This window comes from Myotis daubentonii, chromosome 8 (assembly GCF_963259705.1).
Source record: "Myotis daubentonii chromosome 8, mMyoDau2.1, whole genome shotgun sequence".
Taxonomy (NCBI): Eukaryota; Metazoa; Chordata; class Mammalia; order Chiroptera; family Vespertilionidae; genus Myotis; species Myotis daubentonii.
The window spans coordinates 13661816-13910803 of record NC_081847.1 but is presented as its reverse complement, the minus strand read 5'-3'; the positions used below and the strand labels follow the sequence as shown (position 1 = coordinate 13910803).

Genomic DNA, 248988 nt, shown 5'->3' with positions numbered 1-248988 from the left:
CCCCCCTACCTGAGGGCAGTGCGACTGTGGAGCAGCCAGACCTCATGGCAGGGTCCATTCCCTGTTAGGTCTAGCAACGCGCTAATTAAATTCCATCAAACCAAATCCTGTAAACTCTTAACTTGCTTCCACTTTTGGATTCGCTTGTGGCCTCCATGAAATGCCCTTAGCCAATAGTGGTCAAGAGAATGATCAGAGAAGACAACAGCATCTCCTGTGACTGCTAATCACCGACACCTGGAAAAACCCAGTCTCCTAACCACCAGGTGCACAGGGCCAAGGGGACCCAGGACTCCCAGCCCACATCCCCTCTTCCTGGTCTCCTGAGTGGACACCCTTGCTGGGGAGACAGCACCTCCTACGCCTGCTCTCACTCAAGGCCAGGCTGGCATTATTAATGGTGAACACAGACACAAGTTACTCTGAGGCCAGATGCAAGTGGCCACCATCACACATGGATCAAACCCTGTCTTTATAACCTGAGAAAGCTGAGTGGACAGAGTGCTGGACAGGGAGCCAAGCAGCCTGGACTAGACTCTCGGTTCTGACCCAGCCCACCACAGGGCAAGTCCCTCAATATCTCCAAGCCTCGGTTTTCTCATCTGTATAATGAACAAATGTGAGCCAAATTCTGAATCCTTTAGCTCTAAAATCCCAGGTGGTGCATTCATACCAATAAGGGTATGTCGGACTAAATATCCAAGTTCCTTCTGGTTCCCTAGATTACATCTAATGCCAGTGCGGGGCTCCATGGGTGTGTTTGAGGAGTGTTTCGCTTCAGCTTTGGAGAGCTCAAGCCTGACCCCCTCCCCCATTCCTTGCCTTCCTTTGTTTCCAATTCAGTAGACTGCCCCGCCCCACCGGGATGGGTGCAGTCCCCCAGACCAGCCACTGTTTCTCACAAGACTGTTGGGCCCAAGCTCACAGCCGAGTGAGGCATTCAGGAATACCCTCTGTGGTTTTCTTTTAAAGCTGGACCAACTAGAACTGACTTCATCCTTCACTTCAATGCAACCAAGAATCAATGGTTTGGCAGAATTCTGGTCCAATGCTTCCAAGAATGTCATACAGTTCCAGCTTGAAAGCTTTGTATTTTGACTTGCATAGAATGGAAAATCAAGGGGGTGGGCAGCTAGGAAAGGTGCTCTCAGCTAGCTGCTGGAATGTCCTTTAATTTGAGTTTGAATGAGGAGTCACAGTGGGGAGGTGAGAGGAGGATGCCTGTACAACAAAGGAGAAATGGGATGGGGTGGCCAAGGGCAGCACTACTCAGAGAAGCAAGATGACAGAGTCATCTTGAAAAGCATGTGGATTTCCCACACATGCCAAAAAGGCCACTTGTCCTCATGGTCCATCCTATGGATTCATCATCTGGCAGAAGCCTGTCCAGTCCACACACTCTGAGCCCAATGTCCCAGTGCCCACCAGCAGCCTGCCTCAACCCCTTCGAGGTCTCAGTCCAACGGATATCCTTGCTCAGATGCTTGCTTGGCAGTGATCACCCTGGTTGCTCGGTTCCTCCATAAGAGGCTATGAGGGGAAGGAGGGGGACCAGGGAGCAGCTATTGGACAGGTCTGAGCTGTTGGGCCCCTTTTTCCTGCCTCAGCTGTCACCATCGCTGCCTGTGGCCTCAAGAACCATGGGCTTCCCCAGCCTCTCAGCTCAGTCAACTCATGAGGGAGAGCTTATGATGCCGGCATGACTTTGAGACAGAGACCATGGCCAACACTGCCACCTGGTGGTGAACTCTACCTTCCTATCTGAGGAATTTAATGTTTGTAATCTACAGCAGCGATCGCCAACCTTTCAGACCTCAGGGTCCATGGCAGGGAAGGGGTCAGACCACAGACTGTGCTGACTGCCTGGAGGGACATTGCTTTCTCTGAGGCCAGGAGAGATTAAACAGGGCACCTAAAAAATACCGTGTGGGGATTCAAGAGGCTATATATTGGTTGAGCAGTTGCTCAATAAATAGTGATTGATTCATTGACTGGAAAGATGAATGACAGAAAACAAAATAAATCTAATATTGTTAATCAAATTTCTTACCTCACTGCATTTGAGAAATTTTAAAGCTGGCCAACACTGCCACCTGGTGATGAATTCTACCTTCCTATCATCTGAGGAATTTAATGTTTGTAATCTGCAGCAGCGATCGCCAACCTTTCAGACCACTGGTTGGCGACCACTGATCTACAAGACATGCCAACTAGAACACAACACATTCCTTGTAATCGTGTCAACATCAAAAGAAGTCCGGGAACATTTCCTGAATAATGAGGCTCCTTGGACCAGTCTTTGTCGCTTCTTGGTCTCTTTAATCAACAGTGACTGATTAGCAGTCCTGGACTCAAAGGAGATGAGCGATCTATTCCAAATGAGAGGCTCAAGCAAGGTGGCAGACTGGGTATATGAAATAACTGAAAAGATTTATTTTATAATCTGATAAGTTGGGGAAAGATAAGGCCCTTGTATTTTAGTTTGGCTTAATTATTTTTAAAAACTACCATGAAACTGGACGGCTGAAACACAGAAATTTATTTCTCACAGCTCTGTGGCTGGGAAAGCCATGATCAAAGCTCTGGCAGCTTCAGAGTCTGGTGAGGACTTACTTTCCAGTGTATAGACAGCAGTCTTCTCATTCTATCCTCATGTGGCAGAAAGACTGAGAGACCTCTTTTATAAGGGCACTAACCCCATTCAGGGTACTCCACTCTCAGGATCTAATCGCCTCCTATAGGCCCCACACTAATGTCTCCTAATTCTCTCTCTCTCTCTCTCTCTCTCTCTCTCTCTCTCTCTCTCTCTCTCGTTTAGGATTTCAACATATGACTTTTGGGGAACATCCATAATACCTTACTTGAGAAATCCTGAGGAGGATTTCTGCCAGATGAGAGGCAAACAAGGTGGAATTAAAGGAAGACATTACAGCCCAACATGCAGAAAAGTTGAATGCGAGTTGGGGAAGCCAGATGATGTGAGCAGCAGGAAGATGCTCTGGGGAAGCCATCAGGTGTTCGGTTGGGAGTCAGGAAGAAGCGAGGGTAGAGAAAAGTAAAACCATGCAAAGGTTGGTGTCTGGATGGGGTGTGATATAAGCACTGTGGAACCAGATGTTTATAGAAACATATGCTATATATGTGTAAAACTTATGGATAATTCTTAGAAAGCTAAAAAACAGAGTGTAACTTCAAAACCATTGGTGAGGGAAATGGAACAAATGTTAATTGATTTTTTATAAAGCTGGAAAGGGTGGGATGAGAAAAGGAGCAAGCAAGGATGGTAAGTTGAAAAATGTAAAATAAGATCAAGGGACATAGCCAAACATCATATCCGTAATAGCTATGAGTTAATCAAATTTCCCCAATAAATACAAATTATAGCACCGAGTCCAAAGGATAGAACTTTTGAAAAAGAAGATGCCAGATACGGTGTGAAGGAGAGACAGTTCCATGACGTGACTGCTGCCAGGCCCTCCAGCGAGACCCAGGCCAGACAGAGGGCTTCCTGGAAACCCTCCGAGACTGTCTGATGGTGATCGATACTTTCCTTCTGACATAAACCAGCAGCTCTCCCCTGTGTGCTGGTTTCTTTCTGGGGCAAGCATTTCAGGCATTTCCCCATCCCTAGGACAGGTCACAGCGCAATACCCTATCCATCTTGCCCGGTTCCGTAGAACCCTTTAGTGTCTGTCAAACAGCCCACAGGATAAGCACGTTGTCTTGCAGCTGCTCAAGATGCACTTTGGATGTGTTTGCTTTAATAAACTCTGTTAATTGCCAGACTTTCTTCAATCTTTCTTCAATTTTTCCCTACTCTCTGTTTTCAGAAGTCTATTTTCAGTCTCCAGGCTTTCCCCTGGGTCTGCGTGTACAGGTTGTGGAACACACACACACTCACGCACACACACACACACACTCACGCACACACACACATTTGGAGGTCCAGAATGAGAGAATGAGAAGAAGCAATATTTGATGAACTAAAATTTTTTTCCATAATTAATGAAAGACAATACTCAGGTTCAGAAAGAACACAAATTCCAAGCCAGTTGGAATGAAATCAGCACCTATATACATCATAGTGAAACTATCAAAAACCAAAAGACAAGCAGCAGGTCTGAAAAATAGAAAGAAAAGACAGTTCACTGACACAAGAATGGTGATTATATTGACAGCTAGCAGTGGAGGGATATCTGAAATGCAAGAATGTAATGTAAGAAACATTCAAACCTGTAGAAAATGTTTATGGATTTATTTGAGCCAAACTGACAATTGCCAGGAAGCAAAAGCTCAAAGGATTGAGAATATGCTCCAGAAAAATGGCAGTTCTGTACCCTTCCTTTTTTAAAAAAAAATTCTTTATTGATTAAGGTATTACATATGTGTCCTTATCCCCCCCCCCATTGGCCCCCCCACCCCACCCCCACTCATGCCCTCACCCCCCTGCTGTCTGTGTCCATTTTTTAGGCTTATATGCATGCATACTAGTCCTTTGGTTGATCTTTCCCCCTTACCCCCACCCTCCCCTACCTTCCCTCTGAGGTTTGACGGTCTGATCGATGCTTCTCTGTCTTCGGATCTGTTTTTGTTCATCAGCTTATGTTGTTCATTATATTCCATAAATGAGTGAGATCATATGATATTCATCTTTCTCTGACTGGCTTATTTTTTTTTTTTTTTTTTTTACCTTTCAATAGTAACTTTATTTTTTTATTTTTTTTTAATTAAATCTTTATTGTTCAGATTATTACATTTGTTCCTTTTTTTTTCCCCCCCATAACTCCCCTCCTCCCAGTTCCCGCCCCACCCTCCGCCCTCACTCCCCACCCACTGTCCTCATCCATAGGTGCACGATTTTTGTCCAGTCTCTTCCCACATCTCCCACACCCCTTTCCCCCCCAAGAATAGTCAGTCCATTCCCTTTCTATGTCTCTGATTCTATTATAATCAACAGTTCATTCTGTTCATCAGATTATTTATTCACTTGATTCTTAGATTCACTTGTTGATAGATGCATATTTGTTGTTCATAATTTGTATCTTTACCTTTTTCTTCCTCTTCCTCTTCTTAAAGGATACCTTTCAGCATTTCATATAATCCTGGTTTGGTGGTGATGAACTCCTTTAGCTTTTCCTTATCTGTGAAGCTCTTTATCTGACCTTCAATTCTGAATGATAGCTTTGCTGGATAAAGTAATCTTGGTTGTAGGTTCTTGGTATTCATCACTTTGAATATTTCTTGCCACTCCCTTCTGGCCTGCAAAGTTTCTGTTGAGAAATCAGCTGACAGTCGTATGGGTATTCCCTTGTAGGTAACTGAGTTACTTTCTCTTGCTGTTTTTAAGATTCTCTCTTTATCTTTTGCTCTTGGCATTTTAATTATGATGTGTCTTGGTGTGGTCCTCTTTGGATTCCTTTTGTTTGGGGTTCTCCACGCTTCTTGGACCTGTAAGTCCATTTCTTTCACCAGGTGGGGGAAGTTTTCTGTCATTATTTCTTCAAATAGGTTTTCAATATTTTGCTCTCTCTCATCTTCTGGCACCCCTATAATTCTGATGTTGGTACGCTTGAAGCTGTCCCAGAGGCTTCTTACACTATCCTCGCATTTTTGGATTCTTTTTTCATTTTGCTTTTCCCGTTGGATGTTTTTTGCTTCCTCGCAATTCAAATCATTGACTTGATTCTTGCGCTCCTCTGGTCTGCTGTCGGGCGTCTGTTTAATATTCGTTATTTCAGACCGTGTGTGCTTAATTTCTAGTTGGTTCCCCAATATAAGATCGAGGGTCTTATTAGTTTTCGTGTAGATCTCATTAAGTCTATCGGCAGCTTCTAAACAGTTCTTGAGAGACCTTAAAAGTGTGGTTCTGAACTCTTTTTCTTCCGTTGACAATTTTGTCCTGTTTCTTTGTCTCTGCATTTTGTTATGCTTCTTTGGTGCACCCCCTAGTGGTCTTTGTTCGCAGTCTTATAGATAAATCTTGATTGTTGTAGCTAATTCCAGGGAGGGTTTGACCTCCAGGCCAAGTGGCTATGAGAATCAGCTGTGTCAGCAGTGAGAGAACTTCTGTCCTCTAGGGAGGTGCTAATCTAGCCTTTGCCTGAGGCTATCCGGCAAATGCCTCTGTGCAGGGCTTGGGCAGGGCGGGTCGCACAGGATCAACAGGGTGGGCCGGAGAGAGCAGTTATGTTGGCTCTCAGTCCTGTCCCCAGGGGCTCTGCCTCTCTGAGTCCCAGTACCCGCTGCAAGGCTCGGAGAGAAAGCTGCACTTGCTCTGACCGAAGCCAGACAGTCCGCTTCTCCCGTTTGAGCCTGGGTCCCTAAAGACTCGCCTGTATCTGGAGCTCAGAGTCTGCGACTCCCTCCCGATTGAAAACAACAACCGCGCACTCCGCACCTCAGAATTTGACTTCAGCACTGCGCCTCCTCTGAGTGTCCGTATGCGTTTCTCTTTCCTCCTAGTTGTAGGACTTCCACTCAGCCAGCGTTCCTGTGGTTCTGGGTGATGTCCATTCCGTGTTTTGGTTTCACTTTTGAAGTAGTTGTTCAAAGCAGCAAACTCCTGCGTTAACCTATGCCGCCATCTTGGTTCTCTCTCTGACTGGCTTATTTTGCTTAGCATAATGGTCTCCAGTTCCATCCATGCTGTTGCAAATGGTAAGAATTCCTTCTTTTTTAATCCTGGGACTTTAATTTCTATGAGCTTCTGTTTTCTTACCTGCAGAATGAAGGTAGGAATATCTGCTCCATAGAGCTCAAGGAGTTGCTGCGGGCATTACAGGAGACATTCTATGCACCCTTCTTTATATATTATAATCAAAAGAGAGGATGTAAGTGGGTTACATGAAATCCATTGGTGATAGATTAGGGAGGTGTGAGAAAGCAAAGAAGGTGGGGGGAGACAGAACTTCTGAGACTGGATAAAAAGTAAAATAATAGACATAAAGTTCTTTCACATAAGTGGGTACAGGATAGTTAGTCAACAATTAACTCAATAACAATGAAGGAATTTGTGGTCTCCCACTCTGGTATGGTATTTGTGCTTGAGGGGTCCAGAAAAAGGAACTTATTTTGATATTCCAAAGGTATGGTATCATAGATGCAAAAAGACAATAGACAGGCTTAACTAAGGTAAAGATTGACTTTTGTCAGGGAAGATTCTAGTCTAAGGCATGACTTCCTGCCATAAACTGCTTATAATTAATAAGTTTTCATTTCAGATCATCCTTTGCAGTTACTTTAGGTCTCTGAGTTTATAAAGCCACCAAGCAGGCCTCCCCTGAGCTTGTCTGTGGCCCCTTTTTGCCCACAAGAACAATGAGCAAGGAAATGGTTACACTTGTGGATAAATCAAAACAAACAGCAATATGAAAATATAACAATAATATCTGCATCATTGCATTAGAACAAGAAAGATAGGGACAAAATCCTGAGCAACAAGAGCATGGAAGTTAATGAAAAAAACCAAAAGTAGCATCCTGCAATCCTTCCAACGTTTGCGAGAGTTTTAAGTTTAATTGAATAGGCATGTTAAATGCCCTCGCTGGTTTGGCTCAGTGGATAGAGCATTGACCTGTGGACTGAAGAGTCCCAGGTTTGATTCTGATCAAGGGCACTGCCCCGATTGTGGGCTCAATCCCCAGTAGGGGGTGTGCAGGGAGCAGCAGATCAATGATTCTCTCTCATCATTAATGTTTCTATCTCTCTCTCCCTCTCCCTTCCTCTCTGAAATCAATAAAAAGATATTTTAAAAAATTCTAGATTAACTAGAAACAGAAACAGAAAACAGAACTTCAGTGAAGATTAACAACACCAACAAAAAAAAATGGAATAGTTATTGGACATCACTTATATTTATAAAAGTGGCAGTTTTATTTAATTCAAGTTTTGTTTTCAAAACCAAATTTAGTAAATTAGTCTGTGTATTCAAATGGAATTTTAGATTATAATAGTTCTTTCAGGTGCAATACTTCCCTCATGGCTAGGAATGTTGCCCCACCTCCACCCCGACCTGAGACAAGGGCTTGTGAGCAGGTAGCCTGGCTGGGAATTGGTCCAGGAGAAGGAGTGGGAAACTGAGGAGCATGAGACAGAAAAGGAGGAAACACCAAGCAAGGGATCATTCTCCAGTTTGTCCCACTGTGGGCACCAGAATCTTAAAGATGACGTGTAGGATGCACTTTAGAGTTAGAAGGGAGAGCCCAGGAATTCTACCCCTCACTGGTCATGATTTGCCTATGTTCTGTGAACTTCCTTGCACTCCAGGTCTCACAGATGAAAGTACAACACAAGGCAGGTTCCCAGAAGCATCCACAGCTCAGTGTCTGATAAACTCCAGGCAGAAAGCAAGAGACACCCAACATAGCAGCCGCAGCTGGAACAAAAGATGTTCAAGAAGATGTGACATGGAGCAGAGGAGTGTCCCAATCAGAAATTTCTTAAAGGACTCTTCATTGTATTATTTGGTTTTTAAAAAATGGATTTCTATCACCACCACCTCCACCTCCCCCCCCAAACCCCCCCCAGACACACACACACACACACACACACACACACACACACACACACACACTCCCTTGCAATGTTGGCTTCATTGGTCACTATTAAGAACACCTGGCCCTCCAGGGGCTCCCTACACATGGCATTACAAGAGATCCCAGAATCTCCTCATCTCCCATACTGAAATGCATCTCTAGTCCCTTTGCTCAAAATTGGATGCAAATTTCGTACAAAACTGGCAGGGTATTGAAGAAGGAAAGAGAAAAGAGATAGTGTAGACAGAAGGGAATGAGAGAGAGGTCCTGAAATGGAAATGTGAGACTGGCTGGAAGGGTGGCTAAGAGGACAATTAGGTGAATGGAGACATTTCAAAGATCAGCAGTGAAAGAGGAAAAAACCACGGTTTGTGATTAAGAGGTTGAGTTGGAGTGATGAAAACCATAAAAATTCTACATAAAAATGTCCAAGCTGTGAATTTAGATGGCTACTAACCAACAAGTCATGGTAAAAGCACAAGTACATGCTTGCCAAGAGTTGGCACAAAGATGTTAATTAATTAACTAGTTAATTAATGAAAGGAGGGAGAAAAGACAACCAGCTTTGGGTGAGTTTTTAAGAAGGGGGAGGGTCCCTAAAATGTCAGAACAATTCCATAGGTTTCTACACTTTCCTCTTGACCTAGCTTGTGTAAAATTCTTCTAATACGTACCTTTAACAAGTACCTTTAATATGGAGAGGTGTTTCTACATCTGTAACTTGGACCTATATGTCATGACTATGGTTTTCCTCTCATCAACTAGGTAACAGATAGGAGAAAAAAGCATACACTTGGGAGATGAGGTTCTAATGTTCTTGAACCCTTTGCATATCAGAGAGCTCTGCAAGTGGGGTGTCTGCTAGCAGGGATCATCAGTATGACAAAGGGAAATTAGCATGCTTATTTGGGCAGAGCACTGCTTCATAAGAAATTTCCCAGAAGGCGCCAACATCAGAGGGTGTGACTGAAGGTGATTGTGCACCAAAACGGGGTTTGAAGGAGCTTATGTGTTCTCTGATAAAACGGTGTCCACAGGGGCCTGGATAAGCAGACCTTTACGTTGGAAACAATTTCAAAACAATTCTGAGAGAGGCTAGTTGCTTCCCCATAACCAAACTTGGTCCCATTCCCAAGATTCTGAAAACCTTGGCAGCCCCTACTCAGCTTCCGAAATGAGGCCCAAAGAGGCTGGAAGCAGTTTCAGAATCAATGGCCCAGACTGCATTAGTGGGGGTGACAGAGCATAAAGAAGGCAGGTCTCTGGACCTTCTAACCATTCACCTAGGAATGTAGATTCCTAGGACACCACATCTGAGCAGCTGGAAGATGATTTTCTCTTCTAGACAAAGGACTCTTTCCTTAATCTTGCACAGACTTTTCAATCTATATGCACTACTCAAAGGACTTAAAAAAGTAATTAACATGCCTGCTTACCTCCAAAATAGCTTCCTTCCAAATGTTTCCCTTATTTAAAAAAAAGTATCAAATTATTAAAAAGTAAAACTCAAGTAATGAGTTTTAACTCATCTTAACCAGTAAAAACTCAAATAATGCAGAAGGATAGAGAGAGATAGTGTTAGATAGCACAAGGGTCTCAAGGTCTGGGCAGTTCTTATTAAATGCTATTCTTGCTAAATGTTAGCATAGTGTTTTGCAGACCAAGCTGTAAACAGAATGAGCTTGACAGGAACGCAACCAATTGGTAGAGGTGGACTTTAAGGTCTTTTTGTTTTGTTTTGCTTTTTAATATATTTTTTTATTGATTTTAGAGATGAAGGTAGAGGGAGAGAGAGATAGAAACGTCAATGATGAAAGAGCATCATTGATCGGCTGCCTTCTGCACATCCACTACTGGGGATCGAACCCACAACCCGGCATGTGCCCTTGACTGGAATTGAACCTGGGACCCTTCAGTCCGCAAGCCGACGCTCTACCCATTGAGCCAAACCAGCTAGGGCGGACTTTAAGGTTTTTAACAACAGGGATGTGGCAGAAGAAAGAAGGGAAGAAGAAAAAGAAGGGGGAAAAAGCCACTTTTCTGGCTGTCACCCTCCAGGCTTCAGGGAAGTTGGGGATGACAAATTGAAGACCGCCTTGGGTGAGTAACCCCAGCCCCCACCACGGGACCGGCCAGAGGCGTACAGCAAGGCAGGAACCTAACCAATGTTCGTATTGCAAGAGAGTGCCCAACTGTCCTAAGAGAAGGAGGGAATGGGAAGCTCCTAATTCCTTGCAGTTACTCAGATAGAAGAGAAGGACTGACAGGCCTGGGGGCTCCCCTTTGGCTCTGAAATGTACCATTTTAACCCCCATGAGAAGCCCTGGGTTAATCTGAATATAGAAGAAGAGAACATTTAATTTCTATTAGATACTGGAGCCACTTACTCTGTTTGTACTACCCATTGGGCCCCTGTCTCCAAGAGAGAATATTATATTAAAGGGGTGTCAGGAGAGCCAGATACCTATGAAAGAGAATCAACACAGCTGTCACACTCAATCCTCTATGTACCCTAGTGTCCAGTTTACTTCTTAGGAAGGACCTACTAAGTAACTTGGGGGCTACTATATATTTAACTCAAGAAAAAGTAGAAGTACTTATTCCCAAGGATAAAGAAATATGTTCCGCCGAACTGGTTTGGCTCAGTGGATAGAGCATCGGCCTGCGGACTCAGGGGTCCCAGGTTCGATTCCGGTCAAGGGCACATCCCCACTGGGGGGCGTGCAGGAGGCAGCTGATCAATCTCTCTCATCGATGTTTCTGGCTCTTTGTCCCTCTCCCTTCTTCTCTGTAAAAAATCAATAAAATATATATTTTAAAAAAAAAAAAAGAAATATGTTCCATGGCCCTACTCCATCAGGTCCTGAAAGACCAGAGAACTATACCCACAGAAATTTTTGACCACCTTAGTCCAGTGGTTTGGACATAAGGAAAAGTCAGAGGGCAATGTATAGACAACCTGTTAAAGTATTACTCAAACAGTAGACAACTGCCCAGTAGCCTTGAGATGAGCAGGTCACCTGAGGTCTGACATCTCTGTGTGGAGGTGGTGTTCTGTACCTGAAGGATGGTTTTGAGATCACTGACTGTGAGAAGGTGCACAGTCATGAATTCCTTTCTGTCAGAGCCCAATCTAGTCATGAAGACTCATGAGACCTCAGCTTCTTTGGGGAACAGCCTCTTAGCTCTCTCTTTCTCCTCCAAAGCTCTGGGGTAGTTGGGGGTTGAGGCACTTCTAAGCTCTGCCCCCTCTTTGAGGAGTGGCCCCCACTCAGCCTGGGCACAGGCTCTATGGCTTTGGACGTCTGCTAACTGGCAATGGAATGGATTGACCTGGTCACTTACCCTATTGTGGAAGCAGCAAGATGGAGCAGCCTATTGTTTTCCCATAGCCAGAGGCAGCCATGGAAGTTTAGGAACAGAATACTGCATCACTAAGGTGTGAGCTGGAAGGTGGACAGGCGCAGGGAGGCCATGCTACCCAGAATCTTCTTTTAAGCAGATTGGGTCTGAATAATGGCATGTGAGCCAAGCTGTTAAGCCAGGCATCCTGGGCCTATCCTCTGTCTCACAGTCCCACCTGTCTGGGACATGGGGAACAAGCCTTGGGAGGCCTTCTCAGCCCATCTTCTCTAGGAGTCCAGAAGCCAGAGGGCTGAGAGGAGCCGGGACATGTAACTGTGTCCCTGGAAAGGAACCAGGACAGGCGCCGGTGTGCCTCAGGCCAGCCTGCAGTGTATGGGTTCTTGACTTCATGCAGGAAAGTTCACAATATGAGAGTATGTTTAATGAAGCTGGGGACAGTGAAATAAAGAAGGGCCTAGGATAAAAGAAGCAACAGGAGAGAGCTAGCAGTGCCACTTTGGCTCTCTAGAAATGTTATAGGGAAGAAGTGAGCCATGCGGAGCTGCGTGGTCTCACTGAGAAGTAGAAGTCACAGTGATAGAAGTGGGCCAAGGCCGGGCTGCTTTCAGTTCACTGAAAAGTTGAAGAAAACGGGCCTTGGAGACAGGTTTAAGGGATTCGGCCAGGACAAGCTGCTGCCGCCCACTGCTTCCCTGGTTGCAAGTCTGGTGGAGACCCATAGAGTTTAGGAGAAAGAAAGTAAAGTTCCCATCTAAGGTCCTGCTAAGTCCTTTGTTATGAGGGTTCTTATCTGTTTTCTAAAGGCCTGAATCCTAGGGGGTGCTCTAGGAGAAGATCTCAGTAAAATATTCATCAGTTTTCCAGGTGTGGTCCTTGAAACCAAGGGAAATAATTGGCCAACAGGAGGGAGAATGATTCAATACCATGTTGTTGGATAATTCTAGCATCACTATAAAAAGTTGTTGGGGAATAAAAAAAGACCCCGAATAGCCGCAGCAATCTTGAGAAAGAAGAACAAAGTTGGAGGAATCACAATGCCAGATGTCAAGCTATATTACAAAGCCACTATTCTCAAAACTGCCTGGTACTTGCACAAGAACAGACATATAGGCCAATGGAACAGAACAGAGAACCCAGAAATCGACCCAAGCCATTTTGTTCAATTAATATTTGACAAAGGAGGCAAGAGCAAACAATGGAGTCAAGATAGTCTTTTCAATAAATGGTGCTGAGAAAATTGGTCAGATACATGCAAAAAAAATGAAACTATATCACCAACTTACACCATACACAAAAATAAACTCAAAATGGATAAAGGACTTAAACATAAGATGGGAAACCATAAAAATCTTAGAAGAATCCATAAACAGCAAAATATCAGACATATGTTATAGCAATATCTTTACCAATACAGCTCCTAGGGCAAAGGACACTAAGGAGAAAATAACAAATGGGACTACATCAAAATAAAAAGCTTCTGCACAGCAAAAGAAACCATCAGCAAAATAACAAGAAAGACCACTGCATGGGAGAACATATTTTCCAATGTTATCACTGATAGAGGCCTAATCTCCAATATTTACTAGTATAGGGAACTCATACATCTTAAAAAAGGAAGATAAACAATCCAATCAAAAAATGTGCAAAGGAGGAGAACCAAGATGGCGGCATAGGTAAACACCAGAGAATGGTGCCTCGCACAACCACTTCAAAAATACAACTAAAAGATGGAACGGACATCACCCAGAACCACAGGAAAGCTGGCTGAGGGGAAATTCTTCAACTAGAAGGAAAGACAACAGCATACCGAGACTCAGAGGAGGCGCAATGCTGAAAATACAAAGGTGCGGAGGTGCGCACAGAACGGGCTGGTGGCTGAGGGCGCGGTTGTCATTTTCAATCAGGAGGGAGGCTCAGACGCTGAGCTCCAGTTCTGGGCGAGTCTCTAGGGACCCAGACTCAAACGGGAGAAGCGGGACTGTCTGGCATCGGTCGGAATTCGAGAGCAGCTTTCTCTCCAAGGTTTGCAGCAGTTGCTGGGACTCTGAGAGGCAGAGCCTCTGGGGATGGGACTGAGAACAGCCATAACTGCTCCCTCTGCCCGCCCTGTTGATCCTGTGTGACCCGTCCTGCCCAAGCCCTGCACAGAGCCATTTGCCGGATAGCCTCAGGCAAAGGCTAGATTAGCACCTCCCCAGAGGACAGAAGTTTTCACACTGCAGACACAGCTGACTCTCACAGCCAGTTGGCCTGGAGGTCAAATTCCCCCAGTATTAACTACAACAATCAAGGCTTAACTACAACAAGACTGCGCACAAAGACCACTAGGGGGTGCACCAAGAAAGCATAAGAAAAATGCGGAGACAAAGAAACATGACAAAATTGTCAATGGAAGATATAGAGTTCAGAACCACACTTTTAAGGTCTCTCAAGAACTGTCTAGAAGCTGCCGATAAACTTAATGAGATCTACAAGAAATCTAATGAGACCCTCGATGTTATGATAAAGAACAAACTAGAAATCAAGCATACACTGACTGGAATAAAGAATACTATACAGACTCCCAACAGCAGACCAGAGGAGCGTAAGAATCAAGTCAAAGATTTGAAATGCGAAGAAGCAAAAAACACCCAACCGGAAAAGCAAAATGAAAAAAGAATCCGAAAATACGAAGATAGTGTAAGGAGCCTCTGGGACAGCTTCAAGCGTACCAACATCTGAATTATAGGGGTGCCAGAAGATGAGAGAGAGCAAGATATTGAAAACCTATTTGAAGAAATAATGACAGAAAACTTCCCCTACCTGGTGAAAGAAATAGACTTACAACTCCAGGAAGCGCGAAGAACCCCAAACAAAAGGAATCCAAAGAGGACCACACCAAGACACATCATAATTAAAATGCCAAGAGCAAAAGACAAAGAGAGAATCTTAAAAGCAGCAAGAGAAAGACAGTCAGTTACCTACAAGGGAGAACCTATACGACTGTCAGCTGATTTCTCAACAGAAACCATGCAGGCCAGAAGGGAGTGGCAAGAAATATTCAAAGTGATGAATGCCAAGAACCTACAACCAAGATTACTTTATCCAGCAAAGCTATCATTCAGAATTGAAGGTCAGATAAAGAGCTTCACAGATAAGGAAAAGCTAAAGGAGTTCATCACCACCAAACCAGTATTATATGAAATGCTGAAAGGTATCCTTTAAGAAGAGGAAGAAGAAAAAGGTAAAGATACAAATTATGAACAACAAATATGCATCTATCAACAAGTGAATCTAAGAATCAAGTGATGTTTACGCTGTCAAGATGGTTACTCCCTATGTAACTGATGAGACCGGCGATCATTGATCTACCACTGTCACACTAATACTCATGGAATACCGGAAGCCGGTCCACCCTTGCTGCTTGACACAGTCGCTGCAGGGAAGAAACATCTGCACAGCTTATGTTTCAAGGGACCTGGCGTATATGGCATATGTTTGCTCCCCCTCTTAGCGCCATGTGTTTTAAACAGGGCCACCTCCCCGAGAAAGGTTGTTTCCCCAGGTGAGGATTTTTCCCTGGAGTTAGGAATTAACAGGACTAACAGGATTAAGGAAGGGAATAAAACCCCTTAACTAAGTGCCAGGCGGGTAATTAATCACTTTAACTACAAACAATCACACTTAAGCTACATAATCTTTACTTAGGATAATCTCCTTCAGTTACTTCCTTGTAGTTTAACAGAACAATAGAGTAGTGACCTTGGAATGGAGATAACAAACGCCCTAACCTTTGGAATAGAATGGATAGGATTAAAATCAACTGGTATAAATACAGATGTAATAGGAGAATAAAGAACAGAACCTGGCTGGAGACCCTGACTAGAGAACCTGGCTAGGCTGCTGATCAACTGAACGCTGTCTCCGTGTCATTCCTTCTTCGCTGACTCCGTCCACACCTTTGGGAACCCCTGGACCTGCTGGGGCTGGACCCCAACAATGGAAGGCAAGTACATTGCCTCAACACAGCGACCTGACGGGACCTGACGCAAGCAGCGGAGGGTGAAAGAAGGCTATGTGCCCCAGGAGGAGGTCCCCGTGTATGAGAACAAGTATGTGAAGTTTTTCAAGAGCAAACCAGAACTGCCCCCAGGGTTGAGCCTCGAGGCCATTGCTCCTGTCAACCCATCAAGGTCTGAAGGTGGGGAACCAGGCCTCTCCAAGACAGCCAAAGGCAACATGAAGCAGAAGGAGAAGAGGCGGCAGCAGCAAGAGAAAGGGGAGGCAGAGGCCTTGAGCCGGACTCTGGAAAAGGTGTCCCTGGGAGAGACAGCTCCACAGGGCTCCAGGGCAGCTCCTCCAGCTGCCTCTGACCAGCCTGACCCGGCTGCTATCACTGAGAAGGCCAAGAAGATAAAGAACCTAAAGAAGAAGCTTCGGCAGGTGGAAGAGCTGCAGCAACGGATCCAGGCGGGAGAAGTCAGCCAGCCCAGCAAAGAGCAGCTGGAAAAGCTAGCAAGGAGGAGGGTGCTGGAGGAGGAGCTCGAGGACTTGGAGCTCGGCCTGTGAGGCCTTTGGGGAATTGGGAATGGACTAAAACAAACCATGGGGCTTTCTGGGGTCCTGGGGGACATGGCAGCAGCAGCCAGGAGGGGTACCCCCCCCCATACTGGCTCACTTCCATCTCTCATGGCCCAACTCTGTCCTCCAGAGCCTAGCCTCTCCCTCATTCCTTCCTTTTTCTTCCAAACTCCTATTTTTTAGACGTTTCCCCTTCCCATTCCCAGTGTTCAAAAATCTCAGTGACTCTCCCAGGCTCCTTTGCTGCTGATTTGGGTGTCTTATTCAAAAGAAAATTGGGTGGGTGGGACTCTCGGGAACTGAGGTTGAGGGTAGGGGGAGTATGCCCAAGTCTTGGAGTCTTGATTCCTGTTCACAGTGTTTATGGGTTATTTCCCCCTCAATCCCTGACCTCTTTTTTTTTTTTTTTAAGAACAGAATAAACAAGTAGACAAATTGTCAAAAAAAAAAAAAAAAGAATCAAGTGAATAAATAATCTGATGAACAGAATGAACTGTTGATTATAATAGAATCAGGGACATAGAAAGGGAATGGACTAACTATTCTTGGGGGGGAAAGGGGTGTGGGAGATGCGGGAAGAGACTGGACAAAAATCATGCACCTATGGATGAGGACGGAGGGTGGGATGGGAACTGGAAGGAGGGGAGTTATGGGGGGGAAAAAGAGGAAGAAATGTAATAATCTGAACAATAAAGATTTAATTAAAAAAAAGTGCAAAGGACTTAAATAGACATTTTTCTAAAGTGCAACAGCATGGATGGGCATGGAGAACATTATGCTAAGGGAGAAAGATAAATATCACATGATCTCACTCATTTGTGGGGTATAATGAACAACATAAACTGATGAACAAAAATAGATCCAGAGACAGAGAAGCATCGAACAGACTATCAAACTTCAGAGAGCAGTCAGGGGAGCGGGAGGGGTTAAGATAAACTAAAGGACTTGTACGCATGCATATAAACATAACCAATGGACACAGACATTAGGGAGGTGAGGGCATGTGCTGGAGGTGGGGGTAGCTGGGGAGAGGCCAATGGGGGGGAAAGGAGACATGTTAATAATATACATAGTACTTTAAACAATAAAGAATTTTTTTAAAAAGTTGTCCCACTGCCCTGCCTGGTGTTGCTAAGTGGTTAGAGCATTGGCCTATGCACCAAAGAGTCATGGGTTTGATTCCCGGTCAAGGGCATGTACCTGGGTTGCAGGTTTGATTGCAGGCCCTGGTCAAGGCAGCCAATCAATGTGTCTCTCTCACATCAATGTTTCTCTCTCTCCCTCCCCCTCCACTCTTCCTCCCTTCCTCCCTTCCACTCTATCTAAAATCAATAGAAAAATATCCTTGGGTGATAATTAACAAAAATAAAAAGTTGTCACACCTTCTATCTTGCTACTTCTTGCCAACCTCCTTTGAAGCCTCAGGTCATAACTGTGTTGAAAGGGGTTTAAGGAGACTCCTACATGTAAAGGGTGGATAAATGAACATAGTAAGGTTTTGTTCCTCAAGGACGAGCTTGGAAAATAGTAAAAGAAGCCGATGATTTCACACATTATGGAAAGGAAGCACTGTATACATGGTTTGGGTAACAGTGGCCCCAAGCATGAGAACAGTCATTAATGGTGTCGTAGCTAGCTGCGCCAAAGAACAATGCATGTACCAGACCTCTGTTATCACCTTTAAGTCAGGCAGTCCAGTCCCAAGGAATGTTGCCTAGAGAAGATAGACAGGTAGACTTTGCATAATGTCCAGGAAAAGGATTTAAATACTTATTGGTGAGGTTGAAACGGCCCAGGTGAGGTAGGGACAACCCTGGTGAGGTTGAAACGGCCCAGGTGAGGTAGGGACAACCCTGGTGAGGTTGAAACAGCCCCGGTGAGGTTGGGACAGTCCCGGTGAGGTTAAAACGGCCCCGGTGGGGTAGGGAGGGCCCTGGTGAGGTTGAAACTGCCCCAGTGAGGTCAGGACGGCCGGTTAGGTTGAAACGGCCCCGGTGAGGTTGAGACGGCCCCGGTGAGGCTGAGACGGCCCCGGTGAGGTTGGGACTGCTCCAATGAGGTCGGGACAGATAATGGGGACCAGTATAGACTGATGAACAGGGGTAGATGCAGAGGCAGAGCAACATTGAACAGACTGTCAAACTAAAGTGGGAAGCCTGGGGAGGGTTTTGGGGGGGATTAAGAGATCAACCGAAGGACTTATATTCATGCATATAAGATTAACCAATGGACACAAGACACCGGGGGAGGGTGGGGAGGGGCTGGGGGAATGTCAAGGGGGGGGGGGGGGAAAGGAGACATATGTAATACTCTTTGTAATACTTTAAGAAATAAAAATTATTAAAAAATTAAAAATAAATAAATAAATAAATACTTATTGGTGTTAGTAAATACCTGTACTGGATAGGTTCTAGCATTCAAATGCTGAACTGGAAGGAGCAAAAAGTTGTAAAGTCACTGCTTAAGGAAATAATACCTAGGTTTGGACTCCCCCAGGGCCTTTCAAAGTGACAACGATCCGGCTTTCACACTGGCCCTAAGAAAGGGAGTAGCACAAGCTCTCCAAATGAAGTGAGTCTTATATGCTTTATGGAGCCCACAGTCCTCAGGAAAAATGGAATATTCTATAATAATAAAAGGGTAGTATGCTAATTAGACTAGACGTCTTCCTGACGTTATTCCAGATGTCCTTCCTGACGAAGCCGGGGCCGAAGGGAGCCAGCCTGGGTCCCAGGTGCCTATGGGTGGCCTGGGGGAAGCCAGCTGGGGTCCCGGGTGCCTGCCTGCAGCTGGAGGAGGGAAGCCCGGGTCCCAGGTGCCGGAGGGAAGCCGGTGCTGGCAGCCGGGGGAAGGAATGCCCACTCTTGCATGAATTTTCGTGCATTGGGCCTCTAGTGATGTAATAAAATACTCAAAAAGACCTTGGCCAACCCCTGCCAGGAAACCCATGAGACCTGGCTTAAATAACCACCAATTGCCCTGACCCAGATCAGGGCAGTGCCCAAAGGAATGATTAAAGTAAATCATTTTGAACTTATGTATTATAGGCCCTTTTGGGGTTCCTCTCAAATGTTAGGATACCCGGACCCATTTATAACACAGGCTGTTAAACATATTATTCAACTAGGAAAGGTAACAACACAAATAAATAAGCTAATTTGATTTTACTCATACCATAATACTAAGCTACACCCATATGATCCAGGGAACTGGGTATACTTTAAAATCTGGAAATCAGGGTCCCTGCAAGACCAACCAAACCCAATATGTCCTCATTTGGTGTTATTCACAATTCATTCTCCTAAACTACAAGATATAGCTTCCTGGATACATGCCTCTAGGGCAGCGGTTCTCAACCTGTGGGTCGCGACCCCTTTGAGGTCGAAAAACCCTTTCACAGGGGTCGCCGAAGACCACCGGAAAACACATATATAATTACATATTGTTTTTGTGATTAATCACTATGCTTTAATTATGTTCAATTTGTAACAATGAAAATACATCCTGCATATCAGATATTTACATTACGACTCATAACAGTAGCAACATTACAGTTGTGAAGTAGCAACGAAAATAATTTTATGGTTGGGAGTCACCACAACATGAGGAACTGTATTAAAGGGTCGCGGCATTAGGAAGGTTGAGAACCACTGCTCTAGGGTTAATCAGCTATATACCACTCAGTGAAAACAAAGAACTAGATCCACACACAACTGAATGTTATTCAGCCATGAGAAAAAAAGGAAATCTTGCCATTTGCAGCAATATGGATGGACTTTGAGGGCCTTATGCTAATGAAGGAAGTCAGACAGAAAGACAAATACTGCATAATCTCATTTTCTGGTTTACAGTAAGGACAGGTGACATTTCGTTTTCACAATAGTATGGAAGTAGGCCAATGGAAGGGAGTCCTTGTTTTCTCACCTGGAGAGATGGGAGAACCAGGCCCCACCTGACAGATGACTGCACCGATTTCCAGAGGAAACCCTTGCAAGTGGTGCTTGCGCGTTCGTTTCGGGCTCTGCCTTCTTTGCGAAGCTCTGCATTTCCCCCTCAGCTCTCTCTGGTTTTGACTCTAACAGGTGAATTAGACACAGCCACTGCCTCAGGAGTTTACAAAGCAACACATGATGAGTGCTGCAGCCTGAAGAATGAAATGCTTTCGAGCAGCGGTTCTCAACCTGTGGGTCGCGACCCCTTTGGCGATCGAACGAGGGGTCGCCTAAGACCATCCTGCATATCAGATATTTACATTACGATTCATAACAGTAGCAACATTACAGTTATGAAGTAGCAACGAAAATAATGTTATGGTTGGGTCACAACATGAGGAACTGTATTTAAAGGGCCAGAAGGTTGAGAACCACTGCTTTAGAGGTTCCCAGATTAAAAGGGAATGGGAGGGATGGCTTGTCAGGGGATCAGCAATAATACGGAGACATGCAAGTGTGTAATACAAGGAGCACCTTGACAAGCAAGCATACTACACAATGTTTATTTTTACATAATAAATAAGTGGCAAAGGGAATACAGGAAAGGAAATATTCATGAAATCGAAGTCACTAAAGTGCTTTCCAACATAAATTTTAAAAGACCAAGGAACCTGGTCTGATCTTAAAACACTGTTTATAAATAATCAACAATTGTTTAGATATGGTCCATGTTATTTCCAAAAGAAAGGGGAACGCATGCTTTGTTTTGTGTGTTTTTTTACGAACTCCAACACACATAGCATATCAAATGAAACTCAGGAGAATGCAAAATTATTGCCTGGTGAGAAAATAGAACTGTCTGAAGTCAAGTTCAAGATAAAGGTAATATAACTCATTCATATGTCCGCATGGGGTCTTCACTATCTATGAAGACATCTGATTCTCTGGAGGTTAAGTAATTTTATATTTTCGAGTTCAGAGTGAGGACATCAGACCTAACCCATTAATCGAACCAAATCTCAAATGATGCCCAGCAGTGAAGATGCTGTTTGAACGAAAATCTTCCCTCCTCAAGCTCTACAGAAGACAATAAAATGTTTACACCACACTAACTGGTTCAAGTGCCTTTAAGGAGTCTTTCCACTCTAGAGCAAAACAGAGTTTTTCCCAAGTCACCCATTCGTCTGGCATCGAATTTTATCCTGACACTAGCAGGAAACCCAACTGAGATGATTTGTCCTGGACAACTTCTGTTTTTTGAAAAAGCCAAAGTGAGGAATGTCCAGCCCCCGAGGGTGGGACCTGTGGGCCTCAGAAGGCTCCCACCTTCCTAGGCTGGAGCCCCTCCGAATCTTGAGCGCTGGCCCCCTGGTGCACCGTCTTGGTTTCCTGCCATGTGGAGCTGGAGAGATCAATGGCAACATCTCCCAAGTTACTCTCAGGGCTGGCTGCATTGGCGACGCTCCGGGATCTTGCCTGACTTGGACTAGAACCTTCTTTGAGGTGGTCAGGGCCCCAGAATCCAGCCAGCTTTTCTTCATTTCCTGGTTTCCTTATCACCCCTGTGGATTTTTTATGCATCCCTTGCAAAAAAAAAAGGAAAAGGGGGAAAAAAACAGATATCTTTAAAGTCAGCAATTAATTTCTTCTATGTTCTTTTTCTCTAAGTCCCGTTAGAATTGCCCTTGTCAGTACCTCTCTCTGGCTCCTCAGGAGAGTCACGTAGGTAACTGCCACTGGTAGGGGTTGAAAGCTGGTGTGTGCCAGCCAGGTGCAGCCAGCAAAGTTGCCTCGTTTAGATGACATAGGGACTTTTAAAATTTTATTTTGAAAATTGTTCACAACATTTTAAAGTCAGGAGATTATACATCAAAAGCCAGACTTCCAGCTTCTCTCAAAAAGTCAGAAGATCTGGCAGCACTGGGCCCAGTTTCTTGTATGGCCATGGACCAGCAGATGCCAGTAGGCACCCCCACCCACCCACTCAACCCCTGGTCCTATAAGCTCAGAGGGGTGAGCTTCCTTTCCCACTGAATTTCCTCTCTCTCGGCCTCTTCCTTACCTAGGAGCCAGGGCGCACAGAAACCGGCCAGGCTGTCCTCGGCGGAGTTGAGGACAGAGTCCGGCAAAGGGATGCAGTGTCGCACCATGGCCCCGTAGAGCCCATACTCGGCCATCACGCTGCTGCCGCCCCAGCGTTTCTCCTGCTTCCGCCACTTGGCCCTCCGATTTTGAAACCAGACCTGGTATGAGGCAGGACACACTGTGACTAGGGCGCTTGGAGGTGTCTCTGAGCAGGGAGTTCTTAAATGGGCCAACTCGGGGAGCTCATAAGACCCAAGACCTTTCAGTAACTGTGCCCACTGTTCACTCAAAACTCACAGGGACTCGTTGTGGGGTAATGTGTGACCACTTTCCACTGAAGTTTTCCATAGAGTTGACAAAAACAAAATTAAAGTATTCTTCCCCACATAGCGCGAAGGAGTCAACTATAATGTTTTCTGGTTTTTCTCACGGTTTGGAAAGAGGTCACTCAGTCAATGGCCCATTCTAATCTCAGGTTGTTGGGTTGCTGGTGATATTTCTCATAGAAAACTGTTAGCCTAATAAAGGAATAGGATGAAATATTATTTAGGTGTTAAAAAGAGTAGTTTGTGGCATATCTTCTGACCTGAACAAATGTCTAAGATGTGTTGTCAAGCAAAGAGGCAGAGTTGTATAATATGATACCTTTTTGTAAAAACAAGACAAAATTCTACATGTATGTGAGTGTATACATTGTTCAGGGCCAGATATATATGCCATGGAGGCAATGTGCAGAAAGGCCATGTCAGGCTACTTATATTGGTTTCTTTGAGGTTTTATAGGGATGGATGGTCACTTCCTTTTATTGATATATCTTTATATCGTTTCTAGTTGCAGCACACAGCATTGTGATTTTAAAGAATCTACACTAATAAAAGAGAAACATGCAAATTGGTGTCATTCTGCTACGCCCACCAATCAATCAGGATGAGTATGCAAATTAACCCAACAAAGATGGTGGTTAATTTGCATATGCAGGAGAGGAGCGAAGACTGAAGATGACTGAAGACCGAAGAAAGGGGCTGCGGCTGGACCAAAGGCCTGGGTCCCAGGTACCGGAGGAAAACCGGTGCCGACAGCCAGGGAAGAAAGGCCTATTGCGTGAATCTTCGTGCAACGGGCCTCTAGTGACTTAATAAAAGGAAAAAAGGCATGTAGGTTACGAGGGATCTCCTCTTACATAAACACAAGGAAGGCTCTAGCACTATGGTGCCTGCGGCTGAGTGGCCCTCAGTTTGCCTGTGTGGGGGAATGTGTGTTTGGCTGTTTGGAGGTGGCTGTGGGTCACACTGTCTGTGAGGTTAACATGCTCTCTATGGTGTCTTTGGGAAGGAGAAAGGAACCCCAGACACCTGTATTCGGTCTTCAGGGAGCTCAGTCTTCATGGCCAGCATTTCCCGGGCATACATGTCAGGGTAGTGTGCCTCGCTGAACGCCTTCTCCAGCTCTTCCAGCTGCTGGGTGGTGAAGACAGTCCTGCAGGGAGGCCCGGAGGACATGTGGGCGCATGGCCAAAGGAGGATGCCAGGCTTCCCAGCACAGGGACCCTGTGCCTACCTCCCCCATCGTCCACACCCCAAAAGGCCACCTCATAATAACTGAATCCCCCACTTCTGAATGATTAACCTTTGGAAAGTTTGGTTCAAATAAGAAAGAGTTCTTCAGCATTTTTCCCCCTCCTCAATGTATTCATCAACTCATTCTAAGAAGACCCATTTTAAAGACCCACAAAATTGTGTCTTTTAAATGCTGCAAAGATTGTCCTTCAGCCTCCTGGGATTTGCAAAATTATGTTCCTAAATGGTTACTGTACCCTTCCCACCGCCAAGCTGGAGCCCACTGGGCCTCCTGTAATGCAGGACCACCCACTCTCAGATGCTGTGTGTCCCGGGGAAAGGGTCAGGGAGGATGGCCTGGCCCCGTACCTGTGCCGCCTCTTCTTCCTCTTGCCAGGGTTTGGGGCCACCTTCAGGTCACTCCTGTTTCCAGGTAGGCTTTCCTCATCTGTTGGCATAACGAGAAAGAGAGGACTTTAAAGGTGAGCATATTCTTCACTTTATTTTCTGGATTTTAATACAAGGGTTAAACCTATGAACTTGTTGAAAAATGTGAGTAATATTTAGCTTAATACAAGCTAGCATTTTTAGCACCCACTACCTTCCACGTTCTGTGCTCAGCATTGGTCATGCATTATTGCAATTCTTCTTCATAAAATTAGAGAACTCCGAGGTAGCTGCTATTAGTATCCTATTCCTACAGATGAGGAAACGGAGGCACAGAGAGATTACGTCATCTGTCCATGATCACACAGGTACTAAATGGTGAAGTTGGGATTCAAACCCCAGACTGTGTGAAGCCAAAGCTAATTGATTTTTCTATCCCCACTCAGCTATCAAATTCATCCATTTCCTTCTGCTTCCAACTTCCTTATCTTAATCAGCACACCAACATTTCTCAAAGGGGGGCTGAAGTTTGTGACATCAGAAGTCTTGTCAAAACTGCACTCCTGCCCCAGCAGGTTTGGCTCAGTGGATAGAGCGTGGGCCTGTGGACTGAAAGGTTCCAGGTTCGATTCTAGTCAAGGGCACATGCCTGGGTTGCAGGCTTCATCCCCAGTAGAGGGAGTGCAGGAGGCAGCCAATCAATGCTTCTCTCTCATCATTGCTGTTTCTATATCTCTCTCCCTCTCCCTTCCTCTCTGAAATCAATAAACATATTTATATTTTTAAATTTTATATTTTATATTATATTTTAAAAACTGCACTCCTTGCCCTGCTGTATCAGTTCTGAATCTCTGGATGTGAGGTCCAGAAACTCATTCGACAAATATGCCTAGATGATTCTTAGGAGCACTTGAAAAATATTAAGAACTCTACTATGCTTTATCTTTTGATAGCCTTTATATTAAAAGATCCAGATAAAAAGGAAGGTTAGAATATCAAACTATTGTCAGATTCATTGTTAAAAGGCACTTTTGCCTCAAAGTATGAAAAATAGATTAAAGGAAAAATTATATTCGTTTTACTCCAACATCAATTAGCTCACCAGAAAACTGTATGCTTAGATTATAATGCCCATGCTGTCCAATCAGGTACCCTTAGACTCACATCATTGAACATATGAAATGTGGCTGGCCCAAACTGAGATCTGCTGTAAATGTAACATATTCTGTTGATTTAGGAGACTTACTACCCTAAAAGTAAAATATTAATGGTTTTTAGATTCATTATATGTAAATGTTATTCTATATGTATTGGATTAAATATAATATAGTATTTAAATTAATTTCACCTACTTATTTTTCCTTTTTAATGTCTGGCTCAGTTGGTTGGGTGTTGTACTATGCACTAAACAGTTGCTGGTTTGATTCCCAATCAGGGCACATACCTGGGCTGTGGACTCAGGCTGGACCCCCGGGCCCAGTAGGGGGCATGCAGGAGGCAGCCAATTGATGTTTTGCTCTACATGGATGTTTCCCTCTCCCTTCCTCTCTCTCTAAAATATCAATAAAAAATCTTTTTAAAAAGAGACATTTTCTTCACGCTCTCAGACACATATTTCTATTGGGTAGCATTGCTCTTGATCTTCCAGAAATTCCCTCACAGACTAAGATTTAGTTGCATTTTGCTTTTCATTTTATCAGTGCCCACAGAGAAAGATCCCATCCTATATAGGTGGTTTCTGCATTTTTAGGAGGGGAGGGGCGCTAATTGAGGGTTCATTTTATTTTATAGACTCATGAAATAAAGTCCTTTTGGAGTTGAGCAAAAGCTCACTTGCCTACTGCCTTCCTTTTATCAGTGGAGACCCAGTGTATCCTTTTTGCCTTGGCTGCCTGGATGCTCAGCTCTAGATTCTACTGCATAGTTCCTCTGAGTCCACCTTTTCTTGTGTAATTTTCCCTAACACCCTAAACGTTTCCCTAAATGTCTGTTTCTAGGCCCTTGTCCTTTAAAGAATGATATTGCTTCCTTCTCTTTCCCTATAATCCCCATGGATGTCTTTGAGGAAATCGGTAGGCTCAGAGCAAAATGCTAAGCCTAACTACAATGAGATTGACGAGGCTGCTTCCTTTCCAAGGGTAGGGAGGAGGAGGGGCGGCGCCAGGAGAGAAGCGAGGCTCCAGGCGCGAGGCGCTCTTCACGGACCCGTCCATCATTCAATCAATTTTGCAAAGGCGTGAGCGCCCACGGGTTACCGGGCTCTGGGTTGCTGGTGGTAAAACAGGCTCAGGCCTTCCCGACCTACGCGGTTCCCAGGTTCGAAATGCGCGCGGGGCGGAGGGGAAAGGCCCTCAGCAGAGCCAGACCAGTGCTGGGCACTCCAGACCCCCAGGATCGGTCCGAAACCGGACAGTGGGGGGAGGGGGGTGGTATTCACCAGAATCCGAGGATAGGCAGGGACTTAGGAAGAGGCAAGAGGGGGTGCGGGGATGCGCCTCCCCTGGACGCCGCGGGGATCTGGGGTCCCGACCTCCCTAGGATCTGGGGGTGGGCTGACGTTGCGTTACTCCTGCGCGGCCCAACCCGAAGGAACAGGGTCAGGATGGGATAGGATGGCCTAGTTACCCGACGTGGAGACGCTTTCGCGGCGCTGCTGGCGGCCAAGCGGGGACGGCGGGCGGTGGAGGGCTGGTGGGGGCGCAGGCTCGGGCTCCCGGCGAGGCAGAAGGGGCACGTCGGCGAGGAGCAGGCAGGGTGCCCTGGCGGCCGCGGGGGGCTGTGCACCGAAGCCACAGAGGAGGCCGAGACCCAGCGGAAGGGGCCCGAACGCGAGGCGGGGGCTGCCGAGCCGGGGACTGGGACGGGTTGCGGCCGCTGGGCTCTCGCAGCCCGACCCCGGGCCGAGTCCGGCCGGAGACGGCAGCTCAGCCTCCAGGCCCAGCAGGTCGGTGATGGCGAAGCCGCGGGGGCGCGGGCCGGTGGGGGCGGCACCGGGCGCCAGCGCCGTGCCCCTCGCGCGCCCTTCGCAGAGCGCGTCTCGGCCCGTCATGGGTTCTCAGTCGGGGAGGCTTGACCCTCGGTGGGTCACCATCGCGAAAGGGGCTCGGCTAAGGGGACGCTTTATATAGCTGGGGCTCCCGTCGGGCGCGGAGGGCCAGGAGGGCTCCAATCAGCCGGGCGCGGGCGCGTCATCGCCTGGGACCCCGTGAGCTGGGACGCCACCAGTTCCCCTCCCTCCGGTAGCCGCCCTCGCAGCTGCAGTCCCCTCTCTTCCCATCTCCTCCCAGCTGCCCCCCTGCCCCGCCACCACCCCCGTTTTCGGTGGGAGGAGACAGGGACCCCGCTATCTGCCCGTCCCTCTAAAAGCCGCAGGTTTCAGTGCGGCATGGAATTCCCTTTCCTTCCCGATTCTCTGGGTGGAGGTTCGGGTCGCAGTTGCCCCCGAAGCCCCGCCTCCACCAGCCAGCCGCACCCTGAGACCTCGGGCTCCGTTCACAGCCACACGCCCCCTGATGCGGCGGAGACGACCCCCGCCAGCGCTCCCACGGGCACCAAGCAGGCCTCCTCCGAAAATCGCCAGCGGGGAGGTGGAAAAAGTTCATTGAGTCCCTGCCCACTCTGCCTCCAGGCAAATCCACCCCCTAGTGCTCCAGGGGGTCGCAAAGCTACTGGGGCGGGGGCGGGGGTGAGAAATTAGAGACCGGCAGGAGTGGGGTGGCCCGCTCCCGCGATAGGACCGGCGGCAGGTTTAGCGAAGCGCATTACTGGAGGCCCGTGCACCTGACGTTGCAGGTAAACAATGGATACTTTTTTCAGTATGAGTATGTGCCAGCATTCCTGCAACCCTACATGGGGGCCGTGGGGAGTACATTGGAAAATAGGGACTGTCCATAGGGACAGAGAGCTTTTCTCGGAGGCTAACAAGTGATTGTCAGCTTGTGATTAGTCCAAGAAAGCCTGGTTTTCACGTGAAACGCCGTCGTGGTTCAAGTTGGCGCCAAACACAGCACGTGAGGAAGCCAGTCCTGGCCGACACGCCGGAAATTCGAGCCCACCCAACCCGAACAGCTGGGAGCCCCAAGCCCACCCTTCCCAACCCCAGAACCCGGGAAGCGGACTCTCCGAGGTCCCACCCCCGAGGTCCGAGCAGTCGGGAGTCACCCCGCGCGGAGGCAGCAAATCTGCGAGCCTGGCCCGACGCCGAGCGGCTCCCTGCGCTCACGACGGAGCCGGAGCCCAGCGAAGTGCGTCTCCCTGTCGCCGCGCCTTCGAGCGGGGCCTCCGCTGAACACGCAGATGGAACGCCGGGCCTCCGATAAAGATAATTACAAAAGGCTGAGCATTAGCTCGCAAGTATTAAAGGAAGACCCAGATCTCCCCTCGCAAGCTGTTCCCGGGATTAGCAACACAATAACTTTCCTTTGGGATAATTGCCCTTTGAATTGCTCCGGGGCGGGGAGGGGGGGGGCGGCGTTAGACGCCGGCGTCGTTTTCGGCTTTGGGCCGGGGTCCCGGGGTCTCCCTCCCCAGCCTCTGCCCGGGGACGCGGGAGGGCACCGGAAGACACCACCTTCGCCCACCCCGCACGGCGGCAGCGCAGGGCGCCAGGAGCACTCGGGAGGATCCTACAAAACGCATTTCCAAATGAGAGGAACTGAGGCTTGTCAATCCGCTCACCCTGGACGCGGACACAGAAACCCGGGAAGAGAAGCAAGAGACCTGATAAGGAGCCGGGGTTGGAGGCCTGCGGGACCTGGCAATTCCAGGATAGAAGCGTCCCTGACGCCTCCACCGGCCTCGCCTGCGGGGAGGGGCCCGCCGGACATGGGAGTGGGATTGGGGGGAGAGCTGAACCCTGGCACCCCTTCCTTTTCGCAGCACTTTCACTGCTCCCTCCCCAGTGAGAATTCTTTCCCTACCGCCACCGCCACCCCGCTCGGCTAATCCGTGCCCCGGCTCCCGGCCCAGCTGCTGCGGGTGATCCACGGTCCTCTCCAGCGCACACGGAGACCGCGGGCTCCGTTGGACCCGCTCAGAGCCCCAACCCCTGAGAAGAGCTCAGTCCGCTACCGGCTTCGCGCAGAGCCCTCCGAAGCAGGGGAAACACTTCTAGTTCTTTAGGGGGCTTGGCAGGAGAGAGCGGGGCCGGCCTGGAGTCTGCGTGCCCAGGGCGCCCCCCCACCCCCGGCAGGTGCCAGCCTACGCGGGGGGCGCCAGCGTTTGGGAGAACCCCTCCTCAGTAGGTTAGCGGGCAGGGAGACAAATCAGAGCCCTCGCAGCCTCTAGCCCAGGATTATCTGGGATGCAACTAATCAGTAACGTTTCTCCGCTCATTATTTTCCAGGGAAGGTTCCCAGGCCCCCTTTGTGGCCAACCACAAATGTGAGCTCCACTTCCCCATCCCCGCTCCCGCACACACACCCGACCCACACCCCCGCCCTGGCTTGGGCGCCCCCAAATGGACCCTGGACCGGGTGTGAGTGGCTCAACAGAGACCAGGGTTGGGCTTTGTGGAGTTGCCCCTGGCCGGCTGTCGGTAGAAAGTACAGACACAATGGAAGTGGGATGCACATGTGCTTAAAATGTATCGCCTTGTGATTGTCCACACAAACAAGCCCCCTGGCTCCGTGCCTCTTCTGATTTTCCTCCCGCCGCTCCTCTGGCGGCTCCTTCTCAGTTGCTTTTGTGTCCCCTTTAAGGATCCTTGTAGCTGACTCTTGTTTTGCCCTGTCCACATCTCATGCCCTAACCACTGGGCCTGCATGCCCACCCCAACCACCACCACCACGTCTTCTCATTTGTTTATCTTTTTTTGTTGTTGTTTCCCTTCCCCAAGGAGATGTATCCAAAAGAATATTACTAAGAGAGATTTTACTGCTTATGTTTTCTTCAAGGATTTTTATGGTTTTGAGTCTAACATCTATGTCTTTAAATCATTTGAGTTCATACTTGTGTATAATGTAAGAAGGTAGTCTAGTTTCCCCCCACACACACTTAACGTGTCAATTTACCCAACACCATTTACTAAATAGTTTGTTGTTACCCCATTTTATATGTTTGTTTTATTTGTCAACTATTAGTTGACCGTGTAGGTGTAATTTCATATCTAGGTAGGAGAATATGCTTGATACGATTTCAATCTTCTTAAATTTATTGGGACTTGTTTTGTGTTCTAACAGAGGTCTCTCCTAGAAAATGTTCCACGTGCACTTGAAAAGAATATATGTGTTCTGCTGCTTTGGGGTGAAATGCACTGAAGACATCAATTTAATGTATCTGATCTAGTGTGGTATTTATGGCCACTGTTTCCTTGTTGATTTCCTGTCTGGAAGATTAATGTCAATGGGTGTTAAAATTCCATACTATGACTGTGTTACTGTCAATCCCTCCCTGTATGTCCATCAACATTTGCTTATTATATTTAGGTGCTCCTATGTTGGGTCCATAAATGTTTACAATGGTTATATCCTGTTGTTGGGTTGATCCCTTTATCATTATGTAGAGTTCTTCTTTGCCTGTTATTATAGTATGTTTTTTTTAAGTTTATTTTGTCTGATATAAGTATTGTTACCCCAGCTTTTTTTTTCTTTTTCTTTTTTTTTGCCATTTCCACTTCCTCAAAATATCTTATTTATCCCTTTATATTCAGTCTCTGTGTGTTTTTCATTCTGAGGTGGGTCTCTTGTAGAAAGTATATATATATTAGTCTTGTTTTCTTATTCATTCAGCTTCCCTATGCCGTTTTTCTTAATCCTCACTCCAAGAATGAGGATATTTTTCCTACTAACTTTTTTTTTTTTTCAGAGAGTAGAAGGGAGGAGAGAAGTGGGGAGAGAAAGAGAGAGAGAGAAAAACATCAATGTGAGAAACACATCAATTTGTTGCCTCCCACATGAGCCCGACTGGGGATGGGGATGGGGATAGGGGTGGGGATGAAACATGTAACCCAAGTATGCACCATTGACCAGGAATCGAACCCATGACCCTTCTGTGTGCAGGCCAGTGCTCTAACCACTGAGCAGCCAACCAGAGCTACCCTGTCTTTTTATTAGAGCATTTAAGCTATTTACATTTAAATTTGCTATTGATAGCTATGTATTTACTGTCATTTTATTCTTTATAACTGTTTCTCTTCTTTTTCTTTCATTTTTAAAATCAGACCATTGAACATTTCTTGTAATACTGGTTTGGTGGTAATGAACTCCTTTAGCTTTTTATTGTCTGGGAAGCTCTCTATTTCTCCTTCAATATTAAATGATAACCTTCCTGGGTAATGTAGTCTTAGTTATATGTCCTTGCTTTTCATCTCTTTGAATATTTTGTGCCAATGCCTTCTGACCTTAAATGTTTCTGTTGAGAAATCAGCTGACAGTTTTATGGGAGTTTCCTTGTAGGTAACTAACTTTCTTTTGCTACTTTTAAGGTTGTATTCTTGTCTTTAACTTTTGCCATTTTAGTTATGATGTATCTTATTGTGAGCCTTTTTGGGTCCATCATGTTTGGGACTCTGCACTTTCTGGACTTTTATCTTTTTCCTTCACCAGGTTTGGGAAGTTTTCAATCATTATTTTTCAAATAGTTTATCAATTTTTACTTTCTTTTCCTTCTCTTGCCTTCATGATGTGAATACTGTTACACTTCGTGTTCTCCCAAAGGTTCTTTAAATTATTCTTATTTTTTAAATTCCTTTAAAAATATTTTTTTTGCTATTCTGATTGGTCATTTTCTGCTACCTCAGTTTCCAAATCACTCAATCAATCCTTTTAGAAGCAGGTTTTTCATAACAATGGTACTCATTTAAACCATGTCCTGATTATATTCCCCAAATTTTGTTTTTATTTTATTATTTCTTATCTGACAACTTAATCAGGTACTATTTTAATGTGTTAAAACAAAGAGTAAGAAACTATCTGGCATGCAAAAGTATTTCTTATCCTATCATTATATGCTTTAATTTTTTCGTTTTCAACAAAGTATAATCTAACGGGATTTACTTAGATTTATAAATGATTGTTAATTATACCTATTATTCTTTTACTTATAGGCATCTTAGTACCATCTGGCAGTAAGATCTGTTATGGGAACTTTGTTTAAGAAGCAAAACTATAAAACTGAAGTAAAATTGGAAAAGGTATACTTTAGAAATGTTTCTGGCAGCTCTGACAAAAATTCACTGATTTCATCTATTTCCATTTTGTATGTTATCTTAAAGTGCTTAAAAATTAAATGCATGGCATCCGGGCAAAGAGACAGAATTCACACACAGACACCCACAGGAATTGACTTTATACTCACGTTTGTGACAGATTAAGCACAGCTTCTCCACATCTGAGAAAGAGGAATTAATTCTACTCAAAGCCAGTTTTCTCAAATTCAGGGAATTGATTTATAGATTGTGGGGTTTTTTGAAGATATTTATCTTGAACGTGCATACAGAATATGTTCTGAGAGTAAGAAAGCACTACACTCTGGGCTTATTTCACAGGCATTGATAGCTGCTAAGTGCTTGATTTGCAGTGTGCTCACAACACTTCCCCATGAGTGAACAGGCAGAGAAATGGCTCATTAGTGACAGCAGGATTCTTGCATCCAAGTTAAAATATATTTTTATTTCCATTTATAGTTTGTGGATTCCCACTACCCAACAACCTTTAGGGAAAGGTACTAGATAAACTATATATATATAAACTAAGGTACTAGATAAACTATATATATATAAACTAAGCTTAGATAAACTATATATATATGCTTTATAACAGAGATATGCTTTTTATGTGCAGACAGAATGTTGATCAGAGGTGACGGTGAAATCTTTTACCTGCTTTGCCTTGACATCAAATGTTTAGCAAAGGCCCAGCCCAGGCCTTCTACAAGCTTTTTCCTACAACTGAGAATTCCGGGGATGTAGAACTGGCATGCCTCTTAGCAGACTGGTATGCCCCAGGTTTGGTTTTTGTGAACGTTAAACATTCTGACTCTAAGGAAGTGTAATTGAATGATTGGGACCCTCCCACATGCCTTTTATTGGCCTGATGCTGCCATTCCCATGCGCTTTGAGCGCTGTGGGCTGTGAGCTCATAGGGCATTCTTCCCTGGTGAGCCACCCGAGGCTGGCAGAGTCACACTGTTCCAAAGTGCTGGGTGGTGTGGCCCCAACTGCACCCCAGGAATGGCCACTTCCTCGAAACGGTACTCATTGTGGGACCCCTGGTGCTCCATGTCCTTACTCTGCAACTTTCCCCGCGCATCCCTCCTCAGCACTCTTTTTCTCCTGATAGCTCTCCCTCAACAAAGGACTGGCATCGAATCCTTCTCTCAAGCCCCGCTTCTGAGAAACCCACCAAAATCAAGTAGCTTCTGGAAAATAGACCTCAGGACTGTAACTCACCAAACTGCACATTAAGAAGTATGGGTATTGCTGCTTTTCAATTTTAGCTCAATAAACCTGCCTTTTAAAAAATAAACCTGCACGAAAAAAATAATACAAAGAGAAAAGGCCTCTGTTTATAGCATGTCAACCAAGGAAAAGCTTCAGAAAATTAAAAGGGAGGCACTGCAGAGCATCCTTTTCCTGCATTTGAAATCTTCTCCTGGCCTCCGGGCATGCAGCATCTCACAGATGAGGAGACTGAGTTAAGGAGTGGGTCATTCCCACACGGCCCCAGGTGCTGACCAAGGGTGAGTATGTGATTAAACTTCTCTTAGGAGAAAAAGAGGAAGCAAGAGACAAGGAAGAGAAGAGAAATACATGTAGGAAAGAGGTGGGCCCAGGGTCACAGCCCATCCTTAAAAGAGGATATTCCAAATGCCTCTGGTTATCCTTGTAAAATCAGGCCCTCGAATTTCTGTTTTGCCTTTCTTTTTTAAAAATATATTTTTATTTATTTCAGAGAGGAAGGGAGAGGAAGAGAGATAGAAACATCAATGATGATAGAGAATCATTAATCAGCTGCCTCCTGCATGCCTCACACTGGGGATCAAGCACAAAACCCCAGCACGTGCCCTGACCAGGAATCCAACCGTGACTTCCTGGTCCTTAGATTTTCGCTCAACCACTGAGCCATACCGGCTGGGATCTTTCTTTCTTTTTAATTAAATTTATTGGAGAAACATTATGAAGGTTTCAAGTGTGTTTTGCCTTTCAAAAGAGCGCTACTCAAAACTCTGAAAGCTTTCCTCTGCCTGACAGTGTTGTGTTCACAGGATTAGCACGTGATTATTTGGAGATTGGATTGGTTTCTCTCCTTTTTTTTTCCCCACTTAACAGCTGTGTGTTAATAGAAAGTTGCCCTCACTGAAGGATTAGCCTGGAATTTCTGTAATAAAATAGAAGGATTTGCAATAAACACTGAAAGAATCCTCTGCAAAATAGGTATTTTTCAAGTGATTAAAAGGCCCTGAACATATTGCTTTATACCAGGGCTGCAAGCCTGCCCTCCCTATTGAGCAGTAGTGACAGATGTGCCCTGCTAGCCAATGATTAAATGTTACTGTAGAGGTCTCTCCTTCGAAGCAAGGCTTGCACCCACCCCTTCCCCACCCTCCCCCAGCACACACACAGACACACACACACACACACCCCTCATCTACACCTGTTCCTTTCTTTCTGAACTAGTTACCCACTTGCCAAGAAGCCCACATTGTTCCTCCAGAGGTGAGCCACATGCCCTTCCCAGCTGTAGTGAATTTAGCAGCAGCTTCTGTCTTTACTGCTTCTCCCAATCCTGCCGAAATAAAAGGAAAAGATGTATAAACCCACAAAGGTGAATGGGATGGAAGATAACAGTAGACAGGGGAGGTCAACAAAAATTCAGAGAGACAGTAAACAGGGGGCTGGTGCTCAGGGAGCAGATCAGAAAAGGCCCAAGTGCTACGCAGGGAGCCCCAATGGCACAGGAGCTGTTGTGTGCCCCCGGGATCCAGAAAGCTTCAAAAATCCAAGACCCCAAGTACAGGCTGGGTAGGATAGACCTGGAGCTAAAAGGGAGGGAAGTCTGTTGAGGAACTAGTAGATTCTCTGGAAACCACAGGACGACTTTCCCCACCCCATGGAAGCTGGGAAATTGATGCAAGGTGGAGAAAAGAAGCCCAGTGAAGGCAGGGCTGAGGCACCAGGCAGAAAGTGGAAGCTGTTCAAAGTCACTAATCATCCGAGAGATGCAAATCAAAACAACAATGAGGTACCACCTCACACCTGTCAGACTGGCTATCATCAACAAATCAACAAACGACAAGTGCTGGAGAGGATGTGGAGAAAAAGGAACACTCGTGCACTGCTGGTGGGAATGCAGACTGGTGCAGCCACTATGGAAGACAGTATGGAGTTTCCTCAAAAAACTAAAAATGGAACTCCCATTTGACCCTGTGATCCCACTTCTAGGAATATATCCCAAGAAACCAGAAACACCAATCAGAAAGGATATGTGCACCCCTATGTTCATAGCAGCACAATTCACCATAGCTAAGATCTGGAAACAGCCTAAGTGCCCATCAGCAGATGAATGGATTAGAAAACTGTGGTACATCTACACGATGGAATACTATGCTGCTGTAAAAAAAAAAGGAACTCTTACCATTTGCAACAGCTTGGATGGAACTGGAGAGCATTATGCTAAGTGAAATAAGCCAGTCAATGAAGGAAAAATACCACATGATCTCACTCATTCATGGATAATAAAGACCATTATAAACTTATGAACAATAATAGATACAGAGGCAGAGCTACCTCAAACTGATTGTCAAACTGCAGCGGGGGAGGCCGGGGAGGGGTGGGGGGCAGAATGGAGGGGGGTAAGAGATCAACCGAAGGACTTGTATGCATGCATATAAGCATAACCAATGGACATAAGACACTGGGGGATAGGGGAAGCCAGGGGATTGTCAAGGGGGGGGGGGGGAAGGACACATATGTAATACCCTTTGTAATACTTTAAGCAATAAAACAATAAAATAAAATAAAATAAAATAAAAAAGAAAGTGGAAGCTGTGAGAAAAAAATTGTGAAAATGTACAGGCCCAGGTCAATAGCTAACTGTCTGATTACCTGCAGGGAAACTCACCAGCCAACAAGCACCACTATCACACATAAATGCAAACACACTCTCTTCTCACTCACACACATTCATGCTCACACTCTCTCATACACTAACACCTCCCACCACACCCACAAAGAACTTCCATCATAAGTTACTCATGCTTACATATGAAAAGATTGCTGAGGAAAGCCTTAATGTTGGGGTCAGAGACAAAAACTAAGAAAATCCAGTGGATATATAGAGAAAGCATAGAACAGAAAACGTTAAAATAACTATAATTAATACCCTCAAAGAGATGTTGCACTATGAAACTAGAACAGAGTTTTCTTTTAAAGAAAGTTAAAAAGTAAAAATGGCCTCTTTGAAACTGAAAATGTAATAGCCAAAACAAAAATAATTCAGTAGCAGGAATTAAAGATAAAGCTAAAAACATCTCCCAGAAGGCAGTTGGAGAGAGCCAAGGAGATGAACAACATGAGACATAAGTTTAAAAATAATTAGAAAACCACTTCAGGGCTATAACACATGGGTAACAAGAGTTCTAAAAGAGATTACAGAAAAAAATAAAATAAAACATAGCACCCAAGAAAATGTCCCAGAAGAGGAAAACTTGTCTCTCAATCAAAAGGCCTACCAGAAACCCAGAAATATAAATTAGTAAAAGACCACCATCAAGGCATATTATTGAGAAATTATAGGATACTCGGGACAAAGAAAAGATCCCAAAAGTATTCAGAGAGAAAAAGTCAAATACCAAGAGTAAAAAAAAGACAAAACAGAAAGGACTTTGCAACACATTGTAAGACATGGGAGTCTTGCTTTTATAATTCCAAGGGAAAATTATTTTCAATCTGAAATTTTATATCAATCTAAATGATCAATAAATTTTAAAGTGATGTGCAATGTCAAAATAAGGATATTTTCAGAAATATAAAATCTCCAAAAAAATGTATTGTGTATCATCGTTTGGAGGAAGCAACTGCAAGAAATGCTTCACTAAAATGAAGGCCACTAACCAAGAAAGAGGAAAATATGGGAACCAGGAGACAGGGTTCCTACAAGAGAGAAGCTAAAGAAACTCTTCGGATATTGAAAGAAATGTCCTAAGGTATCTGTGTGAAGCGCAGGCTGGGGAGAAGATTGGAGGGCTCCAGGAGAAATATTTATAGGGAAAATAGATCAATGGGTCAGAAAGATTTGCCCTAACTGGTTTGGCTCAATGGATAGAGCGTCGGCATGCGGACTGAACGGTCCCAGGTTCGATTCCGGTCAGGGGCATGTACCTTGGTTGCTGGCACATCCCCAGTAGGGAGTGTGCAGGAGGCAACTGATCGATGTTTCTCTCTCATTGATGTTTCTAACTCTCTATCCCTCTCCCTTCCTCTCTGTAAAAAATCAATAAAATATATTTTAAAAAAAGAAAAGAAAAAGAAAGATTATCTGATGTTCTTGACAGCATAAGAATACTGTAATGAACTGTCAGAGAGTGAAAAACAGAATTAGTGAGATTCTCAGAAAACCAAAGCAAATGAAAAGAAGGCAATAATTAACTTCAGGAAAACAAAAAAAAATTACAAGAAATTAAATACAATTTCAAGTCTCACCTTGGCTGGGTAGCTCAGTTGGTTAGAACATCACCCACCTCCAAGGTTATGAATTGGATCCTTGGTCAGGGCACATATAGGAGTCAACCAATAAATGCATGAGTGGGTGGAACAACAAATGAACCTTTCTCTCTCTCTCTTATAATCAATTTTTAAAGAAATAATTCTCAGTAAATTTTAAAAGATTCAAATCATATCAAGCATTTTCTCTAACCACAATGGTATGAAATTAAAAATTAATTGCAAGAAAAACACTGGAAAACACATAAATACATGAAAGCTAAACAATATGTTACTAAACAATAAATTGTTTAACAGTGAGGTCAAGGGATAAATAAAAAATTACTTTGAGACAAATGAAAATGAACATAACAACAACCCATAATCTATGAGACACAGAGAAAGCAGTCCTAAGAAGGAAATCAATAGCTTTAAAAGCCTACCTCAAAAAACAAGATCCCAAAGAAACAATCTAACATTACACTTAAAAGAACTAGAAAAAAAAGCCCAAAGTGAGTAGAATAGAAATAATAATAATCAGAGCAGAAGTAAACAAAAGTGTTAAAAAATACAAAATATCAATGAAACCAAGAAGTTGTTCTTTAAAAGGTTAACAAGATTGATAATATTTTACCAGACTCATCATAAAAAGAGGGGACCCAAATAAATAAATGTAGAAATCTAAGAGCAGAAGGAACAAGTGACACCATAGAAATACAAAGTACTATCAAAATATTACAAACATCTATATGTTACCAAATTGGACTATCTCGAAGAAATGGATAAATTCCTAGAAACATACAACCTCTGAAATAGAATAAACAAGAAACAGAAAATCTGAATAGACTGATTACAACTAATGAACTCAAAAATCAACAAATAGAAGACCTGGATTAGATGGCTTTACAGGTGAATTTTACCAACTATTCAAAGTACTAACACGTATCCATTTCAAATTATTCCACAAATTCAAGAAGAGGGAAGACTCAGAAGCTCATTTTATGAGGCCAGCATTGTCCCAATTCCAAAACAAAATAAAGACATTACAAAGAAAATTATAGGCTAATATCCCTGATGAACATAGGTGCATAAATCCTCAACAAAATATTAGCAAATTGAGTCCAACAATACATTTTAAAAAATTATACACCATGATCAAGTGAGATTTATTCCTGGAATGCAATATAGGTACAATATATGCAAATAAATTAAAGTAATACACTAGATAAACCAAATGAAGAATAGAAATCATTTGATCAAATTAATACATGCAGAAAAAGCTTTTGACAGAATCTAGCACCGATTAATGATAAAAGCTCTCAGAAAGTGGAAATACAGGGAACGTATAAGCATAATAAAGACCACATGTGACAAAACTACAGCTAACGTCATACGCAATGGGAAAACAACTAAAAGCGTTTTCCTTAACACCAGGAAAGAGACAGGCTGTCCACTTTCACCACTTATTCAACATACTGCTGGAAGTTCTAGCCAGGACAATCAGACAAGAAGACAAAATAAAAGGCATTCACTTGGAAAGGAAGAGAGAAAACTGTCACTATTTTCAGGTGACATAATACTGTATATAGAGAACCCTAAAGATTCTACCCCAAAATACTACTAGAACTGATAAATAAATTCAGTGAAGTAGCAGAACATAAGATAAATATCCAAAAATCAGTTGCATTTTTATACACCAATAATGAACTATCATAAAGAAAAAAATAAGAAAACAATACCACTTACAATTTTTAAAAAATACATAAGCATAAATTTAATCAATGAGGTAAAGACTTGTATTTGAAATATTATAAAATACTGAAGAACAAAATTGAAAAAGATACAAATAAATGAAAGCATATACTATGCTCACAAAGAAAAAGAATTAACATACCACCCAAAACAATTTATAGATTCAACACCATTCTCATTAAAATATCAATGACAGCCCTTAATGGTGTGGCTCAGTGAATAGAGCATCGGCCTGCAGACTGAATGGTCCTGGGTTCGATTCCAGTCAAGGGCATGTACTGGTTGTGGGCACATCCCCAGTGGCAGGAGGCAGCTTATCGATGTTTCTCTCTCATCGATGTTTCTAACTCTCTATCCCTCTCCCTTCCTCTCTGTAAAAAATCAATAAAATATATTTTTAAAAAATATCAATGACATATTTCACAGAACTAGAACAAATAATCCAAAAATTAATATGGAACCGCAAAAGATTTCTAATAGCCACAGCAATCTTAAGAAAGAAAAACAAAGTTGAGGAAACCATGCTACTTGATATCAAATTATTCTACATGCCATGGTAATCAAAAGAGCATGGCAATGGCATAAACACAGACCTCTAGATGAATGGTACTTAATAGAGAGCCCACAAATAAACCCATGACTGTATGACCAATTAATATTTGACAAAGGAGGCAAGAACATATAATGGGGTAAAGACAGTGTATTCAATAAATGGTGTTGGGAAAATCTGACAGATACATAAGAAAAATAAAATAAAACTAGACCCCTTTCTTACACCATACACAAGAATAAACTCAAAATGGATTAAAGACTTAAATTTAAGACTCAAGTCTATAAAACTCTTAGAAGAAAACATAGGCAGTAAAATTTCAGACACTTGTGGAATGAAGGGAATATTAGTACACTGCTGGTGGGAATGAAGACGGGTGCAGCCACTATGAAAAACAGTTTGGAGTTTACTCAAAAAATTAAAAGTGGAAATGTTGTTTGACCCAGCAATTCCATTTTGGGGAATATATCCTAAGAATCCAGAAACATCAAATTGAAAGAATATATGTACCCTTATGTTTATAGCAGTGTTATTTACAATCATTAAGATCTGGAAACAGCCTGGGTGCCCATCAATAGATGAGTGGATAAAAAAGCTGTGGTACATTTACACACTGGAATACTAAGCAGCTGTAAAAAAAGAAGAATCTCTTACCCTTTGCAACAGCACTGATGGACCTGGAAAGTATTATGTTAAGAAAAATAAGGCAGTCAGAGAAAGACAGATAGCCCATAATTTCACTTATATGTGGAATATAATGAACAAAATAAACTAATGAACCAAATAGATCAGAGACATAAAAGCATGGGACAGACTGACAGATCTCAGAGGGGAGGGGAGTGGGGAGGATGGGAAGAGATTAACAGAAGAACTCATTTGCATATATGCATAGCCCATGGACACAGACAATAGTGTGGTAAAGGCCTGGGGTGGGGCAGAGGTTGGGTGGCGGGGGCAAATCAAGGGAAAATGGGGGACATCTGTAACACTATCAACAATTAAAAATATATATTTAAAATAAAGCTGTTATATTCTAAAAAGGCCAAAACATGGTCAAATCTAACCCAAAACTTGAGGAACTTGGACACCTTCCACTGACCATGGATCGGGCAGTGCCCATGGCTTCAATTCTTTCTTCCTCCTGTGTTATGCGCCACACTGTGACTTAATATTGTGTTTCCATTAATTATTGATTTTTTCTAGATAATACTTGTTAAAGAAGAATTAATGCTATTGTTTTAGAACAAATATTGCCCAAATACTGTCTTTGGTAGGATTGTAATCAGATTTATCCACTTTCTGTCTAATCTGATTTAAAAGATTTTCTACAAAGTCTTTTTTCTTATTTTGTTGCTATTAAAAGGTCACCTATTTGGATCTGCCTGGAAATCTAAATTCCTGGGATCAATTTATAATTATAAGTTCACAGATGACCTGACCAGGGATTGAATTACTAATCTTTTAATTAAAATTTTAAAAAGGCTGAGAGAGACATGGATTTTCACATCTAGTGGGTTTTGTGGGGGAAATGTTTGGTACTGCATTACTGAATGTATTTTAGCCTATTTTCCCAGCTCTGTGCTATAAGTCTGTTCATCATAATGCCTTTTGACCCTCTGCACTTACTCCATCATAATTATCCTTTAATACTCTTATAAAGGAACTTTTAGCTTATCTTCCATTAATTCTCCAGAACCAGCAAAGCCATCTAAATAAAGTGTTTAACCCTCTTGTAATCTTCCTTTTCGCAGGGGCAAGGTGGTCTGGGGATTTCATGGCCCTCCTGTGTAGACCAGAACATGAATCACGGTCACCTGTTTCTTCTCTCATTCCCAGGGGGAGGTTTACAACTTGTATGTAAAATTAGAGAGTGAGAAAGACCTGCTGGCACCAGGCATGCAGAGGTGAGATTAGACAGTGAGGGCCTTGGAGGTGTGGAGACGCTCAGACGGGAGCAGAGCCCTGGGAGCAGGGTCTCTGCAGGCCTGCCTGGGCCCTGCGACTGGGTGGACGAGTCCAGGGAGGGAAGGGTCTGCTTTATCTTCAAAACATGCAGGGAAGCTCTAATTAGACCAGGAGCTCCAGTAGTGGTAGGACAAGAGCCCAGGGTGCTCAAAGGAGGACCACCTCCCAGAAACCAGGGGCAGTCATTTTACAGCCAGATGGCATCTTGGAAGCAAACCAGGCTTGAAAAGGCTTTATTTCTATGGCTGTGCTAACCCATGAGGGTGGGGGCTCCCATTACCAAATGTGGGACACCCAGTGAACTGATCCATAAAACACTCAGACAATACCTGACCCAAAAGGACTGCTCCTGCCCTTCCCCAAAGCTGGGCTTGACCTTTGTACCAGGATAGTGTTCCCACCAGGCTGGTTCCTCCCTTAGAAAAGAAAAAGACAATGAAGTTCTGAAGACAAAAAAAGGTTTCATCCTCCTCGGCACCTCTTACCCTACAAACTACAAAATGACACCAGGGTTGACCACAAACATGTCACAGCTGCAACCGTGCCCAAGGGGGAGGCTTGGGAAGACCACAGCATGTTCATCCAGACACTTACCTCCTCATCCGAGAGGGCAGGCCAAGGCTGGGAGGGGGTCACAGAAGATGGAAAGAGAAGTGGGCAGGTGGGTACAGAGAAGAGGTTGGCAGACTGAGCCAACATCAAATAAAGATAAATTAAGACAGATACTGGATGCTGACTGTGAGGTTGTAGAGCTCAAAGACCACTAAACTCATTAGAAGCCTGTGAAAGGAAGGTGGTGGTGTGAACACTCAAGATATGGAAGATAATGGACTGGGAAGGATATTCTGAACAAAAAGAAAAGCAGCACATTCGTTATCTACTGCTTTATCAGATTACCCTCCAACTTAATGGTTTAACACAATAATAATCATTGTTTCTCAGAATTTCTGTGGGTCAGGAACTTAGAAGCAGCTCAGGTATGGTTCAGAGTCTCTCGTGAGGGGCTGGTGGGCACAAGTTTCTTAATCTTTCTTAGTCTCCACAGGCTGCTTGAGTGTTCTCATGATATAGTACTGGCTTCCCCCAACAGGAGCAATCCAAGAGAGTGAAATGGAAGCTGCAATGCCCTTTCTGACCTGGCAGTTGGAGGCCAGCCTCAATTCATTGTTGGAAAAACTGCTCAAGAGTGTGACTCTGTGTTGTAGGCTGGTTATCACTGACAGACAGCGAAACAACGTTCTATAGAGAGAGGAAACTGTGAAGGGCCATGTCAAGTTCATGATATTCTGCACACATTGATAGAGGATGATAAGGATTAAGAATTAGCAAGGAGGAGAAGAAAAATTAAAAGCAAATTTTTTGTACTTCTAAAACATTTTTTTCTTTGCTCACCTTCCTTGTTATTTTAAATTACTTAAAATGATATCAGTAATGCATGCACATATCTTCATTATCATAATGTCTAACAATGCAAATGAAAAGAAATGCCCACCTTGACCCACACCACCTTGAATGCCAGCTCCCCCAGAGACAGTCACGGTTATCACATCGATGAATAGCAAGGACCTATGACTAAGATTACCCAGCAAAGCTATCATTTAGAATTGAAGGTGAGATAAAGAGTTTCACGAAAAGAAAAAGCTAAGGAGTTCATCACCACCAAACCAGTATTACATAAAGTGTTGAAGGGTACTCTTTAAGAAAGGGAGGGATGAGGAGGAGGGGGAGAAAAATGCAAACTATAAAATGGCAATAAATATATATCTATCAACAATGGAATCTAAAAATCAAAATAAGCAAACAAGAAATGTAATGAAAAATAAACACTAATGAATAAAATAGAATCAGAGGCATGGAAACATGGAACAGACTGATGAATCTCAGAGGTAAGGGGGGAAAGAAGGTGGGAATAGATTAACCAAAGATCTTATATAAATATATGCATTACCTATGGACACAGACAATAGGATGGTGAAGGCCTAGGGCAGGGTGAGAACTGGGGGGGGGGGGGCAAAGGGGGAAAAAGAGGGGACATCTGTAATGCTCTCAACAATAAAGGTTTAAACAATTAAACTAAAATAAATAATAAAAAAATTCAAAAGTACAGGTCAGCTATGGCTGCAAAGTCAGTGAGTGCCACCTGGTCAATAGCCATTGGAAGATATTGTGGTCATAGAACATCTTAATTTCACAGGTAATTTTAAAGGTAAAAAAACAAAACAAAACAAAAACATGAATCTGGCATATATTTGAAGACTATGTGGTTAGGTATTGAAAGGTTTGTGACACATTTCAGGGTGGCTTGCGCATTCATCTGCATGATCTCTGCCTTTCACCGCTTTCTACCTTAAATTCTGAAGGTACATTATTATTTTAGAAATGCATGACAGTTTGGTTTCAGGTTTGGTATTCAGCCTAAATCTCATGTCAGTACCCAAACCTGACAACTATAAACTGAAAAGTGGGCATGATGGGGTTGCAAAAACGTTGAGTAAAGCAAAACATTCACATGGTCAAAATCGCCCTTGAATATCCCATGGGAAGTCACTGTGGGAGACTGATATACCATTTCTCAATAAGCCTAACCATGAAGAAGAATTCTCTCAGTCTATTTCACATATCTAAGAATGTTAGACTCATACTTAGCAGTAACGTGGAAGTGAGAATAATCAAGAGGAAAGGGGAAAGGGTTATCTCTCTGGGGTATGTATTATTTAGGTGGAGTGCTGTTCAAATGACCAGCACTATTTAACTCTATCTTGTTATCCTCTTTTTATGGATGATGCATTAAGGAAGGCTCAGAGAGACTAAGAAACTTGCCCAAGATCACACATTATTCAAACACACGACATTGTAACCCCACAGGGCATGATATTTCAACCACACAACCACCCTTACAAAGCAACCAGGATCATGTTACAAGGAACGTAAAGACTCTTACCACCAGGAAGTCTCCTATATGTGATCAGATCCCTGGGACACCAGAGGATGTGGTGAGATTGGCACAGAAATTAGTTGATATTTCAGTGCTCCTAATGTGTGAACACTCCCTTCTCATCCATGAAGTTTTCCCGTGACCTAAAAGAGGTAGATTGTACTCAAGAGTGTCAAGCAAACTGTTAAAAAATAATTAAGTCAATGTTTTGTTTGTGAGAATACACTGCTCACAATTTAATTTCTTCCATACAGTTAACAGGTCAAAAGAACCATGCATACTACTTGTTAGTGTCCGAGCTGTGGCTTTCTCTTAGGTCAGAGTTGTCATTGTCCACTACCTTGGTCTAGTAAAGATGCCCCTTTTAGAAGGAACTCTTACCTTTTGCAACAGCATGGATGGACCTGGAGATTACTATACTAAGTGAGATAAACCAGACCAAGAAAGACAAATGCCATATGATCTCTCTTGGATGGGGAATATAATGAACAAAATAAACGGGTGGACAAAATAGAACCAGAGGCACCAATGCATGAAACAAACTGACAGGTCAGAGTGGAGGGCATGGGAGGGATTGGATAAAAGAAGATGACACAGACAGCAAGGTGGTGATTGGGGGGGGGGGGTGAGGGAGTGTGGGATGGGTGGAGATGGGTAGACGGGGGGGATGGTGCCAACAATGTTTAAAAAGATGCACCTTTGAGTTCTGAACATGGAATCATGAGTAGATTCTTTCTCCTCTGAGTGGGTCTGGATCCAGACCTTGGTAATGGTCACTTAGAAGAAAGCAGAAAGGCCCCTGATCCTCTTAGCCTCCCCAGAAGCAGAGGGGAGGAGTGCAGGGGACCCCTAGCTAAGCTGCTATTGCGGGATGGTGGCTCCTACTGGCTTCCTTGACCAGGAGAGGAGGCGTCCATTTTCCTGAGAAGCGGGGTCCTCTTTTTTGGGCAGTAGAATGGGGATGGCAATTTCACCATCATGTTCCAAAAGTGTAAAATGGCATGAGCCAAGAGGAACATCCTGGTATTTCAGGCAGTCCCAAAGAAAGAGGGGTTCTTGGAAGCCTTCAAGCCTTCAGGAGCTGGACCACCTGGTAAGTGCAAGTCCTTCCAACTTACATCACTAAAAAACTAAGGAAACTCTTACATTTCAAACATAGAAATTGCACTTAAATCAAATTGTTGAAATACAATTAACTTGCATGAATCTGATTTTTTAAAATATATTTTGATTGATTTTAGAGAGAGAGGAAGAGAGAGGGATAGAAACATCAATGAGAGAGAAACATCGATTGGCTGCCTCCTACATGCCCGCTTCTGGAGATCAAGCCGCAACCCGGTTATGTGCCCTGACTGGGAATCAAGCCAGCGACCTCTTGGTGCCTAGGCTGATGCTCAACCACTGAACCACACCAGCCGGGCTGTATGAATCTGATTTTAATTCAAGGCCTAGATTTCTTAAATTGTTTAGGGGTCGCTCTGGTGGCCTGTGGTGGAGTCTTGTCACCAAGTGACATTTGTTTGGGAAATCAAAGTCTTCAAAAGTAACCAGGCCAGGAAAACTAGCCAATATGTCATCAGTAACATTAACGGCCCCTTGCTCAACCTTTTCCTCTTCCCAATGATTTTTCTTCTCCTTTCTATCCTGCGACATATTTTCTGTGGCTTTGAAGGAAACTGTCCTATCAAGCCCTCTACAGTCTTCACCCGCATGGACAGCTCACAGTCTTTACTGCAACTTTAAGAAATGTTTTAATAAGAAGGAAATCCTCCAAAAAGCATTTTCTGGCCATTGTTAGGGAATTCAATCCCCTCTTTCAGCTTAGAGATAAATTGAGTCCTGATTACTGGAGCAAAGTACCTTGAGAATTTCGAATTTATTCCCCTGATGGCATAATCCTTCTGCCAATGAATTAACCATGTGACATACATGCTTCTGTAATGCCCACGTGTTAATGTCAGGAAACAAAATCACAATCTGATTTGATTTTTTTTGCGGGGGAGGAAAAACCCAAAGCAACATAATGCAACTACATAATCATTGGACACAAAATAAGCTGTTTATTCAAATTCACATACACTCACAATCATTCCTCACTTTTGAAATAACTATAATTATTTTTGAATATGATTCAATTTTTCTGGTTATAAAAGTGTGCATGTTTGTTGTAGGAAATACAGAAAATAAGAAAATAGCAAGCATCCTAATCCTATCATCCACAAATAAGTCCTGTTAACATTTTTGGTATATTTCATTTTAATACATATTAATGTATACATAACTTTACATCTCATTATCATCGTAGATGCAACCTGTACTGAGTTCTTTTCACTTTGCATCATTTATGTGCTGTTTTAACTGTTGTCAAAATATTTCAAAATCTGAAAGAACATATCCCAATGTATTAAACAGTGATAACCTCTGGGTGGTAGGAATATGATGTTTTTATTTTCTTATTTTATCTAAATTTTCTACAATGCACATTTATTATTATGAGAAAATCATTTTTAATTTAAAAAGATAATGAATACACTCAGGTTTTCTTAATCTTTACCAAAATGGCAAACATTTGCCCTTTCCAAGGCCTCAAGAGGAGTCCTAGCAATGTGTTCACATGCTCATGTATTTTTGTAAAATTTGCAATAGTCAACTATTGTAACCAATAGGCATTAGAGACCATTCCAACTTGCCTCTCTCACAGGCCTGTGTTGGATGGTCAGAGGCATTTGAGGGAAGTTGCACTGAGGATGCATCTATGTGACTCACAGTCACTCCTGGTTATAGCGAAGTTACTGCAGCCATCCTAGCATGGGAATGGCTTTTAGGAACACTGCTAACGTCAGCAAGGTTTTAAGGGGAAGATAGCAGCATGGCAAAGGTTTTGAATCTCTTTAAATCCTACACAAAAATAATATGACAATAAGATAGCAAAACCAAACACACACGGACAAACTTACAACAAACTTAGTCCCCCAGCCCCCAAACAGGGACGACCACCATGGCCACAAGCCCTACCCAGTGTCAGCCCTGTGTGGGGGGACGGGAAAGATGCGAAGGAAACTGGAGAAACCCAGAAAAAAAGAGGACTCAAGTCTGGCCGGCACGACTCAGTAGTTGAGCACTGACCTAAGAACCAGGAGGTCAGGTTTTGATTCCTGGGTCAGGGTACATGCCTAGGTTGCAGGCTCGATCCCAGTGCAGGAGGCAGCCAATCAATGACTCTCATCATTGATGTTTCTATCTCTCTCTCTCTCCCTCTACCTTCCTCTGAAATCAATTTTAAAAAATTTTTAAAGAGGACTCAAGAAAGAATTCAAAATGAAAAAAATCATCTGAGAAATGAAGGCTAAGCCATCTATAATAATAAAAGTGTAATATGCTAATTAGACCAGACAGCTGAACAACCTTCCAGACAACCTTCCAGATGAAACTGGGGCTGCGAGGGCCGAGGCAAGCCGCCACAGCTACAAGGGCCTGAGGGCTGAGCCCCTTGCATGAATTTCATGCATCAGGCCTCTAGTCCTATATAATAAAAGCATAATATGCAAACTGACCCAACAGCAGAATGACTGGTTGGTGGGGGGGCAGGGGAGCAGGGCCAGTGAGCAGGTGGTGCCAGGCCAGCCAAGGTGTGTGCCAGCAGGCAGATGGAGGGGACAACTATGGGGGACAGAGCCAGCCGCTCACCACTGGCATGGTCCCCTGATCAGCCCACTGGTCACCTCCTGCAGAGTGAGGCCAGACTGCAGCTTAGGCCCACTCTGAGCAGGCCTAAGCCATCAGTTGGACATCCCCTGAGGGCTCCCAGACTGCAAGAGGGCACAGGCCAGGCTGAGGGACTCCCCCAAGTGCACGAATTTTTGCACCCTGGGCCTCTAGTATGAAGCATAAGAGCAAATAACACAACAATTAATGTCTTAAGAGAAATAGGAGGAATGTTTACTAAACCACAAGGATATGAAGAGATTAAAGGCTTTTTCTAAAAGTAACAAGCAAGCAAAAAAAGGGTCAGCATATAGATAATATGAGCACCTGAAGGGGGACAAAAGTAAAGAAAAAGGACAAATTCTGAAATCTGTAATTTCAGAAAACTTTCCTGAAACATAGAAAAAGATGTGGAGCTACATATTGACAGAGCACGATGTGCACCTGAGAATATCAACCCAGAATGACAAATGCCAAGAGATATCCTAGGGCCGTGGTCAGCAAACCGCGGCTCGTGAGCCACATGCGGCTCTTTGGCCCCTTCAGTGTGGCTCTTCCACAAAATACCACGTGCGGGTGCACACGTACAGTGCGATTGAAACTTCGTGTCCCATGCACAGAAGTCAGTATTTTGTGGAAGAGTCACACTGAAGGGGCCAAAGAGCCGCATGTGGCTGGTGAACAGCAGTTTGCCGACCACTGTCCTAGGGAAATTGAATTTTAAAGACAAACAGATAATTTCTTTGGTCAACGGGACAAAAAAGGCATGAACAGGACATAGAATAAGAGGGAAAGAAAATTAGATCACCATTAGCATTGACAGCGATACTTCCTCCAAAAGGAAATGGAGAAATCTATTTCAGATGCAAAGAAAGGAAATATGAGCCCAAGATATTACATCCAGAAAACTTGCGTTTAAATGAAAAGATCACAGCACCAGGAGTTTTTCCTGTTATGTGGGAAACCTTCTCAGCCCACACCCATGGAAAACCAGTAAGGGCCTGGACTCTGAAATGCACTTGCGTGGTCACAGAGGGCCCCTGCTAATTGGCTGTCCTCCTCCTGCCTCTCTTCCTTGTACTTCCCTGGCCTGTTTGGAGAACCTCAAAAGGGCATATACAAGTGCTGAGGGACTTGTCCAGAGCACTTGGCATTTGCAATCCAAGGAGCTTGTTTTAGTAAGTGCCAGGGGGCTACTTCTACACTGGGCGCATGGGTGGGCCCTGTGCAGGGAAGAGGGTGGAGGAGGGCCAAAGGGAACCTTCACAGCCAGCCCAGATTGGCCCGGAGCCACCACTATCAGAGTGTGACATCTGCTGGAGACAGCATGAGCCAGGAAGGCACTCCCTGAGGAGGTGCTGAGCCACCCCAGGCAGGTGCCAAGAGGACAAAGCCATGTCACTACACTGGACCTGGGGGGACTAAAGATGCTGTTTCTGCAGAAAGACAGCATTCAGGACAACCACCTCCAAATGCTTCCTTCTGCTATTTTCACAAAGGCCCCCTCCCACAGCAGTCACAAAAGCGTGCCTGGGAGCAGACATACAAAGGAAATCAATGACCGTCAAGTCAGTTTTGAAAGCCTTTAATAATTTCGCACCACTGCGAGAACTGCCAATGTCCTTGCCGGCTGTAAAGCCAGGTCTCCCGTACCAGAATGACCAAAACCATCACTGTGTCCGCACAGTCACATAAACAAAACAACCAACCTGGTGGCTGTCGGCTTAGTTTTTTATTTTACTTTTTTTTTTTTTTAAGAAAACCTTTTTTATTTATTTTCATAATAGCTTTCAGGCCATATTTAGAGAATTTCAACTAAAAGAACCTTTGTTTTTCTTTTTATATCCAACAACCTATATGGTTGCTTATTTCCATCGGCTTAGTTTTAAAAAAATTACTCCGTAGTAAACATACTATTCAAACGTTCTAAGTCATGAAAAACAAGACTGAAAAACTATCACAAATAGAAGATGAAGGAGACTCAATGACTAAAATGCAATGTGGTATTCTAGATCAGATTCTGAAACCAAAAAAAAATGATAGTGGAAAAGCTGGTGAAATCAAATAAAGTCTGTAGTTTAGTAAACGGTGTTGTACCCGTGTGGAGTTCTTCGTCTTACCAATGGAACCAGTTATGTAAGTCCTCCCTGGGCTTGCCCAGGAGTCCCTCGGAGAGCTGCGGCCAGAGATGGGCATGCTGTTTCACGGTGTTGCTCTGAATTCCAGGACAATGAGTGAAAACAGGGCTGACACTCTCCTGAGCTTTCTCTGTACCTTGGAAACCAGTGTCCTCCGGCAGCAGTCCTCAGGACTGTTCTCTCTGCTTCGGAACACGGGGAGGTGGGAGCGGACACATCTGAAGGATCTGAGCGTGCTCACCAGTCCTTGCAGCCCAGTGTTAACGTGGTTGAGCCACTTGGTCCTCCCATGACACTTTCTGACATACTCACAAAGCCAGGTCCCCACTCTGTCCTGTACACCTATAAGACAGGGCTCCCTCAGTCTAGCCTCAAGGCAGACAGCTGACCCCAGAGGACAAAACCTGGTACAGGCTGGCCTGCAGGCCTTGTGTGGGCAATGATCTGAGGGAACAGGGGCGCAGGCCTGGTGGGGGGGGAATGCGGATGCCAGGGTGCATTGCTGACTTGATCACCCTGTCTATGTAGTGCTTTTGAAGGGGCTTTGTGGAGTGTGTCCCCCAGGGAAGAAGGACTTGTGTGTCAGCTCCAGGCACTGCACACCCATGTCCAGGGAACCCCAGGCAGGAAGTAGAGGCCACACCAGGACAGGGCCAAGGATGGCTCTCAGTTTCATACTCCTGGGCAAAGTGAAATGACAGGGGAGGGAGAGGAAGGGCCAAGAGAATGGACAGTGAAAGAGGGAGGGTCCAACACATCCTCCGGGCTGCCAGAGCGCATGCTCCATTCTCCCAGCATCTGCGAGGCTCTTGTCAAGCGTTCACTGCCCATGGCCTGACTAAACCTCAGAGAAGGCAGACAGAAGGGCCTGGGAGCAGCCCTCGGCCAATCCCAGACTATTGTTCTCAGATAAAGACCAACTTCCTACTGGCCAGGCTGGTAACCTGGTCATCAATGCAACCTGCCGTGGCTGCTTCTCTTCCTCGTCTCGCTTCCCTAACCCCCCACAGTGCTGCCCAGGATCAGGTGGCAAACTTTTTGCACCAAATCCTTGTCTTGGGTTTGCAGTGACCGAGCCATTATTTGAACCCAGCACAGCCTGAGTCAAGGCCCAAATGCTTAATCCCTATGCTACCCTCAGCTGTTGGGAAAGTTAGTTACTGCTGGGTCCCAGTTGGCATGTTAGATACATGCTGCTCCCAGCCATGATTGCCATCTTTCTACCCCCTGTCCAGCTGACATCTAGCATCAGGGGCAAAACAAGCACCGGAGATCCCGGACACCTTCTGTGCATCTTCAGATTCAGAAAGCCACGAAGAAGGGAAATTGTCTTTTTACACCCTCTGTCCTGCATCTCTCAGTTTACCTGCAGACCTGCTCAGTTCTTCCATGCAACACACCCATCCCTGTGGCTCTACACTACCCAGGGCCCTTGCTTTATTTCCTCCAGAGAAAAATTACTTGTGGAGTTGTTCCATTCACATGCATTTGGATACAGTGTGGCAGCCTGGGGGCACAGTGGGCGGGCGACATCAAAGATGACGCCTAAAATCCAAAACGTGTGACGGGTGCATCCTCTGTGCGGCCATGCTAAACTTCCTCACCATGGCAGGGCCCCTGGCCTCATCCTCCAGTAGGACCTCAGCTTAACCCCTTTCAGGGACCAACAGCATCTCAGGGCAGAGTGGTGAGGGGGCTTTGGTACACCCTGGGGTCGTCAGAGAAATGGTTTCCACACATCTTTTCACTTGGACCACATGGGTGGGACTCCCTCCTCATCCCCTTGGTTGTCCCATTCCAAACTCTCCCCAACCTACCACAAACACTTACCTCCTCAAACCAACAGGAGTGCTGTGGTCATGGGTAATTTTGGTTTTTGTCAAGTGACCTCCGTGAATTGTGTATTTGACAAGGAGCTAAGAGTGCTGACATGGTTCTGTGGAAAGCTAAGAGGTCATTCTGTGATTCCTGCCTCTTGAAAATTGCCACAATGCATCCTAAATCTGAAGTGCCCACCTGGGTTGCCCCGGCCATTGAAAAGCCCAGTGATTGACGTCTGCCAGGGCAGGGCTGTGAGCCCTGGTCTGTGAGTCTAAGTACCATGTCAGGGTTTCCCCTCACAACTAACTGGGGGTGGGAATATTTACAGAATATGACAGACAATGCACCAGATGAACCTGTGCAACCAGCCAGTGTCAAGCCCCTTCTTTGGGGGCACGCACCCACCAGCACTTTCACCCATCATCATGCCCCCACCTCTCTGCCCAAGCAGAACCCCCTAAGGACCTGCTCTCTTAGGCCTCTGTTCCAACCCCTGCCTCGCCTCCTAAGCTTTGACCCAGGCCATCTCTTCACACTTCATTATCCCAACCTTCCCTGTTTCATCTCACTCTTCTTGACAAGACTCCTGAGGCCAAATCTTATGGAACAGCTTCCTCCACCACCTCTGTTTGGCTCTCAAAATTGCTCTGTGATAGTCCATGTGGAATATGTGTCGTGTGGAATTTGGAGAACTCTCCCTGGCCCTCACTGGCTCTTTGCTCAGGTCACTCTGTCACAGTACATCAGATTGGGGTGGCGCGAGTAGACTGAACTAATCCCTGTGGTCAACAGCAAAGCTGCCCCATCCTCCCCTAACCTGCGCACCGTCCCACAGAGGAGGCTAAAGACTATGCTCTGAGACCTAAGGAAATAGGGTGGCGGGGGCCGGGGGGGGGGGAAGATGGGGAAAAGCCAGAGCTGGCAGAGAATGGAGAAGGGCTGCAGCCAGGAGACTGGGAGGGAGGAGGGCTCGCAGCACAGGCCTGAGAATGGGCCACTCTGGGTTTGAGTCCCTTTGTCAGTGTGCTGGTTACTTAGTCTTAAACCTAAAGCCTCGAGTTCTTCACCTCTGAAATGTGAATAGTAACATCAACCTTACCGGGCTGGGCTGCCGTGGGGATGAAATGAGATAGATATAGGCTCTCAGCATGAGGCCAGGCCCATGATAAGTATCTATCATTGTTGCCATTGTCATCTTCATTAGCGACCGTTTTTTTTTTTTTTCACATCTCTGAAGCCTCTTAAAATAGAAAAACAACTGTTATGGATGGCCACCTGAGAAAGGAAAGCAGGTTTTTAAGTAAGCTTGATTCCAAGAGTTTTCTCCCAGCAACAGTTGTTAAACACAGGCGGTCTTGGAATTTCTTTTAAGAGGATTCCATATCACTGGCTTAGGTGGTTCCTGAGAAAGAAGAGAAAAGATGTAGATTTCTCAACGTCCCCCTAGATTCTGTGATTCCTCAAATCTCCCTAGTTAAGTTGTCTGGTTAATCCCTCTCTCCTGGAGCCTTCCCCGGCCTCAGTCCTTCCTGGCCTCGCAGTCACTCCATGCACACATTCTCTGCAGGGGACAACTTATGGCAGCCTGTTTGCAAATTCATGGCCCTTCCACAATATGCTGCACAGACAGGCTGCCCTGCTCCATGGCCACCCCCTTTGGGAGAAGGCCAACTGGTGACCGGCAGTTGCGATGTCTTCTGGGCGGACAAAAGATCCACTCAACTGTGTGACTATCGGGGGGGCAGCTGCCACTCCCTCACCGGGTGGTTAGGGCCTGTGCTTCCAGGAGCCAGCTGCTGAGTCCTAAGAGAAGAATGGAGGGGGCCTGGGGGCTGGACAGAAACCGCCAGCCCTTGTGCCCCTAGCCAACCCTCCACACAGGGAATCCTCAGCATATGGGTCCCCAGGGTTTTCCCTCATTTAACAATCATGACTTCCCTCTTCAGGACACAACAGTATTTGGAGATGTTAAATGGGCCATGGGACGGAGTTAAATTCCCAAGGCAACCAGAACCAAGATGCTAATTGGCTTGGCTGAAGCATCTTCCCCACCACGAAACAGATTGGCTCATTTTTCAGGTGCGTAATTATCAATTGAAGCCCAAAATCGCAAGAGCTGGGAAGGACCTGTCACCTCCCACTTAGTAAATGTTAAAGCTTTGCTATTCACAGGCAGAGTAGGGGGGTCTGGGGTAGGGGGCAAGGCAGGGATCCCTTGTGTACAAACTGTCATGTTGCTTTCCCTCTGCACAACATGGTGAAGAGGCTGTTTACAATGAACTCAATGACATCAGACAGGTGGGGTGGGAGTGGAGTGGGACAAGGGCCATGTCATCTCGGGCCTTACAGAATCAGACTTTGGAGAGATTGCCAGAGTTTGCATACAACTGTACGAAACAGAGTGTAATTCAGACTTATACTGTCAGAATTTAAAAATTAAAAAGTCCTTCAGGCAACTCTTAATTTGCATCCCACTATGAGACCATACCTTTGACACTATAAATTAATGTTTTTAATAAATTTAACAGTTATCCTGTGAATGGGACAACTTTGTTGCACTGTATTTTGGTGTCTGAACGGCATTTACTTGTTAAAGGCAAACAACTGAAATGCACATAACTTTTTGGTAACCCATTTTCTCCCAACATTTTATTATGAAAAATTTCAAATATACCGAAAAAGTTGAAAGCGAACCCCATTCAACTGCTGAGTACATTCTACAATTATTAAAATTTTGCTACACCTGCCTCATCATAAGTCAATCCCTTGGCCCACCTATCAATCCATCTGAGTTGCCGATCCCCTAAATATATCAGCATTCACATCAGGAACCAGAGGTCAATAAGTTTGTGGGGATTTTTAGGTAAAACATACATAATTTGACGTTTGACTCTGAAGTACACCGTTCGATGAGTGTGGACAAACATGTGCACCCATGGCCAAACCTCTCTCAAGATACATAACATTCTATCACCTTAAAAATTTCTCTGTCCCCTTCCAGTCACTGCAGTCCCACCCCCAGTTCATCCCCAATTCCACCCCATAGGCAACAATTATTGATTTTTTTTCCTCCATAGTCACAAACCATCTTTGCTTATCTATATCTTAATATTCCTGGAACCTCAATAAGTAAAAGTGATCTAAGATTCTTTCAAGTTCTATGAGGTGCAGAGAATGAACTTACTATTCTTTAAAAATAAAAACACCAAATCATCAATGTGCTCCTCTAGAATAAGAAAGCAGAGTGCAAATTCCAAATCATCAGCTATTGTTAAGCCCCTGAGTATAAGATGTCATTTTTTCTTTTTTACTGCAAACAGGGAAAATTAAGCCTGTTGTGGTTCTTATGGGTCACTTCAACACACAAATGATTGACCATACACCTTCTTAGAGAACACATGGCTCTTTGAATCTTTTGAATCAGAAATATAACACCTACCACCCCCCAAAAATTAGTAATTTATATGAGTCCCAATGTTTTTCAGGCAAAAATTATCAATGGATACAAAAATGGGTACAAGTTTGAGGAGTGTGGGGATATTTACATAGGGTCAAAGTATATCCCCACAAGATACTTATTAATTTCACAAGGAATAGCAACTAGACAGTGAAGAAAGCAGGAAGACACCACCTTAACTAAGGATGAAAGTTAACATCACCAGTGATTTGGACAAATCCACACCATGAGCTTTCTGACAGGATACACAGAAAAGGCACATCACCACTCCTGTGGAATTTGTGACAAAAATACACAATCTGAATCTAATCATAAGGAAATAGCAGAAGAACCAAACTGTGAGGCATTTATAAAATAACTGATCCAAGATGGTAGCAGAGTTGGTAAAAGTTATACTCACCTCCTCCCAGGACCAAACTGGAATTACAACCAAAATAAAGACCAGTCAACCTGATTAACCACTGAAGACTAGTGGAAGAGAAGTCTTATAACCAAGAATTTACAGGAGAAGCCGCATTGAGACTGGTAGGAAGGGCAGGGATGCAAAAAAAAAAGAGCTGGCCCCACACCAACTTGCTATGGCTGAGAATCTAGAAGAGGGATATCCCAGCTCCCAGCTGTAATGTTCTCAACCCCACAGTGAGCTCCCCAGCCCAGAGCACCAGAACCAGGAAGAGGAGCCCACACAACATGTGACTGTGAGAATCAATGGGGATTCTGTCCACCAGAGACAGATGGGAGTCTGCTAGAAACCCAGGTGCTATGTTGAAGGGCTAGCACACAAAATCTCATTTACAGACATTCACCTAGGCCTCAGTTGAGGGAGGGTGGCTCAGAGCAAACTAGAGTCATGTGAGAAAAGACTGGGTTGTGAGGCTCTCAGGAAAGAGTTGAAGGGACCCTGTGCTGAGTCCCTCTCTCACACTGCCCACAGATGCCATCTTTCTTCCATATGCATTAACCTGGGGGGCGGGGGGAATACAATAATCACACCCTCCCCACTCCCTGCCGCCCCACTCTGAGGAGTGAACTCACGCCCTGTGGAGGAGTCAGTGCCTGAGTCGCTGGTGTAAAGGTCTGGGCAGACTCAGGGATGGTTTCATAGATTGAGTCATGTGGCTCAGGGCTATTGCCCTGACTTAACACAAGCCTGACCAGCACCCCGACACACACACCTTTGGAGATCCACTAGCCCCACCCTCTGGGCTCCCTGTGGGCATGCCCTGTTGAGCTAGGCCTGCTGAGGAGGTCTCACCAGAATCAGAGACTCACTGAGTTGTTTGTCTCTAGGGAGGAAACCATTCTTCCTTTGCTCACCTGACTGGTGAGACCATTCCTATGCAAAGCCCTCTACTCACATGAGAGACATAGAAGATCTGCCCAATACACAGAAATAAATGCAGAGAGGAAGCTAAGATGAAAAGACAAAGAAAAATGCCCCAATTTTTTTTAAAACAAAATCCCCAGAAAAAGAACTAAAAGAAATGTAGGTAAGCAATATACCAGATACAGAGTTTAAAAAAAAAAAAAATAGTAACAAGGATGATAAAAAACATAGGGAAGAATGGATGAAGCAAAGAGACAATAAGCATAAAAAAGGACATAGAGCCCATAAAAAAAGAACCACTCAGAAATGAAGAATACAATATCTGAAATAAAGAATACACTAAAAAAAAAAATATCAACAGTGGGTTAGATAAAGGAGAAGATTGAATCAGTGATGTGGAAGACAAAGTAGCAAAAAATACTCAATAATAGCAGCAAAAAATTTATTTTCTAAAAGAGAATAGTTTAAGAGCATTTGGGATCACATGAAGCATAACAACCCTTTCTTCACAGGGGCACCTGAAGGAGAAGAGAGTGAGCAAGGAATTGAGAACCTGTGCTTTCAATGTCATATCTAACAATCCATTGCCAAATTCCCAGAAGTGGAATTGCTGAGTCAAAAGTCAGTTTTAGTTTTAATCATTGTAGGAAACTCCATGCTGTTTTCCACAGTGGCTGCACCAGTCTTCATTCCCACCAGCAGTGCACTCCAGTTCTCTTTTCTCCACATCCTCACCAGCACTTGTTGTTTGTTGATTTATTAATGGCAGCCATTTTGGCAGGTGTGAGGTTTTAATTTGCATCTCTCTGATGATTAGTGACCTTGAGCATTTTTTCATGTCTATTGGCCATCTGTATGTCCTCTTTGGAGAAGTGTCTACTCAGGTCCTTCACCCATTTTTGTCTTCCTGGTGTTGAGTTAGATAAGTTTCTATATATTTGGAAATTAAGCCTTTATGAGATGTATCATTGGCGAATATGTTCTCCCATGCAGTGGGTTCCCTTTTTCATTTTGGTGATGGTTTCTTTTGCTGTGCAGAAGCTTGTTAGCTTGATGGAGTCCCACTTCTTTATCTTTTCCTTTATTTCCCTTGCCCTTAGGAGATTATCAGCAAAAATATTGCTACAAGAGATATCTGAGCTTTATGGATATTGTACAAGCCTTGCATCCCTAGAATAAATCCCACTTGATTATGGTGTATGATTTTTTTAATGCATTGCCACATCTATTTTGCTAATATTTTGTTGAGAATTTTAGCATCTATATTCATCAGGGATGTTGGCCTACAATTTTCTTTCTTTGCTGTGTCTTCATCTGGTTTTGCTATTAGAATATTGTTGACCTCATAAAAAGAGCTTGGAAATCTTCCCTCCTCTTGAATTTCTTTGGAATAGTATGAGGATGATAGGTGTTAATTCTTCTTTGAATGTTTTGAAAAATTGACCTGTGAAGCCATCTGGTCCAGGGCTTTTGTTAGTAGGAAGTTTTTTTATTATTACTGCTTCTATTTCAGTAGTTGTTATTGGTCTATTCAGGTGTTCTGCTTCTTCCTGGTTCAGTTTTGGGAGACTGTATGTTTCTAGGAATTTGTCCATTTTGCTCAGGGTGTCTATTTTTGTTGTTGTTGTTAATCCTCACCCGAGGATATTTTTCCATTGATTTGCAGGGAGAGCGGAGGGAGAGGGCAAGACAGGGAAAGAGAAAGAGAAACATCCATGTGAGAGAAACATATTGATTGGTTGCCTCCTTCAGGCACCCCAACCAGGGTCTGGGATCGAGCCTGCAACCAAGGTGCATGCCATTGGCCAGAATGGAACCTGGGAACCTTCAGTCTGAGGGCTGACACTCTACCACTGAACCAAACTGGCTAGGGCTCAGGTTGTCTATTTTGTTGGCATATTGTTGTTCATAATATTTTCTTACAATCATTTGTATTTCTGGGATGTCTGTTGTTACTTCTCCTCTTTCATTTCTGATTACATTTATTGGTGTCCACTCTCATAGTTTCTTGATGTGTCAGGTTAAAGTTCATCAATCTTGTTAATCCTTTCACAGAATCAGCTTTTGGTTTCATTGATCTTTTGTATACTTTTTTGTTGTTGTTGTTTCTATGTCATTTATTTCTGCTCTGATCATTATTATTTCCTTCCTTCTGTTTACTCTGGGCTTTTCCTGCTGTTCTTTCTTTAGTTCTTTTAGATGTAGGGATTATTCTTGCTTCTTGAGGTAGACCTATTAAGCTATGATCTCCCCTCTCAGGACTGCTGTGTCCTGAGATTTCACTGTGTCCCAGAGATTTGGAGTGGTTGTGTGTTCATTTTCGCTTGTTTCCTGATAATTTTGGATTTCTTTCTTGATGTCGTTGTTGTTTAATTCATTGTTTAATAACATGCTATTTAGCCTCCACATGTTTGAATTAAAAAAAAATTTTTTTTGCCGTGGTTTATTTCTAGTTTCATGCTGTTCTGGTCATAGAAGATGCTTGATATGATTACAATATTCTTAATTTATTGAGATTTCTTTTGTGTCCTGACATGTCTTTTTTTGAGAGTGTTCCATGTGCACTTGAGAAGAATGTATATTCTGCTGCTTTGAAATGAAATGTTCTGTAGATATCAATTAAATCCATCTGGTCTAGTGTGTCATTTAAGTCATTGTTTCCTTGTGGATATTTTGTCTGGAAGATCTGTCCATTGTTGACATTGGGGTGTTAAAGTTCCCTACTATGACTGTATTGCTGTTGATCTCTCCCTTAAAGCCACCAAAATTGTTTTCATATATCTAGGTGCTCCTACATTAGGTGCATATATGTTTAGCAGGGTTATATCCTCTTGCTGGATTGATCCCTTTATTATTATGTAGTGACCTTTTTTGACTCTTGTTATGCCTTTCTTTTGAGGTCTATTTTTTTAAAATATATTTTATTGATTTTTTCCAGATAGAGAGTTAGAAACATCAATGAGAGAGAAACATCAATCAGTTGCCTCCTGCACACCCCACACTAGGGATGTGCCCACAACCAAGGTACATGCCCTTGACCGGAATCGAACCTGGGACCCTTCAGTCCTCAGGCCAACGCTCTATCCACTGAGCCAAACCGGTTAGGGCTTGAAGTCTATTTTATCAGATATAAGTATTGCTACCCCAGTATAGGAAAACCAAGTGCAGTTGCTATTTAGTTTTTGCAAAGGCCTTCCTAGCCCCCATCTTCTGGTAGTATACTGCCACCTGATGATCTTTCTACAGACTGACACCAAACATATTCCCAGAAATGTGAATTCAACAATTATTGAAAAAAATATGGTTGAAGTTGAGCCATTTTATTATGATTGAAAAATATCAGGAACAAATCTATAAATATCCATATATGCTTATGTATGTAAAAATACCTCTGGCGAATACAAACAAGCTGGTAATAGTAGATGCCTACAGGAAGGGGAACTGGGAGACTGAAATGACTATCTAGATTTAGTATTCCCCCACTTTCCAATTTCAATTATCCAGTAAATGAATGGATAAAAAAAAAAGTGTTACATTTACACAGTGGAATACCATGTGGCCATAAAAAAGAAGGCTCTTTCTCTTACCCTTTGCAACAGCATGGGTGGAACCTGGAGATTACTATGCTAAGCAAAATAAGCCAGTCAGAGAAAGACAAATATCACATTATCTCAATTATATGTGGAATCTAATGATCAAAATAAACTGATAAACAAATTAGGTCCAGGGTCATGGATCCCCAGTGCCCATCAGAAGATGAGGGGGTAAAAAAGCTGTGGTACATTTTCAGAATACTATGTGACGATAAAAATAAGGATCATTTACTCTTTAAGACAGCATGGATGGATCTGGAGATTAATATGCTAAGTGAATAAGCCAGTCAGAGAAAGACAAATGCCATATGATCTCAGTAATATATAGAATCTAATTATTTATCTAAAATAAACTGGTGAACAGAATAGGTCCAGAGGCATGGATACATGGAACAGACTGACAGATCTCAGAGGCAGGGGGGAGGGGTGACAGGAAGATATTAACCAAAGAACTTATATACTTACTAGTGGCCAATTTGTGCACATTGAAAGGAAATTAATTAGAAGAAAGATTCATGCAGTAATCATGCTACTGCAAAGAATTGCGTGTCAAAATAATATATATAATATAGTATTATAAAATTAAAACACACGTGATTGACATCAGCAAGAGCTTTATATGTATTGCGCATGCACAAGTCAACGTTTATTTTTAAACTAGAGGCCTGGTGCATGAAATTTGTGCATGGGTATGGTCCCTAGGCCTGGCCAGCGATCAGGGCCAAATAGGGCCTTACAGCTGCTGGGGGGGGGGGGGGGGGGCCTCCCTTTCCCAGCTGCTGGCTGCCGGCTGGGGCCTTCCTTTGTTTGGTGCTGCCCCCTGGTGGTCAGCACATGTCATAGCAAGTGATCAAACTCCCAGTCTCCTGGTAGAACTCCCCAGGGGACACTTTGCATATTAGCCTTTTATATATATAGAATTGCCAGTGCACGTCATATGTACTGGTGGGTTGTCGTATGGTCTTACAGTTGGTTACTTAGCCTTTTATATATATATAGATATGCATAGCCCATAGACACAGACAATAGTGTGATGAAGGCCTGGGTTGGCATAGGAGCTGGGTGGATTGGGGAAAGTGGGGGGAAATGGGGAACATTTTTAATACTGTCAACAATAAATAAATATATATATGTATATATTTTAAAACATAGGCTATAGTAAAAGACAAAAAAGGACACTACATAATGATAAAGAGTATATAACCCTTGTAGACATTTGTGCACCCAACATAAGAGCACCTAAATATATAAAGCAAATCTTGGTGGACAGAAGTGGAGTGATTGAAAGTATTACAGTCACAGTAGGAAATTTTAACACTTCATTGGCATAGATGGATTATTTCACTTAGCACAATACTCTCCAGATCCCCATCTGTCTCAAAAGGTAAGATTTCCTTTTTTTATTTATAGCTGAGTTGTTTCTTACAGTCTTGGAGGCTGGGAAGTCCAAGATCAAGGTGCCAGCAGATTCAGTGTCTGGTAAGAGCCGTCTTCCTCAGAGCCATGTCATCTCACTGCACCCTCATATGGAAGAAAGGGCAGGGGATCGCTCTACATCCTCTTTGATAAGGACATTAACTCAATTCATCTTCCAGAGGCCTCACCCACCTTGCGTGGCAGGATTTCAACATATGAATTTTGAGGGACACAAACATTCAGACCATAGCAATTTACTAAGGAAAGACCTGGGGGAAGAGCTTTCCAAACATAAATAGCGTATCCAAAAGCCTGTGTCAACCAAAGTGAAAAATTCTAGAAAGTCTTAACAGTAAAATATGGTCAGAGATGTGTCCAGTAGACAGAAGCCGGGTCATCACAATTCCATGAAAAGGCATTTCAAAATATTAGAATAAATATAAATTAAAACTGTCAATGAGATAGAATTTTTGTAACAATTGGATTGGCAATAATCCAAAGGTTTGGAAAGACTCTACTAGTAAAAATGTAGGGAAACTCACACTCCTATATATTACTGTGGGAGTGTAAAACGACGAAGCTGGATCAGAAGCTGAATCCGACGGGAAGAGCCGCGCTAGGGCTTGGGGCGGTGTGTGTGCAAAGGGTGGGGCGGGGGAGCGCCAAAGGGTCTGAGACCCCAGATCTGTGGGGACACCAGCCAGGCTCAGGCTGCAAGGAACCAGCCGATCAACCCGCGTGGGAAAGACCACTGCGCCTGCGCAGCGGGGGCCCAAGAGGGCTGCCTCGACTCCGCGCGTGCGCACTGGTCCCGCTACGCCCCGCCCAGCAGGAACGTGGCGTGAAAGTGGGCGGGGCCCAGGCCCGGGGATCCGCGGCTTCGCTGCCGCTTGTGTGTGGAAGGCAGGGTGACGCCGGCCGGCGGGGTGGGAGAGCTGAGCGGCACCCTCTGTCACCCCTCCGCCCCCCTCCGCGGGAACGTCACCTCCCTCTGCGGGTGGGACAGAGGGGCCCTTGCAGGGTAAGCGGGGCACCTGGGGTGGGTGCGGGCTGGCGGGGCTGCGGGGCTGCGGGGAGCTGGCAACACATGGGCCTCCGAGCGGGCGCGCCGGTGCGCTGCGCCCTGGAGCGGGGGCGGAGGGTGGAGGGCCGGGGGCCTCCGGGTGCAGAACCACGCGCCTGGCCACAGGGTCTCCAGCGGCAGCGCCGGGAGGTGGCCTGGGAGTCCCTCGCGCACGGGTCTGCCGCCCTCCTGCCCCAGCTGCCGCAGTTCTCCCTGGACTCTGAACTTCGGGGGGCCCCTGAGGGGCGCAGTCAGTTCTGGCAACCCTGCCGCATTCATTCATTCATTCAGCCAGCGTTTGCTGTCCCTCCTCCCAGCCCTGTGCAGGTGCAGCACCCTGTGGGCTTCTGGTAATGGATACAGCACATGGAAAGGTATTTGTTTAATGGGTAGACACATTTAAATTAGGAGAAGGACAGGCAGGCCCCCTCCCTCCTGGGCCTCACAGCCCAGCTGCTAACCCAGGGAACCCGTGAGGTTCTGCCATTCATACAATACTGAGGGTGTGAGGACAAGGACCTCTGACGTTGGAGGAGTGACCAGATGAGCTTATGAGCTGGTGAGAGTGGTTCTGCCTGAGCTGACCCGTGAGCCAAGAGTGCACCAGGCTGTGGGAGGAAGAGGCCCAGAGCTGGACACCAGGCTGGACTCTGTTCAGTGGAGAGCAGTGAGCAGCCAGGAGAGTGCAGACGAGGAGGGAGAGATGGGCAGGGGACCTTGGAAGGATGGGTGAGTTTTAGTTTAAGTGCTGCTAGAAGCCACAGCATGGTTTTAACCCTTTGAGTGCCAACCAATATCCTAGGAACTATGCTAAAATTGCCAAGGCATTTTTGCTAATTTTACAGCAGTTTAGGAAAAAAATTATGAATCGCAAGTAAATGAAGTTACATATTCAATATCTTCCACAAAATCGTCATCTTCACAGCTAGAACTGACATATTTAGCAATATCATCATCACTAATAAAAGCAGACTTAGAACTGGACACTGCAGGAGGAGCGCGATAGCGCTCCCGGCACTTTTGGTGAAAGACAGGAGGGGCACAATCTCGCACTCCCCAGCACTCTAGGGGTTAAGGGTTGTAGAGAAGCCAGAATAGCTCTGTAGATTATTGTGGACACAGCTCCGCATCTGGGTGTCGGCCCAAAGGAACCAGCCACCCGGAAGTAACCTAGGCCGTTCCAGTGTCCCCCAGGCACCCACACATCCTCCACCCTCGGGACACATCCTGTTGGCATTGCCATGGCATGAACAAGGTTCATGAGAAGTCTAGCGAGCGTAATGATACAAGTCCAGAAAGTGGTTTTTGCTCTCCCCCACTTCTGCCCTCGGAAGTGTCATTTGGCTAATATGCTGTGTGTCCATCTCCCTCCGTGAGCCTTACGTGAAGAACCAGAGAAGTGGACAGCCCAGTAAAGAGATCTGGAAGCGCCTCCCGCCCACTGTGTCCTATGAAAAGGAAACAACAGGTGGTATTGACAGGGCTGATTCATGTACAGTTTTTTTGCAGAAAAGGGGAGACACATCCCTTTTAAACCTACCAGGAGAATAAGTAGTGGTTTGCCAGCATACTCTGATGTTGGATACGTTTTCAGTATATGTGGCAGTCATTTGCGCACGTGGCTGTTTTGTGTACTTTAATAAAAACCTTGAAGGAACTGGCCAACAGATTAGGTGGCCACCATCCAAATCAGATAGACTTTATATTTCTAAGAGCCCATCTGCTGTCCCCAGAAACCTAGCCAGGCATGGGGCAGGCACCTCTGCTCCACACCCAGATTCTCCTCTCTGACCCCAGCCTGCCCTGACAGAGGGTGGCCCGCAGCGGGAGCCAGCTGGGAGCAAGGTTCGCTGTCAGAGCTTTCTGTTTGCTTTTGTGCACCAGACACCTTGCCCCATCCGCCGGCCGGCTTCATGTTCCTTACTGCCTTACTTTCTAAACTCTCCTTCACAGAACAAAACTAAAGTTGAATTATTTTCCTCGGTGCACCTCTGGGGAGGCCTGATCCACACATTTGCACTGCAGTACTGGTGGTAGCCATGGAAGTGCGAGTGGCCTCTCCTGCAGGTGTCTTGGCTCCAGACAAATACCTTAGCCCAGTGGAATGAAATTGGCTTTTGGGTTTGGCTTCAGGGGCTTGCAGGTGCCCATGGGCCAGGCTGTTCCTGGCTCTTTGTTCCTAAAACATTCTATTTGGACTCTGTTTCCGTCACCCTGAACTTATGGTGTGTAACTTAAATGATTACTATGTGTATGGGATTTCATGTGTGTGTTTTTTTGTTGCCTAAAGTAGTCTTGTATTAATAGGGAAAGGGAAGTGATGAAGCACATTTTATTGGAAGCCAGGAAATTTTGTCTGTGCCTCATCATGTGTTAACCTGTGATCCCAGGTTAGGTTGTGTGAGATAAGTGCCCGCCTTGTAGGCCTCTGATAATAAGACGGAGCATATGTAAAGGTGTTTTTTTTAACAGGTAGACAACTTTAATTAAGAGCAACCTTTTCCTCGAAATGTATCACTTGTTCATCTGGTCATGTAGAACCTAGTTCTTAGACTAACATAGAACATGATAAACCTTGGTTATGTAAATGGATTTTACAAAACACTTTCACATTTGTAGGGGATTGCTTTTGTGCCCTCACTGTTCATCCTTGGAAATAGCTGCTTTAGAACTTTTTCTATAAATATTTTTTTTAATGATCATTTAGCAATGGGGACTTCAGGTTATATAACAAAAGGAGGCCTATGAGAGGGCATTCCCCAGGTTGTGTCTCAGCCTCTACTCATGCCTGGGTCTTCTCTGTTGCTGACTTCTTCACTCCTGAGCGCAGCTAAGATCCCCTTAATGCAGATAACTCCCCAGGCCCTCCCCGATCCTGTCATCTCTCGCAGAGCAGTTCCATACCTGACTGATGTCCTGCTGTCATTTCAAACTCAGCATGTAAAAAACCTGGTCACTTCTGTGTCCCAGTAACAGCCCCCTCCTAAATGGCCTACTACAGAGGGTGGCTATCACCCAGGTCCTAGAGCATCTTCCGTCCCTCCATCTTTCCCTGACTGCCTGTTCTGTCTCGGTAAATTGCTAAGCTGTCAGCTAGCCTCCTTTACCAGCAAGTGTTGGCTGAGCAGCTGCTGGACTCTGGCCTTGTGCCAGAGTTGGAGATCCCGGATGAACAGCTAGAGAGGTGCCGTCCAACCAGAAGGAAGAGAGGCACTCCACCTACAGCTTACCCAGGAAGGGGAAGTGTGCAGAGCACCAAGGAGCCCAAGGGAGGAGCCTCCAGCTGCCAGGGTTCAGAGTGGCAGTAAGCATTCCGAGTAGGTTTTGCAGAGGTGTGAGGAAAGAACCAAAGAACCCTGTGGAGAAAGGACCGAAGGAAAAGGATGCTAAAAGAAACAATATTTGAGGAGGAAAAATCTCAAGGCATGACCTGCTGCCTTTGTCGAGAGAGTAAAAGAGCTTGAATTTGATACAATAGGCAGGCCCAGCCCTCTTCCTTTTGCTCCCCTACCACTGCCTTCAGCCCTACATCACAGAACTCAGGTAGGTTACCTGTCTTGCCTCAGAGCCATTAAAGGAATTTGTCCAGTTCGTCCAGGTTATCCAATTTATTGGCATCCAGGTGCTCCTAGTACTCTCTTATAATAGTTTTTATTCTATAAAATCAGTAGCAGAGATTTCTTTTTTATTCCTGATTTTAGTTATTTGACTCTTCTTTCCTTATTTCTTAGTCTAACTAAAATTTTGTGTTACTTTGGTCTTTGCCAAGAACCAGCTCTTGGGTTCAAGGAGTTCTCTGTGCTTTTTCCCATTCCCTGTTTTATTTATCCTGCTCTAATTTTTGTTTTCCTCCTTCTAGCTTTGTGTTTAGTTTGTTCTTTATCTGGTTCCCTAAGGTGCAAAGTTAGGCTGTTGGTTTGAGATCTTTCTTCTCTCTTAATATAAGCAATTACAGCTATAAATTTCCCTGTTGGCACTGTATCTCATAAGGTTTGGTATATTGTGTTTTCATTTTCGCTTATCACAAGATAGTTTCTAAATTCTCTTCTGATTTCTTCTTTGACCCATTTGTTCTTTAAGAACGTGCTATTTAATTTCCACGTATGTAGGAATTTTCTAGTTTTTCTTCTGCTTTTGATTTCTAGTTGTGATCAGAAAAGATACTTTGTTTAATTTTTATCTTTTTTAACTTAAAATGTATTTTGTAGCTTAGCATCTTATTTATGCAGGAGAATGTATCATGTGTTCTTGAGATAAATGTGTATTCTTTTGTTGGGTAGAGTGCTCTGTATATGTCATATCCAATTGGATTATAATTTTGTTCAAATCCTCTATTTTCTTGTTGATTGATTTTTTCTGTCCTTTCTTGAAAATGAGACATTGAAGTTTCCTACTATTATTATACAGCTATTTATTTCTACTTTCAATTCTATGTTTGCTTCATATATGTAAGAGCTCTGTTGTATATGTTTATAGCTATTTTATCTTCTTGTTGAACTGGCCCTTTAATCATTATATAATGTTTGTCTTTTATGACAGTTTTTGACTTAAAAGTCTATTTTGTCTGATATGGTATAGCCATCACTACTCTCTTTTGACTACTATTTTCATGGAATCTTTTTCCATTTTACTTTTGTATTTTTGTTGTTGTTTTTAAAAATCATTATTCCAGTTAGTGTGTCCTTAATTTCTGACTGGTCTTTTCTCATGCTATTGAAGTTCACTAAGTTCAGTGTTTTGAACTCACATCTAGTAGGTTGCTTGTCTCCGTTTTGTTTAGCTCTTTTTCAGGAATTTTGTTCTGTTCTTTATTTGGGATGTGTTTCTTTGTCTCCTCATTTTGACAGCCTCCCTGTGTTTGTTTCTATGTATTAGGTAGAGCTGCTGTGTCTCCCAGGCTTGGTAGAGTGGCCTAATGTAATACCAGTAGGTGTCCTGTAGGGTCCAGTGGCACAGCCTCCGTGATCACCCAAGCTGGGCACTTGAAGTGCACATACACCACACCACACCCCCCCCCCCATGGGATATGTACACCCTCCTCTTATAGTTGAGCCTTCATTGCTGTTGGCATGTCAATAGGAGGGACTACCCCCAGGCTGATCAGCTGAAAAGACTGGCTGCAACCACTGACCTCCAACCACTGTGGAGAATCAGCTGTGCAGGGGCCCACCCCACAGAGCAGGACTTACTTCAGCAGGCCTCTGCTGCCCACGTAGTCTGCCCCTTGAGTGTGTCACTTGTGGAGGTGGTTGGGTGGTGGTACTTAGAACTGGTTTGAAGCTGTCCACTGGGTGTGCTGTCTCTCAGACCTCCCAGGAGGTGCAGGCCCAGGTCAGCTACCACCTGTGTTTTGCCTGGGGCCACCAGGCATGAGCTACAAAGCCATCTGCAGATGGCTGCTCCTTGTGTTGGGCTTGGAAGTGCCCAGGCGAGGCCAAGCTGTGAACCAAGGCTGATTGCTGCTAATGCTGGGCCTGGGGCCATTTAGCAAGTGGTAGAGGGCACACTGGGACCAGATGCTGCTTGTTTAAGGGATTTTAGGAAAATCTGAAACTTGTGCCAAGACAGACCATTCATATGGAAGCCACTGGAAATAGCTTGGGTGGGCCTGAAAGTTGGGTGGGGTGAGGAATCAGGGAATCACCAGGGCAGGGCAAACAGTGTAAGCCAGGTTGAGGGAGTCTCAGATATGGCACCCACCTGCCTGTTCTGGGGGGGAGGGGGCCTCAGCTAAGGAACAGTGGCCTCTGCCATCATTTCTGCCTGGGAGAAAGCTATCCCCCACCCCACCAGCTCTCACCCTGATGCCTGACAGTTTTGTTCCTCCTCATATGTCTCTGGTGCCTTTCTAGCTGCTGCCCTAGTGCTGGAGCTCACAGGGAGTGAGTCCATGTAAGTCTGTGCATGGGCCTTTTAAGAGGAACTTCCTGGGACTCCAGCATGTCTGTCTCCCTCAGCTTTAGTCCCCGCTGGTTTTTACAGCTAGAAGTTATGGGGACTTCTCTTCCTGGTACTGGAACCCTTGGTTTAGAGACCTGGAGTTTGATTTCTTTTTACAATTTGTATCTTTATGTTGATATTCTCATTTTGTTGTCATATATTGTTTTCCTAATATTTTTTTTAGTTCTTTGGGTTTTCTTTACCTCTTTCAACATATTTAATGAGCTGGGGGGTTTTTGTTGTTGTTGTTGTTGTTGTTTTAATATATTTTATTGATTTTTTACAGAGAGGAAGGGAGAGAGATAGAGAGCCAGAAACATCGATGAGAGAGAAACATCGATCAGCTGCCTCCTGCACATCTCCCACTGAGGATGTGCCCGCAACCCAGGCACATGCCCTTGACCGGAATCGAACCTGGGACCCCTCAGTCCGCAAGCCGACGCTCTATCCACTGAGCCAAACCGGCCTTGGCTAATGAGCTGTTTTAAAGTCTTTATCTAGTACATCCTATGCCTGTTTTTCCTCAGGGATGGTTTATACCAATTTCTTTAGTGGGCCATGTTTTCCTATTTCTTTGTATGCCTTGTGATTTTTTTTTCTTTTTGAAAAAATTCAGCATTTGAAAAATAGCCGATTTCCGTCTTTGCTCTGTGCCATGAAAGACCTTCACTAATTAGCAGGATGTGTCTGAGCCATAAGGTCAGTGGGGGCGGGGGGGGGGGGGGGTTAAGCTGTTCTTAGAATTCTTTCTGAGCATGTATCTTCCCTGGGTTTCTGTGTGTGCTATTTTCAGTTCCCCCATATACATGGCTGCTTTTGTTGCTGGCAAAAATGGTAGTTACTACCATTTTAAAACAAAAAGAGGCCATCAAGAGTGCTAATGTTGCTAAGAGTGTGAAAGAAACAGTGATCACAGGCAATTAAAGAGGTTAAAAAAAAAACTGTTGTTGATTTGGATGAAGGAAAAGCAGTTAGCTGGTGACAGCATTTCGGAGCCGTGATAAATGAAAAAGCGAATATGCTGCATGCTGACTTCCTGAGAGACACCCCTAGTGTTAAAAGTGACTCATTCAGCCCTAACCGGTTTGGCTCAGTGGATAGAGCATTGGCCTGCAGACCGAAGGGTCCCAGGTTTGATTCCAGTCAAGGACATGTACCTTGGTTGCAGGCACATCCCCAGTGGGAGGTGTGCAGGAGGCAGCTGATCGAAGCTTCTCTCTCATCGATGTTTCTAACTCTCTATTCCTCTCCCTTCCCCTCTGTAAAAATCAATAAAACATTTTTTTTTTAAAAAGTGATTCGTTCAAGGCTGGTAGGGGGTGGTTGGATAAATTTAAGAAAATAAGTGTTTGTGCTGAAACCGGTTTGGCTCAGTGGATAGAGTGTCGGCCTGCGGACTGAGGGGTCCCAGGTTCGATTCCGGTCAAGGGCATGTACCTGGGTTGCGGGCATATCCCCAGTAGGAGATGTGCAGGAGGCAGCTGATCGATGTTTCTCTCTCATCGATGTTTCTGACTCTATCTCTCTCCCTTCCTCTCTGTAAAAAATCAATAAAATATATTAAAATAAAAAAGAAAAGAAAAGAAGTGTTTGTTTATAGATTAAACAGTACTGTATTAGACATGTTATATGTAAGAAAGGTTAAAACAGAATCACTTGGGGGTCTGGAACGAATTCATTCAATTTACATTATTTCTAATGAGGGGAAACGTTCCAGTTTTCGAACAAATCGCTTCCCAAACAGCCTTCTGGAACGAATTAAGTTTGAGAACTAAGGTTCCACTGAGACACACTCAAGGTTGGCATGAAGGCCCCTGTAGGCTTGCCTCCTGCACTGATGGCCCTGACCCCCACTTTTCCCATCCCCAGACAGTGCAGTCCCCCGCCTTCCAGCACTCTTACCCTCACCGTCCCTGGTTCCAGGGGACATTGCCTCCTTCCTCCCTTCTGCAGAGCCGGCATTCGTATCTGTGTTCTCTGTATCCTGTTCTGAGCACATTACACACCTCTGTGTCCTGAAACAGCAGGACGAGGCAGCTTTCCCGAGAGCAGCTCCACACCTTACAGATGAGGAGACCAGCCCCATGCAAGGGGGTAACTTGCCCACGGTCACACACTACTGCGGGCAGCCTACACCACGTTCTGCTTTCAACCCGGGACTTCCCTTTCCCCTAGGAATTTCCATTCCTTTTACCGTAACTGGCCGAGAATGGTGGACAGACAGTGGATTTTGCCTGAGGGCACGGGAGTCTTGAGAGGGAGGCACTTCACTGCCTGTCCTTGAAAGCGTCAGGTTCCCACGTGGTGCCTTGCACTAGAACAGAGGTGGGCAACCTTTTTGTGAGTGCGTGCCAAAACCAGCAAAATCTCTGACTCAAAATTCTTCTGCGTGTCAACCCTAATTTTTTGAGAACATGTTACGTCTACTTGATATCTCTTTTTTTTAAAAATATATTTTATTGATTTTTTACAGAGAGGAAAGGAGAGGGATAGAGAGTTAGAAACATCGGTGAGAGAGAAATATCGATCAGCTGCCTCCTGCACACTCCCTACTGGGTATGTGCCCGCAACCAAGATGCATGCCCCTTGCATATAAGCATAACCAATGGACATAAGACACTGGGTGATAGGGGAGGCTAGGGGACTGTCTAGGGCGGGGGGATAAAATGGATACATATGTAATACCCTTTGTAATACTTTAAGCAATAAAAAAAAAAAAAAGATGCATGCCCTTGACTGGAATCGAACCTGGGACCCTTGAATCCGCAGGCCGATGCTCTATCCACTGAGCCAAACCAGTTAGGGCTACTTGATATCTCTTAAGGTGTACGTATGTGAAGAACCTTGAAGAAATAATAAAATTCATTCGAGCGACAAAAACACAGTATATGATGATGAAAAATACATTTATTTATTATTTTATTATTTTTTTAAATATATTTTATTGATTTTTCACAGAGAGGAAAGGAGAGGGATAGAGAGTTAGAAACATCGGTGAGAGAGAAACATCGATCAGCTGCCTCCTGCACACCTCCCACTGGGGATGTGCCTGCAACCAAGGTACATGCCCTTGGCCGGAATCGAACCTGGGACCCCTCAGTCCGCAGGCCGACGCTCTATCCACTGAGCCAAACCAGTCAGGGCAATACATTTATTTTTTAATGTATACATGTTATGTAAAATTATTTATCTAAGATGCACCTACACTGAATTTATCTGAAAAATTAAAAAAAATCAATATTAAGAAAAAAATTGTAAATGGAAGATTATAAGAGAGGGTTTCACGTGCCAGCAAAAGTTACTGGCGTGCCATGTTTGGCACGCATGCCAGAGGTTGCCCACCCCTGCACTAGAAGCTGCTAATGAAACTTGAACACATGCTTTATTTGGGGTGCATTGAATCAAAGTTAATGGTGCTGAATTAGTTTATTTCGCTACCCAGGTAGAACTTCCATAGCCTTTGAAAGCGCACAGGCATGATTTCCTCCTTGGCAGGAATATGCTACATGAATGAAAAGATGTATGTGTTGTGAGTTTTCCAGGGAAACAAAACAAGCATATTCCCTATTTCGTCTGGGGCTCTCAGTTCCCAAAGGACAAGATTTTAACCCTTTTGAAAAGTAAATTACTGTGTGGGAGAAAAAGTGGAAGAACGAATTGGATACATGTTCCTGTTACCTTGAAAGGTTTTGGGACATCATTTATACATGACTTTTTAAAATAGAATGAGGCAGCCAACTTGGAGGAGGCAGCCAATCAATGATTCCCTCTCATCATTGATGTTTCTATTTCTCTCTGCCTCTCCCTTCCTCTCTGAAATCAATAAAAATATATTTAAAAAATAAAATATAATGAGTCCCAAAGCTATTTGTCTGGAGCAGCACTTAGAGCAACAATTCTCAACCTGTGGGTCGCCAACCAGTGGGTCGCGACCCCTTTGGGGGTCGAACGACCCTTTCACAAGGGTCGCCTAAGACCATCGGAAAACACATATATAATTACATATTGTTTTTGTGATTAATCACTATGCTTTAATTATGTTCAATTTGTAACAATGAAGATACATCCTGCATATCAGATATTTACATTACGATTCATAACAGTAGCAAAATTACAGTTATGAAGTAGCAACGAAAATAATTTTATGGTTGGGGGTCACCACAACATGAGGAACTGTATTAAAGGGTCGCGGCATTAGGAAGGTTGAGAACCACTGACTTAGAGGGAAGCATGCTCAGGCTGTGGGTCTGTGCCCCAGGTCAGCGCCTGCAGGACCTACAACCTTGGACAACTCACCTAGTCTTATAAACCTCAGCTCCTCTTCTGTAAAACAGGGACCACACCTTCCAGAACCATTTTGAGAATCAAGTGGAGCTTCTGATTCACAGGAGAAAACGCAGCCCAGGTTTTGGTTCCATGGTTTGTCCCCGAGCACGGGGATTTCCGACTTGTCCTGGAAGTTCGCAGCCTGATGTGTTTTTCCTGCCTCTCCCGTTCTGCCAGCACACAGTCCTCACAGACAAGGAAATGAGAAAAATACCAAATAATGGGAACCTGAAGATGATGAAGGTGGCGTACCCGCTGGGCCTGTTCGTGTGCCTGTTCATCTACATCGCCTACATCAAGTGGCACTGGGTCTTCGCCACCCAGGCCTTCTTCAGCATCACGGAGGCAGCCTCGGGGGCCCACCGGGGCCACCAGACGCGGGATGCCCCGGGGACGACTGCCCGTGGTCACAGGGTCTTCTATGGCATCATGTTTGACGCGGGAAGCACTGGGACCCGAGTGCATATCTTTCAACTCACCTGGCAGCCTGGAGGTATCCCGCCCAGCAGAAAGCCCTGCTGTGTGCTGCTTTTTCTCCTCTCCCAGCTGAGCCCTTGGGGTCACCCCCCCTCCCTTAAAGGCAGTGGTTTCTCGGGGTATGGGCTAGAGCAGGGGTGGGCAAACTTTTTGACTCGAGGGCCACAATGGGTTCTTAAACTGGACCGGAGGGCCGGAACAAAAGCATGGATGGAGTGTTTGTGTGAACTAATATAAATTCAAAGTAAACATCATTACATGAAAGGGAACAGTCTTTTTTTTTTTTAGTTTTATTCATTTCAAATGGGCCGGATCCGGCCTGCGGGCCATAGTTTGCCCACGGCTGGGCTAGACTCCCTGCCTTAGACTCATCTGGGAGCTTGTCAAAAAGGCAGTGTCCCAGTGATGCTGACTCAGAGTATGGGTTGGCACCCAGGAATCTACATTTCCCGGGAGTCCCAGAATATTCTTACTTGTACTAGCATCTGGTTACCAGCTAAGGGCAACTGAGATCCCAGAGGGTGTTTGGTGGCCTGTCCCCTCCCAGCATGCACAGGCGTGTCATGACTTAGGCCAGACATCGTATTCGTGAATTTAAGTCAGGAAATAACCCCAGATTCAGGCCAGTGGAGCTAGAAGTCTAGGGCAGTCATATAATTGGAAAAACCCAGAACCCAGCCCAACACAGAGCTGCCAGTGGGGCCATGACCTCGGCAGTGAGAGTGGAGCTGGAGCCAGAGTCTGGAGCTTTGCTTCCCAAAGGCAGGGCTTAGGCATCGCCACTCACCTGCTTCTCCTATAGGGAGACCCCACCACGCCCAGCCCCCCACCCTGTTCCTCCTCCCTTTGACATCCTTTCCCAGCACCTCTCTGTGCCCATTGGCTCTGAGGATTGCCTCTCCAGCCTCTAGCCAGTGTTTTCTGCTGACTATTCAGCAGGCGCACTGGCCAAGCCTGGGTCCTCTCCTCTCTACTCTGCTTCTTTGCTCACTTTCAATGCCTTTTGAGTCGATGGCATTTTGTGCATTTAACTGAGCAGGTGATGCAGACACCCTGAGTAGCCCTCCAAAGCCATCATGGATATTTTATTTACTTTTCATCTGCGTTGTTTCTAAACTTCTTGCAAGTTAAATACATATTTATGTGCTGATCCTCTCTACCTCCAAAAATGGTTTTGGAGCTGAGTTTAAGACTACACATCTCCACATGGAATCCATTAATAGCGACATTCCATTATTTAATCCTTATAAAAGTTTTGTTTCTGGTTTTTCCTCCCGGGTCTCCGTGTCCGAATTTAGACCAGCATCCCTTGGCCACTGTGTGCTCTGAATGCTCGCCCTGCTGTGTGCACAGGAGCCCAGCCTCCTAAATATTTAAAACACTCAATTTTTAAAACAGAAGAAAGCAGATATTTTTAGAATCCCATAATGCATCCACCCCAGAATCGAGGAAATGACTTTCATTTTTTCAGTTTGAAAAACTGCAAAATCATCTGTCCTGCTCCTCTATTTATTGAATCAACAAGAATTAACCTTAAATGGAGTTTTCTGTATGCAAATTATACCTGAATAAAGTTATTTTTTATTTTAAAGGTAAAGTTCTGGCCAAAACGTTAGGTATAATATTCATCTTGTTTAGCCAAACTAGTGTCAGAATTTAGATGAGAATCATGGACAGGGCTCCTGTCCCTCTGGGACCTATCTGTTTTCAGATTGGCCTTTAAAAGTGTGGCTAATCCCAGTCGTATAGACTTATATATTTGTAAATTCATATTTCTATACATTCATAGCTGTACCTTTTTTAAAAAATGTTTTTTCCTCAGAGACTCCCACCTTGACCCATGAAACCTTCAAAGCGCTGCAGCCAGGCCTTTCTGCTTATGCTGACGACGTTGAAAAGGTAGCCGTTTTCTCTCGTCTATTTGTTCATCACATTTGTCTTCTAACTGTGATTTGTTAAAGCCAGCTTTCCTCCCCGAGCGCAGTCGGCCATCTTCACAAAATAGCATCTCTGATGGTGCTGTCCGGGGACATTTCATATGTTTCGTCTGGTCAGAAAATAGAGGAAACTGGTACAATGCATAAGGGCCCGCACCTCCCACTCTCCCACACACACCCTGGCCCTCCCAGGCACTTCCTACGACCAGCACACAGGCCACCAGAGGTCTGGATGCGTTTTAAAAGCACTAATGCTACAAACTTACAAAAAGCATTCTTTGAAAACTTACTATTTTCATTGTTTTAGTTCTCTGATTGAAGATGACAAACATTGACTAAAACAAAAGGTTAAAGATGTATTATGCAAAATCCACAAAACAGGTAAGTAGAAAAGGAATTTAAGCTGTCAATGATTTGTGTAAGCTTGTAGCATTTATGCTTCTAAAGTCCTTAAAACTGACAACTGCAGTAATACAGGACACTTGTCTTTTCACGAAGGCTCTCGTGAAACTAGTCACCAGTATAGCTGTGAGTTCCTTTTTTGGTTCAAGCATGTCTCAAATCAAAAGCTAATATGTCATTCTTGTCCACAGATGGTTCCTGATCTCTGACAGTGAAGTCATAGCCTTGCTTTCCTATAGTTTGGTTTAAAAAAAAAAATTAAAATTAGTGATTCTAGCGTGAACATAGGTCAAACCTGATTAAATTAGATATCTAGAGTAAGCTCCGGGCTTTTAAACCCTTACTTATTTCAGTAGGCAACACCCATTCGAGTGGGATAAGCTTCCCAGTGTCCTTGGTTTCCTGCATATCCTTCAAGAGCACATTTATGTGGATAATAGCAAATACATCGGTATTCTCCCCTCCTTTTTCTTTTACATACGCAGTGGAGTGGCACTCACATTGCTGTGCACTTGGCTTTTGTCTTTAAACAGTATCACGTGGAGATCGTTTGCTCTCTCAGTATGGGAAGAGCTGCTCTGGTTTTTCTGGCTGAACGGTATTGCAGTTATGTGCGCACATTGAATTTACAGAACCAGTCCCGCCTGAAGGACATTTCGATAATGGCCAGTCTTCTGATCTTAACAGTATAAGAAGGGCTGCTGTTTGTCACATTCTATACACTTCATTACCCACATGTGCAAAGAGCTCTCTCTAATGAATTCTTAGAGTGGGGCCTCTTAGTAAAAAGGGTGTGTTTTTCCCTTGCACACACCTTGCCAAATTGCCCACATGGCATTGTGCCTGTTGACATGCCAGCAATGTTTTACCAAAGTCTTTCCCCGACCCATCCCTGCAGACACAGGGCCTTATCCAGTATTTGGATCAAGCATTCCCCCAGGTGAAAATGACCCCTCGGTGTAATTATTCATGGGTTTTAGCACTCTGAGCGACCCCAGAATTTGCTCGTGACGTCCAGGGGACTCACACTCGTCTGAGGTCACCAGGTGAGGGTTTTGGTGGCCCGGCGTGTAGAACAGGAGCCCCTTTCGTGTGCCTCATCCCGTGACGTTCCGCCAAGGACATTTCTCTGTGCTTTCCTGGTCCTTGTGCCCCACACACCCGCCAGCACCACTTCAGTTGCTGTTTTATGCTGATTTGGAAAATTTGAAACTATGTATTTATAAGTTCATAAAAACCAAAGGGTGAGGGAGCATCTGTGAGTGTACGCTCAGTGTTGACAGACCCTGTTTTACCCGTTCACAGAGCACTCCGGGTATTCAGGAATTGCTGGATGTTGCTAAACAAGAAATTCCTTTTGATTTCTGGAAGGCCACCCCATTGGTGCTCAAGGCTACCGCTGGCTTACGTCTGCTACCAGGAGAAAAGGCTCAGAATTTACTACAAAAGGTGATCTTGCCCATTTCCTTCGTGAGGGTGGCTTACAGTAACTGAAAGCACGAAACATGCAGCCAGTGTCCAAGTGGTCAGGCCGTGGGGTGCTTCCTGAAGCGAGAAACGCCGAATTGTTATTAGAGAGTGAATGACATTGGCTTCCTCCTGACATTTAAAACTGCTGGTGTTTTCTAGCATAAACCTGTTTTTCTCATAAGAACAACTTTGCTTTAAAAATTCATTGTGCTTTTGAAGGGCTGTCACGCAAGAGCTTGGTGATTCATTCAAAGGCTGTGGGAACCAAGTGCCTGACATCTCAGCTCCAGCCTGTTGTTCTCATGGGAGCCAGTCCTGCTCCCAGGCCGAGACTCAGGTGTACCTTCTGCAGAGACCCTGAGCCTCTTCCTGGCTCTCACGTGGCCAGGCGTGTCCCCAGGCCCTGCACCACCCATGCAGGGGGCCCTGAAACCCCTCTTTAACAGATGCTTGGTGGTTGCTTTCATCACCCAAATCAGGAAAACTGTTCTGTGCAGAATGGTCCTCCCGGTCCTCTATACTATTTCTAAACCAGCTGCTGAACGATGGGTGGTTGCACGTCCGTCCAGATCACTTATAAAATTATGCACTCAAGTAGGATTATGGGACACCACCGCATTTGGGGTGTACCAGATGTATTTAAGTTCCTGTGTGTCAATACTTGATTAAAAAAAAAAATGGATAAGGAAACACCTCAAATGGAGCTGCTCACTGCCTTTGCCTCCCCTCTCCCAGCTCATCTCGAAGCCATACGGGGTCCCAGGTCTGAGCTCTGCCTTAGAGGGCTTCCTGCCCCTTCATCCCCCGTCCTAAAGCAAGGCAGCATTTTGGGGCCCAGCAGAGTCAGTGCACCCCAGAGCCTTCCAGGCCAGAGTGCCTTAGGGCAGGCTCTCCCCGGCAGCATCTGCTTCAGCACAGGGCTCTCCAGGGCAGCACCTGCGTCCCTAGCTCAGGGAGTAGATTAACAAGGAAAGCGCTGGCAGAGCATCATAAAGCTGAATACAAAACCTGAGCTTCTACTTTGCAGCAGCAGCAGCTGACACCTCTGGTGTTTTGAGACCCCCTGCTGGAAGATAGTCTGATTGGGACTGTGAATTTAGATTTTGGAGGATAAAGAGGTGTCTCTCTTTACATCTAGGTGAAGGAAGTGTTTAAGGCGTCACCTTTCCTTGTAGGGGACGACTGCGTTTCCATCATGAACGGAACCGATGAAGGTAGAGTTGCCAGAGCGTTCTGTGCGAGGAGGCTCTCAGGGTGAGGCGGCCGTGCTCAGGGCCGCTGGGAGCACTCAGCTCTCTCGGGGTCAAACGCACGGATGGACAGGGCTGAGCGACCATCCCATTCTAGTTCGCAGTTTAACTATCTCCGAGGGTCTTCTTGGAGCCAGTATTAGATTCTCACCTTGACTAGCACAGATGAAGTTTCTGAAAATAACCATTCTTTCCATTTTAAGAGAATGCCCAATTACTACCATATTTCCAGTGTTACTATTGCATTGTTTATCCTAAGATACACTTAGTAAGGTTCCTCACCAGTCCCTGGCTTTAAATATGACTGTAAGAGTTTGTTTGTATGGGGAGGGAAAGGGGACGTTTGGTTCTCTTTTAGCCTCTTCCAAAAAGAGGAAGTTGATAAAGGAGTGAGAGTCTACGGCCATACCATCCTGAACGCGCCCGATCTCGTCTGATCTCGGAAGCTAAGCAGGGTCGGGCCTGGTTAGTACTTGGATGGGAGATAAAGGAGTGAGAGATATGACATTGGCAGAGTATTCTAGTTTTTTAGGATGGTACCTCCTAAAACTGTCTGCCAGAAGCCACTGCATGGCATGACTCAATCTTCCCTCTGTCCCTGATCTGAAGGCAGAGGATAGTGAGGAAGTGGTCAGTGTGCGCTCCTGAAGCCTAAAGGTAGCATCTGCGTCCCTATGTTGTCCACAGCACCTCACGTGACTCAAGTGCTCTTTGTGACTCTCTCGTAGGCATTTCAGCCTGGATCACCGTCAACTTCCTAACAGGTACGTCCACTTCATCATGGAGGCTAACAGTTCAGGCCCCATTCTTGAGAGCAGGGGCCTCGTTTCTACTCTTTAAAATACCCCCTCCGGTTCAGAGTAGGTAGTTGGAATGGGTGGGGTGTCCGCCTGGCTTGGCAGGGCCGGCGTTGAGTTCACAGATGTATGTGCCCAGGAAGGGGTGCTCTCCTCTCCGCAGTCCCAGTGGTTCCCCAGCGCACGCTACCCTCCTCCTGCAGCAGCAGCCGCCGGGGCCCTGTCCTCTCATTTCTGGGAAGTCAGGAATAAAGCTGGTCACTTTGAATATTAAACATGATGTACATGCTAATCACCTCCTAACTGAATTCCTCGACAGTAGGTAGAACAGGGAGCAGAAACCTCAGTTTTTGGAACCAGGCAGCAAGGAGTTACTTTTCTGAGATTAATCAGCACCTGTGGAGTTTTGCTCCTTTGTAAAATGATGGAAAAGACCAGTGTGGCTGACACGTATATAGAAAAGAAAGCCGTTTCCTCGCCCCTTGGGGAATGGAGAACCCTGTTAAGTGACACCTCAGGAGCCTAGCCTCCGAGCTGGGGTGGGGAGAGGGGGGCATGGCTGGGGCCTGTAGGGGTACCGGGGAAGTCAGCGTCTCCGAGCAGGAGCAGCAGGTGTGGCCGGCCCAGCATCTCTGCCACAGTCAGTGGAGCCATTGTTATGTCTCTTAAACAAGGTGCGTCTTTATTTTTTATTTATTTATTTATTTATTTTTAAATTAACTTTTTTTAAAAAAATATATTTTATTGATTTTTTACAGAGAGGAAGGGAGAGAGATAGAGAGTTAGAAACATCAATGAGAGAGAAACATCGATCAGCTGCCTCCTGCACATCTCCCACTGGGGATGTGCCCGCAACCCAGGTACATGCCCTTGACCGGTATCGAACCTGGGACCTTTCAGTCCGCAGGCCGACGCTCTGTCCACTGAGCCAAACCGGTTTTGGCTTGGTGTGTCTTTATGTGGAGAGTTTCAAATAGCCGCCACTGCTTCTGTTTTAGTTTCCGCTGGAGGGCCTGGCCTCTAACCTCCCCTTCCTTTTCAGTACTCATCTGTTTACTAACGTGACAGTGCTGGGGTGGTTTCTCCTCCTGTGCTCCAGGCAGTTTGAAATCCCCAGGAAGCAGCAGTGTCGGCATGCTGGATTTGGGCGGAGGGTCCACTCAGATCACCTTCCTTCCGAGAGTTGAGGTAACCAGCCCCTGAGGGGTCCCACCCTCCCAGGCTCCCTCCCCTGAGGGGCAGATCCATTCAGTTAACGCTGCTTGGTTTGATTTAACGCTCCCTGGAAAAAATGGAAAATGTGGGGGGTGATGGAGTGTGTACTACCTGGAACCCCTTGGGCCAGAGAATGTGAAGTGGGCCCTCTCCTTCCCTCCCTGACAGTACATTCCTTCTCCACCATTTTTTATATTATTAGCTTTAGGTTTCAGCAGAAGAGCACTTACGAAATTTACTCATCATTGTCTTGGTTGGGCCATATTTGTCAGAATCAGTTAATGTTATTCATAAGAAGGAGAAACCTACTTTTTGGATGTTTCGTTTTTATTCTTGCCCCAATGAAAAGCTTAACTTGGCTTAATGAACAGCTATTTTAATTGAATACATCTGTGAATATCCTTGTACTTTGAAACGAGTTGAGGGAGTTGGGGACAGTTTTCTAGAAAGGCCAGCAGGAAGGGGAGTAACCCTCATGTTCTTCCCCAGGACACCCTTCGGACCTCCCCACCCGGCTACCTGACGTCACTGCAGATTTTTAATAGGACCTACAAGCTCTATTCCTACAGGTGTGTCTTTGGGAGTGAGGGTGGAGGGGGTGACCGTCCAGGCACAGAGCTCAGCTAGCGCTGCTGGCCTACCCCGTGCCTCCAACTCCTGCCTATAGGGCAGTGATGGCGAACCTATGACACTCATTTTTTTGGTTGATTTTTCTTTGTTAAATGGCATTTAAATATATAAAGCAAATATCAAAAATATAAGTCTTTGTTTTACTATGGTTGCAAATATCAAAAAATTTCTGTATGTGACATGGCACCAGAGTTCAGTTAGGGTTTTTCAAAATGCTGACACGCCAAGCTCAAAAGGTTCGCCATCACTACTATAGGGTGACCAGAGTGTTCAGTCACAGACACGCCAGGTCCCGGGGACCCCCTACTGTGGACCCACCTGGACCTTCTCCCTCCTGCTTTCTCCCTCCATTTTTCAGTTTTCCTACAGTAAAATGACATTTCTTCTTTTGTTCTTATTCTGTTCTGCTTTGGAGGAGGTTTTGAAGAAGTGGGGAGGGCCCATGGATTGTGCAGGAATTTTCTGGATCATCTAGAGCACATGGCGCCTTCGGTAGATTCTTTCTGTAACACACATGTGCACGATAAAGATCAGGGCTGTTGCGTTCACCAGCGTCCACAGCTCCCAGACAAGCTCCTGTCAAGTAATAGGCCTTCATGTGTTGAACTAATTAGCTGAACGCTCTAAACTCCATAAAGGGAGACTTCTAGAAGAAGCAGAAAAGCCACGGTTTCCTCCCTTTCCCACTTGTTTTGGATCCAGCCAGGTGAATGTATTAGAATCCGAGTAGGAGATGGCAGGCCAACCCTCACCCAGGATTTTCTTCCCACAGCTACCTGGGGCTCGGATTGATGTCGGCTCGGCTGGCGATTCTGGGCGGCACAGAGGGGCAGCCTGGTAAGTGGAATGCAATCTTGAGAGCCCCCCTGGCCCAGCAGGCATGGGGAGTCCTGTGGGAGTGGAGCCCCTTCTCCTGCCCGTGCCTCCACTGACCCCTGGCCTGGCTTCCGGTCCGCCCTCCCTGCCGGTAGGACTCGGGGAGCCCAGAAGGGACGTGTGTAGAAGGATGTACCCCAGATCTTGTCAGGGGCACTCAGACGGGATGCAGGCTAGTGTGTTTTACCTGTGTACGTTCCAAGATATTTTTCCAAAGAAAAAAATGCTAGTAAAGTCATCTCCGAAATGCTAAGCTGGGGGATTTTAGGATCCAAATAACAGTCGTCACTTATATTTGGAGTCTGTTTTAAGGATTTGAAGAGAACCTTATTCTTCAGGACAGTGTGGGAGGGGCCCCAAGGAGGTGTGATGCGGGCTGTTGCCGTGGGGCTGGGGGACTTGTCCTCATTCACAGTGATTCTCGCCTTGTGAGAACGTCCCTCTGTCTTCTCTTGCTTCATTATGAAGCATGGTCGTGGCTCTTCTTCCAGGAGTCGTGTTGGACTAGAGAGAAGCCTGTCTGGCCAGGTTATTAAAGTCACATTTACTCCCAGCTTTCCTGCCCCCCCCCCCCCATGGGTCTGGCGGAGGAGAAGCCTGTCATTGGCCGGCAGTACATGTGAATTCTCTGAGATCTTAGGGGTCGCAGTACATGTGAATTCTCTGAGATCTTAGGGGTCGCTGTGTCCCAATTTGGGAACAGGACACGGCTCCAAGGCCAGCATCTCCCTGTCCACCCTGATGACATTTGCTGGAGGCCCAAAGGCCTTGACTCAGGCCTCGGGTCCCGACTTGTGCGTGTGAGCCCACTCGTGTTCTCAGCCACACCCCCTCCCTTGGCCCTGCCTCTCTGGGTCCCACCTCTCGCCCAGCCCCAGCCCAGCTCTTCTACCCTCTTTCAAGGACCTGGTTGTCTGACACGATGGGAATGCTCAACTGAAATTTTTCTTTTGGTACATCCTGTTTCCATTCATTTCTTTCAAATTCTGGTGTTTCACCTCGTGATGATAATCCCCTTTGTTGCAAACCAAAAGTACGTCCACGTCTCAGACACACCTGTGACCTTCACTCTGGGGCCAGAAAACACTAGCCAACAAGAAGAAGGCAAGCACCAGTTTGCCATCCTTGGCTGATACAGAGCAGCTGGGAGGCCAAGTGGGTGTACTTCAGAGGATGAGTCTCCCTGTTGTGTTATCCATTGTTGCACAACAGGTCACCCACCAAACTGAGTGGTTGCACTCAATACATTGTATTGTATCTCATGAATCCACAGGCTTCTACTGGGTGACACCTGTACTGGAGTCCCTGGGGCCCCATGTGGTGGCAGGTAGGGTGGCTGGGCTGCATGTCTGCCCCCCGGCACTCCTCCACGTGGCCTCTGTCCCAGCAGAGCAGCCTGTGTTCTCCCTGGAGGCTCAGAGGAGAGAAGACTGCCTGAGTCACAGGACATCGTGTCCTGCACCTTCTGTTGGTGAAAGTGGGCTCAGGCAGAGACAGGGACCCACTTCTCAGTGGGAGACCAGCACGCACACCCTCAAGGGGTGGCATTGCAGGGCCAGCCTTGGAGGCCAGCCACCACGTTTCCTTGGCTAATTATGGGGCCCCAGCTTTGGGGGAGCAGCACAGACCTGTGGCAGGGCAGCAGTATCCTGGCCCTGCCTCAGCCATCCATAAATTGGGTAACAACTCCCCTTCTCTTAGGGTCCTGTGACAATCCACTGAGCAGCACCAGGCCTGTTGCCTGGAACCCCAAAGCCCCTCAGGGAATGTGAGCTGGGAGTGGCCATGTCTCCAGGGCAGCTGAGGCTCTGCTCCGGCCTCTCTGATAAAGGCTCTACCTCGCGCTGGCCTGGACACTCCCATGAGTCGGGTCTCTCTTGTACCCTCCGTGCCTGTAGTCCTGGCCTAAAATATTCTGTCCCTTGGGCCTCCCCTCAGTGGAGTCATGTCTCAGCTCCATGCAGTGCCCTGGTCTTGCAGTGACAATGTGCTTTTCTTCTCTTTTTATTTCAGCGGAGGCTGGAAAGGAGTTGGTCAGTCCCTGTCTGGCTCCCAGTTTCAAAGGGGAGTGGGAACATGCTGAAATAACGTACAGACTTTCCGGACAGAAGGCAGGTACTGTGTGGATTTACCCTTCATCGTGGGGGAGAAGGGTCAACGGTGCAGCCCGCCCCTTCCAAGGACCTCTGAGAGCAGGGAGACTGTCATCACACCTTTACAGACGAGCTTGCACTTGTCCTTGAAATGGAGGCGCCCTTTGAACCTCATCAGGACTCTGGGAGGCCCTTGCCGGCCCACTGGCATACACCAGCTCCCCGGGGTCTCTGCCCAAGGCTTCTTGTCTGTTGCCAGATGCTTTCTTCCAAGGGGCCAGCATCCCTAGGACAGTCAGCAAGCCCGTTTCTGAACACAGGGAGCGATGGCTTCTCCTTCCCTTCCTCCTCCAGGACGGGAGGCTCGCTCAGGCTGCAGGGTCCCCGAAGGCCTGCGATAGGGCCTTGCCAGCCTGGCCCCTCTCCCCCCACATGGTCTCGGTTGCTCTGTGCACTGCAGTGTCATCTTAAGGAAGTATTGAAATGTTGTTCCCAAGCTGGACGTGTGGTCCTGAGGCTTCTCTGCCTTTGGTGACAAGAGTTGTGTCTACTCTTCTGACACCAAATGTGTGGGTTTTCTACACCAATCAGTTCTCGAAACAATTGATTAAATCTTTGGCCGTTGGTGATAAGTCAGTCCCTAGTCTCTCTCCCCTCCCCGGATGTTGGGGTTGGGAAGTTCCAAACCTCATATCACATGGTAGGTTCCTCTGACAATCACCCCCCACCCTGTAGCCTGGGGACCCACCAAGTGTCACCTTATTAGCATAAACTCGGGTCTGCTTAAAAGGAGCTTATTATGAATGGCAGATGTCCCTCCTCCCCCGCCCCCAAATCACTCCCCCCGACTCCCTCCCCTCCCCCCCCCCGCCCCCAAATCACTCAGGATCTTACGAGGGATTTAGGAGCTCTGTATCAGAAACCAGGAACAAGACCAAATACATTTCTTAATATCCAGTGGGTGTGCGGGTCACTGTGACTCAGCCACTGTGCACGTGCCATTTGTTGGCCCTGCTGCAGCTACTGGCACACAGTCAGTGCACAGCAGGAGGAGTGGGAGGGGTCAGGCAGTAAAACCCATGGGAAAGCGCTTTGAAGAAAAATAAAATAGGAGGAGGAGAGGGGGTGCCGAAGGAGAGATTGCTGTTTTAGATAAGACAACCAGGGGATACTTGAGAGCAGATAGGAAGAGATTTGGAGTGAGCCACCAGATCTAAAGCTGAGGGAGCAGCGTGTGCAGAGGCCCTGGGGCAGCCGCTGTGTTTACAGAACCAGGAGGAGGTAGTGTGACTGGTCCAGTCTGAAGGACAAGGGGTGGCCTTGAATGGGCTGCCCTTGGGTGGTGGGACAGGTTTTGGGAAAGGAAGAAGGGAAACTGGTTCGGGCATGGGCTGTAGGCATTTAACCCCTTAACTCCCGGGCCCGTGTTCTCCTTCCAAGCAAAGAGTTAGCAGCCAGCCTGTGAGCATGGCCAGGTGCCTGTTAGGCCTCCGTTTCCTCGTCTGTGACACAAGGAGGGTGCAGGCCTCACTCCACGGTGTCAGGTGAGACGGAGGAAGACGCTGCACGTTCAGAACTCAGCACGGGGCTGGCAGAGGGCGAGTGGAGGGTAAACTGCACACTTGAGCCCATTGGGCTGTGCGGATGGCTGCATGGGGCCCAGTGGAGGCTGGTGTCCTGCAGTCGGTTTCCCTCCCTTGATCAGAGCCTTGGCCCTGAGAGGTGCTATTGACGGGTATGGTGTAGCGTGTGCCGACCTGGGGTGGTGTCTGCAGGCTCCTGGTCCCACCTCCCCTTCCCGGTCAGACTCAGGTCGCTGGGAAAGGGGCTCAGGGACTGTGCTTGGGTACTGGGAGCCCACTGACGGCTGGCCCTGCTTTTGCTTTGCCCAGCAGTGAACCTCTACCAGCTGTGTGCCCGCAGAGTGTCCGAAGTCCTTCAGAATAAAGTGCACAGGACAGAAGAAGTGAAGGATGTGGATTTTTATGCTTTTTCCTACTATTATGACCTTGCAGCAAATGTTGGCCTCATAGGTAAGGGGGGCTGGGCCAGGAGCTCATCGGTGAGGTGTAGACCCTGGGCAGAGGGGCTCCGTCGGGGAGCAGCTGTGCTGCCAATCACCTCGGGGCAAGAGAAGGGGACTGACTGGGGAGGGCAGGGGTCTGGTCATCGAATAAGAGGGAATAAGCCCCCTTTAAATAAATAACTCAGTTCTTTGAGCCACTTAGTAGGTATGTTGTCGGTGCAGGAGCAGTCACTTCTGCTCTGAGGCAGGACTGGCTCACCTAACTCTGACCCACCCTCCTGCCTGGTTCCTGAGTCTCTGGCTGATGGAGCCCTTTGTGCCTCAGCCAGGCAGCCGTGTGTCCCTGGCTGGCCCCCAGGCTGCGCTGGGGAGAGGTCAGCCGATGCCACTGGTGACCCTGAGGAGCCTTTAGGGTCTCTCCGACCCCACCCCCCAGAGTGCAGTCAGGACAGGCCATGACATGTGGAGTTTGCCAAGGGGTGGTGCTTAGACTGAGGGTGAAAGCTCTGGAGGGTTTGAAGTCACTTCATTGGGTGGTGACCAGAAATTTTGTTAATGAAATAATTGAGAAATTCAGAATGCATTGCCTGTGATAAAGATAAGAGCATTAATGCAAATAAAAAGCTTCAGAAGACAGCAATGATGTCAGGTTCTGGCTCCCGGGATCCTGAGACCTTCAGCCGAGTCTTCACGCTCACGAAGCCACCCACTGTCAGGCCCCCTATGGAAGGCAGCCAGGCGGGTAGGGGTCTTCTCTCTCACCTCACCCTTCTCTCAGACCCAGGTCCCTCTCTCTGGCGCAGACAAGGGTCCCTGGGCTGCCCCCTATGGCTGCTGGGCCTTAGGGATCCTGTGGGCTCCATGGAGCTGGAGCAAGGGCACGTCGTGCACACTTCCTAACCATGCTGCCAGCTGCGGGCGTTGCAGTGCCTGGGGTCCACCACACCCTGGCAGCCTGCTGGGCACCACCCCAGCATCCCCTTGTCAGTCTGGGACTCCTCACCGTGACCGAAGGCTGTCCTTTCTCTGGGGTCCGACCTGGGCCCAGGTGACCCAGGAGATGCTGGGTGTTCGGAACAGCTCCTCTGGCTTCCTCGTGAGCTCACACGTGGCTCTGAAAGAACCCCTTGGGACCCACCCTCAGTGTTGACGTTTGCTGACTTAGCCAACGCCCCAGAAGTCAGGAGACTTCCTTTCCACACACTGAGTAGCTGCCTCAGGCCAGACTAAGTGAGGTGCCTCTCTCCCGGGGAATGGCCAGAGGCCTGGGGCTGCCCATTTGCGCTAAGACCTAACAACCCGCCCCTCGCTTTTTTTATACAGAATTTTTTCACACGAAGGAAACGGATGCCAGAATACCATTGCTGAGCTCAGGGCCATAGCGTTGGGGCACATTTCCAGTTTACTTTTCTTAAAGTTAAAAAGTGGGGCCTAGTGGGTTTCCTCGGGCAGCCCCTGTAAGATCCCTGATGTGCTGACCGCCCCCATGTGGTCCTGCAGGGAACATCTGCCCACCCCAAGCCTGTCAGCACCTCAGAAAGCATGGTCCGTGGCCCGGGACCACTGCCCTGCTTACAGCCAGGCTAGGCTGGCAGCCGGCCCTTCGGCACATCCTGCACCCGCCTCCCCGGGGTCCCCAGGTGCCAGCCTCGGGCCTCAGTGGCCCTGAGACGCCTGCGGTTCCCACACAAACTGGACGCTTGGTCTTGTCCCCCAGATGCGGAGAAGGGAGGCAGCCTCGTGGTCGGAGACTTTGAGATTGCGGCCAAGTACGGTGAGTGGCTGCTGCACTTTCCCGGGTGGGAAGGGCTGGAGCTGGAGGCAGGGACGCTGTCCTGTCTGAGACGCGGGCTGCGGTGCTTGTGACAGGCAGTGGCACCAGAACTCCTGGGGTGGGCTCTTGATTCTGGAAACCAGATGAGTGTTCAGAGGGGTGAGTACGGAGTTGAGAGTACACTTGGGTCACCATGCTGGGCCCAGACCAACGGTTCACCACCTCCCGTGTGGCCCCAGGCGGTGGGGAGGTGCTGGGGTCCAACCCCAGCAGGTCCAGGGATCCCCAAAGGTGTAGACGGAGTCGGCGAAGAAGGAAGGACATGGAGACAGCGTTCAGTTGATCAGCAGCCTAGCCAGGATCTCCAGCCAAGTTCTGTGTCCATGTTCTCTTGCTAGGTTCTCAAGCCAGGTTCTGTCCAGGTTCTCCAGCCAGGTTCAGTCACCAGGTTCTAGTCAGGTTCTCTTGCCATATTTCTGTAGTCAGGTTCAGTCCAGGATCTTTTGCCATGTTCTCTCCAGCGAAGTTCTTCTGTCTGTAGGTTCTGTCTTCTGAGTTCTGACTTCTAAGTTCTGTGTCTGAAGTTCTGTCTTGTTACATCTGTATTTATACCAGTTGATTCAATCCTATCAATCTCTATTACAAAGGTTAGGGCGTTTCTTATCTCCATTCCAGGGAGTAAAGATTATGCAGCTTAAGCATGATTGTTTGTAGTTAAAGTGATTAATTACCCGCCTGGCACTTAGTTAAGGGGTTTTATTCCCTCCCTAACTTCAGGGGAAAATCCCTACCTGGGGAAACAACCTTTCTCAGAGACCTTGGTTAAAACACATAGTGCCAAGAAGGTGAGCAAACATATTAAGAACAGTATGCCATATATGCCAGGTCCCTTGAAACAGCAAGCATGGACCGGCTCCCAGCAGGGAGGGGGGCCGCCCGTGTCCCCAGCTGTAAAAAATCCTTGTGAGGAATGGACTCCCTTGATCTTACTTTTCCTGACGCCTCTCGCTGTGGTTCAGGTTAACCCGAGGAGCGATTTCTCCTGAAAGTGTCCCAATAAATTCAAAATTGTCACCAGAACTGGAAGAAGCCAGGGCCCCCGGAACAGCAGAGCCTGGCACATGAGGATGAAGAGCAGGCTGGCAGCCAGCCCTTCGGCACGCCCTGCGCCTGCCTCCCAGGATCCCCAGGTGCCAGCCTCGGGCCTCAGTGGCCTTGAGACTCCGGTGGTGCCGGCACAAACTGGACGCTTGGTCCTGTGCCCTCGGGGTGTCACAGGTGTTGGCCCTGCAGCCCTGAGCCGTCTCTTTCCTCGCCATCTCACGCCCCAGCCGAAAAGGATAGGAAGCGAAGGCTTGTAAATGTTCTGCTCTTCGGTTGCCATTCCCAATTGCATGTCGAAAGAGTTAACCTTTGTATGTTTCTCCATAGAAAGTCCTTCTTCCTCCCCAAAATGGCTCCTAAGCTTTCTTGTCATTTCCGGGTTTGTCTTGTGGACACTGGGTGTCCGTGACTCTTCAGTAGGCAAAGGTGCCCAGCAGAATGCTGGGAAGGCCGTGGGTGGGTTCATCCATCGCCCTGGAGAACAAGAGTAGATTGTTCGGAGCGAGTTTTGCTGGTGTTTTCATTCCTCAGAAAGCCCAGGTCTGCGGCCGGGAGAGGTGTCCATGTCATAGGGGCAGAGATGTGGCCTCCCACCCATGACACCGGGACGGCGGTGGCCCAGCCCCTGGCGAGTGGCTGGCCTCAGGCCCCGCCACTTGGTGTGCTCTTGGCGGGTCGCGGTCCTGCTCCGAGCTGCAGGCTTGTTTAAATCAGCAATGAGGACCGGGAGTCCACACGGAGCCTGGCGCAGAGTAGACACCTGGAGTGAGTGGAGTCGGGTCTGCATACCCCTACCCCCACCCCCCGGGAACCTGACTGGGAACCGGCCCTCTCATCCCCAGTGTGCCGGACGGCGGAGACCCGCCCACAGAGCAACCCCTTCCTGTGCATGGATCTCACCTACATCAGCTTGCTGCTCCGAGAATTCGGCTTCCCGGGAAACAAAGTGCTGAAGGTAAGGGCTCGCCTCCTGCGCCCTGTGCCCCTCACAGCCTGAGGGGCCGGGACGCTGCCTCCTGCCTCCCACCCAAGCCATCCTGTCACCTGTGTGCATGGGCCCCTCTGCCCCTCCCTTTGTCTTCTCCAGCTGACTCGGAAAATCAACAACGTTGAGACCAGCTGGGCTCTGGGGGCCATTTTTCATTACATCGACTCCCTGAATGGACAGAAGAGTAGGGCCTCCTAGTGGCTGAGCTGCCTGCTGCCCTCAAGGTAGTGGCTCCGTCTCTGCAAGAACAGGCCCTTTGGAAACTCTGGACGTGTTGGGAGGAGGCCACAGCTCGGGCCGAGACCCTCCTCCCTGCAGCCCTGCAGCCCTGCAGCCCTGCAGCCCTGCCCCTGGATGAGCCGAGGACTGGAACTCAGCGCAGGCCCAGCACTCCTCCTCCCTGCCTCAGCTCCAGGCGGGCAGCGAACCAGATGGGAAAAGAGCACCTGCCGAGGCCAGGTGACGTAGTCCCGCTGTCCCCACGCCCCCCATCTGTAGGGTTGGGTAGCTGTGACATCCACTCCTGGACTGGAGTCTTGTTTTGTGTCCCTGCCCCTGTCTACACCCACTTCCCCAAGGCGGACCTCCACCTTCTCCCAGAATCAGGGCGAGGTTTTGCAGGCTGCCCTGCTGCTCAGGGTGAGCCGAGTGAGAAATCCCATGCCCTCTGGGACAGTGGGCCCGGCAAGGCGCCGTGAACTCTGCACTTGAACGTGTTTGCTCCTCCTTGGGTGTGGATGCGTGAAGTCATACAGAGAACTGTTCCTCAGTCTTTGGATGCCTCAAGGTTAACCGATGGAGTTGACACTGTGAACAGGAGGAGGGGCTGGGGGAAATACCTCTTCGTGGCCCTCCTGTGCCCCGGCTCTTCACGAAAGGCTGAATGTGAGCGTGAGCTGCTGTGAAATATTTATGGCTGTGCTGAGTGAGTGATGTCTCTGCCAGGCAGTGCTGAGTGCTAGTGTGGCCACTGTGTTCTGAGCCCCAGTGAACATACCGCTGCTGTGAACCGTTCGCAGCCAAGCAGTGTCAGGAGACAGGCGCTCCAGGGATCAGCCGGTGGATCAGCCCGTGGATCAGCCGACTGGGCTCAGCAGTCGCCAGAACTGCCCCCTGGAAACTGCCCTCTGTGGCTCCTCCCCCTCAAGCTCCACAGGACGCTGGCTCCGCCCTCCAGGGTCTGCACTGCAGGCTCTGTCACGGGGAGGCGTGGGCTGCGTGCTGTACAGTGTGGCCCCAGGTTTACAGTCGTTCTCGTGAATGTATCGTGCACAGCAGAAGCTGACCTCATGTGTTTCGCTCAGAATAAAGGTTTACCCGTTACCAAAAGTTCCTGCTGCTCTGCGCTTCCTCTCAGTGAGGATCAGCCACGTCCGTCCACCCAACACGGGCAGGAAGGACCAAAACCTCGCCCAAGTTGGGTGGTGGGTGGGGGCACAACTGAGTGCTGTCAGTTTACCTTGTGAGGAGACCACAGCAGAAGGACACACACAGGCCCCCACTGGGCCCTCCTGCCATCCCCTGTTCGTGACTAGCCCTGGGAGGCCCAGGCTGTTCTGGGGTCTGGCCAGGGAGCCCCTCACCTCCCCAGCGTCTGTCAGAACAGAGCGCCCACCTCCGGGACCGTCACCGCAGCACGTGCCAGGTAAGTCTTCACACACATCACCCTGAGCAGCACGGCGGTCTCGAGTATGTGCCAACTCCAGGTGGCAGTGTGTTCAGTGAGGCCCTGGCTTTAATGGGGGTCAGTTGGAAAGGAGTCCTATGTCGAGCTAAGACTGGATGGACTCCAGCCTGATCACTAGGTGCTCGCTGTGAGGTCTGATCAAATAATTGAATCAATACCCCCTCCCCTGGGAAACTGACCTTGAGGTCATTTCCCAACCAACATTTCCTTTTGCTTACTAAGACCAGTAACTTTTCCCTCCGGACTTGCCCAGGATCCGGACCCACCCGGAGAATTCCCTGCCAAAAAAGCCCACCTACAGTCCTTTAAAGTCTCTGACTCCCCATCTCTGGGTGCTGGCGCCATTTAGGGGCTCAGCCCATCGGGTTTCCAGATGATCTAATACATTCCTGCGTATCTCCGTCCGTGACCCTAACACTCAGAGCCCTCTCACCTCTCAAACCTGACAAGGAAGCACGGGTCTGGCCCCTGGCCTTCCCAGGGCCACAGCAGGGCCAGAGCAGGCACGACCGCTGCATAGTCCCACGGGGTAGAGGCCCATGGGCGAGACGAGGCCTCTGCAGAAAACGGGGTAATTCTGCTCCTCACCTCCCAGAACCTTAAATTCCCAGTGGGCAGAGACAGGAGAGGGTCCAGAGGTGAGCCTTTGCGGTCTGAGAAGCACTGGGCCTGCAGGACACTCAGGGAGGTGCACCCTCCTCTGGTCCGAGTGGGGGGTTATTACCCCAACGCCAGGGGACCACCTGGACACAAACCACTGACAAAACGAGCCAGCTCTGTCTGCCCTGTGGTTTCCCAGGATGAAACGTCTGGGGCAAAGGTCTGGAGCTCTGTGTGTGACACAAGCAGGAAAGGACAAAGCAGGGGAGATGCTTCCATTAGTGAAAAGCCACATTAGGACTAAAGCTTTGGAGGCTTTTGCTTGACAAGGACAGGGAAATGGCCTCTCCCCTGCACCTCACCACCCCTGCCTTGGAAATCTCTCCCTAGCCCCTTCCTTCCGCAATATCTAACAATTTGAATTGAAGAGCCAGAGGCAAGGAATTAAAGATGCATGAAGGTAAAAGTGAAAATTGATTTGGTCCATTTATAGGAATGTTTGAAGCAACTGGGGCTGTTCATCCTTGTAAGTCACAATATCGCTGTCCTGGAAAGAGAGGCTTTCCGGTGGGTGGGAGTCCAAGAGCTGTCTTCAGTATTATAAGGATTGTCAGACCCTGGCCTTACCTGTGTTGCTCCAGAGGGAAGTTCAGACACGGGTAAAAGGGATAGGAAACCCGTTTTCAGGTTTCTGTCTAACCAGGAAAGACGTCCTGAAAGAAGACGGGTAACAGAAAAGAAGACTTTATCTTCAGGATGGGAGGTCAGAGCCAGGCACCGACACCTCCTCTTCATACTCCACATCCTTGGGTTTGCCTTGAAAAATGACCTTGAACACTATGGCCAGATAAGCATACCTAACATGTAACATCATCTCTCGCTTTTGAGTTTAAATATGACAATGGCTCGTGTGTGTAGCGTGCTTCCTGTGTGTCAGGCATGGAACTGCTGCTCTTTTGTGTAACCAATGATTGAATTATCACAGCAGCCCAGGGGGCAGGTACTAGTCTGCCATTGTGCAGCCGAGAAGCTGGGCCTGAAGGAGTAACCATCGGGCCTTACATGTAGCTGTTTATCAAAAGCAGGCAGGTCTCTCCACTAAAGATTCAATTTTCACAGTAATAATGAACTTTGCAATATTTAGAAAAATAGTTATACAGTCAAAAGAAATAAAAACTAGCCCCAGACCTAACTGTCCTTTTATCATTTTGACAGCCTCTGATTCTCACTCTTCAGTGTTAATTGATTGGAGGATAGAGATTTCTGTGTAAGAGGTTGAGTCCAGCCCTGTCAGTCTTCGTGTCCGCCTCAGGATTCACATAGTTCAGAAGCAGACATTCCCCAACAAGGCGTCCTGTCTCGAGAAGCCCCTCGAAAGGTCAGGAGAGGCCCAGAGCTGCATTTCTGTAGCACAGGACACACCTCCAAAGCCCGAGGTGCTCAGCAGACACAGCCGCCTGACTCCTCCAGAGCCACCCAGCAGGTCGCTTAGGGTCAAATGGTTTGGAAAATGAATATGCCAACGCTCAGAAACCTGCAAGGACTTGTTCTAATGCAACAAGAAGAAATGGGACTATAAACCAGGGTTTTCAGCTTTCTGGGGATGAAGAGATTTCAAAGGATTTTTCAAAATGACTCTCCATACATTGGAATGTTATTTTGGAATAAAAAGGAATTACAGACTCACAACATGGATGGAACTTGAAAACATTAGGCTAAAGGAAAGAAGCCAGACACACAAGATCTCATATTGCATCATTCCATCTATATGAGGTGTCCAGAACAGGCAACTCTAGAGACAGCAAACATATCGGTGGTTGCCAGGGGCTGGGTGAAGGAGAGAATGGAGAGTAAGTGCTAATAGTCTGGATATAGGGTTTTCAGGGGGTGATGAGAAGGTTCTAAGCTTAGATTATACAACTTTATAAATATATGAAAAATCATTGAATCATGTACTTTCAATAGGTAAGTGTATGATATATAAATATATCTCAATAAGACAGTTTTTAAAATGAAGACGAACCCTGGCTGGGTGGCTTAGTTGGTTGGTCCCCATACACCAAAAAGGTTTTGAGTTCGATTCCCAGTCAGGGCACATACCTAGGTTGTGGGTTCAATCCCTGGTCAGTGTACATAAGCATATGGGAGGCAACCGACCGATGTTTCTCTGTCTCTTTCTTGCTTTCCCTCCCCTTCCTCTCTCTCTAAAATCAATAAAAACATATCCTTGGGTGATGAAAAAAAAAAAAAGCACCTGAAACCTGAAGACTAGAATTCCAGGGAAGCAACAACCTAAAACAGTGGGTTTCCATCTTATCATTGTGTTCCAGGCTGAAAGCATATGATCTTTTCTTCTTTTTCTCAGCCCTTAGACTTTTTCCATCTTTTCATGGTCTCTCCATAGACCTTTGGGAGAGGATTGCTTCCCTCAGGGAGGAGTCACCTCTGCTCTTTCCAGGTGAACCCCTGGGTCCTGCAGGTGCTGGGCTCATGGGGAGGGGCCCTCAACTGCCTATTGAATAAGGGAAGGGTGTCTAAAGAAAGCAGGGGAACTGAAAACCCTGAGAAGGGGACACTGACCTTCCCTCCCCACCCCTGAATTTCCACGTATTTTCTCAATGAGAGTGCAAGGACAAGACGTTGCCCAAACCAAACAGGGAGGTTAAGGGTTGGGCATAGCAAATAGGCTTTGTGCAAGAAGTCTGCATGAACTTCCCTCCGGGACGGACGCTCACACTTGGCTCAGAGCTTGGGCTGGAATGCTCTGCACAAAGGAGCCCACGAAGGGCCTTGGTGCCACTTCCCAGAAGCCTGAGTTAGCAAAGGCTGCCTGTGTGACGGAGGCGACTTCACATCTTCATGGTTTTCCTTCTGACCTAGGGACTTCTACTTCTGACGTAGTGACTTTTTAAAGAACATTTTTATTGAGGTATTTTCATAGGGTACAATGCACAACTCAAGTATATAGTTTAAACAATTTTAACAAATACACCATGTAGCCCACACCCTATTCTGTCACCCCAGAAAGTCCCTGGACAGTGCCCCCTCCCTTGGCCCTGGCAACCACTGCTCTGATTTCCATCACAACACATTGCTTTGCCAGTTTTGGGATTTCAAATAAATGGAATCGTACAGTATGTGCTCTTTGTGTCTGGCTTTCAGCTCAGCGTAATATTTGAGATTCACCCCGGTCAAAGTGCGTATCAGTAGTTCGTTCATTTTTATGTTGAGTAATAGTCCAGTGTTTTTATATACTTCACATTGTTTCAGCATTTTCCTGTATGTGGGGTTTTTAAAATGTGGAGAAAAGGGAACCCTAGTATACTGCTGGTGGGGATGCAGATTGGTGCAGCCACTATGGAAAACAGTATGGAGTGTCCTCAAAAAATTAAATATGTAACTGCCATTTGACCCAATGATCCCACTTCTAGGAATATATTCTAAGGAACTCAAAACACCAATCAGAAAGAATGTATGCACCCCTATGTTCAATTTACAGTAGCTAAGATTTGGGAACAGCCCAAGTGCCCATCAGCAGATGAGTGGATCAAAATGCTGTGGTACATTTACACAATGGAATACTATGCAGCTGTATAAAAGAAGGATCTCTTACTCTTTAAGACAGCATGCAGGGACATGGAGAGTATTATGCTAAGAGAAATAAGCCAGTCAGAGAAAGATAAGTATCACATGATCTCACTCATACGTGGAGTCTAATGAACAAAATAAACTGATGAACAAAATAGATCCAGAGACACACAAGCATGGAACAAACTGATTAATCTCAGAGGGAAGGCGGTGGGTGGGTGGAAAGAGATCAACCAAAGAACTTGTATGCATATATGCATAACCCACGGACACAGATAATAGTGCGGTGAAGACCTGTCGGGGGAAATGGGTGCAGGCTGGAGGAGGTCAACAAGGGGTGGGGGGTGGAGAGTGGGGGGTATCTGTAATACTTTCAACAATAAAGATAAATTTTTTAAAAAGAATAATGGAACTTTTTACCCTGGTTTTCTTATGAGGTTTTTACACAGCTCATAGCACAGAAATCTTCCCAAAATTTCTCTTTGGCTGTCTCTTCATCCCCTTACAACCCATCTACCTTCCCCACCCACTATCTCTGCGTGGTCTGTGGATGTGGAGAACAGGAACTGGCCCAGAGTTGTGCGTAGCAGGTGTCTGATGAATGCCAAAGACTTCTGGGTGCTCCTGTCCCAGGGAGCAAATACCAGGACCAAAAACCTCCTCTTGCAGCCTGAGGGGTATCTCAGTATCACCAGCCCCTTCTCATGGGCTACTGTCCCCACTGCTTCTAGCCCTCCCAGAAGAGGTGTGGGCACTTTGATGGTGCAGCAATTGGATTTACGGAGACACTTGTCTTTCAGGGTGACTTCCACAGGTGGCCATTATTCTTCATTTTACATTAATTCAGGCGGTGGAAACTGAAACTTTCTCACTGTGAGTTTAACATATCCCCTGGTGAGACAGGATAGCACAATAAATAGGCCTCCCTAGAACCTTCTGCCCCATGGGATGCAAGGAAGTATCTGCTGAGTAACAGGAGTGGTACCGAGGACCCCTGCTCCTCTAAGTGCTGACTTCCTCAGGGTGCCTGACCTTGACTGAGCAGGAGATGGTGGGTGCAGGGTTGCACGTTAGACTTGCTCCTTTCACTCCTGGCCCTCTGAGCCCTACAGGATGACAGTTCACTTTCCCCCATGGATGAAACCATGGTCCCCCAGGTCTCTTTGGTGCAGCACAAAATCCAGTCTAATAACCAACTTTAGGATAATTATCAAAATGTTACCAGACAGCACCTTTAGCTGAGGGGTGGGGGTCTGTCCCCTCCTTGGCTCTTGTCAATTTAAGATTTCAGATGAGTGACAGACAACATTGTTGAAGCAAAGCAAGCAAATTTATTAAGAACACACTTGGCATATAGCACAAGCAGGCAACTCAGCTAGTCTGAGCATGTGCCCAGTGGGGATGCAGAGGGTTTTATACCCTTCTCCCTATAGATTTCAAAGCTTCCTTACCAGATATTTTGGGTAGCAGACTATGTTTCAAAATTTCCTCCTACATTGTTGTGGCTTAGCTTGGAATGTTTGTACATATATCTGGTCATCTTGTTTGGTGAGTCCTAACAAGGACTTCTTTGTTTAGTGGGTGAGAGAAAACTTTCCCTTCTTTTCTCCTTCCCCTCCCCCTGCTTTAGCATCCTGCAAGTGATATTTGTCCTTGCATTTAGCCGGGGTCTTTGTTCTCTATTTTCCCAGGCCAGAGTGATTTAAGTTATGTATTATCTGGTTAGGGAAGAGAGGTATTAACCATTTACTCTCAAGTGTCCTTGGTTGAGGAAGATAAGATCTTGCAATTCACAAGCTGGCTGTAAACTGCCCAGACTGTTTAATTTTCTTGTCTCAGTTTCCCTTATTCCACTTGTCCAGGAATTTTCCTAGCTTCTTACTATCCTGCCACAAAAACAGTCCATCCCTGCCAAAATGGGGGGTGGGTTTTGGTTTGGAGGACGGCTGTGTGGTGGTCATGGAGTGTAGCCAGCTTCCTCTCTCTTTAGCATGTCTACTGCCCTGTCCCTCACCAGCTCTTATTTGTGCCACCCTCCATTCCGGAAGGGCAGGGGCCTAAGGAAGGTGGCCATGAGGTGGACACCTCTCTTGGCACTTGGTTTTAGAACCCATCTTGGGGACATTAGGCCCACATAAGCATGAGACAGTGTCCTACTTGAACACACTCAAAGCCCCAGCCCTCCAACCCCCCCCCCCCAAAAAAAAAGCCCCAGCCACATTGGGGAACTCCTTGTTGCTTTGGGCATCATTCCTCCTAGAACAGGAACCTGGTGCTGGGGTAGAAGGGCTACCTGGGCAGAGAGTCCCACATTTGCACAATAAAAAGAATACCCTGGAAGTTCAGCAATTGGAATTCTGGATTTGGGGCTTTGGGATTTGGGAAACTGCGTTAGCTGCTACCTGTACCTCTATATGCTGAGTCCTAGGCATCTTTCCTATGTTACTATTTTATATATAGTGTACTACATTATATTGCTTTAAGTGATGCTGTGTCCTTCTTAGTGCATTGAATCAGGAGGCACAAAGCATTGGTTTGTCCCCTTATTGGTGTTACTAGGTTGGATCACTTCATGAGGCTGGCTTATCTCTCCATTGTAAAATGCCTTTTCCGCTTTATAACTAACTAGAGGCCCAATGCATGAATTCGTGCACAGGTGGAGTCCCTCAGGGTGGCCTGCGGGGATCGGGCCCCAGCTTGCGACCCCAGCCTCACAGCCCTGCTGCCCCGCCTGGCACCCCCCTTGGCCTGGCACAGCCCCCTCACCTGCTCCACCATCCTGCTGTGGTCCTGCATGGTCCCGCTCTCGTTGGGGCCCATCAGGGCCAGCAGCACCTCCACTGCTGCCTGCTGCCAGCGCCCTGTCCCCGACGCCCGCCATGTTCTGCGCTGCCTCCTGGTGGTCAGCGCACATCTTAGCGAGCTGTAGAACTCCCAGTCGAACTCCTGAAGGGACAATTTGCATATTAGGCTTTTATTATTATAACTAATAAGGGTGGTACTTTGAGACTATGACTATCCTGTGTTCCCCGAAGCCTTTGTCCAACAGTTCTAGTATCCGCTCCGACATTTGCTTGGCGTCCTTCCATAGAGAAGAGATTTTGTTCTTCCTTTCCACCCTGCTTTTATCTTTCCTTTTAATATCACTCTGGTCTCATGGGGTTTTTTTTCTTTTAACCTCAACGTGCTAAAATACATTAGTGTCACTCAGAATATCTGTTTACCTTCCCGAGGGAAGGAAGAGCCCCAATTCCACAATGTCATGTTAGGTTATGATCTTCATTTTATTGAGCTTTATAATTACCAACCACTCAAAAATAATGCTTTTGTTATCTGCCACCCAGTTCCTGAAAGGCCAGATCTGCGTTCATTTGCAAACACTTCACTGGGCAGCACAGGTCAGCCAGCAGTGTTGCTGGGATCCCGGAGAGTCTTTATGCTCAGCACGTGCAGTCTCTTATCAAGAACTGGCGATGCTTCTGAGTCACTTACTTAGCCAATGTTTATACGCTCCATGAGATACTCATCAAGTCCTCAAGCTTAAGCCTAACCCACCAAAAAAAAATGTCTGTTTTCTACACTCAGTTTCTTTGAATTTCCATAGCATTTCATTCTACACAAAAGACATCTTTCATCTCTGTTTCTGAAGCAGTCTTACATACCTGTTTAAAAGGACTTTAAGGGTAATTTATCTCCAACAGCACAGAAAAGCTCACTACAACAGTAACAGCAACTGGGCCAATATCTATCACTTTTTAGTAAATGGATTTTTTTAAATGGGCTCCCCCACAAAATGAAGAAATTATAGAGAACCAGTCAGTCTGTAACAAGGCAGGTTGATGGCCTCACAACCTTAATACCGACAGGCAAGCAGGTACACCTGAGTTGGTCACAGCTGGCCAGGCTGTCAGAAGAGCAGTTCTTTTTCTTGGAGGAACAAATCTGAGCCCATTTATTTTTCCATTTTGCCTGTAATGATGCCTAGAGCTGTGCAGGGGAGGAATAAACTTTTTCTTCTACCCATCTCGAATTCTACATTTGGGGCCTTGTAAATTTGACTGGGCAAAGAGATTAACAAGAGGAAAACAAACATAAGTGCTGGGAGCCGGTCCATCCTTGCTGCTTGACACAGTCGCTGCAGGGAAGAAACACCTGCACAGCATATGTTTCAAGGGACCTGGCGTATATGGCATACTGTTCTTAATATGTTTGCTCACCTTCTTGGCACTATGTGTTTTAACCAAGGTCACCTCTCCGAGAAAGGTTGTTTCCCCAGGTAGGGATTTTTCCCTGGAGTTAGGGAGGGAATAAAACCCCTTAACTAAGTGCCAGGCGGGTAGTTAATTACTTTAACTATGAACAATCACACTTAAGCTACATAATCTTTACTCCCTGGAATGGAGATAAGAAACGCCCTAACCTTTGGAATAGAGATTGATAGGATTGGAATCAACTGGTATAAATACAGATGTAACAAGACAACAGGACACAGAACCTAGAGAAAGAACCTAGCGAGAGAACATGGCAAAAGATCCTGGACAGAACCTGGCTACAGAACTTGGCTGGAGAACCTAGACAGAACCTGGCTGAAGAACCTGGCTACAGAATCTGGCGACCAAACCTGGGAGAACCTGGACAGAACCAGTCTGGAGAACCTAGCGACAGAACCTGACTGGAGATCCTGGATAGAACCAGGCAAGAGAACCCAACCATGCTGGTCAATTGAACGCTGTCTCCGTGTCACCCCTTCTTCGCCAACTCCATTCACACCTTTGGAGACCCCTGGACCTGCTGGGGCAGGACCCCAGCACATAAGTTTATTAGCATGTTCATTGCACATGCACACGGGAGTACCCAGAGATTACTAACTCAAAAAGGAAGTATAGCCATGAAGGATGGATAGAAGAACTTAAATTTTATTTAACTAGGAGTAAGAAAGAAAGAACTAAAAGTCAATTTCTGCAAGAGAGAACACATAGTCCTTAAGTCAGCAACCATTAATATAGTCTTGGCCCCCAAATTTTTGGCATTTATTCTATTTATTAAAAAAATATTATAGCCCAACTGGTGTGGCTCAATGGTTGAGCATCAACCTATGAACCAGGAGGTCATGGTTCGATTCCTGGTCAGGGTGCATGCCTGGGTTGCGGGCTTGATTCCCAGTTGGGGGGCATGCAGGAGGCATCCAGTCAATGATTTTTTTTCATCATTGATGTTTCTATCTCTCCCTCTCCCTTTCTCTCTGAAATAAAAAAATATATATTTTTAATAGAAAAAAACAGGCAATACAAAAGGTGTAAGGAAAATAATAATTCCCCCTGATAATTTTGCCATTCAGTAATGAACAGTGCTTATGCTTCCATATAAACTTGTGTTTCTAATACAGTTCTCACTTATGGTTATTTATTTATTTATTTATTTATTTTAAAATATATTTTATTGATTTTTTACACAGAGGAAGGGAGAGGGATAGAGAGTTAGAAACATCAATGAGAGAGAAACATCAATCAACTGCCTCCTGCACACTCCCCACTAGGAATGTGCCCGCAACCAAGGTACATGCCCTTGACCGGAATCGAACCCGGGACCCTTGAGTCCGCAGGCCAATGCTCTATCCACTGAGCCAAACCGGTTAGGGCCACTTATGGTTATTTAATTTAAATGAAATAAAATTAAAAACATTACTGTCATTTCTACATCACATCTTTCTTATTACTTTTTTATTTATCATTACTGTATTGTCCTTATTAGCCAGTTATGCAAAATGTCATTCCCCTTAGCAACACAACAGTGTATGATACTAACTTTGAGTAAAGGAAATTGTGTGGGCAGGATGTGGCATGGGGTGAGTCGTGGTGGTTTCCTTTATAGTTGTGTGAGCTTCAGGAAGCATTTTAACTTTTCTTCAATTGTGCTTCTGCATCATCAAGTGAGGATCATAGGAGGCTATTTGTGGTGATTATAAATCAATACAGGTACAGAGCACAGTAAGGATCAATAGACACTAACTCTCCCAGTCCTTGACCGTTAGCAGGTTTTAAGTATAATCTCTAGCACAGCAGAAACATCTCTGTACAAGTTGTTTCTTTAAATCTTTTTTGAAATCTATGCCCCAAGGTGATACAACTAGCCATAGGCACAATCATCTTTTTAAAATCCTCACTAGAGCCCTAACCGGTTTGGCTCAGTGGATAGAGCATCGGCCTTCGGACTCAAGGGTCCCAGGTTCAATTCAAGTCAAGGGCATGTACCTTGGTTGTGGGCACATCCCCAGTGGGGAGTGTGTAGGAGGCAGCTGATCAATGTTTCTCTCTGATTGATGTTTCTAACTCTCTATTCCTCTCCCTTCCTCTCTGTAAAAAAATCAATAAAATATATTTTAAAAATAATAAATAAATAAAATAAAATCCTCACCAGAGGATTTTTTTCCAATTGATTTTTAGAGAGGGTGGAAGGCAGGAGGGGACAGAGAGGGAAATATTGATGTAAGAGAGACACATTGATTGCTTGCCTCTGCACGCACCCCTGACCGGGGCCAAGGATGTAACCTGCAACCCAGGTAGGTGCCCTTGATTGGGAATCAAACCCAAGACCCTCCAGTGTGCAGGCCAACGCTTTAACCACTGAGCCATGCCGGCCAGGGCCACAGTAATTTTTATGTCTTTTCATGAATTGCCAGATAATTCTCACAAAGATTGCATCAGTCTGAAGATCCTCCAGCTAAGCTTGGCAGCGTCCCTGAGACCCTCCCAGTCCTGTCCTCAAGGACTGAAATTCCATTTGCTGGCTTAAATCCCGAGGGAACAGTTAGTGCAGACGAGAATTCAAGAGCTGGAGCAGGTGGTTATGTGCAAATGTGGGGCATTGAGGGCATTCCAGATTTATTGTCCCCTGAGAAATCTGCAGCTGGAAGAGGGTTCAGGTAAGAAGATAACTTGGAAGCATCACCCCAAGAAACCTTCTGCACTGGACATTCATGCCATCTCCTGCTGGCAATTTTGGCCTCCCTGTAAGTCAGGAACCTTCGCAGCCCAGCAGCCTAAGACCACAAGAAGCAAAACTGCAGTTCCACTAAGTCCACTTTCTGACTCACTGCAATGAGGGATCAGGCAAAGACAGAGTTCTTTCCCCCAAAGGAAAAAACAGAGTTCCTATGGGGCTTGCTGGAAGGGGAGGTGTAGGTGAAACTTACTGTTAGGGTGCATTACCTTTAACCTCTCCTGCTTGGACATGTTTTCTGAAATATATATTATTATAAACCTTTTCCTATAGCTTGGGGCAGACGGCCTGCGCCTGCAGAAGCAAGATAAAATGAATTCCCCTTTGCCTGACTGACTCGTGCACCCTTAAATCCCCTGACTGACTTGTACCCTCCCCTCCGCTTGACCAACTTGAGCACCCACATCCTGACCCTATATTGCATTCTGTATATAAGAGAACCTAACCACCCCCTCAGGGCTGACACTGACACAATGGTCTCAGCTCACGGTGAGAGAATGAAATAAAGTATCTTAAACTCTCACAGTCTCTTGGCCTGTCTCCTTACCGTGCAGACCTAATAATTACATGAAGCAGCGTTCCCAGACTCCGAGCAAGGCAGGGCTGTGTGCCAAGAGGGCCCCCCCCCCACCCTGTTTCCTTGGCAACCACCCTGTTAAGCAGATGTGGGAGGCTCTGTCCAGAAATCCCTTATCTAACGCTCACACTGGGGTAGATTGGAGGAGGCCGTGTGTCTGTGAGTGATTCAGATCTTCTGCCAGAGAGGGGTGTGACCTTCATTCCGATTTAATTTAAAGGGCCTGCGATTTAGGAAACAAGGTTTCTCAGCGGGTGAGGAAGCGGTGGTCTCCCAGAGGAGGAGTCATTGTGACCCTTCAAGGCCACAGCATGCCCTGAAGAAAGTTGTCTCCTGCTCACTGGCAGTGTCTGTCAGCCCAGCCGAGGACTGCACACTTTCTGGGTACAGTACACCTTTCATAAAAACAGTCTAATTCAGGCAGGGGCCTCCGTTAAAGCTAAAAGTTCGTTATATAATAAAGTAGGTTTTCTGAATGGACATGTTTTAAAAATTGACAAATTAGTTTACTTGTTTTTACTTATGCAGACATGTTTGTGTAATTAAAATTAAGTATGATGAAGCTTAATTTCACAGAAAAGTTTTCTATATGTATTACAGTAATTTTAAATTTCTACTGAATAGGTCTAGTAAATGCATGCATCCACCAGTCACTGGGAGTAAACAGATGCACACGGCTGGGGCGTGGCTTAGCCCACGTAGAAACATATCATCTCCTTGACTGGTTTGGCTCAGTGGATAGAATGTCGGCCTGCGGACTGAAGGGTCCCAGGTTCGATTCAAGTCAAAGGCATGCACCTTGGTTGTGGGCACATCCCCAGTGGGGGGTGTGCAGGAGGCAGCTGATGGATGTTTCTCTCTGATTGATGTTTCTAACTCTCTATCCCTCTCCCTTCCTCTCTGTAAAAAATCAATAAAATATATTTAAAAGATAAAAAGAAACATATCATCATCTGGCAGGAGTTAAAACTGCTGCAGAAAATCACACCACGGGATTTTCGGCAAAACCAATTACCAAGCCCTAGCTGGCTTGGCTCAGTGAAAAGAGCGTTGGCCTGCAGACTGAAAGGTCCTGAGTTCGATTCCGGTCAAGGGCACATGCCTGGGTTGCAGGCTCAATCCCCAGTAGGGGGATGTGCAGGAGGCAGCCAATCAATGATTCTCATCATTGATGTTTCTATCTCTCCCTTCCTCTCTGAAATAAATAAAAACATATTTAAAAAACAATTACGGAGCATGATATGGTGTGATCACCAGCTAATTATTTGCTGAATATTGTTTACAAGCAGTGACTCTTGGATTTAAATATGTAGACTATACCCTGTTTGGGGTCAGCTTCCAGGAGGTGGTGTGGAGGCCTGAGAGCCACCTACGTGGGTGCTGGGTGGGGTTCAGTCCTCGACGGGTCTCCCAACCACGGCCACGAGGTCCCCGGGGCAGCCCCTCCCGGGAATGGCTTCCTGCTCAGCCTCACCTTGCAGGTCCTGCCTCCGGAGCCCTGGGCACAGCCCAGCAGGACTCAGTGATTGTGGAAAAAGTGCAATAAAATGTGAAATTTGGGCGCTGCAAAAATAAATAAATAAATAAATAAATATGTAGACTATAGTTGCAGATATGTAATATTTACTTATGTCGGTGAAATTACTACAGTTTTTTTTCCCCAACATACGGCCTATTCAATAAAATTTGTTTAAAATAACAGTGAGTTAATAACAACAAGAAAGCAACCTGTTAATTGTAAGCAAATCTTGGTTAAAAGCATTTTTCAATTAGTAGGGTGTTAATTTTCACATGTGACACATGGATCAGAAATTTTGTCTGTTAAATCTAGGTCCACAAAGTCCAGGGTTCACTGTATAAACTTTTACCTTCTTAGCTGATATTTTCAGAGCCACCCTGGGACTCAAAAGCAGTCGGCCCACTGGGCAGGCATTGGTGGCTGCCTTTCAAGTGTGTATTCGGTTTCCCTTAATGACCTCACCGGGCACCCAGGGCACTATGGCCTGGGGGCACCTGAAGGCCCTGGGCAGGTAAGGGACGCAGCCCCCAGAAATCCCAAAAGCGGGGGAGGGAGGAGAGAGGAGGGAGGAGCGCATTCTCTGCCTGTCTGCCCTGGGGGGATAGAGGCAAACAGGACTGCAGCTGATTCCAGCTCATCCAGTAGTTTCCCACTTCTGCTGGGCTTGGCCAACTTAGGGTGAGACCCAGCTTTTGAGGGTGGTCCTCATTTATGAAACCGGAAGCCGCCCCAAATTCCAAGGACTAAAGCCACACGCGGAGACCCCACTTCTCAGGGAGACCACTCCATCAGAGGCCTCTCTCCCAGGGCCCCGCCCTCCCCGCTCCCGGCCCCGCCCCCGGTGCAGGGCGCAGGGCGCAGGCGCGGTCGGTGCCAGCGCGGGTAGCTGCAGTCCCCGACGCCAGAGCCGCCTCCGTGTCCTCGGGGTTCGCATCTCTTGGCCGCTCTCCCCTTTTCTCTCCTTCCTCAGCCGGCGCTATGGCGAAGCCGCTGACGGACAGCGAGAAGCGAAAGCAGATCAGCGTGCGCGGGATCGCAGGGCTGGGCGACGTGGCCGAGGTGCGGAAGAGCTTCAACCGGCACCTGCACTTCACGCTGGTCAAGGACCGCAACGTGGCCACGCCCCGCGACTACTACTTCGCCCTGGCACACACGGTGCGCGACCACCTGGTGGGGCGCTGGATCCGCACGCAGCAGCACTACTACGAGCGCGACCCCAAGGTGAGGCGCCGCCGGAGGCGGGTACCCGACCTGCCCGCTCCCCCCCAAAGGGAAGCCCTGGTGCAGGGGCTCTTGAGCCAGAGACCCCTGTGAAATCACAGCCGAGCGTTGCACCTCTCCCCAAAAAGAGACCGGTAGGGCCGCTGCCTGCGGAACGTGTATCCGAGTTGAGCACGGTCACCCCTGTCCGCCCCCACAGCCCAGCGGTGGTCCGCTCCCTGCGTGGCGTGGAGGAGGAGAGCCTCGCGAAGGCCCTGGCCGCCCCTCCGCTCCCCCACGCGCTCATCTCCCTGGTGGTCAGCCTGCCCTGGGCCGAGCCGCCAGGCCCCTTGCGCGAGGAGCCCGGCCTTGCCTGGGTCCGCTGCTCCCCGATTCCTGAGGCTTGGAAACCCGGCGGAATTTTCCAGCCTGTCACAGCCGGGTGCTTCCGCGATGGCCTCAGGGTTGAGGCTTCCTCCTCCCCCCGCACCCCCACCTCTGGTTTTGTGCAGTCGTGCGTGAGAGAAAAGACCCTGGAACCAGGCCTGGGTGTTTTATGTGTTGGGAGGGGGTGGACACAGTCATCTGCAGGGAACCAGGCTTTTCCGGGCGAGGCGGTGAGGAGGAGAAAGTCGTCGGAGGTGCCTGCTGAAGCAGGAGGGGGCATACGCTCAGAAAAAGGAGCCCGCAAAGCAAAGGGCTTGCCTTTGAGGTTCCCACACCTTCCTCGGACAGCTTCTACGTCCCTTACAGCGCGCGGAGACGAAGTAATTGCTCCTTTTTAGATTTTTCAAAAATGTATGTTTACGGTAGAAAAATACACAAGAAAGTCATTGATAGTCTCCGTTACTTTGATCTATAGCTGTGTGTCCTCTTTCTACTCCTATATATGTATACACATTTTTAAAAAGTATATTGCATACACAGTTTTGCGGCATTTCTGTTTCATTCATCAATTGTAACTTTTCAACAGCTCCGAGTCCGTAAGTATGCTCCTGCACCATCATTGGTAGCTTTTAGCTTGGTAGGTGTCTCAAAGGCCTGGCCAGCCCCCGCTGCCAGTTTTTTTTTCTCTCTTGACCGTGGAGAATTTTGTCCTTTCTGCTACACTATGGTCCAGGGAAAGCCCGCAAGGAAAGGAGACACTTGCAGGCCTGAAGTCAATTTGCAAAGATTTGACTTGCCGTGTACACCTGGGCATGGAACGGTTGTTCTGTTGATAGTATTTTAGAGTATTTTCATGGGGCATTAAGAAATGTTTAATAATTGCTAAGAGTAAGATTTATTGCTTTTCCACACATATCCTGGGGCACTCCTTTTTCTAAAAGAGAGATGGTAAGAATAACAGATTTGTTGGAATACCAACGAGGCATCTTCGCCTTTAGTATGCAAGGCGGTGTGGAAAGAAGTGGCACCAAGTGGCTAAAACAGGTTATTACAACAAAGGCTTGGCTCGATTTTGCCAGGGAAACTGGCCAGGAGGCAGTGGCTCCCGCAGAATTCTCTGCTGATGGCAGAGCTCTGCTCCGCCAACATCATTTTTATTGTCCGTATAGCAGATGACAAGGGTACGGCTTTGCACAGTCAAGGGCATTTCCCTGGAGTGGGACACACCCCAACGTATGAGGGCTCCTGTTAGTTTATGGATGTTTACCATAGAGCCTGAAAAGGCCAGCGATGGGCTCAGGGATTACGGAAATGACCTTTCAGGAGCAAAACAGGTTTGTCATCTTCAGTGAGTGCTCTGAGTTTTGATGGTCTGCCTTGGCTACAGGTGGAAACCTTTCTCTTTTAAAGAAACCGCGGCCTGTAAACGGAAGGAACCTATTCTGGACAGGGAGGCCCTTTCAAAAAGAAAAAGTGGGATTTATTAATAAGTGCTTCAGTCTTGCTAATTCATGTTGAACATAAGCTCCTTGTCTCCCTTTTCTGCAAATGATTGCTTGTAATGGACCAGAAACAAGCCCAGGAGGGTCAGAGCCCAGGGAAGTGGGCTCCCACTGGGGGCAAAGCCACACCCCCAGCCCCAGGAATAGCCTCAGGGGCGTGTCCCACCACCTCCCGGCTGGGGTAGCCTGCTGATCTATACTTATTACGTTAAAGTGATTTTATTGATTATTTTTGTCTTTTACACGATTATGCAAGTCCTTACGATTATTGGAGGAAAAATTTAACAGTACAGATAAGCCAAATGGAAAAAAAAATAACTGTAGTCTCACCACTTAGTTATAAAACTATAAATATGACAAACCTTTTGTGTTCTACATCGTTTTTTCTATACTAGTTGAAGCATTTGTTTTTATTACACTAAAAATATCGTGTTGTGTGTACTGTATCCCTACGTTGAGTGGGTGGAATAGCTAGCTTCCTATGTAACCTGACTATCCTGTCCTGGTAGTTAGTAGATGGAATACTCAGTTTATTTTGCAACCAGCTAACAGTATTCCTCTTAAGTAGATGGAATAGCCAGTTTATTATGTAACATGACTACTGTATCTATGCAGTGAGCATGTGCAGTAGTGTGTCTACTATGCCTACTGCATCGCTGCAGTGAGGGGATGGGATAGCCAGCTTACTCTGTAACAGGCCTACTGCAGCCCTGCAGTGAGGGGATGGGATAGCCAGCTCACTCTGTAACAGGCCTACTGCAGCCCTGCAGTGAGGGGATGGGATAGCCAGCTCACTCTGTAACAGGCCTACTGCAGCCCTGCAGTGAGGGGATGGGATAGCCAGCTCACTCTGTAACAGGCCTACTGCAGCCCTGCAGTGAGGGGATGGGATAGCCAGCTTACTCTGTAACAGGCCTACTGCAGCCCTGCAGTAGGTGGGTGGAATTATCAGTTGACTGTTCATTTGGTCTGCTACATATTTGCAGTGAGTGCATGCAACAGCCAGGTTCCTTGGCGTCCTTTTAGTGAGTGGATGGAATAGTAAGTTTATTATATTTTTTATTTTTAAATATATTTTTATTGTTGATAGTATTACAGATATCTCCCCCTCCCCACCCCCCACTTGAATAGCCATTTTCGTATGGAGCTGGCCTAATGCATCCCTGCACGTGAATGCATGGAGTGGTCAGTTTACTATATAATCAAGCTACAGCATTTCTGCCTGAGTAGGTGGAACAGGCAATCTACTATGTAAGAGGCCATGCATCTCTGCAATGCATTTGTGGAATAGTCAGTTTGCTATGTTACTGGGCTGCTGCATCCTTGCAGTGAGTGGATGGAATAACCAGTTTAGTATATAACTGGCCTTCTCTACTCCTGCAGTGAGTGGATGGGATGGTCTTCTTTATCTCTGCAGCAGTTGAAATAATGGTTCCTATGGCTCTTTCTTATAAGTTATCTCAGTGGTGGGTTAAGGAAAAGGAGTGCTACCACAGTGTCCAAACCGGTGTCTTAAATATTTCTGATAATGTAATTGTAATGAATACCAATAATTACTGGTTTGCTGGACCTGGGAGTTAAAGGAAGATGATCTACAGCAGGGATCTGTAGCCTTCACTGCCTATAACCCCCACCTCTGAGATTTTGTTTTAATTAGTCAGAGGTGGGACCAGCCAATGGCATCTTTTTAGCACACCCAGCTGTTGTGATGTGTTTTTAATTGTGAGTGTGAAGTTAGCCTGACAGCAGATAGCTCAAAGTTATTTTTTAGAAGCGGATGATGGGTGATGTTTTGTGTTGCTGATTACCCTGACAGCTTGCCAAGTGGAAGTAGGTGAGACCATCATTTTATGCGATTAAGAAGCCTATTTGAGTGTGTGCCTTGGTTTTTCGTAGAAGACAATTTGGCCTTTTCTCTTTCAGGTTGTATTGGTTAATAATTTCTTTCCACTTGGTTGGACCACACAGTGCCCAGATATTTGGTCAAAAATCGTTCTGGCCCTGGCTGGTTTGGCTCGGTGGATAGAGCGTTGGCCTGTGGACTAAAGGGTCACTGGTTCGATGCCAGTCTAGGACACATGCCCAGGTTGCAAGCTCGATCCCCAGTGGGGGGCGCTCAGGAGGCAGCCAATTAATGATTCTCTCTCATCATTGATGTTTCTATGTCTCTCTCCCTCTCCCTTCCTCTCTGAAATCAATAAAAATATAAAATAAGATTTAAAAAAATCATTCTGGATGTTTATGTGAAGGTGTTTTGGGGATGAGATTCTCGTTTGTATCAGTGTACTCTGAGTAAAGCAGTTACCCTCCCTGATGTGGGTGGTCCTCTAGCAGTTGAAACCCTCAATGGAACAAAAACTAAACCCCACCCCCTCCCCAGCAGACTGCCCCTTGGACTCCAAATGCTTACTCTTTCTTGGGTCTTCAGCCTGTGGGGCCACCCCTGTGTTACGTCAGGGCCAGCTCTGCCCTGTCCGGCAGGGGGGCCGCAGTTTGCTGTGGGAGCCACTCTGCTCACCTGGCCACGGTAAGATGGCTGCTAGTGTGTTTTTCTTTCCTTTTCATGCAAGGCGTTCAGACCTCTCTATCCAACAGGCTCTAAAAACTCTTTCAGGAGAGGGAAAAGAAGTTGGAGATCCCTCAGATTAACCTCGGTGTGTAAAGAGCAAAATAAGGCTCTACCTGTGGATGCTCAACTTCATTTCCACAGCTAGAGGTTATTAATGCCTAAGATGTTTTTAGAAAATGACATCTGTGTTGATCTTCTTTTCATCTGTTTGTGCTGAAGAGCTTCTTTTATACTTTCCTGTGATGTTTCCTTTGTGTAATAAGTAAACCCAGATTTTAAAAAATGAAGGCGGTCTCTAGGTCGTTTAACATATGGCAGATTGGTTTAGCCACTGTGAATACCGTATGGAGGTTCCTCAAAAGATTGAAAATGGAACGGCCTTAGAATCAGCAATTCTACTTCTGGGTATATATTTGAAGAGACTCAAAATACTAATTCAAAAAGACATATGTACCCCTATATTCACTGCAGGATCATTTACAGTTGCCAAGATATGGAGGCAACCTAAGTGCCCATCAGTAAATGAGTGAATAAAGAAGACATATAGTAAGATATACAATGGACTATTACTTGGCCATAAAAAGAATAAAATCTTCCCATTTGCAGCAGCATAGGTAGACCTAGAGGGTGTTATGCTAAGTGAAATAAGTCAGTCAGAGAAAGACAAATACCATGTGATTTCACTTATATGTGAAATCTAAAGAACAGAATAAAAAATAAACAAAACAGAAACAACCTCATAGTTACAGAGAACAAGTGCCAAGTGGGTGGGTGGTTGGGGACTTGCTGACAAAGGTGAAGGATTAATAAGTTCAAATAGCAGTTATAAAATAGTCATAGGGGTATGAAGTGCAACATAGGAAATATAGTCAATAATTCTATCTAGGGAAAAAATGGACACATATGTAATACCCTTTGTAATACTTTAAGCAATAAAAAAAAAATAATAATAATAATAATTCTATCTAATAAAAGAGAAACATGGTCATTAGCCGTACCTCTGCTACCTTTCCCATTGGCTAATCAGGGCGATATGCAAATTAACTGCCAGCCAAGATGGCAGCCGGCAGCCAGGCAGCTTGAAGCGAACATGAGGCTTGCTTGCTTCAGTGATGGAGGACTCCAACGTTCCCCGCCTGCCACTGCCGGCCTCTGAGCTTGCAGTTTGAAACATTTTTACAAATATAGAAGCTAAACAAAACCCCAGAAACCTGCTTTCAGCAAGCCGGGATCTCAGAGCTGGAGTTGAAACAGTGTTTCAATTATAGAACCCAAATAAACCAGATACCTGCTTTCAGCAGCCGAGGCCTAAGAGCTGGAGCCAAGCTTCAGAGCTAAAGCTGGCCCAGAATAAAAAAAAAAAAAAGAAAAGGAAAAAAGGAGTGGTTGGGAACTTCAGTCACCCGCCAGCCTGAAAACAGCCCTCAGCCCCTCACCCAGACTGGCCAGGCACCCCAGTGGGGACCCCCACCCTGAAGGGTGTGTGACCAGCTGCAAACCGCCATCATCCCCTCACCCAGGCTGGCCAGGCACCCCAGTGGGGACCCCCACCCTGATCCAGGACACCCTTCAGGGCAAACCAGCCAGCCCCACCCATGCACCAGGCCTCTATCCTATATAGTAAAAGGGTAATATGCCTCCCACCACTGGGATCAGTGGAGCCGCGAGGCCTCCTGGCACCCATATCAGCGTGACAGGGGGCAGCACCCAAACCCCCTGATCGCCCTGCGGCTCTGTGTGTGACTGGGAGCGGGGCCACAACCTCCCTATCTGCCCTGCTCTGTTCGTGACGGGAAGGCACCCCAAACCCCTGATGATCCCTGCTCTGTGCCTGATGGGGGGAGCTCCCCAACCCCCTGATTGCCCTGTGGCTCTGTGTGTGACGGTGCGGCGCCCCAACGCCCCCACCCCCACGGGCCCTTCTCTGTGTGTGACGGGGTAGAGCCATAACCTCCCCATCGGCCCTGCCCTGAGTGTGACAGTGGCAGTGCCCCAACCCCCTGATTGGCCCTGCTCTGTGGGTGATAGAGGGCAGTGCCCCAACCGCCCCCCACGGGCCCTGCTCTGTGTGTGACAGGGGGCGGCACCCCAACCCCCTGATCCGCCCTGCTCTGTGTGTCACAGGGCGGTGCCCCAACTCCCCTATTGGCCCTACTCTGTGAGTGACAGGGGGGAGCTCCTCAACCCCCTGATGGGCCCTGCTCTGTGCATGACAGGGGGTGGCGCCACAACCTCCCCACCGACCCTGCCTTGAGTGTGACGGGGCGGTGCCCCAACCCCCCAATCAGCCCTACCCTGAGCGTGACTGAGGGTGGCATCGCCACCTCCCTATCCGCCCTGCTCTGTGCATGACAGAGGCGGCGCCCCAACTCCCCAATCGGCCCTGCTCTGAGCCCGACCAGGGGCTACACCTAGGGATTGGGCCTGCTCTCTGCCACCCGGGAGCAGGCCTAAGCCAGCAGGTCGTTATCTCCCAAGGGGTCCCAGACTGCGAGAGGGCACAGGCCAGGCTGAGGGACCCCCGCTTCGCCCCCAAGTGCACAAATTTTTGTGCGCCGGGCGTCTAGTCTATAATAATAAAAGCATAATATGCCAGTTAGACCAGATGTCCTTTCCGACAAAGCCGCAGCAGGCCGGTGGCCTAGGCAGAGGTGGCAGAGGCCCCCAGCTACAGCAGTGGTGGGTGGGGGCCAGGGCCAAGGCCCTTGCAAGAATTTCGTGCACTGGGCCCCTAGTATTATAATAACTATGTATGGTGCCAGGTGGGTACTAGACTTACGGCAGGGGAGAAATCACGTAGTAAGATGCATAAAGGTCTAATCACTATGTGGTACATCTGAAACTAATACAACATTGAATGTCAACTGTAATTGAAAAATAAAAAAAATAAAAAGAGTATGAAGCCAAAAAAAGAAGGGTTCCCTCATGAGATGCCCTTGGAAAACTGAGAGTGGTTAAGGCCTGGTGAAGGGAGCGAGTTCATTTGGGGATGTGCCCGAAGTTCTGGGTTAACATAAATGAAACCCCTGTGTAGGTTCTCTTAGGAATCCACTCCTCCTCCTCCTCATCATCATCATCTGCTTGTGCGTGGGGATGGAACGAGAGATCTAAGATGCTTTCTTTTGCTCTCTCAGCGCATCTATTATCTTTCCCTGGAGTTCTACATGGGCCGTACTCTGCAGAACACGATGGTGAACCTGGGCCTGCAGAATGCTTGCGATGAAGCCATCTACCAGGTACGGGTCCTGGGGCCAGGCTGCCCAGTAGCCTCTCCTGTTGCTCTGAGGGTTTAGTTCAGGCCCCACAGAGGTGAGCACTGACAGGTGAGCGTGGACGTTAGGATTTGCCGCCACCTAGGACCTGGGAAACGTCTGATGGTGTCCTCTGTCCTTTGTGAGGGAGAATGGGTTGGTGGGTGGTGCTCCTCTTTCTCAAGGGGAGAAAGTAGGGACTGGATGGAGAGCTATCAATACAATGGAGTGCAAGGGCTCGATGGCATTGTAATTCTAAGGTCTGGAGGCTTCTAGAAACCACTGTATTCCTCACTCCCACCCCAAGGACAGATTTATAGTGCGGCAGAAGTATTTGGTATTGTCACACTTCTCCTTGCTTCATTGACCTGGTAACCTACCCCCAGGGTCCCTCCTCAGCCCCTAAGATAAAACCTCTGGGGTTCATCCTATCCTCTACTTATAAAATTGCCCTTTCTCCCCTAAACAGAACAGAAACTGCCTTTTCTTAAGGCTTCTTCATTAACAGTTGTTTAGCTGGAGGTCGTTCACAGTTCATGGGCTGTTTTAGAGCAGAGCTGGCTTTGATTGTGTCTGTTTTCTGTCTCTGCCCCACTTCCCAGGACATGGTCTTTCTCCCTCCCCTAGATGCTCAGTGTAGAACTTTTGGAGTGTGAACATGCATCGCTTCTGCCCTTTTGCACATACACAGAAGGGTCCTTACCACAGTCGTCCTCCCCCCAAGAACCTTCCACTGCTTCTGCTTGGGTTCGGTTTTGGTTTTGAGGTGGGAGGTGCTCTGGGGGCCTTCTTGGAGGAGGTGTGGTGTGAGCCTTGCAGGGCCATCAGGCAGCCCAGCATTGTGGGGGATCATGTCTCCCCCTCCAAGACTGAGCTGGTAATGTGCCGGGTAAATCCCCCCACGTTTTCCAGATATTTTTGGTGCAACACACTCTTTGAAATTGTTATGGGAGTTAAGTCAATATTTTGAAATCTAAATCAGATGACTGTATGTGTTAACACCATTCAATTTACTTAATAGATGCTAAACTACTTTGTATGACTTTTATGTTTTTAATTTTCTCACAACTTTTCTTCCACTCTTTGTAATTTATTAGACTCTCAAAGTGTGGTCTGGAGACCCTCAGGGTTCTCTGAGACCTTTTCAAGGGTTCTTCTAGGTCAGAACTATTTTCATAACACTAGGATGTTATTTGCCTTTTACACTCTATACTTCATGAGTATGCGGTAGAGCAGTGGTTCTCAACCTGTAGGTCGCGACCCCTTTGGGGGTCGAACGGCCCTTTCATGGGGGTCGCCTAAGACCATCGGAAAACACATATATAATTACATATTGTTTTTGTGATTAATCACTATGCTTTAATTATGTTCAATTTGTAACAATGAAATGGGGGGTCACCACAACATGAGGAACTGTATTAAAGGGTCGCGGCATTAGGAAGGTTGAGAACCACTGCGGTAGAGTTTTCCAGATGCTATATGATATGTGATATTTTAGCAAATTGAATGCTGGAGCAGAAAATCCATTAAAGAACTTTGTAAAAAATATGAAATACTGGAACTCTTCTCAGTAAATAATTATTTGTTTTCGAATATAGTTTTTTTTTTATTAAACAGTGTTGTTGATGTTAATGTGGTGGGTTTTATAAAGTTTAAGATTAATGGAATAATTGTCAATACAACATAATTGAGAGCCCTAACAGCTCTATTCTGGAATGGTTTTCAGTTAGGTGAAGTGGTTGTGACTTTGTTGCTTTTTCTCTAATTTTTAACGTACCATATCTGTTTCACAAGTTGGCTTGAATATAATTGGAATGCCACGGAAAGGTGTTTTTAGATTTGGGTTTAAAAAGATGTCACGTAATTATCATTAGACCATACAAAATTAGAGAATTACTAAAACCATTGGTTTCATTTTTAGGAAACATGTTATAATCTGTCCACTATAAGTAAATTAATAATATGGCAGCATATATCTTTGGCTATTAAACCATGTCTCATTTTGACTGTAATTCTTAGGTAATTTGACAGCTTTTGAAATACCTGGAAACTTTCATTTTCGATCAGCGATTAAGCATCAGATTTTAACATTGGACTTGCAAGTCTAAAAGGAAGCAGACTCTACCCTTTGATATAAACTCACAGGATTTAAATATCACTCCACCTGGTACTTGAGTGAAAATATTAAGTAATGTGAAAATATTGCCTCTGTTTGTATTCACAGTTGGGGTTGGACCTGGAAGAGCTGGAGGAAATAGAGGAGGACGCTGGCCTGGGGAACGGAGGACTGGGGAGGCTGGCAGGTAACCCCAGGCACCTACCTGTCCAGGACAAGATTGCCCTAACGTGGTGCCTTGTCAGTGATCACATGGGGAGGCCAAGGCCGGCCATGGGCCTGGCACTGTTCTGACAGGATAAAGGGGTCCCTCAGGTGGATGGGAGAGTCTGTGCTCCAGGTCAAAATCTTTGCCTCTGGCAGGGAAAAGTGCAAGATGTATGTCTGTCACCCAAGGGGCCCTTCATAAGGATCATGAAGACCAGGCTTGCCAGTGTTGGGTGACTGGTGCTGGGAGGGATTCCAATATATCAACCACTCTGCACGATCCCAGAGCCAGTCATTGGGAGAAAGACACACACACACACACACACACACACACACACACACACACACAGCTTACAGAGCTCTCTCCCTTTGGGGCATGTTGCTCCCTTGGTAAGCTCTATTTGAGAGCATACTCAGTTGTTTTTTATCTGTTTTAATTATTTTGGCCAGTGTTTTAGGGGAGAGGGAGCTGGGTTAAGAATGGCAAAGTGGAAATAGCCGTCACAGTGAGAGTTGATTTTACTGTGCACATCAAGGCGCTTGGCACAGTGTCTCTAAGGGCAAAGATGGGTTAGGTTTTGTGCTGCTCTTGTATTGGGGGCGCCAAGGGGAGGGTGAGCTCAGGCTCCTCCCACTTGGTGTCATGGCCCCTTTTGGGAATTATCATTTTGAAAAGGGAGCAAATGCCCTAAAATTTAGGGGGTGGGAGTGCATGTGATTGTATATTTTAATTTTAAAGCAAATTCTTCACAAATTATAAATGCAACGTGTTTATCTCAAACAAAACAGCGCATGGATCTGTATAGAGAAACAATTGGCACCCTGGCCAGGTGACTTAGTCGGCTGGATCATCATTCCTTTCACCAAAGGGTTGCAGGTTTGATTTCCGGTCAGGGCACATACCTAGGTTGCGGGTTTGATATTTGGTCAGAGCAGGGTGCATACGGGAGGCAACTGATCCATGTTTCTCTCTCACATTGATGTTTCTCTCCCCCACCCTTCCTTTCTCTAAAATGCAGTAAAAAGCTTGTCCTTGAGTGAGGATTAAAAAAAAAAAAAAATAAGAAACAATTGTCAAGGCCTGCCCACCTCCACCCTTAGTGTGAAAAGCCCATGTGCGTCCTGGGCATCCTGCTCTCCAGACGGGGCCCTGTCTGCGTGTATGATGGTGAGGTCACACCACACAGTGAGCCAGACAGAGCTTCCTTCCCCTGCAGCCCCCCTGGGAGCCCCCGTGTCCTCCAGCCCGAGGGCCAGTCCACCCAGGCCCCTTCCCCTGATGGCATTCTGTTCATCACGGTAAAACCAGGACCTGCTTCCCAAGCTCCAGGGAAGCTCCAGGCCGGCTGGTGTTCTTACTGGAGTGGATCCTCACCTCCCCTCTTACCCCAGAGCTGGGGACTGTCAGCCAGGCAGTCCCACCCCTGCCCTTCACAATCCACTTACATCCTGGGCATTTTCAGGGCTTCCCCAGTCAGATTCATGTCGACTACCGGTCCTGCCACTTCCACGGCGCCCCTGGCCTTTCCTGTGGGCAGGTGTGATGGCACCTCCTCCTTTGAGCCCCTCTGGTTCCACAGCTCCTGTCACCTGCGCAGACTTGGCAGCCCAGCCCACTGTAGCTTAATATGTCCCCTGTCCCGCCTGTGAGAATGATTTCCTCAAAACAGCAGCCCAGGTCTTACGTGTTCGGGTTTTCCCTATTTCTCTCCCGCGGGGAAGGGCCTGGCCTCCAGGGGCCCGTGCATGTTTGGTGAATTAGGCATGTTTTTGTTTGTGTGTTTATTTTTGTGTTTTTTAAAAAATATATTTCTTTATTGATTTTAAGAGAGGAAGGGAGAGGGAGGAAGAGATAGAAACATCAATGATGAGAGAGAATCATAGATTGGCTGCCTTCCGCACGACCCCCACTGCAACCCGGGCATGTGCCTTTGACCCAAATTGAACCCAGTACCTTTCAGTCCACAGGCTGACGCTCTATCCACTGAGCCAAACCGGCTAGGGCTGTGTGTTTGTTTTTTGCTTATTTTGTGTAGAGTTTTTTTCCCCCTTTACTTTCTTTCTTTTAATCCAGAAGGCTAATAAGGCTACCTTCTGGGTCTCAATTTAAAGCATTGTTCTTTCTTTTCCCCAACACATTTTGATCGAAACAAGGGGTCAGTTGGTGACATGCTGCTCCAGCCGCTTCCCGCACACTCTGGGTGCACTTTGGTATTTGGCGTTGCGGACAGTGAAACGTACATCCCCAGCCCTTGTTTCTGTGCCTTCTCCACTAGTGTGTAGATGTGCCCCTACCATCCAGACAGCTTGGATTTGGGGTTGACTGTGTGGGGGATGGGAGGCCGTCAGTCCGAGTGAGACTCTGGGAGAAAGTTGGCCGTGGGACTGATTCAGAGATGCCCCAAGTGTGGCTGTGTTCTCTGCATCTTCCCACAACCCCAAATTTACCCCACATAGGTATCTTCTGGGTGTGGCCCCGGGCTCTCAAGCCGAAGGGAGTGAGGGTGTATTTCAGTTTTCTTTTTCATGGTAGCTGAAGCTGACGGTGGTCAGCACTGAATCCCTGACACCCTGGAGGCTGGCATCCCAGTGCCTGATTAACTTAGGGCCTTGCTTCCAGGGGGCCTCGAACATGTTGATTGTCTTTGATCAGAAGAAGTTCTTTGTGTTTGAAATTTTCAGCCTGCTTCCTTGACTCTATGGCCACCTTGGGCCTGGCAGCATATGGCTATGGAATCCGCTATGAGTTCGGGATTTTTAACCAGAAGATTGTCAATGGCTGGCAGGTGGGTGAGACTTGGTTCCTTCACTCGTTTCCAGCTCTCGTTTGCACAAGAAAATAAATAGGTGCACTTTCCGTTCAGCTTTTAGTATTTAATTTTTTTGAAGTTTAAAAGAGATTTATTTAAAACACGACAAAAAAAAAAAAGCTTTGGTATTTCAAAGCCCAGCTACCAGTCACTAGAAAGTTAAACACTTGCTCTGAAACCCAGGAGAACAAAACCACGGAGCTCCCCGGACTCACTGGAAAGGGACAGTGTGCGAACCCGAGAGTGACCCGAGACCCAAGCCCTCCACACAGGCGGCAAGCGGGCCCCGAAGGCCAGCCCTGTGGTCAGATCCAAAATCACCACCAAGATCCACTGTCTACAGTGGATGCAAAAGCCCTCCCAGCTTTTAGTATTTTAAACTCCTTCATGGAGAGACTACATGCCAGTCCTAAACAAGCAGAGGCTGGGCAGATCAGGGCAATCCTACGAGCTCCATGCTTTCTTCATAGTCCCCAGGGGCCGGCAGAGGCTGGTCTCCTGCGTGAGCTCATTGCACACAGGTGGGTTGGGGCCCAGAGCCTGCTGGACCTTACAGGGGACACCAGGGGTGGAGGTTGCGTGGAGGTGGTGAGAATATCACAGGCGCATGCAGGTTTCCGTTGTGTCTCAGTGCAGAGCCCAAGTGGCCCCTCGCTGGTTCACCCTCAGAGGGACAGCTGACCTGGAGCAGTTAAAAAAACAGTTGTCGTCGGTCTTGTTCCCACCTTCAGCCTTACCTCCCCGACACCAGTGAGAGAACAGCACTGTGTGGGGTTAGAGGCCAGACCCTGCGAAGGAAAGGGGCCCTTAGGAAGAGTGAACCTCGGTTCTAGAGCATCAAACCACAGCTAAGTGAGGTGGTCGGGACCACAGCAATGAAGAGTGTCATCTTAAAATGCAGTCTCAGTGTCCTCTAGGCCAGTGGTCGGCAGACTGCGGCCCCGTGAGTGTGGCTCTTCCACAAAATACCACATGCGGGCACGCACGTACAGTGCGATTGAAACTTCGTGGCCACACTCAAGGGACCAAAGAGCCGCATGTGGCTCGCGAGCCGCGGTTTGCTAACTACGGCTCTAGGCGAGGTGGTTCTTCCCCTCATTTGGCATTTCCAAATGGAAGGCATAACTATCCATTTGGGTGCAGAATAATTTTTTTCTAGTTTAATTTGGGGCCTAAAAGTCACATATAAAGCCAGGATGTGCTTAGGATTGGAAAGTTTTGTAACTCAAGCGTAGTATAGTCTCAGTGAAATAGCTGATGACCGGTTGATGGCAATGCCCTATGTCTTGATGGGGGTTTGAGTCATGCAGGATGCAATTGTCAAAACTCATCAATGGTATCCACAGGATTTGTGCATTTCACTGTAAATATAGTAATCTAAAAAATAAACACACGATGAACTGTTCATACTAGTAAAGACATGCATGCTGAAGTGGTCAGGGGAGGGTGTGTAGGTGTCTGCAACTTACTTTGAAATGCACCCAAACATTAATGGGTCAATGGATAAATCAAGTGTAATGTTAACAATTATAGAACCTAGGTGGTGAGCGTGTGGGTGTTCACTGCCAATTCTCTTAACATTTCTGTATGTTTGAAAATGATCATAATAAAATGTTGGCAAAGAAAATTATGGCTACACATGTAAAAGGAAACTTAAAACAGATTTGTACCCATTGTTTAACTTATAGAAATACTCCCTCCAGCCTTAAAAGAAATGGCAGCTTTCCTTCTGGTACCTTCCAGATAATTTCACTCACAGTTTATGTGTGTGTTTGTCAGATGTACATGTGTTTTGTTCTGTTTTTAAGAAATGAGCAAAGATCGTTATTTTCTATTTTTGAGATTTTTGTTCTGTTTTATTTAAAATATAGTTAGCACACACTATTAGTTTCAGGTGTACAACATAGCGATTCAACATTTATGTACCTTACAATCTGGTCACCATGGTAAGTCTAGTAACCATCCACTATGCAAAGTTATTACAGTATTATTGATTGTATTCTGTGTGCTATGTATTATATCCCCATGACTTATTTTTATTATAACGAGATTATAAAATGACCGTTACCGCCCTTCACCTTTTTCACTCATGCCCCTAGTCTTTCTCCCCTCTAGCAACTATCCATCTGTTCTCTGTATCTATGAGTTTGTTTCTACTTCATTTTGTTTTTTAGGCTTCACATATAAGTGAAATCATGTATTTGTCTTTCTATGTCTGACTTGTTCACTTAACATAATACCCTTTAGGTTGACCTGTGTTGTTCAAATGGCAAGATCTCATTGTGTATTATCACTGAGTAATATTCCATGAATATCACATCTTCTTTATCCATTTATATATCTTTGGATACTTGTACTTCTTCCATGTCTTGGTTATTGTGAATAATGCTGCAATGAACATAGGGATGTGTATATCTTTTTGCATTAGTGTTTTTATTTTCTTTGGGTACTCAGAAGTAGAATTTCTGGGTCATATGCTAGTTATATTTTTAATTTAAAAATATATATATATTTTTTTATTGAGGAAGGGAGAGGTAGAGAGAGAGAGAAACATCAATGATGAGAGAGAATCATTGACCAGCTGCCTCCTGCATGCCCCTTACTGGGAATCAAGCCCACAACCTGGGCATGTGCCCTGACCAGGAATTGAGCCTTGACCTCCTAGTTCATAGGTCAATGCTCAACCACTGAGCTACGCCTGCTGGGCACATTTTTAAATTTTTGAGTAATCTCTATACTGTTTTCCACAGTGGCTGCACCACTTTACACATTTTCAAAGCAGTGGGCTTTCAGTGATTCTGTTTTTATTTTTAAATAACAGCTATTGGGATATCCAATTTTTTAAAAAAATATTTTATTGATTTTTTTACAGAGAGGAAGGGAGAGAGATAGAGAGTTAGAAACATCGATGAGAGAGAAACATCGATCAGCTGCCTCCTGCACACCCCCTACTAGGGATGTGCCCACAACCAAGGTACATGCCCTTGACCGGAATTGAACCTGGGACCCTTTAGTCTGCAGGCCGACGCTCTATTCACTGAGCCAAACCGGTTAGGGCACCAATTTTTAATATATTCACAAAGTTGGGCGACCATCACCCATATTTCCAGAACATTTTTATCACCCCCAAAAGAAACCCAGCACCCATTTCCAGTCACTCCCCTGTGCCTGTCAGCTATTCATCTACTTTCTCTCTGGATCTGGCTGTTCTAGACATTTCATATGCATGGGATCATACAGTACGTGGGCATCTTTGACTCAACATAATGTTTTCAAGGTTCATTCATGCAGTAGCATGCAGCAGGCCTCTTTTTATTGCTGAATTCAGGTAATTCTTAATGCCTTTTCACTTTAATGCATTTTTCTGAATTTTGTTTAAGTTTGTGTTCTTAAAAGTCCAAATTGGAAATCTTCGCATCCTAACCCTAATCCTTAGGTAGTTTTGTTTCAGTGCTGGGCAGAGTCATCTCGACAGCACGCGTGGCTGGTGCTGACCAAGGGCAGGGTCAGCCTAGTGCCACGGGCTCTCTCCTCTCCATGAACTGTTTGCTGCTGGCTGCTTTCCAGGTCGAGGAGGCCGATGACTGGCTGCGCTACGGCAACCCCTGGGAGAAGGCCCGGCCGGAGTACATGCTTCCTGTGCACTTCTACGGGAGAGTGGAGCACACCCCCGAGGGGGTGAAGTGGCTGGACACGCAGGTACCCACCCGTGTTCCCCAGGGAGCGTGGGCTAGTGCGGGACCTCGGGGTTTCGTTGTTGAATTGGCTTGCTTTGGGAGTGGGAGGTGTGCACGCATATGAGTCACCGTAAGTTTCCCTAGACGACCCAGCTCAAGGCAGAAGCCTGGCAGGTTTGCTTCTCATACCTTCGATTTCTTACGTTTTGTCCGAAACTATCCAGACAGTGGGAAATGCTGAACATGAAGCCACGCCCTGTAGTTTACCAGCAGCCGTGTGCGGGGGTGGAGACCAGCAGTTGTTTAATGGCAAGCAGGGCAGACAGCGCTGTGACGGGGACAAGGGCATCGATCCCCTGGGGGACGTACCGGCTCCCCAGCAGGTGCTCAGTGTGCTCTCTCCACATGCTCCTGGTCCTCGGGGTGCCCATGGCTCTCAGTGGTACCCCAGGTGCGGCTCACCATTGACTCTGATGCCTCAGAGCCCCGATGTGGGGAGAGGTCAGAGATGGCTGGAGGCCTAAAGAGCCTTAATTAGTACTTAACTTGAACAAGCAGAGAAGGGGATTGGTGCGTCTAAGTGCGTGCTTGTAGAAGATGAACGTGTCCGTGTGTGCAAGGACGCCCAGAGCCTACTGGGGCGTCCGCGGCTGGACATGATGAGGGCCTTACCCCGGAGGGCTGGCCATGGAGAGGGGAGGAGGGCTTGTCACCTGCTTGGACAAAGCCATGGGGATAGGGGAGCAGCGGGCGGGCCGAGGGTTGAGAGGAGATCCGAAGGGAAAGATGACACGGGCTTAAACCTGGTGGGGCCCTTCCGTAGTCCTTTGTGGCTGCCAGAGCTGCTTTCATCTTGTAAAGCCACACGGTGCCCTTGTGGGTGCTACCAAAAGCATGTCTGCGTGTGAGGAGGCCGAGTGGAAGGCCTGGGGGCTGGAAGAGACCTTGAGGCTTATCCACTTCTTCCTGTGCTTCCCAAGAGCAAAGCTGCCAGAGGGAACTGGGAGGGGGTGTGGCAGCCTCCGTAGGGGGAGAGCAGGTCTTGCACTTGCTGTTGGGAGCCGAGTGTGCGGGCTGGTTTGGCTTCGTTGAGAGTTAGATATCAAGGCGCACAGTAGGGGTACCCTCCCCGCAGACATGGCAATGGAGGTCAGAAATGGAAGCGTGTTTTGGGGAAGTTGGTTGAGTGAGAAGAGTTAAGGTGTGGAGGGCAGTGGACGAGGACACAGTGGTTGCTGAGGGAGCATGAGCCAGGTCAACGCAATGGCCGATCGAGGTGGGAAGACGTGTTAAGCTGGTGTCAGTACTGAGGCAGGTGAGGCTAAAAGGACTGTGGCCTCAGGAGTGCATTCAGGCTTACCTGTCAGGGCTGACTCAGGATGTCCGAGAGCTGGGGCTGCAGGTTCGGGTTGCAGCAGGGTGGGGAGGGTGGTGGGACTCTGGCTTGGCACAGGGCGGGTTGGGTGTGTTTTGGGCAGAAGGAGAAAAGCCAGAGGACGAGGAGCAGGTGCTTCCTGCTGGGCTGGCGCTGCTCTGCAGGTGGGCCCAGAACTGGGCACTGTCTTCGGCTGACGCCATCCTGACCCTGACCATCTCTCCCTCGGGCAGGTGGTGCTGGCCATGCCTTACGACACCCCGGTGCCAGGCTACAAGAACAACACTGTCAACACCATGAGGCTATGGTCTGCCAAAGCGCCCAACGACTTCAGTCTCCACGACTGTGCGTTGTGCCCTTGAGTCTCCGTGGGGTGACTTATCCAAGACTTGCTCACACAGTTCCTTTCCCCTCTCTGCACTCTCACTGCTCAGGCAGAGGGCAGGTTCCTGTGAGCAGAGGACTCCCAGGCAGAGCCCCCCGCCAGGCCCGCACCCTCAGGAAAGAGCTAGGGGCCTGGGGCCTTGCGGGGCGCATGGGGGATAAGGCGCCCAGCACTCTTTTGAGGAGGGCGGGCAGGAGGCAGGCAAAACAACAGCTCTGGGGGTGCCTTCTGTTCAGGAATGCTTGTCCTCGGGCTGTTGAGGGAAGCGACACCTGGGCGTGAGGGCACACGGGAGAAGGGATGCAGGTCCTGACCGCACCATCTCATCTCTGCTCCTAGTTAACACGGGCGGCTACATCGAAGCGGTCCTGGACAGAAATCTGGCCGAGAACATCTCCAGAGTCCTGTACCCCAATGACAATGTGAGTAGCGTCCATAGCTTATCTCTGTATAGGCTGGGGCTCTCTACAAGGGCCTGCTTGCTGGTGAGACCACATGACTGATGTCCAGGTGGTTTCTGTTTTTCTGATGCCACTTTCCCAAGAAGTAGGTGACCCATTTGTCAAGTGGGGACAGCAATCCCTATTTTGCAGTGACACCTTGAGATACACCACAGTCATGGTTTGAAAACTTCTTGGCTGATGCCCATCTCGTCCTATATAATAAAAGGCTAATATGCAAATCGACCGAACAGCGGAACAACCAGTTGCTATGACACGCACTGACCACCAGGGGGCAGACTCTCAGCACAGGAGCTGCCCCCTGGTGGTCAGTACACTCCCACAGGGTGAGCACTGCTCAGCCAGAAGCCGGGCTCACGGCTGGCGAGCACAGTGGCGGTGGTGGGAGCCTCTCTCACCTCCATAGCAGTGCTAAGGATGTCTGACTGCCGACTTAGGCCTGCTCCCAGGGAAGTGGGCCTAAGCCGTCAGTTAAACATCCCCCGAGGGCTCCCAGACTAAGAGAGGGCATAGGCCAGGCTGAGGGACGCCCCCCAAGTGCATGAATTTCATGCACCAGGCCTCTAGTACTGAATATGAAGGTCACAGTCACATTTTCTGTTGTCATTGAATTTAGTGTCTGGTGGCATTTTTGTTGTTGCTGCCAGAAAATCACCCTTGAAATCTGCTTATCTTAGTGGGTCCTATTTTTTTTTTTTTTTAATCAAAGGAATATGTACACGTAGTAGCAAAGAACATTGGTGCTGAAAGGCTCACAGTAAAATGCTCCCTTCTCCTCGCACCCCCTTCCCAAGATTTTGACCTGATTCTAAAGCTTCAGGCACAGGCATTTTCAGATGGGCGTTGGAGGTTGCATTTCTGGTGGCCCTGGTGTTCCTGGCACTCAGCCTGTCACATTAAGGGACTAGGCCCTCTTGCCTAGTGTCCTCACAGGATGGCGCCCCTTTGCTGGCTGCCCTTGTGCTCCCTCCTTATCTGAAGGCCACACACGGGTTAGGCCACCTGCGACCTTCCGTCTGTGCCCTCAGCTTCAGGTCACCTGACATCTGGGCCCCAGGATCGTGGGGATTGGGGTATCAGCACCATGCTCTCAAGGGCTCTCCTTTTATACACACACACACACACACACATACACACACACACACACACACACACACACCTCTCTGCAGTCCCTGGGGCAGGACGCCCCCACCCCTCAGCCTGATACCCCATCCTGGGTCCCGGGGGGCCTCTGAGGGCCTGTAGCGGCCCCAGTGTCTGGGTTGGTGCCGGAGCTGTTCTGTTTCTGCAGTTCTTCGAGGGGAAGGAGCTGCGCCTGAAGCAGGAGTACTTTGTGGTGGCTGCCACCCTGCAGGACATCGTCCGCCGCTTTAAGTCCTCCAAGTTCGGCTGCCGGGACCCAGTGAGAACCTGTTTTGAGATATTCCCAGACAAGGTTTGTGTTTGTCGACTTGGGACTGAGCTCGGTGCGGGAGGACAGGATGCTCTCAGGCTTGGTTTCTTCCTTGAGGCTGGGGCGTGGGTGGGATAGCAGCATCCCCTCATCTCAGTCTCCTCGTCATCATGGGGGTGGGGGGGCGGGGGGCGGGTAGTCCCTCTTCTTCCCCAACCAGGGCCACACTGGGCCTCGCCAGGAGTCAAGGCAGCAAGGACACTGAAAGGCTCCCATGGGCATAGCCGGATGTGTTCGGCAGTATCAGTTCAGTGACTTTAAATGAATCCAACATACACTAGTTGAGAGGGCCTTGCCTTGGGTGGGGGGTGGGGGTCCTGCAGTCCTGGGTGCCCACTGCAGAGCAGATGTGCTGCAGAGCCTACCCAGGGGGTCCTCCCGGTTCCCTGTGGCCCTCGGCCTGCTCCTTGGCCGGTTTCAAGCTAGCCCAGCACTTGCACAGCCCTGTCTGCTCCCTGCCATGATCCCTGTAGGCTCCTAAGGTGTGTGAGGACCTCAGGCCTGCACATACCAGCCATGTAGGTCCACTCCATGGGCACAAAGTGATTGAAGGTATCACCTTGTGTAAACTTCAGGTTGCCATTCAGCTGAATGACACCCACCCAGCCCTCGCCATTCCTGAGCTCATGCGGATCCTGGTGGATGTGGAGAAAGTGGACTGGGACAAGGTGAGTATGAGGACAGGGTGTGGGGTGACAGTGTCTCCCACAGACCTGGGTGTGGAGTGATGGCGTCCCCCACAGAGCTAGGCACATGGGGGTGACAGTATTCCCTGTAGATGTGGGCACACAGGATGACAATGTCCCCCTCAGAGCTAGGAGCATATGGTGACAGTATTCCCTGCAGAGCTGGGCACATGGGGGTGATGGTATTCCCTGCAGAGCTGGGCACTTGGGGATGACGGTATTCCCTGCAGAGGTACGCATGGGGAGACAGTATTCCCCTGACCTTGGAGTCCACCCCAGCAATGGTTGTGAGTGCTGAGCTAGTCCTACAGCACTGAGGGACTTGGCGGAATACAGGGCCATTGTCCCCAAGGAGACAGGGGCTGAGGGGAGGAGAACAAAGTTCCAGGAGTAGGTCTGGTGTTTCTCCCCAGGGACTGGGACACAGTGAGTGGGAACAGGGGTGCAAGGACACAGGACACTTGTTTTGGAAGCCAAGAAAAGGATTCTGACGCTCCTTAGGGGTCCTAGCGTATATTTTCTCATCTTAGAAATCATAGCAAAAATCCCATAAGTATTACATTTAAAGAAATACATTGTTTGCATCTTTACATGTTGTTTTCATGATCAATTTTGGTCCTAGATTCTTTAGTATAGTGGTATGTCCTTGACCTAGTCTAATTAAGTCAACATGTGAAACCATAAAACAAAACTTACCCTGTTTTATAGAACCCAGAACCCCTCTGTTGTCTTGGGGTGCACCTGGTGGGACGAGGCAGCCCATCTTGGGTCCTGTCCACTCCTGGCCAGTAGAGGGCAGGACCATACAGTTTATGAGTGTTCTCCAGGCTGTGGGTGTCAAGTCGATTTAGTGGAAATAAAGTAAAAACTGCTCAGTGCTGTATTTTATTTACCAATAAAATACAGTTTACAGAGAATGCTTGTGCACTCTTGGTGAGAATGCAGATTGGTGTAGCCACTACAGAAAGCACTACAGAGGGCCCTCAAAAAATACAAAAATGGAACTGCCGAATGACCCAGTGATTCCACTTCCGGGTACTATACATCCAAAGAAACCAAAACGCGAATTCAAAAGAGCACGTGCACCCCCATGTTTGCTGCAGTGTTATTTACACTAGCCAATGTGTAAGCAACCCAGGTGCCCGTCCACAGACAGATGAGTAAAGAAGTGGGACAGCCCTGGTCGGTGTGGCTCAGCTGGTTAAAGCATCGTGCTGTGCACAGAAGGGTCACGGGTTGATTTCTAGTCAGGGTACATACCCAGGTTGCAGGTTCGATCCCCAGTCTGGAGACAGGCAATTGATATTTCTCTCTCACATCAATGTTTCTCTGTCTCCCTCTCCCTCCCTCTCATTTCCTCTCTCTTTAAAATCAATAAAAACATGTTCAGGTGAGGGTTAAAAAATAAAAGTGATACGTAATACAATGTAATATTACCTGGCCATAAAAAAAAGAATGAAATCTTGCCATGTGCAACAGTATGTATGAACCTAGAGGGTATTATGCTAAGTGAAATAAGTCAGTCAGAGAAAGACAAGTACCATATGATTTCACTTATATGTGGAACCTAAAGAACCAAATAAACACAATTGAAATAGTCTTATAGACACAGAGATCAGATTAATGGCTGCCAGGGGGCGGGGGGTTGGGGAGCTGGGTGAAAAAGAGGAAGGAATTAAGAAGTACAAATTGATGGTTACAAAATAGTCTTGAAGATATAAAGTACACATAAAAAATATAGTCAATAATATTCTAATAACTGGTGTCAGGTGGGTACTGAAAATATCGGGGAGAACACTTTGTAAAATCTACGGTTATCTAACAACAATGCTATACACCTGAAACTAAGGAAAAAATAATAGTGTATGTAAACTGTATATGAAAATTAAAATAGTTTACAAAAGAGGAAACTGAGGTGACCCTAGGTCAGTGATGGCGAACCTTTTGAGCTCGGCGTGCCAGCATTTTGAAAAACCCTAACTTAACTTTGGTGCCGTGTCACATATAGAAATTTTTGATATTTATTTTATATATTTAAATGCCATTTAACAAAGAAAAATCAACCAAAATAATGAGTTCGCGTGTCACCTCTGACACGCATGTCATAGGTTTGCCATCACTGCCCTAGGTAGTAGGGGAAGCTTTATTCATTGTGTGTGTTCGCTGGGTCAGGATGCATAATAATTGTAGATCATATCAGGAAAGTGGAGGGCATTGGGCCCAACTGCAGTTCTGAGAAGGTTCTAGACAGGCCCCTTTCTGGTCAGATCTTAACGTCTACCTTTGATCCGAGACTCTCCCCTTGCTGAGGCATCTGGCCAAAGAGCCGATTGTTTCTAAACAAAGCACAACTGGAATGTTCTGGAATGTTCTAGGCCTGGGAAATCACGAGGAAGACGTGTGCATACACCAACCACACGGTGCTGCCGGAGGCCTTGGAGCGCTGGCCTGTGTCCATGTTCGGGCAGCTGCTGCCGCGGCACCTGGACATCATCTACGCCATCAACCAGAGGCACCTGGACGTGAGCACAGGCCCTGCTGGAAGGGAGGGGGTGCGGGCACGGGCAGGCTGGTGGGCTGCACCCGCATTACTGTGTCCCCACATTACTTCTTGAACCGCATAGCCTCTGTCCAGCAGCGGATTTTGAGATCTGGGGGCTGTCACTTGGTAGAGCTGTTGGCTAGTCCCCACACCTAGCCCCTGCTAGATACATGGGAGTTATTGGATTCAAGTCTGTTTTTTTAATATATACTTTTATTAATATCAGAGCGGAAGGGAGAAGGAGAGAGAGAGAAACGTCAATGATGAGAGCGAATCATTGATCGGCTGCTGCTTCCTGCACGCCCCACACTGGGGATCAAGAACAAAACCCTGGGCGTGTGCCCTGACCGGGAACCGAACCGTGACCTCCTGGTTCATAGGTCGATGCTCAATCACTGAGCCACGCTGGCTGGGCATTCAGGTCTTTTTAAAATGCTCCTATTTCCTTGTGGGGTTTGGATTTAAGTGTCCCTTCTTGTAATGCCAGAGATGATGTAGCAGCAATTGGGTGACTTGGAAACAAAGTCCGCGTTGTCTCTGTTACCTGCAGAAAAGGTGATGGTACAAACCCGAAGTCACGTTAGCCCCGCTGGTCCTCTGGTCCTGCCGCTGACAGAGCCGCTCTGCCGCGTCCCCCTGGGCTTCCCCTGGGTGATGCAGGGTGGGAGAATGGGCTCCTAAAGGTGCGACCAGGGCATGTGAGTGCAGGTCTGGGGTGCAGCAGCCCCAGGATTTTCTTGGAGGAAACCAAACTTCTCTCAGAGAGCCCCTGACCATTGTGAGCCCCCCTGCCCTCCTGCTCATGCCTCTGTCTTGGCAACAGCAAGTGGCTGCCCTGTTCCCTGGGGATGTGGACCGCCTGCGGAGGATGTCTGTGATTGAAGAAGGGGACTGCAAGCGCATTAATATGGCCCACCTGTGTGTGATCGGCTCCCATGCCGTCAACGGCGTAGCGAGGATCCACTCGGAGATCGTGAAGCACTCTGTGTGAGTGGGGCCGCTGTCTGTCCTGGGCGAGGGCGTGCCTCCTTCTGACCCCACACCTGCCCGTATGCGCGGCGGCTGAGGCGTGTGGCCCTGCTCCACACCATTACTGTGCTGCCCTCGTGGGCCATGGCTGGCCTGCCCAGAGCACCTGGGCCAACAGGTACGATGGTGAGGAGCTGAACCTGGTCATCACCAGTGGCTCCTGCTTTCTGCATTGTGGCTCTGCTCCTAGAGCCTCTGCCGCTGGCCAGGTGCCGGGAGGGCCCCACAGGGACGCGTGTCCTGCCTTGGACCGGGCGACGGTCAGGGTGTGATGGGCAGTGGCTGGTCACTGGGAGAATGGAGGGATCCTTAGGTCAGATCCTCGTGTTCTTCTCGCTCGCCTTGTTCAGAACACAGCATCTGTCACCGTTGCCTGTTTTCTGTGGTTTTAGCTTTAAGGATTTTTACGAGCTGGAGCCGGAAAAGTTCCAGAATAAGACGAACGGCATCACGCCCCGGCGGTGGTTGCTCCTGTGTAACCCGGGCCTGGCTGACACCATCATGGAGGTGAGGCCGGCCACCCCTGTGTGTGGACCAGCAGTGGCTCCCGGATGGGAGTAGGTGGCGCCCAGCTGCCGCCCCTGCCCCCCGCCCCCGGCATGGGAGCGCTGGGACAGGCAGGGCAGGAAGTCAGTGGCCTCTGGGCCTGGGGGCGGGGTAGTTCAGAATCGAGGTTCTGGGGTTTCAGGAGGGGCTGGGGTGGGGCCACTGGCCAAGCAGCAGCCATAGGCCAGTAGCCAAGGAGGTTTGTGAGCCAAAGATGTCATAGTTGGTGGACTCGCTCAGGTGCTCACTTGGGAGGAAAGGAATGAGGCTTCCTACCTGCTAGGTGTGTGCCAGGCTGTGGGGCGGTGCCTGGTGAGGGCCTGCGATGGGGCACTGCCCGGCAGGGCTGTGTGTGTGTCAGGGAAGGACGGAGAGTGAGTGGGAGGCATGGGTGACCGAACGGGGGACAGGTCCCAACACGAGCAGAAACCACGTGTTCCTTTACCATTCTCCAGAAAATCGGGGAGGGTTTCCTGACGGACCTGAGTCAGTTGAAGAAGTTGCTGCCCCTGGTCAATGACGAGGCGCTCATCAGGGAGGTGGCCCAGGTCAAGCAGGTAGGCCCGCGTGCCGCCAGCCCGGCTGCCTCAGACCTAGCGTGGCGCCAGGTCCCCACCTGCTCTGCGGGTTGAGGCCCATCCTCTCCACTGAGCTCTTCCGATGAGGACCCGGCTGACCTCAGGGCACCGGCAGGGGGGCGGGCGGAGACCCCAGCGCAGCCTCGAGCACACCTTCACCCGGCGTTCTGTAGGAGAAGCTGGTCAGGGCAGTGCTCAGGCCAGTGCACGGAGCCTCTCCCACCGCAGCCAGCCTCAGCCTCACAGGCCCGGTCGCTGAGGCTTCAGACCACACGGGGCCGCCTGATGGCGAGTGAGGACCGACCCTGAGGTCATGTGCTCCCCCGGCTGCCTCTGTGCTGTGCCCAGGACCAGCCCCTCATTTTGAACTCTCATCCCTCCAGCTTCTCTCCCCAGCTGCCCACATCTGCCTCCTTTTACACCACATTCACTGGCCCCCCTTTATTCTGCTTTTCTCATGCTTTGCTTTTCTCCAGGTTTACCTTTTGGTCTAGTTTTGCATTTATTTCTACCACTGGTGGTGGGTGTTCACTTTCTGGGTCACGCGTCCCCCACCCCCACTTTCCCTCACACGGCGGCCACCCCTCAGCCCTCAGCGCTGGCGTTCTGTCGTCATGGCCCTCCCCTGGGCAGCAGCGGGCATCCTGGGAGCCCCCCCCCCCCCAGCCCCGGTGCCACACTTCCGACGAGGGACAGAGATACTCTCAGCCGAGTTGGACACTGGGGAGCTCGTGTTCCTGTGAACCGTCCGTCCATGTCCTCTGTTCTCCCCAGGAAAACAAGCTGAAGTTCTCCGCCTTCCTGGAGAAGGAGTACAAGGTGCGCATCAACCCGTCCTCCATGTTCGACGTGCACGTGAAGAGGATCCATGAGTACAAGCGGCAGCTGCTGAACTGCCTGCACATCGTCACCCTGTACAACCGTGAGTGTGGCCTCGGCTCTCGCCCGCCAGCGCGTCCTGGGCCCCGGCCTCCGTTCACGCAGCCGGGCAGCCGGGGCCTGTGTGTGACCGCGCGTTTATGTCCAGCAGCAGCTCTGTGTTCTGTGCGCTCGGCGTCAGAGTGGTTACAAGGAGTGGCAGGTGAGCCTCTCTGTCTGACTGGGGAACAGGCCTGAGCTCTGTGAGGCAGGCAGACAGGTGCCTCAGACGGGCCAGGGACGGCCCCAGGTAGTCAGCATGGGGCCCGGCGTGGGGAGCTTCATGGGACTCGAAGGCTAGGCTTTCTGTTCGGTTCAGCTTTTATTTTAAATTTACTCATTATCTTTATTAGACTTGAGTTGTTTGGAGAGATTTTACTTATTTAGAGGCATTTAAAGTGTACTTCTAAAAAACAAATAGTATATATTAAATTTATACATGTACCTTTAATGGTTAGAGCCGCATTTCTAGATGAGAAACGAGGAATAAAAACCCCTAAAAGTAAATATGAATATTTGCTAGTTTTAGAAATATAATAAAACCTTAAGGAATAACTTCGTTTTTAAAGTTTCATAATGTAATGAAGTGATTAATTTTGAAAACCTAAGAAGCGCAAACACTCTTCCAGATAGAAAGCCGCTCGCAGGAACATTCACGCTCCTGTTACCAGTGAGTAAGACTCGGGCCGAGGACCCCGGGTCCTGGTGAGACCGCTGGGTAACAGGCTGAGTGCTTCCGAGGCTCTGACCCCGAACCTTCGGGGCAGGCTGCAGGGCGGACCTCCTGTGTGGCTGAAGGAGGCGCCTCACCACACGCTTCCCTGGCCAGCAATACTCACTCCTGCAGATCGCGTTCTCCCTTATTTGCCATGTTTCCCTTTTGCAGGCACAATTCTCTGCATTTTATTTCTCAGCTTCTTCTCACTCACGTGCCTGTACACGTGTGTGTGTGTGTGTGTGTGTGTGTGTGTGTGTGTGTGTGTGCGCGCGTCTTGCCTGGTGATTTCTCTCAGAACATCTAAAGGTCTTCCCTTATCCATTAGGTTCTCTGTGCTTCTCATTTCCATCCTCTGCGTGTGCTGTGCTGATTCTTCTCCCTCTCGGCTTCTCTAATGAGGCTGCACTCACATGTGGCAGTTCTGCCTCTGAGCTCCGGGTTCTGCCTCTGAGCTCCGGGTTCTGCCTCTGAGCTCCACGTTCTGCCTCTGAGCTCCACGTTCTGCCCCTGAGCTCCGGGTTCTGCCTCTGAGCTCCACGTTCTGCCCCTGAGCTCCGGGTTCTGCCCCTGAGCTCCACGTTCAGCCCCTGAGCTCCACGTTCTGCCCCTGAGCTCCGGGTTCTGCCTCTGAGCTCCGGGTTCTGCCTCTGAGCTCCGGGTTCTGCCTCTGAGCTCCACGTTCTGCCTCTGAGCTCCACGTTCTGCCTCTGAGCTCCGGGTTCTGCCTCTGAGCTCCACGTTCTGCCCCTGAGCTCCGGGTTCTGCCCCTGAGCTCCGGGTTCTGCCCCTGAGCTCCACGTTCTGCCCCTGAGCTCCGGGTTCTGCCCCTGAGCTCCGGGTTCTGCCTCTGAGCTCCACGTTCTGCCTCTGAGCTCCACGTTCTGCCTCTGAGCTCCACGTTCTGCCCCTGAGCTCCGGGTTCTGCCCCTGAGCTCCACGCTCTGCCCCTGCGCTCCGGGTTCTGCCTCTGAGCTCCACGTTCTGCCCCTGAGCTCTACGTTCTGCCCCTGAGCTCCGGGTTCTGCCTCTGAGCTCCACGTTCTGCCCCTGAGCTCCGGGTTCTGCCCCTGAGCTCCACGTTCTGCCTCTGAGCTCCGAGTTCTGCCCCTGAGCTCCACGTTCTGCCCCTGAGCTCCACGTTCTGCCCCTGAGCTCCGGGTTCTGCCCCTGAGCTCCACGTTCTGCCTCTGAGCTCCGGGTTCTGCCTCTGAGCTCCACGTTCTGCCCCTGAGCTCCGGGTTCTGCCCCTGAGCTCCACGTTCTGCCTCTGAGCTCCGAGTTCTGCCCCTGAGCTCCACGTTCTGCCCCTGAGCTCCACGTTCTGCCCCTGAGCTCCGGGTTCTGCCCCTGAGCTCCACGTTCTGCCTCTGAGCTCCGGGTTCTGCCTCTGAGCTCCACGTTCTGCCCCTGAGCTCCGGGTTCTGCCTCTGAGCTCCACGTTCTGCCCCTGAGCTCCGGGTTCTGCCTCTAAGCTCCACGTTCTGCCTCTGAGCTGCACGTTCTGCCTCTGAGCTCCACGTTCTGCCCCTGAGCTCCGGGTTCTGCCCCTGAGCTCCACGTTCTGCCCCTGAGCTCCACATTCTGCCCTGAGCTCCGGGTTCTGCCCCTGAGCTCCGGGTTCTGCCCCTAAGCTCCGGGTTCTGCCCCTGAGCTCCGGGTTCTGCCCCTGAGCTCCACGTTCTGCCTCTGAGCTCCACGTTCTGCCTCTGAGCTCCGGGTTCTGCCCCTGAGCTCCGGGTTCTGCCCCTGAGCTCCGGGTTCTGCCTCTGACCTCCACGTTCTGCCCCTGAGCTCCGGGTTCTGCCCCTGAGCTCCATGTTCTGTCTCTGCGCTCCGTGTTCTGCCTCTGAGCTCCGGGTTCTGCCCCTGAGCTCCACGTTCTGCCCCTGTGCTCCACGTTCTGCCCCTGAGCTCCAGGTTCTGCCCCTGAGCTCCGGGTTCTGCCTCTGAGCTCCGGGTTCTGCCTCTGAGCTCCACGTTCTGCCTCTGAGCTCCAGGTTCTGCCCCTGAGCTCCGGTTTCTGCCCCTGAGCTCCATGTTCTGTCTCTGCGCTCCGTGTTCTGCCTCTGAGCTCCGGGTTCTGCCTCTGAGCTCCGGGTACTGCCCCTGAGCTCCGGGTTCTGCCTTTGAGCTCCACGTTCTGCTCCTGAGCTCCGGGTTCTGCCTCTGAGCTCCGGGTTCTGCCTCTGAGCTCCACGTTCTGCCCCTGAGCTCCGGGTTCTGCCCCTGAGCTCCGGGTTCTGCCCCTGAGCTCCGGGTTCTGCCTCTGAGCTCCGGGTTCTGCCTCTGCACTCCGTGTCCTGCCTCTGAGCTCCACGTTCTGCCTCTGAGCTCCGGCTTCTGCCTCTGAGCTCCGTGTCCTGCCTCTGAGCTCCGGGTTCTGCCTCTGAGCTCCACGTTCTGCCTCTGAGCTCCACGTTCTGCCCCTGAGCTCCGGGTTCTGCCCCTGAGCTCCACGTTCTGCCCCTGAGCTCCACGTTCTGCCCCTGAGCTCCGGGTTCTGCCCCTGAGCTCCGGGTTCTGCCTCTGAGCTCCGGGTTCTGCCTCTGAGCTCCGGGTTCTGCCTCTGAGCTCCACGTTCTGCCTCTGAGCTCCAGGTTCTGCCCCTGAGCTCTGGTTTCTGCCCCTGAGCTCCGTGTTCTGTCTCTGCGCTCCGTGTTCTGCCTCTGAGCTCCGGGTTCTGCCTCTGAGCTCCGGGTTCTGCCCCTGAGCTCTGGGTTCTGCCTCTGAGCTCCGGGTTCTGCCTCTGAGCTCCACGTTCTGCCTCTGAGCTCCAGGTTCTGCCCCTGAGCTCCGGTTTCTGCCCCTGAGCTCCATGTTCTGTCTCTGCGCTCCGTGTTCTGCCTCTGAGCTCTGGGTTCTGCCTCTGAGCTCCGGGTTCTGCCCCTGAGCTCCGGGTTCTGCCTCTGAGCTCCACGTTCTGCCCCTGAGCTCCGGGTTCTGCCTCTGAGCTCCGGGTTCTGCCCCTTAGCTCCACGTTCTGCCCCTGAGCTCCGGGTTCTGCCCCTGAGCTCCGGGTTCTGCCTCTGAGCTCCACGTTCTGCCCTGAGCTCCGGGTTCTGCCCCTGAGCTCCGGTTTCTGCCCCTGAGCTCCGGGTTCTGCCTCTGAGCTCCGGGTTCTGCCTCTGCACTCCGTGTTCTGCCAGTTCTTGTTTAATGTGCCCCCGAGTCCTGCCCACTCTCGAGGTCTTGAGTTCAGCTCTGTCCCCTTTCCATGTTGACGGTCATTGCAGGTTGGAGTTTCTCACGGGGATGTTTGCTCCGTTCCGTGTCCTCTCGTCTGTGGGGAAGCTGTGTTCAGGCTTGTGGTTCCTAGATGAGTGAGCTGCAGTGCTTGGGATGACCGGCAGGAGCGCTGTGGGGCTCCAGGCAGCTTCGGGCTCCCCCAGGCCTGGTGCCTCTCTTTGGCTGCATCTCCTCTGTCTCTTCCAAGTCCACGCTGGCTCAGGGCTCCCTGGCCTGGCTGTCATGGTTTCCACCTCACGGGCCTCTGTCCCCAAGGATATCAGGTCCTCTCCCGAGGTGTCCCTGTGGGGGAGGGGCCGAGGAGGTCAGCCCGCCTGGCGCCGGGGGCTCCTTCCCTGTCTCCCTTGCACTTGGCCCCTCTGGGGAAGCCAGGTCTTGAGACCCTTGTGTTCCCGGCCCTGTTCCCCTCCCCGCCCCCCCTCACCCCGTGACCTGACAGAACTGGCCCTCTGGTCTGGAGTTAGCATGCTTTTCCTAGGAAAGTTTTAGTGAAAATGTAGTTTTGCATTTTGCTATACTTCACATTATCCTATCTGATCTATGGAAGTGGGAAGATCCGGAAGTCAGGTACAGTTGTGTTTCTACTAGAACATGAAATCACACGTTAAAGATCAGCCATCACTCTACACGGCTTATGGCTGGTTCCAGGTCTCTGGTAAATGCTGCCTAGGGCTGCCTCTCACCCTTGTGAGACATCACCCTCTCCCTACCACCCACATGCACTGAAACTGAAAACGGGTGGCCTGGCGAGGACGTGCTCAGTGTGCTGGGGCCGAAGGTGGCCGGCCGCAGTGGACCGTAGTGCCTGACCCCGTCTGCCATGCAGGAGAGCTTCAGGATGAGAGCAGGGGGGCTTGGGGTCTTGCCTGATGCCCCTTGAGGGCTATTGGTGCCATGACCACAATCCTGGGGTCACCTCTTCCTTGAGTGCCAGTCGTGTACTGGGGACCAGACCCAAACCAGGCTCCTGTGTTGGGTGTCCTGGGAACAGAGGTGCAGCTTTTCCGGGGCCTTTGGAAGGGTCTACTTCCTCACGACCCTGGGACACAAGTGTGAGTGGGATTTCCTGGTGGCTGTGCAGGGCCCAGTGGCCGTGCCCCACCCTGTGCTGGGTTGACCTCTGAGGACACTGGTCACCACGGCTCACCTGAATCTCTTGTTTGTCCTGCAGGAATAAAGAAGGACCCTGCCAAGGCTTGTGTGCCCAGGACTGTCATAATCGGGGGTAAGGTGAGGTGACGTCCTCTTTGCTTGATATTTGGTCAGAATGCACAAACCACCACACTTTCCAGCAGTGCCACTGGATCCCGACTTGGGCACCAGCTGGCTATTTGACCGGGTGCTGCGGGTGCCTCTGAGCCAGCATGCACTCAGTGCCAGGGGAACCCTGGCCCCCAGGTGGGCCAAGTCTCCATCAGCTCAGCAGGGACGGCTAGATGGGACCCTTGCCTGCCCAGCACATGGGTCCCCAGAATCCGGGGCAGCCTCCAGTGGGCTTCCTGGCCCTTCATTTGATGGGGTGGCACCCTTTCACTGCCCTTCCACACTTCTCCTGGCTCTTGGGCCCAGCTTATACCCCAGCCCCACCCCTCACACATACTCATGCTGAGAGGACGCAGGTTGCCGGCGGCTTCGCTGACCAGATGTGCGCCTGCTCTGGGCTCCGCTGGGCTTTATTTCATCTCATTTCCTGTGGCACATGCTTTGGATACACTATTGTGGAACCTGGTGAATCACCTGTAGGCATTAGTGGCCTCATCATTGCACTCTGTGCTCTAGGACCCACCCTCTAGGATCCATCTCTTTCTCTTTCCCCTGCAGTTATTTTTATTATAGAAAGGGGGGTGCATCTCCCCCAGCCTGCTGGTTCTGATGGCGTCCTCTGGTATGTTTCAGTGTGTCCTTCAGCTCCTTATTTCCTCTAAGTTGGTAGTCAGTTTTCTTTTATCTCCTAATTTTTGAAAACAAGCGTGAGGCTGACAGATGTCTGCACACGGGAGAGGTGGCGTCGGAGACGTGCTCTGGCAGAACTGAGGGAGGTCAGGAGGGCGTCATGCCGGGTAGGGTCACAGCTTCTTCCGTCATGAGTCTGTCACCAGATTGAGTGGAGGACACGCAGCGTTGCCATGGCCTCGGCCCCTCTGAGAGCTACCTTCCCGGACACCATGGGGCCGCTCGGCTAGACACGGCCTCGGCGTGGCCAGCTCCAGGCTGCAGTGACCAGCAACAGTGCTGGCCCCAAGCACAGGCCTGCTCATGTGTAACCCTCCTCTCGCCCTAGGCTGCTCCTGGCTACCACATGGCCAAAATGATCATCAAGCTGGTCACGTCCATCGGTGAGGTGGTCAACCACGACCCAGTTGTGGGCAACAGGCTCACCGTGATCTTCCTGGAGAACTACCGAGTGTCCTTGGCCGAGAAAGGTACCTGGGGAGCCCGCGCCAGACCGGAAGCCTGCCCCTGCCGGTGCGATGTGGGTGGTCGTTGCTGGTCGGGTTAACTCTGCCCTGGACACCAGGCTCCCCAGCCAAAGGAGGCCTTCAGCCTAGTATTGAAAGGCTTTGGGCGCTCTCTGTCCCTCCTCACGTGCGGAATTGCTCTCAGGTGCTCTTTGTTCTGTACTTTCTCGTTCCTGCCCTGATCTCGTTGTCCCTCCCCTTCCTCTCTTCTGGGCCCTCAGCTTTGCCTTGCTGCTGCGGGGCTTGCTCTTTTTTTTTTTTTTTAATAATAATATTTGCTTTTTTAATTTTTATTGATTTCAGAGAGGAAGGGAGAGGGAGAGAGAGAGAGAGAGAGAAGCATCAATGATGACAGATAATCATTGACCGGCTGCCTCCTGCACGCCCCCTACTGGGGATCGAGCCTGCAGCCCCAGCATGTGCCCTTGACCAGAATCGAACCTGGGACCCTTCAGTCCGCAGGCCGACGCTCTATCCACTGAGCCAAACCAGCGAGGGCTGGGCTCGCTCTTGCTGGCAGGATGGGCTTCCATTTGGCCTCCCCTTTCCCTCCCCCAACTCCAGGGAATGCTTCTGTTCATCACCACCTGTTCACTCTCAAGAGCAGGGCCTGCTTCCCATTTGGGCCGGTACCTGCCTCTTCTGTCCTTTCTGAGGGCGCGGGTGACATTCTGCTCTATTGAGAGTTCGTTCTGGGGCGGCTCCACTGTAGGGAGCCCTGGGAAGACTTGCTCGGATGTGGGCTGCCATCTGGAGACGGTTCTGAAGGAGGGCCTGCAGCCCAGTGTGCCTCAGAGCCAGGCTGTCCTTATCTGGACGGGCCTTTCCAGATTGGCTGCTGCAGGCTCCAGCGGGACAGCGTCTGCCCAACCAAACGGTGCAGAGCTGAGCCTGGAATTCTGGGGCCAAGAAGCAGGCACGTCCACGGTTCAGACAAACCAGGGGCTGCTTCCTGGGCCTGAGTGAAGCTGTGCTCCCTCCTCCTGCCAGCTCGGCCGGTTCGTCGGCACCATCCCTGTGGTCCCGCTGCCATGGACCACGTGTGGTTCACTTGGTGGTGCGGTTAGTTGCTTAGAGCGTCTAACGTGTTTTAACGGCTGTTTGCTGCCCCGCCCCCCAGTTATTTGGGGCTGGCTCCTGTGCTTCTTTAGAACAGACCCCGGGGGAGGCCCAGTCCAGGGCCTGAGGCCTGAGGGCGGGGCCCCTACCTTCTCCTCCAGCTCTTAGACTTGCTGTGGCAGTGTGTCTGCTATTATATTTGCCATACCATTGCCTGTGGGGTGGGCCTCATGGGGGCCAAGATGCCCGTGTCTCTTTATACTGACTCCTGGCTTGACCTTGAAGAGGGCTGGGCTCTGGCCTTGCCGGCCTTGAGTGCTGCCATTGGGTTAGGAAAGTATCAGCTCACAGGTGAGCTGAGGACGTGGGAACAGGGATGCCAAGGCAGGTGGGACAGAGGAGGCGCAGGGAACCCACTCCTGGGAGAAGCTGCAGGGCTCAAACTGTGAACAGCACAGAGTAACCGTGAATGGGAGGAAGTACCCTCACCTCCCCACTCCACATTTTCTAGTCTTCTGGGTTCTAAGGCGTCCAGATTCCTCTTGAAGTGACCTGATGAGACTTACAGACTTTTTAATAAGACAGAAGTGGTATTGGGGTGAAAGGGAGCGATCACACCAACAGGCCAGGACCAGGGACCCCACGAGGCTTTGTCTGGGTTCTGGTTCCTGGAAGGTTTCAGAACGAAATGTCCTTTGCCACCTGCAATGTTTCTTCCAAGGGTCCCCTCTTGGGACCTCTGCCTCAGGCTGCCCTGGGTCAAGAAAGGGAGCCCTTATAGGGAGGGTGGGCAGTGCCCAGCCTTGGCCACTTGCAAGGGTGCCTCAGGGCTCTGGCTCGTCCTGGAGTGAGTGCCAGTTTCAGGGCAGGATGAGAGAGTAGGGTGTTTCTTGTAGATCCGTGGTTCACGCTGAGTAGTTGGTGGCTGACATGCCTTCTTGTGCTACCCCCTGGCAGTGATCCCCGCTGCTGACCTATCCCAGCAGATCTCCACCGCGGGCACTGAGGCCTCAGGAACGGGCAACATGAAGTTCATGCTCAACGGGGCCCTCACCATCGGCACCATGGACGGTGCCAACGTGGAGATGGCTGAGGAAGCCGGGGCCGAGAACCTCTTCATCTTTGGCCTTCGGGTGGAAGACGTCCAGGCCCTGGACCAGAAAGGGTATGTGTGTCCCTCCCCATGCCATCAAGGGTGTGGCATCATCCTGGGCCCTGCCCAGAGCCCCAGGGAGGGCCGTGAAGGGGCTCAGGCCAGGCCTCTGCTTGGCAGGGTGCATGCCCACCCAGGGGGTGGGGAGTGGCTGTGGGCACTCTGGCCTTGTCTGCGCACGTCCAGCTTGGGCAGGAGCTGGTTGCTCTGTGCTTCTCCACGGCTCAGTCAGAGCGAACCAGACTAAGTGTTAAGGAGGGAGAGAGACAGAGAGAAACATCAACGTGACACACATCGATTGCTTGCATCCTGCGTGCGCCCCGGCCAAGGATCAAGCTGCAACTGGTACTTGCCCTTGACTGGAATTGAACCCGGAACCCTTCAGTCCTCGGGCTGACCCTCTATCCACTGAGCCAAACTGGCTAAGACCAGACCAAGTGTTTCAAAGGGTGGAAGGCCCTGGTCTCTGTCGGGAGAGCCCCCGGGGACAGGGCTCTGAATACTCTTGACCGATTTGGGATTTGGCCCACTGCTGAGATGCCCTGGCCTAATTTTGTAAAATAATCCAGTGGCCTAGGAATGGTTTTAGAGTTTCAGAAAAGTTGCAAGGACCGTACAGCGTGCCATGTACACTTCCACTTTTACCTGTTGTTCGTATATCAATTAGTGTGGAACACTGTCAAAATGAATTAACCAGTAATGGTATGATGTTATTTTTTAAAGTCCATCCTTTATCTCACCATTTCCCCATGAATGGCCTGTCCTTTAACGTCCCAGGATCCCATCCAGAGCATTCTTCTCATCTGTGACAGCTTCTCAGCCTTTCCTTGTTTTCCATGACCTTGGATGCTCTAGGAGTCCTGGCCCAGCCTAATTCTGAGCAATAATGAACAAGAAAAGACAGTGTTGCCCAATTGCCTAAAAGCTCCCTGGGGAGTTGGTGAGGCCTCAGGCACCAGCCAGGTAAAAACCCAAGTCACCTAAAAAGTCAGAACTTGGTCCTTGTCAGCCTGAGAGTTCACACCTTACATGCCCTTCTCGACGCCCCGCATTCAGACTCTTTCTGTCCCATCTCTGAGTACTAGGATTACACCTCTGTCAGATGCCTCCTGTTCTGACTTCCTGATGGCCACAGGCCTGTCTCCTGCAGGGTGGGACTAGGGAGGTGAGAGGCACAGGGGGAGGGTGTTGGGGGGAGGGTGGGGATGCAGAGTTACAACTTTTAGCAGCCCTCTCCTGTGGGGTTACGATCGAGCCATGTGCACTATTGTACGTCCCTGAGGACAGCGATTCTGTAAACAGTGACAGGAGCAGGTGGGACTGAGTTAGCACTCACAGCACATCACCATCTCTCCAGGGCCCAGTAGCCCTTGGACCCTCTGCCTCAGGGTCAAGGTGGAGCCTGGGGCAGTCCTAGGTCAGGGAGGGGTGTGCCCGTTGCCTGCCGCAAGGCTGGCCTGCAGACACTGGCTGGCAGCTGATTCCACCCGCTCCTCACAGGTACAATGCCCAAGAGTACTACGACCGTCTGCCCGAGCTGAGGCAGGCCGTGGATCAGATCAGGGATGGCTTCTTCTCCCCCCAGGAGCCAGACTGTTTCAAGGACATCGTCAACATGCTGCTGTACCACGACAGGTGGGACTGGCCTCCCCGTAGTCCTTACGTTCCCATTCCCGTGGTGGGCTGAAAACTGCAGTGTGGGGGTGAACCCTGGCTTTGGTGAGGCTTATACCCCCTCGCTCCTTCCCAACTGTGGCCCATGGGCAGGGCCTCAGGCCCTCACCTTGAGAAGTTCCCCTACCCCAAGGCTAGAGCTTGCAGTGGCCTCTGGCCGCGCTTGGTGTGCTGTGGACGCCCTGGTGGTGGGAACTGCCAGCTGCACGGTCCAGCCCCGGCCCCCAGCACCAGCTGATCATCTGGATGTGACAGACAGTGGCAGGAGGGGATGTGTGGGCGGGACTCCTCAGGTGGTCGGGTGGGTCTAAGGATGCAGCAAGCGTGGGCCCATGGTGACACAAAGTCATTAAAGTGGAATTAACCTGTGGCATAAACTGCAGTGTAGTTAGTGCTTTATTACAATGCAGTTGACACACAGTTAACTCAGCTTCGGGTAACCTGCCACAGATTGGCAGTACCATTTGCCATCATGACAGTTCTTTGCTCCAACCTATTGGTGAAAGTGGAGTCTGGCAAATGCTGAGAATTGCTGCCTATTCCACTTTTAGCTGCTTTGGGGTTGGTTTTGTTTGTTTCATTTCAGTGACTGCTGTCAGCTGGCTTCAGCCAGACCAGATCATAACCACACAGGCTGTGATCAAGGAAAGACTTTTATTTTTATTTTTTTTTAATATATTCTATTGATTTTTTACAGAGAGGGAGAGGGATGAGAGTTAGAAACATCGATCAGCTGCCTCCTGCATACTCCCCATTGGGTATGTGCCCGCAACCAAGGTATATGCCCTTGACCGGAATCGAACCTGGGGCCCTTGAGTCTGCAGGCCGACGCTCTATCCACTGAGCCAAACTGGTTGGGGCAAGGAAAGACTTTTAACGGTTCTGTTTCTGACTCAATTATAAACAGAAATGCATTTCTGAATTCACAAATCCTGCATTTTTGGGTCTGTATCACCTGTTCCTGGCCCAGTTAGACCTGAGAACTGACTGCTACATAGAGCCCGTCTCCCGCCATCCTGTGCCCTTCCCCGTGGGAGGTGAAAGGGAAGAAACCGCTCAGGTGTGCAGCTCTCACCTACGTGCGTTATAAACACCAATTTCTTTAAAGGAACATTGGCTTAAAATAAGGTTTTTCAAGAATAGTGTCCCCAGGACAGCAGTGTTGCTCACAGAGCAGCCCCTCCAGCCAGGTGGGCTCTAGAGCATGAGGCACAGACGGTTTCCTGATCTCCTGTCTCCTGTTTCAGGTTCAAGGTGTTTGCAGATTATGAAGCATATTTGGCTTGCCAGGCCCAGGTGGACCAGCTGTACCAGGTAAGGTTCTCAGACCCCCGAGTTGGTAGGGGTGGCACTGGTGGGGGAGCCTCGGGGCGCATCTGCATCCTGCTGCCTAGGATGCTCCTGGGAGGTCACAGTTCAGCCTGTGGCCCCGAGCAGGCACCCCTCCCACTCAGGCCATCTTAGCTGTCCCTCTGTTCGTATCTGCCACGCTGGAGCCTTTTGACTCCTTGGGGTCAGGCTGCCACCCACCTGGTTCGTTTCCCCTACAGAGGGGGCGGAGATGGGCTGTTCCCTAGTCTGATCACCCCACGTGAGGAGTGGGTGCTCAGCCCAAGAGGAAGGACGGGTCTGGTGGGCGGTGCACACAGACAGCATGTCTAAAATGAGTGTGAACACTTGCTTGGAAAGATAAAAGCTTCCATCAGTAGAGCGAGGGACTTGCAGCTGTGAGGAGCAGTTTCTGAGGCAGGGACGTAGGAGCCAGCTTCCCACTTGATGGAAAAAGACAAGAAGACCCGCTTCCCAGGTCTGTGTGAAGCGTGTGCCTGGCCCCCATAGCAGCCCCATGGGCCAGGTGTGTCCACCCTGGTGTGGCCCGTAAAGGAGTCCCCGCAGGATCTCATGGTGGGAAGGCCCAGGCCCTAAGCTGGGGAAGTGGAGGAGGATGTGTCTAGGTGCCTGCTTCCCTCCCTTTTCTGGGATTTTGTGGGTGTCCCACCTGTGCACCTCTCAGAGGATGGCAGTGCGAGGGGACTGCAGCATTTTGGTTCAGTGAGTTTATTTCCCTGAATTGTTTAGCAGGTTCTTAGATGAGGCCTCGGATTTGTACATCTGATTTGTTGCCAGTCTCTGCCCCTGCCATTAGGAAACTGTTGTCTGTGCCTACACAGCTCCTGCAAAAGAACAGGATGGGGCCTGGAATATGGAGTGACGGGCAGGGCTCTGGGAGGAACCTTTGCTTCCCTTAAACTGGGCTGCAAGGAAAGTGGCCCTTTCAGGGAGGCCCCTCCGGGTGTGGCTGCAGTCTGGGGGCAGCTACCAGGCTCTGGCCAGAAGACCACCTGGCCATCTCCCTGGGGAACTGGATCCGCCTGGTAGCAAATACTCACCTGGTAGTATTTGTTTTTGTTGTGTGGGCTGTGGAGCATTTTATCTAGTCATTCGGTAGCTTTTCTGGTAGCTGGGGCCCCTCTCCAGTGAGCTATGATGGCCATTTTCTCCTCGTCCATCACACGGCCCAGCGCGAGCCAAGACTCACCTGGAAACATCCTGAAGTCCTGGAAGCACAGGCGCTCTTGTGCCCGAGGTTACTCAGTCCTCCTTCTCTCTGCAGAACCCCAAGGAGTGGACCAAGAAGGTCATCAGGAACATTGCCTGCTCGGGCAAGTTCTCCAGTGACCGGACCATCACGGAGTATGCCCGGGACATCTGGGGTGTGGAGCCCTCTGACCTACAGATCCCGACCCCCCATGTCCCCAAGGACTAGGAGCTGGCACAGTGGGGACCAGTGGGGTTTTGTTTTCTTGTTGACTCCGCACCTCATGCCATTTTCCCAGCTGTCCCTGTTTTCTTCAGTGCTGTGTTTCAGGGAAGGGCTTGGGGGAATGGATAGACGGAAGGGAAGGTGCTAAAAGTGAGATGCTGCCTGGTTTCTCGCAGGGAAGCAGAGCTCATAGCACTGCCCAGTTGGCCCCACAGCTTCAGCCCATCTGCCCCCTTGGCCCTCCCACCCCACAGACATGGGTGAAGCCACCTAGCGGGCTCCTCTGAGACCTTGCACACCTTGCTGTGAGCTTGTGTTCAGTTTGGAGCCTCTAGATTCTGGGGTCTGGCAAGCAGCAATGGTGAAACCTGGAGAAGTGTTTCTGCACGACCTGGGCTGGCCGACAGCGGAACCAGCTCTGCCTCCCGGTCAGGCTGGGAGGGTCCAGCTCCCAGGCATCTTTACAGCTGCCCTGTGGGTGCTCCGGCCGGGGCTTCCAGATGGATCAGATAAAGGGGCCTCGGGATGACTGTGGGTGACATTGGGGAGGACACCGTGTCCAGCATCTAGGGGGCCTTGATTGGGATAAGGCTGGCTGATGCAGTTAGCTTGGTTCTGCTTTTTCCAAAAAAATTTAAGTTCACAAGGAAATGAAACTAGCTGAAGCCTTTCCTTGGTTAGTAACTAAAAACTGTACTTTTGAAATTTCATGTCAGGGAAGGCAGTTCTGGGATGTTTCTGTCCGGCTGTGGGGGCCTGGGGCAGGGCTGCTGCCCCTGCTGAGGGAGGCTGCATGCCCAGCCCCTGCTGCAGATCTGCACCCTGCCTGTCCTGGAGAGTGCACTTCCTCTCTCCTTTGCCACCAGTGCCACAAGCTGGTCTGGAAAAGGACCAACTGTGTCCAGAGGGCAGCCCACTTTCCACTCTGCCCAGATAGCAGGCTGGTGCCAGGACAGGCAGGTGAGCACCTCAGCCGCCCAGAGAAAGCCAGGAGCAGGTGGCACCCTTCACTGCGGGTTGTTGGCAACTTTGGATGGAAGCGCCCTTCCCGAGGCTCTGCCTCCTTGCATGCTGGGCCTGGGCATCACAGGCTCTGCCCTCATCCTGGGTCCTGACTGCTCGCAGAACCAGGCCATGGAGGACTTGCTCAAGTCCACACTTCATCAGAGCCCCTGGGGCCTGTGGTCATACCCCCAACACCCTCCATTGCCCTGTCCCTTAGGGGCTGTATGCGACCATCACTGTGCCACTTGCTGTTATTGCCTCGTGTGAGAAACTGATTAAAACTTCCTGCCCACACTTGGTTGGCCTGGCCTCAGTATTTCACTCGGGGTCAGCTTGGGGCAGGCTTCAGTCCTCCCTCCTAAAGAGGAGATGGGCTAAATTATGGCCATTGTCCTGGGACTGAAGACAGAAAGTTCTCTCATCCCAGCTGATGTGAGACTTGGAGCTGGGTATGCCTAAACTGCCAGCTCTTCCAAGAACTGCGAAATCTGGTCACTTGGTAAACTGTCCTCTGGGCATTGGCTTTTTGTGCGGAATTGTATTGGCTTCTTTTGCACCTGTCTTCTGCCACCCACCCTGGCAGGTAGAATGCCCAAAAATATTTTCTCCAAAATTGTATACTAGCTGCAAGTTGAATAAAAAACCAGGGGGGGGGGGGTGTGAACTTGGGGCTCAGTGTTACCCAAAGACCCTGAGAAGTATGGGGGACCCTTGCTGGGGGCAGTGGTGTTGAGCCTCTCCTGGAGGTGGGGATGTGCCCTGGGAATGCACACTCCCATCCTTGGCCTGTGGCTCCCAGAACACACATGTGTAACTGCAGTTTATAGCTATGCATATCGACATCTTTTTTTTTAAGGATTGGTCCTGACCATACATTGACTTTGTAACCCAGGGTCAGGGCTTACCCACAGTTTAAGCTTAGTGGCTCGGACCAAGGTAATAAGCTAAGAAGCCATAAAATAGGGTCCTTTGGACCTGACCGAGGTGATGGCCAGCAGCCGCCCACTCACGGCTCCTTTTTCTGTGCTTCCTCATCTTCAGTCGGCCTGTCAGGCACCTATAAAAACACTAACAGCTTGTATTTTTACTTTATATCCTATCTCATTCCCCTTAGAAAAGGATCTGAGGCCTTTCACATAGACAAAAGGTAAACCAAACAAAAACATTAAGAACCCAGGCAAGACAGGCAGGTCTCAGATAATATGGGCAGATCACACCCACTTCCTTGGCTGAGAACTTGACTTTGAGTCCCAGGGACAAAGCCAGAAGAGCACTCCAGCCTCATGAAAGGGCTGCAGCCCAGGGGCACGTGGTGGTTAGTGGTTCTCGGAGCCTCTGACGCAGAGCAGTTACACAGAAAGATGCTACTGGACCAGGCCCAGGTGTCCCAACTCTCACCTGGGACAACGGTGCCTTACAGGCAGTGCTCACACCTGGAAAAAACATGGACTTCAGGACAAGAAATGTCTGTTCACGTTTCAATCCCAGTTTAAGAAAAGTGTGCATTTCCCAGATGTGAGAAGCGCCATGGGACGTTCTAAAGTGTCCCAGAAAGGGGGTGTCACCTGCTTTGGCCTCTGGGCCCCCAGCAAACCTCAGATGCTAACACTGGCCCTAATGCCTTGGAGGACAGGCAGGCAGGTGAGAATTTCTGACCTGCTGAGACTGCTCAGTTCCAGAGCCTAGGACCAAGGGGAGGAGAGCCAGCCATCAGGAGAGGCTGTGTCCCAGGTGGGCTTCCCTACACTGAACTGGGACACACCTGAGGGGGCAGCTCAAGGCCCCATTCTTACTAAGTTCTCTAAGAGGTCACCAGTGCCAGGGGAGAGGAGAAGCTGGTTTGACAAAAAGCCAAACAAGACAAGAACCACCATCAATTGAGTGACGATGGCGCTGGTCATAGGCCAGACTCAAGTCCCTGCACTCCAGCAGCTGCCCTGTCATTAGGGGTTCATCTAGGGTCCATGGAGAAACCCCAATGCCCATCCTCCGACATGGCCATGTCCAGTAAGCTTGCTAAGCATGAGGTTGAAAGGGTCACCTATGCAGGCCTATATTTTAGGAAAATACCATCTGCCACATCTGGAGAAGGCCCCTCCCTGGAAGGGCCTTGCCCACAGGCACCCCTCCACCCATGTGGCCAGGCTCTTTGAGTGGCCTGGAGTGGGGGCAGGTTCTGGGTGGGGCTAGAGGTGGAACTGAGAAGGCAAGACAGACCACCACCAGGTTTTATTAAATAAATGCTCAGTCCAGGGCCAGGTTAGGTGGGCAGAAAGAGGAGGAAATGCAGATCACAGGCACCTCTGTGAGTGGTGGGACCCGCCTAGGGAGGCAGGGACATCAAAGAAGGCAAGCGGGGTATGTAGGGCAAGAGGGATGATGGAACCATTAGAGTCTGTTCCGCATGTGCTGGGAAGGGACAGGGCCCAAGGATCCCACATTCTTGTGGGTGGTGCTGGAAAGCTCAGTGTGGTCCCAAGACCTCAGACCTCCTGCCCCGTTCTCCATGCCCAGCTCAGAAGTGTGGGACTGACCGGCCGGTGGCTGGCCTGCTGTGTTACTCTTTCCAAGAGCTCAGGTTGCGTGGCAGCAAGAAGGAGAGAGGGCCACATGCCTGCCACTCACATTTTCCACAAAAATCCATGCTTCTGGCCACCAGTCTGCCAGAGCCTCTTCTGCCTGTCCTAGCTGGCATCCAAGTCCTCTCTCCAGGTGCACCGCAGACGCTGGCACCCGGTCTCCGGGGTGCTGGGTTGGTCAGAGGAATGGGGAGGAGGGCAGAGGTCTTCATGCTCCTTCAGGCAGTGAGCTCAGTGCTGGAGCTCAGGTTCCGACTTCCCCAGGAATTCCCTAGGCCAGAGGACAACGGTCAGCCGAACCCGAGATCCCGCCTCCCCCCGTCCTCACAGCCCATCTAAAGAGCAGAAGCCTGGAGAACAGGCAGGGCACCAGTGGCATCACAGTCAGTGACACGCGAGAAGAGAGCCTAGCTTCTGAGCTCTTCTTAAACTTCAGAGCTATACTCTGGTCTAAGTTTTCTGTAATGATAGGGAAAAATTACCACCTCAGAGCAAATCATTACTCTTTCAGCTCATTGGTCCCTCTCAACAACCCAGGTCCATGTGGCAAGGAATGGCAAACTGAGACAGAAACGTAGCTTTGCCTCTGGAACTCTCAAGGCAGCCAGAGAACTCACATGGGAAGTACAGTTACACACGGGATGAAACCCGCTGACGGCTGATTTGGGTGCCCCTAGGCTCAGAAGCCCAGGAAGGTGAACTCACAGCCAGGAACACAGCCTTACTCCGAGAGGCAGCTGGGGACAAACATATTTTTGAGGAACTGGTCCAGGCCAGAGCATCTGTGTGCTGTGTATGTGGGGGCAGGACCTGTCGGGTACGTGGGAAGAGACCAAGGCCTCGGGTGTGTGTGGGGATGGGTGGGGGATAGCGCCTGTACATGGATGTCTTGTGCTAGACGCACCCGTGTGGGGTGTCTGTGTGGGTCTGCACAACCTGTACCCGGGGAGATCATGGGAATAGTCCAGGAGGGAGGGGCGATAAACACTCAGCTCCTCTCCGTGGAAATAAAAGGCTCATCAGTCCTCCCACTGAGGCAGCGTTGGTGGGTGAGCCACTGTGTCTGGCCTGCACTGGCACCACCCAGGACAACATCCCTGGAGAGAAGAGAATCTCTCACCTCAGTATCCGAGGAAGCTCAGGGCTCTTGTAGATGTATTTGTGCCTGTAGCCGAGGTCTGAGTGAAAGGGCATAAACTGAACTTTGAAGTCTCGGAAGCTGCGAGACAGTGCAGCGACGTTGTAGAGCTGAGGAGGGAGAAACAGGTCAGTGCACAGAGCTGGCGGCCCCGCAGTGACCTGCCTGGTGGCCTTCCTTTCAACAGAGGCCCGTCAGAGGCGGCTGCCTCTGCAGAGCAGCCCACGGCCCCGCAAACAGCCCAGGAGCCTGCCATGGCCAGGGCCAGGGTGCTGGCAGAGCCCAGCCCAGGTGCAGCCCCTCGGCCTGCAATTTAAAAACCTACCTGTCCCCACACCTGTTTCTCAGACTGCCCCTTCCTTAGATGAGGTGCATGAGGCCAGCACCATGTGCTATGATGATGTGGTGTAAGAGCTGGGAGCAGCACTGAGGGCTCAGCCCTGGGGGCTGGGATGGGTCAGGTACCTCAGACTTTGCTGTGTGCCGGGTCAAGGCCAGTCAACAAGCCCTCTCAGGTTCTGTCCTGGCTCAGCCCCTCCCTCCTCCTACCGCCAGGACAGCCAGACTGTGGGCCCAAACTCACCTTACCTCGGACCTGTTCACCCCCTCTAGGCTGCCCCTGCCCCTCTTTCTCACCATGGCCAGGCAATGCTGTCTCCTACCTCACGCTCACCTACAAATTAATCCCGCTTCGTGGCAGCAAAGGCAAAGCAAATTCAGCAAAAGTACACGCGGAGGCCCCGAGACTACATGGTACTCCTCCAGCATCGCTCCAATCCCAGAGCAGGAGAACAAATGAGAGAGTCTATGTCAGGGGTGGGCAAACTTTTTGACTCGAGGGCCACAATGGGTTCTTAAACTGGACCGGAGGGCCAGAACAAAAGCATGGATGGAGTGTTTGTGTGAACTAATATAAATTCAAAGTAAACATCATTACATAAAAGGGTACGGTCTTTTATTTCAATAGTTTTATTCATTTCAAACAGGCTGTATCTGGCCTGCGGGCCGTAGTTTGCCCACGGCTGGTCTATGTCAACATTACTGACTGGGACTCCTGCGTTGGGGCTGGAGGAGCCTTGTCATCAAGGGGTCCTATCCTCCAGCCAGTAAATGGCAAGCCCTCCCGGCTGGGTCCCCTGTAGTCAAGTCTCTGTCAGGCCAGGACCCTGTACTGGGACCTAGGAAACATTTGTGGACAGCATGAGCTGTCTAGCCTGACTCTCACCCTGCCAGCAGCAGGCCCCTCTCGTACATCTGCCTGTGCCCAGTCCAGCTTGAACGTGGGCCTGAAAGATGTCTCCTGCACCAGGGGCTGCATGGACACCCACCTTTCTGCCAAGATGGAAGGGCACGACCGGATCATCCTCCGCGTGCAGGATGAGCAGAGAGCAGGAGATGTGCTTCACACTGTGGGGGGGAGAAAGGACTAGACCAAGATCTCAGGAAGATGGCTGGGGTCTCCTGGCACCCTGGCCCCACCTTTGGCAGGGACCTAGGTTTAGGGAGTATTTCATCATGGTGTTTAACAGCTCTACTTCTGCTGGGCTTCTTTTTACTAAAGAACTAAAAGCTGATTTCTCAGATGTTTCTATCAACATCTATTCTAGGTATCCATCAAATCTGGAGATCAATTTATTCACCAAATCTGGCCTCTGCATAGTTTCTGAAAATTGAACATTATTTTTGCCAGTAGACATATTTTTTAAAAGTTACAAAAACAGTATTTACAAACTGAGTATTTTAGGGGGGCCAAGAAACTTATGGCAAATGAATGTTACTAGGCATCTGGTGGTGTCTATACCCTCTAATTTATCTTTGGCGTAAATAACATGAGGTCACTCTTGAATGTTTACAAGTAAATTAACATTTGCAATAGGTTCACTTACTTCAACCCCTTTAGCAAACCACATATCAGGCTGAGTGTCTCTTGGCTGCCTCACAGAGGTCTCATGGTGAGCTGGTGGACACAGCACCCACCTGGTCTTAGTGCTTCCATACTGATCACTGATCTGGGGGCTCCGTGAGGGCAGTGCTGGTGGGCAAGCCTGGCACCTGGCAGAACCTGGGACAGGGGGCTCGTCATCCCAGAAATGCCCAGCCCATCCACTCTGACCTCATTCCACTGCCAGGGTGGAGCGAATCAAACTTTGAACTATCCGCTTTTTAGATTTTCACTGTGGATTCGATTTCCAGTCAGGGCACATACCCAGGTTTCGGATTCAATCTCAGATTGGGGAGCATGGGGAAGCAACTGATCGATATTTCTCTTTCTCCCCCCTCTTCCTTTCTCTAAAAGCAATCAATCAACTAATCAATCAAATAAAATACCCACATAGAAAGCCAAGGTCAAGGGTTCAGACAGTGGGCACTGAGTGCCCAGGGGACATCCCTGCTCTACCTGCTATGAAAGAGACCTAGCTCACGTGCTTCACCTTGCCAAGTAATTGGCAACAGACCTGCCCACCAAGAGGGGGCTCCTGAATTCCAGTGGGTGAGGGCTGGGCCACGTGGGGGTGAAGTGCTTGCTGGACCCCACAGCTGCCACTACTCAGCTGGGGGGCAAGGCCTAAGGCGGCTTGCAGGGGAGAGCAGCACTCATTGCTGCTGTTGTTTAGAAAAAGTCCAGTTCAGATAATTCTTAAGTTCCAAAAGAACAACTGTATTTACAAACAGGTATTTTGCTTATAATTTTTGCTCAAATTTTAGTTCTATTTTTAGAACCAAAAAATATAATTGAGGGGAAAATATGCTATTTTTCAACATTCTGTTTCAAAATGTAGATTTTTAGATATTAACTGAATATTTAGATAAGAATTTTTTCCTTTCTTTTAAAAAAAAATTCAGATGAAATAAAAGATATAAAAAAGACCATGTTAACAGAATATGAACGTTGTTCAGAGAATGAACCCTTAACTAGAACATTTATTTTTGATTTACCTAATAGAAAACATAGCCAACATCAATCAAATGGCTGAGGAAAAATCAGTTTTTGAGTAACAGTTACTATTACTGCTTTAACGCCTATTCAGGATTTGGTTTTGCCAAACTATTTCCACATACAAACCATGCAGACTCTGCTTTCACAAAGCTTTCGTTCTGCAGTTTTCCCAGACTCCTCTTTCTCTCAGGTGCAACTCTCTACCTGCTTTCCCTCTATAAAGAGAGGTTAGAGAAGAACCAAAGGCTTCAGAATTCCATCCTATTTGGTTAATGTGACTGAACAGGCTTATCCTGGAGGTTCTCAGTGTTTTTCTAAGTGAAGAATTAGATGCTCTACCACAGTACTCACTTTTCATCATTTGCAAATTTAATTCCACTGTTTGTAATGGGATCGAGGAAGAACCAGTCAAACCCAGGGAAGAATCGATACACCTGAGGAAGACATGGACACAATGTGCAGAAGAGTCAATTAAACGGCCAGTGTGGCCAAAACCGGTTTGGCTCAGTGGATGGAGCGTCGGCTCGGGGACTGAGGGGTCCCAGGTTCGGTTCCGGTCGGGGGCATGTGCCTGGGTTGTGGGCACATCCCCAGTGGGAGATGTGCAGGAGGCAGCTGATCGGTGTTTCTCTCTCACCGATGTTTCTGACTCTCTGTCTCTCTCCCTTCCTCTCTGTAAAAAATCAATAAAATAAAATAAAAATAAAAAAAAACGGCCAGTGTGGCTCAGCTGAATGGAGTGTCGTCCCGTACACCAAAAGGAAATGGATTCCATTTCCAGTCAGGGCACATACCCAGGTTTCGGATTCAATCCCAGACTGGGGAGCATGGGGAAGCAACTGATCGATATTTCTCTTTCTCCCCCCTCTTCTTCTCTCTAAAAGCAATCAATCAACTAATCAATCAAATAAAATACCCACATGGAAAGCCAAGGTCAAGGGTTCAGACAGTGGGCACTGAATGCCCAGGGGACATCCCTGCTTCCTAGTATACTGACCTGCAGCTCTACCAGGGCTCTACTGGGGCACCCCTGCCCCTCTGTGCCCTGACCACAGATTCCCTGCTCAAGAGGACCCCAGACTTGCTGCCGCAAAAGCTATCTGCAAATGGGGCTCCTACACCTCAGAGCAGCAGCCTAGAGACCAGACATCCCACAGACATCAGGGCTACCACCTCAAGAAAAATGGGGGTCCATACAACTTGGGAGAAAAGCAACGAACATCAAATAAGCAAGACTAAAGGGGAATCTTGGTCAGCAACAGAGCACTGTGAGGTCAGATGGTAGGCTGACACAGAAAACACAGCCAGTTAGGAAGCAGTGGGATGGAAAAGGATGGAAAGGCCACAGAGGGAGTCCCTCTAGGACACACGTTACCCCGAAATCCAATGGTGAGAGCCTGGCTGCTCAGCACTGTCTGTGGGGATGGAGAGTGAAGGCACTCACCAGCTCACCCCTGAGGAAACAGCTGGGGTAACAGCACCCAGCCTGGGCTGAGCCTCATGGGGAACAAGCCCAGTAGGCAAACCAGGCCACGGGGCAAGGCTTCCTGAGGGTCCTGCCACTCTAAACAACCCAGCCGTGAACCCGTCCTACCTGGCTGCCAAGTTATAAACTTCCTGGGCAGCTCTGGATTCAGGCGAGTGCCCAGAACTAAACAAAGATTCATTCTGAATAAATCTGCCTTCATTAGAATATTTAAATAATTTTTATGATTATTGTTTTTATACTTATTTACTATAGTCACATCACAGTTATTATTTTAATAATGAAAATAAGTCCATTTTAAATAAGATCTGTACTTGCCACTGAGAACGGATGGCTCTTGGCTTCTTCGCGGATATTAGTGAATGGAGATTCCAATATAAGGGCATCTGGAGGCGTCTCTAAATTATTGGTAAAATAAACAGGAAACTGTGAGATAGGCAAGAAGCCCAGACAAAACACAAGCTCCATGGCCCCATGAGGGTCCATGGGAGGGCTGGCCCCCCAGAAAAGACAGTGGAAGCTGGGGTGCCAACCTGGACAGCTGCACCCTCTCAGGCCCTCCCACATGATTGGCATGAGGGACCCTCAGGTGGCCTTGGGTCACTCCTGAGAACCACATCTGCTAAAGCTGCTTATTTGGAGCCTGGTCCCTGGTGAGGCTGCACCAGCTGCTCAGGAATCCCTGGGAGGATGCAGGCTTAGGGCAGCTGAGGGTCTGTCAGGCCCTCGCCTCAATACCCAGCTCAAGGGGCTCCAAGGGGACACAGAACACGGGCACAGTGTTGCTTTCCCACAAGCACCCACTTCACAAGAACTCACAGCAGGGCCTGGAACACAGCCAGGGCCCGAGCACTCTGCCTGCCCTGAGGGAGCTGGGACCAGGAGGACCCCTGCCCACACACCAGAACTCATGCCATGTGAGCCCCTACCTCGCTCACAGAGGCGCCGCACCAGATTTGTTGCCACTCTGAAGAGAGAAAAAAACAACAGTTCAGTTGAATTTTGACAAAAACTGTTTTATATGAAACTGTTCTCATATTAGAAAGTGAGCAGAGAAGCTGTGGGATCTGGGAAGAAATTGGTAGTGTTATAAGGAAGGGGGTGGGGAGACAAAAATGCTCCAGGATTGTGGGTGGGCCCGGCTGCCCCAGCCTCAGCCAAGCCCTCTGTCAAGGATGGTGATGACAGCCACCCTTCATGTCCTCAAGGCGTGTCCTGCAGCCTCACCAGAACAGCCTCCTTCAGGCTGCACAACACTGCCCCTCAGCTCACACCTGGTTGGAGGGAGTGCTCCTGAGACAGCTAAGAGCAGGCTGTGGTCCACCTGCCTGGTTCTGGGGGCCTCTTGCCATACCAGCCATGTCCTTTGCAGACAGCCATGGCAAGATGGCCTGGTCCCCTCCCCTTCCCAGGCACATTTCTAAGGGCTATTTTCTCCATGAGGAGAAGCCAGGAGGCCCTGGCCCAGACCATGCTCCACCTGCAGGCCCGGCCCAAATGCAGCATGCTGAGCTCGCTTCAGCAGTACATATGCAAACTGCAGCACGCTATCAAGATGAGCAGCAACCTGGAAAGGTGTCACAGCCACTGCACTTGAATGAAAGGCAGCAGGAAAAGATAGGGTTGCTGAAGGTCCTGGGCTTCTGGGCACTGACATCTTTCAGAAACATTCTGGACCTCACATCAGCAAAAACAATGTAGGTGACCCCAAATGGAACACTAAAGTGCTTCCTGTCTTGGCACTGCTGCCTCCCCCAAGTTCTCTGGTAAGCCAAGTACGGCCTGGGTGGCCCAGTTGTTACAAATGCCCCAGCGTAGTGATCAGAGCCCTGGCACTGGGGCTTGCTGGCCAGCACATGAAGTCCAAAACCAGGAGATGTGAAGCCCAGGTACATCTGGAACTTGAACTCCATCTGGTCTGCTCTGCCCCGGCCCCCCAAGGGCACAACCTCGGGCTGAGGAGTCTGCCCGTCCTCCCTGAGGCGGGGAGACCGCCCTACAACTGCCCATGTGTCTCGTGTCACTTCTTGGGTTGAGGAGGTAAAGTCGTTCAAACCTTTATGGTCTCTGTGGCATCGCTTCCCCTGTCCTGCGTGCAGACGAGAGACAAGGCTTATTAGAACTAATGGTGCTACAGGATCCGTAGGGCACCGGGGCACCTCGGGGACCAGGCTGGAAGGTCACCCCATGAAGACCTGCTCTCCAAAAGGCCACGCCATGCTGGAAACTTACCCAGTGCCTAGGGAGTGGCCCCAAATATACACAGGGTTGTCGCCACTTCTTGCTTTGATCCAGTCAAAAACATGGAGTGCGTCATAGGTCATGCCCGGCTCTGACGGTGTGCCTATTGAGTCACCCCAACCTGGGGGAGAGAGGCAGAAGAGAAGGAAGTCAAGCCCAGTTCACTGAACCTCTTGGGGTCAGATTCAACTCCCCTCTTTCTCCACAGGCAGGCCCAGACCATTAGGGGCAAAACAAACCTCTGCCATCACCATCGTCACCATCCACCGCTCCACATGGAGGGTGTCCCGACAAACTTGTTCCTACTTCTCCTACCTCTTTACCCAATTACAACCCTTGAACCCAAAGGCTGTCACACGCCCTAGACTGAGTCCTGATGAGCAGCAACGAAGAAGGGAGTGGTCCTGCTGGGACATCAACCCCCCAACATTGGGGGCTTGTCAGTGGCTGGCCCAGGGTGAGGGTCCAATGAGAGTCCTGCCTGCCCCGGGAGCCCTCAGCCCAATCCAGACGCCCTGGCTCAGCTTCAGCCCAGCTTTGAACAGGCAAGGGAGTCAGGAGAGGCTCTGAGAAACAGGGTTGGTGACAGGGTAGGTGGGGGTAATTCCAGGCTCCAGGCAACCCTGAACCAGAGAGGCAAGGGCTCTAAGCATCTTGTTTGCATAACAGAGGAAAGCCAAACACATATGCCTCCACTCTGGGTCCTCCCCAAGGGCCCTTCCACCCAGTCCCCAGGAAAGGTCAAGTGCCCTTGTCATTTCCACCAGCTCAGCAGTGACTCATCATCAAATGATCTGAAAGTACCATAAGGTTCAGAAAGAGCAGGTTCTGCTGCATAAGCAAAAACCCACAGAGTAAATGGGCACAATAAGTCACTTCCCCTGGGCATCCCAGACACAAATTAGGGAAGAAGTCATATGAGAAACAAGGCAAGACAGGGCACAGTGGGAGGCAGGGACGCGGGGATACGGAGCAACAAAGACACACAGAGCGAGACAGAGACTTGACAGGGACAGCGGGAGACACTTAGAAGCGGAACTGCTCTCTCATAGGGCTTAGAAATGTAGAGGCTTAATATACTGGATTTCATTTCTTGGCAGAAGCACAGGGAGGAAAAGAAGGAAGAACGCTGGCCCTTCGCTTTATCTTAAGGGCTACAGAGTAGAGCAGAAACAGAAAACCCTTTTTAGCACAGACAAAAGGATAAATGGGTGAACTGATTTCCGGACCCTCATTTCAGAGTTTTTCCCCAACCCTAACATTTAACCTGACGGAACCAGGAACTAACTTCCTTCAAGAAAGAACCATTCCTGAGGTAGGCAGAATGATGACCCCCAGAGAAGCCCACATCCTTATCCTTATCCCTGGAACCTGTAAATATGTTATGTGAAAGTGACGCAGGTTAGTGAGAAACTAAGAAAATTCCCTGGCAAGCGAATGAAGAAACTGAGACAAATGGCTGAACAACCGGCCAGAATGGCTGAGCAATTAACAGCAGGTAATCACAAGAATCTACCCTTCCTAACTAAAGGTATAGAAGAGAAGGTGATTTAAATCACCTTAGTCTGAAAGACAGATAACAACAACAAAAACAGTTAGAGCCAGACTAATACAAGAAAAAGGTAAAACTAACCAGAAAATGACCCCAGACCCCAAAAGTCAGGGTCCGAGTAATGCAGATACAAGGGGCCAACAGTCAAGGAATGCAGGCAGCATCAACAAGCTGGAAAAGGCTCTACCTGGTTTGGCTCAGTGGATAGAGCACTGGCCTGTGGACTGAAGAACCCCGGGTTCTATTCTAGCCAAGGGCACATGCCCGGTTGCGGGCTCGATCCCCAGTAGGGGTCATGCAGGAGGCAGCAGATCAATGATTCTCTGTCATCACTGATGTTTCTCTCTCTCTCTCTCCCTCTCTCTGTGGGTTCTTGATCTCTTCAGGGGCAAGCCCTCTGATTTATTCAAGAAGAAATACCGCAGGGGCAAGAATAACAATCTTCTCTCTTAGCAATTCCTTTTCCTATTTTCATAACTTCAATAAGACAAACTCTCCCAAGCATAAAACACATCTGATGTCCTGCTGTAGAGAAAGTCTTGAGTCCAATTAAAAAAAAAAGACAGAATCTTCCACATCTCCCTTCCTCTCTGAAGTAAAATATATAAGACAAGCTGAAAAAGACAAGGAACCAGATGCTCCCATAGTACCTTTTGAAGGAACCAGCCCTGCCAACAGCTTGATTTTAGATCAGAGGCTAAAGATTTTGGACTTCTGACCTCTAGAACTGCAAGATAATAAATACGTATTTTAAGGCAGTTAAGTTTGTGGTAATTTGTTACAGCAACACAAAGAAACTAAAATAACACCCATATCCTCGGTCTGAGGATAGTGGACAATAATGCCCCCCAAGAAGGTCAAGATAAGCCAGCCAAGTGGCCTTCAGCCTTTACTCTCTCCAACTGAGAACTGGGGGGCATACACTTCTCACACAGGTGCTCACTATTAATACAAATTATTTCCTGGCTCACTGAGGTAGAATGTTGTTAGCTTACATCAAACTGTGGGTTCTTGATCTCTTCAGGGGCAAGCCCTCTGGTTTATTCAAGAAGAAGAAATACCGTGGCGGTGGGAGTAACAATCTTCTCTCTTAGCAGTTCCCTTTCCTGTTTTTACAACCTCAATAAGACAAACTCTCCCAAGCATAAAACGCATCTGATATCCTGCTGTAGAGAAAGTCTTGAGTCCAATAAAGAAAAAAAAGACAGAATCTTCCATATTTAAAATGTCGCTCACAGATGGCATGTGCCAGGGTTCCAGGCACTAGTGCCTGCCTGTAAGAGAGACACCCCTGGCGGCTGCATGCAGGACACTCACTGAAGAACCTGTCCCCCTCTACTACCTTCACACACAGTTACTACAGGTTAGGAACCTGCTGGCTACACATCGAACATTAACTAGAGTGGGACAGGCCAGTAAGCCAGGATAAGCAGAACAGGGAAACTGAGACAGATAAACAGCCGTTTGCAGCCACCTCGACAATCTAGATGCCAGGCAGGTTGCAGCCATCTAGAAAATCCTATCTTCCCTAAACCGGGGACACTTGAGAAGAAAGGATTTGCACTTCCCCTCCCCAACCAGCGTGTAATTAGCTCAAATCACCCTACTCAGGGAGACAGCAGAAATCCAATTAGTGCCATTTGTCAACCACACCCAAGGACAGATGAAGTTAAGAGAATAAATCTCATTTTGTAACATCAGCATATACCTGATGAATATTCTATTGATCTTCCCCTAAACACCCAGCCTTTAAAACCCCTCAAAACGAAGGTCCCAGCAGATCCCAGCATGCCCTCTCCCGGGAGCACAAGGCGCCTTTCCCCTCCCCCCTTCTTTCCCCACAGGCAGGCATCTCCTAAATTCTAAGGGACTCCACGAGGCTTGCAAGCAGGGCAGCAATGGGCAGTGGCAGCTCATCCCAGGCTAACTTCCTGAATCTGTTCCCAAGGCCTCCTTTTCTCCGACTTCTTAGTAAGCCAAAGCAGACCAGCACAGGCTCATTTCCCCAGCGTTTTTAGTTTCACTGCCCCAGCTTTAATAAACATCCTCTAAAATTCATCTGGACTCATGTTGTGAAAATTTTCCTGCACAAAGTCAAGAACACACACTATCAGCAGACAGCCCCACCAAGGACCAGGTCCCCTGTCCGGTAACAGGAGGAAGCGGGAGGGCTAGGAGATGCAATTTCAAAAGAACCCTCACCTCTGTAGTCAAAGGTGACCACGTGGTAACCAAGGGAACTCAGCACCTGTAAAGTGAAAAATAACCATCTGGGCAAAAAGATCCTCGTACCTTGGACAGAGGATAACTTGCCCCTCACCAAACCCATCCCGGTTTCCGTCTTTACGCCCTGCACACGTGGGAAGCTTAACAAAGACTTGTCATCATGTTGCCCCAATCCCGGTGGGATCTTTAAAACCCAATGCCACTGCTGCTACTGGATACACCGATGCTCTCCACCTCAGCAGTGTGAGCAGGAAGCCTCTCCCTTGGCTGCGAGCCACCCCTGCACCTCTGCACTCAGGGGCTCACAAGGGGGCTTTGACCACCCAGCAGCCCAGGAGGAGGAACTCCATCTGCAACCTAGCATGTCTCAGACTTAAGCTTTCACTGAATTGTTTCTGTTATTAAAAACCCTCTAGACTTGATGATTTCTCATTAGATATCTACTTACAGCCTCCTTCCACTCCCAACTCCACCCGCCAGGGTGGCTCGAGTGTGCCCACAGGCATATGGAAGCTGCCAGCCACCAAGTCACCCCAAGTCACTGCCGAGCCTATGCTCCTTTCTCCTTAGGCAGCCCAGGGCAGTCTGTAGGCGACCTTCTAGCTCCCAGCCTCCCGCAGATCCTACACTCTCCAGAGCCACACTGTTTCTATGGACAGAAACCTCAAAACGGGACCTACAGTTTTCCAAGCATTCCCTTCCCTGACCTGATCTAATCCACACAGGGAAACAAACACTCCAGAGCCCAGGGCAGTCCACCTGGTATATGACGAACAGAACAGTGCCCGCCTAGTACTGATGTTCCCACACATCTGCTTGTGTCCCTGTCTGCCTGTAGCAAATGCAGATGCCCATTTAAGAGAAGGATGGGGGAGACAGGCACGGTGACCCTGGACACTGGTAACAACTGCACATTTCAGGCTCCTAGACCCAAGCACCTGAGGAAGACAAGGACCAAGTAGAAGGGAAGGCTACAAGCCTGCCTGCAGCACCCCTTTACCTGGGGAGACCTGCTGGGCTTGAAATCCAATTTAAATGTGATCATATTTCCTGTGAGGCGAGAAACTTGTGTGGTGGCCCAATTCCTGAGCCTGCAACTTGGGTCCCTGACCCCTCTGTCCTCTCCATCCCTTTTATATGTGAGTAACATACTAGTAAACAATTTCAAACGGCTTTTATGTAAATCAGCCAACATCTGGCATAAGATCTACAGGGTCCATTTATCCTGATTTTGGAAACTTTCCTGGAGGCAGCATTGTAGGAAGCACTCCACGATGGAGTCACCCAGAGGCAGTGCCAGAAAGGCCACCATGATTAACAATCAAAATTATCAAAAAAAAAAAAAATTATCAGGGGACTCCCTGCTGTTCATGCCACCTGGAAAGAACAGACAGGAAACAACACTTGGGCAATGCCCCCTCCATCAGAGACCCCTGTGGACACTGTTCTGTCCATCATACACTATCTGGACACTGCTCCCTCAGTCACAGACTGTGTAGACACCGCTTGACCCATCACAGACTGTGTGGATACTGCTCTCCGTCACATACTGTGCCATGCTCACCTACCTTGTAAAGCTCCACTCGGTGGTCACCTCCTCTAGAATGTCAGGGAGAAGGAAACAAGAATAGGTGTTAATGCATGTTCTCAAAGAGGCAGGCCCAGGGTCAATACTGGAGCATCTGGGCTTTTAAGGACTTGGTTCCCAAAACCATAAGGGGAGCGGGGGGGGGGGGGGGCATTGGTGGACAGGTGACCTCCTCCTTGGGATACCCTAAGTGGCTCTAAGCTTGCCTGTAGTACTGTGCCAAGCAAGGGATAGTGTTAGTACTTTGGAGATATTTGTTAATTACTATCTTACTTTTATTTTTGACTAGGTAATTCCTACATGCAGTACAAAATCCAAAAGACACAAGAGGATACACAGCAGGCCCACCCACTCCTGCCCCAGCATCCAGCCTCTTCCTCAGCCTATTGTCCAGGGACCACCTATAACAGAAGCAAAGGCCCTTCTTTACTTGCAGACACACACCCACAGAGATCCGACACACATACCTCACTTTCCACTTAATACATCACAGCCAACTCTCAAGTACACACTTTTTAGCGGTGGTCGCTTTGCTTGTCTTGTGGTCATTTGGTTCTTTACCACCTGCTGCTGACTTAAGTTTTGCTGCCATGGCCAGATACATGTGAACCATGTGTGGAACTCATTCCTACACAAGGAACTACTACCTGAAGGCATGCAATCGTAATCTTGACAATCACTGCTGAGTCCTTCAGCGGGCCCTCGCCTTTTACCCCAAGAGTGTGAGAACAGCCGGCTCCCAGCTCCTCACCAAAAGACTAGTTTTTGTGGGCACTTTTTATTACCAAGGCTGAATAGGCTTTCATACATTTGAACTATTTCACATGTCTGTATTCTCTGTCCAAGGACGATCTATTCCTTCTCACTTTCTGTCCAGTTGTTGGTCAGTTGTCACTGTGGACAGACAGACTCCAAAGTGGGAATGGGGCAGCCTCAGAACAGGGCCTGAGACAAGAAAGCAGGTAGGCTCACCCTCTACAGACTGCTCAGCTGTATGTTGTTGTTTTTTATGACGAGCAGTTTGTCCATTTTGGGTGTGTATGTGGGGGTGGGGGAGGGTGTGTCCTTGGGAGAGACAAGGACCAGATGAAGGAGGAAACCAATAAAATGCAGAAACAAAAATACAAAGAAATGAGTTTCAAGTCTAGGATGAAATACTGCACAATGTTTGCAGTTAACTTTGGAAGAGTTCATGGTGACTCTTATCTGAATTTTTCAAATGTATTACCTTGAACAAAAAGAAGGATTCAGAGCATAACACAAGGGTGGTAGCAACCGGGGATCTGAATCTCAGGGAGCGGCATGGGTCTGGTCAAAGAGCAAGGACAGGCAAGATCTGCAGCACAGGCAGTCTCTGGAGCAGTGGGAGGGAGCAGCAAACCTTTCAACGTCACAATATTCCTTTAAGCCTGAAGTTACAGGCAGTCTGTTTTATTTACCAAGTGACTGGCATTGCTTAACTGAACCTTATTCACAATAAACTTCAAAATTCTCTCATTTACAGAAAGATACTACAAGAGCTGTTTGTAGCCACTTGCTCTTTAAAAGAAAAAGAGAAACGCTCTGTGGCTTGTTCCAGACACAGAAGAAAGCAAACAGCCAAGTGCATACATGATTTAGTAGCTAGGCACTCTATTCCTTGGCTCAGAAACCATCCTCGTGGGCCACGCTTCCTGGACTTCCTGCCTGTCCTCTGCACAGCCCCTCTGCCCAGACCCCCCACTGTGGCCTGCTTTCCCCTCCAGAAAGGCCCGTGCAGTATTCACTTGCAAGTTCTGTCTATAAAATGACCACACCCCAGCCCACCACGGCCAACGCACCAGGCGGTGGCCCTGCCTCCTGCCAGCTCCTTGCCGGCTCTCTCACACGACCTAAGGCAGCTTCAGCAACAGTGACCCTCCAAGGGATTCAGGCAGAGCTTTGTTCAGAAAATGCACATGCCCCCCCTCACCGCGCCCCCCCCCCCCCCACACACACACACACACAGCTCTCCCAAACAGACTCTTCTGAGTAATTCTGGCTACATGGGATGGAAGGAGCCCTCTTTAAACCAAGGGCGGTGGTAGCTCCAATCCCAGCTTGGTCTGAAGAACATGGCATCAACGTCACTCTTGAAGTTGGGATAAACCTGGACAAGGGCTTTGTGTGCCAGCTGTGTTAGCACACTAGCCCAGCAGGATGCCCCGGCACTGCTGGCTTACAGCTGGAAGCAGAGAACTCACGAAAGTCACCCTGACCTGACAGCATGTGGGGCACCTCAGCTGGGGTCTCTTGGCTGGACTCCCTCTGCCTTTGGCTGTACCTCTTCAGTGTCACCCCTGCCACTTCTCAGCACTCGCTGGCCTTTCTAGGAGGTGTCCCACCTCCCCCAGGAGGGCATACCTGCCAGGAAGGAAGTGCCAACCTGCCTGCAGTCATCAGACAAGGCTGACAGAAGCTGCTACTGAACAGGAGACAACTTTCCTGAGGGCATTCTTTGGCCCTGAAGAGTCGCACCACCCCTCTTTACCCCCTGAGGGACCACTGCTTCCTTACCCACTGGGAAACATTGTTCCCCAAACATGGGCCCTCAGACTTTTTGCCTTTTATTACACCAGGCAGGGCAATCCCTCTCTGGCCCAGGATCTGGGTCACTCTGACAGAGATGCAGCCTCCTCCATCCCACCCAGTCACTGTGAGCTTCAGATAAGGGGTTTCTGCTTCACATGTTGGTTTCCAAGGAAAGAGGATCGGGGCCCACTTTGCACACAGCCCTGCCTTGCTCTGAGCCTGTGGAAACGCTGCTTCATGTGAGTTCATCTAGACCCCGCCCCCCTTCCAGCAAACCCCATAGGAACTCTGTCTTTTCCTCCGTTCCCCATGTGCCTGCTCCCTCATTGCAGTGGGTCAGTAAGCCCGACTGGGCCAGGACACTCCTGCTCACAAAGGAGCCAGCACTGTGTGGAGGACACATGCGTGAGCGCTCCTTCCTCACCGGGTGCCTGCATTCCCGTGCAGGTACAAGATGACAGGGTAACTGGAAGCCAAGGCATCCTCGTACCACATCTGGTCCTTCCCCTGGGCGGTCTTCCACCAGACAGCGGGGACAGTGTGCCTGGAAACAGAAGCAGAGAGGAACAGCACGACCAGATGATGATGGCTGTATCCTTTAAAAATGCTGTAGTCAATGGCCAATTTCTTATTTTCTAGCTCTGAAGTTACAGCATCTCATTTCTAACATATTTTTTGACTAGTTCCAGGGATAACACCGTGGGTGTTTCTGACCACTGTAATTATCACTCTCCTATAATTATAAACCTATGGAACGGAAAGGTGTGTGTGTGTGTGTGTGTGTGTGTGTGTGTGTGTGTATTTATCTTTATTGTTGAAAGTATTACATTTGTTCCCCTTTTTTTCCCCATCAACCCCCTCCACCCTGCACCACACACCACCTGCCCAGGTCTTCACCACACTATTGTCTGTGTCCCTGGGTTATACATACCTATACTTATAAAAGGGTAATATGCTAATTAGACCGGACGTCTTCCGGACATCCTTCTGGATGTCCTTCCAGACAAAGCCACAGTGGCAGGGGCCGAGGCAGAGGCGGTTAGGTGCAATCAGGCCAGCAGGAGAGAACAGTTAGGGATGATCAGGTAGGCAGGGGAGAGCAGTTAGAAATTATCAGGCTGGGAGGGGAGAGCAATTAGGGGCAATCAGGCTAGCAAGGGAGAACAGTTAGGAACAATCAGGCTGGGAAGGGAGAGCAGTTAGGGGTGATTAGGCAAGCAGGCAGAGAGGTTAGGTGCAATCAGGCAGGCAGGCAGGTGAGCAGTTAGGAGCCAGCAGTCCTGGATTGTGAGTCGGACATCCCCTGAGGGGTCCAGATTGGAGAGGGTGCAGGCCTAGCTGAGGGACACCCCCAGCCCCCCTGCACGAATTTCATGCACTGGGCCTCTAGTATGTATATAAGTTCTTTGGTTAATTTCTCCCTTCCTATCTCCCCCACCCCCACCTTCCCTCTGAGATTCATCAGTCTCTTCTATACTCTATGTCTCCAGATCTATTGTGTTCATCAATTTATTTTGTTCATTAGATTCCACATATGAGTGAGATCATGTGATACTTGCCTTTCTTAGACTGGCCTGTTTAGCTTAGCATAATACTTTCCATGTCCCTCCATGCTGTCTCAAAGGGTAAGAGATCCTCCTTTTTTACAGCTGTATAGCATTCCATGGTATAAATGTGCCTTTCAGTACTGGGAGCTAAGGCACTTCCAGTAGACAGCCTACAACAAATGTGGGACTCTTGACAAAGGCCCAGGAAGCTTCCAGCAAGAGAAAAGGGGAAATATTCCTGGGGCTCACCTCTGTCCTGCCACATGGATTACTCTGCCCACGACAGGCAGCCGAGATTGAGCTGACGGCCAAGCAAATCCTTAGCTTTAGATCTGATGAGGTGCCTGATGAGAGTAGTTGGTGCCCAAGGGCCCACACTGTCCTCCCAACAGCACAAGACATGAGCAGGCAGCAGGTGCCCACCAGCACACAGCCTGGCTGTCACTACCAGAAGTTGTATTTGTTGCCACTAAATACAACTTTCTTGGGTAACTGCTATGAGAGCTCTCAGCCTAAGTATCAGCACCACAATCGCCCCTTTGCAACAGAAGGAAGAAGCCCTAACTAAATCCCATGTCTTCAAAGCACAAACCCCCATTAACCGGCAGGAGGGCCAACCAATTCCCACAAAGAGCTCTGGATGGAGAAGCAGAGTGCCCCTGTGCACACAGTGGTCAGTAAATGCTAGATTAAATCAAATTGGAAATGACAAAAGACTCTATAGAGTCTCAGCACCAACTTGTAAGAACAAAAATCTCCTTTCTCATTTTACGTCCTTTACCCAGGACCATTATTAGAAATGCCTGAACTCCTCGCAATCCACACTGGGAAGCTATTCACAACATTTCATTTAGAAGCTTCTCACATACACAGTGGTTTTCTGAGACAGCAGGGAGAGACTTTATGGTACTGAAAAAACACCCCATCTAGATTAAGGGACAGCGATTCAGAGTGATTCTGAGAGGAAAAGCACAACATACCACAGAAAGGTTGATCAATTTAAATTTAGTTGTTCTAAAACACCCACTTGTCCCCAGAAAAAACATTAAAACATATTCTAAAGACAAAGAAATCACAGAGCTTAAGTCCAATTCAAATTTATGGCTACAAAAAGTACATACTCAGATAGCAAACACCAAAATTACTGCCAAAGTGCTGTATGTAAAAAGAAATCAAGCTGTTTTCAATATCTAGACCAGGGGTCCTCAAACTTTTTAAACAGGGGCCAGTTCACTGTCCCTCAGACTGTTGGAGGGCCGGACTATAGTTTTAAAAAAAACTATGAATAAATTCCTATGCACACTGCACATATCTTATTTTGAAGTAAAAAAAACAAAACGGGAACAAATACAATATTTGTATTTGCATGTGGCCTGCGGGCCGTAGTTTGAGGACCCCTAATCTAGACATTCCTGCCTCTGAAAAGAAATGGTGTATCTCAAGCCTGTGCTCACAATTCTGCGCTTATATTCTGTTTCTAGTACTTTCTTTTTCCCTGGAAATGAGGCTCTCTACAAAAAGCAATCTGGTTCACAAAGCTGTTTGAAAACCTCAGGATAGTTTGGTGCCATCTCATTGTGCTTCATTAGGATCAAATTTAGCAGAGCTCTTTGCTTTGGAAATAAAGTGGGTAAAAATAAAAATGGACATGCAACAGTTTTACAGACTGCTGCCAAGGACAACAGTGACCACAGTGCACAGGGTCCTTCCTGCATCCTGGAGAGTCCACACAGTGGGTGCCTCGACCCTGCAGTCATTTGGCCAGACACTCACCAGACTCCAAGGGTCACATCTTCTTCTGGCTGGAGGTAGTAATTACAGGTGTGATTCAAACCTTGATCCTGTGGTTTTTTCAAGTCAATGAAATAGGGAACTCTCACTGTGGGGGACAAAGAGATGAAAACCAGGATTAGTGGGGTACACACACACACACACAGTAAAGCTCTCAAAAAAAAAAAAAAGTGCCAAGTCTTTTCCAACACAATAATGCCAGGCATACCAGACCCTCCAGCCTCAGGTGGATTTGTAGGCAAGCCTGCTCTGGGACACTATGAGTGAATCTTCAGAACCTCTAGCAAGGGTGAGGTCTGAGTAGAGATGGACACACTGAAGTTTGATTATTCAAGGTGTGAGAAGGTGCAACTGAGGAAGGAAAGATCCCTGAGAGACGTGAGGGTCAGCTGATCCCACCTTCTATAAGGAAGCTGTACAGATTTTTAGTTTTCTTTGATGAAGTGAGTAGTTTCATTAAATAACCTCACGCATCTACGCCGTATAAAAGCCAAGTGTGCTCATCTGCCACCCTTGTCCCCTTCCTGAGCTGCACTCATCAACGTCCTGCTCCAGGGCCTTTGCACTTGCCGTCCCCTTTGCCTGAATGCTCTCCCACCACATAACCTGCACATCTGGTTCTCACTTCCTAAAATGTCCCTGCAGCTCAGTACACATTTGCTGAAGAAATAAAGTATCCCACTCCTGAGGACATGGGGTTACACACATGCTCTTTCCTCAGAAATTCCCTGAGCAAACGTTTCAGACCATGCAGGCAGACAAATCCTCCCACCAGGGCTGCTTTCATTATCTCCAGCTTCTTAATCCATCTCTTCCTCAAGAAGCAGGATACATTTTTTTAAACACTAATTACTGTTTTCTCTCAAGAGAAAAATGGCAACCAAAGGAGGTGACATAATACTCCTCGTGCTTTTATGGTGCCAGCACTATGTTGTTCATGCCCGCACCACAGCACTTCTTGTAATCTGCACACCATCCTGATAGGCTGGTACTACTGGTGTTTCATAGCTCTGGTTAAGTCACCAGCTCACATGGGACAGAACTAGGATTTGCACCTTGGCTGCCCAACTCCATGACCCACACTTTTGACTAATCAGACAGGAAGTGAGAAAGGTAAACTGGTTCTAGTCCTCATTGACCCCAAGTGCCCTGTTATGGGTTGGGTTGTGCCCCCACCCCTGCCCAAAAGGATACACTGAAGTGCTCAGAATGTGACCTTATTTGGAAATAGGATCTTCACAGAGTAACCAAGCTTGTTAGTTAGATCCCCATCCAATATAACCGCTGTTCTTAACAAAAGGGATAACTGAGACACACAGAGAGAGGACAGAAAAAGACAAAGTAAAGACACAGGGAGAAGGTAGCCATGTGACACTGGAGGCTAGACTAGAGTGGTGCAGCTACAAACCAAGGAACACCACGGATTGCTGGCTACCACCAGAAGCTGGAAGAGGCAAGGAAGGATTCCACCCATTCTCATGGAGCATGGCATTGTCGACACCTTGCATTCAGACTTCCAGCCTCCAGAACTGGGTGGGAGTAAATTTCTGTTGTTTTAAATCTGCCCACCAGTGTGTGGTACTCATTTCACAACCTGGGAACAAATGTAGCCATGCCATGGAGTTCAGATTTTACTCTGGCAATGAGACTCAGAGAGAGGGCCTGAGAAGGACTTCTGTTTCTCGCGCTGTTTCAGATGCAGGCACCTACTCCTGCAGTCCCAATTCTGTGACTAATCTATGCTGTGGAAGCTGAAGGCTGCAGCCGGATATGACAGCTCCTCATCCGACAAGTGTGAGGCGAAATAACCTACTCAATGAAACTCTGAAAATCCATACCTAGTGCCCACTGTCAACCCCACACCCAAACCATTTAATCAATTCTGCTCCTAAGGCTGGAATTACATACCCCAGACCCAGTGCCAAACAGAAAGTGTGTGCCATCAAGGGCTGAGGGCACTTGGCTTCCGCTGGCTCAGTTTCTGAGCCCTGACTGGTTCTGTGTCCGGAGAGAAGGCAACCAAGCTACGTACACACTACCCCAGAGCTCAGAGCCTCCCCCCCGCTCCCCCCTGCCCCCGCCGAAAAGTATTTACAAAGATTAGCAGTTGATCCCCAAAGCCTCCAAACCCCAGAAAGTTAGGAACTGAGGAATCAGATTCTACTCCAGAATAGACTCATTCACGAAGCTCGTCTTCCAGTTCACTTTTATTTGTGTTTTAGAAACAATCCATGAAAAAGGAGGTAGTAAATGCCCCAAGTCCAGCAGATGCTGTCCATGCATCTACCCTCCAGCTAATGGGGGCCTCTGATCACTCCTGGGGGTCATACAACTCTAGAGCAGTGGCCAGAGGAACTACCTTGCCACTACTGGTGTAACTGAGCAGAAATGCCACAAAGGAATGGGGTTGAGGGGTATAGGAGACCTAGGAGACACAGTAACAGGCCAGGGCTCACTGACCTCCCATGTGATCATATACCTTGGCCCCACTGACTCTGAGATGCTGGCTGGAGCTCTTCCTTACCAGAGCATTATATACAGGGTTGGAGTAGGGACAGTGCACATGGCCTGCAGGCAAGGTAGTCCACTAGGAGTTACAAACTCCACCTCACACACAGGTTGACTGCATGGCCCAGGAACCCAATATACAGGACCAAAGGCACATCCAGCCGCTGGGACCCAGGTGTCTGGCTTTTCCTCCTTCCTGTTTGCATTGTCTACTCTCTGGCCATATCCACCATTTACCAGCAGCCACAACCATCAACAAACATGATTTAGAAAGGATCCTGCACAATGATTCTCCATGAATAATCAGTGAATCAATACATAAATGAAGTGTCTTCTTTTTTTAAAACTAATCTGGAAAATATTTGATAGGGTAAGAAGCTGAAACTACTTACCTGCAAAGAACATTTTTGACTGCCTGAAGATTTTAAATATCGGGGCTATAGCTGATCCCAGTTACTGAGCAAGGAGCAACCCTGAAACACTGGATGACGTGTAGAGCCCACAAGGGGAGGGTTAAGAGGGCTCTCTAGGTTTTATAAAATTACAACTCCATGATGCAGGCTGTAGGGGCTTCCATAAGAACAGAATAGAAAAGAAAGCTATCAGAGGGTAACAGGGACTGCTACAGGGAAGCAAAAAGAGGAGGCGTAAGCACTACTGTCCCAGTAACCATTGAAGTGAACTGGCTGGCCTTTTGCTTTAAAAACAAATACATATGCCCTAGCCAGTTTGGCTCAATGGATAGAGCGTCAGCCTGTGGACTCAAGGATCCCGGGTTCGATTCCGGTCAAGGGCATGTACCTTGGTTGTGGTCACATCCCCAGTAGGGAGTGTGCAGAAGGCAGCTGATCGATGTTTCTCTCTCATCAATGTTTCTAACTCTCTATCCCTCTCCCTTCCTCTCTGTAAAAAAATCAGTAAAATATATTAAAAAAAATACATATTTCGCCCTGGCCGGTGTGTTCAGTAGTTAATAGTGTCGGCCCACGTAACAGAGGGTCTTAGGTTCAATTCCCAGTTAAGGGCAGGTATCTGGGTTGCAGGTTTGATCCAGGCCCTGGTTGGAGCAAGTGCTGTGAGTATCGAGAAACATATACATTTATGTTTATGTGTAAGACAGACAAGAGACCAGCAGGAAATAAATGACGACGTTAACAATTTTCTCAGAGTGATTTTCACTTTCTTCTTCATTGTTATTCAGGCATTTTCAGTTAATCTTTTAGAATAACCATGTATTTTTTTGCTTGTGAAAACATTTAAAGTAAGAATAATGCCTTAAATCATAAGTGCTAACCTTCTTCTAAATCGTATTTATCTGATTTATAAATTTGGCTTCAAATAGATTTACTGTGAACTTAAAAATATATTCTTTAATCATATTTTGAGGCCTAAAAGATTGTTACACTTCCTTTGATATCTAAATGGGAAACCACAGGCTCATGATTCACATTTTGAGGAGACAAGAATAGAAGCACCACCCCAGCAGCATGAAGTGAAACCGCCAAGTCACTACAGGGCTGTGTTAGAGACCCCCACCTCCTCTGCAGGGGAAGGGGGCACAGACAACTAACCAAAAATTTCCTTTAAAAACACCACTGTGGCCCAAGCCTCTTCTTCTGTACCATTGGGGCTGGCAAAGTTCCATTCCTGAGGAACATCTGCAATTTCATTAGGAAACCAACAAAGAAAAACCTGTGGGCTGTGTCTAAAGTAGCCCAAATAACTGATCTGAAGTAAATCAATTCAATTCAAAGATTTGCTGTAGGACCCACAGAGCAGCATGCCACACGTACCTGCTGCCACAAAGACACCAGCCCAAGGTACCTGCAGACCAGCAAAGGTGGAAAAGCGTGCAAGGTCAATTCTAAAGTCTGCCATCAGGAAATCTGCAGCCCTGTAGCTTTGTGTTTATATATAAACTCTAATTCTCTTCTGTGCTGGACAGACTGTGGACATTTAAGTCAAAAAACAAAACTCCCTTTTTAGAATATTGTTAGTTCCTTTTAAATTTGAGCTTCTCACAAGTGATAAAAACTTATAGAGATAATAAATTCCCAGAAGTTCAGCTATGTTTCTGTTAGAAAAGTCAAATGCCTCTTAGTATACTACATGTATTTTACAATTAAAAAAATTTTTTTTGAAACACGTCCTGGCTAATTTTATTAGAAAAGAATTTCACATGATTTATGTTTCACCAGTCTGTTCTGGCATGCTTCTACTGATATCAGAATCCCTGCATGAATAACAGCCAGTGTGCACACCTGTAGTATATTCCACAGCCTGTGCCCAATTCAGTATCATTGCCATGGTAGTGGTGGACAACAATCTTAGCCAACATGCTGTAGTGCCCTATTTCAGATTTCCTCAAGGCTAGGCAGTTGCTGGCAAGGATGACCAATTTCACTTTACCTTGTCTGATTATTTTCAGAGTCTGCTTGTACTCCAACATGTAATTTCCACTTTTATATAACAAGTTGGAGCCTAGAGCTGATTGACTTTGTCATCGTCTTTGTGGTCACTGTCTTTCTACCTTAAATGTGGGACAGCCCCCAATCAAGAGCAGCTGCCAAGATGGCCAGGGAGCAAGAAAGTTCTAGTTTGACATCAAATAAAAATACTGTTGCTACTCTTTAGAGCAGAAATTCCTTTTTAACCAGCAACTTCCAAGTTTTTGTCAGTAAATCTATTACAGACTTAACACTCCAAACTTATATACCCAGATACCTGGGGAGCTGGGAGCACTTCTGTTACCACAGAAAAGGGGATCTGGATTCCTATGACACACCCACCCCAGTGTGTCTCTCCTAGCATGGACCAGGCCAGTCACACATGGACCATCTCAACACCTCCTGTCTGTCCTCCCCCTGGTCCTCACGTTTTTCCTCCTCCCTCCCCTCTACTCGTTCCCCTGCTGCCTCCACAGCACCATCCCAAATTTCCTAGTCTCTGGCTCTCAAACACATAAAGTTCAAGTCCACTCTCTGCAAACCAACACAGCCAAAGAGCATACACAGAGACCACTTCATCTGGTTCGAATGCTACCCATACCCAATTTGAAGGCCATCATTTACAGAGCACCATGTCCTATCCTCAAACCTCTAACACCCACACACATAAGTCCTTGCCCTCTTAGTCTCATCTTGTAGGTATAAAATGGTGCTCCTTGCCCGGCCGGCATGGCTCAGTGGTTGAGCGCTGACCTATGAACCAAGGGGTCATGGTTCAATTCCCGGTCAGGGGACATGCCCAAGTTGAGGCCTCGATCCCCAGTAAGGGGAGTGCAGGAGACAGCGATCAATGATCCTCTCTCATCATTGATGTTTCTATCTCTCCCTCTCCCTTCCTCCCTAAAATCAATTAAAAAATATTAAAAAAAAAAATGGTGCTCCTTAAAAGGATTATTCCCAACAATCACAGAACTTCTATTTCATATGCTTGATACTTCTGCACCTTTCTCCTCCCACTTGCAAAAAAGTAAATACATCGCACGCACACACACACACACACACACACACACACACACACACAAAAACACCTTTGAGAATCTAAGTAACAAAATAAACTGGTGAATGGAATGGATCCAGAGACATAGAAGCATGGAACAGAATGAAGAATCTCAGAGGGAAGGCGGGGGAAGGTGAGTGGGTAGGAGGTAATAAAAAAAACAAACAAACGCCACCTTTGGAACACACATCGTCCAAGATAACTCAAGGAGACTATAACACCTATAAAGCCAACATATACTTTCATAGAAACCAAAGCATGTCAGGTGTTTTTAAGTGAAAACAAAAATCTATTTTTAAAAAGAAAAAAAGGCCTATTTTTTTTTAAGTGGTCATCTTTTCCAAGGACAGTTGTCCTTCTAGACTGCACAAGTGACAAGCATCTCCACATGACAGCTCCAGAAGGCTCTCCATGTGGTCAACCTTTTTACCTACCTCAGCTAAAGGAGGACTCCAATACCATGCAACAGTCATCTGTGTACACAAATGCCAGCCCGGGAGAGCAAAGCACTCTTACAGCCTGTAACTGGGAAGGTGCACAAGGGAACTTTCTGGGTAAAAGAAACATGCTCTCTCTTGATCTGGGTGGTAGATATATAAATACAGGGTGGGGCAAAAGTAGGGTTACAGTCATAAGTACGTGAAACACAGTTTCTTCTTGTATTATTTATTGTATAATTTTCCAGAGGAACAACTGTAAACCTACTTTTACCCGTATATAAATCATCATCTTACTAAGGTTAAAGAAAAAACAGACACAAGGCACTTACCAAAATTTAAGAAAATCAATTTGGCCTGTATCCCAGGACATAGTCTGATGAGGAATGGAATGGCAACATATAATCCCAAAATACAGAGAAGGATCTTCCTCAGTTGGAACCACATTCCCTTTCGCCTGCGAGAAAAGCAAAGAACAGGTCAAAGGCAGTAGGTACAATTTTGCTAGTTTATTAATGGCATTATTGAAATCACTAACCAAGATCCACAAGTATCTTTTCCTACAAGAATACTATCAATAATAAGAATAGCTTCCCGCCTACTTTTGTTAAAATAATTATTTTAGGTCTTTTGATTTATCTTAGAACACTTCTGTGAATTTCTTTTCCTGAAAGCTGAAGAAACAGTCCTGATGATTTCCTATGCTTGCCCTGGGATCAGAACACAGCACAGATATCAGATCTTCAGGAAGTGCCCAACCTAATATCAGACCACGGCTGCAACTTCATGTCAAATAATAGTGACTACATCTGGGCCTTGTGATCACCTTGTGATGTAAGCCAGCCACAGGTGTAGGCTGCCCATTATCTCGTTGTAGAAAGTGCATACATCAACAGAATCTGCCTAACCAGGTCCTGGGAGGGAGCAAGGGCTGAGAATAAAACTTGGCCATCACTGCAGGTCCTCCCATTTCTGCCTTCATTCCCTGTGGCACCGCCCAGTGGAGGCCCCTTCTCCGGGCATTTCATGTCAGGCTGTCATCCCAGGTCTCAAGATCCTCTTCTAATCTCTAACCAGCTTCATGACGTCCTCTTGCTGTTCCTGATCCCTTTCAAAAATGTCTCTAGCCCAGAAATTCGCAAACTTCTTGGACTAAGGGCCTCTCTACAACTAAAAAATTGAGGACCCAAAAGAGCTTCTGTTCATATGGTTTACATGTCTTACTACTTTTCATATGAGAAGTTAAAACAAAGGAATTATTAAAAATCTATTAATGCATAAAACACATAAACACACATTACATATTAATATAATTAACATTTGTTGTAAAAAGTGATTATATTTTCCAATACAAAAACTTTTATATTATTTTACTTTTTATTATTTTTTTAAATCCTCACCCGAGGACATGCTTTTATTGAATTTAGGGAGAGAGAGAAAGGGAAAGGGAGAGAAACTTCCATCAGTTGCCCTGACTGGGGAATTGAACACGCAACCTTTCGGTGTATGGGATGACGTTCCAACCACTTGAGCCACACCAGCCAGGGCAAAAATACAAAAACTTTTTTTAAAATATATTTTTATTGATTTCAGAGAAGAAGGAAGAGGGGGAGAGAGAAAAAAAACATCAATGATGAAAGAGAATCATTGATGGGCTGCCTCCTACACACCCCCAACTAGGGATTGAGCCCACAACATGGGCATGTGCCCTGACCAGGAATCGAACTGTGACCTTATGGTTCATAGGTTGGTGCTCAACCACTGACCCACACCGGCCTGGCAAAAATACAAAAATTTTTAGTGAGGAGAGCGGCATCAATACTTTTACAAATTTCTTTAAAGGCAGACAACTCACTAGAAGACAGACTGGATTCTCATATCTGTTTTTTTCATTCAATTTTATTGCAACACCACATATCATGTAGTATCTGGAAACTCTACAGTACTCCAGGAAAGAATGAGTGAAAAGGGCAAATGACAGCTCAGTGTTATTATGAAAATCATTTTGATCCTTATGGACACTCTGAAATGATTTGGGGGACCTCCCATGATTCCCTAGAGCAGCCTTGGGAACCACTATTCTAACTTACCATAACAAGTAAAATCTTAGTGGGGCTAGTTATTTATTTATGGACTGTTTTTAAAAAAAAGTTAAGGCAGTTTTAAAAACAGATACAGATTATCTCAAAAGCATTATGCTAAATTAGATAAGACACAAAAAGACTATGTACTATACAACTCCATTTATCTAAAATTCTAGAAAAGGCAAAACTATATGGACAGAAAAACAGAACAGTGGTTGCCAGGGGCTGGGTATGGAGGGATGAGGTTGCAAGGGGCACAGGGAACTTTTGAAGTGATGTAATATTTTTTATCTTGATTATGGTTACACAATAGTATACAATGGTAAATTTTTCTATCCTATATAATAAAAGTGTAATATGCAAATTGACCAAACGGCTGAACAGTGGAACGACCATCAGGACAACCAACAGGACGACCAACAGGACAACCATCCAGGACCATGCTATGACACCCACTAGCGCCAGGCCAGCCAAGGCGGGTGTGAGTTGATTGGTCAGGGGCCTGGCCATCGCTCCACGATTGCCCCACAGAGAGATTGGCAGCAAAGGAGGCCCAGGCCACCGGCCAGCAGGGCAATCAATCAGGGAGCTTCATGATCGCCCCAAAGAGGGAGGCCCAGGTCACCAACCGGCAGGCTGCAGTGGGTGGGTGGGGCCTCCCTCTGCGAGGGAAGCCTGGGTCTCGGTGGTGGCCAGGGGGAAGCTGGTGCTGACAGCCGGGGGAAGGAAGGTCTACTCTTGCACGAAATTTGTGCATCAGGCCTCTAGTATGTAAATAATGCCTTAATAAAGCTGATGACAAATATGCACATCTGATAATGTCATTCAATCATTCCTCTGGTTTATTCAAGTCATTATTGAGTACCTAGCACTCTCAGGCAGTGGACAATAAGGGCAGAAAAGGAGGATGTGTGCATCTATGTTGTGCTATCAACTCAGTGGAGCAGACATAGGGGCTTTCAGAGAGACAACTGGTTTTACTCAGAGCTATCAAGTGTATTGGGACTCCTCAGGAAACCTGAAGCCCAGTATGGGAGATGAGGACAAAGCAGGAATGGCAGTTAGTGATTAGTAATTTTAGATAAAACCAAAAGTAAATATTACACTAAGAAATTCACAGAACAAGAGAAAACTATTTATTTTTGAAAACTCCATAGATCTTATATTAGAAATTTTATATCATTTTTATCTGAAAGTTCTATTCTTGTAAATAAATTCTGTAAGAATCCCATAACTAAAGTCAAGGTTTCTGTAATTTAGAAACATAGCCAGCACAGGGTTCTCCCCAGAACCTCTCTCCTGGATTACCTTTAGAAGTGCACTTGGGTAGTTCTTTTGGGTATGTTTCTTTCTGTCTCATCCTGGGAGTTTCTTCTTATATAGGACATCAGTTTCTAATGTTATCTCTTTATATGAATACTTAATAATGAAATACACAATTATTTAATAGCTGAGAGTATATGTTCCCACAACAAAATTTAATTTCTCTAAATTCCTTTTTATTTTTTTTTTACTTTTATTGATTTCAGAGAGGAAGGGAGAGGGAGAGATAGAAACATCAATGATGAGAGAGAATCACTGATCAGCTGTCTCCTGCACGCCCCCTACTGGGGGATCGAGCCCACAACCCGGGCATGTACCCTGGACCAGAATCGAACCTGGGACCTTTGGTCCGCAGGCCAATGCTCTATCCACTCAGCCAAACCAGCTAGGACTCTAGATTCTTTTTTAATCAGTACTATATGATCAGAAGTAAATCTTGTCCACAAGTCTGAAAATCTTTTTAAAAAGCACACAGAGAAAAATTTTTTTACAAGTCTGTATTACACTTGCATAATCAGCAAGATAAAAATATATTCATGTTGCCCTGGCAGGTGTGGCTCAGTTGGTTGGTTGTCATCTGGTGCACCAAAGGTTGCTGATTCAATTCCTGGTCAGGGCACATGCCTGGGTTGCAGGCTTGATCCCCCGTGAGGGGCGTGTAGGAGGTAGCCAATTGATGTTGTGCTCTCACATTGATGTTTCTCTCTCCCTTTCTCTCCCTCTCTAAAAAAGAGCCTAAGCGACCGGAAGACCAGACGACCGGAAGACCGGCTGGTAGCTATGATGCACACTGACCACCAGGGGGCAGAAGCTCAGCGCTCAGCTGACAGACAGGCGCCAGACGCTGGGCTCATGGCTGGTGAGAGCAGCTGCGGTAGCTAGCGAGAGCCTCTCCCAAGGACACTCTCCCTGTGTGCCCAAGCGGCTAGGTGCAGCGGGACCCGGATGAGTGGGAGTGGTGCGGCACCCAGCCCGGGCTCGGCCTCCTCCCCAGCCGCCTGCCGCTTCCCGCACTACTTCATGCTATGCGAGATCGATGCGTGCTGTGTGAGATCGAGGCGGACAGTGGGCTGGAGCCTGACAAGCTGGCGGGTAAGGCCAGGCTGCTATGGCGTGGGGAGGTCCACTGATCCCCACAGGCCAGGCCAAGGGACCCCACTAGTGCACAAATCTGTGCACCAGGCCTCTAGTAAACTATAAAAAAATCTTTTTTTTTCATGTTTAAAAAAAGTCAGATGTAAGAAATACAAAAATTGATTAACAAATCCAAGAGTGGTTTCTTCAAGAAAAAACAAGAAATAAATTAAGTTTAGGGCTAGAAAAACAACATACAAAATTAGGGATGAGAAAGGTGTGGACCCTGAGAAAGAAGATACTTACTAAAAAGGGCTCCTGGTGGATTAACTGGGCTTAAATTTAAAAGAGAACAAACAAACCACAGGCTAGCAGCTATTTGTAAACAGGGGTCTCTCGTGCAACAGTATTTTAGGGCGAAGCCTGCACTAAGCTAGCTGCCTGCCTCTTGCAATGTTTCTGCTATCTGAGTCAACCCTAAGAGGAGCTCCTGGAATCCTTTTAACCAACAGGAATGGGGCTTCCTTGTCCAACTGAAGGTGTGCAGCTGTCTCCCCATCAATATCTTCACCGACCAATCAGAGCAGCTCCATTCTGACCAATCTGGATAGTGCCTTTTGGATCAATCAAACAGAGGATTTAGAGTCCTCATGTGCATGAGGACAGACTAATCAGGGACCAGAGGCAAGGACATCTGTCCATATAAGCCAGATCCCCTCAGGTTCAAGGAGCACACACTTTCCCTTTACACCATAACTGCAGATTGCTTTTCCCCAGGCTAGAGCAGGCTGGAGCACAGACCAGTGAAGGCTAGATCAGAGCAGAGCTGCCTGGCTGAAGAAGGGCCTAGCTAGCCGCAGGCCACCTCCTCACAGCCATGCTATTTTCTTGAGGCAGAAAATCGCATTTGGAAGTAAACAAACACCACAGTCAGAGTTTGGCCCAAAAGGCTGTTCCTATTTGCAGTGCCAGTTCACAGCTGGGAGGCGGGGGGGGGGGGGGGGGGCGCGTTAGGAGATCAAACACAGGGGTGCATGCTGTCCAGAAAGCATGAGAGGAGCAGGCAGGAGATCTGGGGAGAGCATGGGGCAGGAAGAACTAGGAAGGAGGCTGCAGCACCTATAGGCTCACAGTGCCTAAAGTAGGAGGATCCCCCAACTGACTTCAGCTCTGGCACCAGAATACATCCTTCCACTGAAGTTCATTCACATTTATGGTTCAGAGTGTGTTTAAGCATTCTGGCTTTTCAGCATCAACTGGTAGGCCTCATGCCTTCTAGGCTAATATAATATATATATACACACACACACACACACACACACACACACACACACACCATGCTAAACATGAAAAACTGAAGCTTGTGTACATGACATATTGTCCACGTGTAACTGAATGAACACAGAGGAGGACACTCTTGGGTCACAGCATTCACAAAGACACACAGGATCCCACGTGGCCTGGGGTACATGGCAACACCACAGAAATCAAGCAGCCAAACTACTGAATCCACAAAATCTGCAAGACAGGACTGTATTTTAGAAGGAAAAAAAAATGAACTTGTCTGGCCTGTTCAGCTTTTGCCCATCCCTTCCATCGTCTTCGAATACCAGTGTTCAGACCCCCTTTGGCAGTTCAAAGTTAGACCCTGCCCCAATCAAAAGTTCCCATTTCCTCATCTGACTTTACTTTCTCTTTCATATCTCTCCTTTTCTCCTTCTGTGCCTTCTAAAGAGATACTTCAAACTGTGCCTAAAACATAATTAAACTGCCTTGAACAAAGAGGACTTTTTTTTCCCTAAGAGGTATGAGCTGTCAAAGACTCTGTATATGAAACTGGAAAAAAAATGGCTGGACAGTCCCAAAATAAATTCCCTCAAATAAATGCTATCACATTCCTGCTAAGCTACAGCTGGATCTTCTGGATACGATACTGAACCAACTGGTATTATCAAGTGAACATGTTTTCTATCCTGTCCATTTGCAGACTGAAAAACACTTAATGCAGGATGTCAAGACTAGCAGAGATTCACTTTCATTTTCTGCTATTGCCTACCAAAAAAACAAACAAACAAAAAAACCTAACAGGTAAAAAACAAGTATGATTTTAAACCACAGATCCCTATCCCCAATTTTAAGGGCAATACAGAAAAAAAGAATGAGGATGAGCTTGGATGGAGTAGTCATTTCGTTTTTATTTTTACCATTTCCTGCTAAAAGAGCATAATATTTTATTTGGATGAATTTAAAAGGTATATTTTTACAAAGATCTTTCACTGCCTTTCACCAAATAAAAGTTGTCATTTATAGTTTAAAGAGCCTATCTTCCTTTTCCCCACCTTGAGCTGTGAAACTAGGGCAATAATATGAACCACTGATTGACAGATAAAAAGGGTCCCCTTTCCTGAGAGAACAGAAGCTAAAATAGGAAGTCCAACATATGATTTTTAGTAAGGAAAAGTTTGGTGAACGAGCTTGTTTATATAAATGTAGTTCCTGTACTTAAAGTTGAAAAAGAAAAGCATACCTGAAGTGTGTAATCTACAACCTTCCAGTCAACGGCATCTCAAAACTGAAAGGGGAAAACGATACCCAAGGTCAGGCCACCACTCTAGCTCCTGCTAGTTGTCTCTGAAACAGCTATGGTTTCACTTTCCACTTTCCATCGGACCCTATGTGGGGCAGCTGGCACCAGCCCTCAGCCTCCCCCTAAATCGGCACATATCAATAAACACTCAGTGAGTCTTTCCAGACAGTGGCTTTCTCATGACCCGATTAGGCATCCAGCGTTTAAAACTGTTGGGAACCGCCATCTTCACTTTATTGGGGGCGTGATCTCAGCCAGTGCATCCCTTGCTGCCGGGGACATGCCCGCCTCTCCAGCATCAGGACCAGAGCCCTCCATGCACCAACTCTGCCTGCATGACCCCCTCCATGAGAATTCCTCAGGTGTGCCACAGAGGAGGGACACACTCTCTGGAAAAGGGCTGGAGTTACAGGAAAACTGGTGAGAATAAGGAGCAGGACTTGCTGAGCAGGGAAGTGCAGAACTGGTGCCTGCTTCCCCTCTGATTTCCAATTTGATAGTGATTTGCTTTTCATCTTACTGTTTCTGGGGTAGATGATTCCTCTGTGAGGGGAGGGACCAAGGCCCCAATCTGGTAATATGCCCCCCCTCAGGCACTTGGGGCCCCAGTGTGCTGCACTTCCTCTAGAGTGAGCACAAGGTGAGGGAAGTGTGCAGCACAGGTCTCTCAACCTGGCTCCTCCGTGAGAGCAAGGAGCTGCGATGACCAGATCCCTGGGCAAACCAACTCTGTTTCTTCTGTAATGGAATCTACCTGAAAGGCCATTGTGCAAAGTAAATGAGCAATGAAGTGAAATGCTTAGCACAGAGTCTCACACATGGAGCAGGCAACATTAAGCTGAACTGAAAGGGCCTCCACCAGGGCTGGGAAAGAGGAAAACACATCCTGGCTTTGTCCAGGCCTCATTGACACTGGCCCCTTTTTCTTGGCAAAACCATCCAGCTGAGCTCTACTTTCTTGCTCTGGTATCTTGTATTACAATCACTCTTTAACTACATTAGTGCTTAAAAGCAGTTTGATGCTTCAGAAATGACTCCAGTAATGCCACGTGCAACATCAAAAGAGATGCTAAGCTGCAAGCAGGCACAGGGCTGCCAGCCTCCTCAGGGGAGTCAGCCCAGCCCTGGCAGCTCACTTCTCCTGCAGCCCTCAGTCCTGAAAACAATAACACCTATAGCCAAGTTAAAGGGCCTTTCTGAAGAAGTTCTGCTTGAGTGGTTTCTGCCAGAGGTTCCCAGAGCATGCCCTAAGCCCAGGAAAGGCAGGTAGGGCACAGCGTTCTGTGCTGCACTAGCCTAGTACTGCTCCTCTGTCATCTGCTACAAAAGGCTATCTGTTACTTCCGCAGAATTACGTGGCAGTCGCCAGAGCCACTCACCAGTTATCTCTGGTTTTCTTTGGGCCTATGATATAATAACACGTTTCCTCCCCCTCCCCCTATAAAGTTAGAGGTGGGCCAAGTCACTCACTTTGCTAAGGAAACAGAAGAGCAGGGAGCAGAGCTGTGTCACTCACTTCTGGGTGGATGTTTCAGGAGTAACCACTGCTTATGAGATGAGGTCCCTGCTGGCCTGGCTTCCCAAGTAACCACAATGAGCAGAGCCCATGCAGGGCATGTTGTGGGAGCAAGAAACACAACGAACGGGGGTTCTGCAGCATGACCTACTCCATCCTGACCTGCACTCACTTCTTTACCTGAACGGAGGGTCCTCAGGTAAGATGAACAATGTTAAAACCTAAAAGGACTGGGCTGCAGGTCACTATGTCCAGCGATCAACTTGGCTTCTTCATTTGGAGTTTCATAGGCAACTCAAAAGTAACTTGTCCAAAACCAAATCCTTTATCCAGATCCCCTTTCAACATCAAGAAGTTTTTCACATTCTCCCTACCCTAAGCAGATCCCCAGGGATCACTCCTGATACCCCCTTCTTGCCCTTATCTCCACTTCTAATCCACATGACGTCTCCAAAATACATTTCAAATCCATCTTGTGGGGAGCCAGCACGGCCATGGCATACTCAGCCCCAGGGCACCTTATGTGCCATGCCAGCTCAGCCTGGTTCAGTGACCCTGAGTGGGGGGGGTGAAAGGATTGAGAAAAGACAGACAAGAGAATGAAAGCTGGGTCTCGGTGGGACGCTGCTCCCTGATGAGGAGACAGCGCCCACAAACCATGTCTTTATTTTATAGCAGATGCCACGAGGCAAAGTAGGGGCGTGATCACGTTGTTTACAGCATTCTCATGAGTTTCAACCTCACTCAACTACATGCACCTGAACTCTATCACAAGGCACGTGGGGCCACGTGTTCGGACCATAGGCTCAAGCTTACAACCACAGCCGTTGGCTGTGATTGTGCTGGGAGGGCCCTGCCCTCCAGCTGGGACTTGCACGTGGCAATGAGAGGACCCTGTCCTTTCATTAGTCCGAGGCTTGAACCTGGCCAAAACACCGTAACCGCTCCCCACACATCTACCTCTAGTCACCTCAACTGCTGCCTCTCTGGTCCAGGCCAGCGACATGTTTTGCCCAAACACAATGGCAGTCTCAAATCTTTTTGATTATATATTTGATCAGTAACATTTGAGCATGTCCACAATATATTAAATAATATATATGTACTAGTATAATTGTCTCTATGTGTATGTTGGTTCATTTCTAAATATGAATATAATTAGAAGTCCCAATATTTCCTTCCTATACCCCAGTGACCGTTTTTCATATAGCCCCCAGGGTCAACCCATCCCACTTTGAAGACCACCACTACCTGGGCCTTATGAAAGACCTACTAAACCTCAAAGACCTCAATACCCATCCACTTGAGACTCTCCAGGCCCTGGGGTTCCTTGTACTGAGAATGGAGCTCAAAAGCCTATCCTGTTGAACCCCACCGGCCAGGTAAAAAGGATAGACCACATATCCCAGCATCATGCCATTCAGCCCTATGGGTTAAGCCATCCTGAGATTGTACTGAAATGTCTCTAAATCATTCCCCTTCCATTTTAACTTGAACAAAACAAAAACTCACAATGAGGCAAAACTAAGAATTTATCTTCATATCTACAGAACTATTTTGAGATAGTTCCTGTTCCCAAAGCATGTGGCATTAGTTTAGTTAAGATGACATGGAGAAATACAAATTAAACAATGAAGTTCCATCTTCACCTATATTATTGGCAAAAAATAAAAATACTGACAAAATGATATGAGTGAACACTCTCCTGCTGCCAGTGAGACCTGCTCTCTGATGACCAAGCAATTTCACTCTGAAGGACTGACCGCACAAATGCAATCATCCCAGTATGAGAGGAAGGCCCTGCAAAGGTGCCCTCTCGGCAACATGGTCTGTGACAGGAAAATGGAATATATTTGCAATATTCACTAGGGCTTACTTTTCATAGCTTTATGTCCTGCCTGATAACAGATAAATGCAGAACATTTTGCATGTTGCAAAAAGGATTAAAAAGAAAATAAAAACCATCTCAAATTACATGACTGTAAACAAGCCACTGTGAGTTAATGTACTAGTGTAGTATGTGTTTGTTTATAAACAGAGAAGCATATTGGATCTATCTTATAAAATTGGGTTCTGTGGTAGAGATGGCTAGCAGACTACCAAGTTTATTCTCGACCTTCCTGAGGAATAAGCTGGTGATGGAAGTGGCTGCCCATTTGGGTCTACATTTCCAGTCCAAGCAGGGAGTGAATGGGGCCATGTGAGTCAGGAGATATGTGTCTGGTCATAGCTACTGGTTTGATAAAGCAGCTAGTGTCATCCTAACTACTATGAAATTATGCTCTGTCTACATGCTCATTTTTGCTTTTAGCCTACCAATAACTTTTTAAACGTTCTATGTTTACATAGTTTAAAAATAAAACAATAATCTCACTGCCAATTTGGTTCCATGTGCCCTTGTCCCCTTCTTGCCCAGACAACCATTTTTAATAACTATTTACGTATTCTTCCAGTGTTTCCTTATGCAAACACATGTACACGTATAAGTACAAAATACATGTACAAAGGTGGCATACTGCCCTAACTGGTTTGGCTCAGTGGATAGAGCGTCGGCCTGTGGACTGAAGGGTCCCAGGTTCGACTTCAGTCAAGGGCATGTACCTTGGTTGTGGGAGGCAGCTGATCGATGTTTCTCTCTCATCCGATGTTTCTAACTCTATCCCTCTCCCTTCCTCTCTGTAAAAAAATCAATAAAATATATATATATTTTTTAAAGGTGGCATACTACATGTTGTAAACTGTTTTACACCTTGATTTTCCTCTCTCAACAATATATCCAGGCAATTTCTCCATTTTAATTCCATTGCCTTTTTCCAGCATAGTATTTCTTTGTATTGATACATCACAGGTTTATTAAAGCAGTCTATCGCTGGACACTCAGGTAACTGTTTCCAGCAATCAGTGTCACCATGAATCATTCTGTCCATATATAATTTTTTTCTATGCAAGCACACAGAGGATAGTCCTACAACAGACACTGTTGCGTCAAAAAATCACTCTTTCAAACCCCTGGCTCCCTGTAAGCCTCACTAACAAAGCAGTGGTTGTCAAAGATGCCGCAACATGGCAAAAGATGTCTGCCCATCTGATAGGTAAGAAATGGCATTGTGGAATAATTTTAATAAGATTTCTCTAATTATGAGTAAGTGTGGCTGAGCCCTTTCACATAATGAAAAGTTATGGTATTTTTTTTCTGAATTATGCATGTCCTTTGCACATTTCTCATTGAGTTTTGTTCTCTTTCCTTTCTTTTTTTAAATATTTATTTTTATTGATTTCAGAGAGGAAGGAGAGAGAGAGAGAGATAGAAACATCAATGATGAAAAAGAATCACTGATCAGCTATCTCCTGGATGCTCCACACTGGGGATCGAGTCTGCAACCCAGGCATATGCCTTGACCAGGAATCGAACTGTGACCTCCTGGTTCACAGGTCGACGTTCAACCACTGAGCCATGCCAGCCAGCCTCTTTTTCCTTTCAATTCCTAAAAGTTCTTTATCGAATACAGAAAGTAGCTCCTTACCTATGAATTGCAATTTTTTTCTTTTGTTGTTATGTCATGGAGATGATTTTCATATTTATAAAATAAAAAACATCCTCAGGTGAGGATTACCAAAAAAAAACCCAAAAAACCCTTTTAATATACTTTAGAAAGATAAAAACAAAAAATAAATAAAAAATAAATATAATTTAGAAGTTCTTGTTAGAAAGGCCTCTTCCATCACAAGACTATAAAGTATTTCACTCATGTTTCTTCTAGTACTTTTTTTTTGTACTGTCTCATTGACTTGTTACTCAAAGTTATTGCCAAACTGCCTGAACTGAGCAATGAAGTATGAACCCCTCTCTATTCACCACTCTTCTTTCTTCAGAGGGCTCCTGGGATACCTGTATGCCACATTTTCATTGAACTTCAGAATCAGCTTATTAGAAACCAAGAGAAAAAGTTGGGCATTTCTGTCTGGGATCTTGTTAAATGAATAATCTAACTTAGGGAGATAAGGCAGTTTATGATGGTGAGCCTTCCTATTCAAGTACGGTTTCCTTATATTTGTTCAAGTCTATTTTTGTGCCCTTCGGTAATGTTTTCGTTTTACTCTCACAGAATTTGAATATTTCTTTCTAAGTACCCTTATAAGCATTATTTTTTTGTTATTTCCTGGGGTCTTCTCTTCCATTATATCCCACAACCAATTGTTGTTTGTATATATAGAAGCACACTACTTTGTGCTTCTATATATACATAGCACACTACTTTGCTATTGCTCTAATAGGGAGTGCATCCACACAATGGATGGATGACATGCAGTTGTTAAGAACAAAGAATGCATGTCTATGTAGTGACATGGCTGGGGGTGGAAGGACTTACAGTCTTCCAGGAGAAAGAACTTCACGTCGGTGATGGAGGAAGTGTGGGGCAGAGAATTCACCACAAATGTTTCAGCATATTAGAAAATGCTACATATATTTCTTTTTTTTTTCTTTTTTCCCCCCATATATTTCTTTTATATAACAAAAAGATTTCAAAAATTGAAGGCTGTATTAGCATAAACAGGCTACCAGGGGTGGGCAAACTTTTTGACTCGAGGGCCACAATGGGTTCTTAAACTGGACCGGAGGGCCGGAACAAAAGCATGGATGGAGTGTTTGTGTGAACTCATATAAATTCAAAGTAAACATCATTACATAAAAGGGTACGGTCTTTTTTTTCAATAGTTTTATTCATTTCAAACGGGCCGGATCCGGGCACGGGCCGTAGTTTGCCCACGGCTGGGCTACGCCATGCTACAGTAACAAATCCCCATCAAATCCAGTGGTATACTTTATTTCTTGATCTGGCTATGTGTTCAGCACAGGTTAGCAGGGGATTCTCCTAATCCTCTTCACTCAGGAACCTGTCAAGAAGCGCCATCACTTTGTGATTCTGCCATCTCCATAAATGGCTTTAGGAAAGAAGGTAAAGAGAACCACAAACCTGCTATGAAATGCTTCTATCTAGAGAGTTACATGTCACTTCCTTCAAATCATGAGACCATGTCTCATTTAAATTGGGCAAGGTCCTGAACTAGAAATTCGGTGAGCTGTAATATGGTCACAAGGTGAAACAGCTATATGTGCGTGCACAGCGCTTACAAAATGGATAAAACGGGACATTTCACAACTTCACACTGGAAAAACTTACTCTTTAAAAGAAGCCCAAGTAAATTTTTTACAAAGGACTATTTTTAGATGTAAGTGAACCTGCCCTCCCCGCTTTAATTTTCCTATCTGGGAAGCCTAAACTGCTGGGTTATTTTTTTTTAAACCAACGCATACCGGCATTGCAGAAATCCCTACTTAAATTGATTACAGTAGACCTGGACATGTATACCCTTCAATGTGCCTGGTCCCTCCTGTTGATGACTTGAAGTCCCCATGATTCACAATGACAACATCAGAAAGCCAGAGGGGAACAAGGCTGGCTTCACGTGAAGCTTCCCCAAGGCATCTGCAGCAGGTGTGTAGACCTTGCAAGCCACTCCAACGCTCTGACAAGGTGGAAGGTACCAGCCAACAAGGCGGGCCCAGAGTCGGCCACCAACCCCAAGGGAAGGCTCTGTGGCAGGCTTGTGATCTCAGAAGCACCCCCTCAGCATTACACTGTGTTCACTACAGCGGTCAGAGAAGGAATGTGACATCCTGGTTAACTCACTGATTTCCCTCAAGTGACACTTGACCAACATTTTTAACCTAGTATTTCCCTCTTTTAACAGTCAGGATGTGTAAGAGAGACAGTCCTAACAGAGTTGGAAAAGTGCAGTAGTTACAGCACAGACCTTGAACCCTGCCCAGCTGTCTTGGGTGACTGTGTGACCTATCTGTGGCTTGGTTTCCTTATCTGTGAAATGAGGATAACAGTGCCTAACCCATGAGGTAGTTGGAAGCATTTAATAATACATATAAAGTGATTAAGAGAATGGTATCTGTATAAAGTATTCAACGTTATTTTTAATTCTGCCTGTGTTAACTTCTACTGACTCTTCCCTTTCCTTCTCTTCATTTCTTTTTGATTGCTTTGCCTCTACCACCCTCCTTCACTTTGCTTCCCTCCCATCATCAGCAAACACCAACTTGCCAGAAGCTATTTTTGAAAGACTGAGGAGTCCAGGATACAAGAGATACTAGGCCAAATAGGAGACTATTGCTTTAAAAGCACAGCAAATATAGACTTCCTATTCTTCAGGGACTGAGAGCTAGAGTGGTAGCCTTGGCTCCCACAGCCAAAGGTCCCCTTGGGTGATACAGGCATTTAAGTGCGGTAAACCTGTACCACGCCAATGCACCTAAGTGGCAGCCGGTATCACATTTCACTGTGACCAGCTCCCATAAACCCATTACAACCTGAGTCAGCAGCAGGCTCAAATGCATAGAAATGTCTGACTTTTAAAAGCCAAGTACTCCGTTATAAAATACTTAGCAATCATCTTGACTGTTTCATCTTTAACCTAGTCATCTGTCCCCAGAGATGGTTCCTCCCAGCCTACTCCTACTCTCCTCCCTTCCCCATCAAAAGAACTGGTCCCTACATTTTTGTATTTCATGGACTAAATTTTCCACCAAATGGGGACTGACATACTGTTGCCAAGTTTTTATTTTACCAAGTAACAATTTCAAAAACAAGCTAATCTAATGAGAACATTGTAACACTAAACAATGTTTCATAATTCAAACATATAAATTTACTTTTATGAGGGATTCTCTACACTGTCTTTATATTTTATTTCCCTCCCAGATAATAAAAATTTAGTCCAAAAGTGCCAGTATTTGGCACTCTCACTCCTCTGGAATAATAATGTAGTCTTTCTTCCTCTCTCCTCACTTCTTCTTTAGGTCCTATTTTCTATCCACTACGGTGCCCAAAAAGGACCTGGCTTCAGAACAAAGCAGGCTCTGGAAGCCCCCAGATCCAACTTAGGGATCCCAGTCCTGTACTCCCCCTTTCATATGAATAGTACTGATTACAAGCTAGAAGATAAACTTCTGGCATCATCCCTCAAAGGGGTCTGGGGTAATAACATCTTTTTAGCCTCTTACATGAGGTTTTGTTCTTCCTGATCCAGGACAGCACAGGTCCTGGTTTTTCGGTGAGTAAGAGTTAAGTGCACAAATGGTAAGAAGGTACACACTGAAGAAAAGCAATACCGTACACTGCTTTTCTATTTTATCAGTAGTACAATTATGAAAAGTGACTTTTATTTTCTTTACCCCTAAGTCCATCTCAATAAAGAGACAAATTGTGGTATATACATATTCAGCCTTGAAAAGGGAAGGAAATTCTGAAATATTCTACAACTTGGATGAACCTTGAAGACATGCTAAGTGAAATAAGCCATACTTATTTCAAATATTCTATGGTTCCACTTATATAGGTACCTAGAGTATTTAAATTCATAGAGACAGAAAGTGTAACAGTGATTATCAGCAGCTGGAAGTGGGGGTAGGGAGTTAGTGTTGAATAAGTAAAGAGTTTTAATTTGGAAAGATGAAAAAGTTCTAAAGATGGGTAGTTGCAATGACTGCATAACTTGTGAAAATGCTTATGCCACTAAATTGTACACTTAAAAAATATTAAGATGGTGCCCTGGCCAGGTGGCTCAGTTAGTTGGAGATTCGCCCTGTACACCAATCTACCACTAGGTTAGACTCCTGGTTAGGGCATATACCTAGATGGTGAGTTTGATCCCCACTCAGGGCATGTACAGATGGCAGGTGTGATCCCTAGTCAGGGCATGTACAGGAGACAACAGATCAATGTTTCTCTCTCACACTGACATATCTTGCTCTCTATCTCCCTTCCTTCTCTCCCTAAAATCAATAAACATATCAATGGGTGAGGATTAAAAAGATTAAAGTGGTAAATTTTATTATGTATATTTTACCACAATAAAAATATTTTTAAAAGGTTATCTCATTTGGGAAATTATAGGTCCTTTTTCATTTAGTTCAATACAAAAACATTCTTTTGTGTAGCTCTAGAATTGTTTATGAGACATTATCAATCTCTAAAATAACTAAGCACTCTTTATCAACTAGAACAAGAAACTACCTGCTCTTCAATGCTATTTTCATAGCAAAAAAAGTACCTGAGAAAGTTCTGAAACCTGTGGCAATACAAAGCAAAAATACAAGGACTTAACATATATTAACAATATACACAACTTAATAATCTCTCTCCAAAAACAAGTATAAAAACTGGGAAAACAAGTAAACATGTAAAATAGGTGTCTCCTACTAACTTCTTTAAAATTAACAGAAAGAGCAGATGAGGTGAGTAAATTGGGGGGGAGGGGAAACCTGATATACCACTTTATACTTGAATAATGCTGACAAATCTTAATACAATTCTATGGAGTAGGCAGAACAGATAACACACCCCTTTATACAGATAAGGAAGCTAAACTCATAGCTATTAAGTAAGTTGCTCAGCTGGTGATGAGGTCAAGTCCTGGGCCTCTAAGTCTGGCCCATTCTTACCATTCCACCAAGTTTTCACTGGGAATGAATGAATAAAATATTGCCAGAAATTGAGAAAAAAAATTGGTTGAATAAAAGTTGGGGAATATATTTTTTTTCCAAAATGTTCATGTAAAAGCTCTATATTTTAAACAGCTTTATTTAGGTATAACTGACATAAACTGCACATATTTAAAGTGTATAATTTGATAAGTTTTAACATTTGTGAAAGCATCAAGTTATGTAGACATTGATATGTAAATATTTGTGAAACCCTCAAGACAGTGGACATTATCCATCATTTCAAAAGCTCCCTTTACCCGTTTTAATTCCTCCCTCTTGCCCCTCTCTGGTCCCCATTCCCCACCCCAAGCAACCACAGATCTACTTTCTGTCACTACAGATTAGATTGAATTTGCCAGTTTTTATAAATGGAATTTCTTTTGTCTGGCTTCTCTTAGTCAGCATTTAATTATTTTGCGATTCATTTCCTCATTCATTGTTGCCTGTATCAATAGTTCATCTTTTTAAAAAAACGTTATTTTTTAGAGCAGTTTTAGTTTCACAGCAAAACTGAGCATTAGGTGCAGAGACTTATCATTAACTCTGCCCCCGACACATGCACAACCTCCCCCACTATCAATATGCCACATGAGAGTGGTATATTTGGGTTGTCTCCAGTTTTTGCCTATTATAGATAAAACCTGCTATTACCATTTTCTATTTTGACTTCTGATTTGATTTTTACTATATGCTTTTTTCCCCTGCTTTCTTTGGGTTTAATTTGCTCTTTTTTTCTAGTCTCTTAAGATGAAGCTGAAGTCATTGACTGAAGACCTTTCTACCTTCCCACTATAGGCATTTAGTGCTATAATTTCCCTAACAATGCTATAGTAGGGCAAACACATCTTTATTTTCATTAAGTTTGAACCACTTTCTGATTTCCTCTTTGATTTCTTCCTTGACCATTGGCTTATTCAGAAGTGTGTTATTCAGTTCTCATATGCTTTGGGAATGTTTTATTATTGACTTGTAGTTTAATTCCTTATGGCAAGAGAACAGACTTCGCATGACTTAAATTATTTTAAGTTATTGAGATTTGTTTTATGGCTTAGAATATAGTCTATCTGGTAAATATTCTGTATGCACTTGAGGAGAATGTGTATCTTCTGTTTTGGGGGGAACTGTCTATCAAGGTAAGTTGGCAGATGGTGCTGATCAAGTCCTCACTGATTTTTCTGCCTCCTACTTCTATCAGTTATGAAATTTCTAGCCTCCAAAATTGTGAAAACATTAATTTCTCTTGTTTCAGCCACTCAGTCTGTGTTACTTTGTTAGAACAGCCCAAACAAACTAATAAATCTTAAACTGGATGTCAAACCTTGCTGAATTTTACTTTGTTGGGTACTGGATATTTTCATATGCCTGTAATCTTGTTTCAGGATGTAGTTAAGTTACTTGGAAACAGTTTGATTCTTCTGCGTCTTGTTAGGTGGGTCCAGATTTGATAGGATGGTACAGAGCAGTAATCAGTCTAGTGCCCATTACTGAAGCACGATGTTCCTAAGCGATCTACCCAATTTCCCGGGAATTACTGTCTTGCTATAGAGAAATGGAACTATTCTATCTAAACCTTCTTTGAAGTTCTTGCCCCAGCCTCAGATAGTTCTTACCCGCATGTGCTGAGCACTGCTCTACTGAATGCCCAAGTTGGCTCCTCTGCAAATGTCTCTGTGCCCCTTTCTCCTCATTGGTCCTCTCTCCTATAAACCATAGGCACATAGGTCTCCCCAGACTCTCAGCCCCTTACTCACAACTCAGGGACTGCACCAGGCACCACATCAGTATCTCCGTTTCTGGGCTGCAGCAGAGAAACTCTCTCTTGGCAGTAAGCTGGGGTCATCTCAGGAGTCACCTTATTTGTTTGTCACGAGATTACTGTCTCTCATTATTGGTGCCCAGTGTTAAACTTCTGTGTCATGCATTTTGTTTGTCTTTTGTTGTTGCTGTTGTGATTACTTGAAGGTAAATTCAGGCCCTGTTACTCCATCTTGGCTGCAAGTGGAATTTCTGTATTTCTTTTAAAATGTGTCTATCTCACCCTAGCTGGTTTGGCTCAGTGGATAGAGTGTCGGCCTGCGGACTGAAGGGTCCCAGGTTCGATTCTGGCCAAAGGCACATGCCAGGGTTGTGGGCTTGATCCCCAGTAGGGGATGTGCAGGAGGCAGCCGATCAATGATTCTCTCTCATCATTGATGTTTCTATCTCTCTCTCCCTCTCCCTTCCTCTCTGAAATAAATAAAACTAAATTTAAAAAAATAAATAAAATGTGTCTATCTCTGGTTTTCATCAATTCCTCCATAACTGTAACCAGTAATGTTATTAAGAAAGAGTATGTTTTATTTCATTATAGATATATCCCATAATGTATTATATGATAATATACTTACATTTTATAATATATGTCCTATTATATCACATATATTCCATTATATTCTTTCAGAATCAACAAAAGAGTAAAGATTCATTCCCCGACTAAAATTTGGATTAAATTCTTCTCAAGTTATAGGTGGAAACTGATAGACAAAGTTCAACATTTTATTTGACCAGTCAATATTGGGAGCAACTTCACTCAACAAAATTGAAAACTTTAAGCCCTTAATAAAATATACAAGAGCAGCCCATAAATGTCTCTGTTCCCAGAGGAAAGAAACAACAAAAAAATCATGGAATGTTTGCATAATTGAGTAACTGGTAGGTATACTACTGTGAAAAGGCCTTACTCCCCTGGCAGAGATAAACAAAACAATAATGTTTTACCACCAAAGCACAGCTCATTTTCAGGTGCTTTACACACAACTATATTACCTACTGTTAAAAAATAAAAAATGCCCTAACCGGTTTGGCTCAGTGGATAGAGCTTCGGCCTGTGGACTCAAGGGTCCCGGGTTCGGTTCCGGTCAAGGGCATGTACCTTGGTTGAGGGCACATCCCCAGTAGGGGGTGTGTAGGAGACAGCTGATCAATGTTTCTCTCTCATCTATGTTTCTAACTCTCTATCCCTCTCCCTTCCTCTCTGTAAAAAATAAAATATATATTTTTTTAAAAAATCAAAATTCAGCTGAGTATATTTTGAAGATCTTACTGGCTTTATTCAGCAATTCATGAATCAGAAAGCATCCAATCTAGCAAACAGAAAGGAACTCAGAGAAGCTGTATAAAATGAGATTTTACAGGCAGAAGGGAGCAAGGACAAGGAAGTTGTACTAGGCAAAAAGGCTGGTTGGTTGTTGCAAGGTCACTTTCCTTTAGGGGAAGGGAGGGGTATGTCAGGCAGATGGCCTAACTAGTGCTAGCAATAGGTATCCTGATTGACTGGTTATGATTCCATTGCTGGGAGAGCCCAAACTCTTGTTTTGGTGCAGCACAGACACGTGTGGGCTTTTTAAAAGATGAGAACTCCTGTTTTTAACTGTTCTGAGATCACGCTCCCAGCCTTGGTGACTCTCAAATAGGCCTCAGCGATTTCACTTGCCCGATGCAAAGACTGACCCGGGTTTCACAGAGACCGAACCCTCGGCCTGGAGCAGACCGGGAGAAAAAAGCAGGGTCTGATTGCAGACCCCATGGCAGTCAGTGCTGGGTCCGTGTGGCGGAAGTCAGTCCTGCAGTCATTGAACATAGGGTCAATTAATATTAAGTGACATAGGGTCAATTAATATCTCTTTGAGAGGAGTTGAGAATATAAAGTACAGTGTAGGCCATTTTGGGCCTATAGTCTTGTTTTAACACTGCATTGCTTAGTTTTCTTCATAGTATTTTACCACTCCTTGAAATTTTACTGAATATTTTCCTGCTAGCTTTTTGCTGTCTCTCTCCTTCATGAGAATGTAAGCTCCATAAGGGTGGGACCTGTCTGACTCCTGTGCAATGCTTTATTCACATCCTCCAGCACACAGTAGGCCCACAGAATTTATTAAATGAATGAAAGTACAAACAGGCAAGCAATATCCTTGCTATATGGCATAATGTAAACAGTAATTATCCAGGGATTTTCCATTTTCTCAGTTATCTTCTCAGTTTTAAAGTTTTATTAAGAAATCTTTTTACTTTTGTAATGAGAAAAAAGATAAAAGAGAAGCAAATGGAGCCAGAGAGGGTGCCTCAGGGGCCACCTTGACCAAGGCAACTACCATCCCCCAGGAAGACCTCACACCTGGAGATTCCTGCAAAATTTCCCTGGAGCTTTCCCTTGAGGCCCTGTGGCTGACTGGCAGGCTCCCAGCCGGTCTACACCACTAGTATAACAGCTCCTTCCTTCTGGAACCCTAAGACAAATATCAAATATCCTAGAATAGCAGTTTTCTTATTTTCCTTCCTAAAGGTTCTGCCATGACATTCCTTGTCAAAGTGTTCTGTGTCCCCAAAATATGAGAGTTTTTCTTATCTACAGATTGCCTGATACTCCAGAGATGAAGTGAGAGCCTAAAATATGAGATACTCTGAAGAAAAATCAGCACACAAAAAAAGTCACTGTAACAAAGGCTGAATGTGAGATCAGACTAACCATCTCCAGCCATTCCTGAATTTTTTTCTACTATAGACATCATTAAAATAGTTAAGCATTGCCCGGCTGATGTGGCTCAGTGGTTGAGCGTCGACCCATGAACCAAGAGGTCGCCAGTTCGATTCCCAGTTGGGGCACATGCCCAGGTTGCAGGCTTGGTCCCCTGTTGGGGATGTGCAGGGAGCAGACAATCAATGTTTCTCTCTCTCTCCCCCCCCCCCCTTCCTCTCTCTCTGAAATCAATTTTAAAAAATATTTGAACATTAAGAACTGATGGCTGCCATGCAGAAAGATGGATAGACAACAAACTCCCTGGGGATAGGTACTGTCGTCTTCTTTTTAAAAAATTTTTTTAATTCATTAATCTTAAAGAGAGAAGAAAAAGAAGAGAGAAGAAACATCAACCTGTGGTTCCACCTACCCATGAACTCACTGATTGATCCTTGTATATGCCCTGACCGGGGATCAAACTTTGATGTATTGGGATGATGTGCTAGCCAACTGAGCTGCCAGGCCAGGGTCAAGGTACTGTCTGCTTTCATCTTTACATACCTAATGCAAAGCATGGCTTCTGTTGGCATGATAGCTGCTTGATGAACACCCAGCAGTGACAGGGCCACTTTCAGGTACAAACAACATGACATGCCAGGACCAGGATGGCACAAATCAGGAAGAAAAGAACAGGGAGTCTCTGGCGGACGCAATGTTAGAAGAAAACAGGTGAAGGTTAAGAGCTGTCTCTCTGTTAGGGCCTGAACCACAGCATCACAATGGCCTGCTTCGACCCTGAACATTTTCCCTCCCATCATGAATACTTCCGTCAATACATCGAAATCTCTTTTTTTAATTGTTTGCAGAAAGGAAAGGAGAGGGAGAGATAGAAATGTCAATGATGAGAGAATCATTGATTGGCAGCCTCCTGCACACCCCACGCTATAGATCAAGCCCGCAACCCGGGCTTGTGCCCTAACTGGGACTCAAACTGTGACCTCCACACTCAACCACTGAGCCATGCCAGCCAGGCAATATATCTAAATCTTATGTGGAGAGCCCACAAATCTGGTAAGAACTGAAAACTATCTGAACTTCCTTTCTTTACCTTGAAGCTCAGGGTCACTTCTTTCAAGCTTCAAGAATACACCCTAAATCCTAGCATTCCTGAGCTGCACTTGTAGTATTCCTTCACTGAAACCCTTTCTCTGCCTTCATCTTTGCAAAATGAAAGTATTAATCTTCTGAAACTCCTTATACTGACAGCCATCTACTCGGTCCTCTTTTTACCTTCTCAAGGCGTTTTCATACCTAGTAAACAAATCACCTGATTAAGACAGAGTCCACAAGTACCATCTCAAGATAAATTCTATTCAGAAACTTAGCTATTTGTGTAACAGCAAAACCTGAGGTAAGAATTCTACCGAGGCCGAAACCGGTTTGGCTCAGTGGATAGAGCATTGGCCTGCGGACTGAAAGGCCCCAGGTTCGATTCTGGTCAAGGGCATGTACCTGGGTTGTGGGCACATCCCCAGTAGGAGATGTGCAGGAGGCAGCTGATCGATGTTTCTCTCTCATCGATGTTTCTAACTCTCTATCTCTCTCCCTTCCTCTCTGTAAAAAATCAATAAAATATTAAAAAAAAAAAAAAAAAAGAATTCTACCGAGGTCCCACAAAATCACTCTATCTTGACCTTAGCTCATGTTGATCTTTTTCCCACCTCCGCCTCAAACCCAGCTCTAACCCCTTCCTCACTGGGATTGTGTAGGGACCTCCCTTCCTCACAGGGACCTCGTGGAATGCTGTCTTCCTGCTCAGTGGCCCCAGAACTGGGCAGCACTGTGCAAAACATGCATGGCTTCTCAGACACACCGCAAGTCATGGATGAAACGACTTCCTAGGGGAGACATTTTTGTCATCCATTTTTGAAACATTACATGTCAGAAAGAGGAGTCTTTAGCAAGCAATTTGATTGTTCATATTAATGAGAATTTAGGAAATATGGTAGGAAATGTCTGTCAGGTCAAGAAGAGAGAACTAAGACTGGGTCCAGACAGAGAACTGAAAAGGAAAGACCTTCTTTCCCTTCAGCAGGTGACCTTGTTCTTATTTCAGAGAAAACAGAAGTAACCAGAAGAGAACTTCCAATGCTTCCCAAAGAAATCCCTCGCCCTTCACAGCATCCTTAGCCTGCCTTCTTATCTGGGGACCCTCCAGTTGGCCTTGGGGCACTGGGTGCCAGAGACACCACACCCTCAGTGTCTGCAGAGCCAGTCTTTCTCCTGCTGGATTGTCCCCATGAGCATGCCAAGGCCTCTAGCAACACTGGTCAGAAACCTCCTCCCACTTCAGCTTCCCCCTCATTTCTGTTCCCTTTTATGGCAAAACTCCTTGAAAAAGCTACCTTCTACCTCTCCCTTGAGCTACTCCATCAGGCTCTTGCTCCGACCACTCCAATTGGCCACACTCGTTGACCACTCCAATTGGCCACACTCGTTAACCACTCATCTCCATGTCATCAAATCCAGCAGCGGATCTTGCTTTCCTCTGCAACAGGCTTTCAAGTGGCTGCCTCGACCCCTTCCTCCTAGCTCTCCTTCCAACCCCCTCCCTCCAGGTCTCCTTGGCTTGAGCCTCCGTTAGTCCCAGCCCCTAACCGTGCAGGGCCCAGGCCAAGCCTATGATCCCCCTCATAACTCTGAACACCATCTGTACGTTAATAGTCATACGTTGCTCTAACTCTCCCTGAACTCCAACTCCTCCTATCTACTCCACTTCAACATTTAATAAGCACTCACTATCCCCAAACAAAACTCATTACACCCCAAAGCACCTGCTCTTCCCATAATCACCCCATTTCAGCATATGGCAGCTCCATTCTTCCTGTTGCTCAGGAGAGAACTGGTGAATCCTCTCTGACACTCCTTGCTCTTTCATATTAATTGATCAACAGCAAATCCTGTTGACACCTACTTCAAAGCAGATCTAGAACACAACACTTGTCATTTCCATAGCTACCCCAGGCCTAAACCCCCATCATCTGTTGCCTGGATGACTCCTAACTGGTCCCTCTGTTCCTACGGTCTCTCCAGTCTGTCCTCATCACAGTAGTCAGAGTGACATGGTAATGACATTTCTCTGCTCTAAAGCAGCCAGTGGCATTCCTTTCAAATGTCCCCTTATCAGAAAGGCCTTCTACCACCCAAATTGTGCACATACAGTAGCTGCTCCTTACTGGCTTTACTTTTCTCTTCCAAGCTCTGAGCACCTGATGCAGTGTCTGTCTCGCCCTGTAAAGTCCAGAAGACAGGACCTGCACCCACTGCTATAGCCTCAGCACTTAGAAGAGTTATTGTGTGTAACAGGTATTCAAACTCTGCTAAATAAACAGGTGAAAAAAGTGTTGAATAACCAAACAGTATTGTTTAAAATTGTTCTAATACCAACACATATGTTAATCATGAAGACAACTAAAGTATAGGCATGAAAACTGGCTAAGACATACTATAACAGTTTGGGGGCAAAAAAGGAGGGGAGGGATAAACGCTATTTGACTTAAGTTAACAGAGCTTTCTCAACGTCGATACATCAGAGCCTTACCCCGATCCTACAGGGAAGATATTTTTATCCCCACATCACAGAGGAAGTAACAAACTCAGAAAGTTAAGCAACTCACCCAAGCCACAGAACCTGAAAACACTCACTTGGGGCTCAGTTATCTATGCAAGCTTTCCTCTACCAAAGCAAATGATACCACAGTGGGCACCAAGCCTAAATAATGAGTCTTTCTGCTAACTGGACATTTTCATCAAGGCTTCCTAGATATTGTTCTTCCTTGTGTCAGCATCCCCTTTTCTCAATGCCAGTCCAGATTTCAGTTCAGGATGAAACAAACGACTTACCCACTCTCCATGCTGAAAGAATTCTCTGGCAAAGCATAAATCCACTGACACCCCAGTTCTGTAGGCACCATCTCTGGGTAAAGAGTGTTCACTTAATCTGTCAGTTTTCAAGATCCTATTACAGAAAATTTTTCTACAGACATCATTTTGGAAAGAAAAGTGCACTAATGGGAGGAAGACCCTGAGTCTGCAACAGCATCCCGTTTCTGTCGCTGTCAACATCCCTGAGAAAATGACCCATCTTCTATACCTCTTTCTAAGGCTATCTCCATCAAAGTGTCTTCAGGAGCTTTTAATCTACCCCAAAATATGTCCCACATTTGAGCAGTGTCTGCTCAAAGTTACTGTAGCAGACAGACACTCCCTTGAGAAGGGAGTACACACTAGCTGAAAAGAACTGGGAAGCAAGCACACATACAAGGACACAGAGTTCCCCCAAATGCAAACAAAGAACCAAGTTCCAGAGTCCTGGAATCTGGCCTTGATAAGATAAACCACAAATGGGAAGAGATGGACTCAACCAGGGGCCCCTGCTGAGGCTTCATAACAAAGTCTGCCCCCTTGCTTGTCACAGTCCAGGCACAAACTATACTCTGGGGGAGTAAGAGAAAGGGGATGGGGGGGAAAAGCAAACCTGAACTATAATATAAAGGCTAACTCAGAACACATTCTCATCTTCTTGATGGATAAAGAGAGGCTTAGAAGATGGGCTTAATATTAACTCCCAGGAAGGCTAATGTTGAAGGCTAATGTTAACCTCAGTCACCCACCTTTCTAGGTTATGGTGAAGCCATTAGCAGTTCTAGATGAAGTCCCTTCCTTTGGGTCAAAGAGGAAACAAGATGATACCTCAGCTCTTCTGTGTTTACATGTAAGGGTTCATCATCACTATGTGGATGAAAAGGGGCCACATACTACAGAAAACCTGACAAGCTCAGGGAAGGCCTGCTTAGTGGCCTTGTGTGGTCAGAGACCTAAAATAACCACCAAAGATGGTCTGAAATTAAAACTTTTTAAACTAAAAGCAGTTTATGGTGGGTACTCATGTCCTAGGCTAGAGTCATCCCTGACAAAGGTCAATCTTTACCTTAACTAAGCCTGCCTTATTGTCTTTTGCACCTATAATAACATTCCTTTGAAATGTCAGGGTAACTCCCCTTTATCCAGACCCCTCAGGGTACAACCAACACATCTAGGTGGAAACTATAAATCCTCTCATTATTTTATCTTGTTAATTGTTGACATGATAAGACTATCCTGTACTGACCTATGTAAAAGATGTATGTGTCTATCATTTTACTTTTCCTCCAATCCCAGAGGTTTCCCCACTTTGCTATCTCCCACCACCCTAATCACCAATGGATTTCATGTAACCCACTTTAGGTCTCTCCTCTTTTGATTGTAATGTATAAAGTAAGGTGCAAAACTGCTATTCTCTGGAGCATTAGCTCAATCCATTGAGACTTGCCTCCCAGCAATCATGGACAGTTTGGCTCAAATAAACTCACAAATATTCTTCACAAGTTTGAATGCTTCCTACGTTGACAGCTATGCCACCTCCCATGCAGCCCAAAGATCTCGGTCATCCTGCAGATCTGGCCTGAGGGCTGGAAATTGAAGGATAAAGCCTAGCTAACTGAAACACACAAACCTATACATCTCATTATTGCCTTCATAGGGTCCAATTTAGATCACTTATGCCTTTAATGCGTTATTTCTAAGAACTCTAGGGTTACTGAAAAGAACATGAAAGGCCCACAAAATCTCTCATTTGGCAAGTCCTTCCTCATACCAGATTGCAAAGCAAAACTATTATCTAGTTTCTCCACCCGTGGAATGCAGGGTTGAGTTAGATAAACATTTACCTTTAAGAATAACCAGAAATTTAATTTTATTAAATTTAAATTTAATTTAATCCATAAATTTAAAAACAAAACAAAGCTAGGTTTATGTTAACCCCCCAAAGTTGTTTTCATCTGAATTAGTTGCCAATGTTTAAAAAGTTAGCGATCAACCTGGCCAGTGTGTTCAGTGGTTAGAGTGTTTGCCTGCTCACCGAAGGGTAATGGGTTCGCTTCCTGATCAAGAGCACATACCTTGGTTGCAGATTGCAGAAGGCAACCAATCGACATGCCTCTCTCAATGTTTCTTTCTCTCTCTCTCTCTCTCTCTCATCTCTCCCCCCTACCACTCTCTCTAAAAAAAAAAAACAATGGGAAAAAATCCTCACTCCTCAGGTGAGGATTAAAAAGAAAAACAAAAAAATAAATTAAAAGTCAGAGATCTCACACACACAACCACAACCAGTTAGTCTTCTGGAGAGACTGGAAGATCTGGCCACCCTGGTCCCACATTCCTGCCAGGCAACAACAGGAGAGAATACAGTAGCTGCTGCCTCCTTCAACAAAACAAGTTCTCAGCACTTCTCTGCAGCCCTCAGCATCATCCTGGTCTCCCAGAATTAATAAATAATGTATGTTTGATGTGTGTGATACCCTTGTTAATAATCTGGTTATTATTTAACAGGAAAGGAGTAAAGGGAAGACTAGATAACATAGGCATGGCATTTACACAGCTTTGCTAGAAAGCTGTAAATTAACATTCTCCCAGTCTATTCCCTGCTGATCAATGGAGGACTGGACAAAGGCAGTTTGGACACACATCCAGGAAGGTCTGAGTGACGGGAAAGGTGGCTGTTTGTCAATCACACCTGGGAACAGGTAAAATGGCCAGAATAGGCGTGGCCACTGAAAGAGTGAAGAACCTGAATATTTAAACTTCTAAAAAAGGAAGTCCTCTCTCTTGGCGCTTGCAGGCCAGGCTCCTGGCTCTCCTTTTGCAGGGGCTGCACTCCCATGCCCACACAATGGACTAATGGACTTTAATTAGTCTAATACTGTCCGGACCCCAGCTGCAACTTGGAACACACACTCTGGATGGACACTAGCATTGCTTTTAGCTGTGCTGGAACCCCAGCTGCACCTCTTTCAGGACTGGTTTAAGGGACATGGGACTTTACAACCCAAGGAATGTAACTCCATGCAAATAAAGCCTTCTACCACATCTCATTCTCCCATGGGGGCTCCTAAAAATGCTTACTTCAGCAGTACCCCAAGAACCTCACGCCCACTTGTGCCTGGGAAATCTGGCTCACTGATTTATCCGGTGACAGGCGCGTGGGTATGTAGTAGGTGTATCAGTACCTGTGTGGACAAAAAGGTGCCATGCTGACCTGACAAGCTCAGAGAAGGCCTGTAAACTCTGAGACCTAAAGTAAACACAAAGGATGGTCTGAAATTAAAACTTTTTAACTGAAAGCAATTTATGGCAGGTAGTCATGTCCTCGGCTAGAATATTCCCTGGCAAAAGTCAGTCAATCTTTACCTTAACTAAGCCAGTTTATTGTCTTCTGCATCTACAATAACATTCCTTTAAAATGTCAAGGTAACTCCCCTTTTTCCAGACCCCTCAGGGCACAGCCAATGCACCAGCGTGAAGGCCACAGAGCCTCTCATTGTTATCATGTTGTTGACTGCTAACTATCCTGTACCCACCTATGTAAAAGCTGTATGTGTCTATCATTTTACTTTTCATGCAATCCAAGAGGTTTTCCCACTTTGCTTTCTTCCATCTCCCTAATCTATCACCAATGGATTTCATGTAACCCACTTACATCTCCTCTTTTGATGGTAATGTATAAAACAAGGTGCAAAACTGCCATTCTCTGGAGCAGCGGTCGCCAACCTTTCGGACCTCACGGACCACCAGGGGTCCATGGACCACCGGTTGGCGAATCGCTGCTCTGGAGCATTATCTCAGTCTGTTGAGATTTTGCTTCCCAGCGATTGTCGACAGTTTGGCTCAAATAAACTCACAAAAATTCTTCATAAGTTTAATGTTTCTTATATTGACATGTAGCCTAGATCAAGGGGGGAGGGGGAAAGAGGAGGGAGCTATACAAAATGGGGAACAAGACTAGGGAAACAGCCCCAGGTACAGAGGAAAATCTGGACATAACTAATGATTTTCCATGAGCATATAAATCACCAAAACGAACCCAGAAAGAAATAACAAATGTAAGAAACTGTAATAGTTATTCAAGTTGCTTATATTCTAAAAAATCGGTAGTTTTATAGGGGAATTCTATCAAAATTAAAGAAGCAGATAATTTTAAAAGTATTTAAACTGGCTAATGAAAAGAAAGAGAAAGCTTTTAATAGAAAATACTGAAAAAACTTGATAAAAATGGCATTAAAAAGAAAATTACAGACTAGTCTCACAAATAATAGTGTTAAACTACCAAGTAAAATAAATAGAATGTAGCCGACTACACAATAACAGAGTTATCACTGATGATTCAATAATGATGATTCAGTAATATAAAGTCTATTATTACAACTGAAATGAAAGGAGAAAATCTATAGTGATTATTTCATAGATGCTAAAACAGCCTTTGATAAATCTTAACAACCATTTTTTATTAAAAACAAAAGAGCAACAACACACCCCTTAGTAAAATAACTAGTGTGGCAAAAACACTAAGAACATCCTCATTAAAATCAGGAACAAGACAAGGGTACCCAATATCATCCCTATTATTTAACCTTGTTCTGGAAATACAATGTAATAATAATTTAAAAAGAAACAAGAGACATATAAATTAGAAAACAAGGGACAAAATTCTTATTGCTTGCAGCTGACAAGATAATATACCTGGAAAATCCAAGAGAACCAACTGCAAAAATTACTAGAAATTAAGATTATGTAAATTTCAAATTATAAAATTATTAAATAACAACTAATAACAATATGTAATATAAGAGAGGATCCTATTTAAAATCACACAAAAAAACCCAACTTGGAATAAACTTAAGAAATGTACAGGATTTAAAGACAAATCAACCTAAAGAAGACATTTCTGAGACACTGTAAAGATGTATGCAGACTAAGATAATATTAAATTAATTACAGATAATTTGTTAATTTTGATAAATAATAGCATTGGGGTTATTTTACTTCAAAAGTCCTTATTTGTTCAAGACATACTGTGAAATATTTATAGTTGAAATAATTTTATTTATTTTAATAGATGAAATAATTTATTTTAAAATAGTCTAGTCTCCCATCCTGCAAAAAATGGAGAGGAGGAATAAATCATTCCAAGAAAGACAAATATGGAAAATTGTTAAAATGAAGTGATGGATACATAGAGGTTCATTATATCGTCTTCTCTACTTTTGTATATTTGAACATGTACACAATAGAGAGGCAAAAGAAATATGTAGGGGGACCCCAAGCAAAGAAGGATCTTAAAAGACGTAAATAATCGCAAAGGTATATAATAGTTTATAAAAGCACACAAAAATTGCCAGCCCACAATTAAGAAACGCAAATTAATGCTACAAATCAGATGTCGTTTCCTTCAATCAAATAGAATAGATAAAAATACATGGTACTATTCAATTCTTGGGGTGGCAGCTGACACTGCTGGAGGAAGTTACAGATCACAACTTCTTTGGAAGGCACTTTGGCATCACCTTTCAAAGTTAACACACAACCTTGGCCCAGCAATTCCAGTTCTAGGTATTTATCTTAGTCATTAATTCAGCACGTATTTTCTCCCACCTACTGTGTGCCAGGCACTGGAGATTAGAAAAGGAGAAAACAATATCCCTGTTCTCATTCTTATGAGGGAGGAGACAACCCACAAAGCAAGTCAAGTATGCAGGCAATTACAAGGTCAGGTAAGGGATAAATGCAATGGAGAAGAAAATAAACAGCATAAGGGGGTTGGGGTGGCATGAACGCTCTTTTGGATGTGCCGGTCTGGGAAGGCCTCTCCGAGGAGGTGACAACTGAGCAAAGATCCGGACACAGGAGAAAACAAAGCAGGATCATGCCCCGGAGAATTACAGGCAAGGGAAGGAAGCCATGGTATCACACACAAATTTGCCCTTTCTGCCCTCCGCTTTTCTCTCTCTTCCCCTAACAGCCTTTTGTTCACCCAGAGGACAGGAACACCACTTGAAGGTCTCTCTTTTGTCTCCCATACAAATCCTTTCAATATAGTACATCTTTCAAGGAAGGTATCAAGTCAGCATTGTTTCTCCAAACATTACTGTGCATCACCCTTTGATTTCTTTAAAGAATTTCCCAACCTACCTCAGTGTTATGCTAAGCCTGTTCATAAAAGTGCAGTAAAACTAATCATGGTTTTTTTTAAATCGAAAATACTGTCGTTCCCTGCCCTTCTAGGACTATGGGAAGCACTTACTTAGAGGAGTACGTAGTTTAATTTCATGATTAAAAACATAACATTGAATTTTGAAGGAGCTACTGTTTTTAGTTACCCAAACATTCATATTTTAAAACAATTCATATTTTAGGCAATTGATATTTTTAGGGACTATTTGAATAAATATTTTACACTGAAGTGGCCAATGTCAATTAAGGGCATTCCAGTTCGCCCTGGAGGAAATGACTCTGATACAGCTCCTGAGAACACACCACCTTCTTCCAACACCACGAAACATCAGGACTTCAAAACTGCCGTGAACGACACGTTCTACAAACAGCCAAGATAGTTAAGAAACCAGCTTATGGGAAGAGAAATTTGGTCACGGTAAATACACTATCTCAATTCTGAAATCAGTTTTACATTCAACGTACTTATCTACAAAGAGGCAAAAAACCCAACCAAATGACTTCCCCAGGAGACACCCAAGCGGGCAAATTGCAAGCACGAGGAGCCAACTGCAGAGCGCACGGCAGGTTTCCCTCCAACAGCTGGGAATGCGGGGCATCCGTCCTCCCCCTCGGGCACAGCAGCCCATTGAACTTCTCCCTAAAGGTCTGGCAGCTCCGAGCGGGGACTGCCGCTCCTGACCACTGGTCCCCCAGAAGGATTCGCTCGGAGAGAACCGGGGTCCCCGCCGGCTTCCGTGCACCTGGCCAGCCTGGCGAGAGGGGCGCTGGGCTGAGCCCGAGGCGGAGGAGGAGATCCGGCGCCCACCCTGCCGCGTCCCACCCGCCCCCATCCTCCTCCCCTCCCGCGCGGAGCCGTGATTTCCCAGCCTCTCCATCTCCCCGGGGGACGCGCGTCCAGTCCAGCTCGTAGCTGAAGGGGTCCCTAAGGCTCACCGGGGAAAGGGTAGGGGTGCGGGGCTGGATGTGGAGCGCGGGGTGGGTGGGGGCCAGAAGACGACTCGGGGGCCGAGGGGCGCTGGCAGGGGCGCTCCTGCGGGTAGGGACCTGGGAAAGGGATGCAGGGGTTCAGGGACCGGAGAGGAGAGGGAGGGCGTCGGGAGGTCGGAGGCGGCCTCCGGAAGGATGGAGGGTCGGTGTGGGGCGCTCCCGCAGGCCGGTAACTTATGCGGGGACCTCACCTCACCTGCCTAGCGCTCGCTTCATGCCCGCGTCGGCGGCGCTGCGCGGCTCAGCCGGCGCCTTGCCCGCCAAACGCAAGTTGCGCTTCAGGCGGCAGTCGGTGTCCAGCACCGAGGCGGTCAAGCCGGGGGAAGACGAGCCCAAGGCGACGCAGCTCTCATGCTCCAAGGCGACGGGCTCCGTCCGCTTCCTCATCCCGCGGCCGTCACGGCCGGCCACCGAGCGCAGCTGGCCTGGTCCGCGCCGCCCTCGCCGCAGTCGCCGCCGCTCCAGGAGATGCCACCGCCGGGACCCCGCCGCCCCTCACATTCCAGCGCCTGGTCGCCGCAGCCGGCTACGGGCCGCGGGGGCCAATCAGCGCGCAGCTCCCGCCGGGCCCGCCCCGGCCCGCCTCCTCCCCCCGCTCGGCGCCGAGCGCACCCAGAGTCCCCTGCGCCGACCGGAAGCCATCTTGGAAGAGGGCGGATGTCGCCGCACGGTGCATCCTGGTCCAGGCCGGCGGAGCGGCTGACTCGTGCCCCGTGGGGTCTGCGCTTGGTCCAGTGAGCGGGGGCCTCCGTCGCCGGAAACCCCGCATCGCCCGGCGGTCAGTGGCCGAGCGGAGAGGACGCTGGCCGGGAAGGGAGCGCCCACCAAGCCGGAGCCGCAGTAGGAAGTTAGCTCCCCCGCTCCCACCCCAGGCTTCCCGACTTGCCCCCACGGCTGGAAACCCAGCCTGTATCTTTCCTTGGAAATGCCCTTGTAAGAACAAAAAGAAAAAGGTAACAAGTAACAGTTCTTTTCTAATGATTTGTAACCATCCCCCCACCAGGACTTTACTTAAAAAAATAATGCTTTCAGCTCTAGCTGGCTTGGCTCAGTGGGGATAGAGCGTCAGCCTGCGGACTGAAGGGTCCCGGGTTCGATTCCGGCCAAGGGCACATCCCTGGGTTGCGGGCTCGTTCCCCAGTAGGGGGCGTGCAGGAGGCAGCCGATCAATGACTCTCTCTCATCATTGCTGCTTCTAATGTTTCTATCTCTCTCCTTCCTCTCTGAAATCAATAAAGAAATGTATTTTGTAAATGCTTTCAGGTAGTCTTATTTTAATTGGAAGCAAATGTATAGATATTGAATTTTTGCTTTGGGCCTGAAACAATTTATTTTTGTAAACTGCATTAGGTTTTATATTTTTATAAGACAATTGGAATTAGCTGATGGGGGGAAAAATCTTATTTCAAAGGTAAATTCCCATTTGTGGAAGACTAAGTAAGTACTAACTCAACCCATCCTAAAAAGAGAAAAGAAAATGAGAGAGCAGTGTCACAAGTTTGGTCTTACAGCTTTTGCTTCCTTTAACATGGTAGTAGTATTTTACAAACGATCTGCAACCAAGAGATTTGCTTACTTATTCCAAAGTAACTTTTGGAATTTCAACATTTGTGTAAGTGAAAACTATTGGCAACTGATCTTTTAAGATCAATTAGAAATTCTTGAAGAAATTCAGTAGCTCCTGTAGTGATACTTAGAAATTGCAAAACAGTTTCATTGATCATATTACTAAATAATCACAGCCATCATTCATATTTGTCCAAACATACGTTTGGAATTTAAATGGTGAATTCTTTAAAGTGATATAGCAACGCATACTGGAGATTGGGAATCCAGCAACTAAACAGTAAATAATTTTTTTTCCACTTTAATACTCAATTGAATTCTTTTTAATAGAAAAAAAAAAAGCTAGGAAGGTAGGGCTGGAGATAAGAGCGTAAGGGGAACTGTGTCCTTGGTACCAGGCTTTGCCCATAGAGTCCTCAACTCTTGGACCACACTTACTTTCTGAGTGGTGTTATCCAGGCTTTCAATACCACATTGGTGACACCTACATTTGTATCTCTTGTCCATATCCTACAGGCACCTAAAATTATATTCAAAGCTGAGCTCTCTACCCTTCTCCCACCCCAGCTCCATCCATAACCTTCCCCACCTCAGGTGACAAGGCCCTCCTTCGAGTTCCTCAGGTTAAACCCTGGGATCATCCTGGACTCCTCCCCCGTTTTGCCACAGCACGTCTACAACTAGTCAGATCTCCCTTCAAAATCTATCTAGGATCCACCCACTTCCCGTCACCTGGACCAAGCTGCCATCATCTCTCACTTGGATGATTTTAATAACCTAAGTGATCTCCTGCCTCCACCTTTGCCCCATTTCTGTCTACTTAACCCAGCTGCCACAAAGGTCTTTTTTAAAACCTAGGTTCAGTCCTGTCACTTGTTCACTCAAAACACTTCAATGGCTCCCCATCTCACTGAAAATACAATCAACGTTTAGGAAAAGAGCCTCTAGCCCTGGATCTGCTCTTAGCCAACAGCCTCTCCGTTGCTCATCTTGCTCCAGCCTCACGGCCTCCTTGCTGATAGAGGGGCCCCCAGGAGTGGTGTGGGTGGCATGCGTGCCAGCCACCACACAACCATCCTCGGAGGCCTTTGCCCTACATTCTTGCTGCCTGAATTTTGTGCCCTCCCAATGGCTTACTCCCTTCCCCACTTCAGATCTGTGCCTTCTCTGAACACTAACTCAGAATCCCTAGGCCCTCTCACCGTCACTCTGCTCACCTTCCTTGGCTTATTTTTAACGTCCTTTTTTTTTTCTTTTTTCAATCTTTTCACTAATATATTGATCAATGTATTTATATTTGTATTTGTGTGTTGCTGTTTCCCCACACTAGAATATAGGCTAAGATCAAGGACTTTGTTCATTGCTTTATCAGTGTCTAAAACAATGTCTACTACATAGTAGACACATCATAAATATTAGCTGAAGGAATAAAGAATCATCATAGCCCCTCAGAAGTGGATACCGTTGTCCACATTGTACAGGTAAGGAAGTGAATCTCAGGCATGAGGTTCAAAATTAAAAAGGTGTATGGCAAAGGAAAGCTGTGGATGCTTTTGATCTTTGGATCACAGTCCACTATAGAACTGTGTATTTAATAAAAACCCTTAGCTAACTTATCACTTATTGTAGAGCTGAAGAGGAAATAGCACTCAATGTAAAGAGGCCATTCCCATGCTCATTTGTCAGATCATACATCCATTGTATATTTGCAAAAGAGGAACACAGTTTCTCAGGTTAGCTAGAATGAATCCAAGTAATACTGCTCATAAAAAATACTGCTTTTTAAAAAAATGGCCAAAAATGAATTTTCTATAGCAGTAATTCTTACCTTTTGATTCTTATAATTATGAAAATTTCCATAATTATGTAAACAAGAATAGGGCTACGTGAATTGATGTTATAATCTAGGGCATTTTCCCCTCTCTGTAGACCTTGTGACTAAAGCTGTTTTACAATTTTTTTTTAATCCTCACCCAAGGACATTTTTTCCGATGAATGGAAGCAAGAGGGAAAGACAAATATCGATGTGAGAGATACACATTGATTGTCTGCCTCCTGCACAAGCCCTGACCAAGGCCTGGTATGTGCTCTTGATCAGAATCAAACCCCGGGACCCTTCGGTCCACAGGCCAATGCTCTACCCACTGAGCCAAACCAGCTAGGGCTAATGACTACTTTAACACCAAAGGTGGTACCGTGGAGTCGAAAGCTTAAGTACACGGTCTATGTGACCTTAAGCAAGTTACCTAACTTCTGTTTCCTATTCAGTACCAAGAGTCTTAAAAACCACCTTAGGGTTGGTTAATCCTGAGAAGCAAATGAAATATGTCATTGCCTCTACCACATAGGGGATGCCCAATAAAAGCTGGTTTTCCTTTTCTATGAAACAAAACACCCACACTGCAAAACTAAACAAAGGAAATGCTGTGTCATAAGGTTAATGGTGCCCTAACTGGTTTGGCTCAGTGGATAGAGCGTCGGCCTGCGGACTGAAAGGTCCCAGGTTCGATTCTGGTCAAGGGCATGTACCTTGGTTGCCGGCACATCCCCAGTAGGGGGTGTGCAGAAGGCAACTGATGGATTTTTCTGTCTATCCCTCTTCCTTCCTCTCTGTAAAAAAAAAAAATTAAAAATCAATAAAATATATTTTAAATAAATAAAATAAAAACCAATATAAAAAAAGGTTAATGCACACCAAGTTTCTGAGCCTTTTTAAGAAATTAAATATATATATGTATGTGTATATATATATTATTGCTTTCAGAGAAGGGAAAGAGGAGAGAAACATCAATGACAGAGGGTCATTGATCAGCTGCTTCTTGCACGCCCCCTAGTGGGGATCCAGCTCCAAACCCAGGCTTGTGCCCTGACTGGGAAACCTGGATCTTAGGTCCATGCTCAACCACTGAGCCAGGCAGGGCTGAGCCTTCCTTAACCTCAAAGTGCGCACCTCTTTGAACCTAAATGAAAATGAATGAATCAAATGGTGAAAGGAAGTTGACCAACATGCGTTTATGTGAAGCTGTGCTGCGCTCCAAGTTTCTTGCTTAACCGCCTGGGAATTCGAAAAGAAATCTGCTCAGTTTACAGGCGCCAACAGAGGCCCGCCCGCTGTCCCCTATTTGCCAGGGACGCACTCTTCGTAGTGCGGCTGCGCGGTGGAGGTTACTGTCCCTTTACCGCCGCCGTCGGCCAGGAGGCTCATCGGCGTGCTCCTATTGGCTGGGCGCGTTTGGCGCCAAAGCGCAGATCCGCGGCGCAGGCTAGATCAGGAGCGGTGGGACCCGGAACTGCGGGGTCTGAGAATTGCGGCCGGGACCCGAGGAGGACAGTTTGGCGTGAAGCGGGCAGTTGACGAGGCCACGGGCCTGGGGCGACTGCGCCATGTTCTGCGACAGGGCCATTGAGCTGGTCCGCGAGCTGCACCGGGCGCCCGAAGGGCAGCTGCTGGCCTTCAATGTGAGGGGGACCGGGTGGACGGGATGGGCGTGTTGGTGTTCTTCGCTTAACCAGACGTTTATTGCTTGCCTGGTCATCTAGCATTTGCTGTGCACGCCTGGCAAAAGCTGGGCTTCGGCCCTAGCCGGTGTTGCTCAGTGGCTAGAGCGTCGGCCTGCGAACTGAAGGCTCCCGGGTTCCATTCTGGTCAAGGGCACGTACCTGGTTGCAGGCTCCATCCCCAGCCCCAGGGCAGGGTGCGTGCAGGAGGCAGCCAATCAGTGTGTCTCTCTCACATCTATGTTTCTCTCTGTATCTCCCCCTCTCTTAAAAAAAATCCATGGAAAAATATCCTCGGGTGAGGATTAAAAATACTTTAAAAAATTTTTTTTAAAAAAAGCTAAGCCTCTGGAGCCAGGCTGGGATTCTGGCCCTGTCGGGTGACTTGGAGTCCATTGCTCAAGCTTTCTGTGTGCCCAGTTTCCTCTTCTGGGAGAACGGGGATGATGATGAAAATAGTGCCCGGTTCTTGGTGTAGGGAGGGCTCAGCGAGATGGCATACTTAGGGCCCTGAACAATACTCCGCACAGCAGTAACTAAGTCTTTCTGCTGCTGCCGCTACTAATAACTGTTACGTTTTTTCCTGTTTTTTTTTATTGCTACTACCCCAGTCGGTGTGAAACAGTTGATGTACGTGATCTCTTGTTCTTTTTATAATCCTGCGATGTTTAAACTGTTGTTTTCCATTCTTTCTGTCTCTGTTCTAGATATTTCAGATTAAGTGGACTCATACAATATTTGTCCTGTGTGTCTGGCTTGTTTCACTCAGCGTAATGTTTTCAAGGTTGATCCGTGTTGATGCATATACTGCATTGCTTTTTTTGTTTTGTCTTTTTTTTTTTTTTCTCATTCTATTACGCTTTTTGTTGTCCCCCATTCTCACCCTTTTTATCCACCTCCACCCAACCCTGCCCAGCCTCTCTCTGATCATCATCACACTGTTTGTGTCCACGGGCTAACTGCATTGCTTTTTATGGCCAAATAATATTCCATCAAAGGGATATATACCATATTTGATTTATCAGTTCATCAGGGAATACATTCAACTTTTTGGCTATAATGAATAATACTGTTTTAAACATTTGTGTACATGTTTTTGTAAGATGATGTTTTTAATTCTCTTGAGTATATGCCTAGGAGTGGAATTGCTGGCTAATATGGTAATATGTTTATCTTTTTTGAGGAACCATTAGATTTTTTCCAGTGCTGTACCATTTTACATTCCTATCTGCAATGTACGAGGGTTCTAATTTCTCCCCATCCTCGCCAACACTTATTATTATAGCCATCATAGTAGGTATGAAAGGACTATTGCTTGTTGATATGATATGTAAATCAAATATAAACATAGTATAGATAGAATATTGCTGCAGACTTGGTGGGGGAATTAATGAATATGGATCAATATCATTTTGTATATTCTAGGAGGATGGACTCAGGCAAGTTCTGGAGGAGATGAAAGGTTTATATGAACAAAACCAGTCTGATGTGTAAGTTTTGATAAAATTCATATTTTAAAACAATTGAAGAAATGTAATATGGAAAGATAATCTTACATCAGTTTTTAGATGTGACTTTTTTTTAAAATTCTGAGTGTCATTATACTCTAGGTATCTTATATAATAAAAGGGTAATATGCAAATTGACCCTAATGGCAGAACAACCGCTTGACCAGTCACTATGAGGCACACTGACCACCTCTTGGTCCCTTTCCCGGGCTGGCAGGCTCCCATCGTCCAATGACGAACAGGGAACTGGGGGCAGGGCCAGCAGCCAGCAGCTGGGGAAGATGGCCCTGATCACAGGCCAGGCCTAGGGATCATACCCGTACACAAATTTTGTGCGCCAGGGCCTCTAGTACTGTATAAAAGGGATTTGTGTTGATCATGGCTATCTCTACAGGGGTTCAGGTAGTGCTTGGCATATGGTACATGTTCAATAAATATTTGTTATTTGACTGATATGACTTAAAAGATATTAGGGTAAACCAAAAAGAGATGAGAGTTGAGCAAATAAAAACCCTAACAAACTGAAATGTATGGTTTCCACTGCTTGCTTTCGCTTATAGAATGAGAGAATGGGTATTTAGTAAACTTAGCAGGAACAGTAGTGATTCCAGTAGCATGAGTGAAGGTCATTGAGAACTAAGGCTACAAAATGCTACAGATTGGATGTGAGAAGGCTCTAGATTTATAGACTAGTTAGAGCTAAGCATTTGGGCTGTATAACAAACTTCAGAGGTCCCTGTGATTTGGTGAAGAGTAAGACACTAAAGAGTCTTAAAGACACCAAATTCTAATCAGAAGGGAGGTATTCAGATCTCAACCTAGAGCAGCGGTTCTCAACCTGTGGGTCGCGACCCCTTTGGCGGTCGAACGACCCTTTCACAGGGGTCGCCTAAGACCATCCTGCATATCAGATATTTACATGACGATTCATAATAGTAGCAACATTACAGTTATGAAGTAGCAACGAAAATAATTTTATGGTTGGGTCATAACATGAGGAACTGTATTTAAAGGGCCAGAAGGTTGAGAACCACTGACCTAGAGAGAAGTTATATGTGACATGGTTTCATCTTTGGCCTTGTTAAGTACAATGTTTTTATTAGTTACTTGGATATTCAAATCAGTAGCATGGTGGAGTTTATAGAACAACAAGAATACTTTCAGCTACATTGTTTAAGGATGGATACAGAAAAGTCTTTATGGAATGTGGGACTGAACCGAAACAGATTTGCAGTAAATCTAAAGTCCTAAAGGGAATTTCCTGAGACATTCATTCATTCACTCAACAAGTATGTATTGAACAATTATGCGCTGAAAAATGGCTCTGATTGTAAACACAGTAGTCAAGATTTCTGTCACTATGGCCCTCACAGTCTAATGCAGAAGACCGATAGACCAAATTGGGATACATGCTATGAAAGAACACAACAGAGTGCTAGGAGAGAGAACACTGAAGTGAAGATATAATCAGATCAAGGAATCTGAGAATTTCTTTCCAAAGAAGAGACATTTCAGCTGAGGCCTGAAGGAGAAGCAGGTTTTCAGCTAGGTAGTAATTGTGGCAGAGAGCATTCCAGATAGAGGGAACAGCATATGCAAAGTCCCAGAGTCATGAAAGAGGGTGGGATGCTCAGGAAACTGTGAAAGAAGGCCAGTGTGGCTTAAGCTTATAAGCAAGCAAAGCATGACACCGCGTAAGATTTTTAAATGTGTGGGGCAGGTGGTAGTAAGATTTTTAAATGTGTGGGGCAGGTGGTAGTAAGATTTTTAAATGTGTGGGGCAGGTGGTAGTAAGATTTTTAAATGTGTGGGGCAGGTGGTAGTAAGATTTTTAAATGTGTGGGGCAGGTGGTAGCATGTTTGTGCTTTGAAAGATCACACTGACTGCTGTGTGGACAGTGGAAGGAGAAGCTGCAAGGAGAGGGAGGCATGCTGGTCATCTAGGTGACAGGACAGGTGACTTGGAGTAGATAAAAAGTGAATAGGTTAAAAACATGTTTGGATGTGGCCTAATAGACCTTAGTCCAGTAAGGGAATGATTTTCCTGTATTTGTACCATTTGCAAATTCATAATCCCAAAATTCTATTCCTTATCCTCCTAGTTTCTTTTTAAGGGGATGATCACTATTACCAGTTTCTGGTTAAACTTATTTGTCACAAGAAATCTATTTTAAATTACTCATGTGAATGCAAATTTTTTAGCAAATCCTTCTGTACTTAATAAAGCACTCTGAAGTTAAGTTAGATGTATTTTATTTGTACTATTACTTTGTAATCCAGAGCACATTGTAAACAATGTGGCGAATAATCTGACTTAGAAGTGTGTACAACAGATCTATAAGACATGATTGGGTGGCACATGTATTTTGGCTCTGTTTGCAGGGCCTGCAGCATACACTGCATGAAGGAGTTGTTTTTTATATTTATCTGGTTCCTTTTAAAACTCTAAATTTGGTTCTTATTCTTTTTTTTCTTTTTTTTAATATATTTTATTGATTTTTCACAGAGAGGAAGGGAGAGAGATAGAGAGTTAGAAACATCGATGAGAGAGAAACATCGATCAGCTGCCTCCTGCACATCTCCCACTGGGGATGTGCCGGCAACCCAGGTACATGCCCTTGACCGGAATCGAACCCGGGACCCCTCAGTCCGCAGGCCGACGCTCTATCCACTGAGCCAAACCGGTTTCGGCTGTTCTTATTCTTTCTGTACATCTGGTCTTGTTTTGTTTTTGTTTTTCCAATTTTTAAAATATACATAACAAAATTTGCCATATTAACCATTTTTAAATGTACAGTTCAGTAGTGTTAAATGCATTGATAATGTGCACTATCACCACCATCCATCTTCTTAACTCCTCATCTTGTAATAATGAAATTCTATACCCATAAACAACTGTACATTTGATTTTAAAATGTCATACTTGTCCAATATCTAAGGAGAGGAGTGAAGGACCATGTTGACTCCCATTTTTAGTCACTTAATTATAATGGGCAGTAATACATATAAAAAATATAAGACCATAATGTTATGAACCATGACATTGTTTTGTCTCTTATCCTAGCATGATAAAGGGATTCCAATGTTTATCTTTTGGAAATAACGGAGATTAATCAGTGTACAAAAGTGCAAAGTATTAAATCATTAAATGAAATGCTGATAACCTGATCTTAGGCAAATTATTTGGCTTTAGGCTTTTTTATCTTTTAACATATTAATAAAAGCTCTGAAATAGAGGTAGGTACTGCTTAGGTTAACTGCTAATAAAAGAAAACCAAAAAAACAGGTACACCTCTATGTTCATAGCAGCACAATTTACAATAGCTAATATTTGGAAACAGCCTAAGTGCCCATCAGCAGATGAGTAGTTTAAAAAACTGTGGTACATCTACACAATGGAATACTACGCTGCTGTAAAAAAGAAAGAACTTTTACCATTTGCAACAGCATGGATGGACCTGGAGAGCATTGTGCTAATCGAAATAAGCCAGTCAGAGAAAGATAAATATCACATGATATTACTTGTTTGTAGAATATAATGAACAATATAAACTGGTGAACAAAAATAGATCCAGAGACATAGAAACATTGAACAGACTGTCAAACCTCAGAGGGAAGGCAGGGGAGGGTGGGGTGAGAGATCAACCAGAGGACTTGTATCCATGCATATGAGCATGATCAACGGACAATAGGGGTGTGGGGGGCATGTGCTGGCAGACAGGAGCAGGTGGGGAGAGGTCAATGGGGGAAAAAGAAGACATATGTAAAACTTTCAACAATAAAGAATTAGAACAAATGAAAAATAAACATATAAGTCAGTTTTTAGTTGGCTTTAAAAATTTTATTTATACTGAAATAGACATATTTGTTCTTTTCCTATTCAAATTTTACTAGGAATGAAGCGAAGTCAGGTGGACGAACTGATTTGATACCAACCATCAAATTTCGACACTGTTCTTTGCTAAGAAATCGACGCTGCACTGTAGCATACTTGTAAGCCTCTCAGATTTTGCTTGGGGTGTTAGGGAATAATGGAGGATTTTCCATGTGGTTTTCTTTTAACCATTTCAAATGGAAAACAGAAATTCTTAGATTTGTCTCTCTATAAACATTCTAAATTCTTTTTTCCATTTAAAAAATTTTATTATGAAAAATTACAATATTCATAAAACTAGGGAGAATAATGTTATGAACCCCCATGGACCCATCATACATGTGTAACAATTTTTAACATTTTGCCATAAATGTTTTTGTTTTTTTTGTTTAATATTTTTATTGATTTCAGAGAGGAAGGGAGAGGGAGAGAGAGACAGAAACATCAGTGATGAGAGAGAATCATTGATCAGCTGCCTTCTGCACACTCCACACTGGGGATCACCCACCCCACCCTGGAGATCGAGCCAGCAACCCAGGCATGTGCCCTGACCAGGAATCGAACTGTGACCTTCTGGTTCATAGGTTGACGCTCAACCACTGAGTCATTCCGGCTGGGCTGCCATAAATGTCTTATATTGTTTTATTTATGCTACACTATTGTAGAGCATCATGACATTTTTACCACTGAATACTTTAGTATGCATCTCTAATCAATAAGATTTCTATCTAATCAACATTCATATTTTCTACCTTGTCCCCAAGATGACTTCTCACAGTTTGTCTCATGAGCCAAATAAAGTCCACATACTAGTAGTCCATTTAGATTAATGTGAGTCTCGAGTCTTTCCTGATCAAAACAGCTTCTGATATCCCTTTTGTTAAGCATCTAATACCTTCTTAATCTCCTAGGTATGACCGATTGCTTCGGATTAGAGCACTTAGGTGGGAATATGGAAGTGTTCTGCCAAATGTTTTACGATTTCACATGTCTGCGGAAGAAGTAAGTTATCACTGTTATTCAAATTTATAAATTTGGAAAATGCTGAGGTTCTGGCATTGTTCTGTAATATATTTATTAGTATTTATCTTGTTGTTTTTTGTTTGTTTTAACATTTTTATTATGTAATAAGTAGTCTAGATTTGGAAAAATCAGTATCAAAAATATAAAAAACATTTTATAATATTAGTATATAAACATAAGTCATTCGTGTCTAAAGACAAAAATGATTCTTAGTTGTACAAATAATCAGAAATAACATTTAATCATAGCAGTAACAGTGGAAATTTTAACTTTTTCAGAAGTAAAAAATTTTAGTAAGAATAAAAAAATCAGCACAAAACTGCAAAGATTTGGGAGCTTCTCTATGAGCTAAGAATGTTCTGTTTTCCGAAAAAGCTACCAAATAAGAAGATACGATTTTTTTTCTTTTTTTAAAAAGTAGACTGAATAGGCAAAGATCATTTCTCCCTGAATTGTTTGTTTTTTCTGTTTATTATTCATAAGGTTCTTAGTTTCATAATTCTAGTATAACTTTTTATGTAAGTTTAAACACACACAAATGCATATAAATGAGATGAAAATTTTAAAGCTTAGATTTCAGCCTTTAGATATATTAACTGTCATTAATTTATATAAAACTATGAATGTACTACATCCATTTATCATCATAATTACAGCTTTACAAAGACCAAATATGTGTTGCTTATTTTGCATTGCCTTTGTAATTTCTATCTTTAAACTTTCAATCTCTTAGAAAGTGTCCAGATAACCAAAGATTTCAGATAACCAAAGTTTATCTATAAATTAGTTTAATATTAGTCCCTAAGGATGTTGGAAATTATATTTATTTATTTTTATTTATATATGTGTATATATATTGATTTCATAGAGGAAGGAAGAGGGAGAGACAGATAGAAACATCAGTGATGAGAGAATCATTGATCGGATGCTTCCTGCAGCCCCCCTATTGGGGATTGAACCCGCAGCCTGGGCAAATGCCCTGACTGGGAATCAAACGGTGATCTCCTGATTCATAGGAGGATGCTCAACCACAGCCTCATCAGCCAGGCTTATTTATTTTTAATTAATTAATTTATTTATTTATTTATAATTCTTTTTTGTTGAAAGTATTACATATGTCCCCTTTTTTTCCCCATTGACCCCCTTCAGCCCACCCCCCCACCCCACCCCAGGCCTTCAGGCCCCTATTGTCTGTGTTCATGGGTTCTGCATATATTCATACAAGGCCTTTGGTTGATTACCTCCCACCCACCCACCCTCCCCTGCCTTCCCTCTGAGATTCTGCACTGTGTTCCATGCTTCCATGTCTCTGGATCCACTCTGTTCATCACTTTATTTTGTTACTTAGATTCCACATATGAGTGAGATCATGTAATACTTGTCTTTTGCTGACTGAACTATTTCACTTAGCATGATACTCTCCAGGTCCCTCCATGCTGTCTCAAAGGATAAGAGATCCTTCTTTTTTACTGCTGCATTATATTCCATGGTATAAATGTACCACAGCTTTTTTATCCACTCATCTACTGATGGGCACTTGGGCTGTTCCAGATCTTAGCTATTGTAAATTGTGCTGCTATGAACATAGGGGTGCATACATTCTTTCTGATTGGTGCTTCGGGTTTCTTAGGATATATTCCTAGAAGTGGGATCACTGGGTCAAATGGCAGTTCCATACGTAATTTTTTGAGGAAACTCCATACTATTTTCCATAATGGTGCACCAGTCTGCATTCCTATAGCAGTGTAGTAGGGTTTCCTTTTCTCCACATCCTCCCAGCACTTGTCATTTGTTGACTTGTTGATGGTAGCCATTCTGACAGGTGTGAGGTGATATACCTCATTGTTGTTTTAATTTGTATCTCTCTGATGATCAGTGACTTTGAGCATTTTTTCATATGTCTCTTGGCCATCTGTGTGTCCTCTTTGGAGAAGTGTCTGTTTAGGTCCTTTACCCATTTTTTAATTGTATCATTTGTCTTCCTTTTAAGTTGTATGAGTTCCTTATATTTGGGATATTAACCCTTTATCAGATGTGTCATTGTCAAATATGTTCTCCCATACAGTGGGCTCTCTTTTCGTTGTGTTGATGGTTTCTTTTGCTGTACAGAAGCTTTTTATTTTGATGTAGTCCCATTTGTTTATTTCCTCTTCAGTTTGCTTTGGGAGATGTATCTGTAAACATTGCTACGAGAGATGTCTGAGATTTTGCTGCCTCTGGTTTCTTCTGGGATTTTTATGGTTTCCCAACTTAAGTATTTTATCTATTTTGAGTTTATTCTTGTGTATGGTGTAAGTTGGTGGTCTAGTTTCTCTTTTTTTTGCATGTATCTGTCCAATTTCCCAACACTATTTATTGAAGAGACTGCCTTGACTCCACTGTATGCTCCTTTGTCAAATATTAGGTGATCGTAAAAAATATATACATTAATTGAGCGTAATGGCTTGGGTTGATTTCTGGGTTCTCTGTTCTCTTCCATTGATCTATATGCCTGTTCTTGTGCTAGTACCAGGCAGTTTTGATTACGGTAGCTTTGTAGTATAACTTGAGGTCTGGTATTGTGATTCTTCCAACTTTGTTTTCCTTTCTCACGATTGCTGCAGCTATTCGGGGTCTTTTCTTAAAAAATATATTTTATTGATTTTTTTACAGAGAGGAAGGGAGAGGGATAGAGAGTTAGAAACATCGATGAAAGAGAAACATCGATCAGCTGCCTCCTGCGCACCCCCCACTGGGGATGTGCCTGCAACCCAGGTACATGCCCTTGACCAGAATCGAACCGGGGACCTTTCAGTCTGCAGGCCGACGCTCTATCCACTGAGTCAAACCTGTCAGGGCTTGGCTCTTTTTTGATTCCATATAAATTTTTGGAGTATTTGTTCTAGCTCTGTGAAATATGCCATTGGTATTTTAATTTTAAAAGATGAGTATACAATTTCTGCAAGTTTGTTTTCTTAAAACTTTGTCAAATGCATCTTTATGTTTGCAGGTTGAATGGTTCAATCATTATAAAAAGTCTCTTGCTACTTATATGAGGTCATTGGGCGGAGATGAAGGTTTAGATATTACACAGGATATGAAACCTCCCAAAAGTTTATATATTGAAGTAAGTATACTTAAAAGTGGATTTTTATTTAATGCATAGACTGTGCTGCCTTTTGTCTGTGGGGTATATGAATATATATTAATTTATTTTTTAAAAGAAAGGGAAAAATAAACTGAAACCAAAAATGTTACCTATAGGTGAATGATGGGGCTAGGATAGAAAAGCTAAAATATTCTGAATAGACCTGTTTTAATAGTTTTGACTTTGGAACCATGTCAACAGTTATATATGTGTTTACATGGTTCCAAAGCCTAAGCGACTGTCCGACCAGTAGCTATGATGTGCAATGACCACCAGGGGCAGACGGTCTGACCAGTAGCTATGACACACCCTGACCACCAGGGGGCAGACACTCAAGGCAGGAGCTGCCGAGCTGTGGTGATTTGGCAGCTGCGGTTCTCAGGTGACATACCTGGAACCAGAGAGGAGGGAGCCTGATTCCAGGGTGTGTCACCCAAGGACCACCCTCTCGCAATCTGGGACCCCCTCAGGGGATGTTGAAGAGCCAGTTTTGGCCGATCCCTGCAGGCCAGGCTGAGGGACCCCATGGGTGCACGAATCTGTGCACCAGGCCTCTAGTTTTATATATTATTAAATCAAAGTAGAAAACCAACCCACAAATTTTGAAAGCAAAATGAAACCAATGAACCTATGTTTTACATTGGTGAATTAGTCAAACTGGAATTATTTTAAATTACTTTAAAACACATAAATTGATTATATGTTGGTAGTGGTTATGTTCTAAGGATGAAAAGAATTACAAACATATCAATGTATTTTTATAGTCATATTCTCAGTAATAATAATTACTGTTATTTTGAAACATCATATGAAACAACTTATATGTTGAAGAATAGAGCAAAAAAATATAGCAGTAGGAACCAAGATTTTTAAAATAAAAGAGATTTGAATATTAAAATGAAAAGTTAAGTGAAAATTCTGTATTCCCAAACTCAAGTTTGAAGTATCAGCATGGAGTCCAGTTGAATCATCTCCTTTTATTTATTTATTTTTAATTGATTTCAGAGAGAGAGGAAGGGGGAGAGGGAAAAAAGAAACATTGATGTGAGAGAAATATCCATTGGTTTCCTCCTCATACGCGCACCAACCTAGGATCAAACCTATCACTTAACCAGCACTTGAACCTGCCCCTTTTGGTGTACGGAATGGTGCTCCAACTGAGCCACACCTGCCAGGGCAGGGCCATCTCTTTTTCTTTTTGTTAAAGTACTTTTTAGCTCTTTCCACCGAAAAAACCAGCCCATTAGTCATGAGCATTCAAAATGTGGAGTCTGAATGCCATTTTTCCCAGTAAAAACAAACAAACCAGGACTCCTTGGGGATAAAAAGGCTAATTCTTGATCTTAAAAAAATGTACAAACTGAGCATGGGATACCCTGTCTTTCTAGAAAGCACGAAAAGTATCAAGGTCTATGTGAGTGCTCTAAAGTTTGGGAACTGATTTGAAGGAGTTCCCACTTGCCAAAGAAGGGGCATTTTAAGCATGAAAGTGAATAGTAACTGCATTGAATTGAGTCACATCTTCAGATGGTGAGACTTACTGCTGGAGTTGGCTTTACCAATACTAATTCTAGTATTTAGGAAAATAAACTCCAGTCCTGAGTTCTTACAGAAGATGAAAAGATGTCCTGGTTTCCTGTGGCAGCAGTTGGAACTATAGTCAGGAATGTAACCTTCTCTCTAGGAACATTTTGCTCTGCAGTTGTAGAGGGTCTCTCAAAAGGCAGTCTTATACCTCCCGCCTAACTAAGAACCTCTCCTGATTCTTACAACATGAGTCTGCATCTGCTCTTCCATAGTTTACTTGTAAGTATTTTTGGGAAAGAGTCTGTCAAATGAAATTGGAAAAATCTTTTTATTTTATTTTATTTTATTTTTAAATGTATTTTATTGATTTTTTACAGAGAGGAAGGGAGAGAGATAGAGAGTTAGAAACATCGATGAGAGAGAAACATCGATCAGCTGCCTCCTGCACACTTCCTACTGGGGATGTGCCCGCAACCCAGGTACATGCCCTTGACCGGAATCGAACCTGGGACCTTTCAGTCCACAAGCCGACGCTCTATCCACTGAGCCAAACCGGTTTCAGCAGAAAAATCTTTTTTAAAACAAGTTTTGCAGACTCACCTATGGTCTGTTTTCAGATATTGATATTTCATGGAAGGGAACCATAAAGAGGCAGGTTGGAATTGATCTAGAACATTCTCTTTTCTTTGTAAATATATATTTTAACTGCTTGGTAGTTCAGGATTTACAGTGGGAAAAGAATGCAATGATGTCTCCCCCTTAGCAGCTCCCTGGGTTTCCTTGCTGTCGGCACAACACACTCATACATTTGGAGATTTAGCCATTCTTCTTCCTCTCCATCAAAACAGGACAGTTAGAACCACTAGCATTCCACAGTAGGAGTATGAGGCTCAAGTACACAGAGACTATACAAACCAACAGAAAGCCCAATACTTTTACTTTGTGAGTATTTAGATAATCCTTATTTACTTTGTGGTCATTTCATATTAAAAAATAATTTAGATAAAACATCAGTTTTTCCTTTCAGGTGCGATGTCTAAAAGACTATGGAGAATTTGAAGTTGATGATGGTACTTCAGTCCTATTAAAAAAAAATAGCCAGGTATTTCTTGTCTAAAGATACTTTAAATCTTGTAAGAGTGTTGCATGATGGGAACGTTGAAAGCAGTAAAATAAACATCACCTTGTGATAACCATTTATATCTCGGCATTATGTTAGGGTAAGACTACTTTTTATAAATACAAAGAAAGGTTGAGGGAAATGTTGCATTTATTGAAAGGTTAATTAATTTCCTAGAATATTGCTTGTGTTTAACACTAAGTCTTTTCCAGGGAAATGATCGCAATGGGCTTTATTCTAGTTAAGGCACTATGAAAATGTTGGATTTAGCTCCTTTGAATTATATTTTAATAGGTGATAAGCACTTATTTTTAGCTTGTACTTTACATTATAAATCCTAGTTCTTTAGCAAACAAATGAGATAGATCAAAATTTTCTAAGTAATATATTAACAGAATTTAATAGGGAAAGACTAAAACTTTGAAGTTGTAACTGAAATCAAATTTTTCCTTACAAAATAATCTTAACATTATTGTTTCCTTAGAAATCTTCAAGTTCACATTAGATCAATGTCACATTAGCTAAATTTATCCTATTTTTTGTAGTCACATTAATACAGGAGGAAAAATGACTTAATGAAAACCACTCTTTCTTTATCTTCCATCTTTTTATCAGCCGGTTAGTGTCTTTGCTTATGCCTGGAGCAAAAGCATGCTTCAGGTTTTGTGAATCTTGGACTAATTTCCTTAAAAGAGGGTGACTTGATCTCTTATTTTACAAATACCCTTAGAGCCTTGAGTAGTTTCCTAAAACAAAGATTGAATATTTTAAAGACAGATTTTCAGGGTACACTAAATAAAATCTCTTTGTTAAGGCAAAATTTCCCTCCCAGTGTCCTCTTGGAAGTAGGATACTAATGAATTGAATAATACTAGTGGATTAATATTAATACTGATAAATTAATGCTTTCATAAAAATCTGTATTTCTGGAGGACCCAGTGTGAAGCTCTGGTTCACAAGAATAAAGCTTATCCTCATAAAGCAAGATATGAGAAAATGTCACTTTCCCCTAAACACTGTCCTGTGGTTGAATTTTTTTCTCAAACTTATGGCTGATCTTCCCACCAGTGTGCCCAGCTGGTGGTGACTGCACAGTGGCAGGGAGTCCTGGGTGGGGCTGGGGCAGGTGGAAACCCAACCAAGCCCCTCGTCCTGCTCCTGTGTTAGCTGTTTTCTGTGTGGACCATGCAGAAGCCTTCCCCTCGGTGATGCTTGTAACTTGGTTTCTCAGTATCGCCCCTCCTTTCATTATAAAAATGGGAACAAAATTTAAAAACGTAATCTGCTATAGTTGGTATTAAGGGGCTTCTAAAAATGTCTGACCACATCTAAAATCAGTTTTCTATGGAATCTGTCCATATCATATAAAATAGTAATAGTGAGATATTTTCTTACCATACATCCATTTATGCTTATCAATATGGCAAACATTTATCTCTCTAGAAATCAGAACCCCTTCTTTTTAGAAGAAATTGGAATAACTTGTAAACAACTTAATATGTCACCCCTTTTTTTCTTTTGGGGTAGTGGTGGAGATAGACCCCCTTTTTATATTATTCATTCTAAAGACTTTAATAATTCAGTTAACATGTCAGGTAAAAGTCCTTGGCCTGTGTGTTTTCTTGACACGTTTGGAGGCATGTATTTGGTCATGGGTCTTGCATAAGACCTTTGAGTTTGTGAGGAGGAACCTTCAGGCACACAGTGCTGCTGAAGTTATATTTTGCTTCCTTGAATAGTTTTGATAATTTCTCCTACTGCATTATTTCCTAAGGCTATTTGCTCTGTACTTTCTAATATTTTTCATTTTTACCAAAGTATGTCTTTCTTTGAGATTTCATTGCTCACATGAGCTTGCTTCCTGTTCCTTCTCACTCCAAAGTTTAGGAAATGTTTACTTCTGTTTTAACCCCCCGTGTGTTGAGAGGGAATCAGACAAGAAGACTCCTTTCCACTTCAGAATGAGAATCGGTGCCCTCTCAGGACATGGAGGACGAGCGTTAGCTGGCACTGGTGTCTTCACAACACAGTGTGTGAACAACACCTACTTCATAGGTTACAAATTCTTTTAATCCTTGAAAAGGACAAAGAGAAAAGTTGTCACTTGTTATTAGAATAAATGTTCAGACTCAAATCCTAGAAAAGGTTTAATGGAAACGTTTCCTTGTTGTTCTTCCTAAGGAATTGTACAACTTGTCATCTGGTGCCTAAAAATCTCACCTACCTGGGTTTTCTGTGCATGAATTCAAAATACAAACCCTAAGGAAAGTACCGACTAGAATTCAGAAGTCTTTACATTTAACTTAAACAAGCTATGAATTTGCTTATAAAATCAGAATTCAGTACAATTTCGCATACCATCAGTTTCAGTAGATGAAAACAGCAGATATGCTATAAGTTTAACTTTTAATTATATAACTGTTGGAATTTTTTTTGAATTTGAATAATATATAATCAGTTGCCGCTTTTTAATGATGTAAAATGTAATTTAAAACTCTTTTACATTCATTTCTCTTTCTCCCCCCCCCCTGTTCACTCAGCACTTTCTGCCTCGATGGAAGTGTGAGCCGCTGATTAGACAAGGTGTTCTGGAGCACGTCCTGTGGTGACTTCCTTCTGTGGAACGAGGCTGTACCCAGGCACAGACCTTACACACTTCCTTCTCCCTTCCCTTATGCCCACCCATCTCTTGTTCTAAAGGTTACAGACACTCTTTAATATAACCAGGAATACTCAGCTGAGAATGGTTTGTTTTTATATTGTATAGGATTCTTTTTTGTAATCTGCATCTATAATTATAACATTCCTACAGTTACAATGTCTCTGTGTGTGGTTTTTTTCATGAAAGTAAATGTTTATTACACTCGAATCTTTTTTTTTAAATATATTTTTATTGATTTCAGAGAGGAAGGGAGCGAGAGAAACATTAATGATGAGAGAGAATCATTGATCGGCTGCCTCCTGCTCGCCCCACACTGGGGATCGAATCCACAACCCGGCCATGTGCCCTTGACTGGAATTGAACCCGTGACCCTTCTGTCCACAGACCGACGCTCTAGCCACTGTGCCAAACCAGCTAGGGCTACACTTGAATCTTTTAAACAATAAGAGTTACCCTTGGCTGTTCTGGGATAAAGTAGGCCCCTGTGCATCTTGTGTTGTGTCTGACAGTGTGCACTGTGTAAGCCAGGGAGCTGAATTTCTGGAGTATGTGTTTTCAGGTGATGTGGGCAAGTGGAGATGGTGGTCTGTAAGTGTTTTCAGTATCTGTAACGTTTAATGACAACTGCCTGGCTATTGGGGAAGGAAGAAGTAAGGACACAGTGAATTTGCCCATTTCCAGCAGTGGTGGGTGGTCTGGCTCATGCCTGCCTGTGAGCTTGTAGGGTGAGCACCAGTATCGCCACTTTGAAAAGGGAAATAGAAATTGGGGCTAGGAAAGAACCTTTGTACAGTGTTCCCCCAGATTCACGTTGACAGAAAAGCCACACGAAGAGTTGGTCAGCTAAAGGGAGGGCAGTTTCTGTTGTCTGATGAACTATGAATGGTAGGGGTTGGAGAGGCACAGAGTGGTCCTGCCTGGTGGTCGGTGGCCTTACCCCGCTAATCCCCTCCATTACCAGCCCAGTAACATGAAAGAGGCTTTCAAATGTAAAAGATTCAGAAGCCTGGTACCTGGTACATACTATACATGCAGTTTCGTTTTTGTATAAGGGAATGTTTCTGGCCAAAATCAAGTCATAGAGAGGCTTTCCAAACTAGGACGTGGATCTGTATGTTTTCATAATAGACCTACTTAGGTCAGTAGGCTCCCCTTTGCAGATTATTTTCATTGTTGAAAATGATTTCTCCCCATTGCTTTGGTAGCCAGGATCAGATTTTCAGCTAAATTTCTGCTGATAAAGAATAAGGAAAATTTTTCTAGTGAATGGGATCAGTAATGTTGACATTTTAACTGTGGGTCTGTAGTCACTTCACTCCTATATATTTACTCCCAGAGCACAGAGAACCATGTAGACAAGTGAGCCTCCTGTCTTTGTGTGGTCTCTCCATGTGGTTTTTTCCAGCAAGCTGGCTGGGCTTCCTGCCTGGCAGCTCAGGACTCCCACGGTGCTAAGAGGATGGAGGTGGGCATTGTTAAGAGTTCTGAAAGGCTAGGCCTGGTACTGGGCTAGCACCACTTCTGCTGCATTCCATCGGTGGGTATGTGTGGTCACAGGATGCCCAGATGAGTGAAGGGACTACATGAGCCACATGAAGGTGGGAACACTGAGTAGCTACCAGCTTTGGTGTCAGTGTCCGGTGTATAAAACGAGTTATTTGTTCCTTTGCCTATTTTAAATAGAAATGTAATAGCTTTAATAATGATAGAGCCATCTGGGTATGAACCTTGGGGATATTATTGTTATGTATTTTTTCCAGTGTTAAAAGAACTGTGCGTTGTTGGCATACCCCCACTGGATTTGATTTATTAAAATTTTGTTTATAATTTTTGTATCTATGTTCATGAGGGATACTGGTCTGAAATGTTCTTTTCTTGTCATGTCTATGAGTAACCCTGTCATGTAATGAGCTAGGAAATATTTCTTCCTCTTCAATTTTTTTGAAGAGTTTCGTAGACTTGATATTATGTCTTCCATAAATGTTTACTAGAATTCACATTTAATAGATCTGGGCCTGGAGTTTCTTTGTAGGAAGGTTAACCACAATTTCAATTTCTATAATAGATATAGGGCTATTCAGCTTATTTTTCTAATTGATAATTTCACCTGCTCCATTATATCTAAGTTATTGAATTAGTGCTGTTTATAATATTGTCATAGATTTTTGTAATGATGTCCCTCCCATCCTGTTGTTGGTACATTTTTTTTCTCTTTATCATGATCATCCAGAACCAACCTTTGGCTTCATTGGCTTTTTCCGTTTTTTGTTTTGTTTTCTGTTGCAGGGACCAACAAACTTTTTCTGTATCTTAGACTTTGTAGGCCAGAGTCTCTTGGTTGCTGCTGTAGCACAAAAGCAGGCAGAGACAATACATACACGAATGGGTGTAGTTGTGCCAATCAAACTTTATAAAAACAGGCTACAGGGCTGGGCTTGACCTATAAGCATGTAGTTTGCCAACCCCGGTTCGTCTATTCCTTAACTTCTACTGTGATCTTCATTATTTCCTTTCTTCTGATTACTTTGGGTTTAACTTGCTCTTCTTCTTTCAGTTATTTAAGGTGGAAGCTGAAGTCATTAATTTTGAGACCTTGCTTCTTTTCTAATACAAGTATTTAGTGCTATGAATTTTCCCTTAAGTAATGCTCCACCCCACAAAGTTTGGTATGTTGCATTTTTATTTGTATTCAGTTTGAAATATTTTCTGACTTTTATTTCTTCTTTGCTTTGTGTGTTATTTATCAGTGTGTTATTCATTTCTCAAATATTTAGGGATTTTCAAGATATCATTCTGGGCTTGATTTCTAATTTAATTTCATTGTGGTGAGAGAACATAGTTTATATGACTTGAATCCTTTTCATTTTTTGAGACCTGTTTCAAGGCCCAGAATTTGGTCTAGTTTGGTAAATGTTCCAGGTGCACTTCTGCTATTGTTGGCTATTGGGTTCTATAAACATCAGTTGGTTATTAATGTTATTCAGGTGTATGAGATTAAATCTCCTTGTTACTCCAGTCCCAGCCAGAAGCCCAAAGTGAATGAAGACGTGTATCCTTTGAATTTTGTTTTGTTTTAATTGATTTCAGAGAGGAAGGGAGGAGAAAGAGATAGAAACATCAATGATGAGAGAGAATAATTTATCGGCTGCCTCCTGCACGCCCCCTACCGAGGATCCAGCCCACAACCCAACACGTGCTCTGACCAGGAATTGAACCGTGACGTCCTAATAATTATTCATGGGTCAACACTCGAAAACTGACCTACACCAGCTGGGCTAGCCTGAGTTTTGACCAATGTATACATCCATGTAACCCAAACTATATTGAGACTTGCTGGGGTGTTTTTTTAAATATATTTTTTATTGATTTCAGAGAGAAAGGGAGGAGAGAGGGATAGAAACATCAATGATAAGAGAGAATCATTGATCAGCTGCCTCCTGCACACCCACACCGGGGATTGAACCGGCAACCCAGGCATGTGCACTGACCGGGAATCAGACTGTGACCTCCTGGTTCATAGGTCAACACTCAACCACTGAGCCATGCCAGTCAGGCGAGACTTGATATTTTAATAACTGGTAGAACTAATTCCCGCTCATTGTCCCCCCCCCCCCCCCCCCCAGTTTCTCAGATTATATAAACTGTAGAACTGCCCAATTCTGGACAAAGAGTTGATTGGGCAGTTTGTATTTTTATTGGGAATATGTTACATTAATCAGTTAATGTTGTTGAGTCTTCCTATCTAAGAACTGAGCTTTCCACTTATTCCAGTCTTTGGGTCTTTCCTTTAAGGTTTTTCACGTACGTATGTATAGTAAATATACAGATAGAAGAGGATGGGGCACAATAGCTGCAAGACAGCAGTTACTTCCAGGAAGGGAGGATGAAATGTAGCAGAATGGGTTTTTTTGTTTGTTTTAAATATTTTATATGATTTCAGAGAGGAAGGAAGAGGGAGAGATAGAAACATCAATGATGAGAGAAAATCATTGATCAGCTGCCTCCTGCATGCTCCCTACTGGGGATGGAGCCTGCAACCCAGGCTTTGCCCTTGACTGGAATCAGACCTGGGACACCTTGTGTTCCCAGGCCAACGCTCTATCCACTGAGCCAAACCGGCTAGGGCTAGCAGAATGGTTTTTTTAGTGCATCTTGTTGATGGGATGTTTCTTATAAAAACTATTTTTCTGCTCTAGCCAGTTTTGCTCAGGATAAAGCATCAGCCAGTGTTTGATTCCTGTCAAGGGCATATACCTCGGTTGCAGGCTCAATCCCTGGCCCTGGTCGGGAGTATGTGTGGGAGGCAACCAATCGATGTGTATCTCTCACATCCATGTTTTTCTCTCTCGTTTCTCCCCCTCCCTCCCACTCTCTAAAAATCAATGGAAAAAATATTCTTGAGTGAGGATTAACAACAACAACAAAAAAACAAAACATCTATTTTTCTATATGTTTGAGATATTTTATTTAAAAATTTAAGCCCGGGTTTAATTGGTTGGAGCATTACACCAAAAAGGTTGTGGGTTAAACTCAAGGTCAGGTGCATATGGGAGGCAACTGATCCTTGTTTCTCTTTCACACTGATGTTTCTCTCTCTCTCAAAATTAATAAATATATCCTTGGATGAAGATTTAAAAAATTGGCCCTGGCCAGTGTGATCAGTGGTTAGAGCATTGTTCCATTCTGGGTCTAGGGCACGTACCTGGGTTGAGGGTTCGCTCCCTGACCCCTATGGGAGGCAACCAATTGATGTTTCCCTCTCTTCCTCTCCTCTCCTCCCTCCCTCCCTCCCTCCCTCCTTCCCTCCTTTCTATTCTCTCTGAAAAAGCAATGGGGTAAAAATATCTTTAGGTGAGAACTAACAAACAAAGAAAATTAAAAACAAACTTAGAAGTTGAATCAATTTTAATAGAAAAATTTATTGCAAATAGTGACTCTTCATATTACAGTAGTTTATTCTGATAAACCAAATGACCATAATTTGTGTATTTGGGATATAAAACTATACTTTTTTAAAACTATATAATACATTTTCCAGTGTGATGACATTTCAAGGAGGAAAAGATTGCATTCACAATAAATATCATTATCCCTGAGCACATAGACTTAAAATAAGCATTGTCCAAACACCTTTCCATGGTGCAGCAGTCCCTAAAAAAGGGTTTTCCCTCCTTTGTCCCTTATCACTGGGTGACAGTCACAGAGAGTGAAGCCTTTCTGGAATGTTTGTACAGACTCACCATTAAGGATACTAATGATTTAAACCCAAAGCAGTCACAGTGGAATGGTGAAACTGTGCAAAGCTCTGATTTTGCACTTTAATCTCTGCAGACAAAGTCAAAAGCACAACATTGAAATTGCTTTTGCTTTATCATTGTCTTTTAGTCATTCCTTGCTGAAAGCCCCCATGATCTGATTTCACCAGTGACTAAGCACAATTGGAAACTACCTTGGACTAATAACGGTGTAGTCTTTTCCAGCATGTCTGTTTCCCCAGCATCTGGCTCACATGTCCAGGGGTGCATGGCCAATGAACCATAGAAAATTATGGCATCACAGTGGCTTAATTTTAAAAGATGCCCTTTCAAAATGAATTTCAGAAAAACAAGCAGTCTACACAGAGAAGGATGCTGAAGTTATTCTACAGATTAGTTTGTTGAGAGCTCTTACTTTTTCTTCCAAGATTCGGTTTTCTTTCTCAGCCCCTCGTTGCTTCTCTTCAGTGACCTGAAGTGCTTTCATCAGGTGAGCATTTTCCACATAGAGCTCCTTGAGCAGCAAATCGGATTTTGTGTTCTTCTCAAACTAGAGAGGGAAGAAAGCCATACTTTATTGTGAATCTAGTGCAGAAATGCTGTACAACCCTTTTACTCTTCCATCTTTACTCAAACCATATTTTGGGGTTCTTACAGATCTGATACAAACATTGGATGTCATAACAATTTTTGTTATCTTGGCATGAGACAGGAAATTGAGAATCTGAGGAACTATGTGGTAGAGAACATTTAAGTCAACTTTATCAAAGATTTTTACCATGAAATCACAGGAAAGGCCAAAATCATAGGTCTCAAAAAGAACTATTCCGGGCAATGTAAAACAAGGAAACTGTCAAGAGTGCCAAAAATGTGTTGTTCATCCAAGTGTGCTCCGTAAGCCCATCCTGTCACCCAGGTCACTGAGGCACTGCACTCACCCTCACAGACCGGTGCAGTCACCACACACAACAGCCACAGGGACATGAGGCCTCTAGTCATGAGTCCTTGTTCAAGATACAAAGGCATGGCCGTCCTGACCTTGTGCTTCTTAAGTCAACACTGAAATCATTCATTCACAGAGCACCCCTCATTGCCAGGCACTGCCCTAGCAACAACCCTTCTCTCATGGAGCACACATTCTAGTGGACAGAGACAGATCAGAAACACATGTAGTGTGTCAGATGGGGAGAAGTGCTAAGAGGAAACCCAGACAGCTGAGGAGGGTTCCGTTTTGGTTAGGGAGGACAGGGTGTGTCTCTGGGTGACATTTGAACAGGTCTGAATAAGGCACAGGAGTCAGTCCTGAGGCTGGCTAGGCCTGAACATTCCAGGCAGGGGGAGGAATAAGTACAAAGAGCCAGAGGTGCATGCTGTGGGTGACAGGATGGCCAGCAGGCCTGTGACGAGGGCATGGTGGCGGGAGGCCTAAGGAGAGGAAACCACCTACCAGGCTGCCTGTGCAGGGCACAGATCCTGCAGAACCTTTGAGGTCACTGTAAAAGCTCTGCCTTTTACTCAGGGACCTGGGAAAACAAGGGTTCCCAGCAGAGGAGGGCCAGCGCCTCAGCCACATTTGGTGAGGACTGTTGCTGCTCTGGGGCTGGTAACAGATTCGAGGAGGAAATAAGACATGCCAGGTAGGACGCCAAAGATGAGGGTGAGAGCAGTGGGGGTGGGGCTGTCTCCACTCGGAAGGCGGAACTGGTGGACTAGATGGAGCCAGGGTGGGTAGGGGGAGGAGCCCACTGCACTCCAAGGTTTTGGATCTAAGTCAATGGCAAGTGAACCAAGACAACTCTTTGAAGGTATTTCTGTGAAGAGCAGAGAACTGGTCAGATCAAGCCTCCTAAGGTTTGTGTTGGGTGGCAGCCAGGGCCCCAGAGGAAGGAGATGGGGTGGCCCAGGCAAGGTGACACAGGCCAGGTCTAGGTGTGCATGGCCCGAGTACAGTGCACATTCACTTTGGGTCTCCCAGGGACAGCTGTGAGGAGAGAGAAGAGGTGCTGGAGGTCAGAAGGGAGGGCAAGGGCTCAGAGTGCTAGCAAGCCAGGAAATGTGGGCAGCGCTGGTGGGCAAAAGCCACAAGAGTAAACTAGAACTGGTTTTGCCAGGTGAGGAAGCACACAGTGTGCAAATGAGTGACTATAAGGGGAGTCAGACTCTGACACTGGGAGGAAAAGTGAGGACCAGGGAGAGTGAGAGGGTTAGTGGGTGGCAGAGCAAAGCCAGGAGGTTAGACAAGGAGGGGGACGGGCCTCCAAGAGTGACTCAGCCTGGGAACTTTCCACGAAGATTCAGGAACAAGAGGTGACACAAATGTTTCATGGGCTCAGGAGACCTCAGATAAACATACTTGATTACTATGTAATACAAATGTTTCTACAGATTCTCACATTTCTCGTAGCTTCCTCTAGCACTACAAAAGAGCTTTCGGGAGTAGCTGGCATTTGCCTTTGCATCTCTTCACCTCTAGCCTTGCCTCCCCTCTCAGCACTCCCCGTGCAGGTATGTGTTCCACTGATTTAACTGCTGGCTGGGCGAGATTGTAAATGCTCAGGGCAGCTGTGATCTTCTTGTTTTTTTCTGTAGCAGCCCAGGTTATCTCTCTGCCCCCAATGGTGATTTTTAAAAAAATACAGATTAGCCTGGCTGGCGTGGCTTGGTGGTTGAGCATTGACCTATGAACCGGGAGGTTGCGGTTCAATTCCTGGTCAGGGGACATGCCCTGGTTGCAGGCTCAGTCCCCAGTGTGGGGCGTGCAGGAGGCAGCCCATCAATGACTCTCTCATCATTGATGTTTCTATCTCCCTCTCCCTCTCCCTTCTTAAAAAAAGAAGAAAAAAAAAAATATATATATATATAGATCAGATCATGTTCTTACTTAAACTCTTCCAATAGCTTCTAATTATCTATACTACATAATAAAAACCCAGTGACCATTAAGGCAGAACGACTGCTCGACCAGTCAATATGAGGTACATTAATCACCTCTCAGTCCCCTTCCCCAGGCAGCAGGCTCCAATCGCCTGATGGCAAATGGGGACCTGGGGGTGGGTGGTGGAGGATGCAGGTAGCGCCAGGCCAAGGCCCCCGCCCCGCCAGTTGCCCCACACACAGAGGGTGACCTACGGCAGGGGTGGGGCCAGTGAATGGGCAGGAACAGCCAACCTCTCGGTCCCTCTCCCTGGCTGTCAGGCTCGGATCGCCCGATGGCGAATGGGGAACCGGGTGGGTGGCAGCCGGAGAAGATGGCCCTGATCGCAGGCTAGGCCTAGGGACCATACCCGCGCACAAATTTCATGCGCCAGGCCTCTAGTCTATATATATAAAAGCCTAAGTGACCGTTACAACTAAACAACCATGACTGGTGGATCAGTCACTATGATGTGCACTGACCACCAGGGAGCAGATGCTCAACGCAGGAGCTGCCCCCTGTTGGTCAGTGTGCTCCCACAGCCAATCTCCCGTGGCCAGCCAACCACCCTCGGTCCCTACCCCCCCACACCCCACCTCCACCAGCTGGCCCCCATCGACCCCTGGTGCTAAACCATTCATAGACAACCTGCTTCTGGGTTGGGGTTTCATACATAGCAGAACAGCTCCCTTGTTGCATTCTATTGAAAGTCAGCCCTCACCACAAGGGTTTGTCTTGCTCCCGTGGTCTCCCTTCCCTGGGGGCTGCCCGCCCACCATGGTGGCAGCGTGGTGGTGAGGAAAGGAGGGGGGATGGCAGGGAACCATACAGTGGCGGGGCAGCATCGGCATCCGTTCCTTCCGTGCCCGGCTCAGCGACCATCACCTCCTCCCCCGACCCCGCCAGGGCCTTCAGGCCCCAGGCTGGGTCGGGGAACCAGGGATGGGTGGCAGCAGACACAGCCCCTTTCACGGGGGGGCCGAGGGCCAGCTCCCTCCTTGGAGCTGGCAGCCAAGCCAACCTCCCTCAGTCCTTCCCCCCACACCCCCGCTGCAGGAATTCATGCATCGGGCCTCTAGTAATTAGAATAAAATCTGAACTACTGACTTTGATGGGACCCTGCCTACCTGTTCCTGCCCATCAGTTCACACCAGCTACAATGACTCCTCCCTTGCCATGCCTGGTCCCATCTAAGGACATTTACCTGCACTGCTCCCTCTGTGGAATGCACCTTGTTGGGGATCTACATGTCCCCCACCACATGTGGAGACTGTCCCAGTGATTGGAGGTGCTATTGGCATTTAGCACTATAATGCACAAGGCAGTCCCACCCAATACGCATTCTCCCTTCTAAAATGCCAACCTGGCCTCTGTTGGGGGACACAGCTAGACCTTCCCATGGCTGGGCCATCAGGTGCCTGCCCCCACACCATGTCCTGACCATCCTCACCAAATCCCCACCATCACTATTTCCTTTTCTTCAGAGCACTTCTTACAACCTGAGGTCATTTGTGTTTGTCTCTGTCTCTAAAGTTTAGAGTGTAAGGTCCTTGAGGGCTTCTACCTAGGACAATGCCTTGATATTTAACAGTTGCTTGGAGTGACTGAATGAACAAATGAAAACAGACATCTTTTCTGAGGTTATGTGAACACCTCAATATCTTAAAACAATTTCCAAAAGAAAATGAGCACAATGTACAAATATAATGTAGGGTATGTATAGATTTAGTAAAATCAGTTTCCTATTGATAGCTTTTAATTGTTAATCTGAAAAATATTTGTACAATCAGATTCTAAAAATGAAGTTTAGGCAGAGCCCCAGAATCATTGGTTCCAAATGAACACCCATAAAAAGAAAAAAAAATGTTCTGAAAGAGGATATTGGCATGTACTGACAGAAGCCCCTCACTCACCTGCTCTCCCAGCTCACCCACTTTTTCTTGCAGGAGCATTTCCATGTTCTTCAAAATCATTTCCACCTCTTCCACCTGCTCTTTTGTATCTTTAAGCTGCTTTTTATGTTCTTCCTGCCACAAAAGAAGGTTACACACCAATATTTTACATTTTAAAAAGAATCATCTCAGGCTTATTTATTTTAGAGTGGAAATTAGCTAAAATGTACAAATATGAGAGTGACTATTGATAACCTTTCATCTGTATAGAGTAAGTTAAAAAAATGTTCTGTTGCTGAAACCGGTTTGGCTCAGTGGATAGAGCGTTGGCCTGCAGACTGAAGGGTCCTAGGTTCGGTTCCGGTCAAGGGCATGTACCTGGGTTGCGGGCACATCCCCAGTAGCAGATGTGCAGGAGGCGGCTGATCGATGTTTCTCTCTCATCGATGTTTCTAACTCTCTATCTCTCTCCCTTCCTCTCTGTAAAAAATCAATAAAATATATTTTTTTAAAAAAATGTTCTGTCACAAACCACAAAACTGTTATTTCTTTTCGTAGTTCAAGAATTAGCAGACCGCCCTATCTGGTTTCACTCAGTGGACAGAGTGTTGGCCTGCAGCCTGAAGTGTCCTGGGTTCGATTCCGGTCAAGGGCACAAGCCCAGTAGGGTGCATGAGGCAGCCAATCAATGTTTCCTCTCCCTCTCCCTTCCTCTCTGAAATCAATAGAAATATATTTAAAAAAAAGAAGAAGAAGCCGAACCGGTTTGGCTCAGTGGATAGAGCGTCGGCCTGCGGACTCAGGGGTCCCAGGTTCGATTCCGGTCGGGGGCATGTGCCTTGGTTGCGGGCAGATCCTCACTGGGGGGCGTGCAGGAGGCAGCTGATCGATGTTTCTCTCTCATCGATGTTTCTAACTCTCTATCCCTCTCCCTTCTTCCCTGTAAAAAATCAATAAAATATATATTTAAAAAAAAGAAGAAGAAGAAGAAGAATTAGCAGACTAAGTATTCCTAAAGAATTTCTGATCAAACTTCCTTGTTTTGTCATTAATCTATTATAATTTATCATTATCTCTAGCTGAACACTTTTGCATAATGCTGAAAGGTTATTTGATGTAGAATTTATGCTTTACAAACATTAAATTTTACCCACCTTTCAAGTCTTGCTCTAATTTTTGCCCTCTGGTTCCTGATCTCCACATCCATCCTGCCTTGAACTTTCCCTGATGAACTGTGTTACTCAGGATCAGGCTACTTTCTCAGGCTTTTAAATGAAACACTTACACAGGGGCACACGTTCCACAGACAATTCAAGCACTTTAGAAGTGCTAACTCATCGATGCTTCACAATAATGCTTTGAGGCTGGTATCAGAATTTTACAGATGAGGAAACTGGAGCACAGAAAGGTTAAGTAACTGGCCCAAGGTTACTCAGCTGGGAGGTGGGGGAGCCACAGTCCCAATCTCTGCAGGCAATGCTCTGAGCCACCGTGTCCTGCTGGCCTTTAAGGCAGTGACCCTCTTTCTGCATCTCTAGTGCCTGGCACACAGCAGGCTCCTCAGGTCGATCCTGTTACCTGGCTGACCTCTTGTCCCACTGCCATCCTCCTCCCACCCTCCCTCCAATCCTTGCTATTCTTTTTTTTAAATCCTCACTTGAGTTTTTCTCCATTGATTTTTTTTAGAGAGAGAGTGGAAGGGAGGGAGGATTGGGAGAGAAAGAGAAACATTGATGTGAGACACATGAATTGGTTGCCTCCCACACAAACCCCCACTGTGTCCGGGAACCAAACCTGCAACCTTTCGGTCTGAGGGCCGATGTTCTAACCACTGAGAAAACCAGCCAGGGTGACCTTGCTGTTCTTAAACATGCCAAATACATACCCACCTCAGGGCCATTTCACGTGTTGCCCCGCTGCCTACAGTCCTCTTTCCCCAGGTAACTGGATGGCTTGCTGCCTCAACAACTTCAGACGTTGGCTCAAGAACCACCTTCTCTAGCTATCCTATTTAAGACTGCAAGACGCCCCACTCCACCGCACTCACCACCATCTGACGTGCTATCCACATGATTCATTTTTATTTTTGGGCTCCCTACCACCACTATAATTTGGCTCCAGATTTTTGCCTTGTGTGTCATTCCTGTATCTCCAATACCTAGATCAGTGTGTACCCAGTAAGTAACTTCTGTATTCCTTATGTGCCTTTGGGTGAATTTTCTTTTCAGTCTGCATAAAAGTTTAAGATTGTTTTTTTAATTAGGTGCATCATTTGGAAACGGAGTGTTTATATGAAAATCTAGTTTTTAGCTTTTCTTTGAAATCAGGAGCACTGAAATGCAGAAGCTACACAGCTGAGGAGCAGCACCCATTGCCTCACTCACAGCCTCTCCTCTCCACCTTTCAGGCCCTGTAAGCATTCGTGTGGGGCCCCTAACGGTTAGCCATGGGCCTACCGCAGCCTCTGCAGCCCCCAAGGACAGACTGCAGCTGAGAGGAACTAGGCCCCCCGGCTGAAGAGGCCTTCAGGATCAGCTCACTCAGTGCCTCCTAGAGAGGCTCTCTGCACCTCTCACCGCCCTGGTCCTTCCTCAGCAACTGTTAAGAGTCCTCATTATTCACAGTGGAAATCGGGGTCCCAGAGCTTCTGTACAACCAGTTCTCATGGAGGTAGGATGGCTGTTGGGCCATCTTCCCCTTGGCACTAGGACAGTTTTAGGCTGAGTGGCCCATGATCCAACCTCTCCCTCCCCTTCACCATCAGCTGGAACCTCAGGGCTCTTGTTCCCACTCACCTGCTGTCGCCTCCCTTCCTCCTGCTGGAGGCTGCACTCCTGGCAGAGCTGCTGAGCTGCCCGCTGCTCCCATTCCAGCAGCTGCCGCAGCTCTGCCATGCAGCCCACAGGCACGCTCTGCTCCGTCTGCTTCTGCAGCTGGTGGACGTCCTGCAAGGGCTGGTCAGGGCTCAGGTTGGCTCCGTGCAGCTGTACCAGGGAAAAGGCCACAACAGCTTTGGTGTGACTGCTGAGAGTTACAGGGTCACTGCCAGACACGAAGGACTGTTTAAGGACACCCTACAACTGGAAGCACAAGGGAGGCATCTGCTCTCCTTTGTGGTCCCTGCATCTGCAGCAAAATGCAGAATTTGTAAAGGGCCTATTCATTGGAATTCTAACAGCAAAACTCCCAGGTAGCCAGAGCTGCACAGTGAGAGGAAAAGTTGTGCCTGTGATCCTCAGAATGACGCTGAGACTTCACAATGGATCCACGGGAGATCACGGTATATGCTGTCCAGTTCTACCGTCCGGCATGCCTCATTGGAGCCTGATTCTTTAAACACTATATAACCCATGCAACCCAGACATGGCAATAATCTAAGTGGAGAATTTACACTTCTGAGACCTGCTGAGGCCAGGGTCACAGGGTAAGTAGCACACAGTGAGAGCAGAAGGAAACTTGGCAGCAGCTGTGGGATGAAGCTCCCCAGCCACAGAGGACTGCCCAGAACTCATGGAGTTATGCTGAGTCCTCATGACTGAACTGCATATCATGTGGCCAGTGTTTTCACTAAGCAAGCGGGAGGTCAGATCCAAACGCCATTTACTAGTAATTCACTCTGGCTCTGGGGGCTTCATCTAGAATACGCACCATTCCCTTGGCCCCTAAAAGAACTGGCCACAGCAGCCCTCATGCACCTCTGAGGCTCTATCAAATGTCACACTCAGGAGGGTATCTTTGCTCCCCTGATATATGTCAGCAGTTTGGCTCAAAGACACTCTTACAAAAATTTCAAAAATGTCACACTTAGGGCAGGTCTCAAAGTGGCCACGTGGCCAGAGAGAAAGGGCGGGTGCCACCCAAGAGTGAGCAGCTGCAAACCTCCAGCCCAGGTTCCTCTCAACAGTCACTGCTCACCTCACATCTCTGGAGGGCCACCTGAGGGACCACGTCATCACTGACACAGCAGTTCTAGGACAGGAGTCATCCCGGAGAGATGCCCTGGTGCACGCTTCCTTTGAACACACGGCCTTACCCTCCCCACTGCCGCCTTTACAGCCACCCCGTTCTCTGAATTGGTGCCTGACATGGACCTTTACTGCGGGGAGAGCAGGGGAGTCCCTGCAGCGCTACTTGGCGACTATCTACACGGGCAACTAGCCCATAAGCATCCACAAGCTGAATCCTGTCCAGTCCTTTTCACTTCCCTCTTCATGGAAGTGAGACACAGATGGAGCTAGCCCAGGTCCGGAGGGCACAGGCGGCTCTTTCTCCCCGTTGAGAATTGGGCGCTGAGCCTCTCCCTCATTCACAGGTGGGGACTGTGCCGTCACCCACTGACCGGTGGGCTCTGAGCCCTCCCCTCGAATCCAGGCTGGACCAACAGAATGTTGGATTTGTTCAGCATGTTTTTAAAAAACAGCACAGGACCTCCCTTGGCCTCATCCAAGCTGCCCCCGTGCTAGTGCCTGTCCCACCTGCTTGGCTCTGTGACCTCCTAGTCCAGGGGTGGGCAAACTTTTTGACTCGAGGGCCACAATGGGTTCTTAAACTGGACCGGAGGGCCGGAACAAAAGCATGGATGGAGTGTTTGTGTGAACTAATATAAATTCAAAGTAAACATCATTACATAAAAGGGTACGGTCTTTTTTTTTTTTTAGTTTTATTCATTTCAAACGGGCCGGATCCCGCCCGCGGGCCGTAGTTTGCCCACGGCTGTCCTAGACGCTCCTCCTCAGAACCATCCACAGATGCACCAGTGATAACAATGAGTCCGTCCCACGTATCTCCACACCCACCCTCCCACAGCACACCCAGAGGTGCCTTAACTGCTCTGTAGATGCCTCTACTTCCCTCCTCTGGGCTTTCATCGGTGTGGTCTTGGGGGGAATCTTCTAAGTCACAAAGAAGCTCGTGCTGCAGCAGATTAAGTCAGGTAACTTCTGCCTGTGACGAGGGCTGACTCAGCCTCAAAGGGCTCAAACTGGCCAAGGCTATTTCTCAAGGGTCCTTTCAGACTTAAAAACAGAGAAGGGAACCCCCCAATACAGAGGTACCCCTGGAAAGTTCTTGTTTGCAGTGGGAAAGCTCACAGCCTACAGGATCCCCCAACAGCCTTACAGGGCCCCACACCCAGGCTGACCCCTCTGCAGCTTTGGGCATCTTGCCCTCACACCAGGCAACCGCGGCCGGGCAAAAGCCAGTAGGGGAACCTGCAAAGAGGCTCAGAAGAGGCAGGCACTCGGGTGCCACACTCAGGTGAGGCTGATGCTGGGACTGAGGCCACATGGGTTAAGACCCCTTCCATACCATGCTTAGGGTGGTCTCTCCCACGGCCCCTCTTTCCTCCCTACAGCCCCCTAGCCCTCCAAGAGCACCCCACATGAGTCTGCACTGGGGTCTCAGTACTCAGGATCCCTCCTACTGTCACACACCTGTATTCCCTCCCCCTCTTGAGCCTGGCTCTCCCAGGAAGAACTGGGGACCCACTCTGTGTCCCTGCACCTCACACTGTCAGGGCACCCTGAGGTTCCTATTCGCAGCTGCGAGCTCCCTGCCTCCCTGTCTCGGCACCTCGTGAGCCTGGCACGTGCTGGATAAATGCTGGAGCAGGAGAGAGTGGGAGCCAGCAGACAGGGACGTGCAATTTGAGGGCTTCACTGTGCATGTAAACGTGTGTGAGACGAGGGCATGGAGATCCTCACCCATGGGGTCTACTCTGCCCCAGGGCCTGGCTGGCTGCTTGGATCTGACACCACCTCCCCTCAGAGGCTGCCCTGAAGCTCTGCTCTGGCTCCTTGGTTCTATAAAGGGCACCAAAGACACTCACTGAGGGACAGCTCTTCACACGGCTGCTCAAGGTCACCCAACTCTGGACTAGGCATGACTTCAGTCCTGGGCCTGGTAAGTGCCCCACTGTTTGCGCAATCTCAGGCTGACCCGAAAATTCCTCTGGATGGATTAGTCCTAGCAACGCTCTGTCAGACTGACTGCATTGACTCTCCTTCCCAGACAGACCCAGCGTCTCAAGCCATCACACACACCTTCCCAGACGGACCCAGCGTCTCAAGCCATCACATACAACTTCCCAGACGGGACCCAGTGTCTCAAGCCATCACACACACCTTCCCAGACGGACCCAGCGTCTCAAGCCATCACACACACCTTCCCAGACGGACCCAGCGTCTCAAGCCATCACATACAACTTCCCAGACGGGACCCAGTGTCTCAAGCCATCACACACACCTTCCCAGACGGACCCAGCATCTCAAGCCATCACATACAACTTCCCAGACGGGACCCAGTGTCTCAAGCCATCACACACACCTTCCCAGACGGGACACAGCGTCTCAGGCCATCATATGCACGTTCCCAGACGGGACCCAGCGTCTCAGGCCATCACATACACCTTCCCAGAGGGGACCCAGCGTCTCAGGCCAGCATGTACACCCACCTGGTTTCGACTTTCTTCAAGGGTCTCTCTCAGTTGTGACCATGACAGTCTCAGGCTTTGGCATTCCTGATTTATGAGTTCAAGTTCAAGTTCAAGTTTTTTAATTTGGTCACCCTGTTTTAAAAATAATCAACCTCCTGAGTGTAAGCAATAGCAATTTGATATATGTTTAATGTAGAAATGTCAGAAAATTACAGAAGGACAGAAATTGCAAAATTTAAACCACCCATGCTCCCAGCAGCCCAGAACCCCACCTGACATTGCACTGTCATCCTCTACACACAGCATTTTTACCGTAAGACTGGTACAGTGTCATATGCTGTGCTTTTCTCATTATATCTTTCATTTCCCCACGACATTAGATATTATTTGAAAACATGGATTTTAACAGCTTTCAGTTAAATTTACTGACTCATTCAGTAAACTGTTGATGGATGATTCAAGCAGATTCCAGTTCTGTTTTGCTATTACAAATACCACAGCAACGAAAACACTTCCAGCTCAGTCTTTCCACAATACTCCAGTGAAATGCCCATAAGAAGAATCATGAAGTCAGAGGATACTGACATTCTTGAGGCTCTTGATACATTGTTTGCCCAACTGCCCTCCGGAGAGGCTGACAATTTTACTCTTTTACCATCAGAATGTAACTCCTTTCTGCTGCCTGGGGACTTGCAAAAGCTGCTGAAGTCCACATAGTTCCCAGGGCTTGCCTGCTAGGTGCCTTACTCTCACCTGCGGGCAGTGCCTACCTCTTGGCACGTTAGGGCTGCTCCTGATACGTGTTGGGCTGCCTCTCCTATGTGCCCGCCCCTCTCTACCCCACTGACCTGGCCAGTACTCACCTGCACCTCCTCCCTGCGTCCAGCCTCCTCCAATCTCTGTGTTAACAGCCGAATGGTGATGCCATTGTTCTCAATGTGGGCCTGCTGGCTAGAGGCCTCCTCTCCAAGCTGAAGGACCCTGTGGTTGAGCTGAAGCAATTCATCATTGCATTTCTGACTCTAGAACAAAAGGGATGAAATGGATGAAAAAGTTATTTTTTTTTTAACCAACAGCTCAATTCAGATTATTTCAGTGATTCTCAACCAGGAAAGCTTTTGTTTCCCAGGGGACATTTATAATGTCTTGAGACATTTTTGGTTACCACCTGTGGTAAGAGGACTGCTACTGGCAGCTAGTGGGTGAGGTACTCAGCACCCTGCAATGCAGAGAATGATCGAGTCAGTGCATGCACAGGAAACTCCTCTACCCCTAGGAAAAAGGAGCCACATCTGGAAAACCAGAGGTGGGTATATGCCATGAAGATCCAAAACACTGTTCTGAAGACCTTTCACATTTTTCCCATTTCTTCCAGTTATTTCTAACATTATTTTAAGCAATTTGAAGGAAAAACCCTAAATGAAATTTATAAATCTCCTCAAAATACCCTCTGATCTTTTTCATTAAACACATAAATGCAGCTTTTAGTAGGGTATACGAATTGATTAAATTGTGTGTTTTGCTTTTTCTAAATAATCACCACCCAGCAGATAGTGGGTGCTGAACAAAGTTCATTGGATGGATGTGCAAATGCACTGAATTGAAACAGCAACTAGGAAGTCCCGCCTTCAGAGTGGGTTAGGGGATGAGGTAGGTAGGCAAGGAGAAGGTGGGTATGGTTATAAAAACAACATGAACTGTCCTTGTGGAATTGGAACTATTTGGTATCTTGACTGGTGGTGGATATATGGACCTACACAGGGGATAAAATTGTGTAGAATTTAATACACACACGCACACACACACACACACGAGTATAGAAGTAAAACTGGTGGAATCAGAATGCGACCCATGGATTGTATCAATGTTAATAGATTGGTTGTGATATTTGTAATAGGCTGATTTGTGTCCTCCTAAAATTCCTATGTTGAAGCGACAATTCTCAGTACCTCAGAATGTAACTGTACTATATTTAGAAATTGGGTCTTTAGCCCGACCAGCATGGCTCAGGGGTTGAATGTTGACCTATGAACCAGATCACGGTTTGAGTCCCTGTCAGGGCACATGCCCGGGTTGTGGGCTCAATCCCCAGTGTGGGGCGTGCAGAGGCAGCTGATCAATGATTCTCTCTCATCATTGATCTTTCTATCTCTCTCTCCCTCTCCCCTTTTCTCTGACATCAAAAATATGTATTTTTAGCCCTAATCAGTTCGGTTCAGTGGATAGAGCATCAGCCTGTGGACTGAAAGGTCCCAGGTTCGATTCCGGCCAAGGGCATGTACCTTGGTTGCGGGCACATCCCCAGTAGGAGGTGTGCAGGAGGCAGCTGATCGATGTTTCTCTCTCATCGATGTTTCTAACTCTCTATCCCTCTCCCTTCCTCTCTGTGAAAAATCAATAAAATATATTTAAAAATATATATATATGTATTTTTAAAGAGAAAGAAATAGGGTCTTTAAAGAGTTGTTTAAAAAAAGCCTCTTAAAAAAAAAAGAGGTGTTTAAGGTAAAAGGAAGTCATTCGAGTAGGCCCTAATCCAACATAATGGTCTCTTAATAAGAAGAGATAGGACAGACACGAAGCAGGTGAGACCATGTGAGGACATAGGAGATGATAGCTTTCTCTAAGCCATCAGTAAATGGTGGTAACATATTATAACCCATTGAATAAAACATATGTGTAGGAATATAATGGTGTAAATAAATAAATAAATGGGGAGAAGAGGAAGTTCTTCCTTACACTGGAATACCAAATAATAAAACAAAAGGAATGGCGGAGTTCGTCACCAATTGGCCACCATCAGAGTAATAACTGACTCCACCAAGAAACAAACGGTGCTAAGGTAAGTGGGTGAGAGTTTGATGAAGAATAGAATATTCACATAATATCACAGTGCCCACACAGAAAATGCTCATTAGTTACACAGGGAAAAGTGGCTTTACTGTGAGGCAGCCTGGCCAGCACCACTAACAGAGAATTGTTAGTAATGGGACAAATCACTGTCCCCCTGGCAGGATGAAATGAGAAGAACACAATATCACTTTTTATATTCTTTTTTAAAATATATTCTTATTGATTCCAGAAAGGAAGGGAGAGGGAGAGAGAGATAGAAACATCAATGATGAGAATCATTGATCGGCTGCCTCCTGCACGCCCCCCACTGGGGATTGAGCTTGAAACCCGGGCATATGACCTCGACCAGAATTGAACCTGGGACCCTTCAGCCCATAGGCCAATGCTCCATCCGCTGGGCCAAACCAGCTAGGGCTCATTTTTTTATATTCTTACCAAAGATGCATTATCTAAATCTAATCACAAGGAAACATCAGATAAACTAAACTGAAGAACTTCATACAAAGTAACTGCTTGTTATCATCAAAAGTGGCAAGGTCCTAAAACCCAAGGGGAACAGACAGAAGGGGACTAAATGCCAGGCGGGATTCTGAATGAGGGGGGCGGCTGGCAAAACGGAACAGGAGGAGACTAAGGCGGGGTCTGTACCACATTCATTTCCTGACTTTTGAGGGATGAGGGGGGCGATGGGTCAGCAACTCACTCAGATCTTCCAGAAAAACATTTCTCTATTTCCTTTTAGTGAGTTTGAAATTATTCAAAATAATGAAGAAAAGGAGGGTGGCATTAACGGCATGCCAGGTGTCGATACTTGACCTGTTTGTTGAGCTCTTCCATTTCAGAGCAGGCCTTCTCCTTGTCTCTCTTTAAAAGCTCAATTTCCTTCCTGTTGAAAAGCAAAATTAACAATATCACTTTGACCAGTGGTTTCTTACCCCCACCCCCACCCCCCCACCCCCGTCATCGCCCATGGTAACCGCAGCGCCTTGGATCTGTGGCCACATACCACTCTCACACCTGCTCTTGGCGCCCACAACCACCACTCTGTTCCTACTGTACACTACTGCCGCTGCTGATCCAAGCGGGTCCCAA

The 248988-nt window shown here is 46.6% G+C and overlaps 7 protein-coding genes across 14 annotated transcripts in view; 4 read left to right on the top strand and 3 right to left on the bottom strand.

The window, feature by feature from the left end:
• Positions 1-15254: 15254 nt before the first annotated feature.
• On the top strand, positions 15255-16845 carry LOC132239281 (partner of Y14 and mago-like). The gene has a single exon (XM_059705374.1). The coding sequence runs from the start codon at positions 16119-16121 to the stop codon at positions 16446-16448; it is 330 nt and encodes a 109-aa protein (XP_059561357.1). The 5' UTR covers positions 15255-16118; the 3' UTR covers positions 16449-16845.
• A 4747-nt stretch (positions 16846-21592) lies between these two features.
• Positions 21593-27469, bottom strand: VSX1 (visual system homeobox 1). The gene is made up of 5 exons (XM_059707532.1): positions 27046-27469; positions 24403-24481; positions 23830-23953; positions 22455-22635; positions 21593-21975 (listed from the first exon to the last, which is right to left on the bottom strand). The coding sequence occupies exons 1-5, from the start codon at positions 27467-27469 to the stop codon at positions 21704-21706; spliced, it is 1080 nt and encodes a 359-aa protein (XP_059563515.1). The 3' UTR covers positions 21593-21703.
• A 36102-nt stretch (positions 27470-63571) lies between these two features.
• On the top strand, positions 63572-92415 carry ENTPD6 (ectonucleoside triphosphate diphosphohydrolase 6). Of its 5 annotated transcripts, none has more exons than XM_059705371.1 (14): positions 63572-63739; positions 74225-74540; positions 76347-76423; positions 78169-78312; positions 79472-79547; positions 80312-80347; positions 81480-81568; positions 82085-82164; positions 82998-83062; positions 85115-85216; positions 87087-87227; positions 88938-88994; positions 90941-91053; positions 91186-92415. In XM_059705371.1, the coding sequence occupies exons 2-14, from the start codon at positions 74249-74251 to the stop codon at positions 91282-91284; spliced, it is 1371 nt and encodes a 456-aa protein (XP_059561354.1). In that variant the 5' UTR covers positions 63572-63739; positions 74225-74248; the 3' UTR covers positions 91285-92415. The 5 variants fall into 5 exon arrangements, with proteins under 5 accessions (XP_059561354.1, XP_059561356.1, XP_059561355.1 ...); XM_059705373.1 differs by lacking the exon at positions 63572-63739 and adding an exon at positions 64379-64510; XM_059705370.1 differs by lacking the exon at positions 63572-63739 and adding an exon at positions 65217-65249 and having other exon boundaries at positions 87090-87227.
• A 14489-nt stretch (positions 92416-106904) lies between these two features.
• PYGB (glycogen phosphorylase B) lies at positions 106905-148120 on the top strand. Its single transcript, XM_059705377.1, has 20 exons — positions 106905-107277; positions 114849-114950; positions 117190-117268; positions 119971-120074; positions 123666-123797; positions 125384-125495; positions 125875-125957; positions 127288-127431; positions 128025-128117; positions 130511-130657; positions 131501-131664; positions 132099-132213; positions 132708-132809; positions 133605-133752; positions 138884-138942; positions 139994-140135; positions 142188-142395; positions 143884-144018; positions 145305-145371; positions 146672-148120. Exons 1-20 carry the CDS (start codon positions 107035-107037, stop codon positions 146822-146824), a joined length of 2532 nt encoding a protein of 843 aa, XP_059561360.1. The 5' UTR covers positions 106905-107034; the 3' UTR covers positions 146825-148120.
• Positions 148121-150040: 1920 nt separating this feature from the next.
• Positions 150041-209182, bottom strand: ABHD12 (abhydrolase domain containing 12, lysophospholipase). 2 transcript variants are annotated; one of them, XM_059705380.1, is made up of 13 exons: positions 208841-209182; positions 176244-176368; positions 169445-169550; positions 166549-166668; positions 163555-163585; positions 161963-162008; positions 158200-158329; positions 156897-156934; positions 156286-156365; positions 154833-154915; positions 152872-152950; positions 151526-151653; positions 150041-150676 (listed from the first exon to the last, which is right to left on the bottom strand). In XM_059705380.1, the coding sequence occupies exons 1-13, from the start codon at positions 209029-209031 to the stop codon at positions 150637-150639; spliced, it is 1197 nt and encodes a 398-aa protein (XP_059561363.1). In that variant the 5' UTR covers positions 209032-209182; the 3' UTR covers positions 150041-150636. The 2 variants fall into 2 exon arrangements, with proteins under 2 accessions (XP_059561363.1, XP_059561364.1); XM_059705381.1 differs by having other exon boundaries at positions 208836-208973.
• Positions 209183-213447: 4265 nt separating this feature from the next.
• GINS1 (GINS complex subunit 1) lies at positions 213448-228705 on the top strand. Of its 3 annotated transcripts, XM_059705366.1 has the most exons (7): positions 213451-213669; positions 215134-215198; positions 219111-219209; positions 220002-220092; positions 223103-223219; positions 225795-225869; positions 228428-228705. In XM_059705366.1, exons 1-7 carry the CDS (start codon positions 213595-213597, stop codon positions 228494-228496), a joined length of 591 nt encoding a protein of 196 aa, XP_059561349.1. In that variant the 5' UTR covers positions 213451-213594; the 3' UTR covers positions 228497-228705. The 3 variants fall into 3 exon arrangements, with proteins under 3 accessions (XP_059561351.1, XP_059561350.1, XP_059561349.1); XM_059705368.1 differs by lacking the exon at positions 223103-223219 and having other exon boundaries at positions 213448-213669; XM_059705367.1 differs by lacking the exon at positions 219111-219209 and having other exon boundaries at positions 213449-213669.
• A 4738-nt stretch (positions 228706-233443) lies between these two features.
• NINL (ninein like) overlaps positions 233444-248988 on the bottom strand; it is a 105971-nt gene continuing 90426 nt past the window's right edge. The window contains exons 18-23 of the mRNA XM_059705365.1: positions 248713-248782; positions 245907-246065; positions 245062-245175; positions 241406-241594; positions 238632-238745; positions 233444-234354 (exon numbers count right to left, since the gene is read on the bottom strand). Coding sequence (XP_059561348.1) covers positions 234163-234354; positions 238632-238745; positions 241406-241594; positions 245062-245175; positions 245907-246065; positions 248713-248782 — 838 coding nt within the window. The 3' untranslated portion in view covers positions 233444-234162. The remainder of the gene's footprint in view (positions 234355-238631; positions 238746-241405; positions 241595-245061; positions 245176-245906; positions 246066-248712; positions 248783-248988) is intronic.

Coding starts and splice junctions, on each gene's coding strand:
- LOC132239281 (XM_059705374.1), top strand. CDS start 16,119: ATGAAGCAGAAGGAGAAGAGGCGGCAGCAGCAAGAGAAAGGGGAGGCA.
- VSX1 (XM_059707532.1), bottom strand. CDS start 27,469: ATGACGGGCCGAGACGCGCTCTGCGAAGGGCGCGCGAGGGGCACGGCG. Junction 23,954..24,402: donor AGGAAGAAGAGGCGGCACAG/GTACGGGGCCAG, acceptor GCCTCCCTGCAG/GACTGTCTTCACCACCCAGC. Junction 22,636..23,829: donor TCCCTGAAGACCGAATACAG/GTGTCTGGGGTT, acceptor GCCTCATACCAG/GTCTGGTTTCAAAATCGGAG.
- ENTPD6 (XM_059705369.1), top strand. Junction 74,541..76,346: donor ACTCACCTGGCAGCCTGGAG/GTATCCCGCCCA, acceptor TTTTTTCCTCAG/AGACTCCCACCTTGACCCAT. Junction 78,313..79,471: donor CTCAGAATTTACTACAAAAG/GTGATCTTGCCC, acceptor CTTTACATCTAG/GTGAAGGAAGTGTTTAAGGC.
- PYGB (XM_059705377.1), top strand. CDS start 107,035: ATGGCGAAGCCGCTGACGGACAGCGAGAAGCGAAAGCAGATCAGCGTG. Junction 114,951..117,189: donor GCGATGAAGCCATCTACCAG/GTACGGGTCCTG, acceptor TTGTATTCACAG/TTGGGGTTGGACCTGGAAGA. Junction 130,658..131,500: donor TCAACCAGAGGCACCTGGAC/GTGAGCACAGGC, acceptor TCTTGGCAACAG/CAAGTGGCTGCCCTGTTCCC.
- ABHD12 (XM_059705380.1), bottom strand. CDS start 209,031: ATGAGGAAGCGGACGGAGCCCGTCGCCTTGGAGCATGAGAGCTGCGTC. Junction 169,551..176,243: donor ATTGATTTTCTTAAATTTTG/GTAAGTGCCTTG, acceptor TGTCCCCCACAG/TGAGAGTTCCCTATTTCATT. Junction 156,935..158,199: donor GGCCACTCCCTAGGCACTGG/GTAAGTTTCCAG, acceptor TTCTCTCTTCAG/AGTGGCAACAAATCTGGTGC.
- GINS1 (XM_059705366.1), top strand. CDS start 213,595: ATGTTCTGCGACAGGGCCATTGAGCTGGTCCGCGAGCTGCACCGGGCG. Junction 213,670..215,133: donor GGCAGCTGCTGGCCTTCAAT/GTGAGGGGGACC, acceptor TGTATATTCTAG/GAGGATGGACTCAGGCAAGT. Junction 219,210..220,001: donor CGCTGCACTGTAGCATACTT/GTAAGCCTCTCA, acceptor TTAATCTCCTAG/GTATGACCGATTGCTTCGGA.